The 282,636-nt window shown below is 45.6% G+C and overlaps 14 protein-coding genes and 5 long non-coding RNA genes across 31 annotated transcripts in view; 10 read left to right on the top strand and 9 right to left on the bottom strand.

Annotated features, from left to right (window-relative positions):
- Positions 1–11,042: 11,042 nt before the first annotated feature.
- On the bottom strand, positions 11,043–18,975 carry LOC308575586 (vomeronasal type-2 receptor 26-like; the record flags this gene model as incomplete). The annotated part of the gene is made up of 6 exons (XM_081174337.1): positions 11,043–11,944; positions 13,067–13,193; positions 13,551–13,778; positions 14,780–15,640; positions 17,129–17,420; positions 18,716–18,975. 6 exons carry the CDS (start codon positions 18,973–18,975, stop codon positions 11,043–11,045), a joined length of 2,670 nt encoding a protein of 889 aa, XP_081030463.1.
- Positions 18,976–21,139: 2,164 nt separating this feature from the next.
- Positions 21,140–24,585, bottom strand: LOC308575585 (vomeronasal type-2 receptor 26-like; the record flags this gene model as incomplete). Its single annotated transcript, XM_081174336.1, has 3 exons — positions 21,140–22,032; positions 23,129–23,255; positions 24,517–24,585. The coding sequence occupies 3 exons, from the start codon at positions 24,583–24,585 to the stop codon at positions 21,140–21,142; spliced, it is 1,089 nt and encodes a 362-aa protein (XP_081030462.1).
- Positions 24,586–32,191: 7,606 nt separating this feature from the next.
- LOC308575619 (uncharacterized protein) lies at positions 32,192–37,855 on the bottom strand. The gene is made up of 5 exons (XM_081174362.1): positions 37,219–37,855; positions 37,019–37,105; positions 35,403–35,705; positions 33,717–33,865; positions 32,192–32,569 (listed from the first exon to the last, which is right to left on the bottom strand). Exons 1-5 carry the CDS (start codon positions 37,280–37,282, stop codon positions 32,375–32,377), a joined length of 798 nt encoding a protein of 265 aa, XP_081030488.1. The 5' UTR covers positions 37,283–37,855; the 3' UTR covers positions 32,192–32,374.
- Positions 37,856–40,777: 2,922 nt separating this feature from the next.
- On the bottom strand, positions 40,778–49,501 carry LOC308575159 (uncharacterized protein). Of its 2 annotated transcripts, XR_014002703.1 has the most exons (7): positions 49,176–49,501; positions 46,905–47,330; positions 46,209–46,352; positions 45,056–45,361; positions 43,727–43,861; positions 43,446–43,576; positions 40,778–42,570 (listed from the first exon to the last, which is right to left on the bottom strand). XR_014002703.1 is itself a non-coding variant. In XM_081173717.1 (6 exons), the coding sequence occupies exons 1-6, from the start codon at positions 49,246–49,248 to the stop codon at positions 42,454–42,456; spliced, it is 1,188 nt and encodes a 395-aa protein (XP_081029843.1). In that variant the 5' UTR covers positions 49,249–49,493; the 3' UTR covers positions 40,778–42,453. The 2 variants fall into 2 exon arrangements, 1 of the variants encoding a protein (XP_081029843.1); XM_081173717.1 differs by lacking the exon at positions 46,209–46,352 and having other exon boundaries at positions 49,176–49,493.
- Positions 49,502–57,565: 8,064 nt separating this feature from the next.
- Positions 57,566–79,877, top strand: LOC308575174 (SLAM family member 5-like). Of its 5 annotated transcripts, none has more exons than XR_014002705.1 (8): positions 57,566–58,122; positions 68,087–68,152; positions 69,838–70,176; positions 71,479–71,775; positions 74,799–74,915; positions 75,796–75,876; positions 77,174–77,295; positions 77,614–79,877. XR_014002705.1 is itself a non-coding variant. In XM_081173747.1 (8 exons), the coding sequence occupies exons 1-7, from the start codon at positions 58,047–58,049 to the stop codon at positions 77,288–77,290; spliced, it is 1,104 nt and encodes a 367-aa protein (XP_081029873.1). In that variant the 5' UTR covers positions 57,579–58,046; the 3' UTR covers positions 77,291–77,295; positions 77,611–79,877. The 5 variants fall into 5 exon arrangements, 3 of the variants coding, with proteins under 3 accessions (XP_081029873.1, XP_081029872.1, XP_081029874.1); XR_014002706.1 differs by having other exon boundaries at positions 77,611–79,877; XM_081173747.1 differs by having other exon boundaries at positions 57,579–58,122; positions 75,796–75,887; positions 77,611–79,877.
- A 3,640-nt stretch (positions 79,878–83,517) lies between these two features.
- Positions 83,518–95,431, top strand: LOC308575157 (SLAM family member 7-like). The gene is made up of 5 exons (XM_081173712.1): positions 83,518–83,854; positions 86,452–86,832; positions 92,727–93,029; positions 93,804–93,911; positions 94,496–95,431. The coding sequence occupies exons 1-5, from the start codon at positions 83,659–83,661 to the stop codon at positions 94,579–94,581; spliced, it is 1,074 nt and encodes a 357-aa protein (XP_081029838.1). The 5' UTR covers positions 83,518–83,658; the 3' UTR covers positions 94,582–95,431.
- Positions 95,432–97,495: 2,064 nt separating this feature from the next.
- Positions 97,496–108,844, top strand: LOC308575198 (SLAM family member 5-like). Of its 4 annotated transcripts, XR_014002708.1 has the most exons (7): positions 97,498–98,172; positions 99,532–99,872; positions 100,711–101,016; positions 104,936–105,041; positions 105,291–105,376; positions 106,752–107,081; positions 107,737–108,841. XR_014002708.1 is itself a non-coding variant. In XM_081173800.1 (6 exons), exons 1-5 carry the CDS (start codon positions 98,096–98,098, stop codon positions 105,370–105,372), a joined length of 912 nt encoding a protein of 303 aa, XP_081029926.1. In that variant the 5' UTR covers positions 97,496–98,095; the 3' UTR covers positions 105,373–105,376; positions 106,752–108,844. The 4 variants fall into 4 exon arrangements, 3 of the variants coding, with proteins under 3 accessions (XP_081029926.1, XP_081029925.1, XP_081029927.1); XM_081173800.1 differs by having other exon boundaries at positions 97,496–98,168; positions 99,528–99,872; positions 106,752–108,844; XM_081173799.1 differs by having other exon boundaries at positions 106,752–108,844.
- Positions 108,845–111,001: 2,157 nt separating this feature from the next.
- On the top strand, positions 111,002–117,609 carry LOC308575185 (SLAM family member 9-like). 2 transcript variants are annotated; one of them, XM_081173767.1, is made up of 6 exons: positions 111,002–111,393; positions 113,393–113,734; positions 113,880–114,179; positions 115,095–115,220; positions 115,361–115,461; positions 116,036–117,609. In XM_081173767.1, exons 1-6 carry the CDS (start codon positions 111,321–111,323, stop codon positions 116,120–116,122), a joined length of 1,029 nt encoding a protein of 342 aa, XP_081029893.1. In that variant the 5' UTR covers positions 111,002–111,320; the 3' UTR covers positions 116,123–117,609. The 2 variants fall into 2 exon arrangements, with proteins under 2 accessions (XP_081029893.1, XP_081029894.1); XM_081173768.1 differs by having other exon boundaries at positions 115,361–115,539.
- On the bottom strand, positions 116,540–123,584 carry LOC308575328. Its single transcript, XR_014002775.1, has 4 exons — positions 122,779–123,584; positions 120,946–121,252; positions 117,628–117,949; positions 116,540–116,670 (listed from the first exon to the last, which is right to left on the bottom strand). It is a non-coding gene; the product is annotated as an uncharacterized lncRNA (long non-coding RNA).
- LOC308575092 (T-lymphocyte surface antigen Ly-9-like) lies at positions 121,267–172,630 on the top strand. 2 transcript variants are annotated; one of them, XM_081173555.1, is made up of 10 exons: positions 121,267–121,549; positions 123,616–124,381; positions 127,422–127,766; positions 127,851–128,153; positions 129,203–129,325; positions 139,014–139,358; positions 139,473–139,775; positions 142,593–142,721; positions 142,872–142,963; positions 144,215–145,175. In XM_081173555.1, the coding sequence occupies exons 2-10, from the start codon at positions 124,360–124,362 to the stop codon at positions 144,626–144,628; spliced, it is 2,076 nt and encodes a 691-aa protein (XP_081029681.1). In that variant the 5' UTR covers positions 121,267–121,549; positions 123,616–124,359; the 3' UTR covers positions 144,629–145,175. The 2 variants fall into 2 exon arrangements, with proteins under 2 accessions (XP_081029681.1, XP_081029682.1); XM_081173556.1 differs by lacking the exons at positions 142,872–142,963; positions 144,215–145,175 and adding an exon at positions 172,514–172,630 and having other exon boundaries at positions 121,271–121,549.
- LOC308575330 lies at positions 137,793–160,754 on the bottom strand. Its single transcript, XR_014002777.1, has 2 exons — positions 160,279–160,754; positions 137,793–138,089 (listed from the first exon to the last, which is right to left on the bottom strand). It is a non-coding gene; the product is annotated as an uncharacterized lncRNA (long non-coding RNA).
- LOC308575377 lies at positions 158,476–160,796 on the top strand. Its single transcript, XR_014002829.1, has 3 exons — positions 158,476–158,676; positions 159,044–159,460; positions 160,750–160,796. It is a non-coding gene; the product is annotated as an uncharacterized lncRNA (long non-coding RNA).
- A 5,368-nt stretch (positions 172,631–177,998) lies between the features above and the next one.
- On the top strand, positions 177,999–217,115 carry LOC308575085 (hemicentin-1-like). The gene is made up of 9 exons (XM_081173539.1): positions 177,999–178,262; positions 180,735–181,079; positions 181,195–181,497; positions 202,572–202,916; positions 211,457–211,801; positions 213,117–213,419; positions 213,934–214,062; positions 214,202–214,290; positions 216,210–217,115. The coding sequence occupies exons 1-9, from the start codon at positions 178,208–178,210 to the stop codon at positions 216,522–216,524; spliced, it is 2,229 nt and encodes a 742-aa protein (XP_081029665.1). The 5' UTR covers positions 177,999–178,207; the 3' UTR covers positions 216,525–217,115.
- On the top strand, positions 199,705–207,030 carry LOC308575193 (uncharacterized protein). The gene is made up of 5 exons (XM_081173785.1): positions 199,705–200,030; positions 203,032–203,334; positions 203,868–203,990; positions 204,141–204,213; positions 206,446–207,030. Exons 1-5 carry the CDS (start codon positions 199,943–199,945, stop codon positions 206,858–206,860), a joined length of 1,002 nt encoding a protein of 333 aa, XP_081029911.1. The 5' UTR covers positions 199,705–199,942; the 3' UTR covers positions 206,861–207,030.
- A 3,362-nt stretch (positions 217,116–220,477) lies between the features above and the next one.
- On the bottom strand, positions 220,478–245,166 carry LOC308575179 (SLAM family member 5-like). Of its 2 annotated transcripts, XM_081173758.1 has the most exons (6): positions 244,814–245,166; positions 227,333–227,367; positions 223,995–224,339; positions 223,600–223,902; positions 222,459–222,809; positions 220,478–221,637 (listed from the first exon to the last, which is right to left on the bottom strand). In XM_081173758.1, exons 2-6 carry the CDS (start codon positions 227,349–227,351, stop codon positions 221,621–221,623), a joined length of 1,035 nt encoding a protein of 344 aa, XP_081029884.1. In that variant the 5' UTR covers positions 227,352–227,367; positions 244,814–245,166; the 3' UTR covers positions 220,478–221,620. The 2 variants fall into 2 exon arrangements, with proteins under 2 accessions (XP_081029884.1, XP_081029883.1); XM_081173757.1 differs by lacking the exon at positions 244,814–245,166 and having other exon boundaries at positions 227,333–228,033.
- On the bottom strand, positions 235,704–252,202 carry LOC308575107 (T-lymphocyte surface antigen Ly-9-like). Of its 2 annotated transcripts, XM_081173602.1 has the most exons (9): positions 251,923–252,202; positions 251,541–251,800; positions 249,964–250,308; positions 249,543–249,845; positions 239,257–239,601; positions 238,841–239,143; positions 238,199–238,327; positions 237,971–238,059; positions 235,704–236,432 (listed from the first exon to the last, which is right to left on the bottom strand). In XM_081173602.1, the coding sequence occupies exons 2-9, from the start codon at positions 251,626–251,628 to the stop codon at positions 236,202–236,204; spliced, it is 1,833 nt and encodes a 610-aa protein (XP_081029728.1). In that variant the 5' UTR covers positions 251,629–251,800; positions 251,923–252,202; the 3' UTR covers positions 235,704–236,201. The 2 variants fall into 2 exon arrangements, with proteins under 2 accessions (XP_081029728.1, XP_081029729.1); XM_081173603.1 differs by lacking the exon at positions 251,923–252,202 and having other exon boundaries at positions 235,705–236,432; positions 238,850–239,143; positions 251,541–251,848.
- Positions 252,203–255,498: 3,296 nt separating this feature from the next.
- On the top strand, positions 255,499–260,502 carry LOC308575243 (T-lymphocyte surface antigen Ly-9-like). Its single transcript, XM_081173889.1, has 3 exons — positions 255,499–256,390; positions 256,542–256,841; positions 259,113–260,502. Exons 1-3 carry the CDS (start codon positions 256,267–256,269, stop codon positions 259,223–259,225), a joined length of 537 nt encoding a protein of 178 aa, XP_081030015.1. The 5' UTR covers positions 255,499–256,266; the 3' UTR covers positions 259,226–260,502.
- Positions 260,503–271,489: 10,987 nt separating this feature from the next.
- On the top strand, positions 271,490–273,105 carry LOC308575644. The gene is made up of 2 exons (XR_014002898.1): positions 271,490–271,533; positions 272,646–273,105. It is a non-coding gene; the product is annotated as an uncharacterized lncRNA (long non-coding RNA).
- Positions 273,106–281,736: 8,631 nt separating this feature from the next.
- Positions 281,737–282,636, bottom strand: part of LOC308576290 — a 1,615-nt gene continuing 715 nt past the window's right edge. The window contains exon 2 of the long non-coding RNA XR_014003174.1: positions 281,737–282,196. This is a non-coding gene — a long non-coding RNA (uncharacterized lncRNA). The remainder of the gene's footprint in view (positions 282,197–282,636) is intronic.

The following is a 282,636-nucleotide window of genomic DNA, read 5'->3' as shown; positions in this document are numbered from 1 at the left end:
GAGTAGAATTTCAACATCTCCAGTTTGTCCTCCTCTCTCCAGCTGATCCAGCCTTTCACGGATAACACATGCTTTGAATATGAACAGGGAAATGCTTCCCTTAAAAAAAACCTGGAGATGTCTGGACTGTGTTTCCTAGTAGTCATGTTTGGTGCTCCTTGTTGTGGTCTTCACCGCAAAAGAGAGAGAACGCTGAAGATACTGCGAGTCATTAGGAGAAATTGAGAAATCAAAGCTGATTTCATGGAAAGCTGTTGTGATCCAGATTTTTGCCCCTATTTCCTTCTCATACACACTGAGTATTGAGCAGGATACAATGATTTCCATTACATTGGTTACATAGCAAAGAAACATCCTGACTTGTCTCCAGAGGAGGAAAGGTTCACTTGGGCTGATCGGGTTATTAAAATGATTCAAATTACTTTCTTTCAATGTTTTGGATAAGGCAACGCAAATCCCTCTGCTGTAGGTCAGGCCTTAAGCAACTCAGGCCTGCAACGCATGTCTCAAACGTCAACACTTGCACACTGACATCAGCAGAAGTCATGTAAATCTTTTCCAAAGTACAAAACTTAAACAGACTGACAAATACTCAGCTTTTCTCCACACAAGCTATTATAGCAACAATTATGGATTATTTTTTCTGGAAGTGCAATAAGTAGACAGTTGCTTCTGTTGATTAAAAAAAATAAGGTTTTGATCCAGACAGTTTTAGTGGTTTAGCCTATTTCACTCGAAGATAAGTACTATTATGAGTCTAAATCCAGCCTAGTATCTCACAAATATTTTCTTTTGTCTGGATATTGAGAAGTCAACTAAACATAAATATTGTACATCAGTGAGACTATTCTAGGTTTCATTTCTTTCAGTCTATTCTAAATATAACTAAGTCTAGATCCAAACCGCAGTTCACATTGCATTTTATCTTAACTAAATAAATAATAAAGAATGCAACAGTAACATAGGTCTCAGTCGAATAAATTACAGCACAATTTAGCTCATGTGTATTATTTTTCTTTATTAGATTCCTAGACTACCCTTCATCCGAAGATCACAGGGTGGTTTACAGTATAAAACATAAAAATACATACCATAATAACAAAACCAATACACTCCCCCTCAGTACAAAAGGCCACAGGAATAATTAGTTATTTCTCTTTTTCCCTGGCTTAATTCCTGTCACTTACACATTGCTAATTTAAAGTGGACCAGGGCCAAATAATTTAGAATATTTCATTGTTTTGTTCTTCTTAGCTGTTCCTTGTTGTTCAGCTCAGGTCTCAACAGAATGATATAGAGCTTTGGAGAAAAGATACAAACCAGTAACCCAGCACTGGAGGCCAAGATGGAGAAAATCTCCACGGCAACCATATATTTCCCCCTTGTGCTGAGATAGGTTGGGACAAAGGTCAACCAAACACTGCAAAAGACCAACATACTGAAGGTGATAAACTTGGCCTCATTAAAACTATCAGGCAACTTACGGGCTAGGAAAGCAACACAGAAGCTGACAGTGGCAAGCAAACCCATGAAGCCCAAGATGCAGTAAAACATGGCGACTGAGCCCTCATTACATTCTAGTATAATTTCTTTAACAACGGAGTGCATGTTGAAATCTGGGAATGGGGTAGAGGTTGAGAGCCACACCGTACAAATAGTGGTTTGAATCAGAGAGGAGCCAAGAACAATGGAAACAGCCTGTCTCTTCCCCAACCATTTCCTCATTTGGGATCCAGGCATGGTGGCCATGAAAGCTAGAACTACAATGGTGGTTTTGGCCAGAACACAAGACACAGCTGCCGTGAAGATAATGCCAAAAGCAGTTTGTCGAAGAAGACATGTCAGCGTTTTTGGTTGGCCAATGAACAGCAAAGCACAAAGGAAGGCAAGAAGGAGGAACATGAGGAGAGTGTAGGTGAGATTCCGGTTGTTGGCTTTGACAATAGGAGTGCCCTGGTGCTTAACAAAGATGCCAAGCACTAAAGCTGTAATGAATGAAAAGGAAAGAGACAATATTGCCAGAGTCATCCCCAAAGCTTCTTCGTAAGACAGGAAACTAATGACTTTTGGAATGTATGAATCCTGGGCATTATTTGGATATTGATCCTCTGGACATTGCAAACAGTCATCCATGTCTGGAAAAGAAAACGTAAGGTTTGAAATATGGAAGCCCTGTTACCAGCGGAATAATCAAGAATAAAGGAATAATAATAATCACTAGTTGGGGTAGCCAATATTAATTTTACAAAACCTAGAAAGATGTGTTCTTGGTAGATGTATGACAAACATATCTCTGTCTTTCTTATGCAATTATATATTCAGGATACTGTACTCAGAGATAGTAGGCGTGGAACCTAGTTGTGGATTCCAACCAGAAGTGGATACTATCCCTAGAAATTTCATCCAGTTCTGTAAAAAAAGGGGGGGGAGAGCATTCCATAGATGGGGAGCCAGTACAGAGAAGACCTGTTCTCATGTTACCACCCTCCAGACCTCTCGAGGAGGCGGCACACGAAGGAGGGCCTCGGAAGGTGATCTCAGGGTCCAGGTAGGTTCATATGGGAAGAGGCGGTCCTTGAGGTACTGCGGTCCTGAGCCATTTAAGGCTTTGTAGGTCAAAACCAGCACTTTGAATTGGGCCCGGAAACTCATAGGTAGCCAGTGCAGTTGGACCAGGATCGGTGTAATATGCTCAAACTGTCTTGTTCCCTTGAGCAACCTAGCGGCTGAATTCTGCACTAGCTGAAGTTTCTGAACCATCTTCAGAGGCAGTCCTACGTATAACACATTGCAGTAATCTAACCTAGAGGTTACCAGAGCATAGACAACAGTAGTTAGGCTATCCCTGTCCAGATAGGGGAGTAGCTGGGCCACAAGACGAAGCTGGGTCACTTTGCACTACCCATGCAAAGTAAAATTAAATAACACAGCATGTGCAAAGAGATAGTTAAACATCTTGTGCTTAAGTCATATGTGAAAGTTTTCCATTATACTACTTACCCTTCTGGTTTGAGATCTTCCCTTCTGGACAGGGAAGGCAATCATAGCAGCAGAATGGCTCCCCTTCCTTCTTGGTTCGACTATAACCCAAATGGCAATTGTCATTACAAAGAGAAAGGGGCAGTGCCTGGACATAAAATCATAGAAACATATATGCTATAAACATGGTGTCCCCAGACTGACTCCAACATCTGCATCCCTTAGGACAGGTGTGGGGGACCTTCAGGTCTTGGGAATGCTTGCTTGGAATATGGGTGTTGCAGTTCAGAAAAAGAGCTGGAGGGCTGAAGGTTCCCCACTCTTGACTTAGGGGAAGGGCCATAGCTCAACAGTAGAATATCTGCTTTGCATGCAGAAGCTCCTGGGTTCAATCCCAGGCATCTCCAGTTAGGGTTCAGAAAGACCTTGGTCTTGAGCCCCAGAGACCAGTTGCCAGTCAATGTCAACTATACTGAGCTAGATGGGTCAGTTGTCTGATTGGAAGCTTCCCGTGTTGCTATGTATATTGAATGGAACGTAAGAAAAGCAGTGTCTAGAAACATCTCATCATATCATGATTACCATTAAACTTATTTATTTCATTTATCACTTTGATACAAAACAATCTAAAGGCATCTTACAATATACAGAATAAAGTAAAAATGCAAGAATAGCACAAGAGGGTAAAAACACAACGAACAACAAAGCACTAAATAGCATCATGCACTAGTTCTCATAGAGTTGTATGCCTTATGTGGTCCATGCAGTTAGGACAACTGTATGAGCAGGGTCTTCACTGCACCAAGTCCCTATAAATAGATAGCCATGTGCATATGTAAACAAACATGTTCACATCTGCCACGCAACATGCAAACATGGCGGACACGATTAGCAATAGCACAGTTTGTGGCATGCTCCAAAGGGTGTGAGCCTACCTGCCAGTGTGTAAATGAAGATGCAAAGGAAGATGACCACAAACAGATGTTCATAGAATCATAGAATCATAGAATCATAGAGTTGGAAGAGACCACAAGGGCCATCGAGTCCAACTCCCTGCCAAGCAGGAAACACCATGTTTTGCCATGACACTTTTTAGATAGAGCCCACGAAAATGGGCCTGAACTGTACCTGGTTAAATCTGCTGGGCCACACAATTGCATCCTCATGAATGGTGAACTGTTTGCCTGAGGTGGCCTGTGGGTCTATTCCGCCAACTCTTACTTGAAGAATGGACTGGTTTGCGAATGTCACCCAGTTCATTATATCAAATGCAGACTCCAGTTCTCCATTTTGGTTGAAATAAACTTTTTCCCCAGCACTATTATTAAAGACGCTACTTCTCACCAAGTGGCTGAGCTAAATTCAGGAGGGGGAAAGAGAATGGGAATAGAAGGGTAATTAATCACTATATAGGTAAAGGTAAAGGACCCCTGGATGGTTAAGTGCAGCGACTACGGGGTGTAGCGCTCGTCTCGCTTCAGGCCGAAGGAGCCACTGTTTGTCCACAGAGAGCTTTCCAGGTCATGTGGCCAGCATGACTAAACTGCTTTTGGCACAACAAAACACCTTTACGGAAGCCAGAGCGCATGGAAACACTGTTTACCTTCCCACCACAGCAGTACCTATTTATCTACTTGCACTGGTATGCTTTTGAACTGCCAGGTTGGCAGAAACTGGGACAGAGCAACGGGAGCTCACCCTGTCGCACAGACTTGAACTGCCAACCTTTTGACCGGCAAGCCCAAGAGGCTCAGTGGTTTAGACCACAGCGCCACCCGAGTCCCCAAATATAGCAGGTTGATGATGAGCTTTCCCACTTGAGGGATATGAGGAATGGGTCCTTCAACAAAGGATTTATAAAGACTAGTAGTAGATGCAATTGTCGTTATCAAGCACTAAAAGCCCCACATCTCCACCATCTTCTTTGTCATTACCTTCATTCCATCAAGAAGAATGCGTAACAACCAAGCAGCACAAGACAGAGAAGAAGGAATGGTTAAAGCCTTTCAAGCAGCCTTTACATCTTATGAGCAAGTAAGGCTTGTTACTACATTTTTGTTTAGAATAAAGGAGGGTTAAGCTCCACCAGCTGAAGGGATTTTTAAAGAGGTTTGAAGAATTCACAGGGGATGAGGCTGTCAATGGCTGCTGGCCACCACGTCCATGTTCTGCTTCCATGGCTGAAGGCAGGATGCCACTTTTCTAGGAATCAAAATTGGGGTGAGCCCTGTTGCAATCAGGTCCTATGGGCATCTGGCTGGACATTGTGAGAAGAGGATGTTGGAGTAGATGGGTCATTGGCCTGATCCTGCAGGATCTTCTCATGTCCTCAGGTAAGTGAATGCAGACAACTGACCTTCTGTATATGCTTTCTTAATATATTATATTACTACTACTGCTTGGGGAGGGACGCGGGTGGCGCTGTGGGTAAAACCTCAGTGCCTAGGGCTTGCTGATTGCATGGTCGGTGGTTCGAATCCCCACGGCAGGGAGAGCTCCCGTCTTTCGGTCCCAGCTCCTGCCCACCTAGCAGTTCGAAAGCACCCTTAAGTGCAAGTAGATTAATAGGTACCGCTTTATAGCGGGAAGGTAAACGGCGTTTCCGTGTGCTGTGCTGGTGCTGGCTCGCCAGAGCAGCTTCATCATGCTGGCCACGTGACCCGGAAATGTCTCCGGACAGCGCTGGCTCCCGGCCTCTTAAGTGAGATGGGCGCACAACCCTAGAGTCGGACACGACTGGCCCGTACGGGCAGGGGTACCTTTACCTTTACTGCTTGGGGAATTTGCTTAATTTCAGCAAGATTTTATATGATGCATCTTTTCATGAAAAACAATCATACAAAAGACATTCTGCAGCAGCTGCCATTTGGCATTGAATAAAACTCCTGTTGCAATCTCCTGTTAGTGAGATGAACGGCCTATCCCCATTCAGGATGAGTCCTCACTGAACTCCCTGGCAGCTTCTATTGACAGATGTAAAACAGATTCATAAAACAGTGAATCATGTTTTCAACAAGACATGCAATTTGGTCTTTAGATGTGAACCAATAATAATAATAATAATAATAATAATAATAATAATAATAATAATAATACCTATTCAGGTTGACTAAGTTAAAAAGTTATAAGACGATTAGGAAATAGAGGATATAACAAGAAACAAAATTTAAGGTGGTAGACCACTAGTCGAGAAGGAGGGAAGACATAGGCTTGTTGGAGCCAAAAGGTGTGTTAATGAAAATATAATGTGATGTAATGATAACATATGTAAAAAATAATAAAAATTGTTATATAGAAAAAAAGATGCTAACCACTGTTGGTGAGAACAGAAGCTTTTCAAGCCCTCTGGATTCTTCCCCTTTTTATTATTTCCAAGGGTATGGGGAGCATTCCTGCATTATTGCGCTCCTGATCTTACCTTCCACACCTGTTGATTCCAAAACTTCAGCCATCCTCCACCCACGATTGCTCTGTGTTTGAATTGAGATGAGTGTACGGCATGCAAGGCATGTGCCACAGCATAGACTGCATTGTAGATGCTGTAGCTGTGGCCAGTCATGCTTGTTTGAAAAATAGACCCCGGAAGAGTCTCCAGCTTCTCCTCCCCTGTGCAAATTTTGCCATCCTGCATATTTTCCCCAGAGTCAGGGAAATCGCACGCAAATGCCTTTTCCCAGTATACCTTCATAAAGCCATCTTCTTTTTCCAAGATGGGATTTCTTGTCTGAAAAAATTCCTGGAATCCCAAGACCTCCTTTGAGTGAATTGTGAAGGATAGAGCACCATGGAGGAAGTCAATGTCCTTATCTCTTTGAAAAGGAAGTGATGTGAAATCCATCTGGACTGTCATGATCCAAACTTTCCCTTTAGCCTTCATTGGTATACCTTCATATTCTGACATTTCAGGAAATGCTCTCAAAAGTGTCATGGAATCAATTTCACCATGAATGAGCAACACATTGACAGTACTTCTCATGGCAATATTAAATGTCTTGAGTCCATCTGTAACCACATCTGTAACACTGCTAGAATATGTAATTGTGGGAAATCTTTCCATGAAATCAAAGCAGATTCCTCTCAGGATAAATTCTGGAACCACGCTCTGTATAAACCTGTCTCCATTCTCGTCATTCACAGTCAACAAACCAGTCCATGTCCACCTGAAATGTAGCAATAACTTGAGAATCCCTTCATACTGATGGTCTAGATTTGGGAACATTTGGTGGTAGAAAGCAGCTTCAGTTTTCATTTTCCCCACTGGAGCAGAGCCAAAGATGAGCTAAATGAAAGGTAGGAAATGAGGAGATGAGATACTTTAAAAAAGGGTGAGGTGATTTACTTTTTAACTTGTATTGGCATCAGTTAAAATCCAACCTAGATTTCAGATTTGTTGCTGTTGTTGTTGAGTGCTGATGACCTGGGATTTTTTCAGTTTTTCTCAAGCTTAAGAGAAAGTTGTGGAATTCAAAGGTACAAATATGCCGACCAATTCTCTAAACCAGAGCTTTCCAAACTTTTCATGTTGGTGACACACTTTTTAAGAGATGCATCATTTCATGACCTAGTAATTCAATTTCACTAGCAAACCGGAGGTTAAACTAACCCTTTTCCATCCGTGGGAGGAGTGTGGGGAGCATTCATGAGACACAGTGACACACTACCATGTTGTGACACACAGTTTGGAAAGCTCTGCTCTAAACCAACTATCCTAGCAAAGGAATTCACTTTGTCCTCACTTGTGAAACTATAGTGGCAGAAAGTATAAGCTGAAAGAGGGTTGTGCCAGTCTACTCAAACAATTGCACTCATTTGCCTTTCGTGGTTGTGCCATGTCTTACATTCACTGGCATAGCAGGGCTTCCACCATATTCTGTTGTTGGATTAGAACTCCCATAATCTATGAGCACTGACCACGCTGTCTGGGGCTGATGAAAGTTGGATTTCAATCACATCTGAAGGACACCACACTGGCATATTTACTGTAGTCCCTCAGCCAGTTTACTTCAAGCATAGATCAGCACAATTAGACACAAATATTTATTCACCATTTATTTCCATGGCAGTTATTATATATTAAGCAATAAGGGGAAAGAGCAAAGGGAAAACAAATAAAAAAGGACAAACACAGTGACAGTTGTAAAGGTACAGCTGATCACCAGAACGTGCAAACTGCCATGCCTTCGCCTCAAAAGAAGACCCAATGGTCTGGGTAGTTTGACATCATGAGAGGTGCTCTGGGAGAATTTTACCTGTGGAATCTTGTAGATGCTCAGTATAGTTGCCATGTGGAGACAGACTTCAGAGTTAGAGCCTCCAATGACTGCTACGGGGTTATTCTGGAGGTCACACTTGTAGTTGGGGATGTATCTGCCATATGTAGAGAGGAGTTCCAAGGAGACACGATAGGTCCAGCTTGGGCTGAACTGACTGTTATAGATGTGGAAGCCCAGGGTGAGGTTGGGTAAGATTTGGGGGTTTACATTGATCTCCTTTACAGCAAATACTAATGCCAGGATATGTTGGTAGAGCTGTGTCATGATCCTGAAATGATAGTTATGTGCATGCTGTGCCACAGTGCGTTTCCTTCTGGATGGGACATCTGCTACACTTCAGCTGAGCTAATAATATTTTACAGATCAATCTATCTCAGTCTAGGGAAATCTGGAGGAACATTAGCACACACAGATTCCAGCCCTAAACTGGGGGACTAAGCCTTTTAAAAAAGAGAGTTTGACTTACACAATCCCTTTTGGTAAGGTTGCTTCCACTGGGATGCTAGGTCATTTGAAGGAAACCCAATGGAGTATGGAATAGATCTCCACCTGCACCAACACTGCCATGCACCTGGAACATCTCCCCTTTTGGGGGCTTACCCTGGCCTTGTATGAGTCAGATGAGCTCCCAATGAGCTGGAATGGGAGACTTACATCACTATATCTCTGTCTGATCTGGGATGAGGGGTTTCCTCTGGCTGAGCCCAGGCTGGTCCACCTTGCAGATCCTGGCTTTGAATTGCTCCTTAAGCTGCTGAGGGAAATAGGCTTGGGATGTTAGATTCATGGCTGCCACAACTAAAAAGACAAAAGGAAGGTGATGATTAATGTGGCTTAGTTACAGGTATGATGCAATTATTTGACAAAGGCAGGGAAAGTTGAGCTGCCATTCTTCTCCCATTCACTGGATCTAACACTGATCTATGGGCCTGGCTCCTCCAGGGAAAATATAATAAATATGTGGTACCAGAGGATTTTAGAAAACAAATCTTACACAATGTCATCAAAGAGGTCACTAGAAGGACATTCTTTGAAGTCTATTGAGTTGAAGAATATGTAGATCTGAGACATAATCCCAGCAATGATGAGGTCTCCTGGCTGGTGGTACTTGTGAAGAATAGGAAGGGGATTACTGATGCTGCATTCAATGTTAGGAATCTTGCATGTCACCTGAGGCAAAAGCACTGGTAGCCATAGTACAAATCCAACTATCTGGCATGAAATAATTCTTCTTGTACATAAATTCTCCCACCTCCACATTCTCCTTTGCTGAGTCCTGTACTGAAGCCTGCGCAGCCTGACTTAAGTAGACACTAGGGGCTGATTTGTGGCTCAGATGGTGCAGGATAAAGTCTCTCTTATGAGACGGACCAAGCGCTGGCTATCTCGTCATACCTTCGAAATGTACAAGGGATATTAGTAGGATCCTCCTATTTTCATTAATAATAATTCAGCTCATAGTCCCTTTATATGGGGAGAAGTGTCTTCTGTTCTTATGTTAATAATTACAAGGGCGATGATCACATTATTATGGTTTACAGGCACTTAGATGTGATGGCTGCAATCATCCAGTTTATGTCATCACCTAGTTGTGTTATGGGAATTAATGGGCCCAGATGATGCAATTTGTAGCAAGAAACTAGATGGATGTAACTATAGTAGTTAGGGGCAGATGATGTTTATATTCTCAGCTTTGCATATCAGGGACCATTAAGCAAACAATATGCTAGATGCACTATTCTTGAAAGTGAAGTTGGGGTGCATGCTCTGTGCAGGTCTCAGAGGTCTATATGAAAGGTGAGAATGAGAGTATTTTGTGGGTATTTTCCAGAGTTCAAAAGTAGCAGAAAAGTTTCAAAAGATTCCCTATTAATAAGACGATGTTTGAAATCCCCTTGAAAAAATATTGTGTGTGGAGGGAGTTTAATATCCTTGAGAACCAGCCCTAAGTTTGTATTCTCTGCAGTCCTGACTTCTGTTCATTTGTAATGAGACGCCTGGAGAACAAGGATCAACTCAGCAGACTCTCCACCTCTTCCCATGCCAGAGGTTGTCCACCTTATAAGGTCTGCCAGAGACTATTCATTGCCTGCCCAGTGATACACTGTAGAAACTTCCAAGCTTACTTAAGAAGAGTTTGACTTCTTCAACCCCAGCCTGGTGGAACACTCTGTCACAAGAGATCAGGGCCCTGCGGGATTTGACATCTTTCTGCAGGACCTGCAAGACGGAGTTGTTCTGCCAGGCCTTTGGTCAGGGCTCAGCCTGACTCCCCTTTTCTTTTTGTATGAGAACTAATATGAAAGAGGCCTCCCAGTGTTCTCACTGGCCCATATAAGATCAGCGTAATCAGCTGGGCCTGATGAACATTTACTGTTCCCAACCCTAACCCTGCGGAAAGCCATCTAATTAGATTCTAAAGTGATTTTGACCCGTTTTTAGGAGGTAATTTAATTATTGTTTGATTTTATACTAATGTTAAATATCTGATGTTAGCCGCCCTGAGCCCGACTTGGGCCAGGGAGGGCAGGATATAAATAAAATTTATTATTATTATTCAGGCCCTAAGGTCCTGAAAATTATAGGCTGGTTAGTATAACATCTGTCCTGGGAAGACTTGTAGAAAGTATGACCATTCAGTCAGTCATAATTTTATTTGTAAGCTGCTCTTCTACAAAAACAATCAGGCTCCAAGTGTCTTACAACAAAGAAAACAGGAAGACATCTCAAAATGAACCAAGTCCAAAAGTTTACTCATGGCTTTTCTAAAGTCATAGAATTTTAGTGGCTTCAATGATTCTTTCTTCTTAACTGCTCCTTGTTATTCAACTCAGGCCTCAGTATAATAATATAACATTTTGGGGAAAATATGCAGCCAAGTATCCCAAAGCTGGAGGCCAAGATGGAGAAGATCTTGACAGCCACCATGTATTTTCCTTTGGTGCTCAAGTACGTTGGGACAAAGGAAAGCCAAACGCTACAAAAGACCAACATGCTGAAGGTGATGAACTTGGCTTCATTAAAACTGTCAGGCAACTTCCTGGCTAGGAATGCCATGATGAAGCTGAACATGGCCAGGAAGCCCATAAAGCCCAGAGCACAATAGAACATGAAGGACGATCCTTCATTACATTGCAATACAATCTCTTTGGTCACTGAATGCATGTCTAAATCTGGGAACGGAGGAGATATTGCCAGCCACACAATGCAAATGGCGACTTGTGTAAGGGAGCAGGAAAGAACAATGGAAATGGACAGTCTTCTTCCTGCCCACATCCTCATCCTGCTCCCGGGTTTGGTGGCCATGAAAGCCAGAACGACAATGATGGTTTTGGCCAACACACAAGAAATTGCCACTGAAAAGATTATGCCAAATGCGGTTTGTTGAAGAAGACAGGTGAGACTTTCAGGCTGGCCAATGAATAGCAAAACACAAAGAAAGGAGAGAAGGAGGGAGAGAAGGAGAAGGTAGGTGAGGCTCCGGTTGTTGGCTTTGACTATGGGAGTGTCCCTGTGCATAATGAAGATTCCCAGCACCAAAGCTGTGATGAAAGACAAGGAAAGAGCAGAACTGGTCAAAGTGATTCCCAAAGGTTCTTCATACGTCAGGAAGGTTATATATTTTGGAATACATGAATCCTGGTCGTCATTTGGAAACTGATCTTCTGGACACTGGAAACAGTTTTCCGTATCTAGAAAAGAAAACATCAGATCTGAAATAATCAAATCTAAATATGAGAAAGACCTGGATGAATGTTGTCAGGTGAAAAATTGAAATATAAATATTTACAAGATGTTGTTCTCACAGATGAGCAACCCAGCAGCACTGGGTCCTCAGTTCTGTCAATGAATATGTCTTTCCCTACTACTTATTGTTGGGGTGGCGTGGAACAAACGGCTTCTCCTCTTGGTCTGGGGAAGGGCAGCCTTGCCGTCTCCACTGACTGCTGAAGGATCAGCTTCAGGGACCACTGTTAACCCTTTCCTTGTCAGCAAGAACATCCCGCACCAACTATACAAAGGCAGTTGACAGCACCAATTGTCAATTTCTTTTGTACTGCATAGAGGCAAGAAAGCACACTTTGGCCCAATCAATCACATAGATGATTTTGAGCTGCTGGGTCTGGGATGAGTACATGTTGCTTCCTGTTCTTTTGCATTTCACCTCAAGAGGCAATAGACTGAAAGGTGGTGCATAAGTCTTTAAAATGAATGAATGAGTTTGGTCTGTGTCACTTTGACATTACCTTTTGAAAATTGTGGCATTCCATTGTTGATATTTTATTGTTAGATTGCTTTAAGCTGTTTTACAGGAAACAATTCATGAATGGAATTTATGTATCATGTGTGGTGTCTTCAAGGTACAAAGATTCAGGATGTGGCAGAGAAATTGCCAGGTCTTATAAAGCCCACTCACCACAACCCTTTCCTTCTTATCCATGTGGGTACTAACCATACTGCCGCAACAACCTTGTATAGCAAGGGGCTGTGTGACTTGGGGCAGGAAGCTGGAAGGCCTTGAGACACAGGTGGCCTTTTCATAACTCCTGCCTGTTGAAGGTCATGGCCCAGGAAGAGAGAGGAAAATACTGGAGGTAAACAACTGGCTGTGCAGGTGGCGTCATCAGGGAGGGTTTGGCTTCTTGGACTGGGCTATGCTGATTACATGTCAGTTTCTCAGATTGCATCTTCATTCATATCAGCAGCTACCACCACTGTAGAACTGTGAACCACTCTTTTGACACAAGGGAAATGACTCTCTCTATATCCTGATGTCAATATCCCTGATAAACTGTGTGCATGATATTTCTTACCCTTCTGGTTTGAGATCTTCCCTTCCGGACATGGAATGCAATCATAGCAGCAAAATGGCTTCCCTTCCTTCTTGGCCTTCTGATATCCCGGGTGACAATTGTCATTGCACACAGAAAGAGGCTGTGCCTGTCCATACATGAAAGAAAAGAATGTTTTAATTTTTGCAAGTTTGTACCTCACTGGTTATTTTGAATCACGGAGGATTTTGTTTCATTTTGCAATCTGGAGCAAGCCTCCCTTTTCTGTACCTGCTGGATTATACCTGAATCAGATAATTTCTTGACCCACCCTCCCTCCCTCCCTTCCTTCCTTCCTTCCTTCCTTCCTTCCTTCCTTCCTTCCTTCCTTTCTTTCTTTCATCAATTTCTACCTGCTTGACATGCTTGCTTAAAACATTTGACCAAAACAATTCAATCCAAGGTTCCCAGAGCGACTTGTGAACCACAGAATGTTTGACCATAGCACAACCTGAATGGCCTCTACCTGATTAAAGCTCTTGGGCCACACAATAGCATTCTCAGAAATGGTGAATGTTTCTTCCCGTGGTGCCATGGGGTCTATCTTTCCAACTCTGGCTCTCAGAAAGGACTGGTTTGGGAATGTCACCCAGTTGGTGATATCAAATCCTGTTTCTAACTCTCCATTTTTATTGAAGGAAATTGCTTCACCAGAACTGCTATTATATGAGGTTCTTCTCAGAAAATGGTTGAGCTAAATTTTGGAAGGAAATATAAGAACAAGAAGATTGGGGTGTTAAAGGATATGGGTAATGAATCTGTATTTTGGTGGAACCTCAGAAATACCAGAGGATGATCGGCAAAGCCTAGCATCATGCTCTCACACTGACCAACCATGGAAATCCTGGGAGGAAAAATATTGTCCTCAGTGTGGTTCTCAACAGTTAGTATTCCGAGGCATACGGACTCCAACCGTGGAGTAGAACATAGCCTTTATATCTAGCAGCATCTGGTAGCTCTTGAGTTCAACTTGCTCCTCAGGATTCAACTCATATGTACACATAGGATTCAACTCATATGTACACATCCCTCTCTAGGTCCTACTTAAAATAATGGGTGCACTATAAATAACCCCTACATAGGGAAAGACAAACTCAGTGATGAGCATGTGCTTTGCATGCAGCGCATCCCAGGTCCAGTCTCTGACATCTCCAGGTAGGTCTGGCAAAGTCCCAAGGAGCTGCCAGCCAGTGTAAACAAGACTGAGCTAGACAGACTGATGGTCTGATTCAATATAATTGGCCTTCCTCTGTTTATTCATGTTTCCTAGATAAACTTAACAAAATGGAATCTATGACAGCACTAAGAGCAAAACTGCGTGATGACACTTGGAGTTGACAGAATATCATAAATTTGGAGGAGGACAGGAAGCCAGGATTAGCCTAAAATCCTTTCTGCCTGTGTGACACTTGTAATGAAAGTTATTACATAGACACACACCCATGCACACACACTAGCTTCCATCGATATGAAGAAATGATCAAATTCCCTCTGAACCACTGCTAAAATCCTAGCAACTATTATTCACAGTTTTTAAAAGGAATGCAATGCCAAGTGATGCATTCAATTTCTTAAGGGATTTGGCTTTTAGATGCAAAATAGCCTTGATAGACAGCTTTATACACTGTCTGGATTCCACTTTTTGTTCTCCCAGATATGGTGGTGTTTCCTGCATAAGCTTCCTCAAGACTTTACCTTCCACAGCTGGTGACTCAGAAGCTTCATTCTTCCCTCATCCGCCAATGCTCTGTGCTTGAACCTCGATGAATGCATGGCATGCAATGCATGTGCCACAGCAAAGACAGCAGTGTAAACACTGTAGCTGTGGCCTGTCATGCTCATTTCAAAAACAGAGGCAGGCAGAGTCTCCAGCTTCTCCTTCCCACTGCAGATCTCACCATCCCACCTGTTGACCATAGGTCTTGGGGGAAAACATTTAAATGCTTCTTCCCAAAATGCCTTGATAAAGTCATATTCTTTGTCTGAAGTAGGGTTTCTCATCTGGAGAAATTTCTGGAAAGCTGACACTTCCTTTGAGTGGACAGCAAAGACTATTGAACCATGGAATAAGCCTATGTCCCAAGTCCTTTGGAATGGAACTGATGTGAAATCCATCTGAGTTGTCATAATCCAGACTTTATCTTTGCCTTTTACTGATGTGTCCTCAAGTTGTGAATACTCGTGAAACATTCTCAAAATTATAATGGTATCAATTTCCCCCTGAATGATCACCGCATCAGCAGTGCTTCTCTTGACAATATTGCTTGTTTCCATCCCTTCTGACACTATGACAGCAATGTCATTGGAGTTAGTCATTACTGGGAATCTTTCAATGAAATCAAAGCAAATCCCTCTCTTGACAAACTGGGGAAGTATGTTGCTTACAAATGTCTCTCCATTGGCATCGCTCACAGACAGCACTCCAACCCACGTCCACCTGAAATGCAGCAGTAGTTGGAGAATCCCTTTATACTGATGAGCCACATCTGGGAACATCTGGTGGTAGAAAACGGTCTGGGTTGTCTGCTTGGTCACTGGAGCAGAGCCATATATGAGCTGAAGAAATGAAAGAAGGAGAAAAGAGCAGGAAATTTCCAAAATTAAAAGGGGGAGGGATAATTCTGTGTCATTTTATTCTGTTGAAGTTGTATGCCAAACATTAAAGAAGATTTTAACCTTGATTAAGAAGTCTGCATTTATTGAATGCTGCTGAGAATTTCATGTGTTTGTGAGGTACAAAGAGGCTGAGCATTCATATACACCAGGATTAGGACAGTGTGACCTGCCAATGCTCTCAAGCTGGCCCTGGAACAACCACCCCACTAGCTCTGCTACACACCTTCAACAGAGATTATGACATTTTATTTATCCGGAAGGAAGATTCAGAGGGGTGCCTGTAAAAAGACTTATCCTACTGTACAAAGGTAACATTTACATTCATTGCACTGCCACTTTTGCCTCTCACCCCAACCATCAATTGCAGAGCTCTCAAAAGGTTGCTCAGGAGGGAATGTGGTCCTTGGGCTGGAAAATGTTCCCCATTTCTGCTATGCTTCCCCAGCTATGCTTAGAGAGAGTAGGGTCAAAAGCAACACTTCATATTAGATCACAAAATAGAACCATATTCATTTAGTCTGACTTGATTTCATTTCCAAGCAAGGAGGAACATGGCCAAGGACTCAGGATATTTGAATACTTTAATTGCTTCTACTTGGTAAAATGAGGGTCATTTTTTTTGCAAGCTTGTCTTGTTTAACTATCATTTATATGCTACAAATGGTTCTAGTTGCTTCTTTTAAAGCCTTCACATACCTGTGGTTTATTTGTTTTGGGTTTATTTTATGTCTGGATTTGTCTGACAATGATAAATAAGTGTATATATGTTATGTATAATATCATCAGATCTTGTGTGAAAACATTGCAGTTTGCAGGATCATTAATTTTTTTAAATAATAATAATAAAACTATTCTTAAACTTTTGTTCTCTTATTCTTGCCTTCACTCCCCCATTCTGAAAAAGTGTTGAAAGATACCTTCCTCAAAAACATCAGACCTTCATTTCCCCTGTGAACTTCACCTCCAACTTTGTACTTCTTTGTACATTAACAAACATTGCTGCTTATTTACAGTTTTTCCCTGGAGAAAACCTACAGTTCCTTCCATATCCCTCCTCTGAGTTTGAAATATACAAGGCAAAGAGGAAATGCAAGTCCTTAAGACAGGTTTCTTGGGACTGACATATATAGCTAACTTAGCTCCACTAAGTAGTGGAGCTTTCCCAGGAGGAGTGGACCTCTTCAGACTCAATGTCTATGAGAACATCAGGCTGATCCTTTCCCCTTTTACATTTAAACATTTAATTCCCTTCTCTACCGATCGCTCAACACATTAAAATAATCTGTATTCTGAAGACAAGGATATATTCAGTACTTAATTTTTCTGAATGTACAAACTGATCTTGAAAACCACCTAAAAATACTTCGAATCACCAAAACACAAGTGAAAATTACTTGTTATACTCCCATGCTCTAGTGCCTGCCATACCTGTGGGATTTTGTAGATGCGCAGGATATCTGCCATGTGGAGACAAACTTCAGAGATGGGCCCCCCAATGACAGCTACTGGATTGTTGACATTATCACATTTGTAGTTAGGGATGAATCTGCCCTGGGTGGAGAAGACCTCCATTGAGGCCTGATAGGTCCATCTTGGATTGAAATAACTATTGTAGATATGGAAGGTCAAAGTAAGATTAAGCAAAATCTTGGGATTTTCATTGATTTCCTCTACAGCAAATATCAGTGCCAGGACATGCTGGTAGATCTGTAGCATGACCCTGAAATGAGAGGATTGGAGGATTTATAAATTATTTCCATCCCAAGGATGAAGAAATGTTGCCATGCACAGTTGGCTTTTTATCACATGGGCTCAGCCACCCAATACTATTTTGAGAGAACCTGTTTGCAAAGTTCTCATTGAGAGTCACCTGCCCACCTCATATTTTGGAGATTTAAATTTCTTAGTGTTGGTTTTCTGAATGGCACTGGTGCATCCAGAATTTGACATTGTCTCATTTCTAAAAACATATCCATGCACACAAATTGCACCTTATAAAATGAGAGTGAGCAGAATCCCTGAACTATCAGAAATAGTTAAAAACAGACCATTTTTATCCATACCCCACCTTCCATTTAAGAACAGTGGCCTAGTTTTGATGGCTACAATAGTGAACTTTGCTTTACCTTATTCCTTGTAAACCACTTGGAGGTTCTATTTCTATATTTCTATATAATTTTTCTGTGATCTTAGGGTTGGAGGTTGCCATTAAAATCAAAATACAAAATTTAGCTGAGCTTCCCCAGAATGGAGGACGTTCTGGGGAGGTCAGTTGGGATCTTATGTCCTTATTTTTATTGGGGGAGGGGTTAAACATCATGAGAGAACATGGGCTAATGTTTCATCTGAGCTGCTTCTCCTTGAAAAATAATATGAGTTTTATGACTCAATAATTTAGCTAGTTTACTAGTAAGGGTAGCATCTCCCCTTTTTAAATAATTGTGCTTCCAAATATCGATGATCATTTTGGACTGTGGCTATTTATAATTTGTAGAAGCTGGTTGTTATATAGCGAACTATTTTTAAGGCAAATTTATTGTGTTGAATGCAAATTATTTCAATATTTTGTGTCCAAGACAATCAGAAGCAAGTGGAAGGTAAGATCACCACCGGAGGTCCCTGCAACACCATTAGTTGAATCACTCCTTTGATGGTAATCCCAGTTTGTAGGGGCTCTAACCTAAGATCCATCTTTTCCAGAGCTCAGTCACATAGTGCCCAACTAGATACTCATGGAAGGCCCACAAAACTCCATGGGATTCATAGGACAGGCTATTTAATATATCAGGCAAACCAAGTTTTGGAGAGCCATAGTCCCATTTGCAAACTTGAAACACACACCAGACACACAGGGCAACCTATTCTATCGGTTATAATACAAGACATCTTTCAAGATTAATTTCAGTGGAGCAAGGGGGGAACCCTGTGGGCACCAGGGAAGATCTCTGGGGGTGCATGCATACCCCACAGGTGCCACATTGGTGATCCGTATAATGGAAAGTTTGAAAATCTTACAAAGTTCCATCAAAGAGGTCCATTGAGGGACATTCTATGAACGTTATTGGTTTGGAAAACATGTACATCATAGACACGATGCCAGCAATGGTGAGATCTCCTGGATGGTGGAACTTATGAAGAATAGGAAGAGGGTCACTGGTGCCACATTTGACATCTGGAATCTTGCACACTACCTGAGGCAAAAACACTAGTACTAATACTACAGATGCCACTAACTTGCAAGAAAAAAATTCTTCTCCACACCCATTCATACTCATTATCTTCAAGCATGGTTTGAATGGAAACACAGTTGGTCGATGCAGAGCTCAAACTGCAGAAGATAAAGTATCAGTGATCAAACTGACAAGAGCCCTGACTGTCTCTAGCCCCAGCATGGAATGATACAAGGTTTATTGACAGCATACTTCCTTCTTCTGTGCATGGTTTTGCTGGTGATTAGTACTGAAGCTCCCTTGGGACTTTGTGGAAAAGTAGGAGTCATCATGTTTAATTTGATAATTAGGAAGAACAATAATTGCCTATTTAGAATCACAGATTCTGTGAGACGATGAGGACAACATGTTTATCTGATCTCAGCAGGTCTTCTGTGGTCTTCATCACGTGGACAGCAAGCGAGGCATCAGCTTGTAATAACCAAGAGCAACTGAAAAGCCCCCCAGAAAACAAGTGAGCCTGGAATAAGACTAATCAACCACAAATGACTTCTTTGCAAAGTCTGCGTAAAAGGTCTCATATTTAGAAGGTTTTTAAAGAAAGAAATACTTTTGGAAATCCAGGTGAAAACTTCAGTGGCCATTGAGTAACCAGTATGGTTAGATAAGAGTTAAATATCCTAGCAAGAAACACACAGGGTTGTATCCAAAGTTAGTAATGTTTAGAGCAGACCCATTTACATTAATGGAATAACTAATTTAGGTCCATTAATTCAATGATCAAGATGTGCATCTACCAGCATACCTATAGATCCACCATCCTGCTGAATCACGCAACGAGAGCATTAATATCGAACTTCATGGTGCTGCTGTCGAGAGATTAGCATGTAGATGCAACATAACTGTCAGCAGAGATAGCCAGTTTTGGGTTTAGGAAGACTTTGATCTTTATGCTGTGGCTACTGGCAGGTGATCAAAAGTAGAGGGAATGTGCAACTTCTGAGAAGAAATGAAAACCAATAGAAACAACAGATACACATGTGCAATGGAGCTCACAGACAAATTTCAGTGCGGTGGCTGTAATCTCCAGACTGCTTGTGATATGGATGTTAAATGGACTGATTTGTTCTCTAGAACTTCTCAGTTCTGTTGCGTCCTGCTCACTCTCACAGCTAGAGGTGCAGAAGCCTATACTTGTATAGGTTTCAAAAGAGTGAGCAAAAGAAAAACACCTTAAAAATGAGACCTTAAGGAGAGGGAAATTGTATAAAATAGATTTACAAGATCTGTATTTTTATGTGGCATTAAAAGCTACCACCTGACTCACTTTTTTATACCTACAATACTTCAAAATCGAAATGTGAACCATAGACACATAGAACTGTTGGAAGGGGCCCTGAGGATCATCCAGTCCAACCCCCTACAAGAGAGGAATATGCAGCTCTTCCATGTGGGGGTCATTCCTGCAACCTTGGCATTATCAGTGCCACACGCTAACCAACTGAGCTATCCAGGTCCACAGTCACGCAGTTCACTAGAATATGGAAAAAGTCATCCAAGCACCTGACCGATTTATATACCTGTTACTTTGGTAGCCCAACTTTCCTCCCAGGAATTCCAGGTAGCATATGTGTTCTGTGTACCTTCCCCAGGTTTTATTCTCACAACCAGGGATTTTTTTTACAGCTGGAACTCAGTTCCAGCACCTCTCAGGTGGGTGCCATTGCCATTATAAGTTGTTGAACCAATTACAGTTGCTGAAAGGCACTTCTAGCCTCTGACACTACCTGAGACTTCAGGAAAGTGCAAATTAGGTGCACTGGGCTTTCAACGTAAACCAAATCAAATTCCCCACTCTCCCTAGAAAGAATATCACGGACCCAATCAGTTTGTATCCTAGAAGCAGAGAGAGAGAGAAAACACTTCAGTGTGTATATACATTTATTCCTGATTGCAGAGTTTAACAAATGCAAACATATGGGGGAGAAAATAATTACTGTATTAAAATGACAGAAGATCTTTCAGCACTGCAGTTTCCTCAATTTTATTCTCTTGCCACAGAGGTCTCCTTGTTAAATACTCATCTATTTAGCACAACACGTTTTCAATGTGGCCACAACTCATGTAACAGCAATGCAGACATCCTTTAAAGTTAAAATGTGATGTGATGACTCCCAAATAAATGCACCCAAAGATGTTTCTTGCAGCTATGTGAAGTTCCTCTGTTTCCTCCTGACCAAGGAATGGGGGCCACAGAATATTAGATATGTCAATTCTTTCTTCTTCTCAGCTGCTGCTTGTTGTTCAGTTCAGGCCTAAGCACAATAATGTAGCATTTTGGGAAGAATATACACCCCAGTAAGCCAGCACTGGAAGCTAAGATGGAGAAGATCTCCACAGCCACCATGTATTTCCCTTTTGTGCTCAGATAGGTGGGAACAAAGGACAGCCAAACACTACAAAAGACCAGCATGCTGAAGGTGATGAATTTGGCTTCATTAAAACTGTCAGGCAACTTCCTGGCTAAGAAAGCTACAGTGAAGCTGACAATAGCTAGTACGCCCATGTAGCCTAAGACACAGTAGAACATGGTGACTGAGCCATCATTACATTCCAGAAGGATTTCTTTAGTCATTGAGTGCATGTCTAAATCTGGGAATGGGGGAGAAGTTGTCAGCCACAAACCACAAAGAGTGACTTGAATAAAAGAACAGGAACAAACAATGGAGAGAGTTTGTCTTTTCCCCACCCATTTCCTCGTGGGTTTGGTGACCGTGAAAGCAAGAACCACGATGGTTGTCTTGGCCAGCACGCAAGAAACTGCCACTGAAAAGATGATGCCAAAAGCAGTTTGTCGAAGGAGACAGGTCACCTTGTCAGGCTGGCCGATGAAGAGCAGTGAGCAAAGGAAGGAGAGGGAGATGGAAAGGAGGAGGGAGAATGTGAGGCTCCGGTTATTGGCTCTGACGATGGGAGTGTCCCGGTGCTTAATGAAGATGCAAAGCACCAAAGCTGTGATGAAGGAAAACGAAAGAGCCAAAGTGGCCAGACTGATCCCCAAAGGCTCTGTATAAGACAAGAAACTGATGCATTTTGGAATGCATGAATCCTGTTCTAGGTTTGGATAATGATCTTGTGGACATGGAAAGCAGTCGTCCATGTCTGAAAAAGAAAAGTTTGGTTTCTGTACATGACAGCGTTATGTGCATTGCACTAAAATTATCAAGACAGCATTACAACAATATGAAAGAGACTTTACAGGTTCTAATCTGGCAAAGAATTAAGTGGTCTCCTCATGCAATTTGTAAGATGCCAAACTATGGGATGTTCCATGGGCCACCTGGGTCTTTATGCCCACCTCCATTTTAGAAGCTGAGTCCTATGACCAAGGGTGGCTTCTCTTCAAAGATATTATCAGTTATAAGTATGCAGAATATTTCTATTTGCCTTTCTGTTTTAGCTTATATTCTTTCAGCCGTCATTCTCTTCATTCCATTTCTGTTATCATCTCTCTCTTTCTTAGGGGGAAAAAAACACCTCCAAAAAGTACAGAATACCCTTCCACTCCCTCTCTTATCCTGTTTTCATTCCACTTCTCCCAACATGTCAGTTTGCATTCCAACAGCACTTAGCATATTCTGTCCTTATTGGTCTTTTCTGGGAGGTTGCCTGTGCAGGTATTTTTAAAGGGATTTTGAAGTTCTGAAAAACGTAGCATTCACAAAGCAGACTTTTCTATCTCCATTTTGAGTGTGGTTCGTGTGCCTCACCCCACTACATAATGATTGGCACATGTGGGGCTGTGCATCCTATTTTTATCTACATAATGACAAATGTAAGGTGCTGCCCTCATATCGTTAACCAGGCAGAGGGCTTTCTCGATAGTGGCGCCCGCCCTGTGGAATGCCCTCCCATCAGATGTCAAGGAAATAAATGACTATCTGAATTTTAGAAGACACCTCAAAGCAACCCTGTTAGCGAAGTTTTTAATGTTTGGTGTTTTATCGTGTTTTTAATATTCTGTTGGAAGCTGCACAGAGTGGCTTGGGGAACCCAGCCAGATGGGTGAGGTAGAAAACAATCAATCTATTATTATTATTATTATTATTATTATTATTATTATTATTATTATTGACCACAGGTGGTTACACTGGATGGCCCTTCTAACTCTTTGATTCTAACCATCCTTAAATTCTACATAACCTTTCCAATTGGTGACCCCATTAGTGTCCGTAGACTCTGGACATGTCTTCCTTACCTGTTTGGTTGGAAATCTTCCCTTCTGGACATGGAAGGCAATCATAGCAGCAAAATGGCATCCCTTCCTTCTTTGCCTTACGATAACCCAGGGGGCAATTGTCATTACAAAGAGAAAGAGGCTGTGCCTGTCCAGAGATGAAAGAGGAGGATGTTTACTAGATGGTGAAATTCTGCAGTGTGACAGTGTCTGCCATGTATGCTTCAACTGAAATCCCTTGGGGTCCCTCCCAATGATAAAATTCTATGATTCTATCTCATGCAGGACAGCCAATCACTGTCAGAAAAGAGAGAGCCATGCTTAAAATAATTTTCCCCTTATACTTTACAGTGATACCAGTCCTGTTTGGTTTGTCGTTTCTGTGATATTTCACTTGTCCAAGCTATTCTAGTACATTCCAGGTGCTGGGTGAGTATGGAAAAAGAGAGAAAAAATGAATATTGATGAGCCCCAGCCACTCTGGGGAATCTTGGGCCAGACAGCCTCACCTCCTCACCCATGAAAGGCGAACCATCTTTGGGGTTGGAGATTTGGCCAGTCTTCTCTAAGCACATATTTCAATGTGAGGGTCATGAGGAACAACTCTTATAGGGCTCAGAGTGTGGTTGGGTTATTCCTATGGGGTATGATGGGGGCCGTGTATCTATTGCCTCATGCCAGGTGGTTAACACTCACTTTGGAGGTGAGGTTGAGGCAGTTTAATAAAATCAGATCTTCAATGCAAACACCTTTGACTCTTTATTAAATGTGTAAACATTATTGAACTCCAACATTTATATCTCATCTCGTTATACTGGTATCCATGTGGAGATGTGTTGAGTTTATGTTAGGTTTCCAAAATAGCAATACATCTGGAATTTAGAATGCAGAGGCTTCATAGAACCTTTTCTACTACTGGTAACACTTGTCCATAGGATAAAAAATGGGAACTCTATGCACCATCTCATATTTTGGAACACATTGAAATGCGGGTTACTATAATTTCCTGTCCCTCCGATGAAATTGGCTGTTTTTGCTTGGTTATAGTTTGCTTATAATTTTAAGCCTATTTTTATTCATTTTTTGTGTTTATACTTCTACATTTCTCAGTGATGTTTAGAAGTATGTTCAATGTATTCCTTGTAGTTTAATCCTTGATTACAACCTTTCAGGACAAATGTCTACAAATTCTTTAAATATTAAAGTTTTCCAAGGAGAATGTTTTATTTGATGAAAAGAAGGGTTTGGATGGGTGACATCACCCAACTGACACAGCGAAGAAGACCTCTGCCCCCATGTCCCCATGTGCACACTAAAGCTATAGATGAGCAGAGCTATGCCAGTATCTGAACTGTTGAAAACTGAAGATGGGACTAATGAATAGCCCCCAATACATGAATGGACCTTACCTGGTTAAACCTGTTGGGCCACACAATGGCTTCCTCAGAAATAGTGAGCACTTCTTCTTGAGGAGCCATGGGGTCTATGCTTCCAACTTTGACTCTGCAGAAAGACTGGTTTGGGAACGTGAGCCAATTCATAATATCAAATCCAGCCTCTATCTCACCATTTTCATTGAAGGATACTTTTCCTCCAGCACTAATATTAAATGAGATGCTTCTTACAAACTGGTTGAGCTTAAATTGGCAAGGAAAGAAATAACAATTCATGAGGAAATCATGGGGATTTCAATGAATCTATCTAACGAAAAGTTTGCCCTAAGAATGACTAAAGTTGGATCCATCCAAATTCAAATTTACATTAAGATTTAGAAACAAAAAATATGTCAAGTAGACATGCATAGAATGATTCCTGCCCTCCGCCCATCAGCAGAAGGAAGAGACAGGAACAGATTGATCCATGGTCTCTAAACCAACCCTTATGAGGAACAGTTGAAGGAGCTAGACATGTCTAGCCTGGAAAAGAGACTGGGAGCAGATATGATAGTCATCTTCAAATAATTGAAGGATTGTCACATGGAAGATGCAGCAAGATTGCTTTCTCCTGCCTGATTGAGGGAGTTGTCCCAGATTGAGGGAGTTGGGGATGTTTAGCCTGGAAAAGATGAGATTGATGGCCATCTTCAAGTATCTTAATGGCTGACTAATGGAAAATGGAAAATGGAGCAAGGTTGTTTTCTCCTTTTCTGGAGGGCAAGACCTGAACAAATGACTTCTAGTTACATTAAAGGAGATTCTGACTAAACATCAGGAAGAACTTTCTGACAGCAAGGGCTGTTCAGTTGTGGAATGGTCTCCCTTGGGAAGTTGTGGACTCTCCTTCCTTGGAGATTTTTAAGCAGAGGTTGGATGGCCATCTGTCATAGATGCTTTAGCTGAGATTCCTGAGTGTTAGACTAGATGACTCTTCAGGTCTCTACCAACTCTATAATTCTATGATTCTATGCTCTTACGTTCCTACATTCTTAGTGTGCTCAGAACATTACCTTCCACAGCTGTTGGCTCAGAATCTTCATTCTTCCTTCATCCACCATTGCTCTGTGCTTGAACCTTGATGAATGCATGGCATGCAATGCATGTGCCACAGCAAAGACAGCAGTGTAAACACTGTAGCTGTGGCCTGTCATGCTCATTTCAAAAACAGAGGCAGGCAGAGTCTCCAGTTTCTCCCTTCCAGTGCAGATTTTTCCATTGTCTATGTCTGTCATGGGATTGAGGAAAGAACATTCAAATGCGTCTCCCCAAAACTCTCTGATGAAGTCATATTGGTTTCCTGAAGAAGGTTTTATCATCTGAAGAAATTTCTGGAATCCTATTACCTCCTTAGAGTGAACGGCAACGGAGATAGAACCATGAAGGAAATCTATGTCCCAATTTCTTTGAAAGGAAACTGATGTGAAACCCATGTGGGATGTCATAATCCAGATTTTACTTTTGTCATTTGTTGATCTACCCCAGTCAGTGTAGACGGGCAACATTCTCAAACCTACCATGGTATCAATTTCACCATGAACGATCATTGCATTAACAGTGCTATTCCTGATAACATTGCATGTTTTTATTGCCTCATCAATTTTCTTATCAAAGTCATTGGAGTAAGATATTTGGGGCATTGATAAAATGAAGTCAAAGCAGATGTCTCTCTGAGCAAACATGGGAACCACTGTACGTATGAATTTCTCTCCGTTGTCATCATGTGCAGATAACACCCCAATCCACGTCCACCTGAAATGAAGCAGTAACTGAAGAATCCCTTTATATTGATGATCCACATCTGGAAACATCTGGTGGTAGAGGACAGTCTGACTTTTCTTATTTATCACTGGAGCAGTGCCATAGATGAACTAAGGAAAATAGGGGAAAATCAGTGTAATTTAGGGTTAGATGGGATGTTTTTGGACTCCAGTTCCCATAAGTCCCAGTCAACATGGCCTGTGAGAATTGTAGTCCACAATTTTTAGAGGGCAAACATTTTGGCTGTGCCTGATCTAAGGATTGTATTCATTTTAAGGAAATACAGCCTTCTGAATTCAAAAATAACTGATCTTAGTTAACTTAAATGTTTCAATTTTTTAAAAAAAACATTTATTCAAAAGTTACAATACAGTTACAATACCAGACATTTCCAAGGAATATGTCCCCTCCACAGAAACCTCAGTGATGATGGTGGCATTAAAATACCCTGTTCTTCTTCAATAAAAAAGAAAAAGGGAGACCAGATCATGTTAAAGGTATCTTTTTTGGAGCTACCTTTGATTAGTTGCCGATGGAATGTTAAGTGTTTCTGGCATATAACATAAGTCATACACAGAGGTGATCCATTGTCTGACTTAATTGGCTATCACCCATAACCTACATGCTTTTCATAAGTGGAAAACACCACATTGGCTAATCCTATATTGGCTAATCCTATAGGTCTTATAGCGAGGTGGACAGAAAGTACATTGGGGTCTAATGGCAGATCTTGCAGATAAGACTAGATACTGGTATTCTAGTGCAACCATAAGCATGGCCACAAGTACGTCAACAAGTCTTTGCAAAGCACTATAACACACACACACCAACAACCCCCCAATTGCTCCCAACCACTGTATTCTCTCAATAAAGATTCACCCCTTAAAACATTTAAAGGGACAACCTGTCAAATCTTCCACTGTTAAATATGGTATTTTGGAAGCAATTCCTATCTTCAATGTACAAATCAATATCTGAAACCAAGGGATGTGGCTGATGCTCTCATAAACTCTCCAGTTCCACGCACATGTATTACCTGTGGAATCTTGTAGATGCACAGGATGTCTGCCATGTGGAGACAAACTTCAGAGGTGGGTCCCCCAATGACAGCTACTGGATTGTTGATAGTATCACATTTGTAGTTAGGAATGAATCTGCCCTGGGTGGAGAAGACCTCCAGTGAGGCTTGATAGGTCCATCTTGGATTGAAATAGCTATTGTAGATATGGACGCCCAGGGTGAGATTAGGCAAAATTTTAGGATTTCCGTTAAGCTCCTTTACAGCAAATATTGAGGCTAGAATATGTTGGTAGATCTGAATCATTGACCTGTAATCAGAAATATAAAGAAATGCTGTCATGCAGAGGGGGATATTTGTCATATTTGTTTACAAGAGCAGTTTCTGTTTTGAAAGTTAGCAGTTAACACAAGATCTCTAAAAGAAATTCTCTTCATTCCAGTTTCTCTATAGGATTGTAACACTTCTCCCCAAATTCTGGAGAGTCGAATTACTTTGTGTTCTTTTCTAAAATGGGACCGATATATCTAGAATTTAACATCCTCCCCCTTTTAGAACAAAAATATTATTATTTCGGGATTTTGTACACATTTGCAAACATTTCAGACATAGGGAAATTGGTGGGGTGGGGGTAGGAGGTGAGTAGAATGTGAGTAGAATGGATGCCAATAGTATGTGTGATGTATATAGCTTGTGTGAGCGCGCGCACACAGGGAAAATGTAGAAGTTATAGTTAAATGGCAAAGAAATGGAAATATACAGTCTTTGACAAGGCAGTTAGAGCTCAGATGCAGGCACAGTTGATAACACAAAAATCAGAGCACTGTTACTCCTCTAGAAGCATTGCTATCCCATAAATAAGTTCTGTGGATAGGCTTTTTTACCAAATGGGTAGAAATTAAGGTGGCTCACAAGGGTGGTCGCCACTTCATTTAGAATCATAGAATCATAGAATCATAGAGTTGGAAGAGACCACAAGGGCCATCGAGTCCAACCCCCTGCCAAGCAGGAAACACCATCAGAGCACTCCTGACATATGGTTGTCAAGCCTCTGCTTAAAGACCTCCAAAGCAGGAGACTCCACCACACTCCTTGGCAGCAAATTCCACTGTCGAACAGCTCTTACTGTCAGGAAGTTCTTCCTAATGTTTAGGTGGAATCTTCTTTCTTGTAGTTTGGATCCATTGCTCCATGTCCGCTTCTCTGGAGCAGCAGAAAACAACCTTTCTCCCTTCCTCTATGTGACATCCTTTTATATTTTTGAACATGGCTATCATATCACCCCTTAACCTCCTCTTCTCCAGGCTAAACATGCCCAGCTCCCTTAGCCGTTCCTCATAAGGCATCGTTTCCAGGCCTTTGACCATTTTGGTTGCCCTCCTCTGGACACGTTCCAGTTTGTCAGTGTCCTTCTTGAACTGTGGTGCCCAGAACTGGACACAGTACTCCAGGTGAGGTCTGACCAGAGCAGAATACAGTGGCACTATTACTTCCCTTGATTTATTATATGGCATTTTGTGCAATTGGCTATCAGTGACCATGTCCAGCTGCAAAAATTAACAATCTGGGGTAACCTAATATTCTTCCCCCAAAGCCAATGAGCACTGAAATGAAATATTTTATAACAGTCCCCCATCCCACCCCGCCAAGAGCCACTCGCTGATCTAACACCTAGATGAGTAGGGCTGGAGCAGGACTAACATTTGCTAGCTCTTTTTAATTAGAAAATTCTTCCAGAAGGAGGCTTGTGATACTGGATCCTTGTCTGGAATTACTAAAATAAAAATGGGAACACGATGGAGATGATGTGGTATTTAGTTAGGGAAGGTGTGCCATTCATTAAAGAAAGGAAAGATGGATTGGCTGTGAACTCCACCTATCCACTGGACTTAATAAGGACAAACTTGTCATGGAAAAACATTGAAGGAAACTTACAGGGTGCCATCAAAGAGGTCATTAGAGGGACGTTCTCTGAAACTTATAGAGTTGGAGAATCTGTATATATGAGACATAATACCAGCAATAATGAGGTCTCCTGATTGGTAATGCTTGTGAAGAATAGAAAGAGGGTCACTGATGTCACATTTGATGCTGGGAACCTTAGACACCACTTGAGGCAAAAACACTAGCACCAACATTACAAACGCCACTATCTTGCATAAAACAACCCCTTTTGCATTCCAATACACTTGCCAATACATTATCCTTCTCTGATTCCGATGATGAGTAGCACATCCTTATATAAGTGGCGGCCCGGTTTATCTATGTTTCAAACTGCGTCTCAGTGATCAGACTGACTGAGTGGTGATATCTCTAGCTCCAACTTGGAGTGATGCAGGGGATATTATAAATGTCCTTTAGTCCTGTTGCTTTGCTGAAGAAGACAGAGGATAATAATCACCAGTCATAAAATTACAGGGTAAATAATAATCTCTTGCTGTTTCTATGAGACGTTGCTGAAGAAAATATGCTTATCACACCTCAGCAAAATTTGCTCCCAGACCTCCTCCTGACAGTGCAATGACTGACATCAAGAAAAGATTCTCAAGATAATGAGACATCTGTATTTGTAGGTGCATGTCGCAAATTGAGCCAATTTGTCTGTTCTAGTTCAGCCTTGCTGGTGCTGAAATCACAGGCTCATTACTTCAAGACAGAAGATTGTCCAAACTCTGCAAAGAGCTGTGTGAAATTTAATACTAAAAAAATAACCAGTGTTCATGCCAGTAATATATTTGGTGGGGATTTCCACAACCTAGACAGCACCACAGAGAAGGCCACATCCTATTTCACCTCAGAACGAGCTTCTCCATACATTGGGAAAACAAGAAAGGCTTCTTCCAGTCTTAACTGATTGGCATGTCCATAAAGGGAGTTAAGCTTGATATATAGATATCAAAACGATTACAGCTTTACATGGTACAATCAGTACTTGGAATGATGGGTACACATACCCCTAAACATTTTTTGAATCAAAGTTTGGCCTCATTGTTTGGCAGTATTTCAATATGAGTAGAAAAATGAGAGTGCCCCCTAAACATTTTTTTAAAGAAAAAAAGCACTGGATGTCGCTAATGTATATGCAATCAGTGCAGAATGGTGTTATTGTCAGGAGCTTGTCCTACACTCGAGTAGGACCCTGGCAGACACACATGCCCCACTGGCATGTTCTCTCCCTCCTGGACGATCGTTCGGGAGCTTCAAAAGCTTTCTTCTGTCCGAACATCACAGCGACTGATGCCAACAGACACCGGCACACTTAGGGATCCGCAGAGTTTGTGCACCTTGCGTGACAGACCACAGCAACTCAGCATTTTGGCTAATCTACTTTATTTACATCTAAACACACACGGAGCACTGCAACATGGCTCCCTCTCTCTCTAGCATCAGACAGCAAAGAGAAAAAGAACAAAGGACAATAGTCCCACTTCACGGAACACAGTAAAACAAATATCCTGCCTCCGTCACTTCCCACTCTGTGGAGTCAAAACATACACCTTCATGTGATAGACAACAATCCCATAACTGCAATCATGGAGCAGGAATTCTAACAGTTATATGGTTGCACCTCACCAAACATAAAATGCTAGCAGACACATTTGACAATAGCTGCAACTTCCAGTTTGTCTTCAAAGGTAGCCTCAAAAAGAGGGTGCTATGGAAATCTAATTGGAAGGTTACCAGAGCATGGATTGTTGTGGAAAGGCAATCATACAGATTACTGTGACAAGGTATCAGTATGATGAAAAAAGCATGTGAGGCACTGAACAGGAAACATGTAGCTACAATGATGGGGATAATCAAGTCCACAATAAAAGACGGAAGCAAAGTATAAATTTAGAGGTCAGGAGAGATGAGAGTGATACTGTGGAAGGAGAATAAAATAAAATAATTTAAAAAAAATGAAATTTATGTGAGAAGGGCTGAGCGAGTGAAGGTTGGAAATGTGAAGCTTGTGTTTGCAAGAGAACCATGAAAGGGGGACAGAAGGAAACATGCAAAGGAGCTGTTGCTTTAACTGTTGAGAAAGAAGGAGGAAGGCAAAGATAAGAAAGTTGACATGCCTCATGATTAAAGCAGTATAAACTAGTAGAAGGAAGCATTGACATACACAGACATAACTGATCCTTTGCTCCCACTTGATTGTAAGTGTATAACTGCTTGTGCAGTTTTTATATTTGCTGTGCCACCCTTCAACTACTTGCCGGTTGAGGTTGTGTTGCTGACATTTCCAGCCCAATCCGAATAACTATTGTACTAGCCACTGGCCATGACAAATCTGAATCAAAAAGAAATACCAGCAAAAGGGGTGTCAAGCCACAAATAATAGTCTCTATTTAGATCTCTGTGTCTTCCTTACACTTCAATGCTATATTGCCCAAGGTCTTCTTTGTGATCTTTTTGGCCACCAGAGAAAAAAGGGCAACTCTGTGAGTCACTGAAGCATTTGCATTGCTAAGAAGCCATAGGACCTTCTCTGCCAAGGAGATACATCCTTCTTGCATGGATGGTAGGGTGGGGAATTGCCTCATGGGTCCAATGTATACTGAGCCATATAGAAAATAGTACAAGGTGTCTTCCACCTGCGGTTGCCCACATATACTGTCTTCGTACAGTAGTACCCTGTTATATAGTCCATCTAGGACAACGGAGGGCATAGCTTGAAAAGGGAGCTTAGTAGAAGCAAATCTTAGTGAGTCTGGAGGCTTGCTGATATTTGGTCTCTGAATGAATCTTTATTTGTGTCAGCCATCGGCCACAGCAATAAAAGAACAATACGATATACAAAGAATAGAAATAAAAAGTCAATTATATAAAATATATATAATAAAACATTAAACTTTAACAAACATCCCTATACAGGGCTGCCTTCTAGAGGCTGCATAGTTACTTATCTCCTTGCCTCAGGAGTCGCATAACTCCATAGTCTCCAACATTGATGAAAATAGGGACATCCTATGGAAAAACAGCACATTCCAGGATCAAATCAGAAACTGGGGTGGCTTCTGTAAATCCGGGACTGTTGCTGGAAAATAGGGACACTTGGAGGTTCTGCTAGGGTCCCATTCGAACCCCAAAGCAGCAGCATAACTCAGGGCCCCCTTCACCCCCAAACGACCACTGCACCCCATAGTCCCAACGATCCTCGCGATTCCTGCCGAAACCGTTGTCTAGGGGGCAACACACAAGGCCTCGTTCTCGGGATTCACAGGATGGCCTCGCTGAACAGCCCTCTCTGTTCCAGTCAACCTGCAGGTTCAGAGAGAAAGAGAAACAGCTAAACAACACAATGCAGTAGACTCTGGGGCGCAGCTCCTAAAAGAGTTTCTGAGCACCGGAGGCCACCTAAACCCTGGATGCAGATTAAGCCCTGGCCAGGCCCAGTTTGATCAGAGAAGTGCAGATGGCTTAACTATACTGCTTAGTTCATGTATTTGGGGAGTTTGCTTCTATTGACTGCTGGATCACCCATCTGCATAGGTGACCTTGCTCCACATCTGAAGGTTGGCTTATAAACTGCTGAAAGTTCAGAATGCGTAATTGCTGTATTGGAATCATTTACTGTGCTGACCTGGACCCCTCCTTTCCCACTGCACATATCATTGGTTCCAACTGCCTTGGGATGCAGAGAAGCAGGGTCATCTGTTCTGGGAGTTGTGGCAACATCTGGGCCCCCTACCCTTCAAACATTATTGGACGTGGGTGGCACTGTGGTCTAAACTACTGAGCCTCATGGGCTTGCCAGTTGGAAGGTCAGTGGTTTGAATCCCCACAATGGGGTGAGTTCCCATTGCTCTGTCCCAGCTCCTGCCAACCTAGCAGTTCGAAAGCACACCAGTGCAAGTAGATAAAAAGGTACTGCTGTGGCAGGAAGGTAAACGGTGTTTCTGTGTGCTCTGGTTTCTGTCTTGGTGTTCTGTTGCACCAGAAGCAGATTAGTCATGCTGGCCACATGCCCTGGAAAGCTGTCTGTGGACAAACACTGGCTCCCTCAGCCTGAAAGCAAGATGAGCCCCACAATCCCATAGTCGCCTTTGACTGGACTTAACCGTCCAGGGGTCCTTTACCTTTTTTACCTATTGGACTGACAAGAACCTGACAAATTCCATATATTTCTTAATTGCTATTAGGCTGCACAGATCCATACGATTGTAGGGATAGATAAGGAGGAGTGCTGGAGATTGCCTGACCAAGTGGCCTCCAAGGAAAGTTCAGGAGAGGACAGTTTGGACCCAGGTTGGTGGTGGTGGGAGACAGGACACAGTCCAGAGGAGGAAGAGAGGTGCAGAAAAGTGGAAGCTGGGAGTCAGGAGGATGAGGAACAGGTGCAAACAAGCAGATGCCCCAGCCCTGAGCAAGGACAGGAGACAGACTTAATAGAGGTTGCACATCTCACCTGGGGATCAACATAGGTGGTTCCATCTCTCTCTCTTTTCCTGGATTTTCTTTTCTTCACTATGATTATTGTGACCACCAATAAACAGGCAACAACGGGGAGAAGAAGAATTAACATGAACTCCCAACGTATAATTTGTCCAAGGCCACCTGCAATGTACAATAAGAGTCTCTTGGAATATACTGTAATGAAAACTGTAGCATAAAAAAGATTTTGGAATAAGCGATAAAAAAGACTCGGCAATAACACATTGTCAAAACTGAAAATTCTCCAGTAGCACCTTAGAAACCAAGTAAGTTTGTTCTGGGTATAAGCTTTCATGTGCATAAGCTGGGGATAAGCTTTTGTGTATCTGAAGAAGTGTGCATGCACATGAAAGCTCATACCAATAACAAACTTAGCTGGTCTCTAAGGTGCTACTAAGGTCCGTATAGTTAAAGCTCTGGTTTTCCCAGTAGTGATGTATGGAAGTGAGAGCTGGACCATAAAGAAGGCTGATTGCCAAAGAATTAATGCTTCTGATTTCAGGTGCTGGAGGAGACTCTTGAGAGTCCCATGGACTGCAAGAAGATCCAACCTCTCCATTCTGAAGGAAATCAGCCCTGAGTGCTCACTGGAAGGACAGATCTTGAAGCTGAGACCCCAAAGCCTTGGCCACCTCATGAGAAGAGAAGACTCCCTGGAAAAGACCCTGATGTTGGGAAATATGGAGGGCGCAAGGAGAAGGGGACGACAGAGGAAGAGATGGTTGGACAGTGTTCTTGAAGAGACCAGTGTGAGGGAGGCAGTGGAAGACAGGAGGGCCTGGCGTGCTCTGGTCCAGGGGGTCACGAAGAGGTGGACACGACTAAATGACTAAACAACAACAAGAACAAAAGGTGCTACTGGAAGGATTTTTTAAATATTTTGTTTCAACAAACCCTTCCTTAATGTTAAAGGCCATGGGTGTAGATCTGACCCTGGAGGTTCCAGAAGAACAGAAGAAGAGGCCACATCCAGTCCAACTGCATGCCCTCTCACTGGCCAACCAGATACTTTCAATGGAAGCAGGGCCTGACTCTGCCTCCCTTCTATTATTCCCTGCCTGCCCAGAGCCACTTCCTTGAAGGCCACACCTCAAATCACTTCCTTTGTAGCTAGAAAAAAGAAGGGTGTGGGTGTTAGTTTGAACAGCTTAGTTTTTTTTCCAGAGAGAGAGCAGTGGTGGACAGAAAGTGTGAGTATCTTCCTGCAATATTTATCATTACAAATTCATTTGTCTTTATTTACGTGAATGGGGGAGGGCGACTGGGAGGAGAAGGGGTGAGGGCCATAGCTCAATGGATGAAGTTCACAGGCTCAACCCCTGATTGGCATCTCCAGAAAAGGGCTGGGAGTGACTCTCAGCCTTCAACCTTGCAAATCCACTACCAGTCAGTGTAGACAATAGTGAACTAGATGGTATGACGTCATGTAAGGCAGTTTCCTGTGTAGCTGAGAAATGGTGGGTCTTTTCTGTGCTTGTCACAGCAGAAGGAGTATGGAGGTTTTCCATTCCTGTTTCCATTTAGTTTCAAAAACCACAAATGCTCTGCGTGCCCACACACTTCTCCTTGATTCCCTGATTTTTAAAGATACCCCAAGTATTCACCACCCCAAGCAACGCCTCTCAGAAATGTGGGGTGGGGGAAAGAATACATTTCTCACCTCTATCACTTGTGCAGATTTTGAGCATGTCAACTGAGGTTTCCTTTTGATCTGAAGAACTGCTGACCACGCAGGTGAACATGGAGTCATTGGAACCTTTTCGCCAGGAGACGTGGAGATCCCTACCGTTGTGGGAAAGCTGGTATTCACTTGAACCTCCAGCTAAGGTCCTTGGGGGATTCCCTTTTCCCCAGGAGATAACAAACTTTTCTTCTGTGGATGCAATGCACTGCAGGGTCACATTGCAGCCTTCTGGAGTCTTGGAGATGTTTTTGGGGAGTATCTGAGGCGCTGGCACTGGCTCTGTTCAATACAAACAAAAGTTGCATGAAGTTTGTGCTTCAGTGGCTGCCACTAACTGTGTAAGGCAGTGAAAGGGGACCTCATGCCCTCGTTCTCTCTAGTTGGCCCTTGAGACTCTTTCAAGTCTGCACCCATGTACACCCTCTGCTCCATGCCCCCACACAAGTGTCTTTTGCCTTTCTGGGATGTTTCCTTCAGCAAAGGTAGAAGGCACATTTGTTGCTCTGCCAAATTTTGCCTTTGGCCTGGAAGAAACGTGGGCCTCAGAATGTGTGATCAGATCCACCACTGTGCTGGGCCCAGGGGGTTAACCCAAGCCACGCGGTCCAGGTCTTGTCCTGAATCCAAGGGTTCTGCAAGGAGTCAGTTCAACAGGGTCAAGGCAGGACACGAGGCAGGAAACCAGGCAAGGTCAGGTACAGGATCACAGGCAGGTTCTGGCAAACAGCAATATTGCTCACACAACCTGGGGCGGGGTCCGACAGCCTTTTATCTTTGTCAGGGTAACGGCCGGTCCTGATCCCTCAGTGACTCACCTCCCTGTCTCACCCGAAGGTGAGCACTCCTCCTGCGAGTACTCAGGTCTCTTCTTCTCCCAGACCTTAGACTCTGCAGCTCAGGAGATGTCAGTGGGTTACTAGACCCAGGGGCTGCCACAGCCCCCCTGACCCAACCAGTAGTGGAGCAGCTGTAAGTGATGGTCCAGCTGAAGGCAACGAGGTCATCCCCGCATCTGAAGCCAGGGCAGACTCAGGCCCCTGACTCGGCCCAGCTGGTGCTTGTTGCAGGGGAACCTGTGCAGGATCAGGCCCCAGACTTGGTCCAGATGCCGCCTGAGGCAAAGGAACTGGTGCGGACTGAGACTCCTCTGGTTCCTAGTCCGAGCCCGAGTCCCAGGCCATCACAACCACAAACTGATGTCCAAACCAGTGCCTGAAATCTACAGTCACTCCTTGACATAAGAAGAGTCTGCTGGATCAGACCAGTGGCCCATCTAGTCCAACATACTGTCCTCACACTTTGGGAAACCGACGAGCGCAACAGCACTCTCCCCTCCTGTGGTTTCCAGCAACTGGTGTTCAGAAGCATTACTGCCACCAAGTATGGAGTGGTCAAGGTTGGTGGCCATCACAGTCACCTCTGGGAATGAGTTCCATAGTTTAACTACTGTGTGTGCTGCAAGGTCATGTTGTTCATTCTTGCAGCTGAAATTTTCCCCCACCCTTGACATGTCCTTAACAATCTCCTCCTGATATCCAGTAGATGATATCTAGATTCTCCAATTTCCCCATCTCTGGACTCACAAAGCTTACCATTTCTGGGATGAATGACGTCCACTCTTCCTCCCTGGACTCTCTTCACCCGATGGATTGGATTCTCTGCTGCTTGACTTAAAGTGCCTTTAGGGAGACAAAGAGGGTGGGAAATACTGTTCAGGGCTCTGTTTCAGGTCCCCTATTGCTTTTGTGAACTGAATTTCTCCCTCCCTCTCTGCCAGTGCTGAAGGATTTACCAAAGGCAGAGAAGATCAGATGGAAGTCAAGAAGGATTAGGAAGCTTCTGTGAGTGACTTTCATGGCCGGTTCTCTCTGGGAATGAAGTGAGCTTTCAGTGTTTCCTGGAGAGGGGAGGGGGAAAGAGAGGTTGGCTTACCCCAGTTGCAGTCCACTCCTTTGCTATCTGCAAACTACAACACAGAACAGGTGCCAAGGGAGAAACATCCGCCAAGCCGTTGCAAATAAATGTAAGGCTAACGACTGGGAAGCCATAAAAACGAACCATGTGACATACTTGCTCTCCCATAAAATCACTTTACAAGTATTTAAAAGTATGAGTTAAGGTTAAGTAACACCTAAATTACAGTCAGGCTCGCTATCCTATGAACAAAATGAGTTCTTTAGATCTGTGCGCTCTCTCTCGCTAGTCCTATTTAGTGATGCTATGTATGTTTCTGTCCTGTTTTAATCTCTGGCATTATCACTTATTCTTGTATCTGCCTTATTGCAGGGCAGATTCGAGGGTAAACCATACATGGAACGAGCCCCTGAGGCTTGATGGAGGTAGAAACTGTCTCTCATGTCTCGTTACGCTGCTGTTTCTACAGGGATAGACACTCGGTATTTATCACTCCTGTTATACAAAAATCTCCAAATGGGCCCTAACTTAAATGTCTAAAACTCCTGGTAGAGGACAAGGATCTAGAGATTATGCTAAGGGTGGCCAAATTCTGTGCGATTGCCATAAAATTTAGGGAACAAGCTGTACTTCCAAAATGATTAAGGTTTTAAATGATAATTTTAGGTTATATTTTAATGATCGAGATTTTATTTTTTTTAACTGCCGCTAAGATCCAACCTCTCCATTCTGAAGGAAATCAGCCCTGAATGCTCGCTGGAAGGACAGATCCTAAAGCTGGGACTCCAATACTTTGGCCACCTCATGAGAAGAGAAGACTCCCTGGAAAAGACCCTGATGTTGGGAAAAATGGAGGACACAAGGAAAAGGGGACGACAGAGGACGACATGGTGGGACAGTGTTCTCAAAGCTACTAGCATGAGTTTGACCAAAGGGTCTTTTCCAGGGATTCTTCTCTTCTCATGAGGTGGCCAAAGCCTTGGAGCCTCAGCTTCAGGATCTGTCCTTCCACTGAGCACTCAGGGCTGATTTCCTTCAGAATGGAGAGGTTTGATCTTCTTGCAGTCCATGGGACTCTCAAGAGTCTCCTCCAGCACCACAATTCAAAAGCATCCATTCTTTGGCGATCAGTCTTCTTTATGGTCCAGCTCTCACTTCCATACATCACTACTGGGAAAACCATAGCTTTAACTATGCAGACCTTTGTTGGCAAGGTGATGTCTCTTAAAACTAACTATGAAAATGGGGGGAATGGGACCTTGCTGAAATAAAAGTTCCTCACCAGGGAGGGAGAGAGGGAGGGAGCCTGTCTGCTCTCAGCAGGACGGAGTTCCACAGAATCGGCCCACAGCACTGGATGCAAATGGCCAAGCTGTGTTTCTGAGCCATGGGGGGCACTAACAAGAGACACCCCCCCAAGACCTCAAGGATAAGGGTTCAGGAGGCTCTTACAATATCCTGGACCCAATGACTTTGTGAATTAAGGCAACCCGGTAAGATGTGTGGGGTATAAATTGTAAAATTATCATTATGGAATGGGACGTCACTACTTTCATCGGAGAAATGCTGGAGTCAGAAACTGGATCGTTTTTATCAAAAGAAAAGAAATACAACGAGAAATCCGATTTCAAGCAATACTTGCTTTCTGGCGCCATCTGCTGTTGCATGTTTAAAACGCATTCAAATCACATTATTGTGACGTATGTAGCTGAGTCCTCAATCCGCTCAGAGCTGCTTCCTTGAAGGCCACACCTCAAATCACATTCTTTGTAGCTAGAAGAAAAGAGGGGTGCTAGTTTGAACAGCTTCTTTTTTTTAGAGAGAGAGAGAGAGCAGTGGTGGACAGAGTGCGAGCATCTTCCTGCAATATTTATTTTTTACAAATTCATTTGTCTTTATTTATGTGAATGGGGGAGGAAGATGGGGAGGAGAAGGGGTGAGGGCCATAGCTCAATGGATGAAGTTCACAGGCTTAACCCCTGATGGCATCTCCAGAAAAGGGCTGGGAGCGACTCTCAGCCTTAAACCTTGTAGAGCCACTGCCAATCCGTGTAGACAATAGTGAACTAGATGGTTTGACTTCGTGTAAGGCAGTTTCCTGTGTACCTGAGAAATGGTGGGTCTTTTCTGTGCTTGTCACAACTTCCAGCAGAAGGAGTATGGAGGTTTTCCACTCCTGTTTCCATTTAGTTTCAAAAACCACAAATGCTCTGCGTGCCCACATACTTCTCCTTGATTCCTTGATGCTTTTTAGAGATACCCCAAGTTTTCACCACCCTAAGCAACACCTCTCAGAAATGTGGGGTGGGGGGAAGAATACATTTCTCACCTCTATCACTTGTGCAGATTTTGAGCATGTCAACTGAGGTTTCCTTTTGATCTTCAGAATTGCTGACCATGCAGGTGAACGTGGAGTCATTGGAACCTTTTCGCCAGGAGATGCAGAGAGTCCTGACATTGTCAGAAAGTTCATTCTTAGCCAAAACTCCAGAACCTGGAGGCCTTATTTCTTTTCCATATGATTTTGAATGTTTCTTCTCCATATGCATGGCACTGCAGGGTCACATTGCAGCCTTCTGGAGTCTTGGAGATGTTTTAAATCACAGAATGTAGCAGTCTTTAATTTTTGCAAGCCTTTCACGCTTTCACGCACAGCCACCCTTTGGATTTTGGGGTGAATTTTGCCGTAGAGTTCCTCAACCAACAATTGTGGGCAATATGTGTCCATTAGTAAAACGAGTGCATTAAATTGCATGGATTAGTTAAAATAACACACAAAAGGGAGGGTATGAAATCAACAGTGCTCTTTAGCTATACAAGCCTGTAGTATCTGGTATCTGGAGGTAGCATAGCTGTCAACGTTTCCCTTTTTTAAAGGGAAACTCCCTTATTCTGAATAGGATTCCTCACAAGAAAAGGGAAAAGTTGGGAGGTAGAATGCCTCTGTCAGTGGAAGGTCCACATTTCCACTAAGAGCTTTCAACAACTCCTCCTCCATTTTGAATTTACCTAACACCCTTTCTAAGGGACCCCATTTAAGAGTCGTCTTGTGAGCTTCTGGAGGCAAGTTTAATCTTCATTGAGTGGTAAACTTATTTCTCTTCCCTCCAGACATTTTCTGCTACAACTCCCATCTGCCCCTGCAGTCAGAAGGCCCAATCATCTGAAGGCATATATTTTCTTTATTTCAAAAATAAATACACCAGTTAACACTGTAGTGCCTGAGGTTTCAAAAGATACATCTGCGTTATTATTATTATTTGCAGAATTTATATACTGCTTTTCGGGCAGACCTCAGAAGCAGTTTACATAATATTATAACAACAATAAGCATCACATTTTAAAAAAGAATAGTTATAATAGAAAATATAATAACAATAACAACAACAACAACAACAACAACAACAACAACAACAACAACAACAACAATAATAATAATAATAATAATAATAATAATAATAATAATAATAATAATAATAATATAACTTCTTCATTTGGAAGAAAAGCTGTTGCTACTTCAGATGCCCTCAACTGTCCCATTACAACTGGAACATCCCATTTTCCCACACAGCAGATTTTCGCCTTGACATGTTGGAGGCTATGCATTTGGTAGCACCTCAAAGCGGTTTGCAAAAGACAAAATCAAGGAAAAAAATACAGCCTTCCTTTAAAACAGACAAAAGTTAAAATACTGAAAGAGATTAAAAGTGATGTTGTTGTTCAGTGTCTTTATAAACGACAGTGAAGGCACCTGCTTGAGTTCCACAGGCAGGGAGTTCCAAAGTGCAAGCTCTGCCATGCTATAGGGTTGAGTTCTTACACCCACAGGGCTGATATTGTGGGGCACCTGTACTAGTGCAATTCTGCCAATCAAAGCAGATGAGTGGGCATATGTGAGGTTAGGCAGTTTTGTATGTAAACTGCTCCCAAGCTGTTAAGGGCTTTATATACAGGCAACTCCGAATTTGCACGGGGATTGCGTTCTGGGTCATCTCGCGCTGCAGTGCAGCCCAGCCCAATCCAACCCCATTATGCGCTTTTACCCCCTACTATGCCCTGTTATAAGGGACGCGGGTGGCTCTGTGGGTTAAACCACAGAGCCTAGGGCTTGCCGATCAGAAGGTCGGCAGTTCGAATCCCCGCGACGGGGTGAGCTCCCGTTGCTCAGTCCCAGATCCTGCCAACCTAGCAGTTCAAAAGCACATGAAAGTGCAAGTAGATAAATAGGTACCGCTCTGGTGGGAAGGTAAATGGCGTTTCCATGCACTGGTTTGCCAGAAGTGGCTTAGTCATGCTGGCCACATGACCCGGAAGCTGTACGCCGGCTCCCAAGGCCAATAAAGTGAGATGAGCACTGCAACCCCAGAGTCGGCCACGAGTGGACCTAACGGTCAGGGGTCCCTTTACCTTTACCTATGCCCTGTTATGCCACCACCCCATCAAGGTGTTGCTTTGATCATGCACAAAACAGCCGTTGCCAGTCCTAATATGAACACCTTGAAGTTGGCAGGACATTGCCCAATTGGCAACCAGTGCAGAGCTCTGAAAAGGGGGCGTTTGTGCGGACAAAGCCACACACCTATCAGCGATCATGCTGCAGCATTCTGCAACAACTGCAGCTTCCAAATCAAGAGAGGAAACCTGCATGTTGCAGCAATCCAGTCTTGAAGTATATGAACTACTGTGGCAAGGCTTTCATGGTCTGGGTATGGCCGTAGCTGTCAAAATAGCTGCAGTAGGTAAAAGGCACCTTTTGCCCTGAAATCCCTAACAATGGCTTTATGTAGATATGAAATAGAACCCCAGAGCTCCACAGCTGGAGACAGCAATGTTTCTGAAGATCGGTTGCTAAAAGCAAAGACTCAGGCAGCATTTCCTCTTTATAAGGGTCCCAGGAGGGGGAGATGAGCAAAGCCAAATGATGTTCCCAGCAGCTTTTCCACTGCAGCCACAGGATCAGAGAAATCAGAGAAAAGTTCCTCTTCTTGAGTTTCACCTTGGCCCATGACCTTTTTCGGACAATGTTCTCCAACAGGTGTCAGCCATCTCCCCCATCTTGTCTGGCAGTCACACGGTTTCTTCAGTCGGGTCCTCAGCTCTGAATCCAGGATAGCTAGCTGCAGTCACAGCTGCAGTCACAGGCATCTGGGGCAGACGCTGTGCAATCAGAAAGGGATTCATAGGCTGGCGGTTCTGAGCACAATGTACCTTCTCCTCCATTCCGGTCAGCCTGCAGGTGGAGGAGAAAGAGGAGCAGTTAAACAACACGGTACAGAAGACTGTGGGAAGCAGCTCCCGAAAGAGCATTGGAGCCCACCTAAACCACCAACTCAGCCGCAAATTCAGCAAAAGGCAGATGACTCAACTATACCTCTTAGTTCAAGTGTTTAGGGATAGCTTAAGGTCCATGAATAACCATAGGTCAGAGGTCCCGGGCCCTAAGGAAGTCAGATTATCCTCCACCAAACAATGGAGGCAATCGAGGCCAGACATTTTTCAGCCTGAGGCAAAGGAGCAGATGGTGCCGCCACCCCTCATTAAATGTACAGAAGTCTGCCAGTTAAATCTGACTTTGAAACTGGCCACAGGGCACTGCCCTCTACTGCACCTGTGGGAAGCAGGATAACTTATGTGGGGGGGGGGGGCAGTAGTCACAGACTCTTGAGAGCCACTGTGGTGTAGTGGTTAAGCGTGGTAGTCTCGTAATCTGGGGAACTGGGTTCGCTTCCCCGCTCCTCCACCTGCAGCTGCTGGGTGACCTTGGGCCAGTCACACTTCTTTGAAGTCTCTCAGCCCCACTCACCTCACAGAGTGTTTGTTGTGGGGGAGGAAGGGAAAGGAGAATGTGAGCCGCTTTGAGACTCCTGAAGGGGAGTGAAAGGCGGGATATCAAATCCAAACTACTACTACTACTACTACTACTACTACTACTATTCTTCTTCTTCTTCTTCTTCTTCTTCTTCTTCTTCTTCTTCTTCTTCTTCTTCTTCTTCTTCTTCTTCTTCTGCCAAAACCCCTGAAGTCTCTCACTACCCTGAGATGGTGGTGACACGTAATAGTAGCACCGAACCATCACCCCTTATTTTCTTGACATACGCATCTCACCTGGACCTCCTCATAGGTAGAGGGGCTCATTGCTGTACTGTCGGGTGCAAAAACCATCAAAAGGCGGTTCATCATTGGGTTCTCGGGTGGCGGACGGTACGCCATCTCCTCTTGTGCCACAGAGGGAATATCTGCAGAGTGCAACATGAGACACGTTCTTTAGTCCTTGGCAATGACCAATCCCTGTCTTCCAGGATACACAAATGGAAGGTGGGAACATATTTGGCAGGGAGCCTTCATCACAGTTGAGATGGAAGGAAGAGTAATAGAGAGGGTTCTACCTGTGTTCCTCTGATTGGATTTCCCCGCCTCATAACACCTGCAGATCACCACCAAAATACATATAAGGGGTACAAGAACACCCAGTATGATACCCCAATGGATATTCGGTTGAATGCTGCCTGCAAAAGTGCTGCCTGGAAGAACAACAACAACAAAAATAACCCTATTGGAACAAGAACATAATAGCTACTGCCAAAGTGACCTCTGCCCCAACATATGACCCAGAGCAACAGAATAAATAACAGAGAATAAGTGAAAATGCCAATCGGTTTCATTTGTAGGGAAATTCCATAACGGCCAAAGTCATGTTCGTAAGCTCCTTCATGTAATATTTCTCCTACGATCATCTGATAATTGTCCTTAGCATAAAATGAATTGTCAGCTCGTCCCATGAGAAAGCCAATCTATCAATATGACAAGGGGGCATTAAGCTGTTCACATGTTTTCTCAGAGAGGTCTTTAACTGAACTTTACGAGGGTGGGAAATTAGAGAAATTCTGAGTTCCCGGTTCTGGTTGTTTCACTTACATGTTTAAAATTCTACATTGAGAAATGGTTGCCGGTTATTGAAAGCTTTGGAAAACTATATTTTATTAGGGGCTGCCATCCCTGCCCCCATTGATCACCAACTGCCCTAACTCCCCCTCCACCTCCATGCCAACCCCTACCCACTTGCAACCACACTATGGACCTCACCCTGGTAACCATCCCTTATGGTTGAGTCAGCCATTTTGCCATACCTCCTTCCACCCCCAGCCCTCCCATCACAGCTCCTTCTACCCCACCTCCCTGCCGCGCCAACCCTGTGGCCCATCTTCTCCCCGTGATCCTACCAAAATTCCCCTATGTCCACTCCATCACCCATTGCTCCTGTCCCCAAATACCACTGCCTGGAGCAGAGGGGAACGGAAGAGCAGAAAGTCTTTCTCGCTTTAGCTGCAGGCTGCTGAGAGATTGACGGTACTTTAAAGGGTGAACCCCCCCCCCCCAGTTTCCAGCCTCAATTCTATGGAAGGCCTGAAAGGGACTCACTGTCTTAAACCCCAGAAAAAACCATTGCTGCCAGTCCATGTAGATAATGCTAAGCTAAATGGGCCAGAGTTCTGACTCTGTAAGAAGCAGCTTTCTGTGTGCCTGAGACATTGCGTGTGCAACTTTCGACAGAAGTCAGGATGTTTCCCATTTGTGTTTTCCTTCAGGTTTTTTAAAAAATGTTCTGCATGCCTGTGCACCTGTCCTTGAATTTCCAACCCTTAAGGATATCGTAATTGTTCACTGGCCCAAGCAGCATCTCTGGATAATTTAGGGTGGGAGGAAAGATTGCTCACCTTCATGACTTTTAACTTCATAACGTTCATAATCCTGGCAGATTCCGCGCAAGTCAAACCAAGCTTTCTTTTGATCTGCCGGATTGTGGACCAGGCAGGTGATGAAGGAATGGGAAGAGTCTTTTCTCCAGGAGACATGGAGATTCCTGCCGTTGTCAGAAAATGAGAAACTATCTAAAGCTCTCACGTTTTCCCAGGAGATATTGTACGTTCCTCTTTCATATGTCTGACACTTCAGGGTCACATTACATCCCTTTGGAGTCTTGATCAAATCATAATAGTTGATCCTTGGTTGTGGTGCTGGATCTGTTCAACACAAAAGTCATGTGAGGTTTGTGCCTCATTGGCTGTCACTAAGTGTGTACGGCAGCAATGGGGGGACCTCAGGACCAGGGGAAAATGCACCCCTCTGGGCCTCTGTATCTGGTCCATGGGACTCTCTCAAGGCCCCCCCAGGCTGTTAAGATTTTTACCCACGCAAGCTGCTCAGTAGTAGCACTATGGTTGTTTATATCATGTGAGTGTCTGAGAGCATGAGACAGAATGTCTCAGGATTGTTGGAGAGTTTTGTTTCGCTTCCGTGTGTGATGTTGTTCTGTACTGCTGCTGAGAGAGCACAGACATGCTGATGGATTCTTAGCATTTAGACTGTAAATAAAGTAGTTTAGAGCTACTGATTGTCTCTTTCTTCTACAGTGAGATGCCAGAAGACTAGCGTGCTCCTCTCTGGAGAGAGGGGTCACTTACCACCTGTCCCTCTGGACTGAGGAAGATTTACAGCCAGAGAGTGACCATCGGAGAGATGTCCCGGTGTCTTGGGAAGGTGGTAGCCTTCTGGGGTGTTTTTCCAACACTGGCATCCCCTCTGCTCCACACTTTGCTTGAGTGTGATTTGCCTTGATGGAATAATACAATCATAGAATTGAAGAGCTGGAAGGGAGCCCAATGATCATCTAGTCCAAGTCCTACAATGCAGAAATCCCAGCCAACTAATCCCTGATGGCTGGCCATTCAGCTTCTGCTTAAAAGCCCCTAATGAAGGGGACATCCACCACTTTGGTTTGTGTCTTCCCCTCTGGAGCAGCAGAAAACAAGCTTGTTACTTTTCCTACACCGTAGCCCTTCAGATATTTGAAGATGGCTATCATCTCACCTTTCAGTCATCTCTTCTCCAGGCTAAATAGTCCCAGCTCCTTCAATATATCCTTCAACTCTGAAAATGATGCTTGCTTGCTTGGAGGGATGGAGGGTTAGACATGGGTGTGAGTTTGAGAGGCTGTGTAGATATTGGCCAACTCTACAAAGGTAAGAGTCACATTCTTTACTCCGCCTACTTTCACCCCTCCCACCACCACCATGTGGCCCCAAGAAGATTCCCTAGGAGGAATTGTGGCCCTCAGTCTGAAACAGAGGTGTTGATGTGGGCCCCAGATTGTGGGTGCTCAGTGGCGTGCTTCCGTGCGATGTGATGTCATGACATTATGTCGCACGCACAGCGCTCCGCCTCCACTTCCCTCTGCCCCCTGCCGTGCCTCCGCTGACTCACCAGCACCATGGCGGTGACCGGGCCAGGGCCTCTGCCGTGGGGGCTCTGCCTGGGCAAACTGAGGCTGCAGATGCGCCCCGTCAAGATGGTGCCTATGTTGCTTTGTGAGACATTGCACGCACGGCACATTTTTGTCACCCGGCTGGGCTCCCACGGGGGAAATTCTGTGGGTCCCGAGGCGTGCAGGGCCCATCAGAGATGGTGCCTATGGTCTGAAAAAGTCTCCCCATTTCATCCGATGACCATCCTTTTCCATGCTCAGCTCCAGCACAAACTCAAGAATGGAGAAAAACAATTGCTTACCGTAAAGAGTCACATTAAAAAAGTGGTCTTCAAACTGTTCTGCATCAAACCAGACACGAGCTTTATAGACTACAGCATCATGCCTCTCCATCTCCCTGATTATAAGAGTGGTCCTGTCAGCCATCAGCAGCCGACGTGCAAATATGTGCCCCGACATTACATTAGTCACAAAATCATTTTCCCCAGATAACCTATGACCTTGTAGGTTCATCCATGTTGCTATCCACGTGCTGAAATTTGACTTCTTCAGCTTCCAGTCTCTGAGTTCACAAAGGCGATAGGGCGTTCCGCTTACAGGGCTAATGACGTCCCATTCGATTTTCTCCACTGGTTTTCCCGGGGGGACCTTTACAGGAAAAGAGACCTGTCCTCCCACGACTCCCTTCACATGCTGGGATGCATTCATTGATGCTTCACCTGAAGTGCCTTTGGGGAAGCAAAGAGGGGCGCCATTGTTGTTTGCATATGGAATTTATACCCCACTCTTCCTCCCAGAGGCGGAGCTAGTTGCTCCAGCACCCAGAGCGGCGCACATGTTGTGTACCCCGTGGGGGCAGGGCTAGCCGCCTGCGGGCATGGGGCTAGCGTCCCAGGGGGGTGCACTCCCCCTGGGATGACACCCGGGGAGGGCTTCAAGGGCACCCACCGCACCCCACTTTCTTCACCAGTGCTTCCTCCTACAATTGAAAATATTTTTTGTTTAGTAATGATATTGGAAAGCTGTTACATGCAGATACAAGGAAACTCAGAAGGGAGGGACTAGAGGAAGTCAATCAATATGCACATAAGGTTGGGCTTTTAAAGAAGTAAGTTCGTTTTTATCGTTTATTTGTTATGGTGGTGGGTAGGATGATGTTTCTCGTATTGTTTTCTTCTTTGACATGCTTTTTTGTTTTTTGTTTGTTGTTCTGTTATGTGATATTTGTTATAATTGTGGAAAACCTAATTAAAAATAAAAATAAAAATGAAGGAGCCCTAAGCAACATCTCTGTCCAGAATGTCAAAGTGGGGGAGTCATTTTCAAAACAGTTACAGGCCACATTTATATCAAACTCTCCAACTTTTCTGAGATGAAAATAGGGGTGTTCTATTCAACATCTGTCTCACCCCCTATATATATGCACTGCCAAAAAGGGGGAAAGGGCAGGCCTGCCTGAGCTGCCCTACTGGGACTTAGTTTTAAGCAAACATGCAGTAATAACAATAACAATAATAATAATTATTATTAATAATATCATTATTTATACCCCACCCATATGGTGGGTTTCTGAAGCCACTCGTCAAACAATAAAAACATCCTAATAAAGGGCTGCCTTCTGATGTCTTCTAAAAGCCAGGTAGTTGTTTATTTCCTTGACATCTGCTGGGAGGGTGTTCCACAGGGCGGGTGCCACCACCGAGAAGGCCCTCTGCCTGGTTCCCTGTAACCTCACTTTTCGCAGCAAGGGAACCGCCAGAAGATCCTTGGAGCTGGACCTCAGTGTCCGAGCAGAACGATGGGGGTGGAGATGCTCCTTCAGGTATACTGGGCCTTTGAGGCCGTTTAGGGCTTTAAAGGTCAGCACCAGCACTTTGGTATTTGGTGCTTTGAAACATACCGGGAGCCAGCGTGCTTTAGGACCGGTGTTGTATGGTCCCGGCGGCCACTTGCGGTCACCAGTCTAGCTGCTGCATTCTGGATTAGTTGTAGGTTCCGATTTAAAGGAGAGGTAGTTTCATAGTTTTTGTAGGAGAGGAAGGGGAGCCCAGGTAGCAGCAATGTTATGGCCCCAGCTTAAACCACAATTTCCCATGGCACAGAAACAAAGTGGGATCGCTTATTGTTATCCACGAGTGCCAGGGCTAAATAGGAGCACTTGGAGACTCTGTTATATAAGACATTCAAAGTTGTAACATTTTCTACCATATTTTGAAGGGCTAAAAAGAGGACACATTGGCCGACTTCTACATTTAGCTACCGATCACTATGACGACTCGACCCATGAAAAAGAGGGTGTGTCCTGGAAAAAGAGGACATCTGACAACTCTAAATTGTTTCCCCAGAAAAGAATCCTATGAACTATAGATCATTGTTGCTGCTGAGGTTTTTTAAGAGATCCCCCTTTCCCCACACAGATCTCCAATTCCCAGAGTGGTTCAACAACCGATCTCTCATCCTAATGAACACTTTAAAGGCTGGAAGCCTTTCAGGTCCCATTCTGATAGATTTGGCCTCAGCTGAGAACTGAATGGAATTCCTGCCTCCATACCCACCAGTTTTGAAGGACTTACCAAAGGAAGAAGAGATCAGTAGGACGAAGGTGAGAAGGACAGGAAGGGTTCTGTGAGTGACATCCATTGCCATTTTTGTCTGGCGACGCAGCAGGTCTTGGACGTGGTTCACAGAGTGAGTGGCAAGCGGAACGGAGTTGGTTCACCCTGTTTGCAGCACACACCTTGGATTCTTCTCTCTGAAAGTAGCAATGCGGGAGAGAGGCTGGCGATGTCAATAAGAGTTTTCTACTGTCATTTGCAGTCATTCCTTCAAGCAGGAAATCCTCTGCCAAGCCCTTCAAGAGAAATCTGGGGTTAGCGAGTACATACGACCAATTACATCACCTCCTTCCATGAAACCACGTGACCCCCAGTTGAAAAGCATCTGTGGAATATCAGCAACAGTTAACCCTTAGGCAGCCTCACTAGCCAATAAACATAACGAGCTTTCAGATCTGCTCTCTGTTTTTAAGTGACGCAGTATATCTTTCCCTCTCACTTTTCGCTCCTTGGCTTTGAAGCCACTTACTGTTGAAACCAAGCAGCTTCTTTTATTATTTTGCGGTTACTTCTCCTGAATTTTAAATGGTTTATTACCCAGAAACTCCCCGCCCCAGGAGAAACACTTGTGAAGAGCAGCATTTATAAATGTTGTTAATATGTGAATTAAGGCTGCCCTAAACCTTTTTGCAAGCTCTCTCAGCTCCAAGTTGCTGCAAGTTATTTTCTCCTGTAATGGGAGGGTCCACACAACAGCTGTGATTGCTGATCACTTTCAGCTAGAACCCCTCCTCTTTTTATTTTCTGTACACTCTTCTAAAGCCACTCCAGTTAATGGTCCTCCTGTGTGATTGTGCAAGTGAGTTCAGTGTAAAATGAATTATGCATTGTGTGACGAAAGGCTTCCTCTTATCCTTCAGGTTGTAGGATCTGAATCAAGAAGAATTTGGCCTTAAATTAAGCATTGGTTGTGCTCCGAGCCCCCAAACCCAGCCCTCATGGAAATAAAGACACAGTCTTTATTTAGGAGACAGTTTAAATGTTAATGGGCAAATTTTGGCCACAACTTTATTGAATACACAGATGTGACTGGTATTGACTTAGGCACTAGTATCAGAACGATATTTGGCTCCTGCCCCACCGTTCAGGAAGCCTGGAAGGCTAAACAACCAGCAGGGGATCTCCGTCAGTGTATATTGACTGTGTTCCCGGGGCTCCTGGCATGGCCTTAGCCCCTCTCCGGGCTTCGGATGAGATCCAGACCCCCGGATTCCTTTAACGGAATACCCTATTCATTGGAGGAGCAGGTGATGGCCGCACCTCCCCTCCCCACATTCCCCTAAACCAATGCCTAACCGCCAAACTGTACAAGGTTGTGACGATTGCTAAGAGGTAGGCAAAAACCAAGTGGCCACAGCCAATCTGCCACATTGGGAAAAATTCTTAGCTGGCCTGCGTTCCAAAACAGGCGACCAACTGAAGTCCAAAGCAAGGCCAAAGGTAAAGGTAAAGGTACCCCTGACCATTAGGTCCAGTCATGGCCGACTCTGGGGATGCGGCGCTCATCTCGCTTTACTGGCCGAGGGAGCCGGCGTACAGCTTCCGGGTCATGTGGCCAGTATGAATAAGCCGCTTCTGGCGAACCAGAGCAGCGCACGGAAGCACCATTTACTTTCCCGCCAGAGTGGTACCTATTTATCTACTTGCACTTTGACGTGCTTCTGAACTGCAGGAGCAGGGTGGGTGGGTGGGTGGGTGTTCGGCAGCATGAAGTAAAGGGAGGTTCCTACATCACACTGCCAAATAGATATCCCCAACCTTTGCCACGATGCTGATTGGCTAAAGGCCAGTGGCATAACTGTGGCACCACTGGCTTGGAGCAGAGCAAGCCCCACCCACAAGCCAGTTGGGGAAGATTTTCAGGGACCAAGCACAACATGGACCCTCTGTTAGGAGGATCCAAGTTGTCAAGCCTGTGCTTGCATAAACTGTGTGTATGAGGAGAAAGACAGTCCCTCTCAGGTTGTTGTGAGGTGTGTATCTCAACACGCATGCATGTCCAGCAGGCTGGTGTATTCAGCAAAGCCACTTCCGAGCTTGGGAGGAGAGGGGGTTACGGGCTACCCCCTCCCACACACACGGGGGCTGGCCTTTTGCCCCCGCGAGATCCAGGGAATCCCCGGGCGTGCCTGCGACCCGGCCCGCCAATCGGCGGGCTGGGGAGGCATGGCCTAGCATACTTAAGGCCAGGTATGCCCGGGGACCGCCCTCTTTCCCCTTGCCAGCTGAGCGGTTTCCCATCCCACCCACCCTTAGGCTTAGTTAGCTATGACCTTGCTATGGACTCCGGTTGGTCGCCGCAAGGGGCCTGGTAGGGATTTTTCCAATTTGGCGCACTGTCAGCCTTTTGGTTTTTTCGCCTACCTCGTAGCAATCGTCACAACTTCTGCGGCATTGGCGGTTAGGCATTGGCAGGGGTTCATTGTTATGCAAATGAATGGGGGTTGGAGGAAGCGCCATCACCTTCCCCCAAGGAAAGGGTAGTCCGGTAGAGAAGGGGTGAGAAGGTGAAAAATGGCTTAGTCATGTATAATGAGATAAGAATCCAATGTCTTTGTTCAGACCAGGTCTCTCCATGGTTTTAAGTTTGGTAATGAGTTGCAATTCAGCAGCTTCTCTTTCCAGTCTATTTCTGAAATTCCTTTGTAGTAAAACAGCTACTTTGAGATCTTGTATAGAATGTCCTGGGAGATTGAAGTGTTCTCCTACTGGTTTCTCTGTTTTGTGATTCTTGATGTCAGATTTATGTCCGTTTATTCTTTGGCGTAAGGTTTGGCCTGTTTGTCCAATACAGAGAGCTGAAGGACACTGTTGGCATTTGATGGCATACACAATGTTAGACGATGAGCAATTAAATAGTCCCGAGATGGTATGTGTGATGTTGTTGGGGCCAGTAATGGTGTTGTCCGGGTGTATGTGGCAGCAAAGTTGGCATCTGGGTTTATTGCAGGCTCTGGTGCCAGTGTCCGTGTTAAGTCTGGTTGTAGTATTATTGTGGGTTAGGAGTTGTTTAAGATTGGGTGGCTGTCTGTAGGCAATGAAAGGTCTTCCTCCCAGAGCTTGAGAAAGAGAACTGTCATTGTCCAGGAGAGGTTGTAGATCTCTGATGATGCGTTGTACTGTTTTAACTTGGGAGCTGTATGTGATGACTAGAGGTGTTCTGTTGTTTTCTTTTTTGGGTCTGTCTTGCAGCAAGTTCTCTCTGGGTATCAGTCTGGCTCTGTTGATCTGTTGTCTAACTTCATCTGCTGGGTATTTTAGTTCTAAAAAGGTTTGCTGTAGATCCCTTAGGTGAGAGTCTCTGTCTGTAGAATTGGAACAGATGCGGCGGTAACGTAGTGCCTGGCTGTATACAATGGACTGTTTGGTATGTTTGGGATGGTAGCTAGAGGCATGTAGATATGTTTGTTGGTCAGTTGGTTTACGGTATAAGGTGGTGTCTATGCGCCCATCCTGTATTTTTATAGTAGTGTCCAAAAAATGTATTTCTTGCATAGATTGATTCATTGTTAGGTTGATTGTGGGGTGAAAATCATTAAATTTCTGGTGAAAGGTGTCCAGGGTCTGTTGACCATGTGTCCAGATGATAAAAATATCATCAATGTATCGCAGGTACAAGAGAGGTTTGAGTGGGTAGGAGTTTAGGAAACGTTCTAAATCTGCCATGAAGATGTTGGCATACTGTGGGGCCATGCGGGTGCCCATTGCTGTGCCGCTGATCTGAAGGAACAGGTCATCACCGAATTTGAAGTTGTTGTGGGTAAGGACAAATTGGCAGAGTTTGGTGGCAAGGTCCGCTGTGGTTTTATCTGAAATGGTGTTCCTTATAGCTTGTAAACCATCGTTGTGTGGGATGTTGGTATACAGAGATTCCACATCCATAGTAGCTAGTATAGTATTGTTGGGAAGATTATTTAAAGATTGTATTTTCCTCAGAAAATCTGTGGTGTCACGTACATAGCTGGGAGCACTGATGGCATATGGTTTCAGAACAGAGTCCATATAACCGGAGACACCCACTGTAATAGTGCCAATACCTGAAATGATTGCAGGTAATTCAATTGCAACTCATTACCAAACTTAAAACCATGGAGAGACCTGGTCTGAACAGAGACATTGGATTCTTATCTCATTATACATGACTAAGCCATTTTTCACCTTCTCAGCCCTTGGCTTTTCCTGTAAGACCTATTACAGTCGTTAAGAGTCGTCAACAGGCTCATCTCAGCTATCTGCCAATCTCCAATTCCCACCACCCTTCTGAGTAATACCCCTCCCCACCTTCTCACTATATAGAAGGATCTGGCAACTTCTGTTTCAGTGTATCTGAAGAAGTGTGCATGCACACGAAAGCTCATACCAAGAACTAACTTAGTTGGTCTTTAAGGTGCTACTGGAAGGAATTTTTTATTTTTAAAATCTAGCTACTTATGAAAACCAGTTTCTTGGATCTGGTCCATGACCACCCACTCAAGAGCCTTGCCCAAGAAGGAGAGATGGGCAACTAGCTGGTAGTTACTTAGATTTCAAGGTGTGAGGAACCCAACAGGATGCACCCCGTCTTCATTGCCCTAGCTGTCAATGCATCAAAGAGAAATTTTTGGATGCCAGGAAGGTGATAGTAATGAACCACATGACGTCTTTACTCTTCCATGGAATCACTTGGCAGTGATTCTGAACTGTGAGTCAGAGATCAGCAGCATTTAACCCCAGTCAGTCTCGCTATCCCATAAACAAATATCCTTCCTCCATTTTTCATGACACTGTGAATCTTTCTGTCCTGTTTTCCTCTTTGGCATTGATTCTTATTTCTCTTTTAATATCTGGACACCCCTTCCTGGAAGGAAACCGACTCAGCAGCTTTTATAACTGCTGTCAATCAAGGAATGAAACAGTCCTCATGGTTTTCCAGGACATCCTTAGAAATCCAATTTAGATGAAAAGATCTTTCTGACAGTATGAGACATTTGAGAGTGAGCAGTGGCCTCAGAAGAGGGTGGACGCACCACTGAAGAATTTAAGCAGATGCTCCATGGCCCACCTGTCAGGGATGTTGTGACTGTTGATTTTCTGCACCAACAGAGGTTGGACTAAGGAAGGGGTCACCAACATGGCCCTCTGGGTGCATGTTGCCAGCTAGCCAGCCATGCCTTCCTTTAGGATACACCATTCCATACCCTCTTACAGGTCCTGCAGAAGGAGATCAAGTCCTGCAGGGCCCTAGTCTCATTGGACAGAGCATTCCACCAGGTCAGAGCCGTCACTGAAAAAGCCCTGGCCCTGGTGGAGGATACACACACATCAATAAATAAATTTTAGAAAGGGGCAAGATTAGACATGGATGCACAAAACAGATTTAATGGGGGGGGGAATCAAGATTCCTTGTGTTCCACTTCACTTTTCTTTCGGCCCAGGGCAGCCCTGCCCCCTTGCCTGCCCCTCAGAGCTGGTACGTCATGTGGGGCTGGGCCTTGGCATCGAAACTGTGCATCGAAATAAAAAGCAGAGACATCACCTTGCCAACAAAGGTCTGTATAGTTAAAGCTATGGTTTTCCCAGTAGTGATGTATGGAAGTGAGAGCTGGACCATAAAGAAGGCTGATTGCCGAAGAATGGATGCTTTTGAATTATGGTGCTGGAGGAGACTCTTGAGAGTCCTATGGACTGCAAGAACATCCAACCGATCCATTCTGAAGGAAATCAGCCCTGAGTGCTCACGGGAAGGACAGATCCTGAAGCTGAGGCTCCAAGACTCTGGCCACCTCCTGAGAAGAGAAGACTCCCTGGAAAAGACCCTGATGTTGGGAAAGATGGAGGGCACAAGGAGAAGGGGACGACAGAGGACGAGATGGTGGGACAGTGTTCTCGAAGCTACCAGCATGAGTTTGACCAAACTGCGGGAGGCAGTGGAAAACAGGAGTGCCTGGTGTGCTCTGGTCCAGGGGGTCACGAAGAGGCGGACACGACTAAACAACAAATAACATGCAACGATGCATTCTTTTTAGATGTTTAGGGAAGTTTTTAATGTTTAATGCTGTATTGTCTTTTAATATTCGGTTGGGAACCGCCCAGAGTGGCTGGGGAAACCCAGCCAGATGGGTGGAGTATACATAATATATTATTATTATTATCATTATTATTAGGAAAAACTGCATCCAAAAAAGTAGCATCTGAGGAGAGAGCCACCCGAAAAGGCTGCTGAATTTCCATGAGGATTAAATTGTTGTAATTTTTCACAGGTTGCTGTGGAAAAGTGGAGAATTGAATTTAATATCAAGAAAATAAAAAAAAAGTGATGGACAGATTTACCCGTCCCTAGTGGGGACTGGATCTTGTAATTTCTCCATAGAAACTGCTATTTGAGCAGCAGAAGAAAAAAGAGTCACACCGCCATTATCTCTCGTGAATCACCTTTCCTTGCTTTCCAGGGTAAAAACAGAACCCAGCTGCTTGATGACATGCCCACTCTCGGGGCTGCTTTTCCTCATGAAACAAAACAAGTCATTATGTTCTTTCTCTCTCTTCTCATTCTCCACCCTCTTCTCTCTTTTTTGAAGCCATGCTTCGTTTCCTCCCTCCTCCACCACCAAACACGAAAATAGAAGACGCTTCGACACTTCTGAGCACATGTCCCTTCGCCAACCCCAAGTCTAGGGCACACAAGACCTCCATTTGGGCAGGTTGAGAAGTGAGGACAGTGAAGTGGGCAGGCTGCTCTGGGGAGAAAAGCCATAGGTCAGTGGGAGAGACAATGTGGCGCAGTGGTTACAGTGCCAGACTAGGAGCCAGGAGAGACCAGGGTTCGAATCCCCACTCAGCCATGAAGCTCACCGGGAGTGACCTTGGGGGCCAGTCGCTGTCGTTCAGTCTAACAACCTCACAGGGTTGTTGTGTGGTAAAAGATGGAGGGCAGGAACCATGTACATCACTGTGAGCTCCTTGGAGGAAAAGGTGTGATAAGAAGAAGAAGAAGAAGAGTTTGGATTTGATATCCCGCCTTTCACTCCCCTTCAGGAGTCTCAAAGCGGCTAACATTCTCCTTTCCCTTCCTCCCCCACAACAAACACTCTGTGAGGTGAGTGGGGCTGAGAGACTTCACAGAAGTGTGACTGGCCCAAGGTCACCCAGCAGCTGCATGTGGAGGAGCGGAGACGCGAACCCGGTTTCCCAGATTACATGACTACCGCTCTTAACCACTACACCACACTGGCTCCATAGAAATGGAACAAATAAATAAGTGATCAGCTTTACATGCAGAAGGTCCCTCATTTCTTAAAACAAAATTTAAAAAGTCTCTTGGTTCCATTGACTTACTGCCTTGCCAGATCCTTATTTCATATACTATATCTCTCATCTATCTAGCATCTGTCTGTCTGTCTGTGTATCTCTATCATCTATCTATCATCTATCTATCTATCTATCTATCTATCTATCTATCTATCTATCATCTATCTATCTATCATCTATCTATCTATCATCTATCTATCTCTATCTATCTATCTATCTATCTATCTATCTATCTATCTATCTATCTATCTATCATCTATCTATCTATCTATCTATCTATCATCTATCTATCATCTACCTACCTATATCTATCTATCTAGCATCTATCTGTCTATCATCTATTTATATCTATCTATCTATCTATATCTATCTATCTATCTATCTATCTATCTATCTATCTATCTATCATCTATCTATCTATCATCTATCCTTTTTTAAGAAATAAGGTGGGATATGAATGGGGGGAAAAGAAAAAGGAATCAGCTTTACATGCAGAATGTTCTGGGTTCAGTCCCCAACATCTGCAGTTCAGGACAGGAAAATCCATCAATTTCCATTCCTCTCAGTTCTCATCCCCTCCCCAACCAAAAATTCCATTCTCTGCATTTCCACATCTGTTTACAAATCTCTTTAAGTCTTCATGAAAAGCCACCACCATATTGCCACAAATTTCTCCAAATAGACAGATGCCTATATGCATCTTCCCCTAATATAACACACTTTGGTGCTAATAGAATGCACACGGTGTCTCAGTTTATGCAAATCACTTAGCTGGAGAAAGTGCTTTGCAAAATTCAGAGAGGTGTGAATTTCGGAGGCTGGGCCCCTGTGCTGCTCAGGGCTCACTGCGAGGTCCCCCTCCTTATACTGTGCTTAAAATTAGAACACAATAGCATCCTCCCTGCTGGGTCCAGGCCAAAGGGAGCCCATCTAGTCTGGCATCCTTTTCTCACAGTGGCCGACCAGATGCCCCCACAGTTAATCTGTGAGCAGGACCTGATTGCAGCTGGACTCCCCCCGCCTTGTGCATCCCAGCAACTGTTGTCCTTCCGAGACTCAAGTCTGAGCAGGAATTTGGTCAGGCCCCTGTTCTTACATTGGGGGGAAGAGATCGTTTAATTGCCCTGATGAAGGATTTCCTGATGAGATGCGACATCAGTGCCCGCTCGCACCGAACCCTCCGATTAAATCGTCATCTGGTGATAATCCACGCCGTCCGGGACTGAAACTCTGTTCACGCACAAGAGAGAGAGAGAGAGAGAGAGAGTGAGTCTTTCTCTCTCACACACAGAGAGATTTGTTCAGGAACTGAGTTGCTATCGAAGAGCCGCAAACAATAATTATGATCAGTTAAGGGGTGCTAATTAACACTTGTAGCTGAGCGGGGGAGAGAGAAAGTGAGAGAGAGAGAGAGGGAGAGAGAGAGAAGGAGAGAGAGATCTCTAAGGACTCCGTGATGTGCTTCTCCCTGTGGCAGCTCCCCACCTCCCCAGCAGATGCTCTTGAGACAGGCAGGGCAAAGAGGAATCTGGCAGGGAGGAAATGGAGATGAAATGGGCAATGCTCAGAAAGAATGCTCTCGCTTTATTGCTCTTGACACTCGCCAGCTTCTTAACAGGTAAGTGAATTAGACCTGCGTGTAAGACACAGAAGATCCCTGGGGGATGGGTGTGGGTGTGTGTTTGTGTGTGGAGACCTGGTGTTTGGAGGTGAGGTGATTTAACAAAGGTGAGAGTGTATCTATTCCCACACACACCCGGCCACCCTATAGGCAAGTTTTATTCCAACCCACCTCAAACAAGGACACACTTGCCTTCAGTATGCCCTTGTTTGAGGTGGGTTTGAATAAAAACTTGACCTCATGTGAAACTTTTGCTGCGATTCAATTGATGCCTTTTAGCATATGGGACTATTGATGGTTGCTTAATGCCCTCTGGGGTATCCTCTGCCTCCTTTACTTGGGAGACAGCCCCACTGAAAATGGCAAGGCTTGCTTCTGAGTAAACTCGCATAGGACCAGGTTTGCGAGGAAGACTTCTAGGGTGGCTTAAAAATTGTGGTTCTGGTCTTGTTCGTTTTCTTCTGAAGCGTGGGCGTGAGCACACTTGGGTTGCTGCCTTGAGCATTTGTTTTAGAAAAGAAGCGTGGATTTACTTCAGCTTAAAATATCTTCCAGCAGTAGGCAAGGGGCTTGTGGGCAAATCAATGTCTGCTTTCAGCAGAATTCCCCCACTCCCCTATAATCATGCCACCCATATATTTCCTACTGAGCCTTGCAGGCTGTCTCTCGGTTCCATGGACTTACTGCCTTGCCAGATCCTTATTTATAAATATTCAGTAACCAGATTCATATGTTTTACATGCATCCCACCCCTCATGGCATAATGTACTTGCATTTATGTTCTCAAATGCAAATTGCTTTGTGACCTTTTAGGTATCAAGTGACCAATAAGCATAATGAGTGATTAAATCAATAAATAACCTGGTCTGCACTGGGGAGAACCAAAGGGCACAGTTCACCATGCAATTTTTACACACCACTTGTATTTACACTAGCGTGCAGCTCCAGTTCATTTCAAAGTGACTCGCAACAGGATCACGCCTGACATGATTTCCACAGGACGCAGGTGGTGGCAATGAAAGTTTTCATCTTCTATGCAATGGCATGCAAAAGAACTCTCCCTGATTCTTGACTCTGTGATCCAGATTCTATCCTCCATCTTTTTTTCCCCCTTGGCAATTTTTTTGCCTGCAGAGGCAACTTGGTAGCAAAGGTGGCTGGATATTATTAGACACAACCAGATGTTACAGCTCCAAATAACTTGCACATGAGAGACGCTCCAGGGAGGAAGAGATCGCAGCTCCAGAAACACTTTCTGTAAGGAATGCAGAACCCGTAATGTGAAGTGTGTGCAGAATTAGCAGTTCCTCAGACACCTCTCATTTCATCTACTGCTCAGTTCATTCCTATTACTAATTCTTCGTATTCAGCCTGGGGTGTGTATTTTTTTCTTAATTGGTTAGAAGCAGGGATAATTAGATCTGTTAACTCCAGTTCTCTCAGTTTTCCAATCTTAAATTGAGTCCTCCACATTTCTGCAGAAATTTGCTTTTTTAAAAATAAAAAATCCTGAAAATTAATGTATTTCTCCATATTTTGTATGCAGTTTTGACTAATGTGCAGGGTTTTTTTGCAAGCAATTTGCCCAAACATGTTAATACATCATGGTTCTGATGTATTTATTTATTATGCACACATTCCCCTAAAAGATTCAGTTTTGTAATTGTTGGTTGAAAAATTGCCATGTAATAATACAAAACTGCAATTTTGTAATTGTTGGTTGAAAAACTGCCTTGAAATATTTGGAGAAGTGAAAATTTCTAACGATCGATGTGTTCTTACCCTACTAAAGTGCAGCTTATTCTTAGACTTACCAATTTCACAGTTCCTTGCCTGGAAGGCTGTGAGACCTCAAAAGCTTTAACCTGAAGGTGTAATAGCACCTTACCTATGGAAGGGCAGAATAGACATTTTCATAATGAACGATAATAGCAGCTCTAACTAATGCTCCAGGTTGGTGCAAGGCGTTTTGCTGCCTGAGGCACAAAACCAAGATGGCGTCTTCCACCTCTTTTAACGTAGAGCAGCTGAATCTGATTAAACACTGACAGTGGAGAGCATCTTCCAATGCATCCAAGGGCAGGAGATGAGATGAGGGAGGTGCAAAACAGGCCATGAGGTAGACACAACTCTGTCCTTCAATTGAGGAATTCCTTCCAGTAGCACCTTAAAGACCAACTAAGTTAGTTCTTGGTATGAGCTTTCGTGTGCATGCACACTTCTTCAGATACACACAACACACAGCAGGTGTGTGTATCTGAAGAAATGTGCATGCACACGAAAGCTCATACCAAGAACTAACTTAGTTGGTCTTTAAGGTGCTACTGGAAGGAATTTTTTTATTTTGACTATGGCAGACCAACACGGCTACCTATCTGTAACTTAAATTGAGGGGAAGAGCTGGTGGGTTCAGGTGGAAAAGCCGGCTATCTCAACTCTGGCTAGTGGTAGGGCTGAGAATGCCCACCCTGCTTGTTATTTGAGCTTTTCGAAGGAATGACGCAGACATACTGCATCTCAAGACCTCTTGACCCCACAGCTTGCAATTATTTTCCCTTGCCACATATCTGAACATCTGCTGGTTGATGACCACCATTCATGCATCTAACCCATGAGAGCACTGATAACAAACTATAGTTGTTAGCCTTTCAGGAAAGGATGAGGGAGAAATCCAGTTTCGTTTGTATTGCAATGCCAACTTCTGCCTAATTCACATTTCCTGAAACAATACACAAATCGAAACTTGCCTGCCCCTCAAAATAAGAACAATATTTCAAATTTTGCTGTGCAGTTCTCCAGCTGCAAATAGATGAATGTGTATAAAAGGGTATCTCTTAATGAAAACAATATGGGCGTCTCCCCACTTACACAGGGGTTATGTTCCCGGATACCCCATGTATATGTAAAATGGCGTTTAGTGGGGAACGCCTTCTAAAAAAACCCAAACTCTGCCAAAAATCCATCAAACCCCACCACAACTGCTTCTTCCAAATCTGATTTCTCAAACTTCAACTCCCCACAGGCTTCGAAGGTCAGTGCAAAGACTCATGGGATTGCAGTTGCAAAGGTTCCTGGGACTGCTAGCGTTTTCCTCACTCTTGGCAGGTGCCCCCAGTCTGCACTTTCTGGGAACAACTGAAGACATTGTTGTTCCCACAGACTTTTCCAGTTGAATAAATGGGTTTTTGCCATGAGTGTACACTTGTTAGGGTCTTAGTCTTGTTTTAAATGTACAATATTGCTTTTGTTTTTTTAATTATCTGATATGTAAATTGCCTTGAGATGGTGGTTGAGAAGGCAATTGATTGATTAATGGTAATAATAACAACCTTGGCAGATTGTGATTCCTGCTTCTGTTAGGACTGAATATTACTAATCTGTATTATAAAATGTCACAGGATTAAGCAGGTTTAAAGGCTGCAGATGTTTCCAGCAAGGATGCCTGTTGTTCCTCAGATTCTTAGTTTGGCCTACTGAGAGTAGACCTATTGAAATGAATGGACTGAAGCTAGCTATGTCCGTCACATTTCAATGGGTGTCCCCTGAGTAAAATTAATGTTTGAAATCAGTCCGCCTAGCAACTGCTATCCACTGTGATACCATAGAGAGAGTGTCAGACTGGGATGGACCTGGGTGTAACCTTGGGGGACCAGTCATTGGCTCTCAGCCTAACCTACCTCATAGGGTTGTTGTGAGGATTAAATGAGGAGTTGGGAGAACCATGTATCCCCACCTTGAGCTCCTTGGAGAGGCAGAAAAAAGATATATAAATGCAATAAAAGTGTATCTCATACTGCCCTGGGAACATAAATTTGCACTGAGGGTTGTAGGGATGTAAATTGTGCAAGCCACAAATCTGTACACATCTCCTTTGCTCCGCCTGCCATCTTCGCCTCTCAGCATTCCTTTCCTAAGCCCTTTATTTATTTATTTGTAATAATCCACCAGTTGTGTGTCCCCCCCCCGCCCCCGAAACTCATTCCTCCCTCCAAGCCCCTGCTAACCAGTCATGTCTTTCAGCTTTGAGGACAGGGGATTTGTGGAGATTACAATGTTCTAACCAACTTCAGGATAAAATGGGATAAAGCTGTGATAAATGGTGGACGCAATTTTCTTCATCCCAGTAACCTACCCACCCCCCTCGTTCCTGCCTCCCCCATCTCTGCAATCCGTCGCTTCCTTAAGGTGAACCCAGACAACAGTCAAAGCGGAAGAAAAAAGGGATTTAAGGGCCCTGGGAAGAGGATTGACTCATGATGTTAGGATGGAGCAGACTAAAGAGCACTAGAGAATGGAAGGCAGACTAGAGAACAATGTGGCCAGGCTAGACGGGACTTGAAGTAAGGCCGCTTTCTGGGTCTAACATGGACCTTGGGACAGTCACTGGCTCTCTACCTAACCTACCTCACAGGGTTGTTGTGGGGTGTAAATGTAGAGGGGGAGAGAACCACATATGCCACCTTGCACCCCTTTGAGAAGAAGAAGAGGAGAAGAGTTTGGATTTGATATCCCGCTTTATCACTACCCGAAGGAGTCTCAAAGCGGCTAACAATCTCCTTTCCCTTCCTCCCCCCTCAACAAACACTCTGTGAGGTGAGTGGGGCTGAATGACTTTAAAGAAGTGTGACCAACCCAAGGTCACCCAGCAGCTGCAGGTGGAGGAGCGGAGACGCGAACCCGGTTCACCAGATTATGAGTCCACCACTCTTAACCACTACACCAAACAGGGAAAAAGGTGGGATGTCAATGTGATGGAGATATAGACAAACAGAGTGTCAGTCTTGGATCTGGGAGAACAAGGTTCAAATCCCCACTTGGCTATGAAGCTTACTGGGCATGACCCTGACTCAGCCACAGCTTGCCTCTCAGCCTCACCACTGTGGGGGCTAAACGAGGAGGGAGGGAAAGAACCATGTAATAGCCACATTGAGCTCCTTGGAGAGGGAAAAAATGGTGAGATATAAACACAAAGGAATAAATAAAACCTTACTAAAACAACCGGGGTGAGAGAAAACAGATCGCACCACCTGTTATTTGTTTCTGGTACCTAATGAAATCAAAGAAGGTCTCTTGGCATTTTCCAAAGGAGCAGCAATCAAAGATTGTAATTATTAATAAATAATAAAGAGAAACCCCAGGAAAATAGGATCACTGCAACTGACCCCCTCTCTCCTTTTTTCCCCTTATCCCTCCACTTATTGATTTATTTTTATCTGAGAGAGAGGCGAAGGCTAAACCCAGAACACAGGCCAGCTCACAATAAATTTTGGCAGGCGGAAGCTGTAGGGAGAGAGAGACAGCTCTGATGTGGGTATTTAATCTTCTCTTAATACCAAACCACATCTGTTTTCCTCTTCCTCAAAGGGGAGGCAGCAGCAGGGAGGGGGTGGAGGAGGAGGGAGACCTCTAGCTGTGATGCCAGCAGGAGAGACAGGGCCATACTCAGCAGTTTTGTCACACCACGTTACCCAGACGTAGGGGGCAATTTGACAAGTTTTGGGTGTCCTGGCTGGGGGGAGGAGGGTGTGTGTGCCAGATTTCCCAGCATGTGGCAAAACAGCTTAAGAAAGAAAGTGTCACAGGGGGATCTGGGCCTATGACATTCATGGAGTGGTTCATGGGGGCAAATGACCAGGGGCACCGCTAGAAGCTTTGATCCAGATTCTGGAGAAGATAGTATGGGATCATGCAAATCACAAAGTTCAGCAGTGCATGGCTTTCTCTCTCTCTCTCTCTCTCTCTCTCTCTCTCTCTCTTCCCTCCCTCCCTCCACCCCCACATAGGTTTTTCATTGCCCAGGGATGAGGAATCTTGTTGTCCTCCAGATGTTGGGCTCCAAGCCCACGTCAGGCATCCCAGCCAACGGCCAGAGATGAGGGATGGGAGCTGGAGCACACAAGCATCTGGAGGGCTGCAGATGTTCCCAATCTCTGACCGAGGGCAATCGGGTCCTTGAATCGCCAGTGACCTCTCTAGGCTGTTGGGATTTGTGTCACGCCTCTGCGTTGGAAATAGTCTTATTACGCACTCTCCTGTCCTCTCCCTCTGCCCCAAGGAAATTAAGTTTGCAGCGGAGACAGGCGAATCAGTGTTGGCACAGCCCACATCACTTTCTCATGTGGTCGCCGATAAGTCCATTTTATCCCTTTCCTGCAGTAAGTGACAGGGTTGCTTCTGTAAAATCCACCCAAAAATTTTGCATTTGAGTTCTATTTAAATCTATTGTTGTGGATTTAACAGTCTGGATGATGCCCTGAGCCCCTTCCAATTCTTGGGGTTCTGTGTCCAGTGAGGGTTGAACTCTAACTGAGAATTCTGTCGCTGAACTAGTCAGGCAAATTTCTTTGTAAGACAATGGCCTTAGCTGGGTGCTTAGGTGACCTCACCAGTACAGTGGTACCTCTGGTTGAGAACGGGATCTGTTCCGGAGCCCCATTCGCAACATGAGCAGAACACAACCGCGTCTGCGCATGTGCAGGTCGCAATTCGTCGCTTCTGCACATGTGTGTGCCGTCATCTTGTGCATCTGCGCATGCGTGAGTGGCAAAACCGGGAAGTAACCCTTTCCAGTACTTTGGGGTCGCCGCGGTACTGTGCTGGTCCCGGGGGTAAGGTACCGTGAGTGTAGCAGAGTCCACACGAAGAGGGGCGAGGTCCGATGCAGAGAGCCGGGCGGGGAACAGGAACGCTGGAACAGAAGGCTGAGCAGGTAACAGGAACACCGGATGGTCGGGAACAGGAGGCCGAGCAGGGAACAGGAGTACTGGATAGTCAGGAACAGGAGGCCGAGCAGGGATCAAGAACACAGGAAGGTCCGAAGCCAACAACGACGTTGCTCCCGCAACCTGGGGCCGGGATGAGTGGGCTTTTATCCTCTTCTAAGGTCAGGGGCGGTCCCGACCCCCAGGAGCCCCGCCTACTCTGGCCTTAAGGCGAGCACTCCTCCTGGGGGCAACCAGTTCCCTTCGCCTCTCTGCCCTAAGCCTCTGCAGATCAGGAGAGGCCGAAGGGTTACTGGGCCCTGGAGGAGGCTCACCTGTGGCCACTGAGTCTTCCAGCACCTCTGGGGCCAGAATGGTTTCACCTGGTGCCTGCTCTTGAGTTTCCTCAGCATCTAGGCCTTGCCCCAGTTCAGCCGGCCCTGGAGGCGGGGACTCCTGTGCCGGCTGGGATTCCTCCGGATCGCTCTCAGACTCGGAATCCCAGGCCATCACAGTAAATCTGCAGAGATCCTGACTGATTGATTGTCATGGGACAAAGGAAAGTATAGTTGAGCCCCAAGTGGTGGTCGCCTCCAGGCTGATGGATGGGCCTTTCCTTCACCCTCTCACCTGGCTGCTTGCTAGGAGAACAATAGCCTGAGTGTGGGGTGTGGGGTCTGAGCTAAAAGCAAGCTGGAAGCTGGAGATACAAAGAGATGTTGGCTCTGTGCTGGGTTTTGGGGCTCACCTAAAAACCTAATGGGGAAGCAAGATTTGTCTTATGCTCAGGTTGTTACACTACCCTGAACATCCCCCAATCCTGTCTGGTCTCAGAAGCTAAGCAGGAGCAGGTCTGGTTAGTACTTGGATGGGAGACCACCTGGGAATGCTGGGCACCTGCCCCTCTCTCTAATGAGCGGTGGCAAGAGCCCACAGGGTCCCAGGCACTCACACAGGGCCTGTGCTCCTTTAGAGAATCGAAGGCACGGCGGAAACTGCCGTGGCTTTAAGAAATATGATTCATTCACCTATTTACACATTCAGTCTGCATGAAGGGAGTCCAAATCTTACAGCATAGTCCTTTCGAGAGGTGCTAGTACTCCACAGCAGCACAGGTAGCCTTCAGCCAGCCTGCCCAAGATGGATCTCAGCTCTTTTTCCAACTTCTCCCTCCCAGCAACCCTTCCTTGAAAACTCCCATTTCCTGTCCCATCAAACACACACACCCTCACCTTGGCGACCCTTCAAACCCCCATCTTTGTTCACACCTCAGGGCAAGGGGGAAGGAGTTCTCTTGCATTGGCAATGGTCCTCAAAGGACCCTTAATCTCTATTGCTCCCTTAATTGCCCTAGCTTGGCTAGGCTACCCAGGAATTTCCCTGCAGCTTATATTTCTCTCTTGCCACCCCAAATAACCACAATCCTTGCATTCATTAATATCTAGGGTTCAGGGGGACCCCCCCCCCCAAATCTACAACAATATACATGTGTTTGAATAGAACCATTTTGTTGCATTTACCCAGGTTTGGTTTCCTTGGAATGTAGGTCAGTGGAGACTGCGGTCTCTTTAGTGGCAAAATCTTTTAAAACACATTCCCCTTAAAATAAACATTGCCTGTCAAAATGTGTGTTTCTAAATGTGCATCTCCTAAATATGCACTGTTAAATGTACTTTTGATATGTTCCTTGAGCTGAGATCTGCGTTGCAGCATTCAGAGAAGTGTGAAATAGGATGCAACCTGCAGATATTCATTCAGAAGGGGCAGATCAGATCATGATGGACCAGCAGGCACAATGATCTAATGCCTGAAATACCGTACTTCCCCTCTGAAGAAAAGTTGCAATTTTGGGGGTGGGTGGGGGTTAGTTTGGAAGAAAGGGACGTGGGTGGTGCTGTGGGTTACCGGTAAACCACAGAGCCTCTTGGGCTTGCCGATCAGAAGGTCGGCGGTTCGAATCCCCGCGACGGGGTGAGCTCCCGTTGCTCTGTCCCTGCTCCTGCCAACCTAGCAGTTCGAAAGCACATCAAAGTGCAAGTAGATAAATAGGTACCACTCCAGTGGGAAGGTAAACGGCGTTTCCGTGCACTGTTCTGGTTCGCCAGAAGTGGCTTAGTCATGCTGGCCACATGACCCGGAAGCTGTACACCGGCACCCTCGGCCAATAAAGCGAGATGAGTGCCACAACCTCAGAGTCATCCGCGACTAGACCTAATGGTCAGGGGTCCCTTTACCTTTTCTAGTTTGGAAGAAAGTCAGTTAAGTGGGGACATGATAGAGATGTATAAGATTTATCCACCATAAGGTAGCTTGAGAGGAAACTATGTCCCTCTCTCATGATACCAAAACCCAATAGGGCCATCCAGTGAAGCTGAAATATGGGAGATTCAGGACAGACAGACAAAGGAAATGACCTCTTCACACAATGCATAGTTAAACTATGGAATTCACAGTGTAATGATGGGCATCAACCTGGATGGCTATAAATAGGAACTGAGAGATAAGAAGGCCAGTGGCTACTAGCCACAGTGGTCATGCTCTTCCTCCATAGTCAGAGGAAGCAACACTTCTGAATACCAGTTGCTGGAAACCACAGGAGAGGAGAGGGCTCTTGTGTTCAAATCCTGCTTTGGTTAGTTTCCCATTGAGACATCTGGTTGGCCAATGTGAGACCAGGATGCTGGACTAGACGGGCCCCCTTTGGCCTGATCCAACAGCAGGTTCTTCCTATGTTCCTATGGAGCCTCCAGATCCAGAGGCAGTTTATCTAGATTCCTAGGGTTTTTTTGCGCGGAGCATTTGGCCATTGTGGGAGCATGAGGCTGGATTAGATGGGTCCCCTTTGGCCTGTTCCAGAACCCAGGCTCTTTTAATGGAATTTACAAACATCAAATCCCTTCCCTAACCTGCACATTTTTTTTCCTAGACGCTAAGCCCTGCTGAATTCATTGGGAGTTATTTCTCAGGAAACTTTCATGGGATCATGGTGCAACACTGTAAAAGGCTGGCTCTGGGATTTCTTAATTGCTCCCCCTGTGACAAGTGGAACGACCCAGAGCTCATATTGTTCAGGACCCAAGCAACACTGGTTTACAATGATGGAGCCAATAGCTGTATTTCAGTAAGGCAATGTGTCCAACTCATATCGATCTCTTCAGTATGCAATAGAGACCCACCTGTAGAGAGCTAAGGGTCCCCCACTGATGTGCCTATATTTTCATTCTGAGGTCTGAATTCTGCCTGTTTTTTCTCTTGCATAGGTGGAATGTCTGGTCAACACAGACTGGCAATCAATGCTAGCCAAAGATGGCTTGACTGGTGTGCAGGTGAATGAGCCCTTAACAGCACAGTCAACATTCTTAGGTTCAATAATTATTGCCTGAGTAGATGAAGAAATAGAATGGGGGGGGGGATAGTGGTATGAGTAGATCCAGGTCTTCTTCAGAATTTGCCAGTGGGTCATCCCATTTTCTGTCCATCTAGGACCTTGTCTGGATATTTTTGGCACAGTGCCACCTAGGGGAGTGCCCTCCTCTTCACAGCCACATGCCCATGTGTACCTAAAACCTTGCCCAGATTCTTGAAACAGTGACACCCTGTGGCCTAACTTCATCTTCACATCCACTGTGCCCATGTGTGTATTAACTTATTCCCAGAACAAGACGAGATTGGTTAAGAATCTGATCCTCCGGCAGATAAATAGACTTTAAATAACACTTCCCCTGAAGTGTGCAAAAAGCTGTATGTGAACACATGTTCAATGAAGTCTCCAGATGGTGGGCTTTATGACATAATGCTTAAAAGGAAAATATCAGCTTGCCCACAGGCTTTAGGTGGCTTTTGCTATGGATGATATTTCCTTCCTATATACATAAAAATGTAAGGCTGTCGTCATGCTGAAGTTCATGTGGCTGCTGATAGGGGGCCACACCAACTCCAGCTTCATGACAGAGCAGCAGGCAGGCGAGCAAGCAAGAAGTGGCCATGTGAGCTGTTTAACAGAAAGAGGGTCTTCAAAGAGGGGTTTGTCTAACTGCTCCCTGAAGCACCTCCTCCCGGCATTAAATATGGCTGCCATGAGGTTTAATGAAGGGGGGAGGCGCTCCAGAAGGCAGTATGTCAAACCACTCTCTGAAGTCGCTCTCCTCCTCCTTTAAAAATGGTTGGTGTTTGGGATGAGATGGGAGGAAAGGGTGGTGGGGTAAATTCTGAGGGGAGGGGAGTTTGGGGTGAGCTGTGAGGGGATAAGTGAGGGGCAGGTGGGGTATAAAGGGAGGGAGAATTGGTCAGATGTAAAGGGAGTAGGAGTTGACTACGTAGGTGTCATGGAAGGGTTGGCAAATGGAGTAAGCAGAGTGGCAGCCCCTACTACTACTACTATAAACATAAAACACAGATATTAATAACACACATATCCAACTTAACAGATTGTTCAGTGGGAAATTCTTCTATTGAGTAAAAAAAAAGTGGTTGGGTCCACCCTGCTAGCTCTGCAGAGTCAGCTAGCTGGATTGTTGCCTAAAATATCATGGTTGTGAGTATTATCACAACATTGGAGACTCAGTTTTCAATCAAGTGGTGACCTACCTCTTGAGGGAGCAAAACCTCTACAGTGGTACCTGGGTTTAAGAACATAATCCGTTCCAGAGGTCCGTTCTTAATCTGAAACGGTTCTTAACCTGAGGCGTGCTTTTGCTATTGGGGCCTCCTGCTGCCGCTGCACCGATGGTGCACGATTTTCGTTCTTAACCTGGAGCAACCACTTCCTGGTTAGCAGAGTTTGTAACCTGAAGCATCCGTAACCTGAAGCTTCCGTAACCCGAGGTACCACTGTAGTTTAACAATGTGCTGCATGAAAAAGTACTTTCTTTTAGACTGTGCTATGTCTTCCAACACTCTAAGCCTAGGGCCAGGAAGAAAAATAATTCTGCCCCACAAATCCCTATGTTTTGTGCACAAATCTCTTTTCTCTGATTATTACTGTTCCCTTCCCTTTCTGTATCATCCTCAGATCTCATCTCTGGCCAGTCACACACCCCTCCTCGCCAGGTGAACGGGGTCCTGGGAGGTTCGGTGGCCCTCTCTGTGAACATTGGTCCACAAGCCAAACTGAAGGAAATCGAGTGGAGCTACCGGGCTGGATCTGGCCCAGCGCTGCTGGTGGCTTTGTTTCGGGATGGGAAATTCGAACGGCCTGACCCTGGTGACCGGTTTAAGCAGAGGATAGAAATGTACAATGAGACGCTCAGGATCAAGGCATTGGAGCTGAATGACAGCGGTGTCTTTGGGGCTCGAGTAAAGTTATTCCCAGCTATCGTTGAAGATCAGATCTTCCGCCTCATGGTCTATGGTGGGTCATTAGGCTGTATCCAACTAAGTTATACTCCATGTTGACTCATGGAAATTAATGAGCCTGAGTTAGTCATGTCCACTCATGCATATTAAAAATAAAATAATCAGCAGAATTTCAATTTTTAGCCCAATTGTCATCTCTCTCCCTGTTTTACCAGAAACAGTATACTTTTGTTTATTCAGTCGACAGTACATAAACATCAGATACAGGATAGGGTTATCAAGGTAAGGGATTTGTTCACATTAATGCAGAATTTCCGAAAGAAATGAGTGCCAAAACACAGCCATCCTTCAAAATCTGCCCTTTTCTGAATTTTGCAATGCAGTTCTTTAAACAAGTAATATGGACAAAAATGCCAAGGTTGGGGTAGGTTTTCCATTTTAAAAAAATACTAATATTAGTTACAGTAACACACGAAATGCATTTTAGGTAAAAATGTGTATATTAGGAGAAATTCACACTAAAATGCTGTTATGATTTTTTAAACTGATGTGTAGAACTGAAATTAAGATTGGGAAAGTGAGAATTTGATAGTTTTCCCCTTCAATATTCAAGACAACCACAGTAGAAGAGTATGTACATGTATATATATTTATGCATCCACACATTATGTATTTTTAAGTAAAGCAGGGTTGATGAGCAATCAAATGTAGTTTTTAAAAATTCAGACACTTTCGACTCTGCATTCATATTTCCTTTAACAGTTGTGGCCTAGTTTTGATGGCTATGGAAAGGATCTTGGCTGTATTTTCAGTAAGCTTTGGATTACTGAAATTCAGTAATCTTAGGATCTGCCATTAAAACAGAATCATAAAATTCATCTGAGTTTCCACAAGTGTGTGGGAAGCACTGTGGAGACAAATTGGGATCTTATATCCCTATGAAAATTAACATCCATGCACAAAATTAAAAAGGCAAATGTGTTAATCTCATCTGGTCTTTTAGCAGAACCAACATTATCCGCAGCTCATTACTAAGAAATATTTAGGGGTTGGGAGGAAATGGGAGAGCTAATTCCCCTCCTCCATTGTGCTTTGGATACTGGATTTATTAAAGCATTGCAAACTCGTGGCTGGGATTTCTGAAATGCAGGAGTCTGCAGTTTTATTGTGCTTAGAGGCAGAGTGTAGCTGTGTGAGAAGTCAGTTTCAAGCAGAAATGTAATGTCCTGTTTGGACGGCAAGAGGGAGCCCCTGGCTCCCAATTCCTGAGTGTGACTTTGTGACATCTGTTCAAACTTCATGTTGGCTGACATCCGCCACATATCATTTTTCATTTTTCCTCATCACTGGCATCCAGAACCTGTCTCTACTCCGCGGATACAGAGTCAGCTGGTCTCCAGCACGTCCAAGTGGTGCAATGTGACGCTCCAGTGTCTCTCTCCGGGAAAGGAGCAGGTCAACGTCACTTGGAGGAAAGGAAACCCGATCCGGGATCTGGGGAGCTCCGACAGATACCAGGTCTCCCCCGATGGCAAGACTCTCCGCCTCTCGCTGCTGCCTGCCTCCCTGAACACCACCTATTCCTGCACGGCCAGCAACCCCATCGAGCACAAGATCGTGTCCTTTGACTTGCAAAGGATCTGCCAGAGTGGAGGTACAGAAAATGAATTTTTCCCACACTGAACACTTTTCAAAATACTTCTCTTGTTTTTCCAGCTTTATCATCCACACAAAGCAAGTTATAAGTTCCTCTCCCCAGGGAGGCTCTGGCCTGGCACCATCATTTCATGTCTTTAAGTGCCAGGCAAAAAAATTCATTTTCCACCAGGTATTTGGCTTTTTATTATCTATATGGCAAGGTTTCTTGATCTAGATCTCCTTCTACCAGTCCACAATAGAAAGTGTCCTTTCATACTGCATCATGCTGTGATACGCTGCTTTGGCATCATCTGATAGGAAGTGCCTACAGAGGGTGGGGAATACAGCACAAGGTATTATGGGTTGTCCCGTGAATCCGCCGGATGAAATAGCGGAATAACGTTGCCTCAGGAGAGTGAGGAAAATTCTCAGGGATGATTCACACCCTGGCCGGCACTTTCTTGATCTCCTGCTATTGGGCAGAAGATATAGAATAATGATTAGTCGCACCAACAGGGTAAAGAACAGCTTCTATTAAGACTAAGAGAGCTGAGTGGGGGGTGCTCGTGTAATCTCACTGTATACAAGTTCTGCAAGTGACAATAAAGTATTTCAATTTCAATTTCCCAAACTTTTCGGACTAGAATTCCCATTATCCCTGACCAGTGGTCCTGCTGGGAATGATGGGAGTTGTACTCCAAAAAGAGCCAGATACCCTGATCTGTGGCCTTGTTGTGTAGTTTGGATGTTTTAATGCCACACACACACACACACACACACACACACACACACACACACAGAGTAGTATTTCGGTTTTCGAGTGTCTTGATGTTGATCGTGTTTTCCCTGGGGCTACTGCTGGAGGGGGCTTGTCACAATTTCACCAAATTATACTTGGGAAATCGTTGTTCATACTTTCCTTAATACTTGTATGTCAATTTTGCCAGTTCTGCATAGTCCATCAATTTTTCTTGCCATGATTCTTTAGTTGGGGTTTCTTCAGTCTTCCATCCTTGTGCTATTAAAACTCTCGTGGCCGTTGTTGCATACGTGAGGCCCAAAGCTTATGCCCAATTCCCTTACATGATCACAGTCTTGTTCACTTTGTTGAAAAATAAATAAATAGAAAGAGGTTAGGAGATGGGCGAAAATCTCATCAGAAGGAGCTATGAAACGTTTAACAGCACTGCATGTCAATGATCAAATATAGGAGGCCCACAATTTATGAGGAGATTATGTTTTGAAGGGAGTCAATGAAGCACCCCACAATTGCCTAGCCTTGATTCCCATAGGTTCAGGTCGGGCGTCACAAGCAAGAGACTTCAGCCAGGAGATAGAAGCAAAACAGCAGCCACTCAGCCTGATCTTTATTGTTGCAACAAGACTTCCCACCACCACAAAGACGAAGCAGCTATAAGCTTACATCAGTTTTTTAAAGGTTCCCCAAGTTTCCCAGAAGATATTTCCAGAAGCATCATCAAGACATCATAGATATGTCAGGTGTGGTCAGGAAAAGGTGTGGTCTCAGGTAGAACCTGAGATCCAGGCATGCCCCTGTCACTCAAATACAGTGCAAAGGAAAGTGTTTACATTTCCCTGTTCCCTGAGTCAAGTCAAATAAACTCCTTTGTCTTGTCCGGGCTTCATCCCACCATTGTGATTGAGATGGTTATCTGTCTGACACTCTTGGGGCAGGATATCACCATCGTGACTCATTTGGAAGGCCCTGCAGGAGTGACTGTACATCTGTGGATTATGGTGGGCTCTCTCACCCTTCCCCCTTATACCTCGCTTCCCTGGGCATTGGAACTGAGAAGATTGATATGAATTTCCAAAGTTTTCCCATTGAGCCCGTACGTAGCTACATTTCTCAGTGAATTGCTACATTTGGTATTGGGAATTTCCCTGTTTTCCTTTGTTGGAGACCTGGGGGTCAGCCAGCTCCATCTGCAAACGGAGCTGAGCCTCCCTTGCAGATGCAAAGCCTTTTATTTTCTTGACATTCAGGGCTGCTGACAGAGCTCTGGAGTTTCTGATTAGACAGGCACTTTTGTGAATGGAGTTTTGAACCTAAATGAATGAGGTTCTGGTAATGTGCAGCACATACCCCCTGTCCTTCCCTCATGGTGAGGCAAAGCTCATGGGGTGTGTGTGTGTGTGTCTCAGCCTCTCGCATCCAATTTCCCTGTAACAATGCTCCAGGTGTCTGTGTACAGAGGCAAAATCATGCAAAGCCAGGAAGACAGATTTCTTGGCTTCCCTGACACTTAGACCTCTAAGACATGACCAAGCCATTTCTCACCTTCTCACCCCTTGCCTTTTCCTGTAAGACCTATTACAGTCGTTAAGAGTCGTCAACAGGCTCATCTCAGCTATCTGCCAATCTCCCATTCCCACCACCCTTCTGAGTAATACCCCTCCCCACCTTCTCAATATATAGAAGGATCTGGCAACTTCTGTTTCAGTGTATCTGAAGAAGTGTGCATGCACACGAAAGCTCATACCAAGAACTAACTTAGTTGGTCTTTAAGGTGCTACTGGAAGGAATTTTTTATTTTGACTATGGCAGACCAACACGGCTACCTATCTGTAACTTAGACTTCTCCCTTTCTATTTTCTTACTCACCACTGGAGTTCCTAATCCCAGCTTGTTCCCTTACTCCTCTCTGTAATTTCATCTCTCCTTGCAATAACTCTTTCTCTCCTAGTTTCTCTGTAGCTTGTGCGTGGTCTATAAAACTATCAGATATCCCTCTCTCAATCTGTTTTTTTCTCTCTCTGTCTTTCCCTTTCTGTTTCTCCGAAACCTCTGCCTGACATTCGAGAGTCCTGCTATTTTTGTGTACTTGTTGTGAGCACCCAGCTAATGCTCAACAGCTGCTGCTGTATTGCTGTTTTCATCTACACACTTGTTTCTTCCTGTGAGCTAACAGGGATGTCACAAAAAGCATCACCAGGGGTTTGTCTGCTGGAATTGTGTGTGTATAGTCGATCTTGCAAGCTGGCTCTGACCCTCTGCACCCTTCTCAATCCCAACAGCCGAGGCCTCTTTCTCCAAGTCAGGCTACGTCGTCCTGACCTTTGTCCTGCTAGTGCTGAGTCTTGGGGCTGCCTTCTGGTGCTGGAGGATCAATAATGAAAAATCAGCAGAAGCTGGTGAGCCAAACATTTGTTTGGAATATTCCAGTCCTTCCCCTACCACCCTAATTATGTCACATTTGAAGAAACTCACGAATCACAGAACATTTTGACCCCTGTTGGTCGTCGGAACAACTTGGAGTTAAGTAATTTTACCCAAGTTTGCTTATTTTCTCTTCCCTCCCAATCTCCTTTCCTTTTGAGCCATGTCTGTTTTAAACTGTAAGTCTCAAGAGCAGGGACTGTTGTGTTTCTGAGGAACTGGAAGCTGCTCTTTGGAGGCTTTTGGACTGGATAAAACTTAACTGAATAAAGAAATTAAAAGGAGTGCAAGCTAAATGCAAGGGCCACCATCTTTTCTGAAAAAACTCTGTGCCTTTAGGAACTGCTTGGTGCAAAAAGATTTTGCCTGTGGAAACTTTCCTCATAAGTGTCTCTTCCCACTGACAAAAACTTCCCCATCCTTAATAACTGCAAACTGGGCTGTTGTTGCTGTCACAGGGGAGCAACCAGATTAGACAACATTTATGTTAAAATGGAAGGGCAAGGAGCCTGAGACCTGGGGAGGAGGCATATGTGGCAACTCTGGACCTCTCTGTCTAACCTCAGAACTGTTCCCAGGTGAAATACAGTATTTTTGCCTGGCTGGAAACAGATAATGCCTCGTTCTTGCCTGGGTAGAGGATAGAGACTGGGTTGTGAGTCTGTGCAGAAAGTAGCCTAAGGCAGCTTTTACATTGGTTGCTCCACCCACTTTCCCTATGGCCCCACCCACCACTGGCATGTGGCCCTCAGAAGGTTGCTCAGATGGGATTGTGGCCCTCAGGCTGAAACAATTCCTAAAACAATGTAGGATCTCTCTCTCACAAATCTCTCTCGATCTCTTTCTTCTTCCAAGTTACCATTCCAACTGTGCAAGTGGAGGAGAGCCCATCTGACCCCCAGTATGCAGAGATCCTTCGGAGGAGCCCCCCAGAAGGTAACAATAAGGTGAGACTGTCCTGAGGCCCCCCAATGGGCCTCTCCTCTGCCGGCTGGAAGCCCAGGTCAGCCTAGAGCTGTTTTGCAGAAAGAGGAATTATTTCCTCAATAGCTTGGCTATGGACTCTTCCTTGAAGGCTCAGCTATGGGGGTCTGCTGAACTTCAGAATATACCACTGCAGGACCTCACAGGTCCTTCTTTAGCTACTGGCCTATGAAGATGTAAAGGGGGGAGGCTTGCCCTTCACAATAAATCCCTCGGCTTGATGGTAGTGGTATTTACAGTCTTTATTGTACAAGTATTTACAAAGTACAGAGTATCTCTTCACACCTCTGAATCATCAGCAACAGATCCCGGGAGTGGGGACTTTCAGCTCTGCCTCCAGCAGAGCAGTCTTGGTAATCTCATACATCTGCATTGTTCCCTATGCTTTAACCTCCTCCTGTCCTGAGCGGCTAAAAGTGGTGTGCCCTTTCCCTCTGTGCCAGAGCTGGAGTGGTGCTGGGGCTCCCTAACATCAGGGAGTCCTGCCTCCACCTCCCTTTGATCTCCCACACCTTCCAGTGCTTCCTCTTCTGCCAGCCCCTCTCGCTCCTCCTCATCCAACTCAGGAGCTGGCTCAGGTGGCTCCGTGACAGAAGAGGACATTTGAGCCCAGCCACTAGACATCTCTCCACAGCTACACAAATTGAGCTCAGATTAAGGAAAGGGCCATAGCTCAGTGGTAGAGCTTCTGTCCTGCAAGCAGAAGGTCTCCGGTTCAGTTCCCATCATCTCCAGATAGTGTTGGGAGAGACTATTGGTGTTTTGCAACTTTCTGACTTGTTGCAGGACCTTAGCCAGACCTAGCAGAGTAAACGCAGAGTCCATGGAAGCAAATGGCAACTGGCTGCAGACAGGATGGACGAAGCAGGAACCAGTAACTTGTAGTTTATTATATACAGTGGACTATTTACAGGAACAGAACAGAACACGGATCTTTAACTAGCTCCCTCTTACACGACTCACAACTCTCAACCTCCAACTCCTGCACTCACCACTCTAACTAACACATTCCAGTTAGTAGGCAATAAATCATTATTCCCATGAGAGCTTGACCAATCATGGAGCTGTCTCTATGTCTCTGTATCACCAGGCAGATTACACTCCTTTACATTGCCTTGGCTGTCGGCCAGACCCTAATTGACTCTGTGATGGACCAATGGTCTGATTCAGTATGTGACAGCTTCCTATGTTCCCAAGTGTTGGAGGGCATCATAATTTTAAAACAAACTTCTTCCTTATTTGCATTTAGTCCCTAGGTCTCCGGGAAAATAATGCGGACAGAAGCCCACAGAAAGAACGGCTTGTCACGACTATTTACGACCAGATCCGAAGGACCCCGGACAATTCTTCTGAAGAAGTCACATAGGCCTGGTAAGGTCCATAAAATCAAATGGTGGTGTTTTTTTACACAAATATATGCACACAAATATGTTTGGGTGTGATTCTAGCCATGCACCAGCCTCTCCTTCAAGACCTTCAACAAAGGAAAGCTCCAGCAGCTCTAGATAGTTGCTCCCATTGTCAAACTGGTCCTACCATCAATATGGTTCTCCTCATGTCCAACTGAGATCTACTCTCAATCTAGGATAGATCTTTTAATCTAGTAGAGGAGAAGAAGTCTGTCCTCTCTTCTGTGGGAGAGCACCAATATGCCATCTGATTTATAAATATAATTCTGTTTCTCAACAGGATCCAGCAAGAGGGATTTTGTCAAGAAACATCACCTTTGCAGGGGCCAAAAACCAAATGATGTGCCAAACCCTCTGAGCACCACTTGGGACTTGACAAGGCTACATTTTGTTTTTGTTTTTTGGCACAGAAGAGAAGAGAATATTTCACAGGCAAAATTCCCTTTCTTTCCTTTTATTGTGAAACCTTATTTTCTGCTACAAGCCCTCACTCCAAATTTACTAGAAGTCCTCGCTCTGAAATGGCCGGAAACCCTCACTCCAAAGTGGCTTGAGAATATCTTGCTGAAGCTGAACCCTGGAAGGGAGAATGATCCAAGGCTTTCTAAACTATGGAGCAAACTATTCTCCAAAAGATCAGTCCATACAATGGAGTTTTCTGCCATCCTCAAAAGACAGCAAAGAGGGATGTGGAGTCTTGAGATATCCACCCAGGGAAAAATTGGGCAGATTGGCAGAGACTGAAAGAATGCCCACCACTCTTCTCCTGAAATGGAAGCCATTGTGGGCAGCAGCAACATGTAACCAGAACCATTCTAACATGCAATTACATGGCTAAAAGGAAGACTCTGCTTTTGGAATGGACAAGATGTCAATAAATAAATATTCAGACTTATGTCCCATAAATGTTTTAGTAAGCCCATTCATGGCTGTTTTTAAGAAAGAGAGAGACCGTCTATGAATGGATGCGACCTCATGCTCAGGATAGCATCTGTCATCCAACTGCTAGACCTGAATCTCTCCTTAGGTGTCACAATAGACTTCCCTTTGGGCTGCTCTGTGTAAGAGGGCAGTGGACTCTTGACTATGCTAGCAGTCCTGACCTCACGATGTATCAAAGTAAATATGAAAGCAAAACTAGCACTCCTATGTTCCAGTTTTAAACAAAACTAAGAGGAAGGTGATGCTGCCACTGATTGATCAGCCTGAATGATGCAGTTTATGAACTGGGACTGGAATGAAGATGGGTTTCTGCTTATGGGAAAGGGATGGATCCAACAGGGTTTGTTTCCACATCAATATGGTGGAGGAAAGGGTCCTAGCTCAGGGACAGAACACCTGTTTTGCATGCAGAATGCCCCAGGTTAAACCAGCAATAGCATCTCCAAGTAGACCTGGGAACATCCCCTCCCTGAAACCTTCCAGCCAGTGTAGACAGTCCTCAGCTGGAAGGACCAATGGTCTGACTCAGCAGTATGCAGCACTTGGGCAAAGCCACGTCTCAGTGGTAGAACACCTGCTTCACATGTAGAAGGTCCCAACCTCAACACCTGAATGCTTCTCCAGGTAGGGCTGGGGGGAAAGACACCCTGCCTAAAATTCTGGAGAGCTGCTGCCAGTCAGTGTAGAGAACACTGGGCTAGATGGACCAAAGGCAGCTTCCCATGTTCCTAAACCAAGGCTCCATTTCTCCCCAACCTATTGTCTGCACATTGGCCTTCAGCTTTTCAGATCTCTCATATCAAGAGCCTTTCTTGGACCTGTCTGCGGCTGAACTCTAGAATGCTCAAAGCCTCTCTTTTTAAGTTCGAGATTCCACCCTCTGCTGTTTGAAGTACTTCGGAGCGAGGGGGGAATGAATGTGTCCTGCAACAATATGTTGCAGTTCTAGATTCCAATCAGAATGTTACACTTACACACACACACACCACCTCCTCACCCTGTTCTCCATTTTCCTTTTGGCATGTTCACTCTATAATCCTCATTTGGTTGATTCTTTTTTGGGGGGAGAAAGTGTCCCATTAAGTCTTTTCCTTTCAGATTTTTGTACACCTGCAAACTTTGGGGTTCTCCCAGGCCTGGAAATGCCTCCCTCCTCATGTAGCTCACAGAGATCCTCTTTTGGCCACCATCCAGTCAACACTTGGCCCCTGTGCTTGTTATTACAAGATTGGAAGCTGTTCAAAAACCTGTGCTGGAAACCTCCGGCTTTGATGTCAGACACCACACTCACACTGCAATGGTGGGAGTGATCTTCAATGAGTTCTGGGTATAGAATTAGGTCTGTGGCTGCTGAAGTGTAGAAAGCCAACTTCCCAGCCCAGCTCAAGGTGCTGTAGGACCACAGAAACCAACCGTGCATTAATTAGCTGGTCATTGTTTCATATCTGGTCCCTGCTCTAGATCTCACGAGACTTTACAGCGTGTATGTTGGGCACCATGCTATGTACTGTGTTATTTGTCTCAATAACATTTGGTAAAATAACCCTTTGAAGAATGTTATCATTGCCTGATGGTAAAGGTGTACAAAGATTGTGGTTAATATCCATGAGGTTTTGTATATTTTTATTTCAGTCTGCCCAAAGTCGTCACACACACAGGCCATGCAATTCCTTGAGCCAAATTAAAGAGGCAGCAGATTGTTGTTTCAGCACTGGGGATCGGAAAAGCACAAGCTGCATGAGAAAAACAGCCCTATCCAGAACTAGAAATTAGCCCATGGCAGTCCACCCTCTCAGACCAAGTGGGCTTCAAGAGAACTTCAACACAGAACCTGTGGGCCATGCACCAGTGAAGGTGGTGAATGTCCTGTTTGAGTGCCTGGAGGTGGTTGTAAGATGGATGGTAGCTAATAGATTGAGGTCGAATTCTAACAAGACAGAAGAACTGGGGGGTTGGGGGGGTTGGGAGGGAGACAGGGGACAGGCAAGTGCAAGGGACTCCCTGGTCCTGAATGGGGCAGCGGTGCCCCTGAAGGACCAAGTGTGCAGCCTGGGAGTCATTTTGGACTCACAGCTCTCCATGGAGGCGCATGTCAATTCTGTGTCCAGGGCAGCTGTCTACCAGCTCCACCTGGTACTCAGGATGAGACCCTACCTGCCCGCAGACTAGACAGAGTGGTGCATGCTCTGGTTATCTCCCGCTTGGACTACTGCAATGCCTTCTACATGCAGCTACCTTTGAAGGTGACCCAGAAAATACAACTAATCCAGAATGCGGCAGCTAGACTGGTGACTGGGAGTGGCCGCCAAGACCATGTAACACCGGACCTGAAAGACCTACATTGGCTCCCAGTATGTTTCTGAGCACAATTCAAAGCATTGGTGCTGACCTTTAAAGTCCTAAATGGACTCAGTCCAGTATACCTGAAGGAGAGTCTCCACCCCCATCGTTCTGCCTGGACACTGAGGTCCAGCTCCGAGGGCCTTCTGACGGTTCCCTCACTGTGAGAAGCCAAGTTACAGGGAACCAGGCAGAGAGCCTTCTCAGTGGTGGCTCCCTCCCTGTGGAACGCCCTCCCACCAGATGTCTAGGAAATAAGCGACTACCTGACTTTTAGAAGACATCTGAAGGCAGCCCTGTTTAGGGAAGTTTTTAATGTTTGAAGTTTCATTGTGTTTTTAATATTCTGTTGGAAGCTGCACAGAGTGGCTGGGGAAACCCAACCAGATGGGCGGGGTATAAATAATAAAATTGTTATTGTTATTGTTATTAGATTTCCACATTGTTAAAGTGGTCACAATATCGTTACTATGATTGAATACACAATTAACAGGTTTAATATATATATTTGTCAAACAGATAGAAAGATGCATGGCATGGAAATGCAGGAGAACCCAGAATCATGGTGTGTGTATGAGATTCTGACACCTGAAATCCTGCCAGACAAGATCTGAGTGCACAAAACAGGAGTCAAAGTGATTTCAAAATAATCGCTGCCATCTCTCACCCCTCCTGCACACTCACAATCTGGACTATCCTTCTCCTAGTCCATCCTGGAGGGGGTGGAGGGAAGAGGCAGAAAGTCACAGATCTGAGGTCCTCTTTCTTTATTGGTGTATGTGTGTGTGTATATGTGTGTGTTTTGGATGTGGATCTTAACAATCCAGATGTTCTTTTAAAAAATCTCCATCTCACCAATTGAAAAACAGGAAGCTGAGTTTGCTCTTACCCACTAGGCGGGGTTTTCTGCACAGCCGAGGTCTACCTATGATTGCCCCAGACCTCTGCTGTACCTCCCCACCCCACTGATCCCCCTTCTCAAGCCTCCAGTCACACCCTCAACCTGCGCACACTGGAGACAATGAGGAGTACAAACACACACACCCCAATTCACCACCACCACCAGCACCATTAGGTCATAACAACAACAACAACAACAACAACAACAACAACAACAACAACAACAACAACAATCTATTTATGTCAGGAAACCGGGCTCAGGGTGGCTAACAACAAATTTAAAACACTTAATTGAATACTTTGCCACTCTTGCCCAGCCCTCCACTCCCTACTTCCTGCAACTGGTGGGTTGGGGGCAGGGCTGGATTTAGGGCAACACAACTGATTCCTCCACACTGGGCACTGAGCTGAGAGGGCTGTTGTCAAGGGCTGGTGGCAATGGGTATGTGGAAGATAAACGATATTTCCATGTGCTCTGGTGTCCTGTTGCACCAGAAGCAATTTAGTCCTGCTTTGTATGTGACCAAAAAAGCTGTCTGTGGACAAACGCCAGCTCCCTTGGCCTGAAAGTGAGATGAGTGCTGTAACCCCATAGTCGCCTTTGGCTGAACTTAACATTCCACTGGTCTTTAACCTATGTGGAACCTCCATATGCTAGAAGGTCAGAGAGTGGAAGAGGGGCTGCTGCCTCCGAGCCCTCCCTTTCGCGTGCCATTTTCACTAGTGTATGCTTTCTTACACACAGTTTCTCCTAATACATACATTTTTGTACACATGTAGTGATTGTAGAAGTGCCTCACAAAAACCCAAATTACAAAGGGTAGCTGCATTTCACAGGTAAATGTAAAGGGTAAAGGACCCCTGGCAGTTAAGTCTCTCGGTTGACTCTGGGGTTGGGGCGCTCATCTCGCTTTATTGGCCGAGGGAGCCGGTGTACAGCTTCTGGGTCATGTGGCCAGCATGACTAAGCCACTTCTGGTGAAACCAGAGCAGTGCACAGAAATGCTGTTTACCTTCCTGCCGGAGTGGTACCTCTTTATCTACTTGCACTTTGAGGTGCTTCCAAACTGCTAGGTGGGCAGGAGCAGGGACTGAGCAATGGGAGCTCACCCCATGGCGGGGATTCGAACCGCCAACCTTCCGATCGGCAAGCCCTAGGCTCTGTGCTTTAGACCACAGCACCACCCGCGTCCCGCATTTCACAGGTAGTTGCTGTTAAAGACTGGTAGTTATTGAAGAAGTAAACAATAAATATCTCAGGGAAAAAGCTTGTTGATCTTAACAAAATAACTAAAGCATATCTCTTTTTTTAAATACTATTTTGTGGTTAGTCTGTTTTAAGAAAATCCTCTAGCTCCCGTATGAGGTTTCCAGAGGCCTGTAAAGTCCTTTGAAAGGTCTCTATTGGTTGGAGGGAAAGAAATGGAGGCCAACCAGAGTACAAGAGCAAGGCGGCTAGTAAGACTGATCCTTATTATTTGAAAAGGGGAAAGTATTGCAAGAGGGTTCCCACTCAGGACACAGGAGGGAGGAGAATCCAGAAAAAAGGAAAATCAGAATGTTTACTATCTCCACGTGGTCTGCCTGACAAGAGCATCATTAAAAGGAGGTACATCAGATACAGTTACAGGTAAGTTCATAGGTCACAGGTAAGTCATTGACGCCTCCTTCCAAGAAACAGCACTAAAAATAACTAAAATGTGACAGGCAGAGAGTAAAAATACCATTGAGAAATTTGAGCCCGGTATGCCCTATCCTATCCCTCATGGGGGGGGGTGTTGGTGTGTTTCTGTCCAGCTTATAAATGTGGTGCCAACATTTCAAAAAATGGTAACGGCCGAGTAAGAATTACTCTTAGAGAGAACTAAAGGTAACAAAGGTAAAGGACCCCTGGATGGTTAAATCCACTCAAAGGTGACTATGGGGTTATGGTGCTCATCTCACTTTCAGGCCGAAGGAGCTGGCGTTTGTCCAGACAGCTTTCCGGGTCATGTGGCCAGAAGAACTAAACCACTACTGGCACAACAGAAACACTTTGACAGAAGCCAGAGCACACAGAAATGTGCAAGAAGAGAGGAAAGAGCAAGAATCACTCTCAGAGAGAACTAAAGATAATTGTAGCTGCTTATTGCTGACATTACCGATGTCTGCTTTGTGTTGTTGCCAGGATGTCAGAGGCCAAATATCAGTCTGCAAGCTGAGAAGATCAACTCTGCTCTTTTCTCACCAGCAGCCATACCTGAGTCTCCCTCCACAATCAGACAGAAAAGTTAATGAAGACACGTGCAGAAGCCTCAAGATCCTTCTGGTATTCAAGCTGTTAATCTTCTCTTCCTTTGGTAAGTCCTTCAGGACTTGTACAGCCCTCAAGCCTCTCAATATATAGAAACATTGTAAGTCTGTTTTGTTCCAAAGGGGTAAATAATTGACAATGATAAAGTTCGTTACTGGTTCCCTGTTGCTTATTTGCATGGAATTGCAAAGCATGGCTCACTGATAAAACCCTCTCTGTGACTGAACCCCTCCCCACAAAACTGTGCTCTTGAAGAGATCCTGCATCCCCTTCCTCGCATTGTTGGGAACAACTTTTAGAGTGTGCTGTGATGCCTAATCGCTGCTGAACATCCCTCTGATTGTGGTCATTTGTACAAATTAAAAAGGGAACAGTGGACAAGGACACATTGCCTTTTGATGTAGGCTTCAATTATAAGCCAGTTATAATTTATATAACTAAACATTAGGAAGAACTCTGTGACAGTTGTGGGCTCTGCTTCATTCAAGGTTTTAAAGTAGATGTTGTGTGGCCATCTACCAGGGATTCTTTAGCTGAGATTCCTGCATTGCAGGGGGTTGGACTAGATGAGTCCAATCTATGACTCTATGAATCTATTTTAAGTTCTTGGGAGTCATTGGGCAGGATGCCTGGAATGAGCTCCTCAGCATCAGCATATTTGGTGTCCTGTGGATACAGTACTAGACAACCCTTGTTCCAAGAAGCATTTGGATGAGCGTGATCTGGAGCCCCCAGAAATTTCTAGCACTCAGGAATATCCCAGAACAAAGTTCAAGCAGGACCTGGGACCGTCAAAGAAGAAACGATGAAGAGGAGGCAGAACAGCCCCTAAGCCCCTGGGAGTGATGGAATCTTAAGAGGCAGAATAAGATCATCACAGTCAGTAGAAGGGACTAATCTGACTCAGCCTCCAGAGAGGCGGGACAGTCCTGGAAGGGAATAACAAAAAGGTGACCCGTCCCCACCTTCTGCATGCCTTGGAGTGCTTGGCTGCAGAGCAGGGCTCCTTTTGAGTAAAGGGCTATTTATGAGGAGGACCTCAACAGTGCCTGGATGGGAGTTCTGGCAACTCTGCCTTAAAACCCTCAAGAGGAGGCAGAGAGAGCTGCTGAAAAGACGCTTCCCTTCCAACCTTGATCTTTTCCTGCACTGCCTCCCTGTGGCCATGCCTCTTAGCTGTGCCTTTGCCCATGTTCTTGCCTGAACTGCTGCCTCGGTGTGGCCAGATCTTGCAGTACATCTTGTCTGTGCCTTTGCCTCAGTTGCTTCACTTCAACCAGACTGTGGGCTACTCTTAACCTTGCCTGTTCCTCCTTATCTGAACTGTGGGCTTGTGGCCTTTGCTGTGGATTCTTGCCAGCCTGGACCTGTGGAAACAGGACATTTGGGCTTCTGCTGAGAGTGCATATACCAGCATGGGGCCTAATAATAATAATAATAATAATTAATACTACTACTACTACTACTACTACTACTACTACTAATAATAATAATAATAATTTATACCCCACCCTCACCAGCTGAAGCCGGGCTCAGGATGGCTAACAACAATAAAATAAGGCAACATTTTAAAATCATTTCATTAAAAAGTTACTTCAAATCAAATTGATGGCAACCATTGGGCTAGAGTTCTGTGAAGATTGCCAAAGGAGGGAGTCAGGCTGTGCCCTGACCAAAGGCCTGGCGGAACAGCTCCGTCTTGCAGGCCCTGTGGAAAGATGTCAAGTCCCGCAGGGCCCTGGTCTCTTGTGACAGAGTGTTCCACCAGATCGGGCCCACGGCCGAAAAAGCCCTGGCTCTGGTTGAGGCCAGCCTAACCTCTCTGTGGCCTGGGACTTCCAAGATGTTTTTGTTTGCAGATCGTAAGTTCCTCTGTGGGACATACCAGGAGAGGCGGTCCCGTATTATTACTATAATAATAGTAATGATAATAGTAATTTGTTTACTGCCCTTCATCTGAAGACCTCAGGGCAAAACGGTCAGTTTGCATTTTTACAAGTTAAGATCACAAAATGCATAATAAAAACAAGGACAAAAGAAACCAATAAATCCTCCTCCCCCACCCATTTCTCTGTCAGGAGATCAGCCTACACTCGAGCAGGACCCTGGCAGAGACACATGCCTGACTGGCATGTTTTGCTCCCTCCTGGTCGTTCGTTCAGGAGCTTTAAAAGCTTTCTTCAGCCCGAACATCACAGCGACCGATGCCAACAGACATCGGCACTTTAGGGATCCGCAGAGTCTGCACAGTTTGCGTAACAGACCTCAGCAACTCAGCATTTTGGCTAATCTAATTTATTTACATATAAACACACATGGAGCACTGCAACATGACTCATTCTCTCTCTAGCATCAGACAGCGAAGAGGAAAAAACAAAGGACAATAGTCACACTTCACGGAACACAGTAACACAAACATCCTGTCTCCGTCACTTCCCACTCTGTGGAGTCAAAACATGTACCGTCATGTAATAGACAACAATCCCATGACTGCAATAACAGAGCAGGAATACTAACATTCTCTACCATTGTAGCTCACTCAGCTCTTCCTCTGGCTCAGACAATGGTGGTGATGAGAGTGAGGAGTGATTGGTGCTAACCCATGTCCTTGTTCATCTTTCCCCTCCTCCCCTGCCCCAATAGGCACTTTGAGTCAAGCAGCAGAGGATCCGACCTATCATGTGAATGGGATCCTGGGAGGATCAGTATTCCTTTCTTTAAATGCATCCCAAGCAAAAAAAATTGTCAAAATTGAATGGGCCTTCCACCCCACATCTGGGAATCCATACCAGCTTGGTGAGTTCAGGGATGGAAAACTGGATCAGTCAAATTTCAGGAGCCAGTATGAACAACAGATGGAAACTGGGGATGCCGTCACATTGAGGATCAAGAACTTGGCAATGGTTGATGAGACCACGCTGAGGATCAAGAACCTGTCAATGGAGCATGGTGGGCTGTATGAAGCTCGTGCCTGGTTTAATGCTGCACAGTTCCAAGAACACCACTTCATCCTCACTGTTTATGGCAAGTAATAATTTCACCATCTCTGTCAGTTCGTAGTGGAGCTGAGCATAGAATGGGAAGATCATGAAATATGATGAGGAACCTTTTTCAGCCTGAGGGCCACTGTGCTGGTCCAGGGGGGAGGTTACCGTGGGGCGAGGTCCAGGACCTGAGTCGAGGGTCGGCAGACAGTCCTCCACGGGCGAAGCGGGGTCCACAGCGAGGAGCCGGGCAAGGACAGGAACTCTGGGGGAACCGGACTGGGTGCTGGCCGAAACAGCTCTTCAACGACGTTGCTCCCGCAACCTGGGACCGGGCTGACTGGCCTTTATCTTCTCTGAGGCCAGGGGCGGCCCCGGCCCCCAGGAGACCCGCCTCCCCTGGCCTTAAGGCGAGCACTCCTCCTGGGAGAAACCAGCTCCCTTCGCCTCTCTGCCCTGAGCCTCTGCAGCTCAGGAGAGGCTGAAGGGTTACTGGACCCAGGGGGAGACTCACCTGTAGGCACTGAGTCCTCAACCACCTCTGGAGCCAGAGTGGATTCACCTGGTGCCTGCTCCTGAGGATCCAGCACAGGTCCAGGCACTTCAGAATCAAGGCCCTGCCCCAGTTCAGCCGGCCCTGGAGGCGAGGACTCCTGTGCAGGCTGGGATTCCTCCAGTTCGGCCTCTGAATCAGATTCCCAGGCCATCACACCATCCCCCCTCCCAGCCCCCCCTCAATCGAGGGTCTGGACCCAGCTTGCTGGGGTACACCTCATGGAAATCTCGGAGGCAGGCAGGTGCGTGGACATTGGCTGCTGGTTCCCAGGATCAGTCCTCAGGCCCATACCCTTTCCAGTCTATAAGATATTGGAGCTTTCCCCTGCGGTATCGTGAGTCCAGAATGCGCTCCACCTCGTACTCGGGCTCCCCCTGAACCAAAACTGGCTGCAGTCGGGGATGGTTTGGGTGGAACTCATCGGGCGAGGTCACTGGACTCAGTAGGGACCTGTGGAATACCGGGTGAACCTTCAGGGTTGAGGGTAACCGGAGACGGAATGACACAGGCGAGACCTGGTCCATGATAGGAAATGGGCTGGTGTAGCGGGCGTCCAGCTTCTGCGAAGGTCGAGAGGGGTGGAGGTGGCGAGTGGAGAGCCATACCAGGCCACTGACGTGGAGCTCCGGCCCCACCTGGCGGTGGCGGTCGGCCTGGGCCTTGTATGCCTCCTTAGCCTGGCGCAGTTGCTCCATCAATAGTTGTTGCTGAGACTGGAGCTCCTGAAGCCACTCTGTCACTGCAAGGGACTGCGGTTGCTGGCAGCACATCTGGGAACAACCGTGAATGGTAACCATAACTGGCCTGGAACGGGGTCTGCTGGGTGGACGCATTCACCGTGTTGTTGTAAGCGAACTCTGCCAATGCTAGGTGGTTGACCCAGTCATCCTGCTGGAAGCTGTGGTAACACCGGAGGTACTGCTCCAGCACCACGTTTGCCCTTTCCGTCTGGCCATCGGTCTGTGGGTGGTAGGCTGACGATAGACAGACCTCTGTCCCGAGGGTCTGGTGCAACGCTCGCCAGAAACGGAATGTAAACTGGATGCCCCGGTTGGACACCACACGTTCAGGTAGGCCATGCAGGCGGAAGACATGCTGAAGGTATAGTTGAGCGGTTTCCTTAGCCGTGGGTACAGATGGGCAGGAGGCACAGTGCACCATCTTAGTGAAATGGTCTGAGAAAACCAGGAGGCAGGTACAGCCACGAGACGGGGGTAAGTCCACCACAAAGTCCAGCGAGACCATGTGCCAAGGACGTGGTGGAACTGGCAACGGCTGGAGTAGACCGGGAGGTCGCCCGGTAGGGCCCTTGGCCCGCCGGCAGACATCACAACCAGCGACGTAGTGAGCCACGTCAGCCTTCAGGCGGGGCCACCAAAACTCCCGGCTTACCAGATGGGTGGTCCGATACCGCTCAAAGTGTCCTGCTGCTGGGGCATCATGGGTCATCAGGAGAACCTCAGCCCGCAGTGGCCCTGGCGGGATGTACAGGCGACCGTGGTGCAGCAGTAGGCCCTGGTGCATGACCAGCCCCGGATACTGGGGGCATATGACCCTTCGGCCAGTTCCTGGAGTCGTTCTTGAGCCCAAGCGTCGACCCTTTGCTGTTTCCGCACTCGAGCCTGCAGTGGCTCAGCCTCCTGAGTAGCCAGGAATGCGGCCGGTGGCAAAATTGTGGTTGGTACTGCTTGCTGTACCGTGTCTGCGACGTCTTTGGGTTTCCGGGACAGGCCATCTTCCTTCTGGTTTGGAGAGCTAGGGATGTAGCGGATCCAGAACTGGAACTGAGTGAAGAACAGCACCCGTCGGCTCTGCCTTTGATTTAACTTGCGGGTGGTTTGGAGTTACTCCAGGTTCTGGTGGTCGGTTCTCACTATCACCGGGTGTCGTGGCCCCTCAAGATGATGGCGCCAGACCTCAAAGGCCACGTTGATGGCCAGTAGTTCGCGCTCCCACACGGTATAGGTACACTCCACTGGAAGGAGCTGGCGGGAATAGTAGGTGCAGGGTAACAGTGGCACATTCGGTCCATGCTGCTAGGACAAGACGGCACCTAGTGTCGTGCTGGAGGCGTCGGTCTCCACCACGAAGGGCCGAGAGGGATCAGGATGCTGCAGAATTGGTGCCCTCTGGAAACAGGCTTTCAACCCCTGAAATGCCTCCTCTGCCTCCTTGTCCCAGGCAAATGGCGTCTTGGGGCGCAGCAGTCGGGTCAACGGGGTGATGTGATGAGCATAGTCTGCAATGAAGGTCTGGTAATAGTTGGCAAACCCCAGGAACTGCTGTAGGTCCTTGCGGTTCCGGGGTGCCGCTCACTCCCGAACCACAGCCACCTTCCCAAGATCCATCTGCACCCCATCTGGAGAGAGTCGGTGACCAAGGAAGTCTACCGACCTCTGATGGAACTCGCACTTGCTGAGCTTTGCATACAGGTGGTTCTCCCACAAGCGCTGCAGCATGGTCCGGACATGACCCTCGTGGTGAGCCGAGTCGCGGGAGAAAATCAGAATGTAATCTAGGTACACCACCACGAACTTGTCTAGCAAGTCCTGGAACACATGGAGCGGCAGTGGGCGAGGTGGAAGGCCGAATGAACCCACGCTCCAGGTTCTTGTGAAGGAAGTCGTGCAACGCTTCGCACTCCAGCTCCGCAAGAGAGTACAGGCGACTCACAGGCAGGGGTGCCCCGGGATGGAGGTCTATGCCGCAGTTGAAAGACCGATAGGGTGGCAGCTGGTCTGCCCCCCGTTCCTCGAATACATCTTGGTAGTCATGGTAAACAGCAGGAAGCGTTGAAGCAGCCTCCCCAGTGGGGGGGGGGTGGCCACTAGCATCTCGGACCGAGCATGGGTCTGGGTCTGGGAAGTGCACAGTCCGATTAACAGTCCATCCCGAGCACCAGGGGAAACCGGGGCATGGTAGCAATGTCCAAAGTTTGCAACTCCCGGTGCTGCTGGTGACACAGAACCAAGGGCTGTGTCTCCTGAGTAACGGTGCCCGAGCGCAGGAGCCAACCGTCAATTGCCTCCACCTGTACCAGTTCCGACTTATCCTGGAGTAGCACCTGATGATGGGCGGCAATGAATCCACCAGAGCATGGGTGAGAATCCAGGACCTGCCAGGGGGTATAGGCACACCGGAACGGTTTGGGACCCCAGGTAGCCAGGTAGCCAGGGCCTTTGGCTACCAGGGTTGGCGGTTTCTCTGCGGCCGGCATCTTCTCGGGACAGGATCGGGCGTAATGTCCACTCCCACCGCAGTAGAGACACAGGCTGTGGACTTGTCCTGTTTCAACTGACAAATTACCCCTTCAGAGGGTTGCCAAATGCAGTCTCCAAGTGGTTACAAAACCCCACATAGTCTGTCAGCAAAGGAGAGTCTTGCCAGCGCAGCGGCAAAGCCCATTTGGCTGCCTGGTCCTTAAGCAAGCTGATCAAGAAGTGCACCTTGGTGTGATCGTCAGGAAAATTCCGAGCTCGCCCCTGAATGTACAGCTTGGCCTGGGCAAGGAACATGGGAAAGCTGGCTGGGGACCCATCAAATTTCTCTGGCAGGGCCACTGGGTACTTGCCAGAAACCAGGGCCTAGGCACCAGGAGCTAGTAAGGTGTCCAAAAGCTGCTGAAGCGCCGTAACTGCGTTGCTAAGCTGCTGCACGGTGTGGGTCAAGGCCTGGTTTTCCTGGGCCAATGCCCCCAGCTCAGCCGCATGGTCAGCCATGGCTTCTGGTTCTTCCTGAAAGCACCCCAACGAAGGGGGAGTGCAGGTGTGGCGGGAGCAAACTGTGCTGGTCCCGGGTGAGGGTACCGTGCGGCGTGGTCTGAGTCCAGTCCTGGGTTGAGGGTCTGGAGGCTGTCCGTCAAGGGCGAAGCGGGGTCCAAGGCAAGGAGCCGGGCATGGTCAGGAACTCTGGAAGAGCAGATCAGGGTGCTGGCAGGAACAGGTTTCCAACGATGTTGCTCCCGCAACCTGGGACTGGGCTGACTGGCCTTTATCTCCTCTGAGGCCTAGGGCGGTCCCGGCCCACAGGTGACTCGCCTCTCCTGGCCTTAAGGTGAGCACTCCTCCTGAGAGAACTTAGTTCCCTCCGCCTCTCTGCCCTGAGCCTCTGCAGCTCAGGAGAGGCTGGAGGGTTACTGGACCCAGAGGCAGCCTCACCTTCCCCTGACAGGGCTGAGTGAGGCGCACCTACAGTCAATGGGTCCTCCCTCACCTCTGGAGCCAGAGTGGATTCAGCTGGTGTCTGCTCCTGAGGATCCGGCACAGGTGAGGGCCCTTCAGGTTCAAGCCTCAGCCCCGGTTCAGCAGGCTCTGGAGGCGGGAACTCCTGTGCAGGCTGGGAATCCTCAGGTTCAGCCTCTGAATCCGATTCCCAGGCCATCACAGCCACATTCTCACCTAGGCAACATTCATGGGGCCACATGCCAGTGGGGCACAAAATCAGAGGAAATAAGTGTGTGGTGTTGGAATCTCTGTTCGACCGAGCTGATAAAGCTCATCTTCCGAAATTGCCCTCCGACTGCACAGTGGCAAACAGAAACTAACATGTGGAACATTGAGTCTCAACGTAACTGTTCTACAATATGCTAGTTTCTTCACATGTGTGCAACCCCCATCCTCCATCCAGGAAGCAAGGAGCATCATCAAGATTCAATAATACTTTTGAGCCAGACCAAAGAACTCAAAAAGGGTGTGAATCAAGGCCATGAGGGGAGTATGTCTGGGAAAGATATGCGGCTCTGGGATAGGACTCTGGGAGAGAGTCCTGAGAGCCAGATAGAGATGCTTGGAGGGACATATTTGGTCTCTGGGCCCAAAGGTCCCCACCCCTGCCCTACAGTTTCCGAAAGGCATGTGGGGCACAAATTCCTAATGTAATGATCTCAGGCAGACAAGGAAGCCCCGATAAGAATTCATGAGTCTCTGGCAGTTTTATGGTACGTTTATTTACAATTAACATGCTAAGCATGGCTCCGAGCCTGCCGCTCTTTGCTACGATTTGGTCACTCTGAGTCTCCGCCCTATCGCAACATGAAGGGTGCCAAAGTCCAGTCCTTCCTCCCTTGTACTTCTGTTGCATTTTAATATTTCCAGCTCTTCTCGTTTGGGGAAGAGGTGGGTGAACTTTCCCCTCACTATAAAACAAAGATCACTCTAAACGTTGCTTGCCTCCTGGTTGCATAGCAACCCCCTCAATATCATCTATCTCCTCCCCTCCCTCTGCCTGCGAGTTATGGGAATTCTTGATGAAGTGGTGCCGAACTAACCCACTCCTGCTCCCTCTGTACTGCATTCCTTCATCTCCAGAGTCAGACTCTTCCTAGGCATTCGATTCAGCCACATCCCTGACACCTATCACTTTCATTTCTGTTAAAACAGAGCCAGTGCCAAGACCATGGATACACCATAAAGTAGAATCCAAGACTCCAGAAGGCTGCAATGTGTCCTTACAGTGTCATGCACCTGTAAAGGAGGAGTACAATATCTCCTGGAAAAGAGGGAATCCCTCCAGGGTCTTAGTAGGAGGTTTGGATAAGTACTGGCTTTCTGACAATGGAAGGAATCTCCATGTCTCCTGGCAAAAAAGCTCTTCTGACTCCACATTCACTTGCCTGGTCAGCAATCCTGTTGATCGAAACCGTGCCTCATTTGACTTGCTCAAAATTTGTGCAAGTGGGGAAGGTAAGAAATGTATCATCCCTTTCATAACCCACTGGTTCTGCTTGGAGTGGTGAATACTCAGGCAGTCCCTCAAGACAGGGATTGTATAAGCAAACACTCCACCTTCCTTGTGAGCTTATTAGCAGGTTTGGGCCAACACAGCTCTGCTTGCAGACTATGCTTGACCCTATGAGTTGCTGCTCCTCTGATTAAGAGTCTCGTGCTCTACCAACTAAGATATCCTGCTTCTTTGATTTCTTCTTTGATTCCTAGGCTGTGCCCTGGGACCCACAAAAATGAAATCAGCAATGATATCTGAAGAGCCATGCCATTCTTAGAGCATCTACTCCCTGCAATGGGACTCCCAGAATCCCCAGCAGGACTCAAGTGCTTTGCTTGCTATTCCTGCTACAGTGAATCACATGACCCGGAAAAACTGTCTTCAGACAAACGTCAGCTCCCTCAGCCAGAAAAGCAAGATGAGCGCCGCAACCCCAGTCTGCGACTGGACTTAACTGCCAGGGGTCCTTTACCTTTGTAATGTATATCTCTCTTTTTTGCCAATTTACGTCATGAAAATTAGGGTGCATATTAGATTTGATGGTACATTGACATTTGCCAGCAAATACTTTTTGGGTTTCAAGGTTTTGAAAATTGAGGGGAGCAATAGTTTCAATGGCTCATTCGATTCATGTAAATGCGGTATTTGTTCTGCTTCTCTTAGTCACATAGAGGAGGTCCCTTTGGTGGCTGTTGTTGCAGTTCATTCCAAGAGCCTCTTATTGCTTGTTGCAGGTGGACAACAAAAGTACTGGGGGATCCTGCCGCTTCTCGTCTGTGCTGTTGGAACTTCTGCATGTTTGACAATGATATGGAAGAAGAAAATGTTAGGAAAGAAGAAAGGTAAACCATCTCTGTTAATCTCCTTAATCACCTGGGATTGAGGCTGACTGCCAAATGTGTGCCTGCCTCTCCCTTGCTCCTCTTGAGAGTATGTTTCCGAGCATGATTCAAAGTGTTGGTGCTGACCTTGAAAGCTCTAAATGACCTCGGCCCAGTAGACCTGAAGGAGCATCTCCACCCCCATCGTTCTGCCCGGACACTGAGGTGCAGCACCGAAGGCCTTCTGGAGGTCCCCTCCCTGTGAGAAGCCAAGTTACAGGGAACCAGGCATAGGGCCTTCTTGGTGGTGGTGCCCACCCTGTGGAATGCCCTCCCACCAGATGTCAAAGAAATAAACTATCTGACTTTTAGAAGACATCTGAAGGCAGCCCTGTTTAGAGAAGCTTTTAATGTTTGATGCATTACTGTATTTTAATATTTTGTTGGAAGCCGCCCAGAGTGGGCAGGGTATAAATACATTATTATTATTGTTGTTGTTGTTGTTGTTGTTATTATTATTATTATTATTATTATTATTATTATTATGAGGCAGAGATTGGCCAGTGCTGTGAGATGAACAGCAGGTTTTATGTTCTGCGCTGTAGATGCTGCTTCCGCGATGCAAGCTCAAGAGAGCTCTCCTGCGCCCTTCCTCAGAGGAGACCTCCAAAAGGTGGTGATGACCAACTGAGATGAGCATGCACAGTAAGGAAGGCTGGAGGACCAGGTAAGATGTTTCGAAGTCACGTAATACTATGGCATTATTTTTTAACATTTGTTAGTACTACTAGGAGTAGTCAGGGCTTCTTTTTTTTTCCCCAGCCAGAATGCTCTGGAACAGTTCATTTATCCACTCACCTCGAAACACCATTGCAGGGGGTTGGGCCAGATGACCCTCAAGATCCCTTCCTACTCTTCAGTTCTATGATTCAAATCATCTGAGAGGAGTGGTTGGCTACTAGCCGTGATGACTATGCTCTGCCTCCGTGGTCAAAGGTAATAATGCTTCAGAATACAAGTTGCTGCAACCTGCAGGAGGGGAGTGATCTTTCCTGTTCTAATTAATTAAGAGGGTTCTGGAAGCTTCTCTATGTGAAAGAAACAAGCAGGAGGTTCATGATGTTTGGGTTATTCCTTCAGAGAAGCTAAGCATAGCTCGCTTCAACTAGCTCTATTATCTCTTTCTGTCAAGGTCATACTGATTATAATAATAAGGCCAGACGCTTCATTTCTATCTTATTTTCTGATGTGGTATTATGTATATAGGGTTAAGGTTTAGACTTACTATAAGTTAGTAGGACTGCAAGAAGTTTTCTAAGGAGGATTATGCAAAATATTGCAAGGAAGACTATGAAGAGAATATTAATTAAGGACAATTAAAAGTAATAGAGAAATTAAGAAATTCAGATTAAGTGATAAAGAATGGAAAATCTTCAGAGGTAGTTGACGGAAGTCTAAAATATTGTATAAGATAAGAATGTATGTTAAATGACTGTTGGAAATGATATGTTTAAAAAATTAATAAAAGTGTGTGTATATATCTACATATCTATATATCTATATCTATATTCTCTGGTCTATTTTTTGGAAATCTGCAATGTGTTTTAGTTTTCACTCTGCTAACTATACGCTGGAATATTCTGGATCAATATTGAATAGAATTCCATGACAGAGTGCTTAAGTGCAAATTCCTATGTATCAAATTATCTGCCTTCATGTACAGTAGATATTCTCTATATCTTGAAAGTAGGCTAGGATTTGATGGGTGTCAGTTATTTAGTGATAGCAAATCTGTGTATTAGCATTAGTTAGAAGGAATAACAATGCTGCCCTTTTAAGAAAATATACTGCCTTTGCCCCCTCTTTAGACATCAAGGCAGGTTGGGATATATTCTAGTTTCTGTTGGCTCTGACCAGAGGGAAAGAAACTTCCCTTCCCTCTTTGCAATCTAGTTTCAGTCTAGTTCTTGCATACGCAAACTCATTTGTTCTTACAGAACTCCATAGAGAACTTCATAAAATATTTCTAACCATCTTCATTCACAGCCAAAGAACAGCTTATTGGAATGTGAGTAATATTTCAACATGTGCTTTGATTATCTTCAATAAATCTACGTAAGAGAGCTTTGTGGAGTTTTGTTGAATACTATCCAGACTGAGAGAGAAGTTTCAGGACTGAACAGCGGGCAATATTCTTGACAGAACCCCATCAAAACAGCAGCCTTCTATATTGATCTGAAGGCATTCGCTTTAAAAAAGCAACAGCCCAATTTTTGCTTACAGTTTTCTTTGGTAGTAAGCATTTTATTTTATTTTTTAAGCTATACCCCATAACTAAAAGAAGAGGGGAAAGGGTCTCAGAGTGGAGCCACTAAATTCTTAGAAGGAGCCCTTATGTCTGATCCGCCTCACACTGTTTTTGATCAAGGCTGGTGATTGCTGTTTTGAAGCTGTGTCTCAAAACATCGTGTTCTAATAAAAGCAGAGCAAAATTTTAAGCTAATTTCTTATCATCTTATTTATTTATTTATCTTGCTGGTTGCTTGTCACCCAAAGGTCTCCAAGGGACCTTCACATTAAAGAAAAATATATGCACATACATAAAACCATGGAGAAGAGAGAGACGTAACTTACTGGATTTATTAGCAATGGAAGTATTTTCTCTGGGTGGCTTCCAGGCAAGGAGACAATGGAATCCAGCAGGCAAGACTGAACGCAGACTGACTAATGCAGCAGACGCGTTCAAGAAAATTCCGCCGAGCGCACAAATCTCCGTGGCGGAGTGAAACGCTGTCGTGGGACTTGCATAGTGACACTAAAAAATTCATTCAGGCAGCTGCGCGCGTGTATAAAAGGGAAATGGGAGGCGCTAGAAAGCGACAGGCGGGAGAGAAAAGGGGGACGAAAAGGGTTAAGCAAAACAGAAGGGGGAAGAGGGGAAGCAGAGGAGAGAGGAAAGGAGGAAAGACAGAAAGAAAGATGAGATGCAAACGAAGACGAGAGAGACCGGCGAGGAAATGCAGAGGAAAGAAAAGGGGGTTGGGGAGCAAAATCCAGAGGAAGGTCGGATCGGGAAGAGATGGAGAGAGACCAGGATCTGGAAAGCAAGAGCGGGAATGGAGAAGGAAAATAAAAACACCGTCTGGAAAGCGGGCGTGGGTGTAGCCAAGGGGGGCAGCTGCCCCCCAAATAAGTAAATCAATACAAATACTTGACTGAGGTTCTGCCCCACCCACCATTAATCCTGAAGAGGCTTCTCCAAGTCCTGCCTGGGAGGGGGAAATGCGCTGAGGGGGAAGGGAGGATTTTTCGGGGGGTCTCGGATTTAGCCCAGCGCCGGTATCCCGGTCCAGCAGCAGCAGCCTCGCCTCCTCGCTGCCCGCTTTCGTTCTGTCTCAAATTCAGTGGCGTAGCGTGGGGGGTGCAGGGGGGGCCGGCCGCACCGGGCGCAACATCTGGGGGTTAGGGTTAGGGGGCGCAAATCACGGGTTAGGGGGCGCAAATCCACTGGTTAGGGGGTGCAAATTACTTGCCTTGCCCCGGGTGCTGACAACCCACGCTACGCCACTGCTCAAATTACCGTACCTCGCTTTTAATATGTCCTGGGCGCAGCGGACGAGGAACAGGAGACGGCGGCAGAGAACATCTTCTAGCGCTGAGCACTGGGTAGTGAGTGGCCAGCCACTGTGGGAGGCAGGAATTTGCGGCGGGAGGGGGCATGGATTTATTTCTAGGGGCAAAGAGTCACGGGCCAGCCCTGCACGCGGGATATTTTTTAAATCCCCTGTTCTATGATAAATGCATAAAACGTCTGACTCAAGTTGTGATGTGGCCTCGCGGTTTTAAAAGCCTGGCTCAGGCTGAACTGGTGCCACTGATAACTCCGGGCGTGCAAATGGCACAATTTCTTACTGCAAGAAGTAGCATCAGAAGACTCTTTTGGACCTTACCAGGCTCTCATCTTCTAGAGGAGAAGAAAGACTGCGCCTGAGCACTCAATCGGGGCAAGCAACAATCGGGGTTCCTGGGGATCGCAGTTTGTTCTGATTTAGAGCTATAGAGTGGGAATTACCTGGGAAAGGAGCGCGCAAGTGGGAAACCGCTGAGACCCCGACTTTCTAGGCGCAGGACAAGAGGAAGTGTTCGCAAGCCCTTGTACGAAAGGCACTGGACTGAAAACAAAGCTCTCTTCGCTCCTGGCCAAAATGATTGTGGAAGTCCCGAGCAGAAGCCTCCTGGTCATCCTGCTCTTCACTCCATGGATCTGTACTTCATTTGGTAAGTCCTTGGGAGAGGGAGGGAACTCTTTGCAAATGTCCGGGGGGAGAATGCAGGCTTTTGTGAAGGGGAAATAATTGACCAAGGGGAGGCTGGTGCCATTTCTCTTAGCTAGTGTTGAGCATAAGCTTTCCTCTTGGTGAACCACTTTCTCATTGCAAGCATCACCAAGTAGGCATCTCCTTCTATGTCCTCCCGCTTTCTGGAATAGCTCCTCTGTGCCCCGCTCATTCCCCCTGGGCAGGAAAGAAGCAGCCTCTGGGTCTCCTGCCTCCTCAGGATATGTGGGGAGCAAGGAAGGGGTGGCTCTGCTCCATAATCTCACCCCCCACTTCCTCCCATTCAAAGTTCTCTTCCTCAAATGCTTCAAGCTTCTAGTCTGAATCAGAGTTCTCAGAAGGTATAGGGGCACTTGCTCAAAAAAGGCTCCACCCCATGCCCTGGGAACCTACCCCCCAATAAGCTGCATTGTACCCCACAGGTCATTACTATAGTGCAGGGGTCAGCAAACTTTCTCAGCAGGGGGCCAGTCCACTGTCCCTCAGACCTTGTGGGGGGCCGGATTTTTTTTGGGGGGGGAATGAACGGATTCCTATGCCCCACAAATAACCCAGAAATGCATTTTAAATAAAAGGACACATTCTACTCATGTAAAAACACACTGATTCCCGAACCATCTGCAGGCTGGATTGAGACTGCGATTGGGCCGGATCCAGCCCCCGGGCCTAAGTTTGCCTACCCATGCTATAGTATATGTGTGGGGTGTATGTCTGTATATTTGCCTGCAAAGGGCCCTCTTCCATCCCTAACCCTCCCAAAAATAGGATTTAGAGTAAGGTTACCAGATCTCTTTCAATGAATCTGGGGACACTTTTCAACTTCAATAGATTTTGTCAGGGAATGGATTTGTAAATCCAGGGACTGTCCCCAGGAAATGGGAATGTCTGGTAACCTTAATTTAGAGCAGCTTCCCAATGTATCCAAGATATGTCTTCCCAGAGCCTAATTGCAACACAGTTCTAGCTATCTCTTCCCAGTCCTCTCACTGCCCTTCCACCAGGAATAGAAGGGTTATTTCAAGGCTAATCACATCAGAGGGGTCTAAACCACCACCACCAAAATTGAACTTAAAGCATGTCTTCTGTTTTAAACTTGGTAGTTTTTATTCCAGGGTAACTGCAATGTGGAAGGGGTGATCCTAAACCCAGTTGCCGCAGAGTAAGCCCATTAGATTCACTAGGGCTTGCTTCTGAGTAGACATGCAAGGTAGCTCTCGGTCTTTTTTATCTTCCAAATTGGCTCAAAGCTATTTCAGTATTTCCTCACCTATTTCCCCCCTCTCTCACCCACCCCAAATAGGAAGTTTAAGTCATGGAATGGATAATCCAATATATCAGGTGAACGGACTCATGGGAGAATCAGTCTTGTTTCCTGTAAATGTATCTTCAGCAGTAACAGTGGAGAAAATGGAATGGGACTTTTACCCGCTAAGCGGTGGCCTGGGCTATTGGCTGGGGGAATTCAGCCACGGGAAACTGGAGCACCCAAGTCCCACTGACCGGTTTGGACAACGGCTAGACATGGTGAATGAGACAACACTGAGGATCAAAGACCTGGAGTTGGATGATGGTGGGATATACAATGCTCGCATCTGGTTTACTAAGGCACAGTTTCAAGAACAGAGTTTCAGCCTCACTGTTTATGGTAAGTAACTACTTTCCCTATCCTGAATGCAGAGGAGAGCTACACAGATGATAAAGGGGAAGGTTGAGGGAGGTGGGTGTCTTTAGCCTGAAGGAGCGTCTCCACCCCCATCGTTCTGCCTGGACACTGAGGGCCTTCTGGCGGTTCCCTCCCTGCGAGAAGCAAAGCTACAGGGAACCAGGCAGAGGGCCTTCTCAGTAGTGACGCCTGCCCGGTGGAATGCCCTCCCATCAGATGTCAAGGAAATAAACAGCTATCTGACTTTTAGAAGACATCTGAAGGCAGCCCTGTTTAGGGAAGCTTTTGATGTTTAACAGACCACTGTATTTTAATATTTTGTTGGAAGCTGCCCAGAGTGCCTGGGGAAACCCAGCCAGATGGGCGGGGGAAGAAGAAGAAGAAGAAGAAGAAGAAGAAGAGGCTGAGAGTCATGGGTGTAGCCAAGGTGGTGGGGGCAAGGGGGCAGCTGCCCCACATATAAAGTAAAACAATAGAAATACTTAACTAACTGATCTATCATGTTGGTTCTGCCCCCTAACAAAAGTCCCCCCCCCATAAAAACCCTGGCTACACCCATGCTGATATTTGAAGGGCTGTCACAGCTGGAAGCTGGAACAAGCTTGTTCTCTGCTGCTCTAGATGGTAGGTCCCAAACCAATGAATTTAAATGATAAGAAAGGAGATTTCTACTAAATGTAGCTGTGATGCCTGCATTGCAAGCAGCTGGACTACATGACTCTTGTATTTTATTATAATGGAATAGGACTGACAGTGTTTTGCCGGTTTCTGACAGGCATAAGGTGCAAACATCACATCTTTCCCATTTCTCTTCAAATAGAGCCCGTGCCAGAACTTCAGATTCTCCCCAGAGATGTCTCCAACAGCTCAGGCATATGCGATGTAACCCTGCAATGTCAGGTGTCTGGAAAGGGGGAATTTGACATCTCCTGGAAAAGAGGGGAACCTCTCAGAGACTTAGGAGATGGCTTGGACTGGTACCAGATCTCTGACAATGGCACCAGTCTCCATTTGTTGTGGTGGCCCAACGCCAGCGACTCCACTTTCACCTGCCTGATCAGAAATCCCATTGGAGAGAAGGATGTTTCCTTCAGCTTGCTCAACATCTGCCCAACTGATGATGAAGGTCAGTAATTTATGGCACCTTCCTCCAAACGATGCATTGCACCCCTTTACCCCATCACCCCAATATCACTGCTTGGGGTTGTGAATATATTGGGGCAGAGAAAGGCAGCAGGGGAGGATCCATTCATGTCTCTGAGGAGTGGGACTCCCAGCCACAAGAATCTGGAAATCTAAGAAGAGGATGTGTTTTTAGAATTACGCGGTGCTCGGTGGTAGAGGGACGCGGGTGGCACTGTGGGTTAAACCATAGAGCCTAGGGCTTGCCAATCAGAAGGTCGGCAGTTCAAATCCCTGCGACGGGATGAGCTCCCGTTGCTCGGTCCCTGCTCCTGCCGACCTTAGCAGTTCGAAAGCACCTCAAAGTGCAAGTAGATAAATAGGTACCACTCCGGCGGGAAGGTAAACGGCATTTCCGTGCGCTGCTCTGGTTCGCCAGAAGCGGCTTAGTCCTGCTGGCCACATGACCCGGAAGCTGTATGCCGGCTCCCTCGGCCAGTAAAGCGAGATGAGCGCCGCAACCCCAGAGTCGGCCACGACTGAACCTAATGGTCAGGGGTCCCTTTACCTTTACCTTTACAGTGTTAGAGTCCCTGCTTCTTTGTTTGCAAGAAGGTCTCAGGTCCAATCCCTTTGACATCTTCAGGCAGGGCTGGGAATAATAATAATAATAATAATAATAATAATAATAATAATAATAATAATAATATATCTATTATTTGTATCTCACCCATCTGCCTGCGTTTCCCCAGCCACTCTGGGTAGCTTTCAACAAAAGATTTAAAATACATTAAAACATCAGCCATTAAAAACATCCCTAAACAGGGCTGCCTTCAGATGTCTTCTAAAAGTCTGGTAGTTGTTTGTTCCCTTGACATCTGGTGGGAGGGTGTTCCACAGGGTGGGCGCCACTACCAACAAGGTCCTCTGCCTGGTTCCCTGCAACTTTGCTTCTTGCAGTGAGAGAACCGCCAGAAGGCCCTCGGAGCTGGACCTCAGTGTCTGGGCTGAATGATGGGGGTGGAGACGCTCCTTCAGGTATACTGGACCGAGGCCGTTTAGGGCTTTAAAGGCCAGCACCAACACTTTGAATTGTGCTTGGAAATGTACCGGGAGTGAATGTAGGTCTTTCAAGACCGGTGTTATGTGGTCTCAGCTGCCGTTTCCAGTCACCAGTCTGGCTGCTACATTCTGGATTAGTTGTATTTTCTGGGTCACCTTCAAAGGTATTCCCACGGAGAGTGCATTGGAGTAGTCAAAGCGGGAGATAACTAGACCATGCGTCACTCTGGCAAGACAGTTTGCAGGCAGGTAGGGTCTCATCCTGCGTTCCAGATGGAGCTGGTAGACAGCTGCCCTGGATACAGAATTGACCTGTGCCTCCACGGACAGCTGTGAGTCCAAAATGACTCCCAGGCTGCGCACCGGATCCTTCAGGGGTACAGTTGTCCCATTCAGGACCAGGGAGTCCCCCCACCCACCTGCCCCCTGTCCCCCCAAAACAGTACTTCTGTCTTGTCCCCTACCCTAAACCTGGGGAGTCTCTACCAGTCAGTGTAGGCCATATTAAGCTAGATAGACCCAATGGTCTGAGTCAGTACAGGGCAGCTTCCTATGACGGGTATCTTCAAGACTCTGGTTTACGGGCTATTCCTACCATGGAGATGAATGCATATCCCAGATTAAAGGATGATCTCCCGATCATAAAGTTTGAATCTGCACTTTAGTCACCCTTAGAGTAAACCCATGACACCAATGAGCTTTTAGGTGGCCATGACTAAGATTTATTTTCTAAGCCTGACTCACTCTCAATCCAACCCTATGGATTCAACCCTGTTGAGGCTCTAATGCAGGGGCAGTCTGAGTGGAGTCCCCCAGAGGTTGCTGGACTCCCAAGGTCCCATCATCCCTGACCTGCTGGCTGCTGAGGATGATGGGAGTTGGAGTCCAACAGCACTGGGAGGGCCACAGGTTGCCTTCCCCTCCCCTGATGCCTCTTTGGAGCATAGCTGTCAACTTACAGATTTGAAAATAAGGGGCCAGCAGCCAAAATAAGGGATTTCCCCAGCACAGGTATGTTCAACTTCTGAGCCCCTCCGAGCCAAAGGCAGAAAGCCCAGCCAGCAGCCAAACGAAGCCTCAAGCGGTGGTTCCCACAGCGCAGCAACCCGGCAAAGGGGATGCAGCAAGGAAAACCACCGTCACCTCTCCGCTGGGAAGCGCTGAGCAAAGGCGAGTCCCCAGGCAACATGGCCGATTTGATCAGCACAAGGCATGCAAGCTCCACCCCCCAGTCGTTCTTAGACTCCTTATTGGGTGAGCAACGCAGCCAAGCAACAAATTGGAGCCTCCCTCCTCCCTGGCTGGCAGGGAGGGAGGGAGGGAGAGGAGCTGCTTCCTTTGAAACCCGGGAAATTTAAGAGACATCATCAATAAGGGATAGCAGTGGGACACAGCGCTGGGGTAAGGGACTTTCCTGCCAAATAAGGGACGGTTGACAGCTATGCTTTGGAGTCACCCCCTCCCCCGCTTTAATCTCATTGCTTCCTGATATCCACAGAAGAGGGCAGAGGATGAAACCCAGCTCCAAGTGCCAGATTAAAATTCTGTGCCAGAGTAACCCAGGGAAACCTCAAATTAAGTCAATAAAAATGGAACATGTTGGCATAGAGTGAGTGTGGTGTAGTGGTTAGAGTGTTGGATCTGAGAGACCCAGGTTCAAATCCCTACATGGCCATGAAGCTCACTGTGTGACCTTGAGCCAGTCACTAACCCACCTCACAGTTTGCTATTTATTTATTTGCATCCCCCCTTCCTTTTTTAAAAAAATGGTTTTCACATATTACATTACAATACAAATGTACCAAAGCCAACACCATTTCCTCCCCATCCCCCCATACATTTACATTTCTATTTCCTCAATCCATCATATTTTTCTTTTCTCCCTCCTCCTACTTCCCTCCGCCCCCACTCAATTTCCTCCACGTTATACAATTTACAATAATCTTTGCATTCTACAACCTTCTCAAATCATCTGTTTTTTCTTCCATCCAGTATTCACATTTTAATCTAGGCATAGACTTTTTTGACCAATATTTTGCCATATATTCATCAAAACATTTCCACTCCTTCTTTAATTTTTGATTTGACTGATTACTTATTATAGCATTTAATTTTGCCAAAATTAAATATTCATTTAGTTTACAAATCCATTCCTCCTTGTGGGTATAATTTGTGATTTCCACCTAGCAGCAATCACTATTCTAACAGCTGTACTTGCATATAGAACCCCCCCCCCCCCGGTGGTATCTCATCATCTATCAATCCAAGGAGATATGTCTCTGGTTTCTTTGTTATTGATATTTTCAACATCTTCTTTAGTTCTTTGTGTAAAGTAAAGGTAAAGGGACCCCTGACCATTAGGTCCAGTTGCGGCCAACTCTGGGGTTGCAACGCTCATTTCACTTTATTGGCCGAGGGAGCCGGCGTACAGCTTCCGGGTCATGTGGCCAACAGGACTACGCCGCTTCTGGTGAACCAGAGCAGTGCACAGAAACGCCGTTTACCTTCCCACAGGAGCGGTACCTATTTATCTACTTGCACTTTGCCGTGCTTTCGAACTGCTAGGTTGGCAGGAGCTGGGACCGAGCAACGGGAGCTCACCCGGTCAAGGGGATTCAAACCGCCAACCTTCTGATCGGCAAATCCTAGGCTCTGTGGTTTAACTCACAGCGCCACCCACGTCCCGTTTTTTGTGTACTACTATCCACAATTTCTTAATTTCCTCACACCTCCACCACATATGTATTGTTGTTCCTATTTCTCCACCCCATCTCCAACCGTGGTTGGATTTCAATTTGTATATCTTTGCCAACTTAACCTTACATTTTGCTATTGTGTTATATCTCAACGGACTCTTACAGGTAATCAGCAGAGACTCCGGTGGATGATCTGCCTTCCCATCAGCTTCATTTTAATTCTGGCATGTTCTGTAATAATATGGAGGAGGAAATACATATTTAAAAAGAGGTAGGAACATCTCTGTTAATCTGTGACTATGGAATTTCCTCCCTGTTCATATAAGTCATAGAGGTCTTTTGACGCATGTGTTACTCTTATTTCTTCACACAGTCATCATAGTCGCTGATTATTTGAATTTTTATACTGAATGATATATTGTTTCTTAAAATGTCATATACTACATGGGTAATTTTAAGTTGAACAGTATATACATCTGCCTAATAAGCAAACAAACGTGTTTCATTTTACACTCTGCAGAAATTGCCTCCACAATTCCAGAGAACCAGCACTCTCCTGCATCACAACAGACAATGAGGAACGTCCCCAAAGTTGGGCATGAGCAGGTGAGATGAGTGTGGAACTGAAAGGAAGGTGACTTGATATAGCAATGGGAGCGTTTCATCTGTTTGGGGGCCACTTAATGCTTATAAAATTATTAACACATTTTTTAAAAAATAAAATAAAATAAAAAGCAGGTTACAAAATGGTGAGAGTATTAAGCCACAACCTCACCTACCTCCTAATCAACCCATTGATAAGGGTTGCGCTCTCATTTTATTTATTGCATTTATTGTATTTCTAGCCCAACTTTTTTGCCAAAGAGCTCAAGGTGAAGTAAGTGGCTCTCCCTCTCGTCACTCAATCTGTGAAGTGGATTATATATTATTATAGAATTTATATACCACCCTATAACCAGAGGTCTCAGGCCGGTTCACAGAAAAGATAATGAAATAGAAAATCAAAATAAGAACGATAACCCAATAACACCCCCCTCAAGGCACTGAGAGGCTATGACTGGCCCCCAAGGACACAGTCAGTGAGGTTCATGGTCAAGTGGGAGGATTTGAACTCTGACCTCCCAAGTCCTAGTCTGACACTAAAACCACTTTGCCACACTGGTTCTCTTAGAGAAGCCATAATTTAAGAAATCTCATGTTAAGGGTAATGGCTTATGATCAAAGCAATACAGTATTTATTTATTTAACCATCCATCTAGACCAGCAGTTCTCAACCTGTGGGTCCCCAGATGTTGTTGGACTACAGCTCCCATCATCCCTGAGCTCTGGCCTTGCTAGCTAGGGGTGATGGGAGTTGTAGTTCAACAACATTTGGGGACCCACAGGTTGAGAAAGGCTGATCTAAACTAAGGTTACCAGATTTCTTCCAATGAATCTGGTACATTCAACTTCAATGGATTTTTTATGGGGACTGATTTGTAAATCTGGGGACTGTCCCCAGGAAACAGGGACGTCTGGTAACCTTAATCTAGACCCTTTTAAAAACAAACCTTCTTTAAACTTTGAGTTCCTTGTTAGGCTGTTATGGGCTACTCTGTTGCCTGAGACCAATCAGCAAATGACACCCCCCACATTCAGTGCTTATGGTCAGACATGAGGCAGAAATTCCCACAAGCATTTCTTCATGTTCTGGCAGTAAAAAAAAAATGCAACAATAAATAACTATGTGCATAGCGGTGGGGAGGGGGCAGTTGCTCCCCTCTAAATCAAGTAACTAAATAAAAGAACAATTAACTAAAAGTAGAAATAATCAGAATATTTGAAACTGAAATGCTCACTGAGGTCATGTGAATGTTGTTGTGGAGCAACTGGAAACCCAACTGAGCGATAGACGGAGCTAGACAGAGGAAGATGACAGACAGGTTCATATCCCTGATAATGCACAGAATGACAAAGGAATTTTGTTTTTGTTTTCCTACAGTGGGCATTGCCTCTGAGTATGTGCAGAGTGTTTTTGAAACCTTTCTCTGCTCTCACTCCTGCTTCCTGTCCACAACAGCACCCCCTTTCCAGAACACTGGAACCACACGGCATACAGAGAAAGGAAGGCCTTTTGTATGAAGAATTGAAGGGGGGGAGAGAATGCAAAGGGGAAGCTGTTGCTATGATGTTTGTTTGTCTGAGCAGGTAACACCAAGTCAGCCTATTAAGAGGATTGTGGAGGAACACTGAGGCACTTGAGCTCTCGTAACAGGGGTTTTACAATGGCTGCACTGGTTTCAACTGGTTGCCCGCAGACCGTCTCGCCAGAGTGGTGCATGATCTAGTTATCTCCCGCTTGGACTACTGCAATGCGCTCTACGTGGGGCTACCTTTGAAGGTGACCCAGAAACTGCAATTAATCCAGAATGTGGCAGCTAGACTGGTGACTGGAAGCGGCTGCCAAGACCACATAACATCAGTCTTGAAAGACCTACATTGGCTCCCAGTATGTTTCTGAGCACAATTCAAAGTGCTGGTGCTGACATTTAAAGCCCTAAACGGCCTTGGTCCAGTATATCTGAAGGAGCGTCTCCACCCCCTTTGTTTTGCCCAGACACTGAGGTCCAGCTCCGAGGGCCTTCTGGTGGTTCCCTCATTGCAAGAAGTGAGGTTACAGTGAACCAGACAGAGGGTCTTCTCGGTAGTGGTGCCCGCCCTGTAGAATGCCTTCCTTTCAGATGTGAAGGAAATAAGCAGCTATCCTATTTTTAAAAGTCATCTGAAGGGAGCCCTGTTTAAGGAAGCTTTTAATATTTAATGCTGTATTGTTTTTAATGCTCGATTGGAAGCCACCCAGAGTGGCTGGGGAAATTATTATTATTATTATTATTATTATTATTATTATTATTATTATTATTATTATCATCATCATCATCATCATCATTATTACAACTTTGTCTCTGGGCACAATACATTATATTCAGTTAGTGTTGAAACTGACGGAGGCCCCAAATTTCTGAAAGAGTGTCTCCTTCCTTACAGACCCTCCCAGGTGCTAAGGTCAGCAGAGGGCGCCCTCAAGACAGAAGGGATGTCCAATAATTCCAATGGAGACAGAGACAGAAAAAGAAATTGTTGGCTTCCACTTCTTTGTCCCATGTCTGGAATGGAGAGCAATCCAGTGAATATAATCAGGACAAACAATTTGCAATTGATTACGGTTCTTTCCTCATTTGCACTCCTGCATTGAAAAGATTGGGGTGGGAAAACGTAACGACTTAATGCAATTATGAATGTTATGCAAGCGACAGTGAGACAGTAGATGAACGGCAGTGGAACGGAAACAGTGGTGCAGGCAATAAAGAAGAGGCAGGAAAAGGATGTCTTCCTGCATTCCTACTTGGCAGTTCTACCACTGTCAGAAGCTCAGTGGGTGGTGGTCTGGGTGAGCCCCTTTCTATGTGGGAGCCCCTGAACTGCAGAACTCCTTCCGCACTAAAGTGTGCCTTAGCACCTTCCTTATTTATTTATTTATTTATTTATTTATTTATTTATTTTATTTTGTACACCACCCTATACCTGCAGGTCTCAGGATAATTCAAAAGATAAATAGCTTTGCTGCATAGCTTCATACGTACAAGATGCATGACTTTCTCCAGGTCTTTCACGGAGAAGTTATTTTGTTTTATACCATCTACCACTTTTGTTGACTCTGTGCTGCTCCACTCTGTCTTGAACAGTTTTGGGTTTTATTGGCCTTTATGTCTTAATACGCTTTTGGTGATCTGTGTTATGTTTTACAATCTATTTATGTACCCTACTTTTTACACTGGTTTATACTTTAGTTGAAATGCATTTTGATTTTATTTTATTTTTTGTATTCTGCAACATTTTTTGTATTTTCGTGTCATGAACCTGGTGTTGGTTTTATTTTGTATGGTCTAAGCTGCTTTGTGGAATTATATATTGTTGTTGTTGTTGTTTAGTCGTTTAGTCATGTCCGACTCTTCATGACCCCCTGGACCAGAGCACGCCAGGCACTCCTGTCTTCCACTGCCTTCCGCAGTTTGGTCAAACTCATGCTGGTAGCTTTGAGAACACTGTCCAACCATCTTGTCCTCTGTCGTCCCCTTCTCCTTGTGCCTCCCCATCTTTCCCAATTATATATATATATAATGTTAAATGAAACTAAGCAATTTCATTTGTAACCACCACAAAACTGCACACATGCAGTCACATGTTCCTAACAGATACAGTTCAAACGAGCACATCAGACAACCGCTTAACACAAATCCTTAACAATGGGACAGACAGAGAAACAGAAACACTCATAACACAAACAATGAATCAGGCAACCACAAAGCGCTCTCTCTCTCTCTCTCTCTCTCTCTGTGTGTGTGTGTGTGTGTGTGAGAGAGAGAGAGAGAGAGAGAGATAGAAGAGAGAGAGAGAGAGAGAGAGAGAGAGAGAGAGAGAGAGAGAGAGAGAAAGAGAGAGAGAGAGAGTATTCGTGGAAAGAGTGGAAAGGAAAATCTCATATTCTGAGCATCTCTCCTCCCTGCCGTTCTGCCACTTCCTTCTGCTGTGGGCTGGTTGCAACAGCAACAGAAAACAAACTGGGTTGATGGTTTCCAAAGAGCCAGAAAGTGCAGATAAATGCGTCGAAAGGTAACCAAGGGAGCCGATTGTTGTGTCCATAGCTTGAGACTCCTAGAAATAAGAACATGGACTCAGATGATGCTTTCTTAGATGAAGAAGTCATGGAGTTACTTCCTGGCTGTCACTGTGACCTCTGTATCAAGCAATGATTTGGGCACAGAATCAGACGCTGTGGGGGCACCAGACAGGGAACTGGGTTTCGGTTGGGGCTAAGAGATGGCAGTGGATGATAAGGAGACCAGTGTGTCTGAAGTGGTTGGACAATGATGCCCAGAAGAACCTCCTGGACCACGAGGGCCTGTAGGGCCAGAGCTTAGACCCTCACGGTCATCTTTTCCTGCACCAGAAGAAAGTAGATGCCTCCAGCTGCACATCATCAGTCCAAGAGAGCCCCAGGAGGTAGGCTATGGAGTGAAGGAGGAGCTCCCATCTTCAGGCTAGTGGGTTGGCTGCACTGAAGTTCTCACAAGGCAGCAGAGGCATGAAGGCATCAGTCTCCTCTCCTCTTTTGTTGGAGAAAGGTGCTTGCTCTGAGCTGTCTGTGGTCCGGCAGCCCTTTACTGCTTTTCCTGTGAGTTCTGGAATCAGACTGGTGGTCTTCTTCCTCCTCCTTCCTCCCTCCCATCTGCCCTAGAGGCATCACCAATCATTTTGGTCTTGTAGATAGATTTTCCCCAGTGGGCAGAATACATACATGCTGCAACTGATTATTTGTTTTGGTTCATTTATATTCCGATTCACATTTCAGCAGAAACTCTAAGCAGTTTAAGGTTCCCAGCGACAAAGGAATCAATGCAAGCAATACAATTGAAGTCCCACATTCAAAACCAAGTGATGCTCATCATCATTCCACAATTCAAACAATGCAGTTAAATAAATATCATTAAACCATGTATAACGAAGAACCATGAAAAAAATCATATAGAAAACATCAAGATATAGAAAGATACATCAAAATGTGATGTAACAGCGAAATATTTCATCATTGATTTTAATTATTTTTGAATGTTTCAAACATCTGTTTTTAAGCTGCTATGATTGATAAATTTATTACTTTTGTTTGTAAACCCACTTTGAGGTTGTTGGGGTTTTTTTGCAATTAAGTGGTATATAAATTTTATGAAATTAAATATTTTTGAAATCCATAAATATCACTCCCAAATAAGAACCATGTAATGCAATCACTGAACCCGTTCACACTAAACAAAACTAGTCTCCGCACACAACCCCCCACTATTCACAACCATTTTGTGTTACAATAGAATAGAAATAAAGTACTTCTTAGAAGCCTTATTTCAGGGTGGAGGGCTTTTGGACATCTGTGCACCCACAGACACTTGTGTTAACACAAGTACAAAGCACTGCGGTGATGGTGGTGCTGTGAAAATAGTAAGTTATCAGCTGTGAATTTCTGTTTGCAAAGGCTTCTGGGGGACATTGTCCCCAATCTGGGTTCAGGAGACCATTTCTCAAAGGTCTTCATATGCCTCTCCCACTGCTATAACCTGTGGGAAGGCAGGAAGTTCATCCTGGGTTCACTTCCACACCCTGACCTCCTTTTTTCAACACTCCCCTAGTTTCTATTTTTACCTTCAGTTGATCATTTCTTAATGTACAGATCCAGCATGGGCCACATGATAGCCTGGGTTTAGTTTTCTGGTTTCAGCTGGACTTGGAGGGGTGGCTTGTTGAGCAGCAGTGATCACAAACATCCCAGGGGAAACAATTAAGTTGTGGTGCCTTTGCCTTTGGCCCAACCCAGAAAGGCTGACCCAAAAGGGACAAACCCCTTTGGCGAGTTCTATGTCAGCCCCACAGGACACGACTCCTCACCGCCTCCTCTAAAGAAACAAGCGAGCAGCAAAGGGTTTGTGTGCAGTGAGAGAGTTCTCCACACCCGAGGCCAGAGATGGCTGTGTTGCGCACTAGCAAAAGTCTCCAGACCCTTCTTCTCTGCTACACATTAATCTGCTCCTATTCTGGTAAGTTGACCAAGGCTTGCTAAAGCCTTAACACATCAGAATTTTGATGGGGAGTGGGTGTTGAAGGAGGAAACCAGAAATGTACGTTTTCATGCTTTGCAAAGAGGAGATAGACACTTATCAGTTCCATAGCCGCAAGGAGTAACCACGACTTCAGCTTCTGTTCTTTGATCACTTGTAAACCTTTGACAATGGAGCTGTGAAGGTGGAGTCCTTCGGCGAATCAAACATCTACTGCTGGAGAAAAAAAGTGAATAGGATGAGGAAAGGTAAGTTGAATGGGCTAGAAATCAAGGGTGAGCTTAGCTGTAGAGTCTGTAGTCTATCGTAAAGCTTGTGTTTCTTTAATTATGCAATATATAAAGCTGCATGACTGATAGTTCCCAACCTTTATCTCTAATTGCGGGGAAATAAAGATGACACAGAGTCGTAGAATCTTGTTAGACAGAAACATCTTCAATGTGGCTGAAAAGAATCTCACTAATCTGTCTTTTTAGTTCATTTTCAAAACCCGAACTATGGTTGGGTTTCTTTCTAAGCTTCAAGTCTATAACAATAAAAATATCTTACTGAGTTGAATGAATGAATGAATGAATGACAATAAAATATATAATTTGCATCACAAAACATAATATTATTGAAATACTTTAACTTTTCCAAAATGGTAGACCCAGCTTTCATTCCTACCCATCCATGACCTCTGAGAAAAACATAAATCTTCTCTTGTCCCTGTACTATTCCATTGTCATCTCATAACTTTATAACATTTCCCCCCCACTGTAATCCAATTAGCAACTGGAACTGGCCGCTGGTGATATTTTTTGAGAAAATCCTCTTGAATTTGACTAGACAAAAGGGGTCCCTTTTCCAAAATTCTACTTAGCAAATTTTGCAATCTGGTTCTTAAAATTGAAAGGTTCTCAAATAGCCCCACAACATATAAAATAAAAATCACAATTAAGTAGAACTCTGAGCAGCAAAAATGAAATAAACAGCTGCATCAATAAAAGCAGTATTTTTAGTTTTTTCATGAAATATATTTGAGTGGAAACACGGCAGTTCGAGGTGGAGGAAGAACCCTCCTTTGCTAGCAAATTGTGACTAAAGTTTTACTTCTACTTCCATGGTTCACAGGGATCAAATTCCTCACATGTAAATAGCAGGATCTAATCAGATTTGTTTTCCTGTCAAGCACTGAAATTAAGAGCTGTCCTCTAGGATGTCATTAGTGAGTTTGATTCGCTTTACTGACTCTCCCTTTTTGTAGCTCGCTTTGTTTTCATAATTGCAGAATTGACATGCTTTGTCCTGAATCCTGGCTACGGTTCAGTCTCGATATTAGGAAATCACATAGGAGCTAAATCTTTCTGGATGTAGAGAGGCTAATCATTCAGCTATCACTTAGAGCTGAGCTGGAGGACTCTTTTGGAAGGTACAACTGGCTCGAAAACATAACAGCATTGCTATAAATGCCCTGCAATTTTCAACTCACTGCACTGACTTCTAGTTCATTTCTGTGCTGTTGAAAGAGTTCTAGCTATTTCACTGATGGCATCAACTTCAAAAGACAAAGTTTTTAATTCAGATAAGTGCTTCCCAAAGTTTTTTTGGCCAACTCCGCTTGGTTCCAAAAATTCATCCGCAGTGCCCTCTACACCATAAAAAGCATCATTCAGAATAACGATTTGCATGATGTAGAAAATAAGGGAGATAATAACACTACAACATTCAAAACAGTAACAATTAATTACACCTTTATTCAAACTCCAATTAAAACTACTTCAGCAATTCAACTGATTTAGAATCCTAGAACTGTAGAGTTGGGAATAGTTGTTTACAGAACTTCAGAATCTAGCAAAGAGCTTATGTAAATACCAAGATTTAATAAGAATACAGAAGATTATGGGCTTGAATCTGGGCTCCCTGTAGGCATCTACCCAGTAGACATTTGATTGATTTGCCACCTTTCCCATTCTTTCTCTCCACTCCTTAAAAAAAGGTGCTGTAAGCAACTCATCACAGAATCAGACCCTACATCAGGTGAGCGGGATCCTGGGACGATCCGTCTTGCTTCCTGCCAATGTCTCATCAGCAGAACGATTGGCCTTCATTGAGTGGAACTTTCAGTGGAACGGCATAAAGGTGCAGATTGCTAAGTTCAGGGATGAGAAGCTGGAGCGGCCGGATCCAAATGACAGGTTTCGGCAGAGGATAGAAATTGCCAATGAATCCACACTGAGGATCAAAGATCTGGAGATGGAGGACAGTGGAATATATGCAGTTCGTGTGACATTCAGTACAGGAACGATAAAAGATCATAAACTCTGCCTCACTGTATATGGTGAGTAATTATTTTGCCATCCTCATTTGTTTCTTGTTGAATTGGCCGTAGGAAAGGACCCAGCAATGCTGGTTCTAAAAAGTTACTGGCATTCTTGGGGAAAGGGGAACAGAGGATGTATCTTTTTTCATATGTTTTTCAACAGAGCCCATCCCAGAGCCAAAGATTCTCCACAAAGATGTCTCCAAGACTCCAGATGGTTGCAATGTGACCCTACAGTGCCGGTTGCCTGGAAAGAGGGGATTTGATGTATCCTGGAAAAGAGGGGACCCCCTCAGGGACTTAGACGATGGGTCAGACAGGTACCACCTCACAGAGAACGGCACAGATCTCCACCTGTTCTGGAAGCTCAACTCTTCAGGGCCCATCTACACCTGCCTGGTCACCAATCCAGCCGAACAGAGGAGCAACTCCTTCAACTTGCTCGACGTCTGCAAAACCCACAGTGAGCAAGTCTCCATGTATTTTATCCAGTTTAAACAAAATAGAGATTTCTAAGCAGAGTACATACAAGAGAAAATAATTATTAATAATGCACAGATAAAATAAGCATTAGTGGAAAAACTATTCAAAGTATATGCAGCTAAATATGTGGCTGGGCACACCTGCAGAAATTTTAAAAAGGTTTTAGCGGGCATCTAAGACAGCAAGGACTTTTTCTCCAAGGAGCTCCAGGTGGCGTCCATTGTTCTCTCCATCCTTATTTAATCCCCATATGCCTGGGGAGTAGGTTAGGCTAAGAGGCAGTGGCAGACACCCAAAGTCACCCATTGAGTCCCCTTTGAGGTTCCCAACAATTAATCAATATATATGAAATATACTTGGAGTCAAGTATGGATTTCATGCTCTTTATTCAGCTCATAGTGGTGAGGAGGAATGGAAGTTCCCCCAGAATGTCTGCTTTATATACATTATTTACACAATGGGTCCCACGTGATTGGCTAATTCCGGGATTCTCCTGTAGGCCAATCAGGTTGTGGATTCACTTCCACCCGGAGCTGGATTGGGTGGCTCCTGTGGACCAATCAGACTGCTGCATTCTGGACCCTATTGTTCTAGGACCAATCAGACTCCTACATTCTGGATCCTATTGTTCTAGGACCAATCAGAAGGCTGCATTCTGAACCCTATTCAACTCAGTACATAACAATATACATTAATGAAGTGAAATAAAATTAAGCCCATAATCTGTGTGTGCTGCCAGGATTGGTTTATAACGGTGAGCAGAACCCAAATACTTCCTTAAGAAAAAGAAGAAGCTCATAAAGGCAGGTATTTTTTAACCATGTTTATCCTGGGATGGGGCACTGAGGCAGTTGCTGTCAATTATCTCTTGATGGACAATTGTGGCTCCCTGCAGGTAGCTCTGGATCATCCATCTCAGGTCCTCCACTCTGGTTTGTTGCCGCTGTGCCTCTCCTCGTGATGGTAGCAGGTTTGGGGTTCTGGCTATGGAAGAAAAGCAGGACGACTCTATCTGAAAGAGGTAGGGAATGTCTTCCTTTCCTTGCCCATCTTTGGCCAGCCAGCATAGTCCCAAACACCTTTTCCTTCCTTTGTTTTCTCCTGCAAGGCAGGCCTTCTCAGTGCAACCGAATAAACTTGTCTAATGTCTCACCCCTGCAGCCGTGGCCTCTGTGAGAGGAGAGGAGGGGTATGTCAGTCCTGGGCTTCACTACGCAGAGCTCCCCAAAAGATGGATCCCTTCAGAAGGGGGTGAGAGCCAGGTGAGAGCGAGATGGTCTTGCATGGTGGGACTAAAACAGAGACACTGCACTTGGGGAGCTCTTTAGGTTGAAGAAAAGGTGAGAAAGAAGCATTTAAAATTATACATGGTTTGGAGAAAGTGGATTGGGATAAATCTGCCCTCAAAACAATAGACCTTGTGGGAAATGAAGGTGGATTTTAGGAGATTCAGGACAGGCAAAACAAAAGACTTCTTCAGTGCCAATGGAACTCACCCTGGCAAAAGGCAGTGATATGGCCACCATCATGGATGGTTTTAAAAGATGATTAGACAAATGCCATGGAAAAGGAAGATAAGGCTATTGATAGCTACTAGCCACAATAGCCAGATTTATCTACTCACCCTGGGAGTTTACGATAAAGGCCAGGTAAAAATCTTATGAATGAATGAAGAAAAGAAGTTGCTACCTTTTGCCTGATCCCCACTCCTGTTTTACACACACATAGCTAATTTCCCCTGGCTGAAGAGTGGGTCTCCTTCCCTTCTAGCTCTTCCATGTAACAAACAAAAGATACCCTGTCTATCATCATGTTTCCTCTTCCTTTTCATTTCAGGAAGTCGATAATCTCTCTGCAACCCCAGATCAGAATCCTGAAACAAATTCTCCAATTATCTACAGCCAGATCCAAACAGATCACTGAAACAAGGTCAAGCTTCAATTATTGGGAGCAAAGGTTGACTGGGCCTTCTTCCATTGCCTCAGCCCTGCAACAGAGAGCTTTTGTGGGGTAGATCTGAACGGAGAGCTGGTGGTCTAGTGGGCAAAAGGGATCTACGGGGATCTGCTGGTGGATCTCTGGGTGAACAGCAATGGATCAAAAAGGATTTCTCTGACTCCCAGTTGTGTGATGACAACAACAACTAAAAGACCCAGTGGATAGCCTGTTGGAGAAGAGGCCCACAGAGATCAGGATTCCAATATCTTCTCAGCCAGAGCATTGGGCAACCAACTGTCATTCAACCTGACCTACCTCACAGTACTGTTGCAAAAAGAGATTTTGGTGTCCAGCTGTCTTGAGAGACAATGGAGTGCCCCTCCGGGGGTGAAGTCACATCACTATGTTAGCAGCACCAAAGTGACCTCTCTGGGGTGCAAGCCTGGGCAGTGCATATTGAGGTCCTGGGCTGCTCAGATGAATAGACACCCCCCTCAGGTCCAAAGCAGAGCATAGCAATAATTTCCTTAAAACTACAGTCCCAGGAAAAAAAGGTTGCGGGAACTTAGTTGTTACTGATCCCTTCTTTCTTATAAATGTTAAAATAAACCTTTCCAATGGCTCAGTTTGCCTTGTCTGCTTCTTAAGAAAATGTCGATATAGAGACATTAGCACAGGCAGCTTTCTGAGTTCCTATGCAGAAAATGCAAAAGAGGAGAGACTTGGATCTTATCCACACCTCTCCTTAATATGGATTGTGAACCCCTTGTGCATCTTCTAATTCCACCTTCATCCATATAGCCTTCTCCTCCAACTCCTGCTTCCCTGTGCTTTCTCCTCCCTAAGCCAGAGGTCCCCTATGCTTTAGAAATCTCAATAGGAGAGCTGCATTGATTGCATGGGACATATGCAGATTTAGGGATGAGAAAGTCTGGGGCAACAGGAGTGGAAGGAGAAGGCCACATGGACAAGGGGGGGGGGATTAGAAGATGCACGAGGGGTTCATAATCCACACTGAGCCAAGGTATGGATGGGCCCTGAGAGATGGATGTTGAGGTCGCTGACTGTTTCCTGTGGCCGTAAGTCCACCCTTGGCTTTCTCCTCCCACTTCTCAGATATAGAAGATATCAGCCGTTGTTGTAGCTGTGCTATAAATATCAACCTGTGAGAACAAACCCTCTTCCTGCAGTTTAAATGTCAGAGAGGCCAGCAAATACTAGTTAAGGTTGCATCTATTTCTGAAGTTTATCTGACCACATCTTCTCGCCTCTGACACGTTTCTTGTGCTGCATCGGTGAAGTTTGCTTGTGGTGCACCTTCTGGGATGTCCATTTCAGTCATTATTCCGGGGGTGGGGGGGAGGTGAACTGATTTCCCCCTTTCCTGACCGTGTTTGGTTATACTCAGATATTGTTTTATAAATTTCCCTAAAGAGATCCTATGTTATGTTTCACAACTAGTAGACCCAAACAGTGAAATTTTTACTTACCATATACATAAAGGAGGAAGGTGTGATCTTGAAACACTTTTGTAATAAATCTCACACAAACTTTACATGCTCCAATGTCCTCTGTCTCCAAAGCTTTGATCCGCAGAGTGGTCTTACTGGCTACTTTCAGCCTCTGCCCAAATCTGTCTGTTGGATTAGACCCCTACGGTTTCTCATCCCTGAATTCAGCAAACCAAAATGCCAAACCAGCTTTCCCCATTTGATTCTTTCCAACGCTTCTACCGAGGGAATGTTTACAGCTAGCAAGGATCCCATCCACCCGTCACAAGTGAGGATTCTGGCACTGATTTACTTGGAAAGCCTATTTATAAAAGAGAAAGTAGAGGGGAAAACTTATGTCCCAATAAAAAATGACAAAGGCACATGGCCCATGACGCTTGAGGCTTCCTCCTTGCTTGCAAAGGAGGCTGCAGGTTTTGCAAGCTTCTACCTGCATCTAGTCATTGCTATCCATCACCCATTCAAATAGCCAATGCTGCTGGTAACCCTTACAATCTGGGATCCACATTCTGTCTACACTAGGGAGCATCGCCCACAAACCACAAAGGAATCAGTCTAGAGGACACATGGAAGGAGGCCCCTGGGTCGGCTTCAGGTGTCCTGCTGTGATGGCCTGGGACTCGGGCTCGGACTTGGAACCAGAGGAGTCTGAGTCCACACCGGATCCTTTGCTTCAGGCATCATCTGAACCTAGTCTGGGGCCTTATCCTGAAGAGTCCCAGTCTGCACAGGTTCCCCTGCAACAAGCACCAGCTGGGCCGAGTCAGGGGCCTGAGCCTGCCCTGGCTCCAGATGCGGGGATGACCTCCTTGCCTCCAGCTGGGCCGTCACTTACAGCTGCTCCACTACCGGTTGGGTCAGGAGAAGCTGAGGTGGCCCCTGGGTCTAGTAACCCACCAAAGTCTCCTGAGCTGCAGAGACTGAGGTCTGAGAGAAGGAGAGACCTGAGTTCTTGCAGGAGGAGTACTCGCCTTCAGGCAAGACAGGGAGGTGAGTCACAGGGGGATCAAGACCGGCCGTTACCCCGATAAAGATAAAAGGTTGTTGGACCCCGCCCCAGGTTGCGGGAGCAACATTGCTGTTTGCCAGAACCTGCCTGAGATCCTTTGCCTGGCCTTGCCTGGTTCCCTGCCTTGTGTCCTGCCTTGGCCCTATTGGACTGACTCCTCGCGGAACCCTTGGATTTGGGACTGGACCTGGACTGCATGGCTCAGGCTACCCCCGGGCCCAGCACACCTGCCAGATTCCTGCCTTACCTGTGGTTTAGCAGGAGAGTTAGCCAAGCTTTTTGACTCTATCCCCCTCACAACTGTCCTTTGTCAGATGAGATGGGCTTCACTTTGCTTGGTTCAGCCCCTCCTGCTTTGATCACAGCCCCCCACCCCCAACCACAGCAGTTTCCATTGTTTGGCCCACCAGCTTCAATCTTACTTCCCTTCTAGGCTAGAGTGCCATTTCTTTCTGTCTTTTTGCTCCAACAAGCATTATTTTCTGCACCAGCCTCATGTCACTGATGGTGGATGTTCTGCCCAAAGCCTCAAGAAATCAGGCCCACAGTCAGTCACTGTAGATTGATCAGAATGAGATGGACCCCTAGGGTCTGACTTGGTGTAAGGTAGCTTTCAAGTGATATAACTCTGTCAGCATGGAAAACCCAGTCACAACGTCCCTGCCAGGTGGCCCCCACTTCAGAATGTCTCATGAAGAGTCCACCCCATGGCAAGGCATGCTGTATGTGGATGTATTGATTTGTGGAGGATCAAGGCATATTTTGCAGGGGGCACACCCAAATTAAAGGCCAGTTATCTCAGTTGGTTAGAACAGGGGTAGGCAACCTAAGACCCGTGGGCCGGATGCGGCCCAATCGCCTTCTAAATCCGACCTGTGGACGGTCCGGGAATCAGCATGTTTTTACATGAGTAGAATGTGTGCTTTTATTTAAAATGCATCTCTGGGTTATTTGTGGGGCATAGGAATTCGTTCATTTCCCCCCTCCCCCAAATATAGTCCGGCCCCCCACATGGTCTGAGGGATGGTGGACCGGCCCATGGCTGGAAAAGGTTCCTGACCCCCAGGGTTAGAATATGGTGCTAACCATGGGTTCGATCCCAATATGGGCCAAGGACTGTAGCTCAGTGGCAGAGTAACTGTCTTGCAAGCAGAACATCTTGGGTTCAGTCCCCAGCTTCTCCAGATAAGGTTGGGAGAGACTCCTGCCTGAAATCCCAGACAGCTGCTGATAGTCAGTGTTAGACATTACTGAGCTAGATGGAGCAATGCAGTGGCGTAGCGTGGGTTGTCAGCACCCGGGGCAAGGCAAGTAATTTGCGCCCCCTAACCCGTGGATTTGCGCCCCCTAACCCTAACCCCCAGATGTTGCGCCCGGTGCGGCCAGCCCCCCCTGCACCCCCCACGCTACGCCACTGGATCAATGGTCTGATTTGGTATAAGGCAGCTTCCTGTTCACCTAGGTTCCGCATTTTGTAGGACCTACAGTCATAAAGGTAAAGGTAAAGGGACCCCTGACCATTAAGTCCAGTCGTGACCGACTCTGGGGTTGCGGCACTCATCTCGCTCTATAGGCTGAGGGAGCCGGTGTTTGTCCGCAGACAGCTTCCGGGTCACATGGCCAGCATGACTAAGCCGCTTCCAGCGAACCAGAGCAGCGCACAGAAATGCCGTTTACCTTCCCGCCAGAGCAGTCCCTGTTTATCTACTTGCACTTTGACGTGCTTTCGAACTGCTAGGTTGGCAGGATTAGGGACCGAGCAACGGGAGCTCACCCCGTTGCAGGGATTCGAACCGCTGACTTTCTGATCAGCAAGTCCTAGGCTCTGTGGTTTAACCCACAGCGCCACCTGCATCCCATACAATCATACCTTGGGTTAAATATGCTTCAGGTTGAGCGTTTTCAGGATACGCTCCGCGGCACCCCGGAAGTAACAGAACGCATGACTTCCAGGTTTCGCCACTTGCGCATGCGCAGACGCTCAAAATGATGTCACATGCAAGCACAGAAGCAGCAAAACGTGACCCGCGCACATGCAGATGTGCAGTCGTGTGTTACGTTCTACTCAGGATGCGAACAGGGCTCTGGAACAGATCCCGTTTGCATCCAGAGGTATCACTGTATTATGTCATCATCCCACATAGAGATGCGTGTTGCGGAAGCAGGATAATTTCGATATAAGGAAAGGATTGTTGGGCTTGAAGGGCAAAGTCACCTGATCATGAAGATATAGGATATGGGGCAGGGCCTCCCCCCAAAAATTGGGGTTCAGGGGCATATGAACATACCTTTCAGGTTCTGGGATCTGTGAATTTTGCTTCTTCTCTTTTGTGAACTTTTCCCCAAGCATCTGGCTAATGAGAATTCTTTTTGTTGTTGCTAAAGTTGCAACACTACCACATCCTGCCCATGTGGGCTGTGCTCTCTTCCTCTCAGCAATTTGGTTTCACTCTTGAGACAACTGGGAACGACAGAAGCCCTTTGTTAACTTCCAGTCCTTGCCAACGAATCATGGCTCACTACACTTCAGCAGAGACACAACGCTGGATTTTTCTCAGAGACCACCTCTTCAGAATATTCTTGGTATGTCCCTGACTACTTGCAAACCCCACTACTACCCCTCAATGCAAGGGGGAGGGAGATTGTGAGTTTGGTCTGATGTTGGTTACTCACAGTCAGTTAGGGCCTCTTCTCTTTAGCTTGAAGCACCTTCCAGAGCGCCCGCGATGGAACCAGGTTTTAAGGATGCTTCGGCAGAAGGCTTTCAACAGCTTAATTTCATGTGTGTGATCTTTGTTACTGAGCTGAATTTGGGGGATAATCTGTATGTCTGATGAGGGTGATCATCATCCCTGAAGGTGTAGACGAAATGGGAGAAAAACATGGGTCAGGGTAAGTGACGTCAAGCTGAATGCCTCTCAGGGCAGAAAGGTTTTCCTGCAGGATTTTGTCCTGGAACCTGACAGCCACTGAACAATACAAAACAATTATATGAGCAGAGTGGTGTTTTAAAAAGTGAGCAAGAAAAGGGTTTTGACGATGTTGGTGGAACAGAGTCAATTTCTTCTCTGAACTTGGTATTTAGCGTCATCTCCATGACATACATACATACATACATACATACATACATACATACATACAAAAATGCTTTGCTTCTAGATTCCATCCTTGCTGCTTAGAATAACTTTGTGCTGGGTTAGAGCTTTCTCTGCCGAATTTTCCATAAGAGTTTTGTACTGCTCTGATTTTGCATATGCCTTTGAGAATTATTTACAATAAAATAGAATATAAAACACGTGGAATAAATCAAATTATTTTTTGTTGCTTGTTTGCTTCCCTGAGATTTGACCTTGGGACAGCTTTGAATAGATTTTAAAGATCGTTTTATTCATGAATGAGGTTCAGACATCACTTTGCTATATCAGGATAAGGAATGGAGATATTCTTTCAGAGTGATTCCTGGGTCAGAAACATACAAATCTTGGAGCCAGTCTAGTGTTTAATTCTGGCTTGTGGAGAAAACTGAATGCATATCGGCAATAGTGTTTGTTCTTAAACATTTATGCTAGATATAACACTCTCTGGACTACATCAAGTAGACCAGTATTTTATTTTTAAACATTTTACTTTTAATGTTTACCTGAATCAATTTTCTTTCTGGGTTTTTCAAGTTTCGATATCCTCTGCAAATTATGCAGCCCTTTGTTACACTGCCAGAAAGAAGTAAACAGACAAACTTCTTGCAGAAGTTCCGTCTTCAGACTATTGCTGTTGTTTGTTTGTTTTTTAAGCCCCTGAAGACAGCTAAGAAATTTCAGCTGGCCTAAAATGCAGCAGCCAACTTCTGGCTGGCATTCCATTTGTAGTTGTTATTTAGTCGTTTAGTCATGTCCGACTTTTCGTGACCCCCTGGACCAGAGCATTCCAGGCACTCCTGTCTTCAGGATTCGATTTAGAACTTGCATAACATGGGACCCTCCCTATTAACTTAATTCCAATCTGCTTTAACTGTTTTTAATATTTGAAATTCTGTAATCTGCCCTGGGATCTCTTGGTGAAGAATGGATATGTATGCAATAATGATGCTAATTTGCCCCTCCCTTTGTATACTGCCCCCTCACGGCACGTTAAGCCAAGCAGTGGAGAATCCAGTCTATCAGGTGAATGGGATCGTGGAAGGATCTCTTTCATTTCCTGCCAATGTATCCCAAGGAATAACAGTAGAGAAAATTGAATGGGACTTCCGCCCAAAAACTGGTGGCTTTGGACTTAGGTTTAGTGAATACAGACATGGGAAACCAGAGCACCCCAATCCCACTGACCGGTTTGGACCATGGCTAGACATGGCAAACCGGACAATGCTGAGGATTAAAGACTTGGAATTGAACAACAGTGGGATATACAGAACTCATCTTTGGTTTACAAAAGTGCAGTTTCAAGCACACTCTTTCAACCTCTCCAGCAGCAGCAGCAGCCATACCTGAGGCTCCCTATATTCCTGAATTTTCATGAATTTTGTGAGCAGGAGCCCGGTGAACCTTCTCTCCTTTTAAGAAAGCTCCCCCTCCCCAATCTCAGGGTCAATGTGGTTTGGCACTTACTGGGGGCTCACATGTCACAAGAGCCCCCACCCCACCAGACCTTCTCCTCTTTCCACCACTGCTTTCTCATTCTGGCCCAAGCAATCATGGTGGTTGTCATGGGCCCAGGGGGTGGGGGCGCTGGCCAGAGGAGGCTGGGGACAGTAAGGAATTCCCATGAATGATGCCACAGAGGGGGGTCTTGAAGGGCTTGAGTGTTCATTTTGCGCCTTGGTTTCCTTCCTTGAAGCCTGCATTGAGGTATAATCTTTTTTTATCCACAAGTGTTCTTTAGTTCTCTGGTTCCTCTTTGAACCTCAGTCTTAGCATTGACATAGGTTTTTTTTCTTAGTGCCGCAGTTTCTATCTCTTTTCCAGATCTGAAAGGCCTTCCTTTTCTTGTCAATGAGCAACATCCACAACCTTCGTTCACCCCTTGGTTGATCGCACATCCAACTATCTATGTGTTGATCTATATTCTTAACTACCACGATCCCACCACCCACAGGAGAGGCATCTTCCCACAAGAGGAAGTGATGACCAACATCCTGGATGGCTTGAAAAGAGGATGAGATACATTTGTGGAGGAGAAGGCTATTGATGGACTCTAGGCAGGGTGGCTCTCCTCTGTCTTCTCCATTGAAGGCAGCAATGTTTCTGAATACCAGCTGCTGGAAAGCACAGAAGGAGAGAGCATTCTGGCACTCAGAAGAACAGAATTCCTGGCTAGATGAGCCACTGACAGGATCTTCTTAGGTTCTGACATTCCTGATTTCCCCTCTGGAGTTAATTCCATACCTCTGGAGTTTGGGGGCCTATGAACATTCCTTTGGGGTTTAGTTACATGTGAGTTTTGCTTATTGGAACCTCTTTCAAGTAAATAAAAATCTGGGCAAGTAGAATGCTCTTGTTGTTGTTAAACTTGTAACAGCCTCCTCAGTCTGCAAAAGCTACTTGCATTTTTCATTGCTTTGGCCCTGCCCAGATCTGTCAGAAGACCTTTTTTTATGTAGCCAGTCTTTGCAAACAGCAATTCTCCTCCTCCCCCACATTCCACACTCAGAAACACACTTCCGCAGAGAAGCAAACAGGAGCCTTTTGTGCAGTCGTTTCCTGTTCAGAATGTTGCTGTACTTTGCTCTGGGTAAGTCGCGCACTGTTTGTCCTGAAGAGCAAGAAGACCTGTGCCAGCAGCTGGATTCTTCAGGAGGTTGTGGAGGAGACTGAGCATTTTTGTCCTCCCTGACATTTGCCTCTTTCAGTGGCCGGACTCCTCTGGAGAAGGATTTGGGAGCCAGCTGTATGCCATCTTCCCCTCCCCTCTGAGCTGTATTTAAGCCACGCTGCTTGGAGTGTAGCAAGAATAGGGCCAGAAACTTCATTGTCTGTTAACTTTTGTGTTGCTTTGTATCTATTTACATAAGTTTCAATTTATTTATTGTGGGGGGGGGGCAATATTGAATTTATTTTGTGTTTGCCGAATTGTTTATTTCTGTCATTTTTAAATTTACGGTCATATTCTGTATTTCATACATATGTATTTCCAATGCTCTGTGTTTTGATGTTTTGAAAGTTTGCTGTGAGCCACTTTGGGCTCAGCTCCTTGCGGAACAGACGCATATCAATCAATCCCAGTCAAGAGAGAAGTAACTGAGAAAGCTGCTTACTGGTTACTAGCACTTTTTTCTGTGGGGACGCAGGGTTACGAATATCCCTAAACATTTTGTGAATCTAGGTTTGGCTTCGTTGGGGGCCATATTTCAATGTGAGCAGGAAAATGAGAGTACCCCTAAACATTTTTTAAAGACAAAAAGGACTGTTGGTCACTGGAACCCAGTTCCCCGTGAGGGTGGGGCAATGCCACCGTGTTCTTTGTTATTGAGTTTGTAGGAGAATCTGCACATATGACGAAGGTGGAAGTTAGAGAGCCCAACCACCACCAACCATAGGTGGCGCTAGAGTCGATGAGAGGTAGAGCCAACTAATTCTAGTTCTGTTTCTGTCTGCGATACTAAGAGCTACAAGAATAACACAGATACTAAGGAGGACGCAGTGCCAGGGCTAGTTTAAAGTAAAAAAGAAGATGGCTAAAGACAGGCTGAAGCTGGCAAAGGCAGTGCCCCACTCACCCTCAGGGAACAGTCTCCACTCCTGTGAAGTGTTGCTTCACATTTGCAACTGTTTCTCTTCTTTCCAAGTCGATGAGAGGTAGAACCAACTAATTTCCAGAGCTCTGTATTTTGATGTTTTGAAAGTTTGCTGTGAGCCTCTTTGTGCACAGCTCATTGCGGAACAACGGCATATACCGTATTTTTCGCTCTATAACACGCACCAGACCGTAACACGCACATAGTTTTTAGAGGAGGAAAACAAGAAAAAAATATTCTACATGAAATAGTGGATATATGATTTTTGTGGTTCATGCTGTGGCCACAGACATGTGATCTGACAGTGAGTTTGGAGTAGCCCAATGCAAAAATCCTGAGGATCCATGTGGATCCATGCTTTGTAACCACGGAGGAGGGAAGGAAGGGGAACCATGGATCCTCTGCTCACGACTGCAGCAGATCCCCACCACCACCCACAGGCATTCGCTCCATAACACACACAGACATTTCCCCTTACTTTCTAGGAGGAAAAAAGTGAGTGTTATGGTGCAAAAAATACGGTAAATAAACTCAATCAATCCTAATCAAGAGTGAAGTTACTGAGACAGCTCATAAAGGTTTCTCCTCCTCCACTGATCCTTCCTGGTTTATGAGTGGAGGAACAAAGAGCTGTGAAAGGAGGAGTCAGAAACAAAGAAGGGAAAACAGGGTTTTGCTTGGATGAGAAGGGGAGGGAAAGCGAGCACAGACAGTCTTGCTGGTACGAAGAGGAGGATCTGATCTGCTGGGACGTGAGAGGACGGAAGGAGATGACTATTGTGTCTGAAAGTTCACGACGCTTGCAAATAAACCCTGGACTCAGCTTATAAAATGAATAAACAGGCTTATTTTAGAGCACCTATCCTGTGCAGAAAAATGAAGCTGTTTTCCTCACGGTAGTGAAACAGATGCCACAATGGGAAGTCCACAGGCAGGACCTGAGCAGCAAATTTCTCAATCGGTGATTCTAAGAAACAAGCATTCTGGTGCGTGACTGCCACTCATGGCTCTTTAGCAATCCACAATTGTGGATTTTTCTTGCAGAAGGCCTCTTCTTCAGACTATTGCTGTACTCCTCCTTGGGTAAGGACCTCACTGCTTTTTCCTCAAAAATAAAACAAAAGCCCCACTTAAATGCATGCACTCTGAGTTTGATTTGTCACAAAGAGGAAAATCATTGGCAATATTGGTTACTAGCACTAAGGGTCTCCTCTCCCCAACTGGAACCCTCTCCCAGAACACGCTTGCTGCCTTCAAAGGAAGCTCCAACAGAAGGCTTGTGAAAGTTTAATCCCTTTTTGTGATATTTGTTGCTGAACTGAACTAGGAGGGACAATTTGCATGTATGATGAAGGTGCTCATCACTCCTGAAGGTGTGGGGAGGAATGGAATAAAAATGCTGGACATGGTGACTGCAAGTCGACTTCATTTCTAAGGCAGAAATATTTTCCTGCAGGATTTTTTCCTATGATGTGTCAGTCATTAACTAATACAAAATAAATGTCAGGAAAAAGGAAACAGTGAATTAGAGGAGCCAACAAATGAGTAGGAAAAGGCAACTGGGGATCCTGGTGGAACAGACTCAGTTTCTTCTCTGAACTCTGTATTAACTTAACTCGGTTTCACAAAAAATAGTGCATAATCATTTTTTCCTGAAACACACAAGCAGATTGTTTTTAGATTGCTGCTTAGAATAATTTTTCACTGGGTTAGATCTTTCTGTGTTGAATTTTCAACAGACATTTTGCAAAGTTCTGATTTTGTAAGCTGCTTTGAGGTTTTAGGACAACCAAAAAGTATTAATCTTGTGAACTGAAATACATGAACTTTTTGTTCTTTGTGAGGGGAAATTCTACTTATTTTTTCAGAATTTTTCCTTGGGACAATTATACAAAGCCAGATATTCCAAAAATTTCAGCATTGCAAAGCTTTAAAAAGATTTAAGTGTTTAATCAATTGCTTTTTCAAACTTCACTAAACATGATAATGACACTCATTTTGTTTGTATCTCCTCCCCCACCACCCTCCCCTCACTAGAAATTGTAAGCCATGCAGTGGGGAACCCAACCCATCAGGTAAAGGGAATCCTGGGAGGATCAGTCTTGTTTCCTGCCAATGTATCTCAAGGAATAACAGTGGAGAAAATGGAATGGGACTTTCTACCACAAAGGGGTGGCCTGGGCTTTTGGCTGGGGGAATTCAGTCATGGGAAACTGGAGCACCCGAGTCCCACTGACCGGTTTGGACAACGGCTAGACATGGTGGATGAGACAACCCTGAGGATCAAAGACCTGGAGTTGGATGACAGTGGGATCTACAATGCTCGCATCTGGTTTACTAAGGCACAGTTTCAAGAACAGAGTTTCAGCCTCACTGTTTATGGTAAGTTTTTGCTTTCACTCTTTGACTCATGGAATAGGATGAATAGGACCCAAACCTTATGCTGTTTTCATTTGTGTTCCACAGAGCCAGTGCCAACACCACAGATAGACCACCAAGTGGAATCCAAGACTCCAGGTGGATGTAATGCGACCCTGCGATGCCACACACCTGGAAGGAAAGATCTCAGTGTCTCCTGGGAAACAGGGGATCTGCACAGGGCCTTAGGAAAGAGTGTGAATCAGTACCAGGTTTCTGACAATGGCCGGGAGCTCCGTGTCTCCTTCTGGAACAGTTCTTTCAACTCCAAATTCACCTGCCTGGTCAGCAATCCTGTTGATCAAAAGGGAGCCTCGTTTGACTTGCTCAACGTCTGCCAGAGTGATGAAGGTGAGCAATCTTCTTCAGATCTGAAGAAGCGCGCATGCACATGAAAGCTTATACCAAGAACTAACTTAGTTATCTGAAGAAGTGTGCATGCACACGAAAGCTCATACCAAGAACTAACTTAGTTATCTGAAGAAGTGTGCATGCACACGAAAGCTCATACCAAGAACTAACTTAGTTATCTGAAGAAGTGTGCATGCACACGAAAGCTCATACCAAGAACTAACTTAGTTGGTCTTTAAGGTGCTACTGGAAGGAATTTTTTTATTTCGACTATGGCAGACCAACACGGCTACCCATCTGTAACTGAAGGTGAGCAATATAGCTTTTCCTTCATTATGCAAAGGCGGTCCTTGTGGTTGCGAAAAGGCAGGCTAGCCCTTAACATGAGGGATTAGTAACACTTGCTTATCTATTGTTATTTATTCTACTGCTCTCAGCTGAGTGTGAGCATGAGAATCTGAATCGCGGGGTCATGAGTTTAAGCCCTGCATTGAACAAAAGATTCCTGCAATGCAGGGGGTTGGACTAGATTACTCTACTTGTCCCTTCCAACTCTACAATTCTATGATTCCATGAGAGTCACTCTGACGATTGTTATTAGAGTATGTTTTGAGAGACTCTTATTGTTCATTGTGTGGGATATAAAGCTGTCAGTCAAGGCCAATATTCCGAGAGGACTAACTGCCTCTATGAGGCAGGCAGTTTTGTCAGCTGGTTGGTTGGTTGCTGCAAGGAGTGTTAACTGGTAACTGCTCAGATGCAGTCTTCTCATGACTCACTACAATCTAGTATATCTGTTATGTAACCTAAGCCTGCCTTCAGGAACAACTCTGTAAACCTGAATGAATCTGATAGTAAAGTAATTTATGTTGATATGATTCAGATTGATGTGTGTTTTCTTTAAGAGGGACAGAAAGGGATATTCAACCAGGAAGGTATAACTACTGATAGGAATCAGACAAGTTAGCAACCCGCTTGTTGCTGCATAAACTCAGACAGGGGGTTGTTTAAACTCTGCTAAATTATATAAATGTCCCCACACATTGCAGGTGGACAGTTTGGACCATTGCTTATCCCTGCCCTCATATCTCTTCTGGTGATAATGGTGACGGTGATGGTGGGGATGGTGATGTGGAGGCGCTGGAAGATCAGATTAGAAAGGCATAGAAGAGGTAGGACCATCTCTATTGATCTTCTTCCCATCTCTCCTGACACGGGGGCTTCCTGCCAAATATACCTCTACCTTTCTTTTGCTTATCCTGAGAGGCAGAGACTGGTCCGTGCCATGGACTCAATAATGTTTCTCATTTTGCACTCCACAGGTGTTCTGTGATGTGAGAGGAAGGGGAGAGTATCCGGAGCTCAGGAGCCACCCAGAAGATGTTGGTGACGAGGTGAGATGATCGGTGCGCAAAGTAATGGTGGGGTGATTATTTTTATCTACCAGTGAAATCATCTGATACATTTGGGAGGCATTTATTACTTCAGTTATTATTATTAATGTTGCAATCTGTTATTCTTAAAGAAACAACAGCAACAGCAGGAACAAGCGGATTTCAAACAGGCCACTGACCTGATAATAATAATGAATGGCCATCAGTTTGGCACAACCCATCCCTACGAGGAGGCTCCTCTTAAAATCACCATATTTTTCACTCTATAAGACGCACCAGACCACAAGACGCACCTAGTTTTTGGAAGAGGAAAACAAGAAAAAAAATATTCTGAATCTCAGAAGCCAGAACAACAAGAGGGATCTCTGCGCAGTGAAAGCAGCAATCCCTCTTGCTGTTCTGGCTTCTGGGATAGCTGCACAGCCTGCATTCGCTCCATAAGACACACACACATTTCCCCTTACTTTTTAGGAGGGGAAAAGTGAGTCTTATAGAGCACAAAATACAATACCTTTCGCTGGCACTGGACTCCATCCCATCCAGCCAAAATAAGTACTAGCTTCTCTCTCTTATGCTGGAAACGCTGCGGAGAGAGGGGCTCGTTTTCATGCATGGAGGAGCTCCACGTTGGTCTACTCCTTTTGGGAAAAGGTGTTTCACACTTTTTTCCAAAATTATGCAGCAATCCCCTCCACCCACATGAGCTCTTGCCTTGTTATCATTAGACTCAAATTTAAACAATAGCCTTAAATGCAGAGACGTATTTTAAGTATTATCAGCAGCCCGATTTACAATAGCCTGTTACAGGAAACACCCTATAGAGATTCCCATTGAAATCTGGGTAAATAACATTTGGAATTCGGCTGTATCAGAACTCCTTACTTCCCATAGACGGCTAATTAAAGAACTTCAAAGACAGACACTTAACAACAACCTTAAATGCAGAGACTGCCCTGAGGCAGCATGCCAGAGCAAGAGAGGCTTATCTCCCTCTCACTGTGTGTAAGACTCCCGTTTCTACTCCCCTCAGCTTATCCTCCCTCCTCTTCAGATTCCTCGCTGTCTGTCAGAATGGGAACGTCCCTGACATTTTCATTGAGAGAATAAACGGTATTTGGATTGAAACATAAATATTGCTTGTGTACTGTGTGCTGCATATGAAACTTAATAAGAATGCACCACTGGACAAGCTACTGTAGTTATAGGTTGTTCTTGTATTTTCATTGACTCCAATAAATGTTATTTGGATTGAAAAAACAAAAACAGGCCAGTGACCCCAAAAGACTTAACCAATTGATTATGGCACAAGGGGAGGCAGGCAGCTTGTGCCAAGATCCTGTTCCCATCAGGGGAACATGCATGCCCTGTTATAGTGAGCAGAATTGAACCCTCCCGTCTCCAGCTAGTGAACGGAGAATCCAGCCCTCTGGACGCAGGGCTCTGCTTCCCACATCCTTCCCCCAGTGAACCCAACAGGATCGCGCTCTCCCCTCACGAGCTGTTCTGGACTCTTCCCAAAATACTAATTTTATCATTGATAATAACTGAGTGCTGGAGAATGGAAATGACATACTTTGGTCAATTCAAAATGGGCAATTCCACCTGCTCTCTTATGGTCATAGTTACGGCAAGTTCTCCAGTGGAACTAGAAAGCTAGCCCTAAAGGCTAGGACTGAGGTGTAGGGAAGATGCCTGCTTTTAGGCAAATTGGTATCCTTTCTTGGAGAACACTGGACTTGGACGGGACTTTAATTTTCTCCAGGGTTCAGGTGGGCCCAAATGCCCAGAAATTCTTTTAGGAGTTGCATCTCCAGAGTCCCTCCTGTCATATTTTTCTCTTCCCTTCCAGGTTGACTCAGACATAGAGGATTTCGCAAGCAGTTCCAGATCACCTTTTCCTTCTCTCAGTTCTTATGTGGTCTCAGAAACAGAGCCCTCAGAGATTGAACACTGCATCCCACAGACCAGCATGGAAGATCAGGAACATCTCCTGGAGCCACTGCCAGGGAATTCAGATTTTTATCTCTCCGCCTCCCCTGTTCCTGATCATAGAATCATAGAATCATAGAGTTGGAAGAGACCACAAGGGCCATCGAGTCCACCCCCCTGCCAAGCAGGAAACACCATCAGAGCACTCCTGACATATGGTTGTCAAGCCTCTGCTTAAAGACCTCCAAAGAAGGAGACTCCACCACACTCCTTGGCAGCAAATTCCACTGTCGAACAGCTCTTACTGTCAGGAAGTTCTTCCTAAGGTTTAGGGGGAATCTTCTTTCTTGTAGTTTGGATCCATTGCTCCGTGTCCGCTTCTCTGGAGCAGCAGAAAACAACCTTTCTCCCTCCTCTGTGTGACATCCTTTTATATATTTGAACATGGCTATCATATCACCCCTTAACCTCCTCTTCTCCAGGCTAAACATGCCCAGCTCCCTTAGCCGTTCCTCATAAGGCACCGTTTCCAGGCCTTTGACCATTTTGGTTGCCCTCCTCTGGACACATTCCAGTTTGTCAGTGTCCTTCTTGAATTGTGGTGCCCAGAACTGGACACAGTACTCCAGGTGAGGTCTGACCAGAGCAGAATACAGTGGCACTATTACTTCCCTTGATCTAGATGCTATACTCCTATTGATGAGGCCCAGAATTGCATTGGCCTTTTTAGCTGCCGCGTCACACTGTTGGCTCATGTCAAGTTTGTGGTCAACCAAGACTCCTAGATCCTTTTCACATGTACTGCTCTTGAGCCAGGTGTCACCCATCTTGTATTTGTGCCTCTCATTTTTTTTGCCCAAGTGCAATACTTTACATTTCTTCCTGTTAAAGTTCATCTTGTTTGTTTTTGCCCAGTTCTCTAATCTGTCAAGGTCGTTTTGAAGTGTGATTCTGTCTTCTGGGGTGTTAGCCACCCCTCCCAATTTCGTGTCATCTGCAAATTTGATCAGGATGCCCTTGAGTCCATCATCCAAGTCATTGATAAAGATGTTGAATAAGACCGGGCCCAAGACAGAACCCTGTGGCACCCCACTAGTCACTCTTCTCCAGGATGAAGAGGAACCATTGATGAGCACCCTTTGGGTTCGGTCAGCCAGCCAGTTACAAATCCACTGAGTGGTAGCATAGTCAAGACCACATTTTACCAGCTTCTTTACAAGAATATCATGGGGCACCTTGTTAAATGCCTTGCTGAAATCAAGGTAGGCTACATCCACTGCGTTCCCTTCATCTACCAGGCTTGTAATTCTGTCAAAAAACGAGATCAGGTTAGGACCATAAGGTCCACAAATGACAACACTTTGGAGGTTCCAAGTCACAAGGTGGTTAGGTGGGTCTCAACTAGAGCCAGGGCCTTTTCAGCACTGGCCCCGACTTGGTGGAATGCTCTGTCACAAGATACTGCGGCCCTGCATGACTTGACATCTTTCCACAGGGCCTGCAAGACAGAGCTGTTCCCCCTGGCCTTTGGTTTGGACTCAGTCTGACCCTTATGTTTCCCTCCCTGAGAGCCAGTGTGGTGTAGTGGTTAAAAGTGGTAGACTTGAAATCTGGGGAACCGGGTTCGTATCTTCGCTCCTCCACCTGCAGCTGCTGGGTGACCTTGAGCTAGTCATGCTTCTTTGAAGTCTCTCAGCCCCACTCACCTCACAGAGTGTTTGTTGTTGCGGAGGAAGGGGAAAGGAGAATGTTAGCCGCTTTAAGACTCCTTTGGGAAGTGATAAGGCAGGATATCAAATCCAAACTCCTCCTCCTCCTCCTCCTCCTCCTCCTCTTCTTCTTCTTCTTAAGATCTTTGGGCTACTTTTAAAATGAGGCAGCATTTTAAATTGTATTTTAACCTGTACAGGGGTAAATAGGCACCGACCCCATGGGGCCTGAGGGGGCCCGAGCCCCCTCAAAAATTCGTTTGGGGGGGCTCTGCCCCCCCAATAATCTCGGGCGCCCCTCCAGCAGAGCGCCGCCGCCGGTTTGGACCACACCATGTTTCAGTGAAGGGGAGGAGGAAGAGGGAAAAAAAGAGCTTTAGAAGGAGATCGCTCTGCACTCTCTCCCCCCCCCCCCATCATCATCATCATCATCATCATCATCATCACACCCCACGGCCATCCCCTTTTCTCCTCCTCCAGCCACTGTCTCTCCTCCCCTTCTGTTTCCATTCGAAACGTCAAAGAAGAAATTGCTAGGTGGAAAACACGCACCACCATCTGACCCGACCGTGCAGCCAATCAGGAAGCCGCTCGGCGTTTTTGTTTGTTTTAAACGGGGCTGCAGCTGAAGCCACTTCGCTTTCGGCCCGCTGCGCTGCCGGGGAACAGGCGCGCGTGGCGCAGAGGGAGCGGGCGGCTTCTTTTCGGCCCAAACCGGTCTCCGCCGGTGAAGGGGAGGGAAGGGAGGCGGGCCGAGAGCGGCCCTATCGGGGCAAGGCTGCGAGTAGCGGGCAGCCTGAACTGGAGAGCTCGCTTGCGCGTATCCGCTGCGCGCATTTCCGCGTTGAGGGCGGCGCTTGGAAGGGAGACGTTGCTGCTGTCAGGCGAGCGGCAGACGCGGCGCAACAGCCCCCCTTTCGCTTCCCCGGGTCGGATAAGAGTGAGATCGTCTCTTGGGGTGGGGGGCAGGGGTGCCAACTTGCATTAAACGTGGAGGGGGGGGGGAGAGCAGGAAAGTCCTGCTCCACATAACCGATCACAAGATGCAGTGCATGTACGCCATTTGAATGGCAATGCTCATCAACTCTGGGAGAGCCTCGCCACCTCAAATATGTTATGGGGGCGCAACAGGACTTCGGCCCCTAGAAGTTGGCTCCTTTGGTGGTGGGTGTGGAGAGTAGGAGCTGCGGAGGCGCTTGCCAAGCTGGGCTTGTCTAGCTTTCTGTTGGAAGCCAGCCTCCCCAGCCGTGTTTTCGTCACGGGGCGTCGTCAGCTTCTGCCCGCAGAGCCCCGAGGACGTCAGCATCCCACTAGCCGAAACGGAAAGCAAGGGAAGCTGGCCACGCTTTTTTCTGTTAAAAATAAACAAAAATAAAACGATTTTTACTTGGTGCTAAACTAGCAAGGAGCCCGAGAGAGATCTCTGGTCGCCTGAGGTTCAGCGTTCTTCTCGGGAGACCTTACCTCGCCCGGGCGTAGCGTGAGTTGTCAGCACCCGGGGCAACGCAAGTAATTTGCGCCCCCTAACCCGGGGCAAGGCAAGTAATTTGCGCCCCCCGCTGCCGCCCAAACGACGCCGCTTGCCCGGAGGAGGAGGGGGGCAGAGAGGCGAGGAAAATGCAACTGCCCAGCAGCTGCAGCAGCACCGGCGGAGGCGGGGCTGTGAGGAGAGGCTGCCTGGCGCGTCCTCCGCGGCGAGCGCTGGGAGCCGCTGCCTGCCGGGCGCCTTCAGCCCGGACGCACGCACAGCTCGTCGGTTCCGCGAGACATGCGGCTCCGCTACAGCCTGCGCCCGAGGCTCTTCGGCGACTCCGGAGGCAGCGAGCGCGCCCCTCCCAGATGTTGCGCCCGGTGCGGCTGGCACCCCCCACGCTATGCCACTGCCCAAACCACACTGTCTCCTTGCGCAGATCCGAAGGGGGACGCGGCTGAAGGATCGCCAAGCCGTCTCGACTGCAACGTGAAGAAATCATTCCCCGCCTCCTCCCCCGCCAGCCAGCCAGCCAGCCAGCCGCGCGCCCTAGCCGAAGAGCCCCGGCCGTCCCCGTCGCGCAATCGGCTGGATCTCCCTTCAGCAGGCCGTGCTCACAACTCGGCCCAGGGACCCCCCAGCAGCGGATCTCCGGCCCAGCTGAAGAATCCGGCAACAAGCCCCTCCTCCCCAATCGCTCCGCCGAAATACGCTCCAAAACCCCCCAGATAGGCCGCCGGCCGCCAAGTCTCGTGGCGCCCTGAGCGAGGGTCTCTCCCCAACACCGCCACCTCGAACTGCGTTCTCCCGGCTACCCGAGTGAACCAGCGGCAGGACCCCGGTATGGGCCCCCCCAATATTTTTTATAAGTCGGCGCCCCTGCAGTGGTACCTTGGGTTACATACGCTTCAGGTTACAGACTCCGCTAACTCAGAAATATTACCTCGGGTTAAGAACTTTGCTTCAGGATGAGAACAGAAATTGAGCAGCAGCGGCGCAGCGGCAGCGGGAGACCCCATTAGCTAAAGTTGTGCTTCAAGGTAAGAACAGTTTCATGTTAAGAACAGAGCTCCGGAATGAATTAAGTTCTTAGCCCAAGGTACCAGTGTATTTTAACTTTAATTTGTTTTCCTATTGTGGTTTTATTGTAATTGTACTTGTGTTAGCTGATCTGAGAGTGGCTCTGGCCAGGGAGGGCAGGGTATAAATAAAAATTCTTATTCTTATTCTTATTCTTATTCTTACTACTACTACTACAATTATTACTCATGGAGGGGTGGGCAGGGCTGATCCAAGACATTTTGGCATCTGAGGCAAACCCCAGGGGGCAATGGTGGTATTGTTCTGTGATTGCTGGTTCCATAAGGTGACTCAGGGCTTATTCACACTCCTGGCTTATCAACACTTCCCACCAGAGCAGTACTATTTATCTACTTGCACTTTGACATGCTTTCAAACTGCTAGGTTGGCAGGAGCAGGGACCGAGCAACGGGAGCTCACCCCGTCACGGGGATTCACATGGTGTCCAGAACTGAACACAGTATTCCAGGTGTGGTCTGTCCAAGGCAGAATGGAGCATGACTACTACTTTCCTTGATCTAGACCAGTGGTGGCCAAACTTGGCCCTCCAGCTGTTTTTGGACTACAACTCCCATCATCTGTAGCTAACAGGACCAGTGGTCAGGGATGGTGGGAATTGTAGTCCCAAAACAGCTGGAGGGCCAAGTTTGGCCACCACTGATCAAGACAGTATAATTCTGTTGATGAAGCCTAGAATAGCATTGGCTTTTTTTTTTTGCTGCTGCATCACACTGTTGAACCTGTTAAACATGTGATCTACTACGGCCCCTAGATCTCTTTCACATGTACTACTGACAACCCAGGTGGCCCCCATCATATATTTGTGCTGCTGGTTATTCCTGACTAAATTCTCTCTGAATTGCTATATGGTGCCACTGAACTTACACTCTCAGCCAACCCACATTTAATTTTTCTGTCACCTTTTTTTATTTTAAACTAAAGCATTCTGGTTCCACCCTGATTCAAGTGGAGCCCATCCCCTTTGTAAAGGCCCAGATTGCCCCCAAAATGTTCCCCAGTGCAGAACAAAACCAAACTCCTCCTCTGAACACTATTATGTCATCTGCACATTGAGACCACACAGCTCTGCCTGTCCGTCTGGCCCTGCATATGGAACTGGTAGTATTTCAGAGAAGGCTACCTTAGAGGTCCCGACTTTCAGCATCCTTCCCAGCATCCTAAATTGGGCTTCCAGGACCCCTAGACTACATTTCCCCATGTCACTGGTGCCAACATGCACTGGGGCCACTGATTCCTCTCCAGTGATGTCTGCCAGGCTATCTAGGCAATGAGCAACATCCACAACCTTCGTTCACCCCTTGGTTCATTGGACATCCAACTATCTTTGTGCTAATCTATATTCTTAACTACCACGATCCCACCACCCACAGGAGAGACATCTTCCCACAAGAGGCAGTGAAGACCACCATCCTGTATGGCTTGAAAAGAGGACGAGATACCTTTGTGGAGGAGAAGACTGTTGAGGGATTCTAGGCAGGGTGGCTCTCCTCTGCCTCCTCCACTGGAGGCATCATGCTTCTGAATACCAGCTGCTGGAAACCACAGAAGGAGAGAGCATCCTGGCACTCAGGTCTGGCTGGCCACTGTGAGAAGAACACAATGCCAGGCTAGATGAGCCATGAAATGATCTTCTTATGTTCTGATGTTCCTGATTTCCCCTCTGGAGTTTGGAGTTCGGGGGCATATGAACATTCCTTTAGTTACATGTGAGTTTTGCTTCTTTGAACCTCTTTCAAGCAAATAAAAATCTGGGCAATTAGAATGCTTTTTGTTATGGTTAAATTTGTAACAGCCTCCTCAGTCTCCAAAGCTACTTGGATTTTCCATTGCTTTGGCTCTGCCCAGATTGGTCAGAAGACTTTTCTTAACAGCCAATCTTTGCAAACAGCAATTCATTTCCTCCCCCACAATGCACACCCAGGAACACACTTCCGCAGAGAAGCAAACATGGCTTTTTATTGCAGATGTTTCCTCTTCAGAATGTTGCTGTACTTTCTTCTGGGTAAGTCCCGCACTGCTTTGTTCTGAAGAGCAATAAGATCTGCGCCAGCAGCTGGTGTTTCCAGAGGCTGGGGAAGCGACTGAGCATCTTTGTCCTCCCCGACATTGGCCTCTTCCAGCTGCAGGACTCCTCTGGAGAAGGATTTGGGAACCATCTTCCCCTCCTCTCTGAACTGTATTTAAGCCAGGCTGCCTGGAGTGTAGCAAGACCAGGGCCAGAAACTTCATTCTCCATTAACTTTTGTGTTGCTTTGTATCGATGTACTTAAGTTTCAATTTTTGGGGGGGGGGCAATTTTGAATTTATTCTGTGTTTGCCAAATTGTTTATTTCTGTCATTTTTAAATTTACTGTCATATTCTGTATTTCGTACATTTGTATTTCCAATGCTCTGTATTTTGATGTTCTGAAAGTTTGCTGTGAGCCACTTTGGGCTCAGCTCCTTGCAGAACAGACACATATCAATCAATCCCAGTCAAGAGAGAAGTAACTGAGAAAGCTGCTTACTGGTTACTAGCACTTTTTTCTGTGGGGACGCAGGGTTACAAATATCCCTAAACATTTTGTGAATCTAAGTTTGGCCTCATTGGGGGCCATATTTCAATATGAGCAGGAAAATGAGAGTACCTCTAAACATTTTTTAAAAGAAAAAAAGCAGTGTTGGTCACTGGAACCCAGTTCCCCATGAGGGTGGGGCAATGCCACAGTGATCTTTGTTATTGAGCTCAGTTTGTAGGACAATCTGCACATATGACGAAGGTGGAAGTTAGAGAGCCCAACCATAGGTGGTGCCAGAGTCAACGAGAGGTAGAGCCAACAAATTCAAGTTCTGTCCCCACCTGCCCTACTGAGAGCTACAAGAATAACACAGATACTAAGGAGGAGGCAGTGCCTGGGCTAGTTTAACGTAAAAAAAGATGGCTAAAGACAGGCTGAAGCTGGCATAGGCAGTGCCCCACTCACCCTCAGGGAACAGTCTCCACTGCTATGAAGTGTTGCTGCACATTTGCAACTGTTTCTCTTCTTTGCAAAGGTTTTGCAGGACTCTGAAAGGTTGGTGATCGCCAAATGTTGGTGAGAATCAAATAATAATAATAATAATAACGTTAAAAACGTTAATGGTTCTAATTTTCTTCCTCTTCCTCTTCTTCTTCCTCTTCTTCTTCTTCTTCTTCTTCTTCTTCTTCTTCTTCTTCTTCTTCTTCTTCTTTCCTCTTCTTCTTTGTTTTTCCCCACCACCACCCTCCTCTCACTAGAAACTTTAAGTCATGCAGTGGGGAATCCAACCCACCAGGTGAAGGGAATCCTGGGAGGATCAGTCTTGTTTCCTGCCAATGTATCTCAAGGAAGAACAGTGGAGAAAATTCAATGGGACTTTTACCCCCAAAGGGGTGGCCTGGGCTTCCGGCTGGGGGAATTCAGTCATGGGAAACTGGAGCACCAAAGTCCCACTGACCAGTTTGAACAACGACTAGACATGGTGGACGAGACAACATTGTGGCTCAAAGACTTGGTGTTGGAGGATGGTGGGATCTACAGTGCTCGTTTTTGGTTTACTAAGACACTGTTTCTAAAACAGAGTTTCAGACTCATTGTTTATGGTAAGTTATTGCTTTCACTGTTTGGCTCATGGAATAGGATCAGCACCATTTCCCTTCATAGGCATTGGTAGGGGTGGGGTGAAAGCTTTTGCTGTTTTCATTTGTGTTCCACAGAGCTAGTGCCAACACCACAGATATACAACCAAGTGGAATCCAAGACTCCAGGTGGATGTAATGCGACCTTGCGATGCCACACACCTGGAAGGAAAGATCTCAGTGTCTCCTGGGAAACAGAGGATCCACACAGGGCCTTAGGAAAGAGTGTGAATCAGTACCAGGTTTCTGACAATGGCCGGGAGCTCCATGTCTCCTTCTGGAACAGTTCTTTCGACTCCAAATTCACCTGCCTGGTCAGCAATCCTGTTGATCGAAAGAGAGCCTCCTTTGACTTGCTCAACATCTGCCAGAGTGATGAAGGTGAGCAATATATCCTTTCCTTCATTATCCAGCGGAGGTGCTTGTGGTGGCGAAAAGGCAGGCTAGCCTTTAACATGAGGGAAGGATGAGAGGAAGGAAGCCTTTAACATGAGGGAAGGATGAGGATGAGAGCTCCTTGAAGACTGATCTGATTCTGCAAATTGCTGCTCCCCCCACGTCTTTCCATTCCTAGCTTAAGACATTGATTCAGGGCAGGCAAGTGTGTCTGACAGGCATTCACAGCCCAAATCATTGCAATATGAATGGGAAAAATTAGCAACGCTTGTTTATCTCTTGTTATTTATTCTACTGCTCTCGGCCAGGTGTGAGCATAAGGCTCTGAATCTCGGGGTCATGGGTTCAAGCCACACCTTGTGCCAAAGATTCCTGCAATGCAGGGGGTTGGACTAGTTGTCCATTCCAACTTCCAACTCTATTATAATAATAATAATAATAATAATAATAATAATAATAATAATAATAATAATTTATTTGTTCAAATAAATTTATTTGGCTTCCAATAAAACAATAAAATACAATAACATTGTTGTTGTTGTTTAGAGTCGTGTCCGACTCTTCGTGACCCCCTGGACCAGAGGACGCCAGGCACTCCTGTCTTCCACTGTTTCCCGCAGTTTGGTCAGACTCACATTTGTAGCTTCAAGAACACTGTCCAACCATTTCGTCCTCTGTCGTCCCCTTCTCCTTGTGCCCTCCATCTTTCCCAGCATCAGTGTCTTCTCCAGGGAGTCTTCTCTTCTCAGGAGGTGGCCAAAGTCTTGGAGCCTCAGCTTCACGATCTGTCTTTCCAGTGAGCACTCAGGGCTGATTTCCTTAAGAATGGATAGGTTTGATCTGCTTGCAGTCCATGGGACTCTCAAGAGTCTCCTCCAGCACCATAATTCAAAACATCAATTCTTCGGCGATCAGCCTTCTTGATGGTCCAGCTCTCACTTCCATACATCACTACTGGGAAAACCAGAGCTTTAACTATACGGACCTTTGTTGGCAAGGTGATGTCTCTGCATTTTAAGATGCTGTCTAGGTTTGTCATTGCTTTCCTCCCAAGAAGCAGGCATCTCTTAATTTTGTGGCTGCTGTCACCATCTGCAGTGATCATGGAGCCCAAGAAAGTAAAATCTCACTGCCTCCATTTCTTCTCCTTCTATTTGCCAGGAGGTGATGGGACCAGTGGCCATGATCTTCGTTTTTTTGATGTTGAGCTTCAGACCATATTTTGTGCTCTCCTCTTTCACCCTCAATAAAAGGTTCTTTAATTCCTCCTCATTTTCTGCCATCAAGGTTGTGTCATCTGCATATCTGAGGTTGTTGATATTGCTTCCGGCAATCTTAATTCTGGCTAGGGATTCATCCAGCCCAGCCTTTCGCATGATGAATTCTGCATATAAGTTAAATAAACAGGGAGACAAAATACAGCCTTGTCGTACTCCTTTCCCAATTTGGAACCAGTCAGTTGTTCCATATCCAGTTCTAACTGTAGCTTCTTGTCCCACATAGAGATTTCTCAGGAGACAGATGAGGTGATCAGGCACTCCCATTTCTTTAAGAACTTTCCATAGTTTGCTGTGGTCGACACAGTCAAAGGCTTTTGCATAGTCAATGAAGCAAAAGTAGATGTCTTTCTGGAACTCTCTAGCTTTCTCCATAATCCAGCGCATGTTTGCAACTTGGTCTCTGGTTCCTCTGCCTCTTCTAAATCCGGCTTGCACTTCTGGGAGTTCTCGGTCCACATACTGCTTGAGCCTTCCTTGTAGAATTTTAAGCATAACCTTGCTAGCGTGTGAAATGAGTGCAATTGTGTGGTAGTTGGAGCATTCTTTAGCACTGCCCTTCTTTGGGATTGGGATGTAGACTGATTTTCTCCAATCCTCTTGCCGCTGCTGAGTTTTCCAAACTTACTGGCATATTGAGTGCAGCACCTTAACAACATCATCTTTTAAAATTGTAAATAGTTCGGCTGGAATACCCTATTAAACATTAAAAGCTTCCCTAAACAGGGCTGCCTTCAGACGTCTTCTAAAAGTTTGGTAGTTATTTTTCTCTTTGACATCTGGTGGGAGGGCGTTCCACAGGGCGGGCGCCACCACCGAGAAGGCCCTCTGCCTGGTTCCCTGTAACTTCACTTCTCACAGCGATTGAACCGCCAGGAGGCCTTTGGCGCTGGACCTCACTGTCCAGATAGAACAATGGAGGTGGAGACACTCCTTCAGGTATACTGGACTGACGCCATTTAGGGCTTTAAAGGTCAGCACCAACACTTTGAATTGTGCTCGGAAATGTACTGGGAGCCAATGTAGGTCTTTCCAGACTGGTGTTATGTGGTCTCAGTGGCCGCTCCCAGTCACCAGTCTAGCTGCCAAATTCTGGATTAGTTGCAGTCTCCGGGTCATCTTCAAAGGTAGCCCCACGTAGAGCACATCGCAATAGTCCAAGCAGGAGATAACCAGAGCATGCACCACTCTGGCAAGACAATCTGAGGGCAGGAAGAGTCTCATCCTGTGTACCAGATGGATCTGCCATGGACACAGAACTGACCTGTGCCTCCATGGACAGCTGTGAGTGCAGAATGACTCCCAGGCTGTGTACTGGTGCTTCAGGGGCACAGTTACCCCATTCAAGACCAGGGAGTCCCCAACACCAGCCTGCCCCCTGTCCGCCAAGAACAGTACTTCTGTCTTGTCATGATTCAACCTCAATCCATTAGCCGCCATCCATCCTCCAACCGCAATTCTATGAGAATCACTCTGATGGTTGTTGTTGGAGTATATTTTGAGAGACTTTTATTGCTCATTGCAGGTGGACAGTTTGGACCCTCGAGTTGGAGTCCATGGCTTATCTCTTCAGTCATACTTCTTCCAGTGATAATGGTGATAGTGATGGTGACATGGGTGTGCTGGAAGATCAGATTAAAAAGGAATAGAAGAGGTAGGACCATCTCTATTGATCTTCTTCCCATCTTGCCTGAGATGGGGGCTTCCTTCTAAATATATCTCTACATTTCTTTTGCTTATCTCAAAAGGCAGAGACTGGTCAGTGCCATGGATTAAATAATGTGCCTCATGTTGCATTCCACAGGTGTTGGTTCTTTGATGGAAAAGAAGGTGGAGAGTACTCTTGCACTCCAGAACTCAAAAATCATTGACCCAGAAGATGGTGATGATGAGGAGGTGAGATGACTGGTATGCAAAATAATGATGGAGTGATTGCAGATAATAACAATGAAAGCATCTGATATATTTGGGAGGCATTTATCACTTACTCAATGATTATTAAAGTTGCAATCTGTTATTTTTAAATGAACAACAGCAACAGAAAACAGACTTAAAACAGGCCAGTCACCCCATAAGAAATGGCAATCAGTTAGGCAAAACCTTTCCCTATCAACCATCTCTGCTTGTCTGCAGGAAGTTTCTTTTAAAATTATCTTATGCTGGCTATGGACTCCATCCCATGCAGCCAAAATAAACACCAGCATCTCTACCTTATGCTGGAAAGGCTGTGGAGAACGAGGCTCATTTTCATGCGTGGTGGAGTTGCGCGTTGGTCTACTCCTTTTGGGAAAAGGTGCTTCACACTATTTCCAAAATTACGCTGTAATGTGTTCCACCCAATTCAGCTCTTGCCTTGTTATCATTAGATTCAAATTTAAACAATAACCTTAAATACAGATACAGATGGGTAGCCGTGTTGGTCTGCCATAGTCCAAATAAAAAAATTCCTTCCTGTAGCACCTTAAAGACCAACTAAGTTAGTTCTTGGTATAAGCTTTCGTGTGCATGCACACGAAAGCTTATACCAAGAACTAACTTAGTTGGTCTTTAAGGTGCTACAGGAAGGAATTTTTTTACTTAAATACAGAGGAAGGCAGCTTGTGCAAAGATCCTGTTCCCATCAGGAGAACATGTATGCTCAGTTTAAGTGAACAGGATTGAACCCTCCCCTCGCCAGCTAGTGAATAGAGAACTCAGCCCTCTGACCGCAGGGCTCTACTTCCCACATCCTTCCCCCAGTGAACCCAACAGGATTGCGCTCTCCCCTCACCAGCTGTTCTGGACTCTTCCCAAAATATTACTTTTATCCTTGATTATTTATCCTTAATAATAACTGAGTTCTGAAGAATGGAAATGACATACTTTTGTCAATTCAAAACGGGCAATTCCACCCGCTCTCTTATGGTCTTAGTTATGGCAAGTTCTCCAGGAGCCCGTGGAACTAGAAAGCTACCCCTAAAGCTGGCACTGAGGTGCAGGAAAAATGCTTGCTTTTAGGCAAATTGGTATCCTTTCTTGGAGAACGCTGGACTTGGACAGGACTTTAATTTGGTCCAGGGTTCAGGTGGGACAAAATGCACAGAAACTCTTTTAGAAAGAAGTTGCATCTCCAGAGTTCCTACTGTCATAATTTCTCTTCCCCTCCAGGTTGACTCAAACAGAGAGGAATTAACGAGTAGTTCCACACCATTCAGGGAATCCTTTCCTTCTCCCAATTCTTCTCCAGTCTCAGACAGAGAGCCCTCAGAGATTGAACACTGCATCCCACAGACCAACATGGGAGATCAGGCACAACATGAGACATCTGTAACATCTCTGGGAGCCACTGCTGAGGAATTCACTGAGGGTCTCTCTGGTGGCTCCTGCGGACCATTGAAGATCTCTCATCGCTGCCAGTTGAGCCGGAGCTACAGCCAACCCTGCAGCCTTCAACACTGGCCCCAAAAGTCTTGTGACCACGACAGAGAGCAAGATACCAAAACTTATCCAGTGACTATGGAAGGAGTCTCCTCGAGTGCAAGGAATCTCAGGAATGGCTTCATCACCAGCAGCAGTATATAAGGCACCCCTCTTGAGCCTTCCTGTTGCTGGAAACAGTACAGGCCTGTTATAAGGGGGGGGGGCTGCTCCTTTTCCCTTATGGGAAACCCAAGAGCCCATACAGAGTCATTTTGTAGGTTCTCTATCAGTAGGAGAAAATAACAGAGGCCAAGCAGAGAATATTGAGAAGCAAAGCAGCTAGTAAGCCTGATCTTTATTGATGTTGATGGGTTTTCCTGGCTGTTAATGGGTTTACCTGGACAGCCTAGCTATTCTTTTTGGATGATAACTACTTAATTCCTGAGTCCAGGTCACAGTCTCACCCTATTCATACACAGACACACCCTTAAGACAGGATTTGTGAACAAAGAGACAATGGGGAGCCTTTTCCATTTCCTTCCTCCGTGCAGAGAAATATTTGAGGTGACTGAAAGAGCCAAAATGGCTTTAGGACTGTTTTCCTGTACTGCTACCAGACATGAGGTTTATATATTTATATATGAGTTTGCCTTGTACAGTTTTGAACATTTATTTTATATATATTGAAATATACCCGGAGTCAAGTGTGGATTTCATGCTCTTTATTCAGCTCATAGTAGTGGGGGATGAAAGTTTCCCCAAAATATCTGCTTTATATACATTATTTACACAATGGGCCCCACGTGATTGGCTAATTCCAGGATTCTCCCGTTGGCCAATCAGGTTGTGGATTCACTTCCACCTGGAGCTGGATTGCGTGGCTCCTGCGGACCAATCATACTGCTGCATTGTTCTAGGGCCAATCAGACTGCTCCCTTTTGGATCCTATTCCACTCAGTACATAACATATATAATACCTTAAAATTCCTATAACAGGTCTCTGGGTCCTTAAACCCAGGCGCCTTATAATAATAACTATAATTTATTATTTATACCCCAACCATTTGGCTGGATTTTCCCTTGCCTTGCCTTGCCAATCTTTTCCTATTTAGCTTGGACTCTGGTTAGTGCTTTTTTAAAAATAAAGAAGTAAAATACAGTGACTAAGGGGCTGCCTCTCCTGGTCTGCCCCGCGGAGGACCTTAAGGTCCACAAATGACAACACTTTGGAGGTCCCAAGTCGCAAGGTGGTTAGATTTGTCTCAACTAGGGCCAGGGCCTTTTCAGCACTGGCCCCGACTTGGTGGAATGCTCTGTCTCGAGAGACCAGGGCCCTGCGGGACTTGACATCTTTCCGCAGGGCCTGCAAGATGGAGCTGTTCCGCCCGGCCTTTGGTTTGGACTCAGTCTGACCCCGATGTTTCCCTTCCCTTATGATTTTGATCAATGGACTACTTTAAAAAGGAGGCTGCATTTTAAATTGTATTTTAACCTGTATTTTAAATTGTGCCCCCCCCATTGTGGTTTTATTGTAATTTTACTGGTGTTAGCCGCTCTGAGCCTGGCTCTGGCCAGGGAGGGCGGGGTATTAATAATAATAATAATAATAATAATAATAATAATAATAATAATAATAATTACTCATGGAGGGGTGGGCAGGGCTGGTCCAAGACATTTTAGCCCCAGAGGCAAACCCCAGGGGCAATGGTGGTATTGTTCTGTGACTGCTGGTTCCATAAGGTGACTCAGGGCTTATTCACACCCCTGGCTTATCAACACTTCCTTTTGTTCTGTTGCTTTTCCCTGGGGGAAACTGCTCTTTGGTGCTTAACCAGAGTAAGCAGCAATGGGGTTTCCCAGGTTTTCCCTGGGAAAGCAGTGGGGCAAGTGGGAAATCCCTAGCACTCCTCCAGGCATGGGACAAGCGGAAGTATGGATGATCCCTCAGAGGAAGGAGTAGCCCTTGAAAAATGTGTCCTTAGGCAGTATCCTTAACCCTGCAGGCCTCACGACTGCAGCTTCTGGAGACAACAAAATCCACATCTGCTTGCAATTTTGCTCCATCCAGGAACTTGCAGAGGTCTGGCCATGCTCTGATTCTGACCTGGGTGGGCATCTTAGAGGCACACAGATGCTTTGGGCAGGGTGTCATGAGCCCGAGGTTCTGCTCCATGGAATTACCATGCCATCAGATCTGAACTTCCTCCAGGCAGACTGGAGGTGTTAATAGGTCAACAAACCATATTTTTTAAAGGGGGGGGGGATCATTCCTGGAAAGTCTTGTGAGACATAGAATGTGATCAAACATTTGATTTTATGAGAGGCAAAATGCTCTCGCTCTCTCCTGGCACCTCTCTAAGAACATAAGAGGGAGTGTGATTCAGTGGAACGTCAATAAGATGACATTTGACTCTGGGTCTAGAGATGTTACGAAAGTTGCATGCCATTCCCAATCTCTGCTGAGCTTTGCCAAGATTCCAGAGGTTCCAGGCAATCACCCAGGGTCTGAATTGGCTCTGAGTCTTTTAAATCTTCTAGTTTGACCTAAAGTATCTCAAATCTGCCCCCTGTTTCTCTCATCCCTTCCCCCAGGGGTGCGAGTGGGTGTGTTGCGGTTAGCCTCGGGTGTCATCATTGAAAGGGGGGGGGGACGACAAAATGACAAAAATATGAATTTTTTTAAAAATGTGCTCATGAAACTTTTTAGTTAAGGTGAGAAACATAATGTAACGTGGCTGGTGCCAGGCGCCTGCCCACTGCCTGTCCCTCAGCTGCCCCACAGCTGAGGGGGAGACTGCGGAGAGGCTCCACGCAACGCCCCTGCCTTGGCTCGCTGGTTTGCTGGAGGAGAAATGTTGGGGGGCACCTCTCCCCCTTCTGCCTCCTGCCTCCTCTTCCTTCTCCTCCTTCCGGCTCCCGCACCCACAGCAGTAGCAGCAGTGAGAGCAGCCCCTGCGGGGGCGTGGCCAGGTGGGAGGGGCTGTGAAGGGGCGGAGCTCCTGGCAGCACCACAGGACAAAGTTGAGCCCCACCTGATGTGCACGGCACACCGGGCACTGGAGCATCTAGCGACGCCGCTGCCTTCCCCTCCAGGCACCTTAACTCATGCAACAAAGAACCTGACCCATCAATTGAAGGGTAAATATACTTCCAGGGAAAATGGTCATCTGGGACGTCTACACCACAAGCCGTGGGGCATATCATCTTTGTGAGTTCAGAGATGGGAAACTGGAGCAGCCTGAGGTCAAGTCCAGGTTTGTTCCCAACCCTTGGTCATATTGGTTGCCCATCTCTGCACACAATCTAGCTTGTGTATAAAGAAGGTAAAGGGACCCCTGACCATTAGGTCCAGTCGTGACTGACTCTGGGGTTGTGGCGCTCATCTCGTTTTACTAGCTGAGGGAGCCGGCGTACAGCTTCTGGGTCACGTGGCCAGCAGGACTAAGCCGCCCACAGGAGAGGCGTCTTCCCACAAGAGGCAGTGAAGACCACCATCCTGGATGGCTTGAAAAGAGGATGAGATACATTTGTGGAGGAGAAGACTGTTGAGGGATTCTAGGCAGGGAGGCTCTCCTCTGCCTCCTCCACTGAAGGGAGCAATGATTCTGAATAACAGCTGCTGGAAACCACACAAGGAGAGAGCATTCTGGCACTCAGGTCCTGCTTGCCTGTTGGATCTGGCAAGAGGCCGAATTTGAGAAAAGATTTTGTTTATGAACACTAAATAAGAAATCATGCAGCTAAGGGAGGAAATGATTGGCATGTTTGCAACAGGAGTGGGAAACCTGTTTTTAAGAAATTATATTAAAGTAATTAGGTTTAATTAATAATTTAGAAAATTTATACAAATTATTTGAAGGGTGGGAGATATTTTATTTTGGGAAGGAGACGTATTTTCCCTACCAGGGAGACTAAAAGTTAAGGAGGCAAATATTTTAACAACAGCAGAGTGACAGTTCTTGTCTGGTGTCACTAAGCAGGGAGTTCCAAAGAGTAGTGCTGCCAACCCTGAAAAATCGATCCCTTGGAAGTGCAAAGCAAACATTTTGGCATTTATACATGAGCCAGTTCTTCTTGCTGACGAGGGAGGAGAGGGAGAGCTTTTGAGAAGCTTGAACTTGTATTTAGTCTCAAGGGGAGAAGTTCTCCAGGTGTCATGTTTCAAAAGGAGAGAAACAGAGAGAGAATCACAAGTTCAACAGGGAGGAAGGAAGTGGGGCAGCAGCACCCATATCCACCCTGGAGTGTTTTTTTCTGCCCCAGAACCCCTCAAAAAACCCTGAGCTACACACCCTGGATGCACATTTGCCTACAGAGACCTTCCCTGGTGTCCACAGGGTCCCATCTACCCCCCCCCCCATTTTAGGAAAACAATTTTGCTTAATTTAACATATGTTGTTCCTTTTTCACTAATGCTTGTTGTCAGGGGTTTAGGAGCAGAGGCACGGGCAAGGGAGGAAACAGAGAGCGAAGGGGAGGAGGCAGAAGAAAAGATGAGTGATGACGACGACCCGAGATCTCCTAGTCTTTCCAGTGAATCAGAGGATTCACAGAAAGGAGCACCAGTGGCCAGGGCAAGGGGGGCACCCCAGGAAGATAGAGCCAGAAGGGACTCAGGGGGGAGCAGCTGGAAATCGGGACCAGCGTCACCGCCAGGAAGCAGGGAAGAGGAAGGGAGCCAGGGGGGAAGCGCTGGCAGCTCACCACAGGAGGGAGGGCATGAGTCAGGAGTGGCCACACCTCCATCGGGGAGCGAAGAAACGGTTAAGAGGAAGGTGGAAGGTTGGGCGCGCGCGCCAAGTTCAAATGCAGAGGAAGGCGGCGCAGTAAGCAGCCCCGAAAGGGAACCAGGTCCTAAAGCCCGGCGCAAGGAGGCAGGAGGGTCCGGGTCAGCGTCAGAAGAATCCCGGAAGGAGGAGGCCCCGGGGGGTAGAGGGACCCAGAGGAGGACAGTCAGGCGGAAAAGGTGGAGCAAGGCTAGGATATTAAGTTGGTGCTCACGGGGCGGAGACTCAGACGGAGCTTCGCCGATCTAGCTACTAGACGTAGAGTTTGCGCGCAGCAGCGTGAGAATGGAAACTGTAATTCAATAAAGACTTTTACTTAATGATCGCTGGCTAGCGTGATCCTCTGTGAGCTAGGATCTTCAAGCAGCTCTGACACTTGTATTGCTTGGAGCACTTTATGATCAATGCATACAAAACATGCATGCACTGATGTGCACACATTTTCCCAGTACATGCATGTTTGCACATATTAATTGGCTGCTGAACAGCAAAGCAAAATTCAGACAAGTGTGGATTTCCTCTGTCATGGATGGTTTAGCTAAGATTCCTGCACTGAAGGGGGTTGGACTAGATGACCCTTGGGAGTCCTTCCAATTCCGCCATTCTATGATTCTGTGATTGAAACTAAGTGCTAAAATCAGCATGGATACTAAACTAAACATAGATACAGAAACGGTAATGCCTCATGTAGTCATAGTGTAAATGGTAACACCTGCAACTTGTATTGAATTTCTTGTGTACATTTCCTATTTTTAGCTCACAGCTTTCTCAGCTCCAAGATTTTATCATCTTTCAGTTACTCTGCAACCTTTCCCTCTTAAACCAAGCTTTGGGGCTGTGCGCTGCAGCATTTCTTATGCCTGGGAATAAAAGCAGAAGCCTGTTGCTGTACCAATGAGGACAAATCAACTCTCCACCAGCAGCAGCCACACCTGAGGCTCCCTATATTCCTGCCCAGAAATATTTATGAATTTTGTGAGCAGGAGCCTCATGATCCTTCTCTCCTTTGGTCCATTTATCTTCTCTTCCCTGGGTAAGTCCTTGCAATGAAAAGCTGAATGTATAGGGTGAAAAGCTGTAGGTTTCCTTGGTCATGAAGGGGAAAGTAACTGACAATGGTGAGCTCATCTGGAGAATAGGCCTCCCCCTGAAAGCCCCCCCCCCCAAATCTCAGGGGCAATGTGTTTTGGGACCTGCTGGGGGCTCACATTCCACTGACAAGAGCCCCCACCCCACCAGACCTTCTCCTCCTTTCCACCACTGCTTTCTCTTTCTGGCCCAAACAATCATGGTTGCTGTCATGGGCCCAGGGGGTTTGGGGCGCAGGCCAGAGGAGGCTGGGGACAGGGAGGAGTTGCCTGTGCAGGATCCCCCAGAGATTTCCCCCCTTTTTTGTATCTCCTCCCCCACACCCTCCCCCCACCAGAAAATGTAAGCCATGCAGTAGAGAATCCGACCCATCAGGTGAAGGGAATCCTGGGAGGATCAGTCTTGTTTCCTGCCAATGTATCTCAAGGAAGAACAGTGGAGAAAATTCAGTGGGACTTCTACCCCAAAGGGGTGTCCTGGGCTTTTGGCTGGGGGAATTCAATCATGGGAAACTGGAGCACCCAAGAGTCACCAACTGGTTTGGACAACAGCTAGACATGGTGGACGAGACAACACTGAGGATCAAAGACCTGGAGTTGGATGACAGTGGGATCTACAATGCTTGCATCTGGTTTCCTAAGGCACAGTTTCAAGAACAGAGTTTCAGCCTCACTGTTTATGGTAAGTTATTGCTTTCACTGTTTGGCTCATGGAATAGGATCAGCACCATTTCACTACATAGTTATTCAGAGGCATATGGGACACAAAAATTCTCTGGCTTTCATTTGTGTTCACAGAGCCAGTGCCAACACCACAAATAGACCACCAAGTGAAATCCAAGACTCCAAATGGATGTAATGTGACCTTGCGATGCCACACACCTGGAAGGGAAGAACTCAATATCTCCTGGGAAACAGGGGATCCACACAGGGCCTTAGGAAAGAGTGTGAATCAGTACCAGGTTTCTGACAATGGTCAGGAGCTCCATATCTCCTTCTGGAACAGTTCTTTAGACTCCAACTCCACCTGCCTGGTCAGCAATCCTGTTGGTCAAAAGAGAGCCTCCTTTGAATTGCTCAATATTTGGCAGAGTTATGAAGGTGAGCAATACAGCCTTTCCTTCATTATCCAGTGGAGGTCCTTGTGGTGAATACGCAGGCTGGCCCTTAACATGAGAGATTTGAGGAGACGTGCTTGTATTAATAAATGCTGCTCTTCACATGCTTGTGAGCAGGATTGGAGCAAACACACAGCTCCTTGAAGACTGGTCTGATCCTGTGAATTGCTGCTGTTGCCCCCATTTCCTCCTATTCCTAGCTGAAGACATTGAGTCAGAGCAGGCAAGTGTGTCTGACAGGGCATTCACAGCCCAAATCATTGCAATATGAATGGGACAGATCAGCAACACTCGCTTATCTCTTGTTATTTAAACAATTTTGCTTAATTTAACATATGTTGTTCCTTTTTCACTAATGCTTGTATTGCTTGGAACACTTCATGATCAATGCATACAAAACATGCATGCACTAGAGGCAGATAGACTGAAATTGCAGAGTTTTGAGAAATTAAAAAACAAAGTGCGAGACTGGCTTCATTATTATCAGATAATGGAGGCATATAATTTGGACAAGAAAATTGGCTTCCAGGTGGAAAAATCAAAATTAGAAACAGAACTGTTAGAACCCAAAACTAAGATTTTGTCAAAGATGTATAACTTGCTGTTGAAATGTAATACACAGGATGAAATGGTGAAATCTGCTATGATTAAATGGGCACAAGATGTTGGACATAACATAATGATGGCTGACTGGGAACAGTTATGGACCACAGGTATGAAGTTTACAGCATGCAATGCCTTAAGAGAGAATATTATGAAAATGATATACAGGTGGTACATGACACCAGTCAAGCTTGCAAAAATCTATCATTTGCCCGATAATAAATGTTGGAAATGTAAGGAAACTGAAGGTACATTCTTTCACCTTTGGTGGACGTGCCCAAGGATTAAGGCTTTCTGGGAAATGATATATAATGAACTGAAAAAGGTATTTAAATATACCTTTCTGAAGAAACCAGAGGCCTTTCTCCTGGGCATGGTCGGCCAATCGGTGCCAAAGAAGGACAGAATTTTCTTTATGTATGCCACAACAGCAGCAAGAATACTTATTGCAAAGTATTGGAAGACACAAGAACTACCCACCCTGGAAGAATGGCAGATGAAGGTGATGGACTATATGGAACTGGCGGAAATGACTGGCAGAATCAGAGACCAGGGAGAAGAGTCGGTGGAAGAAGATTGGAAGAAATTTAAAGACTATTTACAGAAATATTGCAAAATTAATGAATGTTAGAATGATGTCAGAATGAAGTTAAGTGGTTTAAGCAGCAATGTTTTAAAGGTGTATGAAAAATGGATTATTAACAGGTGAGAACTCAAAGTTATATTATATTAAGTTAAAGGATTAAGATAAAAACAAAGAGGGAAAGAAATTGCTGAATTAACTAACTGAATTGGAATACAAAAAAGGGAGGTGTGAGGAGGTCAGGGAAGCAAGGATATGAATATATGACATGGAAAGATTGAAGTGTTTTCTTTTTAAATGTTTTTTATCTTTTTTCTGTATTTTATATTTTTCTTTTTTTCTTTTTATTTCTGTCTTTTCTTCTATTCTTTTTATTTATGTAATTTTTTTCCTTTAAAACTTAATAAATATCATTAAAAAAAACCATGCATGCACTGATGTGCACACATTTTCCCAGTACATGTATGTTTGTATATATCAATTGACTGCTGAACAGCAAAGCAAAATGCAGACAAGTGTGGATTTCATCCGTCATGCATGGTTTAGCTAAGATTGCTGCATTGAAGGGGGTTGGAATAGATGACCGTTGAGAGCCCTTCCAACTCTAATAGTCTATAATTCTATGATTCAAACTAAGCGCCAAAAGTAACAAGGTGTTGCTAAATATAAATCCAGAAAAGTTCATACCTCAATATGTGGCCCTAGTTATAAGAACTTGTACTGAATTTCCGTGTAGATTTCCTATTTTTAGCTCACAGCTTTCTTATCCTGGAAGATGGTTTCACTGCCTCAAATGCTTGGCAACCTCTTACAGCGAGCTTTGGGGCTGTGACCTGCAGCATTTCTTATGCCTGGGAATAAAAGCGGAAGCCTGTTGCTGTACAGCTGTGGGCAAATCAACTCTCCACCAGCAGAAGCCACGTCTGAGACGCCCTATATTGCGGGCCTGAAATATTCATGAATTTTGTGATCCTTCTCTCCTTTGGTCTATTGATATTCTCTTCCCTGGGTAAGTTCTTGCAATAGAAAGCTGGAAGCATAGGGTGAAAAGCTTTAAGTTTGCTTGGTCATGAAGGGGCAAGTAACTGAGAGTGCTGGGGTCAACTGGAGAATAGGCCTCTGCCCTGGAAGTCCCTCTCCCCCCTCCCATCTCAGGGTCAATATGTTTTGTCACCTGCTGGGGGCTCACATTCCATTGACAAGAGCCCCCACCCCACTAGACCTTCTCCTCCTTTACACCACTGTTTCTCATTCTGGCCCAAACAACCATTGTTGCTGTCATGGGCCCAGGGAGTTTGGAGCGCAGGCCAGAGGAGGCTGGGGACAGGGAGGAGTTGCCCATGCAGGATCCCCCAGAGGGACTGTCTAGACTGGGACAGACCTGGGGAGCTCAATGAGCCATCCACAGGGAGGATCCTAGAAAGGTCTTAGAGGGGAGGGTTCCCCTTGTCCCATCCAGGCTCCCCGTGAGTCACCCTAGTGTGCAGCACTGGCCTCGTCTTCAGAGCTGCCAGAGTTGGGCTCTGACTCAACCATTCTGCCTATTGCCCCACTGGCTCCACCTCTGGAACTGACAGAGGCTGCCCCACCCCATCTCTCAGGACGAGGCTGCCTTTCCTGTCTGCTCTAGAGGAGTCCTCTCCCCCCTTGCATAGGTCCCAGAAATGCCAGAACAAGTCAGATCCACCCTTCCAGAGGTGTTCCCATTTTCTTGCGCAGCCCCTTGTGCTGTGCTGAATAGCGCCCACCCAATCCCCATAGAATGCTGTTTCTTGGATAAAGGTCTGTACTTGCCTATCCACAAGTGGCACCTGCTGCATATTCAGATCGTGTCTTGCCAGCTTGAGCATTAGAAGCTTCAGTAGAAACTATGTGCGCTGCATCACACTGTTGACTGCTGTTGACTTTTGATCTACTAAGACTGCAAGACCTCCTTCACAAGTTCTACTAGCAAGCCAGGTGCCCCTCATCTTATATTTGTGCTGCTGGTTATTCCTGCCTAAATTCTCTCTGAATTGCTATATGGTGCCCCTGCAGCCTCATTCTCAGCCACCCATATTTAAATTTTCATGAAAGAATTAAAAGCTGCTCTGGCACCTTTTTATTTTAAAATAAAACAGTCTTGTTCTATCCTGGTTCAAGTGGAGCCCATCCCTTTTGTAGAGGCCCAGGTTGCCCCAGAATGTCCCCCAGTGCAAAACAAACCCAAACTCCTCCTCTGAACACTATCATGTCATCCACGCATTGTGACCACACAGCTCTGCTTGTCCATCTGGCCCTGCATATGGAACTGGTAGTACTTCAGAGAAGGCTACCATAGAGCAGTGTTTCCCAACCGGTGTTCCGCGGCACACGAGTGTGCCGTGAGACATCGGCTGGTGTGCCGCGAGATGCCTGGAGGGAGGCGGGCGAGTCGGGCGGCGAGAGGCGGGGCGGCGGCGGCGAGGAGAGGCCGCACCTCCTGCTGCTGCCTGGCGCTCCTCCTCGCAGCCGGCAGCGCTGCCTGGGCGCCTCCGCGCGACTCTGCCTCGCTGGGTTTGGTCTCCCAGCAGAGACGGGTCACACGCGCACCTCCCTCCCTCCCTCAGCCTGCGCGGAGGGAGAGCCAGAGAGAGGCATCGCTCCTGCGCGGCGGGAGAGGGAGCAGCCGGAGCGATGCCCCAAACGAAGGCATGGGACCGGAGGGGAAATCCTCTCCGAGGAGGATTGAGCGCAGCTGAGAGAAGCCTTTCGAGGAGCTGCCGTGTCCCCTGGAAACCCCCTTCCCAGCTCTGCCTGCCTGCCTGCCCAAAGCTTGGAGGTTCCCCGGCAAGGGGGAGGGGAAAAACTTTCACTTTTGTGCGTCCCTCCCGGCGTGACGCTGCGCGCTGACGTCACGGGGCGGGGCTTTAATGGTGGTGTGCCGCGAGATTTTTTTTCAGTAAACAGGTGTGCCGTTGCCCAAAAACGTTTGGGAAACACTGCCATAGAGGTCCTGACTTTCAGCATCCTTCCCAGCACCCTAAATTTGGCTTCCAGGACCCCTAGACTACATTTCCCCATGTCACTGGTGCCAACATGCAATGTGACCACTGATTCCTCCCCAGCACTGTCTGCCAGGCTATCTAGCCAATGAGAGGCAGTGGAGGAAGCCTCTAGGGCACATGATGTGGCGTGCCCAGGGGTGGCATGAACTGCCCATGGGGCTCAGCATAGGGTGTGGGGCACCGTTATGGACACAGCACGTGGAACGCAGCACCCATAGGGAAGCAGCAGGGGTTGCCCGGTGCCCTTAGGGAGGGACAGGATGGGGCTCAGCAGCCAGACAGTGCAGAGGACCTTGTTTGTGACAGGCTGCAAAAGTGCAGAATGATGTCCCTCCCCAAAGAGGTGACCTGGCACCTTTAGTGCAGCGTTTCCATTATATGATGAAGATCCACCGCTTTTCCCTACCATTCACACCCGCAATATAATTTTCACCTTTGTTTGTATCTCCTCCCCCACCACCCTCCCCTCGCTAGAAACCCATCAGGTGAAGGGAATCCTGGGAGGATCAGTCTTGTTTCCTGCCAATGTATCTGAAAGAATAACAGTGGAGAAAATTCAATGGGACTTTCTACGCCAAAGGGGTGGCCTGGGCTTTTGGCTGGGGGAATTCACTCATGGGAAACTGGAGCACCCAAGTCCCACCGACCGGTTTGGACAACGGCTAGACATGGTGGACGAGTCAACACTGAGGATCAAAGATCTGGAGTTGAATGACAGCGGGATCTACAGTGCTCGCATCTGGATTACTAAGACACTGTTTCAAGAACAGAGTTTCAGCCTCACTGTTTATGGTAAGTTATTGCTTTCACTGTTTGGCTCATGGAATAGGATCAGCACCATTACACTACATAGTTATTCAGAGGCATATGGGACACAAAAATTCTGTTGCCTTCATTTGTGTTCCACAGAGCCGGTGGCAACACCACAAATAGACCACCAAGTGGAATCCAAGACTCCAGATGAATGTAATGTGACCCTGCGATGCCACACACCTGGAAGGAAAGATCTCAGTATCTCCTGGGAAACAGGGGATCTGCACAGGGCCTTAGGAAAGAGTATGAATCAGTACCAGGTTTCTGACAATGGCTGGGAGCTCCATGTCTTCTACTGGAACAGTTCTTTGGACTCCAAATTCACCTGCCTGGTCAGCAATCCCGTTGATCTGAAGAGAGCCTTGTTTGACTTGCTCAACATCTGCCATAGTGATGAAGGTGAGCAATATATCCTTTCCTTCATCTTCCAGCAGAGGTGCTTGTGGTGGTGAATACGCAGACTGGCCCTTAACATGAGGAATTTGAGGAGATGCGTTTGAATTAATAAATGCTGCTCTTCGCATGCTTGTGAGCAGGATCGGAGCATATACATTGCTGCTACTGCCCCCATCTTCTCCTTTTTCTGCCTTAAGGAATGGATTCAAAGCAGGCAAGTGTGTCTGACAGGGCATTCAAATCCAAATCATTGCATATGAATGGGAAAGATTAGCAGCACTCACTTATCTCTTGTTATTTATTCCACTGCTGTCAGCCAGGTGTGAGCATGAGAATTTGAATCTCGGCGTCATGGGTTCAAGCCCACCTTGAGCAAAAGATTCCTGCAAGGCAGAGGGTTGGACTAGATGACTCTAGTTATCCCTTCCAACTCTACACTTCTATGACTCTCTGAGAGTCAGTAATTCTGTTGGTTGTTATTATAGTATGTTTTGAGAAAGTCTTATTGTTCATTGTGTGGGATATGAAGCTGTCAGTCAAGGCCAACATTCCAAGAGTCCTAACTGCCTCTGGGTGGCAGGCAGTTTTGTCAGTTGGTTGGTCGGTTGCTCCTAGGAGTGTTAACTGGTATCTGCTCAGATGCAGTCTTCTCATGACTCACTACTATCTAGTATATAGTTTGCCTGCTTTCAGGAACAACTTGATTGAGGGGGTCCCTGGCCGCGTCATCCCCTGGCCAGCCAATCGTCTGGCCTGGGGGCGTGGCTTGCACAATATCACACTGCCAAGGCCAGCGTTCTCCCTCTTTTGCCTCCTGAGCACATCGGGTGTCCCAAACATCCCACCCTTTAGGTTTTCCTTTTGACCTTGCTATGGACCTCGGTTGGTCGCCGTTAAGGGGCCTGGTAGGAATTTTTTCCACTTGGTAAATTGGCACCGACCACTTGGTTTTCGCCTACCTCATAGCAAATCATCACAACTTCCTCAGCAATGGCGGTTAGGCATTGGTAGGTTTATTCTCATGTAGATGGGGGGGGGGAGAAAGAACCATCACTTCCCCCTATATCGAAGGGCAGTCTGGTGAAGGATTCCGGGGACATGGCCCTGTCCAAAGCCTATGGAGTTGAGGGCCTAAGGCACGCCCCCGAGCGGTGATCCCGGTTTCTGCCAAGCAATCAGGCTGAAACCGAATAGTCAGTTAGGACCAATGCCTAAGCCAATACCGCTCATTCCTGTAACCAACAAAGTTGTGGCCATTTTTTGCCCATTAACCAAAATATTTGTGTCATGTGTCTTTATTTCCACTGGGGGGAGGCAGGAACTCACCACGCAAAGCTGTCAGTCAAGTCCAACATTCTGAGAGGACTAACTGCCTCTATGTGGCAGGCAGTTTTGTCGGTTGGTCAGTTGCTGCTAGGAGTGTTAACTGGCAACTGTTCAGATGCAGTCTTCTCATGACTCACTGCTATCTAGTATATAGTTTCTCTGTTATGTAACCTAAGCCTGCCTTCAGGAACAACTCTGTAAACCTGAATGAATCTGATAGTAAAGTAGTTTATGTTAATATGATTCAGATTCATGTGTGTTCATGCACTGATGTGCACACATTTTCCCAGTACATACATGTTTGCATATATCAATTGACTGCTGAACAGCAAAGCAAAATTCAGACATGTGTGGATTTCGTCTGTCATGGATGGTTTAGCTAAGATTCCTGCATTGAAGGGGGTGGGACCAGATGACCATTGGGAGCTCTTCCAGTTCTACCATTAAATGAATCTATGAGTCAAACTACCGTATTTTTCGCTCTATAACACGCACCAGACTATAACACGCACGTAGTTTTTAGAGGAGGAAAACAAGAAGAAAAAAAATTCTAAACGAAATAGTGGATATATGATTTTTGTGGTTCATGCTGTGGCCACAGACATGTGATCTGACAGTGAGTTTGGAGTAGCCCAATGCAAAAATCCTGAGGATCCATGTGGATCCATGCTTTGTAACCACGGAGGAGGGAAGGAAGGGGAACCATAGATCCTCTGGTCACGACTGCAGCAGATCCCCCCGCCACCCGCAGGCATTCGGTCCATAACACGCACAGACATTTCCCCTTACTTTCTAGGAGGAAAAAAGTGAGTGTTATGGTGCAAAAAATACGGTAAGTGCTAAAAGCAACATAGATGCTAAACTAAACATAGATACAGAAAAGTTAATGCCTCATGTTGTCATACTGTGAAAGATAAGACCTGCAACTTGTATTGAATTTCTGTGTGGGAACCTCATGCACATTTCCTATTTTTAGCTCACAGCTTTCTCAGCCTGTAAGACTGTATTGTCCTTCAGTTACTCTGCAACCTCTCCCTCATACAGCAAGCTTTGGGGCTGTGACCTGCAGCATTTATTATGCCTGGGAATAAAAGCAGAAGCCTGTTGCTGTACAACTGTGGGCAAATCAACTCTCCACCAGCAGCAGCCACGTCTGAGGCTCCCTATATTCCTGGCCAGAAATATTCATGAATTTTGTGAGCAGGAGCCTCATGATCCTTCTCTCCTTTGTTCCATTGATCTTCTCTTCCCTGGGTAAGTCCTTGCAATGAAAAGCTGAATGTATAGGGTGAAAAGTTATAGGTTTCCTTGGTCATGAAGGGGAAAGTAACTAACAATGCTGAGCTCATCTGGAGAATGGGGGGGGTGTTCAGGGAGGAGGCCTAATCTCAGGGTCAATGTGTTTTGGCACCTGCTGGAGGCTCACATTCCACTGACAAGAGACCCCACCACTCCAGACCTCCTCCTCTTTCCACAACTGCATTCTCATTCTGGCCCAAACTATCATGGCGGCTGTTCATGGACCCAAGGGGTGGGGGCGCAGGCCAGAGGAGGCTGGGGACAGGGAGGAGAAGCCCCAGAGGGCCCGGCTAGACTGGGACAGATCCTGGGCTGCCCAGATCTGTCACAAGACTTTTCTTAATAGCTAGTCTTTGTAAACAGCAATTCTGCTCCTCCCCTACAATCCAAACCCAGCGTTACACTTCCGTAGAGAAGCAAACATGACTTTTTCTTGCAGACGTTTCCTCTTCAGAATGTTGCTGTACTTTCTTCTGGGTAAGTCCCACACCATTTGTTCTGAAGAGCAGTAAGATCTGCGCCAGCAGCTGGGGAAGAGACTAACCATCTTTGCCCTCCCTGACATTTGCCTCTTGCAGCTGCCAGACTCCTCTGGAGAAGGATATGGGAAGGCAGTTGTAAGCCATCTTCCCCTCCCCTCTGAACTGCATTTAAGCCAGGCTGCCTGGAGTGTTGGAAGACCTGTGTGAGAAACTTTACTGTGATAAAGCCTCAATGTGTTTTTTGGGGGGAGGGTAATATTGAATTTATTGTGTGTTTGCCAAATTGTTTACTTCTGTCATTTTTTAAATTTAATGTCATATTCTGTATTTCATACATTTGTATTTCCAGTGCTCTGTATTTTGATGTTTTGAATGTTAGCTGCGAGCCACTTTGGGCACAGCTCGTTGCGGAACAGGGGCATATAAATAAACTCAATCAATCTTAATCAAGAGCAAAGCTACTGAGACAGCTCATAAAAGTTTCTCCTCTTCCACCGATCCTTCCTGGTTTATAAGGGGAGGAACAAAGAGCAATGAAAGGAGGAGACGGAAATAAAGGAGGAGATGAGAAGGGGAGGGAGAGCGAGCACAGACAGCCTTGCTGATTTGAAGAGGAGGATCTGATCTGCTGGGAAGCGAGAGGAAGGAAGGAGAAGACTGTTGTGTTTGAAAGTTCATGATTCTTGGTGATAAAACTCTGGACTCAGGCAATGCTTATAAGATGGATGAACAGGCTTATTTTGGAGCACCTATCCTGTGCAGACAAATGAAGCTGTCCTTCTCAGGGTGGTGAAACAGATGCCTCAATGCCCACAGGCAGGATCTGAGCTCAACAGCGGCAAGTCTCCCAGAATTGGTTAGTCTGGTGCCTCACTGTTGCTCATGGCTCTCTGCACCTCTGGAGAGATACGATGGTGGATTTTTCTCACAAAAGGCCTCTTCTTCAGACTGTACTCTTCCTTGGGTAAGGACTTCACTGCTTTCTCCTTCAAACAACAACAACCACCAACCAACCCCCCCCCAAAAAAAAAATGCATGGAGGGGGCTCCCTGAGTTTGATTTGTCATGAAGAGTGAAATTATTGGCAATATTGGTTACTAGCACTCACGGTCTCCTCTCCCCTCTCCCAGAACATGCTTGTTGTCTTCAAAGGACTCTCCAACAGAACGCTTTTGAGAGTTTAATTGTATGTGTGATATTTGTTGCTGAGCTGAAATTGGGGGGAGAATCTGCGTGTATTATGGTGTGCAGTGCAACAAAATAAAAGCACAGGATATGATGACTGTAAGTCCACCTTGTCTCTAGGGCAGAAATGTTTTCCTGCCAGATTTTTTCCTATGATGTGTCAGTCATTCACCAATACAAAATAAATGTCAGAAAAGAGGAAATGTTGAATTAGAGGAGACAACCAATGAGCAGGAAAAGGCAGTGAAAGAAGACTGGAAGAAATTTAAAGACTATTTACAGAAATATTGTAAAATTAATGAATGTTAGAAGGATGTTGGATAGAAACTAAGGCGTTTCCAGCTGTAATGCTTTAGGAGATACGAAAAAAAGGTTTACAAATGGGTAAAAGCTTAATGGTAAGGATTTGCTGAACTAACAAATTGAAGTGGAATACAAAGAAGGGAGGTAGGAGGAGGTCTGGGGAAACAAGCGTAAGGAAGATATGTTATGGAAAATTATCTGTTTTTAACTGTTTTTATGTTGTATTTTGTTTCTTTTTATTTTTCATTTTCATTGTTATATCTTAAAAACTTTAATAAATATCTTTTGGGGGGAAAAACAATGAGCAGGAAAAGGCAACTGGGGATCCTGGTGGAACAGACTCAGTTTCTTCTCTGAACTCTATATTAACTTACCTTGGTTTCACAAAAAATAGTGCATAATCATTTTTTCCTGAAACACACAAGCAGATTGTTTTTAGATTCCTGCTTGGCATAATTTTTCACTGGGTTAGATCTTTCTGTATTGAGTTTTCAACAGACATTTTGCAAAGTTCTGATTTTGTAAACTGCTTTGAGGTTTTATGGCAACCATGAAATAATAGTAATAATAATAAATTTTATTTATATCCCGCCCTCCCCAGCCAAAACCGGGCTCAGGGCGGCTAACAACACTAAAATAGTGCAACATTCTTAAAACATTATAAAAATTAATTAAAATCAAAATTGATGGCAACCATAAACTAAAGTTCTGTAAAGATTGCCAAAGGAGGGAGTCAGGCTGCGCCCTGACCAAAGGCCTGGCGGAACAACTCTGTCTTGCAGGCCCTGCGGAAAGATGCCAGGTCCCGCAGGGTCCTAGTCTCTTGTGACAGAGCATTCCACCAGGTTGGAGCTGCAGCCGAGAAGGCCCTGGCTCTAGTTGAGGCCAGCCTAACCTCTCTGAGGCCTGGGACCTTGAGGGTGTTATTATTTGTAGACCGTAGGTTTCTCTGTGGGGCATACCAGGAGAGGCGGTCCCATAGGTACGAGGGTCCTAGGCCGTATAGGGCTTTGAAGGTTAAAACCAGCACCTTAAACCTGATCCTGTACTCCACCGGGAGCCAGTGCAGCTGGTATAGTACCAGGTGAATGTGATCTCGCAGCGAAGATCCCGTAAGGAGTCTTGCTGCAGCATTCTGCACCCGCTGGAGTTTCTGGGTCAGTCTCAAGGGCAGCCCCACGTAGAGCGAGTTACAATAATCCAGTCTGTGTTGGAATTCTGCTTGGGTCAGAGGAATGTGCCACAGCGTAGGCACCGGCAGATATTCCTGTCGACCTCCCCGCGTCTCCACTCTGCTGATAAGCAGGCGAGGTCCCGGCGATTCATCTCAGATGTGTGAGAGGAACACACCGTTCTCCCTCTCTCCCCTTTGGTGTCCCCAAGGAGGGGAAAGAAGCAGACAGAAAACTATTTACATCTTTTATTTCTGTCTCTCATATCAGTACAGAGAAACACGTCTGCACTCGACAACAGCAAGAAGAAACTCCACCCATGTACTTCCAGTACGGGTCATATGACACACACACTGAGCTAACATCCGGTGCTCAGTTCAGATTGGACTGCCCCTTTGTTTCCATGGCAACAGTCACAAACATCCTGTCTGGCTTTCCAGCCACAAGCAGCTGACTGAGCTGCTGGAGCCTTTGCTTGCTGCAGCATTGGTGCTTTATGGTAACATACTCCCCCTAAAGTATCAATGCGTGCCGCGAGCAAAGCGTCATCCAGAGAAGAAAACAAACAGTTGTTATACTTATAACATTCCCCTGTTGTTTCAGTTCCTCCCTTGGAACTACCCGCCACTGGTTTAACCAATGTACCTCTCTGGTTGTGTGACTTCGCATTTCCTTGGTTAACAACTCTCTGTTGTGCCTTTGTCTCTGACTCAGACACAGCTTCAATCTTTCCTTGATCGTTTACAACAGCAACATATGCAAGGTTAGCAAACTCCTTTGAATACCTCTTGGGTTGTACACCCTTCGTTGCTCTCTCAGACCTACGTAAGAGCTGCTGCTCTTCTCTGCTTTCTGGTTCAGCCTCTGAACACTCTGGAGAACCAGTACTAAGCTTAATCAGTGGTTTATCCTCCTTTTCTGAGGGTCTAGTCATTATTTGAGATTTCCTCTCAATGACTGTGACAACTGAGCTGTCTGAGCTATCAGTGTCATCATCATCAGTACCACTGAACTCAATAAGATCAAACTCATCATCATCATCATCAGAATCATCTGTGGAAAAAGTGTGAACTATCACTCTCTCCCGTTCAGGAGCACTCTCTAGAAACTTTGTGAGAATCACCTGACCAGATTCAGACAAAATTACTCTGTAGAGACCTTTTTCATAACCCACAAAGATGCCTCTGGCATTCTTTACCCCACTTGGAGCTTCTGTTCTCACATGAGACCCGAAAACCTTGAAATAGGCAACAGAAGGTTTTCTATTAAACAGCTTCTCAAAAGGAGAACATCCCAACTCTGTTGAGACTTTTCTCAACCACACATGAAGATAGGACGCTAGAGATTCGGCCCAATAATCATGTGGCAAATGTGAACTTAGCAATTGCGCATGCATCCCCTTTTGCAATTCTTTGTTCACCCTAACACAGACACATTTCTTCCACGCTTCTTCGGAAGTAGCAAGTTTGTGCCTTATCCCTTTTCCATCCAGGAACCTCTGGAAATCCTGTAAAAGAAAAACTGGCTTGTCATCTGTGAAAAGACAATCAATGTTAGCATCATGCATACTTTTAACCTTGTCACAAAACTCTTGAAACTTTTCTAAAGTTTCCTGCGGTTTCTTCATCATATAAACCCAAGAATAATTAGTGTAACAATCAACACACACAAGGTAATATTTTGCACCGCCTCTAGATGGTTCTAGAGGACCAATCACATCAGCATACACCCGCTGAAAAGCTCTGTCGACCTTCTTGGACACCTTCCTGGTGCTCATACTGGTCACACCTGCAAGAGAAATTTCGTTAGAATCAGAAGTATTACATTTCATGTAATCACTTTGATCAAAAGTCAACAAATACAGTCCATCTTTCTCTTTGGCAGTTAGAAACAGTTCTCCATCTTTGTAGATCTTGCATCTTTTAGCATCATAGTACAGTTTTAGTCCCCTCTTTGCAATCTGCGAAGCACTCAGCAGACTAAATTTCAGTTCTGGAACCAGGTAAACATCGTTTATAGTCAAGTTCAGACTCTCAAGATACACAGTTCCAATTCCGGTAGCTTCCAATTCTTGACCGTTGGCTTGTTTCACAGTGAAGCTTTGCTTCTTCAACATCGAAAACAGTTCTCTGTGTGGGCAGAGATGCTTCGTGGCGCCCGTATCAATTATGAATGCGTTCCCAACATCTGGCGTGGTTCCTTTCGCCATCATCGCCTTTGCAGGTTTCATCTGGCACTTGGTACGGCTTTTGCTTGACGCCTCAGGCTTCGTAGAGCTGTTCTTGGCTCCTTTTGACTGTCGCGGCTTCTTACAGTTTCGCTGTAGATGCCCAGTCTGTCCACAATTATAGCATCGGACGGCACTCAATGCTACGGCATGCTCTCCAGTAGATTCAGCAGTGGGAAGATTTGAACTCTGTTCTTGCCTCCCTCTGTCTTTCACTTCCAGTGCAGCAAGTCTGTCGTGTTCGTTCAGGACCACAGCACACACTCTTTCCACGGTTAGCTGAGCCGCCGGTAGGGAACCAAGCTGACTGGCAACAACCTTATAGGTGTGACTAAGGCTGTTTATCATCATGAAACAAAACACTTCCTCCTGTAGACGGAAATTGCGTTCCACCATCTGTTGACGCAGGAACTTCATTTCTGTCAGGTGCGCTTGAACATCTCCATCAGGCGCTAATCTCAGATTGGTCAACTTCTCAAAATACAGCAACGCTGAAGAACCAGCATCTCTCTGATGCGTTGTACGCAGCGCGTTCCAAACCTCTTGCGCAAATTCCAAATGCTGTATATGCACAAGCTGCTCATCTGAGACACACAGAATTATAGCAGTCCTAGCCTTCACATTCTGTGACTCCCAAGCACGCGTTGGTGCTGCTGGGATGGGATTCTCAATCACCCCAAACAGTCTCTGATTCTGCAGCAGGGCCTTCATCTTAATAGACCAAGATGAATAATTGTCATTGGTCAGGAGGGGTGGAGAAGGCAAGCCTCCCCCCTTCTTGGCATCCATTTTGAGTCCTTGCATTGACTCTAAAACACAAGCCTCTAAAATCCAATAGCTGGCTTGTTTACACTCTTGACACCTGGCAACTCTGACACTGGCTGCGTTGGAAAGTCCCTTTCAGCAGTTCGTGAGGACCTAGTCATAACAAAACTTTGTTTACGCCTCTCTGAGGCATAGTCTGACTGTCCAGCCCTCTCGAGTAGCTTTCCATTTCTCCTCTCTGAGGCACAGCCTTCTGAAGGACGTTGCTTAGCAACAGCGCATTCCTTTCCTCGGACAGGAAACCACAAAAATGCCTGGTATGCAGGCCTCTTCTAAGTTGGAGCTGCTTTCCCACACTCGCTGTCCGTGAAGCAGTGAATGAATCAATCTGCATTCACACTTCTAAGCCCTTAAAGTCTCATACCTTGAGCATCGGCTTGGCTGTCAGCTTCTTCTGGTCAGCTTCTGGCTGCAGAGAATCAGCCTCTCCAATCAGGCTTCCATGGAGCAGAGGAGGACAATTCACCAGCCTCTCATGCAGATGTCCGATGGATCGAAGAAAACAGCAACCATCCGAAGGCTGCCACTGTTGGAATTCTGCTTGGGTCAGAGGAATGTGCCACAGCGTAGGCACCGGCAGATATTCCTGTCGACCTCCCCGCGTCTCCACTCTGCTGATAAGCAGGCGAGGTCCCGGCGATTCATCTCAGATGTGTGAGAGGAACACACCGTTCTCCCTCTCTCCCCTTTGGTGTCCCCAAGGAGGGGAAAGAAGCAGACAGAAAACTATTTACATCTTTTATTTCTGTCTCTCATATCAGTACAGAGAAACACGTCTGCACTCGACAACAGCAAGAAGAAACTCCACCCATGTACTTCCAGTACGGGTCATATGACACACACACTGAGCTAACATCCGGTGCTCAGTTCAGATTGGACTGCCCCTTTGTTTCCATGGCAACAGTCACAAACATCCTGTCTGGCTTTCCAGCCACAAGCAGCTGACTGAGCTGCTGGAGCCTTTGCTTGCTGCAGCATTGGTGCTTTATGGTAACAGTCTGGAGGCGACTGTCGCGTGGATCACAGTGGCTAGGTCAGGGCGAGAGAGGTAAGGAGCCAACTGCTTAGCTTGGCGGAGATGAAAAAATGCCGCCTTTGTTATAGCTGCAACTTGCGCCTCCATGGAGAGGGAGGTATCAAAGATTACACCCAAACTCTTAACGGCCGGTGCTGGCACTAATTGCACCCCCGCAAGAGATGGGAGTTGCCCCCTCAATCCCATATCGTCCCGTCCCAGCCAGAGGACCTCTGTCTTCGAAGGATTTAACTTCAACCGGCTCCCATGTAACCATCCAGCCACAGCTTCCAAGCATCTGATCAGTGTGTCTGGGGCCGAGTCAGGATGGCCATCCATCAACAGATAGAGTTGGGTGTCATCGGCATACTGATGGCAACCCAGCCCAAAACTCCGGACAAGCTGGGCGAGGGGGCGCATAAAGATGTTAAAAAGCATCGGGGAGAGTATCGCACCCTGGGGCACTCCACACACCAAGGAGTGGCGGGATGACAATTCCCCCGTCAAGCGCCACCCTCTGTCCCCGACCAGAGAGAAATGAGCGCAGCCATTGAAGGACTGTGCCCTGGCAAGGCGGTGGTCCAAGAGTTCGTGATCGACCATGTCGAAGGCTGCTGACAGGTCTAGAAGAATCAGCAGCCCCTACCCGCCTCGATCCAGCTCCCTGCGGAGATCATCTGTTAGGGCGACCAGAGCCGTCTCAGTCCCATGACCAGCACGGAAGCCGGACTGGAATGGATCCAGAGCCGATGTTTCATCCAGAAACCTACCAAGCTGTTCAGCAACCGCTCTCTCAATCACCTTACCCAGGAATGGAAGATTCGAAACCGGGCGGTAATTGGATAGATCTAAGGGATCTAATGATGTTTTCTTTAAGAGTGGGTGCACCACTGCCTCCTTCAGTTCCCCTGGGAATGTCCCGGTGCCAAGGGACAAATTGATGATATCCCCCAGGAGGGCCCGCACCTCGTCTGGACACGCTCTAATCAGCCAAGACGGGCACGGGTCGAGAGGACAGGTGGTGGGCTTTCCAGCTTGGAGGAGTCTGTCCACATCGGCTGGGGATATCTGGGCAAAGTGGTCCAATACTGGACCCGAGGACAGTCAAGGGGCCTCCAGTTCCTTTATTGTATCCAAATTGGCAGGGAGGTCATGGCGGAGCAACAGGACCTTCTCCGCAAAAAAGCTCGCAAATGCCTCACAGCTGTGTGTCAATTTGTTATTTAAATTTGGCTGTCCTTCAAGGGACGTTAAAGACCGAATTATACTAAATAATTGCGCCGGGTGAGAGCTAGCAGATGCAATGGAGGCCGAGAAGTAGGACTTCTTAGCGGCCTTCACTGCCATCTAGTAGGTTTTCATAAAAACCCTATAAGATGTTCTTGAAGCTCCGTCACAGGCACCCCGCCATACTTGATCTAGCCGTCTGAGGTCCTGCTTTATTTACCGGAGCTCCTCGGTAAACCAGGGAGCCTGGTTTCTGCGGGGTCGCAGAGGGCGCTTAGGTGCGATCTCATTGATGGCTGCCAGGAGCTGGGTATTCCAGCCCTCAACAAGCTCCGTCAATGAGTCGCCAGGGGGAGCAAGGTCCCACAAGGCCTGACGGAATCTATCAGGGTCCATTAGCCTCTGCGGGCGAGCCCAAATCGGCTCGCCACCTAAGCAGGGTGGGGGTGGAAAGTCAATCCTGGCTTTCAGAGCGCAGTGATCAGACCATGGCACCTTCGTCAAAGGAAACATGATCACATCTATAGTGACGCCAAAGATCAAATCCAGCGTGTGGCCTGCTTGATGTGTGGGGCCCGAAACAAACTGGGAGAGCCCTAGTGTCGCCATGGAAGACACCAGGTCCAGAGCCTGTGAGGAGGGAGTGAAGTCCCCCAATATCAATAGGTTAGGGAACTCCAAGGCCCAGCCAGCCACCGCCTCCAGCAGGCCTGACAGGGTGGCTGCTGTTGCGCTAGATGGCCGGTACACCAGCCAGACAGCCAAGCTCACCTCGGAGCCCCACACTAGGCCAACACATTCAATGCCGGGGATCGATGGTGATGGTAGAGCCCTGAAAGAACAATCTTCCCGGATTAATAATGCCACCCCTCCCCCCCGGACCACAGTCTGCGATTGGTGGAGGACGGAGAAACCCGGGGGCGCCATCTCTCGTAAGGTAACAGTTACCCCTTCGCGCACCCAGGTCTCTGTCACACAAGCCAGGTCGACCCCCTGAGAGGTAAATAAATCTTGCAGGGTAGCGGTTTTGTTGCCTATAGACCTGGCATTGCACAGCACCAGTGAAGGAGGTGAGTAATCCTTGCTCACCCTACCCTCGTCCCTCGGGATGGGGCGCAGATTGGAAGGGGTACGAGCATATCCATATCTCGATCCCCTTCGCCTATGACATCTGCCCCCACCGCCATACCTCCCTCGACCCTCCACAGTAGGAATCCCAAGCCTCATACTAACCTCCATTTACAAAATATAAAAGCAAAAAAAACCAAAAAACCCAAAACAAAACAAAACAAAAAAACACAAACAGTTACACCAAAACCAAACCAATCCCCACCCCACTCAACAACCATCCCACCCCAACCCAAAATAAAACAAAGCAAAATAAAAATATATGAATAAAAACCACCGTTTATGGTGGTACAACAAAGTAAAAAGTAAAAACCTTTTTAAAGCACTTTAAAATATATAAAAACATTTTTAACATTTGCTGCAGCAGCACCAGTGTCCTTAAAGTTGTGGCGGTGGTGAGTGTGGGCCCTGCCCCCCGGCCTGGTGGTGTGGGCTTGCAGGGGGAAGAGTCCTCCCCACAAACCCATGGCGAAGCGGCAGCAGCAAAGTAATAATCTTGTGAACTGAAATAAATGAACTTTTGTTCCTTGTGAGGGGAAATTTTACTTATTTTTTGGAATTTTTCCTTGGGACAATTACACAAAGCCAGATATTCCAAAAAATTCAGCATTGCAAAGCTCTGAAAAGATTTAAGTGTTTAATCAATCGTCTTTTTAGACTTCACTAAAAAATAATAATAATCTAATTTTCACCTTTGTTTGTATCTCCTCCCCCACCACCCTCCCCTCACTAGACACTTTAAGCCATGCAGTGGGGAATCTAACCCATCAGATGAAGGGAATCCTGGGAGGATCAGTCTTGTTTCCTGCCAATGTATCTCAAGGAATAACAGTGGAGAAAATGGAATGGGACTTTCTACCCGAAAGAGGTTGCCTAGCCTATTTTCTTGGGGAATTCAGTCATGGAAAACTGGAGCACCCAAGTCCCAGCAACCGGTTTGGACAACGGCTAGACATGGTGGACGAGTCAACACTAAAGCTCAAAGACCTGGAGTTGGATGACAGTGGGATCTACAATGCTCGCATCTGGTTTACTAAGACACAGTTTGAAGAACAGAGTTTCAGACTCATTGTTTATGGTAAGTTATTGCTTTCACTGTTTGGCTCATGGAATAAGATCAGCACCATTTCTCTACATAGGTACTGGGAGGGGTGGGACCCAAACCCTATGCTGATTTCATTTGTGTTCCACAGAGCCAGTGCCAACACCACAGATAGACCACCAAATGGAATCCAAGACTCCAGGTGGATGTAATGTGACCTTGCGATGCCACACACCTGGAAGGGAAGATCTCAGTGTCTCCTGGGAAACAGGGGATCCACACAGGGCCTTAGGAAAGAGTGTGAATCAGTACCAGGTTTCTGACAATGGCCGGGAGCTCCGTGTCTCCTTCTGGAACAGTTCTTTGGACTCCAAATTCACCTGCCTGGTCAGCAATCCTGTTGACCAAAAGGGAGCCTCCTTTGACTTGGTCAACATCTGCCAGAGTGATGAAGGTGAGCAATACATCCTTTCCTTCATTATCCAGAGGAGGTCCTTGTGGTGGCGAAAAGGCAGGCTAGCCTTTAACATGAGGGAAGGATGAGGATGAGAGCTCCTTGAAGACTACCCTGATCCTGTGAATTGCTGCTGCTGCCCCCATCTCCTCCTATTCCTAGCTTAAGACATTGATTCAGGACAGGCAAGTGTGTCTGACAGGCATTCACAGCCCAAATCATTGCAATATGAATGGGAAAAATTAGCAACACTTGTTTATCTCTTGTTATTTATTCTACTGTTCTCGGCCAGGTGTGAGCATAAGGCTCTGAATCTCGGGGTCATGGGTTCAAGCCCCACCTTGTGCCAAAGATTCCTGCAATGTAGGGTGTTGGACTTGTTGTCCATTCCAAAACAACAACAACAACAACAACAACAACAACAATTATTATTATTATTATTATTATTATTATTATTATTATTATTATTTATTATTATTAATAATAATAATAATAATAATAATAATAATAATAATAATAATTTATTTGTACCCCGCCCATCTGGCTGGGTCTCCACAGCCACTCTGGGCGGCTTCCAATAAAACACTAAAATACAATAACCTATTAAACTTTAAAAGCTTCCCTAAACAGAGCTGAAGTTTGGTAGTTATTTTTCTCTTTGACATCTGGTGGGAGGGCATTCCACAGGGCAGGTGCCACCACTGAGAACGCCCTCTGCCTGGTTCCCTGTAACCTCACTTCTCACAGTGAGGGAACAGCCAGAAGGCACTCGGAGATGGACCTCAGTGTCCGGGTAGAACGTTGGGGGTGGAGACACTCCTTCAGGTATACTGGGCCGAGGCTGTTTAGGGCTTTCAAGGTCGGCACCAGCACTTTGAATTGTGCTCGGAAATTGGGAGCCAATGAAGATCTTTCAGAAGATCTTTCCAGACTGGTGTTATGTGGTCCCGGCAGCCACCCCCAGTCACCAGTCTAGCTGCTGCATTCTGGATTAATAGCAGTTTCTGAGTCACCTTCAAAGGTAGTCCCACGTAGAGCGCAGTAGTCCAACACCTAATCTTAACAGAACAGAATTGAAACCTTTAACAGGCACACAAGCAGGAGTACAGCAGGTGTGCATTGCTAAAACACATAGAAGAACCCTGAGCTCACAACTCTTTCTCCTCCTCCACTGCTCCTTGCCTGGAATTACCTTTGTACTTGTAACAATGTCCTTCTCCTACTGGTGTTATGTGGTCCCGGCAGCCACCCCCAGTCACCAGTCTAGCTGCCGCATTCTAGATTAGTTGTAGTTTCCAGGTCCCACGTAGAGCGCATTGCAGTAGCCCAAGCATGAGATAACCAGAGCATGCACCACTCTGGCAAGACAACCTTTGGGCAGGTAGGGTCTCATCCTGCGTACCAGATGGAGCTGCCCTGGACACAGAACTGACCTGCGCCTCCATGGACAGAATGACTCCCAGGCTGGTGCTTCAGGGGCACAGTTACCCCATTCAAGACCAGGGAGTCCCCCACACCAGCCCGCCCCCTGTCCACCAAGAACAGTACTTCTGTCTTGTCAGGATTCAACCTCAATCCATTACCTGCCATCCATCCTCCAACTGCAATTCTATGAGAATCACTCTGATGGTTGTTATTGGAGTATATTTTGAGAGACTTTTATTGCTCATTGCAGGTGGACAGTTTGGACCCTCGAGTTGGAGTCCATTGCTTATCTCTTCAGTCATACTTCTTCTGGTGATAATGGTGATGGTGAAATGGGTGTGCTCGACGATCAGATTAGAAAGGAATAGAAGAGGTAGGACCATCTCTATTGATCTTCTTCCCATCTCTCCTGAGATGGGGGCTTCCTTCTAAATATACCTCTACATTTCTTTTGCTTATCCCAAAAGGCAGAGACTGGTCAGTGCCATGGATTAAATAATGTGCCTCATGTTGCATTCCACAGGTGTTGGTTCTCTGATGCGAGAGAAGGGGGACAGTACTCTTGCACTCCAGAACTCAAAAATGATTGACCCAGAAGATGGTGATGATGAGATGAGATGACTGGTAAGCAAAATAATGATGGAGTGATTGCAGATAATAACAATGAAAGCATCTGATATATTTGGGAGGCATTTATTACTTATGATATAATTATTAAAGTTGCAATCTGTTGTTTTTAAATGAGCAACAGAAAACAGACTTCAAACAGGCCAGTCACCCCATAAGAAATGGCAATCAGTTAGGCAAAACCTGTCCCTATGAACCATCTCTGCTTGTCTGCAGTGGGCTTCTCTTAAAATTATCTTCCGCTGGCTCTGGACTCCATCACATCCAGCCAAAATAATCACCAGCACCTCTCCCTTATGCTGGAAAGGCTGTGGAGAGTGAGGCTCATTTTCATGCATGGTGGAGTTGCGCGTTGGTCTACTCCTTTTGGGAAAAGGTGCTTCACACTATTTCCAAAATTACGCTGTAATGTGTTCCACCCAATTCAGCTCTTGCCTTGTTATCATTAGATTCAAATTTAAACAATAACCTTAAATACAGAGGAAGGCAGCTTGTGCAAAGATCCTGTTCGCATCAGGAGAACATGCATGCTCAGTTTAAGTGAACAGAATTGAACCCTCCCCTCGCCAGCTAGTGAATAGAGAACTCAGCCCTCTGACCGCAGGGCTCTGCTTCCCAAATCCTTCCCCCAGTGAACCCAACAGGATTGCGCTCTCCCCTCACCAGCTGTTCTGGACTCTTCCCAAAATATTACTTTTATCCTTGATTATTTATCCTTGATAATAACCGAGTTCTGGAGAATGGAAATGACATACTTTTGTCAATTCAAAATGGGGAATTCCACCTGCTCTCTTATGGTCTTAGTTATGGCAAGTTCTCCAGGAGCCCGTGGAACTAGAAAGCTAGCCCTAAAGGCTGGAACTGAGGTGCAGGGAAGATGCTTGCTTTTAGGCAAATTGGTATCCTTTCTTGGAGAACGCTTGACTTGGACAGGACTTTAATTTGGTCCAGGGTTCAGGTAGGACGAAATGCACAGAAACTCTTTTAGAAGTTGCATCTCCAGAGTTCCTACTGTCATAATTTCTCTTCCCCTCCAGGTTGACTCAAACAGAGAGGAATTAACGACCAGTTCCACACCACCCAGGGAATCCTTTCCTTCTCCCAATTCTTCTCCAGTCTCAGACACAGAGCCCTCAGAGATTGAACACTGCATCCCACAGACCAACATGGGAGATCAGGCACAACATAAGACATCTGTAAGATCTCCGGGAGCCACTGCTGAGGAATTCACTGAGGGTCTCTCTGGTGGCTCCTGCAGACCATTGAAGATCTCTCATCGCTGCCAGTTGAGCCGGAGCTACAGCCAACCCAGCAGCCTTCAACACTGGCCCCAAAAGTCTTGTGACCATGACAGAGAGCAAGATACCAAAACTTATCCAGTGACTATGGAAGGGGTCTCCTCGAGTGCAAGGAATCTCAGGAATGGCTTCATCACCAGCAGCAGTATATAAGGCACCCCTCTTGAGCCTTCCTGTTGCTGGAAACAGTACAGGCCTGTTATAAGGGGGGGGGGGACTGCTCCTTTTCCCTTATGGGAAACCCAAGAGCCCACACAGAGTCCTTTTGTAGGTTCTCTATCAGTAGGAGAAAATAACAGAGGCCAAGCAGAGAATATTGAGAAGCAAAGCAGCTAGTAAGCCTGATCTTTATTGATGTTGATGGGTTTACCTGGCTGTTAATGGGTTTACCTGGACAGTCTGGCTATTCTTTTTGGATGATAACTACCGTATTTTTCACCCTATAGGGCGCACTTTTCCCCCTCCAAAAATGAAGGGGAAATCTGGGTGCATCCTATGGGGCGAATGCAGGCTTTCGCTGAAGCCTGGAGAGCAAGAGGGGTCGGTGCGCACCGACCCCTCTCGCTATCCAGGCTTCAGGAAGCTCTGTGCAACCCTCAGGAGACCGGCTCCAAGGGTTGCGCAGAGCTGCCTGCAGTTCTCAGCTCAGCACAGCTCTGCGCCACCATCCGGAGCAGGGCGCTAAGTCCTGCCCCGCTCCAGATGGTGGCGCGGAGCTGCCTGCCGTCCCGGGACTGCAGATGGTGGCGCAGATCTGCCTGCAGTCCCGGGATCAGCGCACTTCTCCCCATCGCCAGCCCCACAAGCTCGGGGGACAGCGGGGAGGCAGAGCGCGCCTTCCCGCTGTTCCCCGACCTGGTTCTTCCAGCCCCGCACCTGGGGGGGGGGAAAATATTTTTTTTCCCTTTATTTCCCCCCCCCCCAAAAAAAAACTAGGTGCATCCTATGGGCCGGAGCGTCCTATGGGGTGCAAAATACGGTACTTAATTCCTGAGTCCAGGTCACAGTCTCACCCTATTCATACACAGACACACCCTTAAGACAGGATTTGTGAACAAAGAGACAATGGGAGCCTTTTCCATTTCCTACCTCCGTGCAGAGAAATATTTGAAGCGACTGAAAGAGTCAAAATGGCTTTAGGACTGTTTTCCTGTACTGTTTCCAGACATGTGGTTTATATATTTATGTATGAGTTTGCCTTGTACAGTTTTGAAGATTTTTAAAAATATATAATACCTTAAAATTCCTATAAGGGGTCTCTGGTTCCTTAAACCCAGGCACCTTATAATAATAACAACTATTATTGGTTAGTGTTTTTTTAATTAATGAAGTAAAATACAGTGACTAAAATAAATTATTTATAAAATTATGTATTACTACTACTACTACTACTACTACTACTACTACTACTACCATTACTACTACCATAATTATTATGCCGGCCAAGAGGGCCAAGAGAGCCAAAATGGAGCCTGGCACGCTTCCCTTGCGCAGCTTGCTAACTGTCCGTGCCGATCCAAAAGTCCTTCTGCCTCTCCTTGGCTGGTTAGCAGAGCGATCGCAGCGGCATGAAGCGAATGCAGTGTGTGGGTAATAATTTCAGACTTGACGCAGCCTGCCTTGCTTATCTCCAAGTCTTTATTCGTGCAGTAAAACAGCTCATAAATCTCCTGGTGAGAGAGCACACATCTTGTCTCTCGCCTTGCGTCCGAGCAAAACACAGACTGAAACACTCAGAGTAAAACCACTCCCGAATGTGTCTGTAACCACGCCTCAAGAATGTGAGACGTCAATCAGAACGTCACTCAGAACTCTTTAACCCTGTAAGTTCTGAAACCCTTAACAATTATTACTCATGGAGGGGTGGGCAGGGCTGGTCCAAGACATTTTGGAACCTGAGGCAAACCCCAGGGGGCAATGGTGGTATTGTTCTGTGACTGCTGGTTCCATAAGGTGACTCAGGGCTTATTCACACTCCTGGCTTATCAACACTTCCTGCCAGAGTGGTATCTATTTATCTACTTGCACTTTGATGTGCTTTCGAACTGCTAGGTTGGCAGGAGCAGGGACCGAGCAACGGGAGCTCACCTCGTCACGGGGATTCGCGTGGTGTCCAGAATTGAACACAGTATTCCAAGTGTGGTCTGTCCAAGGCAGAATGGAGCATGACTACTACTATCCTTGATCTAGACCAGTGGTGGCCAAACTTGGTCCTCCAGCTGTTTTGGGACTACAACTCCCATCATCCCTAGCTAACAGGACCAGTGGTCAGGGATGATGGGAATTTTAGTCCCAAAACAGCTGGAGGGCCAAGTTTGGGGGTGCCTGACCTATTCCCTCTCGCTGAACTACAATTCCCAGAACTCCCTGTGAAGAGAGATTGATGGATAAACCGCTCTGGGAATTGTAGCTGTAGCAGAGAAATGTTGGGGTTCCCTGATCTAGACAGTATAATTCTGTTGATGAAGCCTAGAATAGCATTGGCTTTTTTTGCTGCTGCATCACACTGTTGACCCCTGTTAAACATGTGATCCACTAAGGCCCCTAGATCTCTTTCACATGTACTACTGACAACCCAGATGGCCTCCATCTTATATTTGTGCTGCTGGTTATTCCTGCCTAAATTCTCTCTGAATTGCTGTATGGTGCCGCCGAACTTACACTGCCCAGTCCTCAGGCATCCACACTTAAATGTTCTGCCACCTTTTTTATTTTATTTTAAACTAAAGCATTCTGGTTCTATCCCAATTCAAGTGGAGCCCATCCCTTTTGTACAGGCCCAGGTTGCCCCAGAATGTTCCCCAGTGCAGAACAAAACCAAACTCCTCCTCTGAACACTATCCTGTCATCTGCACATTGAGACCACACAGCTCTGCTTGTCCATCTGTCCCTGCATGTGGAACTGGTAGTACTTCAGAGAAGGCTACCTTAGAGGTCCTCACTTTCAGCATCCTTCCCAGCATCCTAAATTTGGCTTCCGGGACCCCTAGGCTACATTTCCCCATGTCACTGGTGCCAACATGCAATGTGACCACTGACTCCTCCCCAGCACTGTCTGCCAGGCTCTCTAGGCAATGAGCAACATCCACAACCTTTGTACACCCCATGGTTCATCACACACCCAACTATCTATATGTTGATCTATATTCTTTACTACCACGATCCCACCACCCACAGGAGAGGCATCTTCCCACAAGAGTCAGTGATGACCACCATCCTGGACGGCTTGAAAAGAGGATGAGATGATACATATTTGGAGGAGAAGACTGTTGAGGGATTCTAGGCAGGATGGCTCTCCTCTGTCTTCTCCATTGGAGTCAGCAATGCTTCTGAATACCAGCTGCTGGAAAACACAGAAGGAGAGAGCATTCTGGTGCTCAGGGTGGGAGATCATTTATTTTGGGAAGGAGACATACGGTATTTTCCCTACCAGGGAGACTAAAAGTTAAGGAGGCAAATATTTTAACAACAGTAGAGTGACAGTTCTTGTCTGGTGTCACTAAGCAGGGAGTTCCAAAGAATAGTGCTGTCAACCCTAAAAGTAGTGCTGCCAACCCTTGGAAGTGCAAAGCAAACATTTTGAACTTGATATTTGCTTCATCTCTATTTCATACATACATACATACATACATACATACATACATACTTACAAAAATGCTTTGCTTTTAGATTCCATCCTTGCTGCTTAGAATAACTTTGTGCTGCGTTAGAGCTTTCTCTGCTGAATTTTCCATAAAAGTTTTGTACTGCTCTGATTTTGCAAAGGCCTTTGAGGATTAGTTTTTGTTGTTGTTAAATTTGTAACAGCCTCCTCAGTCTGCAAAAGCTACCGTATTTTTTGCTCTATAAGACTCACTTTTTCCCTCCTAAAAAGTAAGGGTAATGTGTGTGCGTCTTATGGAGCGAATGCAGGCTGCGCAGCTATCCCAGAAGCCAGAACAGCGAGAGGGATTGCTGCTTTCACTGCGCAGTGAATCCTCTTGCTGTTCTGGCTTCTGAGATTAGAATATTTTTTTTCCTTGTTTTCCTCCTCCAAAAACTAGGTGTGTCTTGTGGTCTGGTGCGTCTTATAGAGCAAAAAATACGGTACTTGCATTTTTCATTGCTTTGGCTCTGCCCAGATCGGTCAGAAGACTTTTCTTAACAGCCAATCTTTGCAAACAGCAATTCAGCTCCTCCCCCACAATCCACACCCAGGGACACACTTCCGCAGAGTGAACTTTGCAAAGAGAGGAATTCTGCTCCTCTCCCACAAACCACATGCAACGATACACTTCCGCAGAGAAGCAAACATGGCTTTTGCTTGCAGATGTTTCCTCTTCAGAATGTTGCTGTACTTTCTTCTGGGTAAGTCGCGCACTGCTTTGTTCTGAAGAGCAATAAGATCTGTGCCAGCAGCTGGTGTTTCCAGAGGCTGGGGAAGAGACTGACCATTGTTATCCTCCCCGACATTTGCCTCCTGCAGCTGCTGGACTCATCTGGAGAAGGATTTGGGAGCCATCTCCCCCTCCCCTCTGAATTGCATTTAAGCCACGCTGCCTGGAGTGTAGCAAGACCAGGGCCAGAAACTTCATTGTCCGTTAACTTTTGTGTTGCTTTGTATCAATGTACTTAAGTTTCAATTTTTTTTTGGGGGGGGGGGCAATATTGAATTTATTCTGTGTTTGCCAGATTGTTTATTTCTGTCATTTTTAAATTTACTGTCATAGTCTGTATTTCGTACATTTGTGTTTCCAATGCTCTGTATTTTGATGTTTTGAAAGTTTGCTGTGAGCCACTTTGGGCTCAGCTCCTTGCGGAACAGACGCATATCAATCAATCCCAGTCAAGAGAGAAGTAACTGAGACAGCTGCTTACTGGTTACTAGCACTTTTTTCTGTGGGGATGCAGGGTTACATATACCCCTAAACATTTTGTGAATCTAAGTTTGGCCTCATTGGGGGCCATATTTCAATGTGAGCAGGAAAATGAGAGTACCCCTAAACATTTTTTAAAAGAAAAAAAGCAGTGTTGGTCACTGGAACCCAGTTCCCCTTGAGGGTGGGGCAATGCCACCGTGTTCTTTGTTATTGAGTTTGTAGGAGAATCTGCACATATGACGAAGGTGGACGTTAGAGAGCCCAACCACCACCAACCATAGGCGGTGCCAGAGTCGATGAGAGGTAGAGCCAACTAATTCTAGTTCTGTTTCTGTCTGCGATACTAAGAGCTACAAGTGTAACACAGATACTAAGGAGGAGGCAGTGTCAGGGCTAGTTTAAAGTAAAAAAGAAGATGGCTAAAGACAGACTGAAGCTGGCAAAGGCAGTGCCCCACTCACCCTCAGGGAACAGTTTCCACTCCTGTGAAGTGTTGCTGCACATTTGCAACTGTTTCTCTTCTTTGCAAAGGTTTTGCAGGACTCCGAAAGGTTGGTGATCTCCAAATGTTGGTGAGAATAAATAATAATAATAATAATAATAATAATAATAATAATAATAATAATAATAATAATAATAATTTTTTATTTATACCCCGCCCAACTGGCTGGGTTTCCCCAGCCACTCTGAGCAGCTTCCAACCGAATATTAAAAACAATACAGCATCAGACATTAAAAACTTCCCGAAACAGGGCCGCCTTCAGTTGTCTTTTAAAAGTAAAATATTTGTTTATTGCCTTGACATCTGCTAGGAGGGCATTCCACGGGGCGGGCGCCACCACCGAGAAGGCCCTCTGCCTGGTTCCCTGTAACTTCACTTCTCGCAGCGAGGGAACCGCCAGAAGGCCCTCGGAGCTGGACCTCAGTGTCCTGACAGAGTGATGGGGGTGGAGACGCTCCTTCAGGTATACTGGACCGAGGCTGTTTGGGGCTTTCAAGGTCAGCACCAACACTTTGAATTGTGCTTGGAAACTGGGAGCCAATGAAGATCATTCAGAAGATCTTTCAGGACTGGTGTTATATGGTCTCGGCGGCCATTCCCAGTCACCAGTCTAGCTGCTGCATTCTGGATTAATAGCAGTTTCTGAGTCACCTTCAAAGGTAGTCCCACGTAGAGCGCAGTAGTCCAACACCTAATCTTAACAGAACAGAATTGAAACCTTTAACAGGCACACAAGCAGGAGTACAGCAGGTGTGCATTGCTAAAACACATAGAAGAACCCTGAGCTCACAACTCTTTCTCCTCCTCCACTGCTCCTTGCCTGGAATTACCTTTGTACTTGTAACAATGTCCTTCTCCTACAGGAAAGGACCACGTTAGGATAGCTAGGAGAATGTAATAAATGTTTAACTCAGGAATCCCCAACCTCCAGATGTTTGGCCTACAACTCCCATGATCCCTAGTTAACAGGGCCAGTGGTCAGGGATGATGGGAATTGTAGTCCAACACATCTGGGGGGGGCGAAGGTTGGGGGTGCCTGGTTTAACTAGAGAGTTGAGCAGTTCAAGTGGGTTGATGTACAATTCGGCAACAGTTACGATTAATCGTGGAAATTGTAAACTTCCTTTCATTTAGGTCCCAAATACCTGGGAGACTACTTGCTTCCCCATAGACCATCTCAACTGTTAAAACCAGCAGAAGGGGCACTCTTGGTAGTTTCACCTTCCTTAAACTTTTGGGGGGAGTGTCAGCCCAGGAGGAAACCTTCTTTGTGGCAGGCTGCTGTATTTAATGCTGCATTTTAAATGATTGTAACCTGCTCTGGAAACCTTATGAAGGAGGATGAATAAGGAGTTAAAAACGTGCTAATTTTCTTCTTCTTCTTCTTCTTCTTCTTCTTCTTCTTCTTCTTCTTCTTCTTCTTCTTATCTCCTCCCCCCCCCACCCTCCCCTCACTAGAAGCTTTAAGCCATGCAGTGGGGAACCCAACTCATCAGCTGAAGGGAATGCTGGGAGGATCAATCTTGTTTCCTGCCAATGTATCTCAAGGAATAACAGTGCAGAAAATGGAATGGGACTTCCGCCCCCAAAAGCGTGACCTGGGCTATTGGCTAGGGGAATTCAGCCATTGGAACAGAGACCATCCAAGTCCCACTGGCCGGTTTGGACAACGGCTAGACAGGGTGAACGAGACAACACTGAGGCTCAAAGACCTGGAGCTGGATGACAGTGGAATCTACAATACTCGCATCTGGTTTACTAAGACACTGTTTCAAGAACAGCGTTTCAGCCTCACTGTTTATGGTAAGTTATTGCTTTCACTGTTTGGCTCATGGAATAGGATCAGCACCATTTCATTACATAGGTACTGGGAGGGGTGGGACCCAAACCTTATGCTGATTTCGTTTGTGTTCCACAGAGCCGGTGCCAACACCACAGATAGACCACCAAGTGGAATCCAAGACTCCAGGTGGATGTAATGTGACCTTGCAATGCCACACACCTGGAAGGGAAGATCTCAGTATCTCCTGGGAAACAGGGGGTCCACACTGGGCCTTAGGAAAGAGTGTGAATCAGTACCAGGTTTCTGACAATGGCCGGGAGCTCCAAGTCTCCTTCTGGAACAGTTCTTTGGACTCCAAATTCACCTGCCTGGCCAGCAATCCTGTTGATCAAAAGAGAGCCTCTTTTGACTTGCTCAACATCTGCCAGAGTGATGAAGGTGAGCAATATATGCTTTCCTTCATTATCCAGAGGAGGTGCTTGTGGTGGTGAATACGCAGACTGGCCCTTAACATGAAGGATTTGAGGAGATGTGTTTGTATTAATATATGCTGCTCTTCACATGTTTGTGAGCAGGATCAGAGCATACACAGCGTTCCTTGAAGACTGATCTGATCCTGTGAATTGCTGCTCCCCCCCCCCCCAATATCCTCCTATTCCTAGCTTAAGACATTGATTCAGGGCAGGCAAGTGTGTCTGACAGGCATTCACAGCCCAAATCATTGCAATATGAATGGGGAAGATTAGCAAAACTTGCTTATCTCTTGTTATTTATTCTACTGCTCTCGGCCAGGTGTGAGCATGAGAATGTGAATCTTAGGGTCATAGGTTCACCCCACCTTTGGCCAAAGATTCCTAAAATGCAGGGGGGGTGGACTAGATGACTCTACTTGTCCCTTCCAACTCTACAATTCTATGATTCTGTGGGAGTCCCTCTGACGTTTGTTATTAGAGTATGTTTTGAGAAACTCTTATTGTTCATTGTGTGGGATATGAAGCTGTCAGTCAAGGCCAACGTTCCAAGAGGACTAACTGCCTCTATGTGGCAGGCAGTTTTGTCAGTTGGTTGGTCGGTTGCTGCTAGGAGTGTTAACTGGTAACTGCTCAGATGCAGTCTTCTCATGACTCACTGCTATCTAGTATATAGTTTGTCTGTTATGTAACCTAAGCCTGCCTTCAGGAACAACTCTGTAAACCTGAATGAATCTGATAGTAAAGTAGTCTATGTTAATATGATTCAGATTCATGTCTGTTTTCTTTAAGAGGGACAGAAAGGGATTAGAAACCAGGAAGGTCTATGAGAGTCAGTCATTCTGTCGGTTGTTATTAGAGTATGTTTTGAGAAACTCTTATTGTTCATTGCAGGTGGAGAGCTTGGACTCTGGAGTTGGATTCTATGGCTTATCCCTTCCCTTATAGTTCTTCTGGTGATACTGGTGTGGATGCATTGGAAGATCATATTCAAAAGGCATAGAAGAGGTAGGACTATTGATCTTCTTCCTATCTCTCCTGAGATGGGGGCTTCCTGCCTAATATACCTCTACCTTTCTTTTGCTTATCTTGAGAGGCAGAGACTGGTCAGTGCCACGGACTCAATAATGTGTCTCATTTTGCACTCCACAGCTGTGATGCGAGAGAAAAGGGAGAGTATCCGGAGCTCAGGAGCCACCCCGAAGATGGTGATGATGAGGTGCGATGATTGGTGTGCAAAGTAATGATGGGGTGATTGTTTTTATCTACGAATGAAATCATCAGATACATTTGGGAGGCATTTATTACTTACATTATTATTATTATTATTAATGTTGCAATCTGTTATTCTTAAAGAAACAACAGCAACAGCAAGAACAAGCGGATTTCAAAAAGGCCACTGACCTGATAATAATAATGAATGGCCATCAATTTGGCACAACCCGTCCCCACGAACCATCTCTGCTTGTCTGCAGGAGGCTTCTCTTAAAATTGTCTATAAACACTAGCATCTCTCTCTTATGCTGGAAAGGCTGCAGAGAGAGAGAGACTCATTTTCATGAATGGTGGAGTTGCACGTTGGTCTACTCCTTTTGGGAAAAGGTGTTTCACACTTTCCCCAAAATTACCCAGCAATCCCCTCCACCCACACGAGCTCTTGCTTTGTTATCATTAGACTCAAATTTATTTAAACAATAGCTTTAAATGCAGAGACTCTGTATTTTTAGTATTATCAGCAGCCTGATTTACAATAGCCTGTTACAGGAAACACCCTATAGAGATTCCCATTGAAATCTGGGTAAATAACATTTGGAATGTGCCTCTATCAGAACTCCTTACTTGCCATTGACAGCTAATTCAAGAACTTGAAAGGCAGACACTTTTGGCAAGACTTGGCTTCCGTCCTTTTCCTTTATGAAATGAAACAGAGTATATAGTTTTATTCCATCCACAACCTAAGAATTTCTGTGGAGAGGCTACTTTATATAGACAATACTTAAATAAATGTATTGCTTGTGTAGTGTGTGCTGCATTTGAAACTTAGTAAGATGTACTACTGGACAAGTTCCTGTAGTTCTTGCATTTTCTGTCAGGTTTATTACGTCTCTCCCACACAAGACAAAGCACGCTTGCAGCTTTATTACTTTCAAATTTATTAAGCAATTACAGGGTCACAGCAGTCTGGGCTCTCTTAGTTCAGCCTTCACTGCTCAAGTCAGTTGCCAAAACTAGATTCCTTTTCTGGCCAAGGCAGGATATTCCCCACTTCCTCCTCCACCTCCTTCCGGATTTATGTTCCTCCAATAGCCGGCTCCTCCTTCTGGTCTTAGGTGACTCTGGTGCAGCTAGCCCCTCCTCATCTGGAGTAGAGTCTAAACCTGGTCGTTCTCCTTCAGACTGCTCTGTCAGCTCTGTATTGCTTTGAGAACTGACAGGCAGCACAGAGCTGTCTTTCCCATTGGTGTTAGTGGTGCGTCGCGCCAGGGCGCTGGCCTCTCAAGGGCTCCCTAGCGAGTGGGGGAGCTGTGCGGCTTTGCCGGCAGCCTCCCCTTTCCCTGCATGCCCGCCAGCTGCGCCCCACCAACAATTCAGCTTCCTTCCCAAGCCTCTGCATCTGCTAAAGACAGCCCTGCTCCCGGTCGTTGTCCTCCTCCTGCTTCCTGGCGAAAGGCAGCACACAGCCTTCCCAGGCTGCCTTCTTGGGTGCCCCTATGCCAGAGAGCATGTCCACCAGCACGTTTTCCTGCTTGATCGCTGCCACCACACAGCGGATAGGGCCGGAGGGGGAGGCAGAGGATATTTTCCACCACCCCCTCCCTTATTTTGGAGTTCCCGTGGGTTGGGGGGCAGAGGGATCTTTGCACCACAGTGCGGATATACCTAAGATGGCCCTGAGATAGAGTGCCATAGCAAGAGAGGCTTATCTCCTTCTCACTGTGTGTAAGACTGCCGTTTCTACTCCCCTCAGCTTGTCCTCCCTCCTCTTCAGAATGGGAACGTCCCTGACATTTTCATTGAGACCAATAATTGTTATTTGGATTGAAAAACCAAAAACAGGCCAGTGACCCAAACCTCCTGATCAAAAGACCTAACAAATGGATTGTGGCACAAGGGGAGGCAGGCAGCTTGTGGAAAGATCCTGTTCCCATCAGGAGAACATGCATGTACAGTTAAAGTGAGCAGAATTGAACCCTCCCCTCTCCAGCTAGTGAACGGAGACTTAAGGCCTCTGGCCGCAGGGCTCTGCTTCCCACATCCTTCCCCCAGTGAACCCAACAGGATTGCGCTCTCCCCTCACCAGCTGTTCTGCACTCTTCCCAAAATACTAATTTAATCATTGATAATAACTGATCACTGGGTAATGGAAATGACATACCTTTGTCATTTCAGAATGGGCAATTCCACCCGCTCTCTTATGGACTTAGTTATGGCAAGTTCACCAGGAGGCCGTGGAACTAGAAAGCTAGCCCTAAAGGCTGGGACTGAGGTGCAGGGAAGATACTCACTTTTAGGCTAATTGGTATCCCTTCTTTGAGAATGTTGGACTTGGACAGGACGTTAATTCTCTCCAGGGTTCGGGTAGGCCCAAAAGCCCAGAAATTCTTTTAGGAGTTGCATCCCCAGAGTCCCTCCTGTCATATTTTCTCTCCAATGCAGATTGAACACTGAATCCCACAGACCAACCCTGCAGGTGGACTCAGAGAAAGAGGAATTCTCACGCAGTTCCACACTACCCAGAATACGCTTTCCTTCTCTCACTTCTTGTACAGTCTCAGAAACAGAGCCCTCGGAGATTGGTCAGGCACATCTCCGGGAGCTCCTGCTGAGGAATTTACGGAGGGTCCCTCAGGAGAAAGACCCACTGAAGATCTCTCAATGCTGCCAGTTGAGCCAGAGCTACAGCCCACCCGGCACCCTTAAACACTGCCGCCCAAAGTCCTGTGACCAGGACAGAGAGCAACATACAAAGACTTATCCAATGACTATGGAAGGGGTCTCCTTGAGAACAAGGAGTCCCAGAAACAGCACCGGCAAAGAGCATATAAGGCACTCTTCTTCAGCCTCCCTGTTGATGGAAACAGCACAGGAAAGATTGGATAAGTGAAGATACACATCAGGAGCAGGGGAGGCAGAGAGGTAAAAATCTCCAATGGATCACGAAATGCATAAAGATCTACATCAGGAAGAAGCATGGGAGCAGCACCTCCTATTTGCCAAGAGGTCCCTGCAGAGGCAACGTTGCAGGCCAACATTGCCAAGGAGATGAAAAAGCTGGCCTCAATGCTGATTGAACTCTGCATCCCAGACAAAGAGGAATTCTCAATCTGCTCCATACAACCCAGGGAAACCTTTCCTTCTCTCGGTTCTTATGCAGTCTTAGAAACAGAGCCCTCAGAGACTGATGGAACACTGAATACCACAGACCAATGTGGGAGATCAGGCACATCTCCTGTAGCCACTGCGAAGGAATTCACTGAGCTACAGCCTACCCAGCAGCATTAAACACTGGCCCCAAAAGTCTTGTGAGCAGGCCGAAAAGCAACATACCAAGATTTATCCAGCGGCTACAGTTGGGTCTCCTTGAGAGCCTTCATCACCAGCTGCAAACAGGGTATATAAGACACTCCTCTTGAGCTTTCCTGTTGCTGGAAACAGCAGAGGTCTCTGGCTTCTTCAAACCAGGTGCCTTGCCTTGCCTCTCCTCTCTTTTCCTATTGAGCTTGGACTCCCTGTATGTAGACTGAAGGTGTAAATGGGTGAACAAACCCTATTTCTTAAAGCTACAGCAGTCTCTCCAAAGGAACACAGACCCTCTTTGGGTGCCTGAGGTCCCATGGGCTCTTTCCACCGCTGGGCAAAAAGGGGGGCAGGCACCCGACTTTTGCAACAATACATTGGACTGGAGCAGAAGGTTGTTTTCACTCTTCTCCCTTGCAAATCATCCACAAAGAGATTTTCTTTTGGGAAGGAGACATGTTTTCCCTAACAGGGAGACTTAAAAGGAGGGAGGCAAATGCCTTCATCACCAGCTGCACACAGGGTACATAAGACAATCCTCTTGAGCTTCCGTGTGGCTAGAAGCAGCACAGGTCTCTGGCTTCTTCAACCCAGGCGCCTTTCCTTTCCTTTCCTTGTTTATTTTTACTATTATCAGCAGTCCGATTTACAATAGCTCAATACTGGAAACAACCTATAGATTCCATTTGGAATCTGGGTAAATAACATTTTGAATGTGGCTCTATCAGAACTCCTTATGAGGCATCAGATCAAGGCCTGCATTTTAAAATGAGCTTAAAAAATATATTTGTCAATGTTTGTATGTTTTATGCCAGGCATAAAGCAGCTGGCTAAGTACTTTGGCAGATGTTTATCTCCTTGAACAGGGCCCCCCTGATTTATAGCAGTAACAGGAGACACGTTTCTCAAAGTTGTAAAAGGGAAATACAGGCTGGGAGTAAAGGTTACATTGACCCTACAAAATACAGAATACAATCAAGCTGCAAAAACACTAATTAAGAATTGGTAAATAGTAAAATTTATTGTTTATTAGAAAATAATACCATGTGCCTCCCATTAGTCATATTTTCCTAAGGTTAAAGGGCAAGAGCTAATGGGGAAAGCACCTGGCTAGGAAAGGGAGTTGTAAACTAAAGAGGCTGCTTTCGAAGCTGTTTTACTGAGTTCTTTTTACTTTGAAAAGGCCTTTTCTTCTAAAAAGCTATCTATGTTAATGTATGAGATTTGTTGGCTTAAATGTAATTATGCAAAGGATTTAGAAAGTAAGAAATGTTAGATTCTTATGTTAGATTCTTATTTCATTGATGGTGTGTGAGAATGTGAACACAATATCTCTGTTACCATGAGCCATCTGTTTTAGCCATCTGTTTTGGAGTGAAGGGGTAATAGGGCAATAGGGCAAAAAGGTTATCTGGTAATTAAGGTGCCTGGTTGAGGCAAATATAAGATATATGGATACTTGTCTGCCATTTATGGATAGAAGGAAATATAGCTCTTTGTCTCCCATAAAAGGTAATAGGAAATGGGTGTATCTTTTATGATTGGTTCTAGCAAACAGCCAATAGGAATTTCAACCAGGCTGATTGGACAGAGGCAGCCAAAGGAGGAGCAAGGGGGCTGGGCTGAGGAAATATAAGTGCTGGCCATCAGGGCTGGAGTGGGCAGAGCTTTGGTATCCATATACCACTGTGTCTCTCATTTATTTGTCTGACAAATAAATTGTTATTTTAATTTCTCTATTGCTGCGTTGAATATTTCATTCCAGCTAAGCGTTAACCACAAGCAGGGTGCTACACTTACTTAGCCATAGTTGGGTAATTAAAGGCACTTCAAAAACAGACACTTTTGGCAAGACCTGGCTTCCATTCTTATCCTTTATAAAATGAGACAGAATATACTTTTATTCCATCCACAACATAAGAATCTCTGTGGAGAGACTACTTGATTTGACAGTACATAAATAAATGTATTGCTTGTGTACTGCATATGAAACTTAATAAGACTGCATCACTGAACAAGTTACTGTAGTTTATGTTGCTCTTGTATTTACATTAAAACTAATAACAATTATTTGTATGAAAGAAAACAAAAACAGGCCAGTGACCCAAACCTCCTGATCAAAAGACCTTAGAAATTGATTATGGCACAAGGGCAGGCAGGGCCGTGTTTAGCACATGCGGTGCTGGAGTGCAAATATCCACCCAGCCCCCGAAATTACCATGGTTAGTGTTGGGGTGGCCGTAGCTGTGCACTGCCAGCCATCAGGGGGGTGCAACTCTCCTCCATGCCACTGCGGGAGAGAGATCCTTTGAGAGGCTGGTGTATAAGACAGAGAGGAACACCCTGAGCTCACACACTCCTCCTCTTCCTCCACTGATCTTTCCTGGTTTATAAGGGGAGGAACACAGAGCAGTGAAAGGAGGAGTCAGAAACAAAGGAGGGAAACACAGTCTTGCTTGGATGAGAAGGGGAGGGAGAGCGAGCACAGACAGCCTTCCTAGTTTGAAGAGGAGGATCAGGATCCTGCTAGGAAGCGAGAGGATGGGAAGAGATGACTGTTGTGTTCGAAAGTTGATGACTCTTGCAAATAAGACTTTGGATAGTGATAAAATTGGGCAATAAAGCAATAAATAAATAAAACAAAACACATAAGGGTCAATAAAGCTATAAATGGAGGGCACGAGGAGCACGAGGAGAAGGGGATGACAGAGGACGAGATGGTTGGACAGTGTTCTCGAAGCTACAAACAGGCGTCTGACCAAACTCAGAAAGAAGCATGGGAGCAGCACCTCCTATTTGTCAAGAGGTCCCTGCAGAGGCAACGTTGCAGGCCAACATTGCCAAGGAGATGGAAGACTTTTGTTAAGACTTTTGTGAGCTGTGAGTTTGTGAGTTGTAACGCTAAGCAGCTTTTAAAAAGTTGCGGAGAAAGGGAAGGAAAAAACACACTTTGGACGTTTTGAATTATTGTATCGTCGTTCTGGGACTCTCCTTATTTGTTACTTTTCCTTTTGGATTTAACTCTTGGGTCAAGGAAAGAGTTAGGAGCTGGGGAAGAACAGCGTGAAAACCAGGCAAACAGGAAAGTCCAATTAACCAATTATCTAATTATCTAAGATCTCTGCTTGTAAGTTTGAAAGGGACTGACTCCCCCTGACTCCCCCTGGTGGATTGAACTAAACACTGCACCTCAATTTTGGAATTTTCAGACTATTTTGGGGACTTGAACCTCATAAGCCAAGTTGTTGTCAAAAGATTGGTTGGATTAGCCCAAACAGGGGCAAGAAGATTACAATCAGGACATTTCTGTGACGGAGGATTAACCAACTTCACCCAAATCTCAGGAAGGGGGGACAATATCCAAACATATTGGTTAAGATGAATGTTTAGAGAAGAGGGGTTTGGTGGTCCCCTCCCTACTTTTGGTAAATTGTTATCTGTCATTATACGCTGTTAATATATAAGGGGATTTATAGTATCTTTGGTGGTTAATACCTCTTTGGGGTTAACTGAATAACTGGATAGCCTAATTATAAGGATAGGAGGATATATATTGGGAGGACAGGTGATTTAGTGACATACTTAGCGATATTTCCGGGGGTTTAAGGACAATGTCACACACTCAAAAGAAAGGGGTAGAGGGAGGAACCCCAACTGATAGGAGAGCCTCAAAACAAGAAACAGAATTTAGAACAGAAATATTGAGGATGTTCGCAGAAATAAAGCAAAGCGAAAAAAACTTAGAAACAAAACTGGAACAGGTGGACAATAAAATTGGAAAAATGGATAAAAAGATTGAGGAGACAGTAAGTGAGTTAAAAGGACAGATTAAAGAGGTTTCAAAAAGAGTGGATGAGGGACTAAAGAAGACAAAGCAGGAAATGAAAGAAATGAAGCGAGAAGAAGAAAGAATGAGGAATGAGATAGCAGACCTAAATAAAATACAGGAAGAAATAAAAGACTCCATTGCAATGAATGAACTAAAACAGAGGGAGATTAATTTAAGACTGAGGCAAATCCCGGAGGTACAAAATGAAAATATAAAAGAAAGATCAGTAAAGGAAATAGCACAGTGGATGGAGGTGGAGGAGGAAGATGTGGCGAGGACAATTATAAATGCATATAGAATGAAAATAAAATCAAGTAAAGTCAGGAAATTCCCAGGGGACTGTTTAGTCACATTTAAAGACAGAGAGATGAGGAACCTGATTTTGCAAAGAAATAGGGAAAAGAGATTATATATTGACGGACATTACATAATCATATTTAAAGATATTCCAATAAGGCTGTTAAAACGAAGAGAACCCTATAAACCACTAGTGCAATTGCTTAAAAAGAATAGGATTGATTTCCGATGGGAATTTCCGGAAGGTGTCTCCTTTTTTTATAAAGGAGTTAAAAGAAGATTAACTAGCCCCGAGGAAATAGGAAAGTTTACAAGAAGATATAAAGAGCTTCAGTCGGGAGAGGAGGAGCCGAAAGGTGCAGAAGGCGGACTTAATTTGAGGGAAGATCTAGAATTAGGTGTAGAAGAAGATCAGAGCAGAGGAGAATTAGAAGAAGACGAAGAGGAGGAAGAAGGAGAGGAGACAGAAAGGATATAGAGTAACACTTAAATTAGAGCAACACTTAAATTAATATGTCTTTAAAATTATGGAATTGGAACATTAATGGAATGAACGATAAGAAAAAACGGAATGGAATCGAACGCATCTTAAAAAAGAAAAATTTAGATATCATATGACTTCAAGAAACACACGTGGCCAGCAAGCATAAGAAAATCCTTATCAAGAAGAGGTTAGGGAATGAATTTATCTCTTCGGATAAAAAGAAAAAAAGAGGAGTAGTACTTTATATTAAAAATAATATCGAATCACACCAATTATTTAAGGATGAGGAAGGGAGAATAATAGCAGTCCGCATTAAATGGCAAGGTGAAATGTTGATAATAGTGGGGATCTATGCACCAAATGGAAATAAAACAGAATTTTTTCAGATCATTGGAAGAGAGATTATTTGAATACATGGATCAAAAAATTATAATAATGGGGGATATGAATGGGGTGGTCTCAACGGAAATAGACAGATTAAGGAAAACGAAGACAGAAGGAGGGAAATTACCTAAGACATTTTTCGAAATGGTTAAGAACTGTAATTTAGTAGACATATGGAGATTGAGACACCCCCTGGAGAAACAATACACATTTCACTCTGAACCGAATCAATCGATGTCAAGATTAGACCAAATATGGATATCAAATGAACTAACACTAAGAATTACAAAAATTGAAATTCAAGCTAAAGTTATCTCCGATCATAATCCCATAATAATGGAGATGAGGGGAGTGGAAGAACGAACCTTTAGATGGAGATTAAATGATAATCTGTGGGACGATCAAAAATTTGTGGAAAAAATACGGATAAGACTATTTGAGTACTTTACAGATAACTTAGACAAAGGGGTAAAAATAAGTGTGGTATGGGACGCGAGTAAGGCAGTAATGAGGGGCCTGTTTATTCAACAAAATGTTTGGAAAAGAAACAACAAAGAAAAAAGAACCAAGGAGATTTTGAGACAGATCATGGATTACGAACAAAAACTAACTAAAAAACCAAACAATGAAAGGATATTGCAGGAAATAAAGTCCCTTCAAACACAATTTGCAATGTTAATAAATAAGGAGGTTGAGTGGAATATCAAAAGATTAAGACAGAAAAACTTCGAATTTGCCAATAAGTCAGGAAAATGGCTTGCATGGCAAGTCAAAAGGAGAAAGGAACAAAATACAATTAACAAAATACAAATAAACGGAGAAGAGGTAACTGACCCAAAAAGAATTAGAAAAGGATTTGTGGATTTCTACGAGCAACTATATATAAATAAGGATAGAAACAACAATAGGAAAATAGAAAGATACCTAAAAGAAAAAATGGTGAGGAAGATTTCGATAGAACAAAAAGAAAGGTTAAATGCCCCAATTTTCAGAGAAGAGGTAGAAGAAGTGATAAAGGAATTGAAAAGAGGGAAAGCTCCTGGCCCAGATGGGTTCACCTCGAGTTACTATAAAGAAATGAAAGATATATTGATGACTCCGTTAGTTGATGTGATGAATAACACCTTAAAAGAAAGAGAGATCCCAAGTACTTGGAAGGAGGCATTTATCACAATAATCCCAAAACAAGATGCAGATCTAACTCAAGTAAAAAATTACAGACCCATTTCTTTATTAAACACAGATTATAAGATCTTCGCCGGAATCTTAGCAAAAAGATTAAAAAAGATATTAATAAAGATCATTCACAAAGACCAAGCGGGCTTTCTACCGGGAAGGCAAATAAAAAATAATACAAGAAGTATAATTAACATAATAGAATATTTATCGGATAGATATGATAAATCAGCTAGCCTAATTTTTGTAGATGCGGAGAAAGCCTTCGATAATGTAGCTTGGGATTTTATGTTGAGAAATTTGGAACTTATGGAAGTGGGTCAAGAGTTTTGGAACGGGATAAAGGCAATCTATACAGAACAAAAGGCGAAGTTGATAATAAATAATGTTATCACAGAAGATATAAAAATATCTAAAGGAACAAGGCAGGGTTGCCCGCTTTCTCCGCTCCTCTTTATAGTTGTTTTGGAGGTTCTACTAAATGCAATAAGGCAAAATAAACAAATTAAGGGAATAACATTAGGTTCAAATGAATATAAAGTTAAAGCTTATGCTGATGATGTGGTCTTTACGGTGGAAGAACCTATAGATAGTACAAAGGGAATTTTGGAGGAGATGGAGGAATTCGGGAAGCTAGCAGGATTCAAACTAAATAAGAGCAAGACAAAAATGATCGTTAAAAATCTGGACCAAGATAAGATAGAATTACTACAGCAACAAACAGAAATTGAAGTCGTTAAAAAGGTAAAATACCTAGGACTTTGGCTCACCAATAAAAACATTGATCTATACCAAAATAATTACATCCCGGTGTGGAACGGAATTAAAAAAAATCTGGAGGTCTGGGCCAGGATGAAACTATCATTCTGGGGAAGAATATCTGTGGTCAAAATGATGGTACTCCCCAAAATGCTATTCCTATTTCAAACGATACCCATAATAAAAGGTACAAAAAACTTTAAAGAATGGCAAAAGGCGATTTCCAGATATGTCTGGGAAGGAAAGAAGCCCAGAATTAAGTTTAAGTTATTAACAGATATAACTGAAAGGGGGGGCTTCGCCTTACCAGACATGAGATTGTATTATGAGGCCGCATGCCTTTGCTGGATAAAAGAATGGGTAAAGTTGGAAGATACAGAGTTATTGGATCTGGAAGGGTATAAGAATAGATTCGGGTGGCATGCGTATCTGTGGAGGGATAAAATAAGAGTGCATAAGGGATTTTGCAGCCATATTTTTAAGGGACCTTTGATAGAGGTCTGGAATAGATATAAGAATATATTAGAACCAAAAACCCCACACTGGCTGTCCCCATTGGAGTTGATAAGTGTAAAGAAAGTCAATATGGAGAAAAAATGGGGCAGGTATGGAGAAATGGTAATGAAGGAAGGAGGGAAGTGGAAAGTAAGACCATACGATCAGGTTAAAATATATACATACGATTGGCTGAGCTACTTCCAGATAAATGAAATATTTAAAAAAGAGGTGAAAGAGAGGGGCTATGAAGAAAAGGTTTCGACATTTCAGAGAGAGATAATAAATAATGATCGTAAAAATCTGTCAAATATGTACAAAATACTGCTAGAATGGAATATGAAAGATGAGGAAGTAAAAACTGTGATGACTCAGTGGGCAAAGGACTTGGGCCATGATATTCAACTGGAGAGTTGGGAAAAATTGTGGAGAGTGAATATAAAATTTACAGCATGTGTGCTACTAAGGGAAAACATGTTGAAGATGCTATATAGATGGTATATGACACCCGTAAAACTAGCTAAGGTGTACAAAACAGATAACAAATGCTGGAAATGCAGACAAAAAGAAGGGACGTTCTATCATCTATGGTGGGAGTGTAGGAAAGTTAAAAGCTTCTGGGACGAAATCTATAATGAAATGAAAAAGATATTAAGCTATACCTTTGTAAAGAAGCCCGAAGCTTTTTTATTAGGTATGGTGGGAAAAGACATCAAAAGAAAGGATTGTAAAATCTTCCAGTACGCGGTAACGGCAGCTAGAATTATGGTAGCACAGAAGTGGAAGCAGGAAGAAAGCCCAACGATAGTAGAGTGGAGATTAAAATTGACTGAATATGCTGAGCTGGATAAATTAACAGGGAAAATTAGATATATTAAGGATCAAAAGTTTATTGATGACTGGGGGAAATTTGTGGGTTATCTGGAGAACAAATGTTTTATAAATACAACGCTAGTGGGATTTAAAGAGGCACTGTAAAGCACTAATAAGTATTGCTTATTGGAAATAAGGCAGGAAGGGAGGTATAAATGGCAGTACGAATGATTGGATTGTGTTACAAAGAAACAAATACGAATGAATGTCAATGACGTTGAAGGAAGTCCAAAATGTATGAGATGTACTAAATACGGATATAATGTATATATAATGGAATATTGATAAAATTTTAAAATGCAAAAAAAAAAAAAAACCTCAGAAAGAAGCATGGGAGCAGCACCTCCTATTTGCCAAGAGGTCCCTGCAGAGGCAACGTTGCAGGCCAACATTGCCAAGGAGATGGAAGAGCTGGCCTCAATGCTGATTGAACTCTGCATCCCATACACCAACCTTGCAGGTTGACTCGGACAAAGAGGAATTCTCAAGCTGCTCCATACAACCCAGGGAAACCTTTCCTTCTCTCAGTTCTTATGAAGTCTCAGAAACAGAGCCCTCAGAGACTGATGGAACACTGCATCCCACAGACCAATGTGAGAGATCAGGCACATCTCCTGTAGCCACTGTGAAGGAATTCATTGAGCTACAGCCTATCCAGCAGCCTTAAACACTGGCCCCAAAAGTCTTGTGAGCAGGACAGAGAGCAACATACCAAGATTTATCCAGTGACTATAGTTGGGTCTCCTTGAGAGCCAGGAGTCCTAGAAATGCCTTCATCACCAGCTGCACACAGGGTACATGAGACAATCCTCTTGAGCTTTCCTGTTGCTGGAAACAGCAGAGGTCTCTGGCTTCTTCAAACCAGGCACCTTGCCTTGCCTTGCCTTGCCTCTCCTCTCTTTTCCTATTGAGCTTGGACTCCCACCATGTAGACTGAAGGTGTAAATGGGTGAATAAACCTTCTTTCTGAAAGCTACAACAGTCTCTGCCGTGTCTTCCATTCTCCAAAGGAACACAGACCCTCTTTGGGTGCCTGGGATCCCATGGGCTCTTGCCTCCGCTGGGCAGAGAGGGGGGGCAGGCACCCGACTTTTGCAACAATACATTGGACTGGAGTGCAAGGTTATTTCCCTCTTCTTCCTGGCAAAACATCCACAAAAGGGATTTAATTTTTGGGAAGGAGACAAATATTTAACAACAGCGGAGTGCTGCCAACCTCACCCCTCATCAGACTGTGGGATGAGGTGGAGAGTTTGTGAGAAGCTTGAAAGTGTATTTTGTCTTAAGGCAGAGAAGTTCTCCAGGTGTCATGTTTCAAAAGGAGAGAGAGAGAGAGAGAGAGAGAGAGAGAGAGAGAGAGAGAGAGAGAAGTTCAACAAGTGGGGCAGGATCCCAGCTTCAACACCACCCATATCCACCCCATAGTGGCTTGCTCTCCCCTGAACTTCTCAAAATAACCTGGCGTAGAGGCCCTGGAGGCACATTTGCCCACAGAGACCTTGCCTGGTGTCCACAGGGTCCCATCTCCCCTCCCCTCCATTTTAGCAAAGCAATTTTAGTTAATTTTACACATTTTGTTTTATTTTCACTAATGTTTGTATTGCTTTGCACACATTATGATTAATGCATACAAAACATTCATGTACTGATGTGCACATATTTTCCTAGTACATGCATGTTTGTACATATTAATCGCTGGTGAACAGCAAAGCAAAATTCAGACAAGTGTGGATTTCATCTGTCATGGATTCCTGCATTGAAGTGGATTGGACTAGATGACCCTTGGGAGCCATTCAAAATCCGCAATCCTATGATTCAAACTAAATGTTAAAATCAACAGGGGGTTACTAAACATATACAGTGGTACCTCGGGTTAAGTACTTAATTCGTTCTGGAGGTCTGTTCTTAAGCTGAAACTGTTCTTAACCTGAAGCACCACTTTAGCTAATGGGGCCTCCCACTGCCACCGTGCCTCCAGAGCACGATTTCTGTTCTCATCCTGAAGAAAAGTTCTTAACCTGAAGCACTATTTCTGGCTTAGTGGAGTGTGTAACCTGAAGCTGAAGCGTATGTAACCCGAGGTACCACTGTACACAGAAAAGGTAATGCCTGAAGTCGTCATAGTGTAAAATATAAGAACTGCAACTTGAATTGAATTTCTGTCTGGGCACCTGGTGTGCATTTCCTGTTTTTAGCTCACAGCTTTCTCAGCCTGGATGACTGTGCACAAGCTTATCAGTTACTTTGCACTATTTCCCTCTTAGAGGGAGCTTTGGCTGCAGCTTTTCTTATGCCTGAGAATAAATGCAGGAGCCACGTGATCCTTCTCTCCTTTGGCCCATGGATCTTCTCTTCCCTGGGTAAGTCCCTGGGTAGGAAAAGCTGAATTCATAGGGCAGGCATCCCCAAACTCAGCCCTCCAGATGTTTTGGGAGTACAACTCCCACCACCCCTAGCTGACAGTGAGGCATCAGGCATAAGCCTGCATTTTATTAATGTTTGATCAGGACTTGTATATTAAAGAGAGAGCTTAAGGATTTTCAAAAGTTTCATGCCAGGCAGACCAGCTGCTTAAGAAAACACTGGCAATGTTTTCCTCCTAGACAAGGGGGCCCCCTTTGATTTATAGCAGAAAACAATTCTCAAAGTCGTAAAAGCTGGAATTGCAGACTGAGTAAGGACACTGACCCTACATGTTACAGAAGATAACAAAGGCAGAGATAAATACAATTAGGAATGAGTAAATAGTAAAATAATACCAATGTGCCTCCCAGTAAAATGAGCCAGATCTTCTTCCTAAGGTTAAAAGGCCAAGACCAAATGGAGAAGCATTTTTGGGAAGTCTTTTTAAAGCATTTTTGGGAAGTCTTTTTAAAGCTGTTTCTTTCTTAAACTGAGAAAGTTAGAGGGCAATAAATGTTGGGAAGAGCTAATGGAAACAAAGCAACTGGCTGGAGAAGGGGGGGGGGAGTGTAAACTGAAGAGGCTTCTTTTGAAACTGCTTTTTTACTGAGTTCCCTTTTCTACTTTACAAAGACCTTATTCCTTTTAAAAGGCTACCTATGTTATGTATTAAATATATTGTCTTAAATGTAATTATGCAAAGGAACAAATGCTAGATTCTTATTTCATATAGTTGTAAGAGTTGTAATTAAGTCAGCCACCAGTCTAGCCCCCCTGCCAGACAAGAGACGCCATCCAAGCAGTCCTGATATATTAGTTGTCAGACATTTGTTTAGAAACCTTCAAATGAAGGAGATCTTTCAATGTTGATGTGAAACTCAAGATCCTTGACATATGTTTAAGATAAAAATTTAAGATTAACCATTTGTTTTAGAAGGCAATAGGGCAAGGAGGGCAAGAGGTGAGCTGGTAATTAAGATTCCTTGTTGAGACACATGTAAGATATATTACTACTTATTTGTCATTTATAGATGTAACAATATATAGCTCTTTGTGTTCCATATAAGGACAGGAGGATATGGGTGTATCTTTTTAGGATTGGTTCTAGCAATCAGCCAATAGGAAATTCAACCAGGCTGATTGGACAGAGGCAGCCAAAGGAGGAGCAAAGGGGGCTGGATTAAGGGAATATAAGTGCTGGCCATAATGGCAGGAGGCCAGGCCAGAGCTTGGTAACCATATACCACTGTGCCTCTCATTTATTTGTCTGACAAATAAATAATTATTTTAATTTCTCTATTGCTGCGTTGAATATTTCATTCCAGCTAAGCGTTAACCACAAGCAGGGTGCTACAACAGGACCACTGGTCAGGGATGATGGGAGTTGTAGTCCCTATACATCTGGAGGGCCAAGTTTGGGGGTGCCTGGCATAGAGTGACAATCTATAGGTTTCCTTGGTCATGAAGGGGAAAGAAACTGACAATGCCGAGCTCATCTAAAGAATAGGCCCCCTCCCTGAAAATCCCCCCCCATCTCAGGGTCAGTGTGCTTTGGGACCTGCTGGGAGCTCACATTCCACTAACAAGAGCCCCCACCCCACCAGACCTTCTCCTCTTTCCACCACTGCTTTCTCATTCTGGCCCAAACAATCATGGCGGCTCTCATGGGCCTAGGGGGTGGAGGCGGTGGCCAGATGAGTCTGGGGACAGGGAGGAGAAGCCCCAGAGGGACCAGCTAGCCTGAGACAGATCCTGGGGAGCTCAATGAGCCAGCCAGAGGGAGGATCCTAGAAAGGTCTGGAGAAGGATATGGGAAATAGCTGTATGCCATCTTCCCCTCCGCTCTGAACTGTATTTAAGCCAGTTATTGTCAGTTAACGCTTATGTTGCTTTGTATTTATGTACTTAAGCTTGGATTTTTTTGTGGGGGGGTATTTACTGTCATAGTCCATATTTCATACATTTCTACTTCCAGTGCTCTGTCTTTTGATGTTTTGAATGTTTGCTGTGAGCCAGCTTGGGCAGAGACCATTGTGGAAGGGACGCATATAGATAAACTCAATCAATCCCAGTCAAGAGGGAAGTATCTGAGACAGCTGATCTTGTTTACTAGCACCCAGTTCCTCGTGAGGTGGGGCAATGCCAGAGTGATCTTTGTTATTTGAGTTCAGTTCATAGAATCATCTGCGCATCAGACGCAAGCGGAAGATAGAGAGCCCAAGTGTAGGTGGTGCCATAGCCAATGATACATAGAGCCAGTGTTTTTTTTTTTTAATCTGGGGGGACGCAAGGGGATGCATACTACTAAACATTTTGTGAAGCTTTGTATTGTTGTCCATTTACTGTATTTATTTTTCCTGATTTGAACTATAAAATGGTGATTATTTTGAGTCAAAATGAGAGTACCCCTAAACATTTTTAAGAAAAATGTATAGAACTAGAATAATTCTAGTTCTATCACTGCCTACCCTACTGAGAGCTGCAAGAGGAACACAGATACAGATACTAAGGAGGAAGTGTCAAGTGGAGGCCAGTAGAAAGTAAGAAAGGAAAACAGGTGGGGAATGGTTAAGGACAGGCAGACACTGTCCTAAGGGAACAGTCTCCACTGCTGTGATGTGTTGCTGCACATTGCAACCTTTTCTCTTCTTTGCAAGGGTTTAGCTTCAGAACTCTGAAAGGTTGGTGGTCTCCAGATGTGAGTGAGAATCAAACACCTTTTCTTAACAGAAACCTTTAACAGGCAGGTGTATAACACAGAGAGAAACACCCTGAGCTTGCAACTCTTTCTCCTCCTCCACCGATCCTTGCTTGGAATTACCTTTGTACTTGTACAATGTCCTTCTCTGATCCTTCCTGGTTTATGAGGGGAGGAACAAAGAGCACAGACAGCCTTGCTGGTATAAATAGGAGGAGGATCCGATCTGCTGGGAAGCGAGAAGACGGATGGAGATGACGATTGTGTTTGAAAGTTCACAACTCTTGCGAATAAGACCCTGTACTCAGGCTACGCTTATAAGATGGAAGAACCGGCTTATTTTAGAGCACCTGTCCTGTGAAGAAAAATGAAGCTGTCCTTCTCAGCGTGGCGAAACAGATGCCTCAGTGCTCACAGGCAGGACCTGAGCTCAACAGGTGCAAGTCTCCCCATTGGTGAGTCCAAGAAAGGGGCATTCTGGTGCCTCACTGCCACTCATGGCTCTCTGCACCTCTGGAGAGATACGATGGAGGATTTTTCTCACAGAAGTCCTCTTCTTCAGACTATTGCTCTACTCTTCCCTGGGTAAGGACTTCACTGCTTTCTCTCTCTCACTCAAAAACCACAAGTAACCCACCTACATACATTGTTTTGGCAATATTGGTTACTAGCACTCAGGGTCTCCTCTCCCGATCTGGACCCCTCCCAGAACACCCTGGCGGGCTTCAAAGGAAGGTCCAGCAGACTTTTGAGAGTTTAATTGTATGTGTCATATTTGTTACTGAGCTGAACTTGGGAGGACAATCTGCATGAATGATGGTGGTGATCATCTCCCCTAAAGGTGTGGAGTGGAGTGGAGTAAAAGCACAGGATATGGTGACTGCAGGTTGACCTCATCTCTAGGGCAGAAATGTTTTCCTGTGGGATATTTTCCTATGATGTATCAGTTATTCACCAACACAAAATGAATGCTAATTTAGAGCAAACAGTGAATTAGAGGAGCCAACCAATGAGCAGGAAAAGGCAACTGGGGATCTTGGTGGAACAGAGTCAGTTTCCCCAAAATTTGACCAGTGGGCAGATGTTCCCCAAAACAGATGTTCCCCAAAATTTGACCAGTGGGCAGCTTTGAAAAGATTTAAGTGTTTAATTGATTGCTTTAGATACAGATGACGTTCAGACTTCACACTATTTTATTTCAAAACTGTATACTTTTTTTAAAAAATATATTCCGGGCCAATCTTCCGTCTGAGTTTTTCTGGATCCCAGTTCCTGGACACCAGGACTTGATTCTTGGAATGAAACTTTGGACTTGTAACAACTTCCTTCTCTTACAGTAAAGGGCCACGTTGCTATAACAGCTAGGAGAGTGCAGTAAATGTTTAACTAGAGAGAGTTGGGCAGTTCCAAGTGGCTCAATGTACAATTCAGCAACAGTTAAGATTAATCTTGGACATTGTAAACTTTCTTGGATTTTGGTCCCGAATACCTGAGAGACTACTTTCTTCCCCATAGTCCATCTCAGCTGTTGAAACTAGGGGCACTCTTGGTAGTTTCACCTTCCTTAAACTTTCAGGGGAGTGTCAGCCCAGGAGAGGACCTTCTTTGTGACAGCTGTTAAATTGTAGATGTCCCTCCCCACAGAGTTGCACCCGGCACCTTTAGTGTAGTTTCCATTATATGCTGAAGAGTCACCTCTTTACCCTACCATTGACACCTGCAATATACTTTTAATTTTCTTATTTTATAATATTTTTAATAATTTTTGATTAATAACAATCCAATATAGACCACATAATTACAATACCAAATCATAATTCAATTAAAAAAGCCAATTGTCAGATTCCAAATTAAACATTTTGGTCGACTTCCCCTGTTCTGATTTTAGGAGATTTTTAGGAGATGCTGATTCCTTGTTCCTGCTCCTATCCACTTATTTGAGCCAAATAATATAGTTCCGATGTTGATCCTTTATTTTAACAGCCACTGGTATGTTAACTTTCATTTGGATTTAAGTGTTCCATATCCTTTAATTTGGAAGAGGAGTTTATATCTGGTAACTCTGTGTGGAATGGTTGTTGTTTTTAACATTCGACCTCCCTTTCTTGTTGCAATCAATCATTTTTGGCATCCCCCCCCTACATACTCCAAGGATTCAATATTACTGTGTAGTGACCTTTCACCATCTTGCTTCTCTTAAAACCGAAAGTGGTATGACGTCTGGCCATTACTCCAGCCTGACTTCCAGCTTTTAATTTCTTTCCCATCCAATAACAAGCTGATATCTCAGCAACACCCTAATAAATCGAAGTTCAAGTCCTCCATAGGAGGGTGTTGCCACAGAACATCCCAATATTTCCCACACAGTTCCATTCTTTCAATTAATCCATAAGCATTATAAAGTTCTTATTGATTCCCTCTTGCAGTCCATTAATAATTGCAATCCATTAATAATCACAATCCATTAGAAGATAATTTTCTTCTTCAGTGAAGAGCTGCCAAATCATAAAACAGCATAGTGAATTCATAAAAGAGAAAGCAAAGGCTTCTTTCCACCACATACCAATCCAATCACAACGAAAATCTTCTCCAGATCGAGACCTGGGCACTCGGTGGCTGATTCATTTAGCAGGTTAACTTGTCTCCTTCTTCCAGAACATGCCTATTTCTTAAGTCTGAATTCTGAAACATCTTAAAAAAAACAGATGAATCTCCTCTCATGGTGTCTGCGTTGGAGAGTTTCCGATGCATGCAGTGCTATACACTCAGCGTCCCCTCCCCCTGCATTCTGTAGGAGCAGGAGGCCGGTATCAGACAATCTGTGAGTGAGACCTCTCCCCACCCCCGACCCTGGAGAAGGGGGCACTGCAAGGATAATTACTCTCAAATTATCCCTAATTGGCTGCATGCCAGGGGTTCGCTGTCGTTGGAACTGCGGTTCACCATGGCAGCAAAACCGGAAGTCCTCTGCAAAATAATTGTTACGAAAACTCCCTATTACATTTTAAGACTGCATTTTAAATTGCTGTGACCTGCTCTGAGACCTCATGATGGAGCTAAAAACAATAATGATACTAATTTTCACCTTTGTTTGTATCTCCTCCCCCACCACCCTCCCCTTGCCAGAAACTTTAAGCCATGCAGTTTGGAATCCAACACATCAAGTGAAGGGAATCCTGGGAGGATCAGTCTTGTTTCCTGCCAATGTATCTCAAGGAATAACAGTGGAGAAAATGGAATGGGACTTTCTACCCCAAAGGGGTGGCCTGGGCTTCTGGCTGGGGGAATTCAGTCATGGGAAACTGGAGAACCCAAGTCCCACCGACAGGTTTAGACAACGGCTATACATGGTGGACGAGACAACCCTGAGGATCAAAGACCTGGAGTTGGATGACAGTGGGTTCTACAATGCTCGTATCTGGTTTACTAAGGCACAGTTTCAAGAACAGAGTTTCAGCCTCACTGTTTATGGTAAGTTATTGCTTTCACTGTTTGGCTCATGGAATAGGATCAGCACCATTTCATTACATAGGTACTGGGAGGGGTGGGACCCAAACCTTATGCTGATTTCGTTTGTGTTCCACAGAGCCGGTGCCAGCACCACAGATAGACCACCAAGTGGAATCCAAGACTCCAGGTGGATGTAATGTGACCTTGCGATGCCACACACCTGGAAGGGAAGATCTCAGTATCTCCTGGGAAACAGGGGATCCACACAGGGCCTTAGGAAAGAGTGTGAATCATTACCAGGTTTCTGACAATGGCCGAGAGCTCCGTGTCTTCTACTGGAACAGTTCTTTGGATTCCAAATTCACCTGCCTGGTCAGCAATCCTGTTGGTAAAAAGGGAGCCTCGTTTGACTTGCTCAGTAGCTGCCAGAGTGATGAAGGTGAGCAATATATGCTTTCCTTCATTATCCAGAGGAGGTGCTTGTGGTGGTGAATACGCAGACTGGCCCTAAACATGAGGGATTTGAGGAGATGTGTTTGTATTAATAAATGCTGCTCTTCACATTCTTGTGAGCAGTATCGGAGCATACAGAGAGCTCATTGAAGACTGATCTGATCCTGTGAACTGCTGCTACTGCCCCCATCTTCTCCTTTTCCTAAGAAATGGATTCAGAGCAGTGTGTCTGATAGGCATTCACAGCCCAAATCATTGCAATACAAAGGGGAAAGATTAGCAACACTTGCTTATTTCTTGTTATTTATTCCACTGCTCTCAGCCAGTTGTGAGCATGAGAATATGAATCTCAGGGTCATGGGTTCACCCCACTTTGGGCCAAAGAATCCTAAAATCCAGGGGGATGGACGAGATGACTCTAGTTTTCCCTTCCAGCTCTACATTTCTTTGATTCTATGAGAGTCACTCTGGCAATTGTTATTAAAGTATGTTTTGAGAAACTCTTATTGTTCATTGCAGGTGGACAGTTTGGACCCTCGAGTTGGATTCCATTGCTTATCACTGCCCTCATATCTCTTCTGGTGATAATGGTGAAGGTGATTTGGATGCACTGGAAGATCATATTCAAAAGGCTTAGAAGAGGTAGGACCATCTCTATTGATCTTCTTCCCATCTATCCTGAGATGGGGGCTTCCTGCCAAATATACCTCAACCTTTCTTTTGCTTATCCTGAGAGGCAGAGACTGGTCAGTGTCATGAACTCAATAATGTGTCTCATGTTGTATTCCACAGATGTTCCCTCTGTGATGCAAGAGAAAGAGGAGAGTATCCAGAGCTCAGGAGCCACCCAGAAGATGGTGATGAGGTGAGATGATTAGTGTGCAAAGTAATGATGGGCTGATTGTTTTTACCTACCAATTAAATCATCTGATACATTTGGGAGGCATTTATTACTTTAGTTATTATTATTATTATTAATGTTGCAATCTGTTATTCCTAAAGAAACAACAGCAAGAGCAAAAACAAGTGGATTTCAAACAGGCCACTAACCTGATAATAATAATGAATGGCAATCAATTTGGCACAACCTGTCCCTACGAACCATCTCTGCTTGTCTGCAGGAGGCTTCTCTTAAAATTGTGTATCGGTGGCACTGGACTGCATCCCATCCAGTCAAAATAAACTCTAGCATCTCTCCGTTATGCTGGAAAGGATCATATTTCCATGTATGGTGGTGTTCCATGTTGTAATACTCCTACTGGGAAAAGGTGTTTCACGCTGTTTCCAAAATTACGCACCAATCCCTTCCACCCACATCAGCTCTTGCCTTGTTATCATTAGACTCAAATCTAAACAATAACCTTAAATGCAGTGACTTTGTATTTTTACTATTATCAGCAGCCTGATACAGGAAACACCCTATAGAGATTCCCCATTGAAATCTGGATAAATAACATTTGGAATGTGGCTCTATCAGAACTCCTTGCTTGCCATAGATGGCTAATTACAGAACTTCAAAGACAGACACTTTTGGCAAGACTTGGCTTCCGTTCTTTTCCTTTATGAAATGAGACAGAGTATATAGTTTTATTCCACCCACAACCTAAGAATTTCTGTGGAGAGGCTGCATAAATTGTGTGCTGTGTGCTGCATATGACACTGGATAAGTTCCTGTAGTTATAGGTTGTTCTTGTATTTTCTGTCAGGTTTATTACATCTCTCCCACACAAGACACAGCACACTGGCAGCTTTATTACTTTATGATTTATTAAGCAATTACAGGGTCACAGCAGTCTGGGCTCTCTTAGTTCAGCCTTCACTGCTCTAGCCAGTTGCCAAAACTAGATTCCTTTTCTGGCCAAGGCAGGATATTCACCACTTCCTTCTGGGTTTATGTTGCTCCAATAGCCGGCTCCTCCTTCTGGTCTTAGGATACTCTGGTGCAGCTAGCCCCTCCTCATCTGGAGTAGAGTCTAAACCCGGTCGTTCTCCTTCAGACTGCTCTGTCAGCTCTGTATTGCTTTGAGAACTGACAGGCAGCACAGAGCTGTCTTTGCCATTGCTTCTAGTTACAGGTAGGTAGCCGTGTTGGTCTGCCGTAGTTGAAACAAAATAAAAAATATACCTCTTGTCAGGTGCTGGTGTGGTTGCTCGAGAGTAAACAGGCAAGACTCCAACCTGGCTTTATTCTTGGTGCAAACTATTTACTGTGAAGAGCGTTGTAAGTTCATGTCTGGCTCAGCCACTAGCAGAATCTGGAAGTGGTGGTCTTTGTACCTCCCCCAGCATAAAAGTCGCATCACCCCCAACCTTTTCCGCCCCTCCCTGCGCCGAAGCCTACTGCGCAGAATGGGTGCTGACAGGGGCGTACTTCCTGCCTCTCCGGTTTGCTCAGGCTCTCCCAAGCAATCCCTGGTCCCTGCCCCTCTTCTCAACTGGAGGTGGGGCTTTCCTCCTCGCCGCAAGAGGAACTGCTTCGCAAGATTTTCAGAGGCTCCCTATAACACTGCTGCCCTTCCATCTCTCGCCTCTGAGCTGACGGCAGTTCCCTGACACCTCTCAGTATAAAGGATATAAGGTGACTTCTGTTTCAGTGTATCTGGAGAAGCGTGCATGCACACGAGAGCTCATACCAAGAACAAACTTAGTTGGTCTCTAAGGTGCTACAGGAAGGATTTTTTTATTTATTTTGCTACTGGTGTTAGTGGTTCATTGTGCCAGGGCACAGGCCTCTCTGGGGCGCCATAGCGAGTGGGGGAGCTGTGTGGAGTTGCCTGAAGCCTCCCCTTTCCCTGCACTCCCGCTAGCTGCACCACGCCAACTATATGGCTGGCAAGTGTACAGCTTCCCTCCCAAGCCTCTGCATCTGCTAAAGACGGCCCTGATCCCGGTCGTCGTCCTCCTCTTGCTTCCTGGCGAAAGGCAGTGTGCAGGGAAGATGCCTGCTTTTAGGCCAATTAGTATCCTTTCTTGGAGACCGCTGGACTTGGAAAGGACTTTAATTTTCTCCAGGGTTCAGGTGGGCCCAAATGCCCAGAAATTGTTTGAGGAGTTTCATCCCCAGAGTTCCTCCTCTCATATTTTCTCTCCAATGCAGATTGAACACTGAATCCCACAGACCAACCCTGCAGGTTGACTCAGAGAAGGAGGAATTCTCAAGCTGTTCCACACTATCCAGAAAATGCTTTCATTCCCTCGCTTCTTGTACAGTCTCAGAAACAGATCCCTCAGAGACTGAACATTGCATGAGAGATCAGGCACATCTCCAGGAGCCACTGCTGAGGAATTCATTGAGGGTCCCGCAGGGGACAGACCCATTGAAGATCTCTCAATGCTGCCAGTTGAGCCGGAGATCCAGCCGATCCAGCAGCCTTCAACACTTGTCCCCAAAGTCCTGTGACCAGGACAGAGAGCAACGTACCAAAACTTATCCAGTGACTATGGAAGGGGTCTCCTTGAGTGCAAGGAGTCTCAGAAATGCCTTCATCATCAGCCGCAAACAGAGTATATAAGACAATCCCCTTGAGCTTTCCTGTTGCTGGAAACAGCACAGGTTTCTGGCTTCTTCAACCCAGGTGCCTTTCCTTTCCTTGACTCTCTTTTCCTATTGAGCTTGGACTCCCTCCATGAAGTCTGAAAGTGTAAATGGGTGAATAAACTGACGCGCAGGGTAAATTAATAATGCAGAGTTTTAAAGAATAAGAGCTTTACTGAGTTAAAATAAACTTCTCCATAAACAACATGGTTCCAAACAGTTTGACTGAGATTCCATACTGACTCTGCTCACAACTGAGGCAGACTGACTCTGACTGAAATCTTACAGAGAGCACAAAAGAGAAACCCGAACCCCACAACCCCTCAAAATAAGCTGGGCTACAGTCCCTGGAGGCACATTTGCCTACAGAGATCTTCCCTGGTGTCCATGGGGTCCCATCTCACCCCCTTTCATTTTAGCAAAGGAATTTTGCTTAATTTAAGTCATTTTGTGCTATTTTAATCTGGGCAATTGCAATGCTTTTTGTTGCTGTTAAATTTGTTACAACCACAACAGTCTGCAAAAGCTGCCAGTGTTTTTCATTGCTTGGTCTGTGCCCAGATCTGTCAGAAGACTTTTCTTATTAGCCAATCTTTACAAACAGCGATTCTCCTCCTCCCCCACATTCCACACCCAGAAACACACTTCCGCAGAGAAGCAAACATGAGCTTTTTGTGCAGTCGTTTCCTGTTCAGAATGTTGCTGTACTTTGCCCTGGGTAAGTCGCGCACTGTTTGTCCTGAAGAGCAGTAAGATCTCCGCCAGCAGCTGGTGTTTCCAGAGGCTGGGAAAGAGACTGACTATCTTTGTCCTCCCTGACATTTGCCTCTTTCAGTTGCCAGACTCCTCTGGAGAAGGGTTTGGGAGCCAGCTGTATGCCATCTTCCCCTCCTCTCTGAACTGTATTTAAGCCAGGCTGCTTGGAGTGTAGCAATACCAGTGCCAGAAACTTCATTGTCAGTTAACTCTTGTGTTGCTTTGTATCCATGTACTTAAGCCTCCATTTTTTTTGTGGGGTGGGGGCAGTAATATTGATTTTATTCTGTGTTTGCCAAATTGTTTATTTCTGTCATTTTTAAAAAATTATCTATCATATTCTGTATTTTGTACTTTTGTATTTCCAGTGCTCTGTGTTTTTTAAAATGATTTGCATGTTTGCTGTGAGCCACTTTGGGCACAGCTCATTGAGGAACAGATGCATATAAATAAACTCAATCAATACCAATCAAGAGGACAGTAACTGAGGCAGCTGATCTTGGTTACCAGCACCCAGTTCCTGGAGAGGGTGGAGAGGGTGGTGCAGTGACAGAAATCTTTGTTACTGAGCTCAGTTTGTAGGACAATCCTCCTGACTGAAAGGTACAAGAGTAAAAGGTACTAAGGAGGAGGCAGTGCCAGGGCTCGTTGAAAGTGAAAAAGACGACAGGTGGGGACTGGCTAAGGGATGGTTACCAGACGTCCCCATTTCCCAGAAACAGCCCTCTGATTTACAAATCTTTCCCCGGACAAAATCTGTCCCCAGATTTCATTTAATGTCCCTGGATTTATATTTTAATTGTTGTAGATTTATTCATAGGGAATGAATGTTGCGTGATTGATTCAAAGGCACAAGACACAGCATATGGGGACTTCTGGCAAGGCAAAATGGTGGGCGCCACAGCAGCGAGGAGCTCCTGAAGCCAGCCAGAGCCAACTGTGCTACCAGGCTGGCTCTGGGCTGCTGAGACTGCCACCACCACTGCCGAGGGGGAATCGGGGATCCCCGGTGCATCAACTGGGAGAACAACTGACATGCACACACACTCCCTACACCCCAAATTGAGCCAGAAAGAGTGCCTGGCCACCTAGCCAACTACCCAGCGGTGCTCTGGGGCCAGGAAAAACCCAGAGCCGATGCAGGGAGAAGGAGGAGAGTAGAAGAAGGAAGAGAGAGGAAGAGGAAGGAGGAAAAAAAAGAGGGGCGCCCTGACCTTGCTTCACCGCTACTGCCGCCGCCACTAGGGAGGAGAGGTAGGAGAGCCCTGGGAGGGCAAGGACACATGGCTGAGCCCAGGTCTGACCTGAGCCTACTCCATGGTGGCTAGCACTCCAAGAGAGCAGGCCAGGGTCCAGAGGAAGGCCGCATGACAGAGGAGACCACAGAAGAGAAGGTATTACGGTACTTTATTTAAAAAAACAAAACTTTTTTAATCACTTTTTTTTCTCTTTTCAAGAAAAAAAGTGTCCCTAGATTCTTACAAAAAAAACCACCTGGTAACTTTAGGCTAAGGACGGGCTAAAGCTGGCAAAGGCAGTCCCCCACTCATCCTTAGGGAACAGTCTCCACTGCTGCTGTTGTAGTTGCTGCTGCACATTTGCAACTGTTTCTCTCCTTTGCAAGGGTTTTGCAAGACTCTGAAAGGTTGGTGGTCTCCAGATGGGGGTGAGAATCAAACACCTGTTCTAAACAGAAACCTTTAACAGGCACACAGGCAGGTGTTTAACAACAAAGAAGCTCTCACCCTGAGCTCACACACTCTTTCTCCTCCTCCGCTGATCCTTCCTGGTTTATAAGGGGAGGTACAAAGAGCAGGGAAAGGAGGAGTCAGAAACAATGAAGGGGAAACACAGTTTTGCTTGGATGAGACGGGGAGGGAGAGCGAGCACAGACAGCCTTCCTGGTTTGAAGAGGAGGATCTGATCTGCTGGGAAGCGAGAGGACGGAAGGAGCCGACCGTTGTGTTTGAAAGTTCATGACTCTTGCTGATAAGACTCTGTAGTAAGGCAATGCTTATAAGATGGATGAACAGGCTTATTTTAGAGCACCTATCCCGTGCAGAAAAATGAAGCTGTTCTCCTCATGGTGGTGAAACAGATGCCACAATGGGACGTGCACAGACAGGACCAGAGCTCAACAGGCACAAGTCTCCCCATCTGTGAGTCCCAGAAACAAGTCGGGTGCCTCATTGTCGCTCATGGCTCTCTGCGCCTCTGGAGAGATACGATGGTGGACTTTTCTCGCAGAAGACCTCTTCTTCAGACTATTGCTGTACTCTTCCTTGGGTAAGGACTTCACTGCTTTCTCTCTCAAAAACAAAACAAAAACAAAAATAAAGAAACCCCCCTAAATGCATGGAGGGGCACTGTGAGGTTGATTTGTCATGAAGGGGAAAATTACTGGCAATATTGGTTACTAGCGCTCAGGGTCTCCTCTCCCCAGCTGGAACCTCCCCCTGGCTTCAAAGGAAGCTCCAAGAGAACGCTTTTGAGAGTTTAATCGTGTGTGTATTATTTGTTACTGAGCTGAACTTGGGGGGGGGGGGGACAATCTGCGTGTATGATGAAGGTGTGCAGTGGAGCGAAATAAAAGCACAGGATATGACTGCGAGTCGACCTCATCTCTAGGGCAGAAATGTTTTCCTGCAGGATTTTGTCAGTCATTAACTAATACAAAATAAATGTCAGTGAAGAGCAAGCAGTGAATTAGAGGAGCCAACCAATGAGCAGGAAAAGGCCACTGGGGATCTTGGTGAAACAGAGTCAGTTGCTTCTCTGAACTCTGTATAAACTTATCTCAGTTTCACAAAAAATTGTGCATAATCATTTTTTCATGAAACACATGCATGTGGTTTTTATATTGCTGCTTAGAATACTTTTTCACTGGGTTAGAGCTTTCTGTGTTGAGTTTTCAACAGACATTTTGCACAGCTCTGATTCTGCCTTGAGACTTTATTACAGCCAAGCAGTATACAAATCTTGTTAACTGAAATAAATGAACTTTTGTTCCTTGTGTAGGGAAATTCTACTACTTTTCAGAATTTTTCCTTTTGACAATTACACAGAGCCCAATGTTCCCCAAAATATGACAAAGGGACAGCTTTGAAAAGATTTAAGTGTTTAATGGATTGCTTTATTTACAGATGAAGTTCAGACCTCATGTTACCGTATTTTATTTTAATCCCCCAGACCAATCTTCTCTCTGAGTTTTTCTTCATCCCAGTTCCTGGACACCAGATAGATGCCTATTGCTGGAGAACAAAGAGCACTTGATTTTTGGAATGTAACTTTGGGCTTGTAACAATGTCCGTCTCTTACAGTAAAGGGCCACATTGTTTGGACAGCTAAGAGAATGTAGTAAATGTTTTGCTAGTGAGTTGGGTATTTCCAGTGCCTCAATGTACAATTCAGCAACAGTTACAATTAATATTGGATATTGTAAACTTTTTTTATTTAGGTCCCAAATACCTGAGAGACTAGTTTCACCTTCCTCAAACATTTGGGGGAGAGTCAGCCCAGGAGAGGACCTTCTTTGTGGCAGGTTGCTAAACTGCAGGTGTCCCTCCCCACAGAAATGCTCCCGGCACCTTCATTGAAGAGTTTCCATTATATGCTGAAGATTCACCCTTTCACCATACCACTGACAGCTGCAATATAATTTTTGGACCCTTACTATTACGTTTTAATGCTGCATTTTAAATTGTTGCAACCTGCTCTGGGACCTCATGATGGAAGATGGATAAGGAGCTCAAAACGATAATGATACTAATTTCCCCCTTTGTTTGTATCTCCTCCCCCACTACCCTCCCCTCACTAGAAACTTTAAGCCATGCAGTGGGGAATCCAACACATCAAGTGAAGGGAATTCTGGGAGGATCAGTCTTGTTTCCTGCCAATGTATCTCTAGGAATAACAGTGGAGAAAATGGAATGGGACTTTTACCCCCAAAGTGGTGGCCTGGGCTTTTGGCTGGGGGAATTCAGTCATGGGAAACTGGAGCACCCAAGTCCCACTGACCGGTTTGGACAACGGCTAGACATGGTGGACGAGACAACATTGAGGATCAAAGACCTGGAGTTGGGTGACAGTGGGATCTACAATGCTCGCATCTGGATTACTAAGGCACAGTTTCAAGAACAGAGTTTCAGCCTCACAGTTTATGGTAAGTTATTGTGCTTCAAGGCCCCCAGGATCCCAGCCCCTTCACACTGACACTTATCTTAGTTTTTGGGCAAATTTTGGCCACAATTTTATTCAATTCAACCATGTGAGCGGTATTGGCTTAGGCATTGGCTCCAAACTATAGCTGACTCCACCTTTCTGATTGGTAGTCTAAAAGGGTAAACCAAACGAGGGAGCTGTCGGATTCATAGCCTGATCAGAGGAAACTGGCCACTCTCCAGGCACTCGGCTTGAGCTCCTTGTTGACCTCCCCGTCTGCGTCTCCTGGCAGGATACAGGCTAGGTCACTATCGGCGATCCTCCTCAAGCGTGAGAAGAACACACCACTCTCCCCTCCTCCCTGCCTCCCCAGGGAGGGGAAAGAGTTAGACAGAAATGTATTTACATTGCTTTATTTCTGTCCTTGCAGCAGTACAGAGAAACGTGTCTGCACTCATCAGACTCCAACAGTAGAGAGATAAACTCCACTCCTGTACTTCCAGTACAGGTCAGATGACACTCTGAGCTAACATCCGGTGCTCAGTACAGTAAATAGACTGCCCCTTTGTTTCCCCGGTACAGTCCCAAACATTCACATCCTGTTTTGCTTTCCAGCCACCTGCAGCTCGCTCCCCCATTGCTGCTTTTCCGTAACAGGAGCAACATCAATGAAGAGCAACTGAAGCTCACCCCGGGGTTCCTGTGGTCCTGGCATGGCCCTAGCCCCCCAAGCAGACTTTGGACAAGATCCAAATACCCTGTTCCTGGAGGGGCAGGTGATGGCCGCACCTCCCCTCCCCCACATTTCAATGAGCCAATGCCTAACTGCAGCCTTGCAAGTTGTGACGATTGCTGAGAGGGTAGGCGAAAACCAAGTGGCTATAGCCAATCTGCCAAATGGAAAAATTCCTACCCAGCCCCTGTTCCAAAACAGGTGACCCAAACAAAACCAAGGCCAAAGCGACACTGCCTAACACAAGGGAGCGAGGGCAGGTGTTCGGCAATGTGAAGCAAGTGCCCCCAATTACATCATGCTGTCATTCTTAACAGCCCCTGGGATCATGCCACCTCCAGGTGATTGGCCCAGTCAGCCTGGCATGATCCCAGGGCTATGGCTAGGGCTTGGGTTACACCCCTCCAACTAAATTAACCCTTGGTGTGCCTTGAGTGCCTGTGCACAACCAGGACCCTCAATTAGGAGGATCCCATTTGCTTTCACTGTTTGGCTCATGGAATGGGATCAGCACCATTTCCCTACAAAGGTACTGGGAGGGGTGGGACATAACCCTTGTGCTGATTTCATTTGTGTTTCACAGAGCCGGTGCCAACACCACAGATACACTTTCAGGAAGTCTCCCAGACTTTGGAGGGATGCAATGTGACCCTGCAGTGCCAGGCACCTGGAAAGGAAGAGTTCAGTATCTCATGGAAAAGAGGGAATCCCCCAAGGGCATTAGGAAACAGCCTGTACGAGTATCAGCTTTCTGACAGTGGAAGGAATCTCCGTGTCTTCTGGCGAAAAGACTCTTCGGACTCGGCGTTCACCTGCCTGCTTACTAATTCAGTTGACCAAAAGAATGCCTCCTTTGACTTGCTCAAAATTTGCCCAGGTGATGATGGTGAGCCAGTGTGACCTAGTCAGTGTATGGAGGAATAGCTGCTTTTAAGTGGGATAGTTCAGCTGGTAGAGCATGAGACTCTTAATCGCAGGGTTGTAGGTTTGAGCCCCGTGTTGGACCAAAGCTTCCTTCATTGCAGGGGGTGGGACTAAATGACCCTCGTAGTCCTCTCCACCTCTACAATTCTGTGATTTGTAGAAATGGTTGAATTGCGTTTTGCTTCCTGGGTATGTGATCTTCTGAATCTCTGTGTTTTACCTTATTTTATCATGAACGAATTGAGTAATTGTTGGTTGCAATACAGTTTGTAAATGAAAAATAAAAATAAAACGATAGGGGGAAATGAAATGCAAACCAAAGTGATGGACCTAAACTCTGTGCCAAAGTAATCCAATAAAGTCAATACAAATGGAACAGACTGGCACATTTGCTGACCCTTCCAAGTCATGCAGGAAGGTCACTTTGGTAGTTGTTATTAGAGAATATTTCAAGAGACTCTCATTGCACATTCCAGGTGTACAGGTCAGACGCCAGAGACATATAATTATCTCCATTGTAGTTGTCATGTTGCTGTTCATGATGGTGGCTGCAGTGATGTGGACAAGAAGGAGGAGGAAGCGAAAATTCAAAAAGAAGGAAAGAGGTAGGGTCATCTCTTTCAATCTGTTTCCTGCCTCACCTGAGATGGAGGCTGCTTGTCAAACACACCTTTACTTTACTTTTGCTAATTTTGAGAGGCAGAAGTTGGTCCATGCCATGGAATAAATAATATGTCTCTTCAGATATTCACTCGTCGATACTGGAGGACATGGAGAGCTCTTCTGCACACCAGAACTCAGCAAGAAGTCCGCAACAAGATGGTGATAATCAGGTGAGATGAGCTCGTGAAGTGGTGAAGGGATGATGGTTCGGATCTAATAATTATAAAATCATTACAATTGTGATCTGTTCTTATTTTGAAAAAACAACAACACACAAAACAGATTACAAACAGGCAACAAGACTAAGCCACAACTACCCCTCTCCCTTACCCAACTCACTGATCAAGAGGTTGGTTGATTGATTTAAATTTATATCCTGCCCATCTGGCTGGGTGTCCTCAGCCACTCTGGGTGACTTACAACATATATAAAAGGACAACAAAACATCAAATATTGGGGGGCGGGAACCTATACAAGCAACCAACAAACCAATAAACCAATAGAAACCACCATAAACAACAACAAACAGTTTGCAGTTATACCCAAATCAAAGTAACTGCCAACCCCAACTAAACATTTAACCAACACCAACCCAACAAAAATGAAACAGAGTAACCAAAATTAGAACATTTTAAATTAGAGCATTTTAGAACATTTTAGCCAGTTGCCCCAATCCAAGAATTGTTCCAGCAATGTCCCAGTGGCCTCCCAGGAGCCTCTTTTAGCTGTTCAGGGTGAGTCTGGACCCTATTCCCTAGGTCAGGGGGAAATGGGAAATTTATTATGGCACAAGATAGGGGTAGGCAGCCTAAGACCAAGGGGCCGGATCAGGCCCAATCGCCTTCTAAATCCGGCCTGCGGACGGTCCGGGAATCAGCATGAGTAGAATGTGTCCTTTTATTTAAAATGCAACTCTGGGTTATTTGTGGGGCATAGGGATTCGTTCAGTTTTTTCTTCAAAATATAGTCCGGCCCCCCACAAGGTCTGAGGGATGGTGGACCGGCTGAAAAAGGTTGCTGACCCCTGGCATAAGGCATTATTATGGCATCTCACCTGTATTATGGCATAGGTTTTTGTGAACAAGAATCCAGTTCATACAATTCATGAAGGAGAGGGAGGCAGCCTCTGAAAAGAGCCAATTCCCATCAGGGGAACATGCATGCACAGTCAAACTGAGCAGGATTAAACCCTCCTCTCACCCACTGATGAGCAGAGCATTTGATCCTTCTGGCTGCAGGATTCTGCTTCTTCACAGCGAAAGGTGCATGTAGAACAGTCCCCAGCAGGATTGCATTCTCCACTCAGCAGCTACTCTGGGTGCCTTCTAAAATGCTAATTGTATCATCAATTCCAACTGGAATATGAAACAATAATTGAGACATGGACCTTGACTTTAAAAATGTCACGGCCAGCAGAAGCAAACTGCCTCCTTTTGACTGCTAAAAATGGGCAACCACACCCCAACTTAGGGTGAGTGATCCAGGAACCTATAGAACCAAATGCTAACCCAAAGTGAGTGGAAATATTGTCTAGAGAAGGTGTCTGTGATCTTTCTTAGGGCACCATTGGGCTTTGCCAGAACCCCTTTCTTTTTTTTTTTTTATAAAATTTTTATTAGTTTTACAGGATTTTTTAAAGAACAAACAAACACTTAAAAGACAAACATACACGCATAATTTCATAACATATTTTCATAAACCTCTTTTCTTGGACTTCCCCATACCCCCCCTTTCTGCATCCCAATGTCCATAATCTCATAGCAACTCCCAATTGTTACTTTCCAACCTCTGTCATCTTAGTCCTCTTTGTATTCTGACCTTATATCCCTGTACCCCTTTGTTTCTGAAAACCACAACATTTTAGCATTCATTAAGTTTATAGTAGTCCTTAAGATAGCTTTTAAATTTTCTCCATTCTTCTTCCACCGTCTCTTTTCGTTGGTCACGGATTCTGCCTGTCAGCCAGAACCCCTTTCTTCCCCAAGTTTATTTAGGTGGGTACAAATCCTCAGTGACATTTGAAAGTAGCTGCATCTGAATCTCTCCTGTCATGTTCTATAGCTGGTTCTGGTTCTCTCTGCTCCTGCAGGTTTTCTGGGACAGAACGGAAGTTACAGCGAGTTCCCCACCACTCTGGAAATCCTGTCCTTCTGTCTGTTCTGACTCTGTATCAGACCCGGAATCTTCAGGGAATGAAGCCAAGGACCTGGAAGAGAAGGCACCCTTCTTGAAGATGGTGCTAGAGATCCCATTAAGAGACCATCAAGAGAGAGAACCACTGAAGACCCCTCCTGGCCATCAGTACTGGCGGTACCAAACGTACCCTAAAACTAAACAGTGCTGGCAACGGCGCCAGGATTCCATTGTTGAATTAACTGGACAAAGGGTCAAAGTTGCCAACTAAGTATATTAAGGTCATTAGTATAACAAAGGAAGCTGCTTATGCCAGAGGGCAAATGTGTCGGCCCCCTCCCTCACTTGGCTGGCAGTGAGAAAGAGTTGAGTGTGTGTGAGCTGGGCTAAAAGCAGGCTGGTGTGGCAGAAGCCAGAGAGTGAGAGCAATGCCTGATTTCTTTGTTTGTGTCTGTGTAATTTTTAAGTTTTCAATTTTACAGTTTAAAACATCAATGACTTCCCTTCTTCTCTTTTCATGGTTTAATTTGCATACCATAAATCCCTGCACATAAGATGACCCAGATGGTCGCCAGTTTCTGTATACAGATCTGTAGGCAGAGACCATCCCCTGACCCAAACTAGTTTGTTAAGAAAATCCCCAAACTCGGTTCCATGGGTGACTCTGGGTCATCTCCCTGCGGTAGCTTATCTTAAAGTTTTAAGTGTCTATATGCTTATCACAGGGACGCAGGTGGCGCTGTGGGTAAAAGCCTCAGCGCCTAGGGCTTGCCGATCGAAAGGTCGGCGGTTCGAATCCCTGCGGCGGGGTGCGCTCCCGTCGTTCGGTCCCAGCGCCTGCCAACCTAGCAGTTCGAAAGCACCCCCGGGTGCAAGTAGATAAATAGGGACCGCTTACAAGCGGGAAGGTAAACGGCGTTCCGTGTGCGGCTCTGGTTCGCCAGAGCAGCGATGTCACGCTGGCCACGTGACCCGGAAGTGTCTTCGGACAGCGCTGGCCCCCGGCCTCTTGAGTGAGATGGGCGCACAACCCTAGAGTCTGGCAAGACTGGCCCGTTCGGGCAGGGGTACCTTTACCCTTTACCTTATGCTTATCACATTTATAAATTTTAAATTTATTGTTGCACATTGTTTTAAATGTTTGTTTTCCTTCTGGGATTGTACCCCCGAGTGTGTTTTATAAGCTGGTCTCCGACCGTAATAAATTATCTATCTAATCCCTGTATAATTTACAATACATAAACCAAACCATTCAGTATTCCATTAATACATCCATCCAAACTTATTTACACTGTTGAATTTACCGTAACACTGCCGACGTTTTCAAGTGTACACAATTCCCGCCCCCCTATATATTCAATAAGTATTTTCCAATCTTCTTTAAATGTATGTACTTCTTGTTCTCTTATTCTAGTTGTTAGGTCTTCAAGCTGCGCATATTCCATCAGTTTAAGTTGCCATTCTTCTTTAGTTGGTATCTATCTCATTTTCCATTTCTGGGCTAACAAAACATAGGCAGCAGTCGTGGCAAACATAAATAGCCCCTTTTGATGTAGGGATCAGATGGGATTACCATGAGAAATTATAAAATATACATCAAGCCATCGTGTCCACAATGAAAGCATTGTGTTGACTGGGTTTGATATATTGACGATAGTTTCTGATTAAATCCCATAAGATTCTACATGCGTGCCCTTTTCTTTTTGTTCTTTTAAAAAAGATATTTATTAAAGTTTCAAACAAAATTACAATAATAAGAAAAAGATAAGAAAAAAGAAAATACAAAATACAGAAAAATAAAGAACAGTTAAAAACAAATCAATCTTTCCATATCTTGTCTTTCATTTACTTGTTTCCCTGACCTCCTCACACCTCCCTTTTTTGCATTCCAGTTCAATTAGTTAATTCAGCAAATCCTTTCCCTCTTTATTTTTATCTTAATCCTTTGTCTTGATATATTATAACTTTAGATTCACACCTATTAGCAATCCATTTTTACATACACCTTTGTAACATTACTGCTAAAACCACTTGATTTCATTCTGACATCATTCTAACATTCATTAATTTTACAGTATTTCTGTAAATAGTCTTTAAATTTCTTCCAATCTTCTTCCACCAACTCTTCTCCCTGGTCTCGGATTCTGCCAGTCATTTCCGCCAGTTCCATATAGTCCATTACCTTCATCTGCCATTCTTCCAAGGTGGGTAGTTCTTGTGTCTTCCAGTACATTCGTGCCCTTTTCATGCCCTTTTGCCTCTACTGCCCATTTCTCTCTTGCTTCATAAGTCACGTACACAGCCCAGTTGCTTCGCCAGGCAGGCATCCTGGACCATAAAGATAGTGGCCAAGTTTCTTTGAAGGCCTTTCTTATATATTTATCTTAGGATGTTAATCTTAGGGCCAGGAAACAGATTTCACATTAAGGTGATAATGGTCACTGTCCTCCTGGTCATCCTTCTTATCATGTGTATTGCTTGTTTATCACCTCCGAGGTTGCCAGATGCTCTTCTTTGTAGTTCTGTTCTTTGTTTACCCTGTGCTTAATTAGTTTTAGTAGTTTAATTTGTCCCCACCTGGGTTTGTGGAATGCTCAGAAGAAATCTGATTGGTTCTTACGAACACTCTGTAAAAAGTTCTTTTGTGAATAAAAACGGCCTGGGCCAGGGGCCGTACATGGACAGGAACAGAGAGACACGATTATACGCACCCTTCCCAGAGTCTTGCTGGTTCAAGCCTCTGTGTGTATTCTTATTATTCAGAGTTCAATCCTTCCTTTACTTTGTGAATGCAACATTTTGACACCTGGGAATTTCCATCTGAACTATCCCCAACAAAAAGGACTCTGGTTTTGTTTTGGTTTTTTTGGAAAGGTACTTTTGAACATTTTTTTCAATTCATTATGGATCATTTCCCAATACTCTTTTACCCTTTTACAGGTCCACCACATATGAAAGAACGTTCCCTCAACCTCATTGCATCTCCAGTGCAGATAATCACTTATCAGATTCAGTCTTATACATCTTAGCAAGTCTGCTCAGAGCTAAATACCATCTGCAAATCATTTTCAAATAATTATTCTTCAAAGAATAACATGCTGAAAACTTCAGATCGTTCTTCCAAAGTTTTTCCCAAAGATTAAAATCTATGTTGTATTCTATATCTATTGCTCCATGTGTCATAGAAGCTTTGACAAGCTCATCTTCTATTTCCCAATCTAATAACAGATTGTACATTTTAGATAAAAGTTCTTCTTTGTTTTGTATAAGTTATTTTTCGAATTGTGAGCTTTGGTCCAAAAAAACCCCATTTCTTCTATGTCAAACATTTCATGTAACTGATGATATTGTAGCCAGTCCATAACATGGCTCCTTACACTTTCCATTGATTTCAGTTTAGGTTCCCCTCTGTAAAAATTAAGAGATTATGAAGAAATAAAAGATCATTTTCAGAGTTGGTTACACTATTGGCAACTACATGAGATTTATAAAGAAGACCAAAAGAAAGGATTTAGCTATACGACGTTCAGATTTCAGAAGGAAGTTGTAGAAGGGAAAGTAAAGTTGCTGAAAGGTGCATATAGTATTCTGCTAGAATGGGAAACAAAAGATGAAGAGGTGAAATCAGTCATGATTAAATGGGCACAAGATAAAGGTCATAATATAATGTTTGAAGATTGGGAAAGATTGTGGAAAACTGATTTAAAATTTACAGATTGTTCTCTGTTGAAAGAAAATTATATGAAAATGATGTATAGATGGTATATAACACCAGTGCAGATAGGAAGAATGTATAAAACTGGTTCAAACATGTGTTGGAAATGTAAGGAAAAAGAAGGGACATTTTACCATATGTGGTGGGACTGTAGCAAAATTGGGAAATTTTGGGAAATGATATATGATGAGTTGAAGAAAATGTTCCAATTAACATGTGTTAAAAAACCTGAAGCATTTCTGTTAGGGATTGTAGGAAAAGACCTGCCAAGGAAATTCAAGAACATTTTCATGTATGCGACAATGGCAGCAAGAGTCTTAATAGCACAAGGATGGAAGAATGAGGAAATCCTGACTAAAGAATCTGTGGCAAGAGAAACTGATGGACTACGCGGAATTGGTAAAATTGACACATAAACTGCGTGAGAAGGACAACTGTGACTTTAAAGAAGAATGGGAACTTTTTACAAATTACTTAAAGAAACAACAAAATGAACTGGACTCCTTGGCAGGTTTTGAATAAACACTCACAAATTTATTATTAAGAACATATGGCTAGATAAATTAAGGTTCTTTACAATTTTATAATATGCAGAGAATTACATGTATTGAAAAACCAGAGAGGAGCTGAGGGAAGTTGCGGGAGGAGGGGAGGGGGGGTTCTTTCTTGGGAGGGGGAGGGAAAAAATGGGGGGGGGACTAAAGGTGATATGCCTTTTGATAAAATGTTATGTTGTAATTTCTAATAAAAACTTTACAAAAACAGAAGACTGTGCAACCTGAAAAATGAGACAAGGTATGTACTTATATAAACCAAGAGAATCTTGATTAAAAGTCAATTTTCAAAAAGAACTTAGGTGCCCGGGTTCTTGGGTGCTGATGAGGGTTATGTGTGTGCTCTGGCTGTTGAGGGGGCCCTCTGGCTTGTCTCTCTTTCCTCTGCTGTCTTCATTCCTCTTCATGTTCTGGAGGGAGGGCAGCTGGTCACAGCAGGAGAGGGAGACTCCCTGCCTTCTTCAGCAGCCTGCCTCATCTCTACCTCACGGCCCGCCTCCTCTCCAGCCTCTGATTCTGCCTCTGATTCTGGACTCCTCTCTGCCACCGCTTCTTCCTGCTCATTAAACCCTGTTACCTCTTCAGCTTCTGACACCTCCTCCCAGTTTGCTCCCTCTTCTCCCTCTGACCACTCATTGTCATCCCTACCAAAATCCTCTGGCTCCGAGCCTTCTTCCTTCAGGGGTTCCCCAGCTGGTGCCTCCTCCAAAACATCCTGTCCATGACACCTGGCAGTTGACAAGGGGGGTGCTGCAGCTGTTGGGGAGAGGATACTGCAACTGCAAACAGAGAAATCTCCAGCCGAGGATGAGGGGGTGCTCTGGCTGATGATGGAGGGGCACTTCAGTTGTTGACAAGGGGGCACTCCATCTATTGAGGAGGGGGGTGCCCCTGCTCCTGACTGGGAAGCTCTGGCCATTGTGCCAGGTGAACTGTCAACGTTGCCTCAAAACAATCACTTGCACTGGTTCCAAGAGACATGCCTGCTCCTCCAAACCCTTGGTCTGTTCATCTTCTGAGGTATATGTGTCTGCTTCTGGGTCAGAAAAGATGGGAAGACAGGATTTCCAAAGTGCTGTGGAACTCATGTAACATTCCTCACTTACGCAGAAAATCTGCAGGGGCAGAGAAAAATATAACCAGCTACAGAACATGACAGGAGACACTCAGATGCAACTCCTAAAAGGGTTTCTGAGCATTTGACCCCACCTAAACCCTGTTCATGAACTGAGTCCTGGCCAAGCCCTGCAGTGCCCTAAGAAAGGTCACAGGGCTCTTCCCTATCTCTCCATTCCAGTATTTAGGGTTAGTGTTTGGTTGTACAGGTTCCTGGATCATTCCCCATAGCTGAAGATGCCCATTTTTAACAGACAAAAGTGGTCTGTTTCCTTACTCCAGGAGTGACATTATTAAAGGTAAAGTCTGTGTTTCGGTTATTATATGAGTCCAGTTTGTATTAATGATAAAATTAGTATTTTAGTAAGAGTCCAGGATAGCTGGTGAGTGAAGGGTGCAATCCTGTTCAGTGCTGTTTCACGAGCCCTTTCCCTGTGGGAATCCAGGCCCTCACAGCCAGGACGATTGAACCAGGGTTCAGCCCTGCTCAGTTTGGCTGAGTGTGGATGTTTCCCTGATGGGAATAGGCACACACAACCTAAGAACAATGTGAGGCTGCTTGGAAGCACTCTTGCAACTAGACCTGGGCTGCTCTTTGCAGAGACTGGCTGTCTCTCCCTCGATTAGGGGATTGGTAAAGAGGAGGAGTAGTTATGGCTGAGTCCTGCTGCCTGAATTCTGTTTTGCATTTCACTGGTTTTTAAAAATATCAAATTACAACTTTCAAAATATGTTTATGCATAATAAATACTTCCCAAACATACTGGTTGCTTCCATTGTCATTATCTAGCATCATCCCTGCTTTGCATGCTCATCTTACCTGAAAAGTTGTGGGAGCCTCTCTTCTGAGTTCTGGTGTGCAATAAAATTTTGTCCCTTCTCTGGAAGCCTACGGACAATTTCTGTGGAATGTAACATGAGAAACAATATTTATTCCATGACACTGACCTAATTCTGCTTCTCATGATAAACACAGTAAAGGTAGAGGCATACTGGTAGGGAGCCCCAATCCCAGGTGAGATGGGAAGAAGATTAATAGAGATGGTTCTACCTCCTTGATGCCTTTTTCTCCACTGGCATACTGCAAGCAGAATCACAATTCCCAACAAAAACAAAATTGCAAAGAGACCAGAAATAAGAGGCAGGATCTTCTGGGTTCCAATATGTCCACCTGCAATGTGCAATAAGAGGCTCTTGAAAATGCTTCAATAGCAACAAGCAAAGTGATTATCCTACATGAGAGAAGCAGAATGAATGAAATGCCAGGACAGACTTCCAAAACAAAGATACCTTCTGTTAGGATACAAGAAGCCGGTGAGATGAAGGCAAGACATGAAAAGAGGTGTTGAAACAGGGGCAGGAAATGTGTTGCTCTCCAGATGTTGCTGGACTCCAGTTTCCATCAGCTCCAGCCAGCAGGCCCAATGGGCAGGGGCAGTGGCGTAGCGTGGGTTGTCAGCACCCGGGGCAAGGCAAGTAATTTGCGCCCCCTAACCCGTGGATTTGTGCCCCCTAACCCTAACCCCCAGTTGTTGCGCCTGGTGAGGCCGCCCCCCCCTGCACCCCCCCCACGCTACGCCACTGGGCAGGGGTTATGCTGCTGGGTAGAGTCTGGCAGCCTCTGCAAGTCACCATGGTGGCTACTGGGTGGTGTAGCCATAGGGCTGGATCCAGAATTACAGCACAATCCTGTGTGCAGTCAGACATTGGCTGCAGCCTTCACTTTGCCCCGCTCCAAATGTAGTTTATTTACCTAGGGGTAGGAGGAGGAGGAAGAAGCAGAAGCAGCAATTCAGATGGGTCATGGCAATCTTCAAGCAGGACTGGATTTGCTCTAACACTGGTCAACAAGCATGTGAGGAGGGGTGCTTGCATATATGAGTGTCTCTCCTTGAATCCCCATAGGGTGTAAGCTATCCAAGACTCCAAACAGCAACTCTGGATAAAGATACATTGCTCACCTCCAATACTTGAGCAGATGTGGGACAAGTCAAATGAGGCTCTCTTTTCACTGACAGGGTTGCTGACCAGGCAAGTCAATGTGGAGTCAAAAGGTATGGTCTTCCAGGAGACATTGAGCTGCCTCCCACTTTCAGAAAGCTGGAACTCATCCAGGCTGCTTTCTAAGGCCCTGGGGGGATTCCCTCTTTCCCAGGAGACCTTGAGTTCTTCCCTTCTAGGTGTCTGACATTGCAGGGTCACATTACATCCCTCTAGATTACTGGATATCTCTTGATGGAGCATCTGTGGTGTTGGCACTGGCTCTGTTGAACACAGTTGAAAGCAACATCAGTACCTATGTTGTAAATGGTGCTGATCCTATTCCATGAGCCAAACAGTGAAAGGAATAACTTACCATAAACTGTGAGGCTGAAACTCTGTTCTTGAAACCGTGATTTCATAAACCAGATGCGAGCATTGTAGATCCCACTGTCATCCAACTCCAGGTCTTTGACCTTCAGTGTTGTCTCGTTCACCATGTCTAGCCGTTGTCCAAACCGGTCAGTGGGACTTGGGTGCTCCAGTTTCCCATGAGTGAATTCCCCCAGCCAATAGCCCAGGCCACCCCTTTGGGGGTAGAAGTCCCATTCCATTTTCTCCACTGTTATTCCTTGAGATATGTTGGCAGGAAACAAGACTGATCCTCCCAGAATTCCTTTCACCTGATGGGTTGGGTTCTGCACCGCACGGCTAAAAGTGTCTTGTGAGGGGTGGTGGGGGAGGAGATACAAACAAAGGTGGAAATTAGTATCATTATCCTCTTTTAGTGAAGTCTGAAAAAGCAATTGATTAAACACTTAAATCTTTTCAAAACTTTTCAGTGCTGAAATTTTAGGAATATCTAGCTTTGTGTAATTGTCTCAAGGAAAAATTCTGAAAAATAAGTAGAATTTCCCCTCACGAGGAACAAAAGTTCATTTATTTCAGTTCACAAGATTTATACTTCTTGGTTTTAATAAAGCCTCAAAGCACTTTACATAATCAGAGCTGTGCAAAATGTCTGTTGAAAACTCAACACAGAAAGCTCTAACCCAGTGAAAAATTATTCTAAGCAGCAATATAAAAACCACATGTGTGTGTGTTTCAGGAAAAAATGATTATGCACATTTTTTCGTGAAACCGAGATAAGTTTATACAGAGTTCAGAGAAGCAACTGACTCTGTTCCACCAAGATCCCCAGTCGCCTTTTCCTGCTCATTGGTTGCTCCTCTAATTCACTGCTTGCTCTTAACTGACATTTCTTTTGTATTGGTGGATGACTGACACATGACAGGAAAAAAATCCTTCAGGGAAACATTTCTGCCCTAGAGATTCCACTCCACACCTTCAGGGGAGATGATCACCTTCATCATAGATGCAGTCTCTCCCCCCTCCCCCATCAGCTCAGTAACAAATATGACAAGAAGAATTAAGCCTTCTCTTGGAGCTTCCTTTGAAGCCACCCAGGGTGTTCTGGGAGGGTTCGAGCTGGGGAAAGGAGGCCCTCAGTGCTAGCAAACAATATTATCAATGATTTCCCTTTTCATGCCAAATCAAACATAGAGTGCCCCCTCCATACATTTAGGTGGGTTTCTTCTTCTTCTTCTTCTTCTTCTTCTTCTTCTTCTTCTTCTTCTTCTTCTTCTTCTTCTTCTTCTCAAGGAAGAGTACAGCAATACTCTGAAGAAAAGGTCTTCTGTGAGAAAAATCCACAGTTGTGGATTGTGGATTGCAGAGAGCCATGAGTGGCAGTGACGCCCCAAACTGGCCGTTTCTGGGAATCATCTATGGGAAGCTTGCTAATGTTGCACTCAGGTCCTGCCTGATGGCTTCCCTTTCTGTTTCACCACTGTGAGAAGGACAACTTCATTCTTCTGCACAGGATAAAAGGTAAAGGTACCCCTGCCCGTACAGGCCAGTCTTGACAGACTCTAGGGTTGTGCACCCATCTCACTCTATAGGCCGGGGGCCAGCGCTGTCCGGAGACACTTCCAGGTCACGTGGCCAGCGTGACGAAGCTGCTCTGGTGAGCCAGCACCAGCGCAGCACACGGAAACGCCATTTACCTTCCCGCTATAAAGCAGTACCTATTTATCTACTTGCACTTTAAGGGTGCTTTCGAACTGCTAGGTTGGCAGGCGCTGGGACTGAGCAATGGGAGCTCACCCCGTCGCGGGGATTCGAACCGCCGACCATACGATCGGCAAGTCCTAGGCACTGAGGTTTTACCCACAGCGCCACCCACGTCTGCACAGGATAGATGCTCTAAAATAAGCCTGTTCATCCATCTTATAAGCATGGCCCGAGTACAGGGTCTTATTCGCAAGAGTCGTGAACTTGCGGACACAACGGTCCGTCCGTCCTGTCGCTTCCCAGCAGATCATACCCTCCCCTTTATTTTTATTTTTCATTTTATAAAATATTTATTAAGGGTTTTAAACAATATAACACCAAACACATAAAACAGCATCACCAAAATAAAAAATACACACAGAGCAAAAAAGATACAACATAATTAAGTTTCAGAAACCAGATTTCCATAACCTTCTTTTCAGACTCCCTCACATCTCCCTTTCCTGCATTCCCGTTTAGAAAGTCATGTTCAGCAGTACTTCACCTTCTCTCAAATCTTGTTTTAATTTGTACCTTTCAAATATTATGTCTCCAATTTTACCCTTTGTTATCAAGTATTTAAGTATTTAAGCTTGACATAATATTAGTCAAATTTCATCTTTGGTCTTATAATTCAGTTATTTTCATATTTCTTTCCGCTAAGTTACTAATGCCAAATTATCTTTCTATCCTGCATCATTCTAGCATTCATACAGTTTACAGTACTTTTGCAAATAATCCTTAAATTTCTTCCAGTCCTCTTCCATTGTCTCTTCTCCCGGGTCTCGGATTCTGTCAGTCATTTCTGCCAATTCCATGTAGTCTATCAGTTGCATCTGCCATTCTTCCAGGGTGGGCAAATCTTCTGTCTTCCAATGTTTGGCAATAAGTATTCTTGCAGCTGTTGTCGCATACATAAAGAAAGTTCTATCCTTCTTTAGCACTCTCTGGCCGACAATGCCCAAAAGGAAGGCCTCTGGTTTCTTAAGGAAGGTATATTTAAATACCTTTTTTGTTCATTATAGATCATTTCCCAGAAGGCCTTAACCCTTGGGCATGTCCACCAAAGGTGAAAGAATGTTCCTTCATTTTCTTTACATTTCCAACACTTATTGTCTGGCAAATGATATATTTTTGCAAGCTTGACTGGGGTCATGTACCACCTGTACCATACCCTCCCCTTTAAACCAGCAAGTGCCTCACAGCAAACGTTCAAAACATCAAAATACAGAGCATTGAAAATACAAATGTAAGAAATACAGAATAGGATAGTATTTTTTTAAAAAAGACAGAAATAAACAATTTGGCAAACACAGAATAAATTCAACATTACCCTCCCCCAAAAAACACATCGAGGCTTTATCACAGTAAAGTTTCTGGCACGGGTCTCCCTACATTCCAGGCAGCCTGGCTTAAATGCAGTTCAGAGGGGAGAGAAAGATGGCTTACAACTGCCTTCCCATATCCTTCTCCAGAGGAGTCTGGCAGCTACAAGAGGCAAATGTCAGGGAGGACAAAGATAGTCTCTTCCCCAGCCTCGGGAAACACCAGCTGCTGGGACAGATCTTACTGCTCTTCAGGACAAAGCAGTGCGCGACTTACCCAGAAAGTACAGAAACATTATGAAGAGGAAACGTCTGCAAGCAAAAGTCATGTTTGCTTCTCTGCGGAAGTGTGTTTCTGGATGTGGAATGTGGGGGAGGAGCAGAATTGCTTTGTTTGCAAAGACTGGCTATTAAGAAAAGTCTTATGCTCATGAATGAATAATGTTGAGAAATTAAATTGCGAGAGGAGTTTCTGCCCCCCAGAAGCACTGAGTCCCCGCTTCCATCGTAGGACTTGCCAAAACAAGAGCAACAGCTGCAACAGGGAGGCTCTGCCCGACGGAGAATGTTCCCGTCGCTGCGCAGCTCTCTCCCCCCTCCCGGCTCCTTGCAACAGGGAGTGCCAGCGAGGGGCGTCTCTTCCTCTTGGTTTTAATGGCGAGGGACGGGGCCTTCTCCACCGCTGGGGCACCCCATTCCGAGAACGACCTTTCCAAAAAAAGCAGCAGAAGTGTGCCAAGAGCAGGGCACATAGCTGTCAACTTTTCCCTTTTCTTGCGAGGAATCCTATTCGGAATGAGGGAATTTCCCTTTAAAAAAATGGAAACGTTGACAGCTATGGCAGGGTAGTGTAAACTGGATCCTGCATCTCGACGCCGCTCTTCTGATCAACTTTCCCCTATTAACGCCAGAAATGTTTCCGGACGTTTCGACGGCTTTTCTCTGCAGCGCCTCTCTCGCCAGAGACTTCAATCATTCAGTGTGGGGAGCGGAGGCGCAGAGAAGGGGGGGGGGCAGAAGAGGGCGCTGCTTGTGGATACCGCGCAGGAACTTGTATGTTGTGGAGCAACTGCATCAGTTATTATTGCTATTATTTAGCCAGCAGCTAAATAATAAGGAAAATATGTCTCGTTTTGTTAGCCCCCAAATGGAAAACGAGCGAGATTCCCAACCGAAGAAAAACGGCAACTTAAGTTAAATCAATGTCTTAAGCTAGGAATAGGAGGAGATGGGGGCAGCAGCAGCAATTCACAGGATCAGATCAGTCTTCAAGGAGCTCTGTGTATGATCCGATCCTGCTCACAAGCATGTGAAGAGCAGCATTTATTAATACAGTGGTACCTCGGGTTAAGAACTTAATTCATTCCAGAGGTCTGTTCTTAACCTGAAACTGTTCTTAACCTGAAGCACCACATTAGCTAATGGGGCCTTCCACTGCCGCCAGAGCATGATTTCTGTTCTCATCCTGAAGGAAAGTTCTTAACCCGAGGTACTATTTCTGAGTTAGCGGAGTCTGTAACCTGAATGATGCGTCTGTAACCTGAAGCGTATGTAACCCGAGGTACCACTGTATAGGATACAACATAGATCTTAATTTTTGGGAAAAACTTTGGAAGAATGATCTGAAGTTTTCAGCATGTTATTCTTTGATGGATAATGTCAGGGGTTTAGGAGCAGAGGCACGGGCAAGGGAGGAGACAGAGAGCGAAGGGGAGGAGGCAGAAGAAAAGATGAGTGATGACGACGACCCGAGATCTCCCAGTCTTTCCAGTGAATCAGAGGATTCACAGAAAGGAGCACCAGTGGCCAGGGCAAGGGGGGAGTCTAGGGGGGCACCCCAGGAAGGTAGAGCCAGAGGGGACTCAGGGGGGAGCAGCTGGAAATCGGGACCAGCGTCACCGCCAGGAAGCAGGGAAGAGAAAGGGAGCCAGGGGGGGAGCGCTAGCAGCTCACCACAGGAGGGAGGGCATGAGTCAGGAGTGGCCACGCCTCCATCGGGGAGCGAAGAAACGGTTAAGAGGAAAGTGGAAGGTTGGGCGCGCGCGCCAAGTTCAAATGCAGAGGAAGGCGGCGCAGTAAGCAGCCCCGAAAGGGAACCAGGTCCTAAAGCCCGGCGCAAGGAGGCAGGAGGGTCCGGGTCAGCGTCAGAAGAATCCCGGAAGGAAGAAGCCCCGGGGGGTAGAGGGACCCAGAGGAGGACAGTCAGGCGGAAAAGGTGGAGCAAGGCTAGGATATTAAGTTGGTGCACACGGGGCGGAGACTCAGACGGAGCTTCGCCGATCTAGCTACTAGACGTAGAGTTTGCGCGCAGCAGCGTGAGAATGGAAACTGTAATTCAATAAAGACTTTTACTTAATGATCGCTGGCTAGCGTGATCCTCTGTGAGCTAGGATCTTCAAGCAGCTCTGACAGTAAGCTCCGTCACATCATTGTGGGCATCTACAGCCTCGAGGAGGGGAGAGAAACAGGTGCCTACTAGCGAGCTCACGAACGGCAGACGACATGACGGCTGAGCAGCAGATAGAGGACCTCAGAAAAGCAGTGGCACAACTGAACGCCGAGGTTCTCGCATCCAGGAAGAGAGAGGAGGAGGCAGCTGCCGCCTGCAGGGATCTCCAGGTCAGGTTAGACGTGCTGACAAAGCAGACACCCCGGCAGGAGGGAATTGGGTTGGCGAGACGGGCAGGCGGGCTAGTCTCTCACTTCGATGGGAACCTGCAACAGTATCCCAACTTTAGAGCCGACGTACTGTGCGCACTGCAACTGCTGCATAAAGACTTTAGAGATGAACAAGAGAGAGTGGGGTTCATCATGTCCCATCTGCATGGGGATGCGAAAGCATGGCTACGCAATTTATGGAGAGATAAGGATCCGGCGCTCCAGAATGCGGATGCCTTTATTAAAGCGATGGATGGGTGCTTTTTATCAAGTATTGACGTGGATCTTGCACGGAAGGAGGTGCATGGGCTGAGACAAGGGAGGGCCAGCGTCAGGCAGTATCATGCCCGCTTTTTCGCCTTGGTCAGTGCCCTGGAATGGGACAGAGATTCGGCTCCGGTAAGAGACCTCTTTTGGGAAGGGCTGCACAACTCGATTAAAGATGAGATCGCGAGGGGGGAGAGACCCCGAACCACCCAGGAGGTCGTTCAGAGGGCACTGGCAGTGGGGGTGAGGCTGGAAGGACGTCCGTGGAGCAGGGAAGAAGGGCGTGGAGAGCGCGAACCAGCCGGGGGCCCCTCCTTCCTTCACAGAGAAGCAGCGCGGGCGCAATCCACGCCTCCGCCAGGAGGAGGAGCCGAACCTATGGAGGTTGGAGGTGCAAGGGCTCAGTCAGGAACCAGAGCCCTAGCACCGGCAGCAGTGAAAGCGAAGCCTCCTAGAGGGAACAGGAAGTGTTACGTCTGTGAGGAACCAGGGCATATGGCAAAAGAGTGTCCCCAGAGGCCCCACAAGCTCACTGCAGCCTCGGCAATGGTGACTGCAGCAACGCAGCAAGCAGGACCACAGCAGGGAAACGACGATGTCTGGCTGGAGGAAGAGGCACTGGGGCCCAGCCAGACGTGTTAGTGACGCAGTCCCCAGAGATTTTACAGCCCGTGAACCCCCTCCCGCCCAAACCAGTAGTGAGGCTCACAGCATCTCTCCAGCTGCCCAATGGAATCACCATAGACGTGCCAATCACCATCGACTCAGGCAGCAATGCGGACTTTATAGGACAGGACTTTGTCGACAGGCACGCTGTGCAGTCGCTGCCGGCCACACTGCCCCTGCAGGTTGTCACGGTGGATGGCAGGGAGCTGCTCGGGGGGCAAGTGGTGAAGCAGACGCCACCAATGGTGATGCGACTTGGGAATCACAGAGAAATCATCAGCTTCAACGTTACTCAACTATCTGACACGCCCGTTGTATTGGGCATGAGTTGGCTGGACAAGCACAGCCCAACGATGGCTTGGTACCAGAGGCAGCTGACCTTCGGCTCTTCCTTTTGTGCTGAACACTGCATAGTGCCCAGGCAGGAAGGAGAGGAAGAGGAGTCACAGCTGCTGCTAGGCACGCTGCAAGCGATTCCCCACAAGTACGCAGAATTTTTGGAAGTTTTCTGCGAGAAGGAGGCAGACAGGCTACCCCCTCACAGACCATATGACTGCAAAATTGACCTGCTGCCGGGGGCGGCGCTGCCTAAAGGGAAACTGTATTCCATGTCAGAGGACGAACTGCAAGAACTCAAGGAGTTCATTGATCATAATTTGCAGCGCGGCTTCATCCGGGAGTCCAAGGCAGTGGGGGGCAGTCCCGTATTCTTTGTTAAGAAGCGGGACACGCCCCAAAAGAGACTCGTAGTGGATTACAGGATTTTGAACAGTGTGACTAGGCCATCGGACTTCCCCATGCCCCGAATTGACGACCTCCTCGCGAAGGTACGGAAGGGCAGAGTGTTCACCAAGTTGGACCTGCGGGGGGCGTACAACCTCATTCGCATGCGGGAGGGTGATGAGTGGAAGACAGCCATGTTCACGCCCCTGGGGACCTACGAATATAGAGTTATGCCTTTTGGATTGCAAAACGGCTCCCACGTTTTTCAAGCATTTATGCATCACGTGTTGGCGGGACTGCTCTACAAGACGTGCGTCTGTTTCTTAGATGACATCCTGATCTTTTCGGAGTCGCAGCAGGAGCATGACAAGCACGTCAAGGAAGTGCTGAGCAGGCTAAAGCAACATAGGCTCTACGCCAAGCTGGAGAAGTGCCAATTTGACGTGACGGAGGTGGATTTTCTGGGCTACAAGCTGTCTGACAAGGGGCTCGCCATGGACAGCGCCAAGGTTCGAGCGGTGTTGGATTGGAAGAGCCCGCGCAACCGGAAGGAGGTCCAACGGTTTGTCGGCTTTGCTAACTTCTATCGCAAGTTTATCAAGGGCTTCGCGATGCAGACGGCGGCCATCACTGACACGCTTAGCTCCAAGAAAAAGAAGTTCATTTGGACAGAGCAGGCGGAGCAGTCCTTTCAGGCACTCAAGCGTCTCTTCGCGTCGGAAGAGCAGCTGCTTCATGTCAACCCCAGCAAGCTGATGAGGGTGGAGACAGACGCTTCGGACAGAGCCGTGGGGGCGGTCCTGCTGCAGAAAGACCCGCAGGGGGTGTGGCGACCGGGAGCGTTTTACTCCAGGAAGCTCAGCAAGTCCGAGCAGAACTACACCATATGGGACAGGGAGTTGCTGGCAATTCATGCAGCGTTCAAGGCGTGGAGGCACTTTCTGATCGGCGCCAAGCACACGGTGCAGGTTTGCACGGACCACAAGAATCTAGAGCACTGGCGCACGGCACAGTTCCTGAACCAGAGGCAGATACGTTGGGCTGAGTTCTTTGCGAACTTCGACTTCCGAATAGAGTATGTCCCGGGGGACACCAACATCATGGCAGACGCTCTCTCCCGTAAGCCACAGTATCTGGAGGACGCAACACCAGCGGCCGCCATGCACATCTTCGCACCGACAGTGTGGGCGTGCGCCGCGGCGACCGTGGACCTAGAGGCGGTACGGCGAGCGTTGCAGGGGGACTCCTTCGCACAAGCCAAGATGACAGAGGTGCAAAGGGGCAAGGCAGCGGCCGACGGTTTCCAGCTGAGAGATGGATTGCTCATCCGTAAAGGGGCCATCTACGTGCCGGGAGACGAACTTCGAGCCAAGGTGCTGCAGCAGCTGCACGACGCGCCCACGGCCGGGCACTTTGGTAAGGAGAAGACGGTGGAATTAGTAGCCAGGGATTTCTGGTGGCCTGGAATGAGAGGGGAGGTCGCAGACTACGTGGCGAGGTGTGACACCTGCCAGAGGGCCAAACCAGTGCACAAACCGCCGGCCGGACTGTTGGAGCCGCTGCAAACTCCGGTAGAACCTTGGGAAAGGGTGGCCCTGGACTTTGTCACGGATCTGCCCAGCTCAAGGGGCAAGACGGCAGTGCTGGTGGTGGTGGACCTGTTTTCCAAGATGGCGCATTTCATTCCGTGTGCTAAGGTGGCCACGGCGGAGCAAACCGCCAAACTGTTCATAGACCACGTGTTCAAGGTTCACGGTCTGCCACGGTCTATTCTGTCCGACCGCGGGCGGCAGTTCATCTCGAACTTCTGGCAGAAGCTGATGGGCTTCCTGAACGTCAAGATCAACCTGGCGTCGGCGAGACACCCGCAGACCAACGGGCAAGCGGAGCGGGTCAATGCCATCATGCAGCAGTACCTGAGATGTTATGCAAATCAACAGCCTGCGACGTGGGTGGATTACCTGCCGCTTGCAGAGTTCGCCTACAACAACACGAAGCACGTATCCACGGGGGTCACGCCGTTCTTCGCCAACAACGGGAGGCACCCCAGAACCTTCCCGGGACTGGAAAGAATGGGGGAGGGGGAGCCGCAGACAGCAGATGCGTTCGCGTCGGAGCTGCAGGAAGTCCACGATCAGCTGAGGCGCCACCTGGAGCTGGCCAAGCACGCATACAAGGTACAAGCAGACAAGCACAGAAGGGTTGGAGAAGAGCTCCACGTGGGAGACTGGGTTTGGTTAGCGGCCCACGCAGTGCCGGCCAGGTCGTTGGCCAAGAAGAAACTAGGGCATAAACAACTGGGGCCCTACCAAGTCGAAGAGCAGGTCAACCCGGTAGCTTTCAGACTGGCACTTCCGGAGGGTTCCAGAATGCATCCGGTATTCCACAGATCGGTGCTCACTCCCTACAAGGCACCGCACAGGTTCCAGGAACCCGGAACGGCGCCGAGTCCGGCCAGAGACAGAACAGGACACGCGGGAGCGGCACAGAAGGAACGCATCAACGAAGTCACGGAGATTTTGGACTCCAGATGGGGGGAAGAGGGGGTAGAATACTTTCTCGCCAAGGAGGGCACCCCGGCCAGTGCGAACAGCTGGGTGCCGGGATACGCCTTAGACGAACCTCTGCTCAAAGACGAGTTTCATGCCCTCTTCCCACATAGACCTATGCCAGCAGACTTTTTCGACGACTGGCTTTTCACACCCACGCTTTCGGCCAGCACGTTCCGGGGGTTCGACTCGGACGAGGAACCAACGCGAGACGTCCGTTCCCCGGAGGGGTCACCCTCGGGATCTGTCTCAGAACCCTCGTATTGGTGGGACGATAGGCCAGAGGAGCAGTTCCGCAGAAAGTGGCTGGACTGCTCAGGACGAGCAACGCCGCCAGGAGGAAGTGAGGGAGAGACGGACATGGACATTTTCGGGGACGACCCTGGTTTCGAGCACGGCGGCACAGAGATGGAAGCGGAGGTGACCGTCGTCGACGAGAGCAGGGAGGAAGTCCCGGAAGAGTTCAGATGGAGGCCCGCCACGGGAAGCGACCGATATCCGACGTTCGTCCCTTTGCAACAGCAGCCCCCAGCTCCAGCACCGGAAGGAGGGGAGGGGGGACTGGGGGGCTTCGAGGGGGGGATGGATGTCAGGGGTTTAGGAGCAGAGGCACGGGCAAGGGAGGAGACAGAGAGCGAAGGGGAGGAGGCAGAAGAAAAGATGAGTGATGACGACGACCCGAGATCTCCCAGTCTTTCCAGTGAATCAGAGGATTCACAGAAAGGAGCACCAGTGGCCAGGGCAAGGGGGGAGTCTAGGGGGGCACCCCAGGAAGGTAGAGCCAGAGGGGACTCAGGGGGGAGCAGCTGGAAATCGGGACCAGCGTCACCGCCAGGAAGCAGGGAAGAGAAAGGGAGCCGGGGGGAAGCGCTAGCAGCTCACCACAGGAGGGAGGGCATGAGTCAGGAGTGGCCACGCCTCCATCGGGGAGCGAAGAAACGGTTAAGAGGAAAGTGGAAGGTTGGGCGCGCGCGCCAAGTTCAAATGCAGAGGAAGGCGGCGCAGTAAGCAGCCCCGAAAGGGAACCAGGTCCTAAAGCCCGGCGCAAGGAGGCAGGAGGGTCCGGGTCAGCGTCAGAAGAATCCCGGAAGGAAGAAGCCCCGGGGGGTAGAGGGACCCAGAGGAGGACAGTCAGGCGGAAAAGGTGGAGCAAGGCTAGGATATTAAGTTGGTGCACACGGGGCGGAGACTCAGACGGAGCTTCGCCGATCTAGCTACTAGACGTAGAGTTTGCGCGCAGCAGCGTGAGAATGGAAACTGTAATTCAATAAAGACTTTTACTTAATGATCGCTGGCTAGCGTGATCCTCTGTGAGCTAGGATCTTCAAGCAGCTCTGACAGATAATTATTTGAAAATGATTTGCAGATGGTATTTAGCTCCGAGTAGACTTGCTAAGATGTATAAGACTGAATCTGATAAGTGATTATCTGCACTGGAGATGCAATGAGGTTGAGGGAATGTTCTTTCATATGTGGTGGACCTGTAAAGGGGTAAAAGAGTATTGGGAAATGACCCATAATGAATTGAAAAAAAATGTTCAAAAGTACCTTTCAAAAAAAACCCCACCAGAGTCCTTTTTGTTGGGGATAGATAGTTCAGATGGAAATTCCCAGGTGTTAAAAAAGGCTGTTTATGTTTGCCACTACTGCTGCCTATGTCTTGTTAGCCCAGAAATGGAAAATGACAGAGATCCCAATGGCAACTTAAACTGATGGAATATGTGCAGCTTGCAGACCTAACATATAGAATAAGAGAACAAGAACATACATTTAAAAAAGATTGGAAAATACTTATTGAATATATGGGGGGGTGGGAATTGTGTACAATTGAAAACATTGGCAGCATTAAGAAAAATTCAACAGTGTAAATAAGTTTGGATGGATGTATTATTGGAATACTGAATGGTTTCGTTTATGTAAAATATACAGGGATTTATGATATGCAAATTGAACCATGAAAAGAGAAGAAGGGAAGTCATTGATGTTTTAAACTGTAAAACTGAAAACTAAAAATTACACAGACACAAACAAAGAAATCAGGCATGGCGCTCACTCTTTGGCTTTAGCCCACCTCTCACACACTCAACTCTTTCTCACTGCCAGCCAGGTGAGGGAGAGGGCTGACCCATTTGCCCTCCGGCATAAGCAGCTTCCTTTGTTATACTAATGACCTTAATTAATATACTTTGGTGGCAGCTTTGACCCTTGTCCAGCTAATTCAACAATGGAATCCTGGCGCCGTTGCCGGCACTGTTTTGTGTTGGGGTACGTATGGTTCTGCCACTACTGGTGGCCAGGAGGGGTCTTCGGTGGTTCTCTCTCTTGATGGTCCCTTAATGGGATCTCTAGCACCGTCTTCCAGAGGGGTGCCTTCTCCTCCAGGTCCTTGGCTTGTGGGGTGCAATGTTCGTTCCCTGAAGATTCTGGGTCTGATGCAGAGTCAGAACAGACAGAAGGACAAGGTTTCCAGGGTGGTGGGGAACTCGTTGAAACTTCCGTTCTGTCCCAGAAAACCTGCAGGAGCAGAGAGAACCAGAACCAGCTATAGAACATGACAGGAGAGATTCAGATGCAGCTACTTTCAAATGTCACTGAGGATTTGTACCCACCTAAATAAACTTGGGGAAGAAAGGGGTTCTGGCAAAGCCCAATGGTGCCCTAAGAAAGATCACAGGCACCTTCTCTATACAATATTTCCACTCATTTTGGGTTAGCATTTGGTTGTACAGGTTCCTGGATCACTCACGCTAAGTTGGGGTGTAGTTATCCATTTTTAGCAGACAAAAGGAGGCAGTTTGCTTCTGCTGGCAGTGACATTTTTAAAGTCAAGGTCCATGTCTGACTTGTTGTTTCATATTCCAGTTGGAATTGATGATACAATTAGCATTTTAGAAGGCACCCAGAGTAGCTGCTGAGTGGAGAATGCAATCCTGTTGGAAACTGTTCTACATGCACCTTTCACTGTGAAGAAGCAGAATCCTGCAGCCCGAAGGACTGAATGCTCTGCTCACCAGAGGGTGAGAGGAGGGTTTAATCCTGCTCAGTTTGACTGTGCATGCATGTTCCCCTGATGGGAACTGGCTCTTTTCAGAGGCTGCCTCCCTCTCCTTCATGAATTGTATGAACTGGATTCCTGTTCACAAAAACCTATGCCATAATACAGGTGAAATGTCATTATAATGCCTTACGCCAGGGGTCAGCAACCTTTTTCAGCCGTGGGCCAGTCCACTGTCCCTCAGAGCATGTGGGGGGCCGGACTATATTTTGAAGAAAAAAATGAACAAATTCCTATGCCCCACAAATTACCCAGAGATGCATTCTAAGTAAAAGGACACATTCTACTCATGTAAAAACACGCTGATTCCCGGACCGTCCGCAGGCCGGATTTAGAAGGCGATTGGGCCGGATCCGGCCCCTTGGTCTTAGGCTGCCTACCCCTACCTTATGCCATAATAAATTTCCCATTTCCCCCTGACCTAGGGAATAGGGTCCAGACTCACCCTGAACAGCTAAAAGAGGCTCCTGGGAGGCCACTGGGACATTGCTGGAACAATTCTTGGATTGGGGCAACTGGCTAAAATGTTTTAAAATGCTCTAATTTAAAATGTTCTAATTTTGGTTACTCTGTTTCATTTTTGTTGGGTTGGTGTTGGTTAAATGTTTAGTTGGGGTTGGCAGTTACTTTGATTTGGGTATAACTGCAAACTGTTTGTTGTTGTTTATGGTGGTTTCTATTGGTTTATTGGTTTGTTGGTTGCTTGTATAGGTTCCCGCCCCCCAATATTTGATGTTTTGTTGTCCTTTTATATATGTTGTAAGTCACCCAGAGTGGCTGAGGACACCCAGCCAGATGGGCAGGATATAAATTTAAATCAATCAACCAGCCTCTTGATCAGTGAGTTGGGTAAGGGAGAGGGGTAGTTGTGGCTTAGTCTTGTTGCCTGTTTGTAATCTGTTTTGTGTGTTGTTGTTTTTTCAAAATAAGAACAGATCACAATTGTAACGATTTTATAATTATAACGATTTTATACCACTTCACGAGCTCATCTCACCTGATTATCACCATCTTGTTGCGGACTTCTTGCTGAGTTCTGGTGTGCAGAAGAGCTCTCCAAGTCCTCCAGTATCAACGAGTGAATATCTGAAGAGACATATTATTTATTCCATGGCATGGACCCACTTCTGCCTCTCAAAATAAGCAAAAGTAAAGTAAAGGTGTATTTGACAAGCAGCCTCCATCTCAGGTGAGGCAGGAAACAGACTGAAAGAGATGGCCCTACCTCTTTCCTTCTTTTTGAATTTTCGCTTCCTCCTCATCCATATCCACATCACTGGCACCACCATCATGATCAGCAACATGACAACTGCAATGGAGATAATGTGATGTCTCTGGCGTCTGACCTGTAAACCTGCAATGTGCAATGAGAGTCTTTTGAAATATTCTCTAATAACAACCACCAAAGTGACCTTCCTGCATGACTTGGAAGGCTAAGCAAATGTGCCAGTCTGTTCCATTTGTATTGACTTTATTGGATTACTTTGGCACAGAGTTTAGTCCATCACTTTGGTGTGCATTCCATTTCCCCCTATTGTTTTATTTTTATTTTTCATTTATAAACTGTATTGCAACTAACAGTTACCCGATTCGTTCATGATAAAATTAGATAAAACACAGAGATTCAGAAGATCACATACCCAGGAAGCAAAAAGCAATTCAACCATTTCTACAAATCACAGAATTGTAGAGTTGGACGGGACTACGAGGGTCATTTAGTCCCACCCCCTGCAATGAAGGAAGCTTTGGCCCAACTTGGGGCTCAAAGCTACAACCCTGAGATTAAGAGTTTCATGCTCTACCAGCTGAACTATCCCACTTAAAAGCAGCTATTCCTCCATACACTGACTAGGTCACACTTGCTCACCATCATCACCTGGGCAAATTTTGAGCAAGTCAAAGGAGGCATTCTTTTGGTCAACTGAATTAGTAAGCAGGCAGGTGAACGCCGAGTCCGAAGAGTCTTTTTGCCAGAAGACACGGAGATTCTTTCCACTGTCAGAAAGCTGATACTCGTACAGGCTGTTTCCTAATGCCCTTGGGGGATTCCCTCTTTTCCATGAGATACTGAACGATTCCTTTCTAGGTGCCTGGCACTGCAGGGTCACATTGCATCCCTCCGAAGTCTGGGAGACTTCCTGAAAGTGTATCTGTGGTGTTGGCACTGGCTCTGTGAAACACAAATGAAATCAGCACAAGGGTTATGTCCCACCCCTCCCAGTACCTATGTTGTAAATGGTCTGATTCCGTTCCTTGAGCAAAACAGTGAAAGCAATAACTTACCATAAACAGTGAGGTTGAAACTCTGTTCTTTAAACTGTGATTTCATAAACCAGACGCGAGCATTGTAGATGCCACTGTCATCCAACTCCAGGTCTTTGATCCTCAGTGTTGTCTCATCCACCATGTCTAGTCGTTGTTCAAACCGGTCGGTGGGACTTTGGTGCTCCAGTTTCCCATGACTAAATTCTGCAAGCCAAAAGCCAGGGCCACCCCTTTGGGGATAAAAGTCCCATTCAATTTTCTCCACTGTTATTCCTTGAGATACATTGGCAGGAAGTAAGACTGATCCTCCCAGGATTCCCTTTACCTGATGGGTTGGGTTCCCCACTGCATGGCTTAAAGTGTCTAGCGAGGGGAGGGTAGTGGGGGAGGAGATACAAACAAAGGTGAAAATTAGTATCATTATCGTTTTGAGCTCCTTATCCATATTTCATCATGAGGTCCCAGAGCAGGTTGCAACAATTTAAAATGCAGCATTAAAACGTGAGAGGGAGGGTCCAAAAATGATACTGCAGGTGTCAGTGGTATGGTGAAAGGGTGAATCTTCAGCATATAATGGAAACTCTTCAATGAAGGTGCCGGGAGCATCTCTGTGGGGAGGGACATCTGCAGTTTAGCAGTCTGCCACAAAGAAGGTCCTCTCCTGGGCTGACTCTCCCCCCAAATGTTTGAGGGAGGTGAAACTAGTCTCTCAGGTATTTGGGACCTAAATAAAAGAAAGTTTACAATATCCAATATTAATTGTAACTGTTGCTGAATTGTACGTTGATGCACTGGAAATACCCAACTCACTAGTTAAACATTTACTGCATTCTCCTAGCTGTCCAAACAATGTGGCCCTTTACTCTAAGAGACGGACATTGTTACAAGTCCAAAGTTATATTCCAAAAATCTTTGTTATCCTATGATAGGCACCTATCTGGTGTCCAGGAACTGGGATCCAGAAAAACTCAGAGTGAAGATTGGTCCAGGTGATTAAAATAAAATAATGTGAGGTCTGAACTTCATCTATAAATAAAGCAACCAATTAAGCACTTAAATCTTTTCAAAGCTGTCCCTTCGTCATATTTTGGGGAACATTGGGCTCTGTGTAATTGTCACAAGGAAAACTTCTGAAAAGAAGTAGAATTTCCCTACACAAGGAACAAAAGTTCATTTATTTCAGTTCACAAGATTTATATACTGCTTGGCTGTAAGAAAGCCTCAAGGCAGAATCAGAGCTGTGCAAAATGTCTGTTGAAAACTCAACACAGAAAACTCTAACCCAGTGAAAAATTATTCTAAGCAGCAATATAAAAACCACATGCATGTGTGTTTCAGGAAAAAATAATTATACACAATTTTTCGTGAAACCGAGATAAGTTTATACAGAGTTCAGAGAAGCAACTGACTCTGTTCCACCAAGATCCCCAGTCACCTTTTCCTGCTCATTGGTTGTCTCCTCTAATTCACTGCTTGCTCTTAACTGACATTTATTTTGCATTAGTTAATGACTGACAAAATCCTGCAGGAACACATTTCTGCCCTAGAGACGAGGTCGACTTGCAGTCGTCATATCCTGTGCTTTTATTTCGCTCCACTGCACACCTTCATCGTACATCAGCTCAGTAACAAATAATACACACACGATTAAACTCTCAAAAGTGTTCTGTTGGAGCTTCCTTTGAAGCCAGGGGGAGGTTCCAGCAGGGGAGAGGAGACCCTGAGTGCTAGTAACCAATATTGCCAATAATTTTCCCCTTCATGACAAATCAAACTCACAGTGCCCCTCCATGCATTTAGGTGGGGTTTCTTTATTTTTTGTTTTTGTTTTGTTTTTGAGAGAGAAAGCAGTGAAGTCCTTACCGAAGGAAGAGTAGAGCAGTAGTCTGAAGAAGAGGTCTTCTGCGAGAAAAGTCCACCATCGTATCTCTCCAGAGGTGCAGAGAGCCATGAGTGGCAGTGAGGCATCAGACTGTTTCTGGGACTCACAGATGGGGAGACTTACTGCTGTTGAGCTCTGGTCCTGTCTGTGCACGTCCCATTGTGGCATCTGTTTCACCACCATGAGGAGAACAACTTCATTTTTCTCCACAGGATAGGTGCTCTAAAATAAGCCTGTTCATCCATCTTATAAGCATTGCCCTACTACAGAGTCTTATCAGCTCCTTCCTTCCTCCCACTTAGCAGCAAATCAGATCCTCCTCTTTAAACCAGGAAGGCTGTCTGTGCTCGCTCTCCCTCCCCGTCTCATCCAGGCAAAACTGTGTTTCCCCTCCTTTTTCTGACTCCTCCTTTCCCTGCTCTTTCTTCCTCCCCTTATAAACCAGGGAGGATCAGCGGAGGAGGAGAACGAGTGTGAGCACTCAGGGTGCTTCTTTGTTGTTAAACACCTGCCTGTGTGCCTGTTAAAGGTTTCTGTTTAGAACAGGTGTTTGATTCTCACCCACATCTGGAGACCACCAACCTTTCAGAGTCTTGCAAAACCCTTGCAAAGGAGAGAAACAGTTGCAAATGTGCAGCAGCAGCAACAACAGCAGCAGTAGAGACTGTTCCCTGAGGATGAGAGGGGCACTGCCTTTGCCAGGTTTAGCCCATCCTTAGCCTAAGGTTACCAGATTTTTTTTCAAAGAATCTGGGGACCCTTTTTTTTTTTTGGAAAAAAAGTTATTTTTTTAAAAAAAAAATCAAGAAGTAATACCTTCTCTGCTGTGGTCTCCTCTGGGCCCTGGCCTGCTCTCTTGGAGCACTAGCCGCCATGGAGTAGGCTCAGGTCAGACCTGGGCTCAGCCACATGTCCTTGCCCTCCCAGGGCTCTCCTACCTCTCCTCCCTAGTGGCGGCGGCAGTAGCGGTGCAGCAAGGTCAGGGCTCCCCTCTTTTTTTCCCTCCTTCCTCTTCCTCTCTCTTCCTTCTTCTACTCTCCTCCTTCTCCCTGCATCGGCTCTGGGTTTTTCCTGGCCCCAGAGCACCGCTGGGCAGTTGGCTGGGTGGCCGGGCATTCTCGCTCCTGGCTCAATTTGGGTCACGGGGGTTGTTCCCCCAGTTGATGCACTGGGTGTCCCTGATTCCCCCTCGGCATTGGTGGCGGTGGCGGCAGTCTCAGCAGCCCAGAACCAGTCTGGTAGCGCAAATGGCTGGCTTCAGGAGGTGCTCACTGCCATGGTGCCCGCCATTTTGCCTCTCCAGAAGTCCCCATATGATGTGTCTTGTGCCATTGAACTGATCACACAACATTCATTCCCTACTAATAAATCTACAACAATTAAAATATAAATCCGGGGACATTAAATGAAATCTGGGGACATTCTGGGGACAGATTTTGTCCGGGGAAAGATTTGTAAATCAGGGGGCTGTTTCTGGGAAATGGAGACCATACCTTAGCCAGTCCCCACCTGTCTTCTTTTTCACTTTCAACGAGCCCTGGCACTGCCTCCTCCTTAGTACCTTTTACTCTTGTACCTTTCAGTCAGGCGGATTGTCCTACAAACTGAGCTCAGTAACAAAGATTTCTGTCACTGCACCACCCTCTCCACCCTCTCCAGGAACTGGGTGCTGGTAACCAAGATCAGCTGCCTCAGTTACTGTCCTCTTGATTGGTATTGATTGAGTTTATTTATATGCATCTGTTTGAGCTGTGCCCAAAGTGGCTCACAGCAAACATGCAAATCATTAAAAAAAACACAGAGCACCGGAAATACAAATGTACAAAATACAGAATATGACACTAAATTTAAAAAAATGACAAAAATAAACAATTTGGCAAACACTGAATAAAATCAATATTAGTGCCCCCACCCCACAAAAAATGGAGGCTTAAGTACATGGATGCAAAACAACACAAGAGTTAACTGACAATAAAGTTTCTGGCACTGGTCTTGCTACATTCCAAGAAGGCCGGCTTTAATATAGTTCAGAGGGGAGGGGAAGATGGCATACAGCTGGCTCCCATATCCTTCTCCAGAGGAGTCTGGCAGCTGCAGGAGGCAAATGCTGGACAATGATGGTCAGACTCTTAGAATCATAGAATCATAGAATCATAGAATCATAGAATCATAGAATCATAGAGTTGGAAGAGACCCCAAGGGCCATCGAGTCCAACCCCCTGCCAAGCAGGAAACACCATCTGAGCACTCCTGACATATGGTTGTCAAGCCTCTGCTTAAAGACCTCCAAAGAAGGAGACTCCACCACACTCCTTGGCAGCAAATTCCACTGTCAAACAGCTCTTACTGTCAGGAAGTTCTTCCTAATGTTTAGGTGGAATCTTCTTTCTTGTAGTTTGGATCCATTGCTCCGTGTCCGCTTCTCTGGAGCAGCAGAAAACAACCTTTCTCCCTCCTCTATGTGACATCCTTTTATATATTTGAACATGGCTATCATGTCACCCCTTAACCTCCTCTTCCCCAGCCTCTGGAAACACCAGCTGTTTGCACAAGTCTTATTGCTCTTCAGTGTAGGGATCAGATGGGATTACCATGAGGAATTATAGAATATACATCAAACCATTGTGTCCACAATGAAGAAATTGTGTTGACTGGGTTTGATATATTGACAATAATTTCTGATTAAATCCTATAAGATTCTACATTCATGCCCTTTTGCCTCTGCTGCCCATTTCTCTTCTCACGCACACAGCCCAGTTGCTTCTTGCTTCGCCAGGCAGGCATCCTGCGCCATAAAGATAGTGGGCAAGTTTATTTGAAGTAGTTTCTTATATATTAATCTTAGGATGTTAATCTTAGGGCCAGGAAACAGATCTCACGTGAAGGTGATAATGATCCGCTGTCCTCCTGGTCATCCTTCTTATCATATGTATTGCTTGTTTATTACCTCCGGGGTTGCCAGATGCTCTTCTTTTTAGTTCTGTTCTTTGTTTACCCCAGAAATATTTGGCTTAATTAGTTTTAGTAGGTTAACTTTCTCCCCACGTGGGTTTGTGGAAATGCTCAGAAGAAATCTGATTGGTTCTTATGAACACTCTGTAATAATAATAATAATAATAATAATAATTTATTATTTGTACCCCGCCCATCTGGCTGGGTTTCCCCAGCCACTCTGGGCGGCTTCCACAGAAACCAAAAAACACTAAAATATCATACATTAAAAGCTTCCCTGAATAGGGCCGCCTTAAGATGTTTTCTGAATGTCAGGTAGTTGTCCATCACCTTGACATCCAATGGGAGGGCATTCCACAGGGCGGGCGCCACCACCGAAAAGGCCCTCTGCCTGGTTCCCTGTAGCTTCGCTTCTCGCAATGAGGGAACCGCCAGAAGGCCCTCGGCGCTGGACCTCAGTGTCCGGGCAGAACGATGGGGGTGGAGACGCTCCTTCAGGTATAAAGTTCTTTTGTAATAAAACGGCCTGGGCCAGGGGCTGCGGAGATATGATGGACAAGCACAGAGAGACACGATTATACGCACCCTTCCCAGAGTCTTGCTGGTTCAAGCCTCTGTGTGTATTCTTATTAATCAGAGTTCAATCCTTCCTTTACTTTGCGAATGCAACATTCAGGACAAACAGTGTAGGACTAACCCAGAGCAAAATACAGCAACATTCTGAAGAGGAAACGACTGCACAATAGAGTCACGTTTGCTTCTCTACGGAAGTGTATCCCTGGGTGTGGACTGTGGGGGAGGAGCAGAATTGCTGTTTGCAAAGATTGGCTAATAAAAAAAGTCTTCGGACAGATCTGGGCACAGACAAAGCAATGAAAAAGGCTGGCAGCTTTTGCAGACTCAGGAGACTATTACAGATTTAACAACAGCAAAAAACATTCTTATTGCCCAGGTTTTTCTTTGCTTTAAATAAGTTCAAAGAAGCAAAACTCATAGGTCACTGAACCCCAAAGAAATGTTCATATGCCCTCAGACCCCAAAATTAACTCCAGAGGGGAGATCAGGAACATCAGAACCTAAGAAGATCCTGTCTAGCCTGGCATCCTGTTCTTCTCACAGTAGCCAGCCGGAAACTGGCAAGCAGGACCTGAGCAAAAGGTCTCCTGTGCTTTCCAGCAGCTGGTATTCAGAAACATTGCTGCCTCCAATGGAGAAGACAGAGGAGAGCCATCCTGCCTAGAATCCCTCAACAGTCTTTTCCTCCTCCAAACATGTATCTCATCCTCTTTTCAAGCCATCCAGGATGGTGGTCATCACTGCCTCTTGTGGGAAGATGCCTCTCCTGTGGGTGGTGGGATCGTGGTAGTTAAGAATACAGATCAGCACATAGATAGTTGAGTGTGTGATCAACTAAGGGGTGAACAAAGGTTGTGGATGTTGCTCATTGCCTAGAGAGCCTGGCAGACAGTGCCGGGGAGGAGTCAGTGGCACCAGTGACATGGGGAAACGTAGTCTAGGGGTCATGGAAGCCAAATTTAGGAAGCTAGGAAGGATGCTGAAAGTCAGGACCTCCAAGTTAGCCTTCTCTGAAATACTACCAGTTCCATATGCAGGGCCAGACAGACAAGAGCAGCTGTGTGGCCTCAATGTGTGGATGACATGATAGTGATCGGAGGAAGAGTTTGGTTTTGTTCTGTACTGGGGAACATTCTGGGGCAACCTGGGCCTGTACAAAAGGAATGGGCTCTACTTGAACTGGGACAGTTTTATTTTAAATTTTAAACTGGGACAGTTTTATTTTAAATTTTAAAAGGTGACAGAGCAGCTTTTATATTTTTTTTTTTTGTGAAAATTTAAATGTGGGTGGCTGAGAATGGGGCAGCGTAAGTGCAGGGGCACCATATAGCAATTCAGAGAGAATTTAGGAGGAATAACCAGCAGCACAAATATAAGATGGGGGCCACCTGACTTATCAGTAGTACAAGTGAAAGAGATCTAGGGGTCTTAGTAGATCACAAGCTTAACAGGAGTCAACAGTGTGATGCAGCAGCAAAAGCAAAAGCAAAAGCGAATGCTATTCTAGGCTGCATCAACAGAAGTATAGTGTCCAGAACAAGGGAAGTAATAGTCACATTTTATTCTGCCTTGGTCAGACCACACCAGGAGTCCTATGTCCAGTTCTGGGCACCACAATTTAAGAAGGACACTGACAAGCTGGAACATGTGCAGCGGAGGGCAACTAAGATAATCAAGGGTGTGGAAATCAAGCTTTATGAAGAGCAGCTCAGCTGAGAGAGTTGGGTGCAACACTGTACTTGACCTCAGGCTGGGGCTGGGGCAGCCTCTGTCAGCTCCCGAGGTGGAGCCAGTGGGGCAATAGGCAGAGTGCTTGAGCCAGAGCCTGACTCTGGCAGCTCTGAAAACAAGGCCAGTTCTGCACACTAGGGTGACTGATGGGGAGCCTGGACAGGACAAAATGAACCCTCCCCACTAAGAAATTTCTAGGATCCTCCCCGTGGATGGGTCACTGAGCTCCCCAGGGTCTGTCCCAGTCTAGCCGGTCCCGCTGGGGGATCCTGAATGGGCAACTCCTCCCTGTCCCCAGCCTCCTCTGGCCAGAATGTGAAAGTAGTGGTGGAAAGGAGAAAGTCTGGTAGGGTGAGGGCTTTTGTCAATGGAATTTGAGCCCCCAGCAGGTGCCAAACCACATTGACCTTGAGATTCCGGTGGTGGTGGTGAGCTTTCAGGGAGGGGGCCTATTCTCCAGTTGACCCCCATTGTCCATTACTTTTCGCTTCATGACAAAGCAAACCTATAGCTTTTCACCCTATGCATTCTGTTTTTCCTTCCCAGGGAAGAGAAGATCCATGGCCCAAAGGAGAGAAGGACCACGTGGCTCCTCCTCACAAAAATTCATGAATATTACCTTGGTTTACAACCATAATCTGTTCTGGAGGTCCGGTTGTAAAGCAAAACAGGTTGTAACCCAAGGAGCTGTTTTACCAATGGGGCCTCCCCCCTCCAAAAAAATGGGTTGTAATCCAAAAAAAGGGACACACACTTCAGGGTGTGATGGCCTGGGATTCGGACTTGGAGGCTGAACCTGAGGAATCCCAGCCTCCACAGGATTCCCTGCCTCCAGAACCCGCTGAGCCGGGGCTGGGGCATCAGCCTGAAGGGTCCTCACCTGTGCTGCATCCTTACCTGTGCTGGAGAGAGTGCAATCCTGCTGGGTTCACTGGGGGAAGGAAGTGGGAAGCAGAGCCCTGCAGCCAGAGGGCTGGATTCTCCATTCACTAGCTGGAGACGGGAGGGTTCAATTCTGCTCACTTTAACTGTGCATGCATGCTCCCCTGATGGGAACAGGATCTTTGCACAAGCTGCCTGCCTCCCCTTGTGCCATAATCCATTTGTTAGGTCTTTTGATCAGGAGGTTTGGGTCACTGGCCTGTTGTTGTTTTTAATCCAAATAATTTTTTATTGTTTTAATGTAAATACAAGAGCAACATACAAATACAGTAATTTGCCCAGTGGTACATTCTTATTAAGTTTCATATGCAGCACACAGTACACAAGCAATACATTTATTTATGCATTATCAATTCAAGTAGCCTCTCCACAGAGATTCTTATGCTGTGCGTGGAATAAAAGTATACTCTCTCTCATTTTATAAAGGAAAAAGAATGGAAGCAAAGTCTCGCCAAAAGTGTCTATTTTGAAGTGCCTTTAATTACCTTCCTATAGTGAGTAAGGCGTTCAGATATTTACCCAAATTTCAGTGGGGATATCTATAGGTTGTTTCCAGTATTGGCCATTGTAAAAATACAAAGTCTCTGCATTTAAAGTTATTGTTTAAATTTGAGTCTAATGTTAACAAGGCAAGAGCTGGTGTGGGTGGAAGGGATTGTTGCATAATTTTGGAAAGAGGAGTATTACAACATGGAGCTCCACCACACATGGAAATATGAGCCTTTCCAGCATAAGGGAGAGATGCTAGAGTTTATCTTGGTTGTAGGTGATGGAGTCCAGAGCTGGCAAAAGATAATTTTAAGAGAAGCTTCCTGCAGGTGAGCAGAGATGGTTCGTAGGGACGGGTTGTGCCAAACTGATTGCCGTTCATTATCAGGTCACTGGCTTGTTTGAAATCCACTTGCTCTTGCTGTTGCTGTTGTTTCTTCAAAAATAACAGATTGCAACTTTAATAATAATGTCATAAATGCCTCCCAAATGTATCAGATGCTTTCATTGTTATTATCTACCGATCACCCCTTCATTCCTTTGCACACTGATCATCTCACCTCATCATCCCATCTTCTGTGTGGCTCCTCTCTGAGTTCACAGAAAGAACACCTGTGGAATGCAACATGAGACACATTATTTAGTCAATGGCACGGACCAGTCTCTGCCTCTCAGGATAAGCAAAAGAAAGGTATTTGGTGCAATTAGGGTCTGGTAGGCTTCCACTGCATCGCTGCTCCTCCGGACCATAGCAGAGTAAACACAGCGGGTGCTGTGTGTGCGCGCAAGAATGTAGAAAACAGAGTCTTTACTCAGCTTCTTTCTAATATAGAAGCGTTTATTTACAGCAGTAATAAATCAGCAAAATGTCTCCCTTCTCCCTTCTGGGTCACAACTGAAACCAGATACAGAACAAAGAACAGTTCCCCAGATGTGGAACTCCACCCCTCAGTAGGCAGGACGCTGGACTCCGAGCTGTTTAACCCTGTAAGCTCTGGTTCCCCTCACAGTATATTTGGCAGGAAGCCCCCATCTCAGGAGAGATGGGAAGAAGATCAATAGAGATGGTCCTACCTCTTCTATTCCTTTCTAATCTGATCTTCCAGCACATCCCCATCCCCATCCCCATTATCACCAGAACTATGAGAGAAGAGAAAAGCCATAGAATCCAACTCGAACGTCCAAGCTCTCCACCTGCAATGAACAATAAGAGTTTCTCAAAACATACTCTAATAACAACCAAGAGAATGACTGACTCTCATAGAATCATAGAATTGTAGAGTTGGAAGGGACGAGTAGAGTCATCTAGTCCAACCCCCTGCTTTGCAGGAATCTTTGGCCCAAGGAAGGGCTTGAACCCATGACCCCGAGAGTCAGAGCCTCATGCTCACACCTGGCCAAGAGCAGTAGAATATAAGCAAGTGTTTCTAATCTGTCCCGTTTCCATTGCGATGATTTGGGCTGTGAATGCCCTGTCAGACACACTTGCCTGCCCTGAATCAATGTCTTAAGCTAGGAATAGGAGGAGATGGGAGCAGCAGCAGCAATTCACAGGATCAGATCAGTCTTCAAGGAGCTCTGCATTTGCTCCAATCCTGCTCACAAGCATATGAAGAGGGGCATTTATTAATACAAACACGTCTCCTCAAATCCCTCATGTTAAGCGCCAGTCTGCGTATTCACCACTACAAGCACCTCCTCTGGATAATGAAGGAAAGCATATATTGCTCACCTTCATCACTCTGGCAGATGTTGAGCAAGTCAAAAGAGGCTCCCTTTTGATCAACAGGATTGCTGACCAGGCAGGTGAATTTGGAGTCCAAAGAACTGTTCCAGAAGGAGACATGGAGTTCCCAGCCATTGTCAGAAACCTGGTACTGATTCACACTCTTTCCTAAGGCCCTGTGTGGATCCCCTGTTTCCCAGGAGACACTGAGATCTTTCCTTCCAGGTGTGTGGCATCGCAAGGTCACATTACATCCACCTGGAGTCTTGGAATCCCCTTGGTGGTCTATCTGTGGCGTTGGCACTGGCTCTGTGGAACACAAATGAAAAGTGACATGAAGCCTATGTCCCACATGCCTCTCAGTACCTATGTAAGAAAATGCTGTTGATCCTATTCCTTTATCAAGACAGTGAAAATAACAGCTTACCATAAACAGTGAGGCTGAAACTCTGTACCTGAAACTGCACTTTTGTAAACCAAACACGAGCTGTGTATATCCCACTGTCATTCAGCTCCAGGTCTTTAATCCTCAACATTTTCTGGTTTGCCATGTCTAGCCGTTCTCCAAACCGCTCAGTGGGATTTGGGTGATCTAGTTTCCCATGTCTGTCTTCACTAAGCCAAAGGCCCAGACCACCAGTTTTCGGGCGGAAGTCCCATTCAATTTTCTTCACTATTATTCCTTGGGATACGTTGGCAGGAAATGAGACAGATCCTCCCAGGATCCCATTCACCTGATGGGTTGGATTCCCCACTGGATGCCTTAAAGCTTCTATTGAGGGGCAGGTGGTGGGGGAGGAGATACAAAGAAAGGTGGAAATTAGTATCATTGTTGTTCAGTAATGTCTGAACTTCATCTGTAGGGGGGGGGGGAAAAGCAATTGATTAAACGCTTAAGTCTTTTCAAAGCTGCCGATTGGTCATATTTTGGGGGACATCTGGCTCTGTGTAATTGTCACAAGGAAAAATTATGAAGAAGTAGTAGAATTTCCCTAAACAAGGAGCAAAAGTTTATTTATTTCAGTTCATAAGATTTATATACTGCTTTGTGGTAAGAAAGTCTCAAAGCAGTTTGCAAAATGTCTGCTGAAAACTCAGCATAGAGAGCTCTAACCCACTGAAAAATTATTCTAAGCAGCAATCTGAAAACAATATGCATGTGTGTTTTAGGAAAAAATGATTCTGCACTATTTTTGTGTGAAAACAAGTTAAATTAATACAGTGTTCAGAGAAGAAACTGATTCTGTTCCACCAAGATCCCCAGTCGCCTTTTCCTGCTCATTGGTTGGCTTCTCTAATTCGCTGTTTGCTCTTAACCAGGGGTCAGCAACCTTTTTCAGCCATGGGCCAGTCCACCATTCCTCAGACCTTGTGGGGGGCCGGACTATATTTTGGAAAAAATATATGAACGAATTCCTATGCCCCACAAATAACCCAGAGATGCATTTTAAATAAAAGGACACATTCTACTCATGTAAAAACACGCTGATTCCCAGACTGTCTGCGGGCCGGACTGAGGCGGCGATTGGGTTGCATCTGGCCCATGGGCCTTAGGTAGCCTACCGTTGCTCTTATCTGACATTTATTTTGTATTGGTTAATGAATGGCATACCACAGAAAAAAATCCTGCAGGAAAACATTTCTGCCCTAGAGACGAGGTTGACTTGCAGTCACCATATCCAGTGTTTTTATCCCATTTCACTCCACACCTTCAGGGGAGATGATCACCTTCATGACAAACACAGATTGTCCCCCCAAGTTCAGTTCAGTAAGAAATATCACACAGAGAATTAAACTTTCAAAAGCCTTCTGGCGGAGCTTCCTTTGAAGCCAACAAGTGTGTTCTTGGAGGGTTCCAGCTGGGGAGAGGAGACCCTGAGTGCTAGCAACCAATATTGCCAATAATTTCCCTCTTTATTACAAATGAAACTCAGAGTGCCCCCTCCATGCATTTAGGTGGGGTTTTTGTTTTATTTTTGAGGGAGAAAGCAGAGAAGTCCTTACCCAAGGAAGAGTACAGCAATAGTCCGAAGAAGAGGCCTTCTGTGAGAAAAATCCACCATCGTATCTCTCCAGAGGTGCAGGGAGGCATCAGCGGCAGTGAGGCACCAGACTGGCTGTTTCTGGGACTCACCAATGGGGAGACTTGCTGCTGTTGAGCTCAGGTCCTGCCTGTGGTCATTGTGGCATCTGTTTCACCACTGTAAGAAGGACAGCTTCAAAGTGGCTCACAGCAAACGTTGAAAACAGCAAAATAAGGAGCACTGGAAATAAAAATGTACAAAATACAAAATATGATGGTAAATTTAAAAAATGACAGAAATAAACAATTTGGCCGAAAAGGAATAAATTTTATATTATCCCCCCCCCCAAAAAAAAAAACAACCCAGAGGCTTTAGTACATTAACTGACAATGAAGTTAGAATTAACTGACAATGAAGTTTTTGGCACGGGTCTTGCTACACTCCAAGCAGCCTGGCTTAAATACAGTTCAGAGGGGAGGGGAAGATGGCACACAGCTGGCTCCCAAATCCTTCCCCAGAGGAGTCTGGCAGCTGCAAGAGGCAAATGTCGGGGAGATACAATGATGCTTAGTCTCTTCCCCAGCCTTTGGAAACACCAACTGCTTGCGCAGGTCTTGTTGCTCTACAGGAGAAGCAGTGTGCGATTTACACAGAGGAAAGTACAGAAACATTCTGAAGAGGAAGAGTCCGCAAGAAAAAGTCATATTTGCTCTCTATGGAAGTGTATCGTTGAATGTGGTTTGTGGGAGAGGAGAAGAATTGCTCTCTTTGCAAAGACTGGCTATTAAGAAAAGTCTTATGCTCATGAATGAATAATGTTGAGAAATTAAATTGCGAGAGGAGTCTCTGTCCCCCACAAGCACTGAGTCCCCGCTTCCATCGTAGGACTTGCCGAAACAAGAGCAACAGCTGCAACAGGGAGGTTGTGCCCGACGGAGAATGTTCCCGGCCGGGCGGAGCTGCAGAAGCGAGTTGCCCACGTCGCTGCGCGGCTTTCCTCCCTCTCCCGGCTCCTTGCAACAGGGAATGCCAGCGAGGGGCGTCTCTTCCTCTTGGTTTTAATGGCGAGGGACGGGGCCTTCTCCACCGCTGGGGCACCCCATTCCGAGAACGCCCTTTCCAAAAAAAGCAGCAGAAGTGTGCCAAGAGCAGGGCACATAGCTGTCAACTTTTCCCTTTTCTTGCGAGGAATCCTATTCGGAATGAGGGAATTTCACTTAAAAAAATGGAAACGTTGACAGCTCTGGCAGGGCAGTGTGAACTGGATCCTGCATCTCGACCCCGCTCTTCTGATCAACTTTCCCCTATTAACGCCAGAAATGTTTCCGGACGTTTCGACGGCTTTTCTCTGCAGCGCCTCTCTCGCCAGAGACTTCCCGGTAAATCATTCAGTGTGGGAAGCGGAGGCGCAGAGACACAGACAGACAGACAGAGACAGACAGACAGACAGACACACACACACACACACACAGAGAGAGAGAGAGAGAGAGAGAGAGAGAGAGAGAGAGAGAGAGGCCAGTAGAGGGCGCCCTCTCTTTGGAAGTCACTGCTTGTGGATACCGCGCAGGAGCCTTCATGGCATTGTTGTGGATGCCTACTAAGCAACTGCATTAGTTGTTATTACTGCTATTACTTAGCCGGCAGCTGGCAGCCTTCCTGGTAAGGAAAAGATGTCTCGTTTTGTTAGCCCCAAAATGGAAATCGAGCGAGATTCCCAACCAAAGAAACTGAAGCTGACAGAATATGCGCAGCTTGCAGACTTAACATATAGAATAAGAGAACAAGAAGAACATATGTTTAGAGAAGATTGGAAAACGTTTATTGAATATATGGGGGGGGGGAGATTGTGTACACCTGAAAATGCTGGCAGCATTAAGGTAAATTCAACATTGTAAATAAGTTTTGATGGAGGTAATAATGGAATACTGATCGGTTTAGTTGATATAAAATATGTAGGGATGTATGCTATGCAAAATGAACCATGGAAAGAGAAGAAGGGAAGTCATTGATATTTTAGGTTAAGGTAAAGGGACCCCTGACCATTAGGTCCAGTCGTAACCGACTCTGGGGTTGCGGCGCTCATCTCGCTTTATTGGCCAAGGGAGCCGGCGTACAGCTTCCGGGTCATGTGGCCGGCATGACTAAGCCGCTTCTGGCAAACCAGAGCAGTGCATGGAAACGCCGTTTACCTTCCCGCCAGAGTGGTACCTATTTATTTACTTGCACTTTGCTGTGCTTTCAAACTGCTAGGTTGGCAGGAGCAGGGATCGAGCAACGGGAGCTCACACCGTCGCGGGGATTCGAATCACTGACCTTCTGATCTGCAAGTCCTAGGCTCTGTGGTAAACCACCCGCGTCCCTTACCATTGATATTTTAAGGTTGTTTAAATGAATACTCTAAATTGTAAAACAGAAAATTTAATACAAATTACACACACACACACACACACACACACACACGGAAAAGATGTCTCAGAAAGAAAGTCCCTTTTGTGGATGTTGTGCCATGGGCACAGGTTGAAGACATAGGAGTCAAGATCCCTTCGCTGCCACCCCCAATAAAATATTTGAGGGGGCCACCCCCCCACCCCCCATTGATGGGTATTGCCATTCAAACAGTATGTGTGTGCCACGTCATGTGATTGATAATGCAGGATGGGGCTTCTGTTGCATTCTGACCTTTTCAGTTCTCCGAGATTGGGGAGAAGGAGGAAGTAATTCCCTCCCACTTTCAAGAGAATCACTCTCTGGTCTGCTGTCTCTCTGCTGGTTGTCCAGCAACCCTCCCACTGCTGTCTATCTCTCCCCCTTCTTGCAAGTTGTGCTTGTCTGCGCTATCTGAGTCAGGGAACTCTTGGGAAAGGGAGGTAGAGCCCATCCCCTTCTGCTCTGTCTGCGATCTTTCATCTCCAGAGTCAGACTCTGTCTCTCTTTGTACTGACAATCTTTCATCATCTTTCATCACCTGACTCTGGCTCTTCACCAGCACTCGATTCATCCACATCCCTGACATTAAAGGTCAGACCAAGAGGCACTTGGCCCCTGAGATTGACGTCCCCCATCCCTGGCTTAGGCAGAAGACAGGTAGTGTGAAGTGCAGGTATGTTAGGCCCAGATACCTCTCACTTTATAAATAAAGCCCTGACTGTTCCACACATAAATTTCACTTCAGAACCCCACTTCAGAGGCTTGAGACAGGGAGCCATTACCAGTTCTTACCTTGAGATTCTGGAGACTGGACCTAGGGCTTTGTTTGCTTTTGTACTAAGTAGTATTCAAATCTTGTTAAATAAATAAAATAAAGCGCCCAGCCTGAGGAAACTGACAGCCCATATCCTGCAAAAGGCAGAATTCCAGTCCTCCTGGTTCTGAATAAAGGGCTGGTTTCATCTGAGGATCACAGGGTGGTATGGAATATAAAACCACAAATCACATAGTAACAAACAAAACCATTCAAGCCCTAAATGGCCTTGGCCCAGTATACCTGAAGGAGCGTCTCCACCCCATCATTCAGCCCAGACATTGAGGTCCAGCGTCGAGGGTCTTCTGGCGGTTCCCTCCCTGAGAGAAGTGAGGTTACAGAGATCCAGGCAGAGGGCCTTCTCAGTGGTGGCGCCCACCCTATGGAACGCCCTCCTGTAAGATGCCAAGGTGATTAAAAATGATTTTAGAAAATATCTGAAGGCAGCCCTGTATCTGGAAAGTTTTAATGTTTGATGTTTCAGTATGATCTGATATATGCTGTGAACTACCCAGAGTGGCTGGGGAAACCCAGCCAGATGAGTGGGGTATTAATAACAATAATAATAATAATAGCAATACTCCCACAACAATTTAAAAGGCCATAGGTAGCTTAATCAGCCAAAGGCCTTGTTTTGGTCAGCAAAATAACTTCCATCAATAACATGAGGCTGGTGCAGAAAAGGAGGCAATGTGGTGGTAAATTGTTTCTATGATACTGTATCCTGAAAAGGAAGTGAGATGTCGCAGAGAAGATAAGGGCCCAAAAGAAAAAGCGGAAACTGCTGCGGTTGGGGGGCTGTGGTCAAAGCAGGAGGGGCTTAGCCATGCACAGTGGAGCCCATTCCAGCTCTGAAACGGGACAGTGGCAAAGAAGATGGAGTCCCAAACCACTTGGCTAATTCTGTTGCTTTGGACTATCCAATCCGCAGGTGAGACAGGACATCTGGCAGGACATCTGCGGCCAGATGGGACCCAGGATGACTCAGGGTCCTCCTTCCATGGGTCCAGAGGCTGATTTCTTTGTTTTGCATGGGTGATCTTTCCCAGTAGAAATAAGAATGACGACACAAGATTTTAAGGGTTAAGAGAAGCAAGGGCTGTTTGGGGGAGGAGGGTTTTTTGTGTGAAAGGTGAACGTAACGACTGAATGCAGATGGAAGTTTCAAGGACTGTGAACAGTGTGCCGATATCGTTTTTATTGGGACATAAACATTCTCCCTCACCTTTCTCTTTTATAAATAGGGCCTCTAAATAATCCAGAAGAGGTTCCTCCCCAGTATCAGGTAAGCTGGACCGTAGGAGGATCAGTCTTGCTGCACGTGAACGTGTCCTCAGAAGAAACCGTAGACAAAATTGAATGGGATTTCAAGCTTAAAACTGGTTTGGAACTCTGGTTTGCTGAATCCAGGGGTAGAAAGCTGGAGAGGCCTCATCCAAGAGACAGATTTGGGCAGCGGCTAGAAATGGTCAATGAGACCACACTGAGGATCAAAGATCTGAAGATGGAGGACAGTGGAGCATACAGGGCTCGCGTGAGCTTTGCTACACAACACTTTCAAGATCAAACATTCCTCCTCACTGTATACGGTAAGTGGTTGTTTTCTCACTTGTGTTTGATGCTTAACCGAGCATGGAAAAGGACCCAGCCCTTCCCATCCCTTGCTGTCTTTTTACTGGGCTGTTACTGACACCCGTCAGTGGCACCGATGGCACAAACTTTCCCTACATTTCCCCACAGAGCCGGTCCCAGAGCTGAAGATTCTCCCCCGAAATGTGTCCAATACTCCATATGGCTGCAATGTGACCTTGCAATGTCAGGTGTCCGGAATGGGAGAATTTAACATCTCCTGGAGAAGAGGGAACCCCCTCAGGGACATAGAAGTTGGGTCGGACTGGTTCCAGCTCTCTAACAATGGCAAGGACCTCCACTTGTCCTGGTGGCTCAACTCCTCAGAGCCCAATTTCACCTGCCTGGTCACCAGTCCAGACGATCAGAAGAACATCTCCTTCAGTGTGCTTAATATTTGCCAGACTAGGGGTGAGTTGGCTGCAAACCTGTGGGTGAATTGGAGGGGTTACTGGTTGTTGTTTTTTAATGTATTTTTATTAAAGATTTTCTTAGTTTACAAAAGTATGTGCAATATCTCTCTCTCTCTCTCTCTCTCTCTCTCTCTCTCTCTCTCTCTCTCTCTCCTCCAAGTAACATTTTTTACAAATCAGTTTCATTTGCTGAGACATTAAGAAGAAGAAGGGGAAAGGGGGGAGAGATGATGATGATGATGATGATAACAACAACAACAACAACAACAACAACAACAATAATAATAATAATAATAATTTATACTCCGCCCTCCCCAGCCAAGGCTGGGCTCACCTGGGTGGGGTCAGGTGGCAATGTTTCTATTATACTTAGTATATGTGGGGGTTTGTGTCAGCGTCCCTGGTGCAGGTTCTGTGCTATTTGCTTGTGTTCCTTTGGTGGTAAGGAGGTTGGAGTTGGCCTGGGGTGTAGCTCTTCATTTATGGTTGGCTGTGGTGGTCTTTGTTTTCATGTGTGAGTGGGGTGGGTGGGTGTTTTGGATCAGGTTAGCCATACAGTGGTACCTCTGGTTACGTACTTAATTCGTTCCGGAGGTCTGTTCTTAACCTGAAACTGTTCTTAACCTGAAGCACCACTTTAGCTAATGGGGCCTCCCGCTGCCGCCGCACGATTTCTCTTCTCATCCTGAAGCAAAGTTCTTAACCCAAGGTATTATTTCTGGGTTAGCAGAGTCTGTAACCTGAAGTGTATGTAACCCGAGGTACCACTGTATTGATTTGTGTGCTGTTGGTGGATTTTTGTCATTGTCTTGTTGGGCTGTGTATGTGATAAAGGGGTGCTGCTTCGGTTTAAATATTTACAATGGTACCTCAGTTTATAAGCTTAATCTGTTCCGGAAGACCATTCTTAAACCAAAACCGTTCTTAAACTGAGGCGCGCTTTCCCTAATGAGGCCTCCCGCCGGCGGTGCCCTTCACCTTTCAGATTTGGTTCTTAGACCGAGGTAAAGTTCTCAGACCAAGACACAATTTCCGGTTTTGTGGACTTTGTAAACCAAATCGTTCTTAAACCGGACTGTTCTTAAACCGGGGTACCACTATGCTTGTGTTTAGGTTTGCCATCTGCCGTGTATAATACAGGATTTCCGTATTTCAATATAAAATGCTACGTCCTGTATTGATACAGTTTTATCCTGTAGTTCAGGTCCTCTCTCTCTCTCTGCCGAGTTAGGGGTCCTCTCCAAATGCCCGTGTTTGAAAGGATGTGTGAAAGGTCATGAATTAGTCATGTATTCATGCTCTGGGTAGCCAAGCACAGACAGATTTACGAACGCGTGTGTATGTGTGTGATAAATTCCAGAGGAGCCAAGCTGTTAGGCTGCAATAGATGGTAATGGATTGCCCTGAAGTCATATCAGCACCAGAGGAAAAGAAAAACTGCCCCCAACTGCCCTGCCCTTCCCCAACCCATTCTGTATTTTGCCAGAACAAAGCTGGCAAACCTACTTGTGTTTCTTCTTGTGTTTTATTCTGTGAACTGTCCTGAGATATAACAACAACAACAATTTATTATTTATACCCCACCCATCTGGCTGAGTTTCCCCAGCCACTCTGGGTGGCTCCCAATCGAGTGTTAAAAACAATATTAAAAACTTCCCTAAACAAGGCTGCCTTCAGATGTCTTTTAAAGATAAGATATCTCTTGATGAAGGGCGGTATATAATTTTAATAAATAAAATAATAAATAAACAAACAAGTCTTTAACTCAAATATGTTTTTAAAAGAAGAAAACTGGGCCAGGGAAGTAAAATGTTTATTGGGGTTCACCGTCTGCAAATTGCGGAGAGGCATAGCAAAATCTTCTTTTAATGCAGATCTTCCCCCCTGGATTTTCTCTGAGCGGGGTCTCACATTCTGAAATGACAGCCCAGTGCCTGAACATTCACAGGTCTGGGAACTTTGCAAACCAACCAGAGCTCTGCTGTCGAAGGTTGCAAGATGTCAGAGCACATTTGGGTCTGTCAGAAGCCATCTGGAGCACACATTCTCCAGCTCAGGACCATGGATGAAGGGGGCTCGGCCCCAAGGTTTACCACTGGGGTAGCCAGGGCAGGCCCACAATATTAGCCTGACCCAACAGCAGGGCTCTTTTGTGTTCTTACGTTCATAGCTTTTGGGGGGAGGTATTGGGAGGCTCTCATCAGGAGTAGGACATCCCCAGATATTTTCTGATGGCTCCCTCTTTCAATGTCTTCTCTTTCCCTTACAGGAGAAAACATCCCTATGTCTTGGGTAAGCCTGAGAGTTATCTTCATTCTTCTAGGACTCTTGGTGCAGATCACAGTTCTCACCTTGGTGTACATATTTGGAAGAAAGGAATAGCACTGAATCTGCTGAAGTCCTTTGAGGGAGACCCATGTGAATCCCACAATATTCCCTTTTTAAAATCCATTTGTCTGACATGTTTAATTTGCACTTTTTAGTCCCTACCTGCAGCCTTGAAAATTCTGATGAGAGAACGCTTCTCGTTTCTAAAGGTGTATTTTGGGAATATTTTGTTTGGAAAGGAGGTGGAATAAACAAATTTTGATGGTTTTTCTGCCTTCTGGAGAGACCATCTCATCAGGAGGTCTCTATGGTCCTTTCAGGACTTGTTGATGAACTTTTTAGCAAGCCTTTTGAGTGGGGATATTTTTATACCCACCTGAATTTGAAATTGTTTTTATAGCTGTTTTTATTGTTGATGTTTCTTATTGTTAAATTGCTTTGGATGTTTCATGGGACGTGATGCATAAATGAAAGAAATAAAAAAAAAATAAAGCAGGGTGATCTTCTTCACTAAACCAGGGAGGCTGGGAGTTGTAGTCCAACAAGAGGAGGATGACATTAATAATGCATTTTATTTGGGAAAATTGCTTGCAAAAATGTCAATATTTAAGAAAATTGCATGTCAAGTCATTTTATTACCAGTTTCAAAACAAAGAACACCGCTTACAAAATTTAAAAGCTCAGAACAAAGTAAAAAACAACAACTGTAAAACCACATATACATGCAAAAAAAGGTAAATTGGGGAAAAATGCACTCTAAAATGCTAGTGAATTGTCACAAGGTCTTAAAAATATCCACAAACTGATTTGGAAATGTAGTTAATTGTATTAAATATACATGAGAAACAGATATAACTTAAGGGTGTGGAAACCAAGACCACCCCAAATTGGTTAGGATCCTGATTTGGATCTGTCCCTGATTTGCTTTGGATCAATTTGGACCCAATTCAACTCAATTCCAGTGCATTCATTTGCACTGGGAAACCAAAACAGCCACACACACCCGTGCGTCGCTCGATGTAGGTGCATGAAATTTGGAGACATTGTATTCCTTCAAGAGGTGGTTAACCCCATCAAATTTCAAATAGGGTTTGTGCAAGCCACCTTTAAAGCTTGCAGAAAGAAAGAAAGAAAGAAAGAAAGAAAGAAAGGAAGGAAGGAAGGAAGGAAGGAAGGAAGGAAGGAAGGAAGGAAGGTTGGTTTTAGTGCTCATTCATGCCAGTCCACATGCTCCTGTTTCGCCTGTTCCATGAAGTTTTTTTTAATTAAACTTTATACTTTATACACTCTGTGTGATGCTTCTGACTGTGTACAATGTACTCAAAAGACTCTCCGCCTCTCTCTCACACACACACAAAAACGACAATGTATTAGTAAAGACACAGGAAACAGATTTAAATGAAATGCAAACCTAATCTAAAAAAGAAAACCTTTTTTTAAAAAAATATTTTTATTAAGAATTTCAACATAACAATTTATCAAAAATACATCATCCTCATTTCCTCCCCCCATTTCCCCCTCCCCCCATAAAAGAAAAATCCACCTTCCCACTCCCCCCCCCCCAGCTTCCCTCAGCTCCTCTCTCTGGTTTCTCAGCACATGTTATTTTCTGTATGTTTAAAATTGTAAAGATCCTCAGTTTATCTATCTGTATATTACCAATAAAGAGTTTGTGAATGTTTATTCAAAACCTGCCAAGGAGTCCAGTTCATTTTGTTGTTTCTTTAAATACTTCATAAAAGGTTCCCATTCTTCTTTAAAGCCACAGTTATCCTTGTCATGTAGTTTATGTGTCAGTTTTGCAAATTCTGCATAGTCCACCAGTTTCTCTTGCCACAGTCCTTTAGTCGGGATTTCCTCGTTCTTCCATCCTTGTGCTATTAAGACTCTTGCCGCCGTTGTCACATACATAAAAATGTTTTTTAGTTTCCTTGGCAGGTCTTTTCCTACAATCCCTAACAAGAAAGCTTCAGGCTTTTTTTTACAAATGTTAATTGGAACATTTTCTTCAACTCATTGTACGACTATCAGTTAGGTCAAAAGTGTTTTGTTTTTATCTCTAGGGAAACTGATATGTCATCTGGACATGGAAAACCCATACCACAAAAATAAAGAAACAGGCAACCTTCAAGCCAATTTTTGAGACAGTGCAGATAAGCCCCACCCCACACACAGAGGTGACAAAATACTAAGAAATACAGGCACAGCTGTAAATGAAACACAAAAAAGAGGGACAAAATGTGTAGGGGGGAGTATAAGGGAAGGGACACAGCCTACAGAACTAGATGCAACTGAGTTTGATTGGGTAATGATGGAAAAGAATTTGGAAGCAAACAGGCATATAAGAAAGGCTGAAACAAAATTTTAAAAATCCTTCCAGTAGCACCTTAGAGACCAACTAAATTTGTTATTGGTATGAGCTTTCCTGTGCATGCTCACTTCTTCAGATACCTACCTGTAACAAGAAAGGCTGGTTATTGGTCTGGATAAACAAAAGATGAGCTGACCAAATTCCATCAAACTTCCTAACATTCAGAGAGAGCCATGTGCAGCTGCCCTCTCTGCATCCTTGTGTTCTCCTTATAAGGTGCCATTTGGAAAATTTCCAACACTTTGGAGACTGGCTGTCTGGCTTTCTGAGAGTTTTGACCTCCAGAATAGTCCAAATCACTCCTGATCAATGTGAATTGTTGGGACTCATTTTGTAGCTGCATAGACCCAATTCACACTTGGTTCAAATTGGCCTGATTGCACAGCCATCATATAAACTGAAATTGAGAGACTTTATGTGAGAGCCAAGCCAATATTCTTCAGCTTTGAGAAGTAACATCTAAAACGGACATCCTCGTGCAGCACAAGAGGCCAGCGGAAGGTGACAAGATGTGATCAGATATATTTAAAATGAGGCACGAACTTTCTTGGTGTTTCCTGGCCTGCATTTTCACACCTTGGCTCTTTGATGTTCAAAGGAAGATAATTTGGACCCCAGTTGATATTTATAACACAACTAGGCAGACAGCCAACACCTTCTGTTTCTGAGAAGGGGGACAAGAGGGGCACAAAACACTCACCTAGCTCAGTCTCTGACTCACTCGGCCACTTTTAGCAGCTTTTACATAGGAACTTCTTATTTTCCTGAAAGTAGTTACATTCACTGAGAAGTTGAACAAACACTAATAAGGCACAAGGATACAAGGGGGTCAATTCCACTGCAAAGACGCCAAATGTAACCATTGCATAAGGGTCGCCTTAAGACATGGGTAGGCAAACTAAGGTCTGGGGTCCGGATCCAGCCCAATCGCCTTCTCAGTCTGGCCTGCAGATGGTCTGGGAATCAGCTTGTTTTTACATAAGTAGAATGTATCCTTTCATTTAAAATGCATCTCTGGGTTATTGTGGGGCACAGGAATTCGTTCGTTCTTCTTCTTCTTTTTTCCAAAATAAAGTCCAGCCCCCCACAAGGTCTGAGGGACAGTGGACTGCTGAAAAAGTTTGCTGACTCCCACCTTAGGGGTTCACATTTACAAGTAGTGAAGAAACAATTACAAGAAAGAAAGAAAACTAGATACAATTTAAAATTACCTGGATACAATTACAAAAAATAAATAAATACTTGGATACAAGTACAAAACTAGAGATAGGGGAAATTCAGGATATAGGGTAATAGGCAGTGCAGGGAAGAAAGAAAAGGCAAATGAGACTTTCTCATGCAGAGCTAAGGCCCTTTTATTTCTTCAGTGGACCATGACAGGGACCCTGAAATGGAGTTTTAAAAAGTGTTGTAGGAAAATGTGTCAAGAAGAAGAAGAGGAGTTTGGATTTGATATCCCTCTTTATCACTACCCGAAGGAGTCTCAAAGCGGCTAACATTCTCCTTTCCCTTCCTCCCCCACAACAAACACTCTGGGAGGTGAGTGGGGCTGAGAGACTTCACAGAAGTGTGACTGGCCCAAGGTCACCCAGCAGCTGCATGTGGAGGAGCGGAGACGCGAACCCGGTTCCCCAGATTACAAGGCTACCGCTCTTAACCACTACACCACACTGGCTCCACAAGGGGGCACCACTCTGCAGGAAGAGGGTAAGCATGCTTTTGTGTGTTAGGATCTGCCAAGCCCTCCTAGGCAAGGAAGTAATATTCAAGGACACAATCCAGCCAGGCAAAAACGCTCCAGGAAGCGGCAAAGCAGGACCAGTGAGGGGAGTATCCTTAGTTATAAAATAAATCAGCCACAGAGAGGTATCTAAAGCCCACTCTTCCCAAAAACTTTACACTCCGTTGCTTTGGGCGAGGGTAGCTAGGCAGATCTCAAGAATATTGCCTACCCTTCCTTCCTTCCACTGTTCAAGCAAAGCAAAAACCAGCGTCTTTCCTTCTTTCCAAACGAACAATATTTTCTCCTGCTGCATAAATCAGGGTCTGATCAGGGGGTGCCTCTTTGCTTGGCAATTACATCCAGATTCAAAAATATTCCACTGCTCAGCATGGTAGCTTGCTGAGGCTGCCCTTGGATTGGGTAATTGACCCAGCGCCATCACCTTCTCATCTGGGAGGTGGGGATTTCCACACACACCCCACACACACACAATCAAAAAAGGCATTAATGGATGACCATAGGTTGTGCCCCTTTGATACCCTCAAAGAGTTACAGGGGCCTTGCCCCTTACACACACCATATTTTTGCTGTCTGGGACCCCTCCCTGGCATCTTGGTGTCTGGGAGGTAGCATGCCATGTTTGCTGCAAAACAGGAAGTCACCATCTAGCCATCAGGATAGTGTTGGAGTAATTGGAGATGAGAAGGCATTAATTTCTTTCATGAGCGTAAATCAGTCAAGCCGGTTGCTGTGCCCCAACTATATCTGTGATTAATGCATGCCAAATCAGTCGTTTGTCTGTTAGCCTGCAGTTACAGATAGGTAGCCGTGTTGGTCTGCCATAGTCAAAATAAAAAATTCCTTCCAGTAGCACCTTAAAGACCAACTAAGTTAGTTCTTGGTATGAGCTTTCGTGTGCATGCACACTTCTTCAGATACACTGAAACAGAAGTTGCCAGACCCTTCTATATAGAGTATGTGTATCTGAAGAAGTGTGCATGCACACGAAAGCTCATACCAAGAACTAACTTAGTTGGTCTTTAAGGTGCTACTGGAAGGAATTTTTTATTTTGACTATAGTCTGCAGTTAGTCAGTGTTACTCGTCTAGTGCCACATCTTGAATTGCTGGACTTATTTAGAGTAATGGAGATGCATTGTGCTTGTCTATATCTGCATATATCTGTATCTGGAAAAGCCCAAAAGCTGTATGCATCTGTGTCCAGAACTGCTTTACTGAGCCTTACTTTCTGAAACAGTAAACCCATCCCTGCTTCCATGTGGTGACTGGTACTGGAAGCAACTTCCACTGCTGGGTATCTCACCTGAGATACCTAATACCAACTTGCCCTTCTGCATATATAGCTAACACATAAACCAATGGTCTGATTCAGCATAAGGAAGCTATCCCTATTCTTCTTTTGCTGGGCTCCATCTCCCATCAGCCCCTGTCAGCATAGTCAATGCTCAGAGATGATAGGAATTGTAGTCCAGTAACACCTGGAGGTTGACAGGGTTTTCCAATCTATTTCGCAGACTTGGTGGACTCTGTTGGTACTGAATTTTATAACAAGGAAATTAAAAGAGACCAGGAGACAAATCTTTCCTTGCATAGAGTATTTATTGAGAAGCAAGGATGAAGTGAACAGATCAAGACCAATTTTCAATAGGACTACTCTGAGCAAGATGTAATTGGGTACATGTCTCCTTGGAAGGCAAGTAAGAACAGCTACGAAACCAGCTACGACCTTTTCTAACTACTAAGTTAGACCCAAAACCTGATAGTTTGGGTCAATTGTGGAGGTAGCGGTGGTTGGTTGTCCTCAGAAAATGATGTCCATTTTGAGAAGTGTAAGAGCAAGTAACAAATTTAAATTACTTTACGAACACCACCTCACATCCCACCAGATTCAACTAAAGTTGAATTAAATCCAATTTACCTGTGACAGCTGAAGAAAAGAAGTCAGGAGGAGGCGACAGAAGCAGTTGGAAGTGTTGGACAATGTTGAGAGCTTTTATACAAGTTCTGTAGGAGCCAGAAGGCAGCCTTGGCCACTGACACTATCATTTGCTGCCTGCCTCAAGTCAAAGGGCTCCAATCACAGGTTTCTTCTGGTTTATTATCACCCACCCCTTCCTAATCCCGGGATTTGGGGTGTGTCCATCCTGTCCTGCTTTCTCCTTTCAATAAAGACTATTACAAGTCTAAGTGGCACACAGCTGGTTAGTTTTCTGGAAGCAGACCACTAATTTTAAAGGTCAGTCACAATGGCTATTTTCTTCAGGACAATTTGGGCACCAATTTCACAGTATGCTGACTACATCTTGGCCTTCAGATTATTGGGGCTTAATTTGGAAGTAGGGATGCAGGAGAAAATTGACCAGGTACACATTTTAAGCCAAATCTATCAAATCCACACTTTCTGAAACAATATGAAAACTGAATCACTGAATATTTTGATATAGTTCTCCCACCCAAGAGTGTTTATAGCTATACATATTTTACAGAAATTAGAGGTTATTGGTGTCCAGACTAGGGATACTACAGCAGTAGGATTATTTCTGTACTGGCTGTGGGTTGGAATAGAAACCCTTTCAAGTTCTCCCCACCTCTTTGAGTTATATCTTATCCAGAGCAGACCCATTGAAATCAATGGGAATGACCATTCCATTGAGTTCACTGAGTCGGCTCTTAGTACAACCCAATGATTCCGAGATCACCGGCCTGCTATCAAAGGAGGGAGGGAGTTTGCCACATGCTTTGGGAAGGTGTATGAGGAGCACACATAGAACAGTGCTCCAGCCTGGGAGAAGGGCTTAGGGAAGCCTGGACAAACATGTCCCTACAACATCCCTGCCTCTTCATTGGCCCATTTTGCAGCAGTTGTGGCTTTTGACATTGCAGGACCCATTTCAACCCTTCCTCAAAGGCTTCACGAATGGGAATTACATTTCTCCACCTGATCTGTTCTGTTCAAGCCGAGAGTTTTCCACCACATCCGTAAATTACAACATGTAATGGCAGTTAAAGGAAAAAGTGGGGACTTAATGGTCATATGAGACCACCCACAGTGACTCCCTCAAAGATGTCAGTGATCAGCGATAAGAGTATCATGTTCCCAAGTTTTCAGAAGATCTTGTAAATTAATACAAGAACCTTAAACCTGTCCTAGTGGTGTATGGGCAAGTAGTATAAGCTTTTGACCACCAGAATTCTGCGCTGGTAATAGTCTGTCACCATCAACAGTGTAGCCTGAGCCAGTACCACCTGGAGCCTCCAGACCAGGCCCAAGAATGGCCCAAGAGGTGGCATATTGCAATAATCTGGTATTCAAGTTACCAATGGATGGATCACCATAGCCAGACTATCCCTTTGCAAGAAAGGCCATAGGTGACATACCAGATGTAGATGGTAGAAGATACTCCTAGCTGCTGCGGCTACCTGAACCTCCAGCTACAAAGACAGATCAGGAAGCACCAGAAACCTTCCCTGTTGCTCAGAGGGGGCTCCTAGCTCTGTTGAAATTAGGCTTGTAAGAAATAGTGTTACTGTACATGCCACCCCCAATCTCTGCCGAGCAGTGACAAGAGAATAATACTAAAAATAATTTATTATTTATACCCCGCCCATCTGGCTGGGTTTCCCCAGCCGCTCTGGGCTTACCTTGTATTTCATTTTGGACAACTAGATATAGCAGTGTCTTTGTGAAATATGTCTGTTGTCTTTGTCCATGGAGTTTTCTTGGCAGAGAGACTGGAGCGGCTTGCCGGTACCTGCTCCAGGTGGATCACGTTTGGTCAAAACTCTCCACTGTGACCTGTCCATCTTGGGTGGCCCTGCATGGCATAGCTCATAGCTTCTCTGAGTTATTCAAGCCCCTTCGACATGGCAAGGTTTATTTGCCTGCGCCTAGATGGAGACAGTTCCCGGCATCCACATCATAAAAGACACCTTTGTTGTTCTAAGAGCAGCAAGCCTGAATCTACAAGCAGAGGAATGAACCATGCTGCCCATGCCTCATTGTTATGGCTTGTCCTCCTCAGACCCCATCCCCATGGTGTTCTCGCCACTTCCTCCTCCTCCTTCTTCCCAGAACCACTTGCAGAAATAACTTTTCCTCTTTCCACAGCATTGCCCACTGTCCCTTTCCCTCTGTGCTGGGCAGAGAGTCTTATGTTCTGTGGCTGCATGACCATTGTCAAACAAACCAAGCCATTGCCAGCCTTCAACGACCCACCCCCTGTGAGCCATCACTAGCTAGCTAGTGTTATTCCTAGCCCTTGCTAAATTCACAAATTTATTAGTTTGCTGAAATTTGAACCCTTTGTTGAATCTTGAGGTCTTGCCCCCCAAAAAAAAACCTTATAACAAAACCTTATAACAATTGAGAGCCAGTGTGGTTTAGTGGTTAAGAGCGGTAGTCTCGTAATCTGGGGAACCGGGTTCGCTTCCCTGCTCCTCCACCTGCAGCTGCTGGGTGACCTTGGGCTAGTCACTCTTCTCTGAAGTCTCTCAGCCTCACTCACCTCACAGAGTGTTTGTTGTGGGGGAGGAAGGGAAAGGAGAATGTTAGCAGCTTTGAGACTCCTTAAAGGGAGTGAAAGGTGGGATATCAAATCCAAACTCCTCCTCCTCCTCCTCCTCCTCCTCCTCCTCCTCCTCCTCCTCCTCTTCTTCTTCTTCTTCTTCTTCTTCTTCTTCTTCTTCTTCTTCTTCTTCTATTGAGCAATACTATTGGCTCATCTTGCACAGCATTGTTTTACTCCAAGGGTAACCAGTGAGATGACTTCTAGATATTGTGGGACCGGAACTCCCATCTTCTCCTGCTAGCATGAATAATGGATAGGGATTATGGGACACACCATCTTGATCATTTTTGGTCTTTATTATTTGGGAGTTGCTTGCTAGGGTTGCCATATTTCAAAAAGTGAAAATTCGGACACATGAGGTGGTTTTTTTTGGTGAAATTTGAGCTATTTTAAGGAAATTCGCTTTCATCTACACTGCCAACATGGCTTGACATACGTCCAGATTTGCCCAGATGTTCCAGCAATTCCAAACAGCAGAAAACCAGCTATGTCTTGGAAATTCTGGACATAGGGAAACCCTAGCAGCAGCTCACCAGTGTTTCAACTAGGAGTCTTTTCTCTCTCTCTCTCTCTCTCTTTTTAAATATTTTTTATTAATTTTCCAATGTAAAATTATAGAAAGAATAACATCCAATTTATCACCAACATCATCTTTTTTGACTTCCCTCAGCTCGTCTGATAATTCTCCGTCTTAATCACTTCTTTCACATTCGCTAATTTATATTGCACTATAATAATAACTTAACCTTTCTTATTCTTTGTGTGTTTTTTTACAATATTTCTACTATTAATTCTCACAGAGCTTCTTGAAAACTTACAAACGTTGCCTGATCATTACATATACTTTCCATATAATCTGTAAATTTAGTCCAGTCCTCAGTGAACTTCTGGTCTCGTCAGTTCCGGACCCTTCCTGTTAGTTTATCAAGTTCTGCGTAGTCCGTTAATTTCATCCTCCATTCTTCAATCGTAGGTAATTCTTCTTGTTTCCATTTTTGGGCCAACTAGGAGTCTTATTCTCAGTCCTACCTGGAGATGCCAGTGGTTGCAAAGGGGACAATTTGCATGCGAAACATGCTCTTCCACTGACCTGCAGCCCTTCCTGGCCCTAAAAAGTTGGGTAAGCTCACCATGGCAAAATAATATATATGCTGGCGATTTGATACATGATTTGTGAAGGCAGAATGGGCCTAGCTGAGAAAGGTCACCCAGTCCTGGTCAAAGCCCCAGACAGACATGCCAGAAAGAAGTAGGATTGGTTTGATGTTAATTAGCACCCAACCTATTATTTGGATGTCTGCTGTTGTGTGACCCGAGGCTAGCCAAGGTTGTCAGAGCAAGAGCACCTGCTGTTTTTCATTTAGCTTCAGCTTTAATGAGTGATGTGCCCATAAATCTGATAATTTTTTCTCCTTCGTTCCTTTTTTAAAAATTGCATGTGTCTACCATCTCATATGAAAGAGATCAAAGCAACTGTTCAAATGACTAAGCAGCTCAAACAGCTTATGTATAAGCATTTGAATTTAATTCTATGCCTCCATCAAATCAAATCAAAGGGAGGGGAGGGGAGGTGCTAAATAAGGTTCAGTCATACACCAGGCAGTGATGCTTGATCATAATTGGCTTTGAGAATGAGCTTAAAGGTAGGGGAATCACACTTCCCCTGTTGTGTTTAATTAAGTTACTTTATTTTTCTGTGGCATTTTGTTTTAAAAGTTGTTTCAAGCTTCCATGATGATCTGTCTGTATCTACCTATCTTTCTACTCATTACATAAATATATGCAGAGTATCATCATAATACAGTGGTACCTCAGTTTTCTAATGTCTCCGTCGATGGACATTTTGGTTTACAAATGCTGTAAAGTCAGAAGTAAATGCTTCGGTTTTCGAACATGCCTCAGAAATCAAACATGCCACGCGGCTTCCACTGAGTCCAAGATGCTGAGAACTAGCTGTCGGCTGTTGAGTCCTCGGTTTTTGAATGTTTCAGAACCTGAACGGTCTTCTGGAATGTATTACATTTAAAAACCAAGCTATAATAATAATAATAATAATAATAATAATAATAATAATAATAATAATAATAATTTATTATTTATACTCCGACCATCTGGCTGAGTTTCCCCAGCCACTCTGGGTGGCTCACAATCAAGTATTAAAAACAGTACAGCATTAAATATTAAAAACTTGGCTAAATAGGGCTGCCTTCAGATGTCTTTTAAAGATAGGATAGCTGCTCATTTCCTTCACATCTGAAGGGAGGGTGTTCCACAGGGTGGGCGCCACTACCGAGAAGGCCCTCGGTCTGGTTCCCTGTAACCTCACTTCTCGGAACGAGGGAACCGCCAGAAGGCCCTCGGCGCTGGATCTCAGTGTCCGGGCTGAACAGTGGGGGTGGAGACGCTCCTTCAGGTATACAAGCTACCACTGTACCAAGAGATTGTGTGATACACTGGTTGGTGTGTTGGGCTAGGGCCCAGGATTTGAAACTTCTGCCATGAAACTTGCTGGGGAACCTGGGGTAAACAACATCCCACAGTCCAGTCAAGTTGTTGTGATGATTAAATAAGAGAGGTGGGATCATGTATATCCCACCTTCTGCTCATTGGAAGAGCAAAACACAGGTAAAAATATTCAAAGAAGTATCGCGTACTGGATAACACAAGATGTTACACAGTATGGGGAGAGACTTGAGGGAATGTATGGATCTATCTCACTCTAGCACAGTGGTTCTCAACCTTGGGTCCCCAGATGTTTTTGGCCTACAACTCCCATGATCCCTATTTCACAGGGCCAGTGGTCAGGGATGATGGGAGTTGTAGGCCAAAAACATCTGGCGACCCAAGGTTGAGAAAGGCTGCTCTGGCATGTGCGCCTTTCATCCTGGCTTCCCATTAATCTGTGAGCAGTTGATTATTATTATTATTTTAAAAAAGAGAGTCCAAAATAACCTATTTTTAAAAAAGCATTTTCTCACAAAATAACACATTAGAAGCAGTTCTGAACATAGTGAGCCTAGACCACCGACCAGGTAGCTGACATTAGATGGGACACACGTTGGGATACAGCAGACTCTGACAGGATGTGATGTAGCCACAAGACATCTTGGAGGGATGAAGCTGGGTCTGAAAACTCCTTTATAAACTCCTTTATAAAGACGTTGAACATCAACGGGCCCAGGATAGAACCCAGCGGCACCCCACTTGCCCCTTGAGTTGAATTAGGTAGACTTGGTTTAAAGTGAACATCTGCAGGAATTTTAAGGGAAATTTAAAAAGGACCTCTGTAAAACAAAGGAAACTGTCCCAGAATGGGAGGGTGGAGTTTACAAACACCTCTAGGATACAGTTCACTGGGGGCTAACAGCCTTGGCATGTGTATGAAAAGGAGGAAAATAACAATTTTTTAAAGTGCACTAAATCACAGTTATTAACAGCTAGATAATGAAAGAGCATTGGCAGTGTATAATATGAAGATAATAAACACAGGTCAGATTTGGAACGTTTGCATAAAAACAGGTTAGATTGACTACTAAGCACCTTGGGGCGCAGAACACCTGTAGACATTTTAGGCTTCAAGGGAGGGACTTGCTCTCCTTGCACTGTATAAAAGGATGTTTGAGTCGCGATTCTTCCATCAGCTCCTCTCAGCTCCACCTGAATATTTCACTGAGAACTTGGTAAGTGAGAGAATTTCACATCTTTTATTGCCTCTTCCATATGAACTGCATGCTCTCCATCTCTTTCTTTGAACCTAGAACTGCTTCTGCTTTCTGAACTTTAGAGAGTTAGATTTTGAGGAAGATGCCTTTTCCATGGGGTCAAGTTCACAATTGTCTACGCCATGGCTAGGGAACATCTTTGCTTCTTCAGGAGTTGCTGGTCTAAAGCACCCATTATCCTTGGCCCTTGGCCCTGCCATCCAGAGCTGATGGATGTTGGAGTTCATCAGCATCTGGAAGGTCTCAGATGTTCCTTCATTCCTGGTCTACACAGACTGGTTGTAGCTCTCCAGGGCTTTGAACAGGGCTCTTTTCCTGACTTACCTTGAGAGGCCAAGGAGTGAACCAGGGGAAATGAGGTAGAAAGGCATGTGATCTACTCATTCTTTCTATGTTTCTCAGAGTTGTGTGCTTCCAACAACCATGTAAGTTAGGTGAGTGTCATCATCCCAATATTGTACACTGGCAGCAGCAGTTGTGAGGGAGGGCTAATGGTGAAAAGAGAGAAGACCCAGAAACGTAGCTAAAGTCTAAAAAATAATCACATGCACCCAAGTAATAATTTCAGGGTTTCCTGAAATAGATTTCTCAGACACCGAATGCCTGGGCAGAAAGGAATGGTTTTACATCCTTCCTCAAAGTTAATAATAAGGCAGGCAGACAGAGCTCAGTGGGGCTGGCATTCCAGAAATGGAAGCTGCCCCTGAAGGTCACTTCAATTGCCACCCCAGTGACACCACTATGAAGAAGGACGCCACTGTTCCAGTATTGCTGGTTTGGTGCATAGATGATAGGTTTTTTAATTGAATTGCTTCTTATGATTTAATATTTTCTGCTTTGCACTCTGTATCACCCAGAGCCTGCTGGTCTTGGTGATCATTATTTATTGGTTATTCTTAAAATAAATGATAAACTGCTGATTGTAAGAGGGTTGGGGGCGGACTGAAAGAGTTTTACAAAGCAGGCACTGCTGCTGATGCTGATACTATTCCTCAAAACGGAATGAATGAACCATGAATGAAGAGGGTGGATGTTTTACCCATCCTCAAAACTGCAACTTGTCCTTTCAGACCCAGCTCCATCCCTCCAAGATGTCTTGTGGCTTCGTCTCATCCTGCCAGCCCTCCTGCATCCCATCCTGCGCCCCATCCTGCGTCAGCTACCCGGTCGGGGGTTTGGGCTCACTGTGCTCCCCTTGCGGTGGTGGCATCTCAGGGGGCTTGGCCTCCTACGGTGGAGGAGTGTCATCGAGTAGCCTCGGCCTGACCTCTGGGGGCAACATTGGCTGCATCGGTCAGCTGCCACCATGTGAAGTAGTCATCCAGCCATCTCCCTGTAATGTGGTCATCCCAGGACCAGTCCTTGTTGCCAGCTGTGAGCCAGTTCGAGTGGGAGGATACACTGCCTGTGGTGGGGGATCCTCTCTTGGTGGAGGGCTGGGAAGTGGCCGCTCTAAATATTGTTGCTATTAATAGGAGAGCCCAGACAAGGTGCCGCCTCCTTTCATTAAAGCTTAGCTTCAGCATGGAACCTGTTCTCTGTGAGTTTCTTTTGTGTTCCTCCCACACTTCAACACCGCCACCCTACATTTCAATTTCTTTTCCTTTTTAAATATTTTTTTCATTAATAGCAATCCAATATAAGCCACATTAATGTAATACAAAATCTGAATACGATAAAAAAAGCCAATTATCCAATTCCAAATTAATCTTTTTTGGGTGACTTCCAATGTTCTGTTTCTCAAGAGATGATGTTCCTTCATCCTGCTCCAATCCTTTTATTTAATCCAAATAAAACAGTTCTGATCTTAATCATTTATTTTAACTGCCCCTGATGTGACGAGTTTCGTTCGTATTTAACTATGGAAGAAGAGTTTATATCTTGCAACTTTCTGTGTGATTTTTTTTTAACACTCGTCCTTCCCTTCATGCTGTAATCTATCATTTTCAGCATCCCCCCCCCCCACTTCAAGGATTCAATTTTTATTGCTCCATAGTCTCACAGCATCTTGCTTTTCCAAACCAAAAGAGATCTGGCGTCTGGTATAGCTCCAGCAGACTTCCAGCATTTTCTTCTTTGATTTATTTCCCATCCATTAACAAGCTAGTGTCTTGCCAAAGCCATAATAAATCAAAGTTAGAGTCCTCTTTAGAGGGTAATGCCACAAATCATTCCAATGTTTTCACACAGTTCCATTCTTTCAATCAATCCACAAATATTATGAAGTTCTTGTTAATTCCCTCTTGACTGTGTCCAAGGCAGCTGGCTCCCAGCTCCATCTGTTATGCCGGCTGAGACCCTACCTGCCCGCAGACTGTCTTGCCAGAGTGGCGCATGGTCTGGTTATCTCCTGCTTGGACTACTGCAATGTGCTCTACCTTTGAAGGTGATTTGGAAATTGCAACTAATGCAGAATGGAGCAGCTAGACTGGTGACTGGGAGCAGCCCCTGGGACCATATAACACCAGTCCTGAAAGACCTACATTGGCTCCCAGTAGGTTTCTGAGCACAATTCAAAGTGTTGGTGCTGACCTTTAAAGCCCTAAATGGCCTTGGCCCGGTATACCTGAAGGAGTGTCTCCACCCCCATCACTCAGCCTGGAAACCGAAGCCCAGCTCCAAGGGCCTTCTGGCAGTTCCCTCCCTGTGAGAAGTGAGGTTATAGGGAACCAAGCAGAGGACCTTCTCAGCAGTGGCACCTGTCCTGTGGAACGCCCTCCCACCAGATGTCAATGGTATAAAGAACTACCCATCTTTTAGAAGATATCTGAAGGCATCCCTGTATCAGGAGGTTTTCAAATGTTTGAAAACAACATTAAATGGTGCCCATTGCGACTGGTGGGGTGGAAGTCAGGACAGCCAAACAGTAGATGGCACCAGAGTCAATGACAAGAAGAACCACCTAATTCTAGTTTTGTCCCCATCCTCCTCCTGCTTGCTGAGTTCTATGAAGGCAACTCTGATACAAAGGAAGAGGAAACTTACAACCTCTACACTTGTTGTAAGCAAAGAGGTAGGCAGCTGTGGGATGGCTGAGGGCAGAGGTTGGTGTAGCAATGACACACTTGCCCTAATTGACCAGTCTCCATTAGAACCCTTTCACCAGATGTTTCAGAATGCAAACTTCCATCAGCACCAGCCAGAAAAGTCAGTGGTCAGGGATGATGGAAGCTGTAATTCATAACATGTAAGGGGCACCATACTGGTGGAAACTGCTCTTACAGCACAGAGGAGGAGGCATGGTCCCCAAATAACAACACTATCGAGGTCCCGAGCCTCAAGGAGGTTAGATTGTTTTCAACTAGGGCCAGGGCCTTTTCAGTACTGGCCCTGACTTTGTGGAACGCTCTGTCACAAGAGACTAGGGCCCTGCAGGACATCTTTCTGCAGGGCCTGCAAGACAGAGCTGTTCTGCCTGTCTTTGGTTTGGACTCTGTCTAACCCTTATGTTTCCCTCCCCTTATGGTCTTGATTTATCAGCTATTTTTAAATGAGGCTGCATTTTAAATTGCATTTTAACTTGTATTTTAAATAGGGGTTTTTTCCCCTCCCTCTCTTTCCCCCCTATTATGTTTTTACTGTGATTTTATTTTATTGGTGTTAGCTGCCCTCAGCCCGGCTCTGGCTGGGGAGGGCGGGGTATAAATAAAATTTTATTATTATTATTATTAAGTGATGGGATTAGAATTTAATAGTGAAGTAAATGTGGGGACGCAGGTGGTGCTGTGGGTAAAAGCCTCAGCACCTAGGGCTTGCCGATCGAAAGGTTGGCGGTTCGAATCCCTGCGGCAGGGTGCGCTCCCGTCGTTCGGTCCCAGCGCCTGCCAACCTAGCAGTTCGAAAGCACCCCCGGGTGCAAGTAGATAAATAGGGACCGCTTACAAGCGGGAAGGTAAACGGCGTTTCCGTGTGTGGCTCTGGTTCGCCAGAGCAGCGATGTCACGCTGGCCACGTGACCCGGAAGTGTCTTTGGACAGCGCTGGCCCCCGGCCTCTTGAGTGAGATGGGTGCACAACCCTAGAGTCTGGCAAGACTGGCCCGTACGGGCAGGGGTACCTTTACCTAAATGTGTCTTATTGTCAAATAAACTGTGTTCTATGCTATCCACAAAACAGAATTGATTCATAGGCTATTAATCCACTTAATAACTACCTTTACTTTCTCCTCCTTTCTTCAAGCTTCTAATTACTAGGTTCGCCTGTCTTGCACTTATATTGAACTCCCCAGGATAGTGACCTGGAATTGCTGCTGCCTGATTTTGCCACTAGATCTGTTTAGACTTAGACTGATTCTCCACGCTTGACCTTGGCTAGTTTGTACTGTGCTGCATCTGTAACCCTGTCTTCATTGTGAAAGACTTGCATGTTCTTTACCTGGGACCCTAACCTTTCAGGGCATCCCCTGGAGTGCGTCCAGTGGGGCCAAAAAGCACTGCAAATTGTGTGGCAGACATGGCAGAGGGAAGCTCTATGCTCTTTTGACATGGCAGTGATCCCTGCAAGTAGAATGGCAGTTCTGCCAACTGTCCCATTTTTAGTGGGACACCTTTGATCACAGACGCCAGTCCCAGAACGTCCCATTTTCTTGGTCTGGTGCTCTGGTGTGTGCTCTAGTCTGGTATTGGTGCCAAAGACGCTCATTCTGGTGATCAGCAGCAGCATTGCGTCAAAGACCCTTCCCATCCAGCACTCTGACACAACTCTTCTGGTCACCAGAGTGATGGGAGAGAGCATTGAGAGAGATGAGAGTGAAGGCAAGTGGCACAAGCTGATGGTGAGGGTGGGGAGGGTGAGTGGTTGGAGCGGTGAGGAAGGAGAGCAGCAAGAGTAGGGGGTGGCCTTGAGGGATGTTGTAGTGGCCCAAAGGGCAACAATAAATGTGATAATATGTACCCCTGTAAATCCTTGAGTGTGCTTCTAATAGAGAAGTTATGGTAGCCTGTTACTTTATGAAACTGATGATTTTGCAAGTTGCCGCCCCCCATTGGGGCAGAAATACAGCTAATGTGTGAATCACAAAGATACAGCTCAAAGCTAGAACCTAAGCTGCTACATGGTGCAAATGGCTACACATAATATAGGTTCCCAACATGCATACAAACACAATGTAACAGAACACGGTGGGAATCAGAACTTAATCAGCAGAAATTGCCAGTGCTTATTGCGCATGTGTATTAAACATGAAATGAGGTGATGATGTACCTGAGTGGTGAAAATTGAAATGCTTTGTTTGAAAATTTATAAATACCACTGCCTGGACCATGGGGCAGGGTTGCAGTTTTGTGGAATGATCCATCTGTTACCTATTGCTTTGCAATAAACAACGCTGGACTCCTAACTCCTCACGTTTTTGAGTTTTATTGGCTTAAACTCAAGAGATAAGCTATTTTCTGGCATACAACAGGGAGACATGGGAGGGATGTTGTCCCAGATTTTGTTTAGAAAAAGTTGGGGCACATGGAATGGGTTTCACTATGCAAGCAGACTGCAGACAATCAAGAGGTACATTTTCTGGCCAGGCAAAAGCAATCCAGGAAGATATGGTCTGGAGAGAAGATGAAGAGTTTGGATTTGATATCCCGCTTTATCACTACCCGAAGGAGTTTCAAAGCTGCTAACATTCTCCTTTCCCTTCCTCCCCCACAACAAACACTCTGTGAGGTAAGTGGGGCTAGGAGACTTCAAGAAGTGTGACTAGCCCAAGGTCACCCAGCAGTTGCATGTGGAGGAGTGGAGATGCGAACCCCATTCACCAGATTACGAGTCCACCGCTCCTAACCACTACACCACACTGGCTCTCACAAGGAGTCACAAGAACCAAATATAGAGATCTGGAAGGTCACATTTGGCCCCAGAGCCTAAAAATCCCCGTCCCTATGCTGGAGGAGGAAGAGGAGAGGATAGAGGGTGGAGAAAGACCTGTGAGTGGAGGAGGCCCCCTTTTTCCATCCGTTGGACCCCCGGGAAACTCAACAAACCTGCTGTAACCTTCCCAGAATGGCTGGCTAAACTCAGCCAGATGGGCAGGGTATAAATATTATTATTAGGTGTGGGGCAGGGCTGCCAACTTGAATAAAACATTGTGGCGCCCCAGGTAAGCATAATCAATTGCATGACGCAGTGCACACACACCACTTGAATGGGAATGCCCATCAACTTTGTGGGGGTCCAGACCCCTCAAATGTTTTATTGTGGGGGCCGGAGCCGCCACGACCCCTAGGAGTTGGCTTCTATGGTGTGGAGAGTGCAGCTGAATGGGACACAGCTGCCAAGAGCCTGAGGAAGTACCATCCACCTTGGGTCTGCCCATAAAAGCAAGTCTGGAGTGAGAGACTAGGGCAATGGCTGCTGCTTCCAGGAACTCTTCTCATTGTGTGACTTTTGTGGATGAGATGAGAGTTTGTTTGAGCCCTGGGTGAGAACCTGGAAGCTTAGAGGGAGGATGTGTCAGAAGGGAAATGAACTGATTTATACATATCAATAACTTTGTATTAGTGTGTTATTTTTCTATGAAACAGTGTTATTGTAATATTTTGTTTAAGTAGTCTGTTGTTTCTTCAGTTTTCTGTACACCACTTAGATATATTTATAATCAGTATATAATCAGTCAGTCAGTCAGTCTGCAGTTGCTTTACATCCTTTGCCACCTGCCACCTCAGGTAAGCTTTATTCCTCTTGTATCACAATGAAGAAGATTTCCAGATTGAGGTTTAGCAATATGAAAACACAGCTGCCTTTAATAGTTTAATGAATCAATTAACAGACTAGGAGCTAAAGGATTAAATAAAGCACCTCTGATCTTCGGCTGATTCATCACCATAATATTGTGTGCCCTTGAGCTGTGGAAAAAGTGTGGGAGGGATATTTCTTCACAAGTACCTTGTCCCAGTTCAATTGGGCTTAGAACAACAAGATCTCTGCAATGGTTACCGTTGTGAAAAGTGTATTTGTGAATGGTTCAAGCCTATTGTAGACCACCAGAAATTCACATGCTATTAAATTTCTAAAGTTGTCCTAATAGGGTAATGTTTCAGGAGTGAATTCAGTTTGGCTTGCATATAAAGGTTATTCTATGAAATCAGTCTGCACTTTGGTGTCAGATGCTAAAAGAAGACTCAGGAAGCAAACTTTGAAGGAAGGCTATATTTATTGAAATATCACAACTTTGAGGATTTGCAAGAACCAGTAAGCTGCCGAGACCATATAACATTGGTCCTGAAAGACCTACAATGGCTCCCAGTATGTTTCTGGGCACAATTCAAAGTGTTGGTGCTGACCTTCAAAGCCCTAAATGGCCTTGGCCCAGAATACCTGAAGGAGCGTCTCCACCCTCATCGTTCTGCCCAGACACTGAGGTCCAGCGCTGAGGGCCTTCTGGCGGTTCCCTCCCTGAGAGAAGTGAGGTTACAGAGAACCAGGCAGAGAGCGTTCTCGATAGGGGCACCTGCCCTGTGTTACACCCTCCCTTCAGATGTCAAGGGAATAAACAACTACCAGACTTTTAGAAGACATCTGAAGGCAGCCCTGTTTAGGGAAGTTTTTAATGACTGATGTTTTAATAAAAAAATTCCTTCCAGTAGCACCTTAAAGACCAACTAAGTTAGTTCTTGGTATGAGCTTTCGTGTGCATGCACACTTCTTCAGATACACTGAAACAGAAGTTGCCAGATCCTTCTATATAGTGAGTATTGTGTATGCCATCAAATGCCAACAGTGTCCTTCAGCTCTCTATATTGGACAAACAGGCCAAACCTTACGCCAAAGAATAAACAGACATAAATCTGACATCAAGAATCACAAAACAGAGAAACCAGTAGGAGAACACTTCAATCTCCCAGGACATTCTATACAAGATCTCAAAGTAGCTGTTTTACTACAAAGGAATTTCAGAAATAGACTGGAAAGAGAAACTGCTGAATTGCAACTCATTACCAAACTTAAAACCATGGAGAGACCTGGTCTGAACAGAGACATTGGATTCTTATCTCATTATACATGACTAAGCCATTTTTCACCTTCTCACCCCTTGCCTTTTCCTGTAAGACCTATTACAGTCGTTAAGAGTCGTCAACAGGCTCATCTCAGCTATCTGCCAATCTCCCATTCCCACCACCCTTCTGAGTAATACCCCTCCCCACCTTCTCACTATATAGAAGGGTCTGGCAACTTCTGTTTCAGTGTATCTGAAGAAGTGTGCATGCACACGAAAGCTCATACCAAGAACTAACTTAGTTGGTCTTTAAGGTGCTACTGGAAGGAATTTTTTTATTTTGACTATGGCAGACCAACACGGCTACCTATCTGATGTTTTAATGTATTTTTAATCTTTTGTTGTAAGCCGCCCAGAGTGGCTGGGGAAACCCAGCCAGATGGGCAGGCTATAAATAAATTTATTATTATTATTATTATTATTATTATTATTATTATTATTATTATTATTAGCCTGATTTACCAACTATATCTACATAATCAGGGCATGGAAGCTTCCGAAGGTGGAGGCTTCAATTCCCTTCCTACTCATGGACAAGTTTGCAGGCATCATAGAAAGGGATTGAAAGGAACCCTTTCTCCTTGGCTGCTCTGAGTACCTCCAGTATATGAACTCAGCCAGTCTCATCTTGGACGTCCCAGGCCACAAGAAGGTAAGGCTGGCCTCAACCAGGGCTTTTTCAGCTGTGACTCCGATCTGGTGGAATGCTCTGTCCCAAGAGACTAGGGCCCTGCGGGACTTGACATCTTTCCGCAGGGCCTGCAAGACAGAGCTGTTCCACCAGGCCTTTGGCCAAGGCACAGCCTGACCCCCTCCTTTGGCAATCCTTACAGAACTCTAGCCCATGGTTGCCATTAATTTGATTTGAACTGATTTTATAATGAATTGATTTTAGAATGCTGTATTATTTTACTGTTGTTAGCCGTTCTGAGCCCAGCTTTGGCTGGGGAGGGGGGGATATAAAATTATTATTATTATTATTATTATTATTATTATTATTATTATTATTATTATTATTATTATTATTATTATTATTCCCTGTGGCTCTGCTGGCTCAGCGTTCAACCCAATGTGCATGCCAGATGAAAGGGCAGCCCCAAAAAACCCCTGCAAAGCCAAGCAGGGCGACAAAGAGTGCCTTTAATGCAATACTGCCTCATTTGATTAACCCACCACTCTTAACCTGTCCCTTCCTTCCCAGACTAGCTGCCAATTAAACCAAGCAAAACCAAACGCTTCCACACAGAGTCCTTCCAGCAGCATGAAGCAGACTCTGGTCCTAGCTATTGCTGGCCTCCCTGAATGTGACAGCAATTCCATCTTGCCTCTAAAGCAAGAAATAAAGAATGAAAATGCAGGCCACCGTAGGTTGTGGTGCCATCCAGCGGTCAACCTGATGTTTCACATGGTACAGGGACAGAATGTCCACGCATTCTGAAATCTGAAAGAGAAGATGTTTCAGGGCATCTAGGGATTCCAACCTCTCCCTATTAAAAGGGAAGGTCTGATCCTGATTTTTGCTGCTGGTGGTCTTCTTTTGCTAGCATATTGGAATTTGGAAAAAAAATAAATACATACAAGTCCCCTGCTTGTTAGCCGCCCTGAGCCCGACCTTGGCTGGGGAAGAAGAAGAAGAAGAAGAAGAGTTTGGACTTGATATCCCGCCTTTCACTCCCCTTCAGGAGTCTCAAAGCGGCTAACAATCTCCTTTCCCTTCCTCCCCCACAACAAACACTCTGTGAGGTGAGTGGGGCTGAGAGACTTCACAGAAGTGTGACTGGCCCAAGGTCACCCAGCAGCTGCATGTGGAGGAGCGGAGACGCGAACCCGGTTCCCCAGATTACGTGACTACAGCTCTTAACCACTACACCACACTGGCTGGGGAGGGTGGGGTATAAATAAAAAATATTATTATTATTAATTATTATTATTATTAATTTATTTAAAAAAACAAAAACCAGTCTAAGGAGACAAACTTAACTGTCCCCCTGACACTTTCCTTTGTTTAGTATTTAGCTTAGCATAGTAAAATTGCTCCCATGCCCATACAAAAAAAAAAAAAAAAAAAAGGTGTTATGCATTTTAGGGGTCTCGATTAGTGCTGGAAATTGAAATGTGGGGTGGTGGTGTTGAAGTGTGGGAGGAACACAAAAGAAACTCACAGAGAACAGGTTCCATGCTGAAGCTAAGCTTTAATGAAAGGAGGCGGCGCCTTGCCTGGGCTCTCCTATTAATAGCAACAATATTTAGAGCGGCCACTTCCCAGCCCTCCACCAAGAGAGGATCCTCCACCGCAGGCAGTGTATCCTCCCACTCGAACTGGCTCACAGCTGGCAACAAGGACTGGTCCTGGGATGACTACATTACAGGGAGATGGCTGGATGACTACTTCACATGGTGGCAGCTGATTGATGCAGCCAATGTTGCCCCCAGAGGTCAGGCCGAGGCTACTCGATGACACTCCTCCACCGTAGGACGCCAAGCCCCCTGAGATGCCACCACCGCAAGGGGAGCACAGTGAGCCCACACCCCCGACCGGGTAGCTGACGCAGGATGGGGCACAGGATGGGATGCAGGAGGGCTGGCAGGATGAGACGAAGCCACAAGACATCTTGGAGGGATGGAGCTGGGTCTGAAAGGACAAGTTGTGGTTTTGAGGATGGGTAAAACATCCACCGTCTTCATTCATTCCGTTTTGAGGAATAGTATCAGCAGCAGCAGCAGCACTGCCTGCTTTGTAAAACTCTTTCAGTCCGCCCCCAACCCTCTTACAATCAGCAGTTTATCATTTATTTTAAGAATAACCAATAAGTAATGATCACCAAGACCAGCAGGGTCTGGGTGATACAGAGTGCAAAGCAGAAAATATTAAATCATAAGAAGCAATTCAATTAAAAAACCTATCATCTATGCTCCAAACCAGCAATACTGGAACAGTGGCGTCCTTCTTCGTAGTGGTGTCACTGGGGTGGCAATTGAAGTGACCTTAAGGGGCAGCTTCCATTTCTGGAATGCCAGCCCCACTGAGCTCTGTCTGCCTGCCTTATTATTAACTTTGAGGAAGGATCTAAA

The sequence above is a fragment of the Podarcis bocagei genome (assembly GCF_964188305.1).
Source record: "Podarcis bocagei genome assembly, chromosome: 16".
NCBI lineage: Eukaryota > Metazoa > Chordata > Lepidosauria > Squamata > Lacertidae > Podarcis > Podarcis bocagei.
The sequence above is the reverse complement of the archived record's forward strand: the minus strand, read 5'-3'. Positions and strand labels throughout refer to the sequence as shown.

Excerpts from the sequence above, each read along its gene's own strand:
- LOC308575085 (XM_081173539.1), top strand. The coding sequence starts at position 178,208 with ATGGCTTTTGCTTGCAGATGTTTCCTCTTCAGAATGTTGCTGTACTTT. Across the intron at positions 181,080-181,194 it reads TTTCAGCCTCACTGTTTATG|AGCCGGTGCCAACACCACAG; the intron begins GTAAGTTATTGC and ends TGTGTTCCACAG. Across the intron at positions 181,498-202,571 it reads CATCTGCCAGAGTGATGAAG|AAACTTTAAGCCATGCAGTT; the intron begins GTGAGCAATATA and ends TCCCCTTGCCAG.
- LOC308575198 (XM_081173800.1), top strand. The coding sequence starts at position 98,096 with ATGATTGTGGAAGTCCCGAGCAGAAGCCTCCTGGTCATCCTGCTCTTC. Across the intron at positions 98,169-99,527 it reads ATGGATCTGTACTTCATTTG|GAAGTTTAAGTCATGGAATG; the intron begins GTAAGTCCTTGG and ends CACCCCAAATAG. Across the intron at positions 99,873-100,710 it reads TTTCAGCCTCACTGTTTATG|AGCCCGTGCCAGAACTTCAG; the intron begins GTAAGTAACTAC and ends CTCTTCAAATAG.
- LOC308575243 (XM_081173889.1), top strand. The coding sequence starts at position 256,267 with ATGGTCAATGAGACCACACTGAGGATCAAAGATCTGAAGATGGAGGAC. Across the intron at positions 256,391-256,541 it reads ATTCCTCCTCACTGTATACG|AGCCGGTCCCAGAGCTGAAG; the intron begins GTAAGTGGTTGT and ends ATTTCCCCACAG. Across the intron at positions 256,842-259,112 it reads TAATATTTGCCAGACTAGGG|GAGAAAACATCCCTATGTCT; the intron begins GTGAGTTGGCTG and ends TTTCCCTTACAG.
- LOC308575193 (XM_081173785.1), top strand. The coding sequence starts at position 199,943 with ATGGCTCTCTGCACCTCTGGAGAGATACGATGGAGGATTTTTCTCACA. Across the intron at positions 203,335-203,867 it reads TAGCTGCCAGAGTGATGAAG|GTGGACAGTTTGGACCCTCG; the intron begins GTGAGCAATATA and ends TGTTCATTGCAG. Across the intron at positions 203,991-204,140 it reads ATTCAAAAGGCTTAGAAGAG|ATGTTCCCTCTGTGATGCAA; the intron begins GTAGGACCATCT and ends TGTATTCCACAG.
- LOC308575179 (XM_081173757.1), bottom strand. The coding sequence starts at position 227,384 with ATGACTTTTGCTTGCAGACGTTTCCTCTTCATAATGTTTCTGTACTTT. Across the intron at positions 224,340-227,332 it reads AATGTTTCTGTACTTTCTGG|ACACTTTTAGCCGTGCGGTG; the intron begins GTAAGTCGCGCA and ends ACCCCTCACAAG. Across the intron at positions 222,810-223,599 it reads CATCTGCTCAAGTATTGGAG|GTGGACATATTGGAACCCAG; the intron begins GTGAGCAATGTA and ends TGCACATTGCAG.
- LOC308575159 (XM_081173717.1), bottom strand. The coding sequence starts at position 49,248 with ATGGCAATGGATGTCACTCACAGAACCCTTCCTGTCCTTCTCACCTTC. Across the intron at positions 47,331-49,175 it reads ACTGATCTCTTCTTCCTTTG|GCACTTCAGGTGAAGCATCA; the intron begins GTAAGTCCTTCA and ends GCTTCCCCAAAG. Across the intron at positions 43,577-43,726 it reads ATCCAATCAGAGGAACACAG|ATATTCCCTCTGTGGCACAA; the intron begins GTAGAACCCTCT and ends TGCACTCTGCAG.
- LOC308575157 (XM_081173712.1), top strand. The coding sequence starts at position 83,659 with ATGTCTGCTTTGTGTTGTTGCCAGGATGTCAGAGGCCAAATATCAGTC. Across the intron at positions 93,030-93,803 it reads AATTTGTGCAAGTGGGGAAG|GTGGACAACAAAAGTACTGG; the intron begins GTAAGAAATGTA and ends TGCTTGTTGCAG. Across the intron at positions 93,912-94,495 it reads AATGTTAGGAAAGAAGAAAG|ATGCTGCTTCCGCGATGCAA; the intron begins GTAAACCATCTC and ends TCTGCGCTGTAG.
- LOC308575107 (XM_081173602.1), bottom strand. The coding sequence starts at position 251,628 with ATGCCTCCCTGCACCTCTGGAGAGATACGATGGTGGATTTTTCTCACA. Across the intron at positions 249,846-249,963 it reads TTTCAGCCTCACTGTTTATG|AGCCAGTGCCAACGCCACAG; the intron begins GTAAGCTGTTAT and ends TGTGTTCCACAG. Across the intron at positions 238,060-238,198 it reads ATTCAAAAAGAAGGAAAGAG|ATATTCACTCGTTGATACTG; the intron begins GTAGGGCCATCT and ends ATGTCTCTTCAG.
- LOC308575174 (XM_081173747.1), top strand. The coding sequence starts at position 58,047 with ATGGAGATGAAATGGGCAATGCTCAGAAAGAATGCTCTCGCTTTATTG. Across the intron at positions 58,123-68,086 it reads ACTCGCCAGCTTCTTAACAG|GTGGAATGTCTGGTCAACAC; the intron begins GTAAGTGAATTA and ends TCTCTTGCATAG. Across the intron at positions 70,177-71,478 it reads CTTCCGCCTCATGGTCTATG|AACCTGTCTCTACTCCGCGG; the intron begins GTGGGTCATTAG and ends ACTGGCATCCAG.
- LOC308575092 (XM_081173555.1), top strand. The coding sequence starts at position 124,360 with ATGTTGCTGTACTTTGCTCTGG. Across the intron at positions 124,382-127,421 it reads GTTGCTGTACTTTGCTCTGG|AAATTGTAAGCCATGCAGTG; the intron begins GTAAGTCGCGCA and ends TCCCCTCACTAG. Across the intron at positions 128,154-129,202 it reads CGTCTGCCAGAGTGATGAAG|GTGGACAGTTTGGACCATTG; the intron begins GTGAGCAATCTT and ends CACACATTGCAG.
- LOC308575185 (XM_081173767.1), top strand. The coding sequence starts at position 111,321 with ATGGCTGTGTTGCGCACTAGCAAAAGTCTCCAGACCCTTCTTCTCTGC. Across the intron at positions 114,180-115,094 it reads CGACGTCTGCAAAACCCACA|GTAGCTCTGGATCATCCATC; the intron begins GTGAGCAAGTCT and ends GGCTCCCTGCAG. Across the intron at positions 115,221-115,360 it reads GACGACTCTATCTGAAAGAG|CCGTGGCCTCTGTGAGAGGA; the intron begins GTAGGGAATGTC and ends TCACCCCTGCAG.
- LOC308575619 (XM_081174362.1), bottom strand. The coding sequence starts at position 37,282 with ATGAAAGTCACTCACAGAAGCTTCCTAATCCTTCTTGACTTCCATCTG. Across the intron at positions 37,106-37,218 it reads TCTGATCTTCTCTGCCTTTG|GCACTTTAAGTCAAGCAGCA; the intron begins GTAAATCCTTCA and ends GTCTCCCTAAAG. Across the intron at positions 32,570-33,716 it reads CCACCTATGTTGATCCCCAG|GTTGACTGGAACAGAGAGGG; the intron begins GTGAGATGTGCA and ends CTGAACCTGCAG.